Raw genomic sequence first — 288,358 nt, 5'->3', positions numbered from 1 at the left:
TTCCCCTCACACAGTCACAAGCCACTACAGACCTTCCCCCCTCTGGAAACACCAGCACAGCTCCCACCCAGCGGGCCCATACCTCTGTCGCCAGGACACGTCATTCAGCAGTGTGTCCACCACTACAGGGAACCCAGGCTAACCCACCACCCCAACAACAACAGTGACCTGGGGGCAATGGTAGTGGGCACACGGTCCAGGGGACGGAGGCCCAGGAACACAGGGGACTGGGAGGGCTGCTGTGCGACAGGGGGAGGACAGGCCAAGGGAACCCACTCTCCACGAGGCCCTGTCCAACATCATGGGAGCCTACCACCACTCCCAGGAGACGATGGCAACGGTACTGGCCAAGTTTCAGGAGACCCAGCGCCTGCAGGAGGAACAGTATTTGGGCTTCAGGGAGGAAGTCAGAGCCATCAATTCCACCCTGGGCACCATCGTAGGGGTGCTGAAGTAAGTACTCAACAGCAGGAGGGACACTGTGGCACAACAAGGGGCCCCTGACACTAGCCTGGACGATGAGCTGCCCACCACCTCCGCCGGCACTAGTGGACAGGAGGCACCGCCACAGGACCACCACACCAGCACCCCACCCCCTGCAGAGGGAGAACCACCCCGCAAACGGTCCCTGAGATCCAAGACAAAGACAGAGAACGATGCCAAGACCCCAGCCAAGAAATGAGACCGCCCTGAATGTCATCCTTTTGTCCCACCTTGTCACCCTGTCCATCCTCAAACTGCCTCAGCTCCATTTCCTATGCCCATTTGGGCAATGCACCTGTGAGAGTAATAGACTGGACTCTGCCATGGACATTCCTCCACCATCACCCCTCACCATTTTACAACCCCCTCTAATATTGAGCACTTAAATAATCACCCTTGAAGCACAAAACAATCTGGAGTCAGTCTGTTATTTCGAAATAGTGCATTTGCAATTACAGTGCCAAAATGCTCTTTCAATTGTAATGTCAACATACCTATGTCACACAGCTCTAGTCCATGAGGAAACAAAGCAGATGTCACACTGTGGGGGACACATCTGTGAAATCGTAAGGGAAAGTGACAACTCAGTGACCATACACTGGGTGAAAACGACAGACAGTAGAGAGGTAGTAGTGTTAAAGTACATGTAGGAGGCAGGTTTGTGTTCTTACATGTGTCTCACTGGAAATATTACAGGATCACTGAGTTCCTGTTGTCCATGTCCTCTTCTTCTGCTTCCTCGTCTTCACTGTCCACAGGCTTCACAGCTGCAACAACACCGCCATCTGGACCATCCTCCTGCAGAAAAGGCACCTGTCGTCGCAAATCAAGTTGTGAAGCATACAGCAGGCCACGATGATCTGGCACACCTTCCTTGGTGAGTAGAATAGGGATCCACCTGTCATATGGAGGCACCTGAACCTGGCCTTCAGGAGGCCGAAGGTCCGCTCTATTATCCACCGAGTTCACCCATGGGCCTTATTGTAGCGTTCCTCTGCCCTTGTCCTGGGATTCCTCACTGGGGTCAGTAGCCATGAAAGGTTGGGGTAACCAGAGTCACCTACAAATGGCGAGGGACAACTGTTAGACACACTAACCTGGAGGGATATCCCCAGACACAGACAACCATTCCCACTGACTTGCTTCCAGGTGCTCACCTATTTTGTCACACACGGTGCCTCTGGAGTTGACCCATCACATAAGGGATGCTGCTATTCCGCAGGATATAGGCGTCATGCACTGAGCCAGGGAACTTGGCATTAACATGGGAGATGTACTGGTCTGCCAAACACACCATCTGCACATTCATGGAATTATAACTCTTCCGGTTTCTGTACACCTGTTCACTCCTGTGGGAGGGTACCAAAGCCACATGGGTCCCATCAATGGCACCTATAATGTTGGGGATATGTCCCAGGGCATAGAAGTCTCCTTTCACTGTAGGCAAATCCTCCACCTGAGGGAAAACGATGTAGCTCCGCATGTGTTTCAGCAGGGCAGACAACACTCTGGACAACACGTTGGAAAACATAGGATGGGACATCCCTGATGCTATGGCCACTGTTGTTTGAAATGACCCACTTGCAAGGAAATGGAGTACTGACAGCACCTGCACTTGAGGGGGGATTCCTGTGGGATGGCGGATAGCTGACATCAAGTCTGGCTCCAGCTGGGTACACAGTTCCTGGATTGTGGCACGGTCAAGCCTGTAGGTGATGATCACATGTCTTTCCTCCATTGTCGACAGGTCCACCAGCGGTCTGTACACCGTAGGATGCCACCATCTCCTCACATGTCCCAGCGGATGGTGCCTATGAAGGACAACAGCGAGCACAGAGTCAAACAACTCAGAGGTACGTACCCACAGCTTACACAGAACACCAATCATAATCCGAAAATTGGCCTGTATGTGTGTTGAGGCTAGGCCTAGGTATGTGTGACGCAGTTAAAAATTATGTGAGCCCCTGAAATGGCGGCTGCCTGACCTGTAAAGTGGGACAATGGGATGTGAGGTAACTGCGTGGTAGGCGGTCGAAGACCGCTGCGCAATGCTGCATTGGTTAACATAGGACCCTATGGCTCCCAGGAGCCAATGACGATGTACGCCGGCAGTGACGGTACGCACCACCATGGACTTGACCGCCATTTTCTATCTGTTCAAACACTCGATACCTGATCTTTGACAGTAGAGGACCTACACTGCAAGTGCTGCTGTGACCTCGGTCTGGAAGAGACAATGGCGCGTGTGTCTGGGGAAAGGGCCCTTGCCTTCACATCGGAGGAGTTGGAGAAACTCGTGGATGGGGTCCTCCCCCAGTACATACTACTCTACGGTCCTCCAGACAAACAGGTAAATACAATGGGAGCATGCTGTATGGGCTATGCCTGTGTGGAGTGGAGTGGATGAAAGATGGGGGGGGGGAGAATGAGTCGTGCATGAAACTACGGTGAGTGCATGTGCATCATGGCAAGGGTAGGGATTGGGGCCAATGACTGTGACCGTGCAGTTGGTAATAACTTTTCTTTTCCCCCTGTACAATTCATGTAGGTCAGCGCCCACCAGAAAAAGATATTTGGCGTGCCATCGCCAAGGACGTCCGGACCCTGAGGGTCTACCACAGACGAAGCACCCACTGCCGTAAGAGATGGGAGGACATTCGCCGCTGGAGCAAAAAGATGGCGGAGGCCCAGCTGGGGATGGCCTCCTAATGTGGGAGGGGTGCCCGTCGCACCATGACCACCCTGATGTTCAGGATCCTGGCGGTGGCGTACCCGGAGTTGGATGGGCACTTGGGGGCATCACAGCAGCCACAAGGGGGTGAGTACACTCTCATTCTGCTGATTTTGCGTGCAGTGGAGGTGTCTGGGTGGGGGAGGTGGGCTGTGGGTTTCCCTAGGCCAGGGCGAGTTTAGTAGGCAAGGTCCCCTTGTTCCGGCAGACCCTGTGGCACCCCACCCCACCTGTGTACAGTGCCAAGTACACCTAGTCAGGCTCCTGTGTCATCCATGTGTGCAGATGTCGTCCATAGCCTTGTAGGCCATGTCCCAGGGATTGAACAGTGGAGGCCAAGTGCGCGGCGTAGTGCAGGGGGCTTCTGTGTCTGTCGTGTCCGCCAACGGTAGCGGTAATGCATGCACTCAACATCTCTTTCTTTTGTCGTCCCCCCCACTTTTTGTGGTCTCCCTGTTCTTGTGTGGGTTAGCATCATCAGGCGGAGGAGCAGTGGCACCGGAGCAGGAGGGAGCTGCATCCCACATGGCCCTGGAGGACAAGACAACGGACTTGGAGTTCACCAATGGAACGGAGGGCAAGGGGAGCTCCACGGCGGGCACAGGAGCTGACACCAGTGACACAGACTCATCCTCTGATGGGAGCTCCCTTGTGGTGGCGGCAACATCTGTGCCCCCCGCATCTACAGGTACAGCCGCCACCCCCCCTACCAGCACCGCCCTCCCAGCAGCCCCTCAGCCTTTGCCCCGTGCCCGCTCACCCAGGAGGGTGGGCATCACCTTCGCCCCAGGCACCTCAGCCCCTGCCCCAGTCATCCCTGCTGCCCTCAGTGAGGAGGCCATTGACCTCCTCAGGTCCCTCACTGTTGGGCAGTCTACCATTTTGAATGCCATCCAGGGTGTAGAAAGGCAGTTGCAACAAACAAATGCATTCCTGGAGGGCATTCATTCTGGTCAGGCGGCCCTTCAGCGAGCTTTTCAGACTCAGCACTGATGGCAGCCATTGTCCCTGTGTCTAGCCCCCCCCTCCAACTTCCTCCACCCAGACCCAAACCCCTCTACCTCAGCCCATCCCAAGCACACCTACAGACCAGCGTGCACACACGTCAACACACAAGGGACGCTCAGGCAAACATAAGCACCACACATCCCACAGGCACTCACGCAAGCATCACACACATGCAGACACACCAACATCCACTGCCTCCACTGTGTCCCCTCCTCGTCTCCCTCCTCCCTCCCAGTCTCGTCTACACTCACACCTGCATGCACTACATCTACAGCCATTACTGCCATCACCAGCACACACCACCACACCCCGCTCACGTGCAGTCACCACCCCCACTGCCATTCACACGTCCCCTGTGTCTTCTCCCAGTGTGTTTGTGACGCCACCTCCCAAGATACACAAATGCAGGCACACACCCACCCAACAGCCATCCACCTCACGACAGCCTCCAGCGCATGCACCTTCACCCAAAGTCACCAAACAAACACCTCCTACAACCACAACCTCTTCCTCCACTCCCAAACCCCCTCCAGCTACCCGTCCCAGTGTTTCCCAAAAACTTTTCCTGTCCAGCCTTGACCTCTTTCCCAACCCTCCCACACCCCGTCCATCTCCTAGGGTCCGACCCAACCTGGCACCTCAGCCACAACATCTCCGGGACCAGTAGTGCCTGTAGTCACCGGAATCTGGAGTGCACCGGCCACCAGGGCAGCCAGTGTGGCACGGAGCCACAGCAAGGACAGTCCCCCACCTGTGAAGCATCAAAAGTTAGCCAGTGCCCGGCGGGAGAGGTGGAAGACTCCAGCCACCAAAGCCGCTCCCAGGGGTACAGGTGGAGTCAGCTGCGACACCTTCCAAGGTGGGGAAGGGCCACAAGAAAGTCAGCAGGTCTGGGAAGAGCAGCACGGCGGAGAAGACCGCCATCATCCCCGCTGCCCAGGAGGCCACCACCATCATCCCCGCTGCCCAGGAGGCCACCGCCATCATCCCCGCTGCCCAGGAGGCCAGCACCTGCCTTGCTGCAGAAGAGGCCACCGCCATCATCCCCCCTGCCCAGGAGGCCACCGCTAGCACCTGCCCTGCTGCCCAAGAGGCCACCGCCATCATCCCCGCTGCCCAGGAGGCCACCGCCATCATCCCCGATGCCCAGGAGGCCAGCACCAGCCCCGCTGGGCCAGAGAGGACCACCAGCCCCGTTGGGCCTGACACGACCGCCAGCCCCGCTGGGCCATGAAGGACCGCCAGCACCAGCCCTGCTGGGCCTGACAAGACCGCCACCACCAGCCCTGCTGGGCCATGAAGGCCCGCCAGCAGCTGAGTCACTGCAAAGGACCCCGCCGCCACAAGCATTGCTGAACAGGGCACCTCCTCCACAAGCACCGCTGAACAGGGCACCACCGCCACAAGCACCGCTGAACAGGGCACTGCCGCCACAAGCACCGCTGAACAGGTCACTGCCACAACAAGCACCGCTGAACAGGTCACCGCCACAACAAGCACCGCTGAACAGGGCACCGCCACAACAAGCACTGCTGGCCCATGAGCACCAAGGGCACTGACGTTACTGAGTCTGTCACGAGCAGGATGAAGCACTCTGGGCACAAGGCCCCCTCCAGAACCAGTGGAGATTCACATCCACTACCTCAGTCCTTGGCAGGATGAAGCACTCTGGGCAGCAAGCCCCCTCCAGAACCAGTGGAGATTCACATCCACTACCTCAGTCCTTGACAGGATGAAGCACTCTGGGCACCAAGCCCCCTCCAGAACCAGTGGAGGCTGTCATCCACTTGAGAGACTGTGGCTTTGCACTCCCCAGGATGGAACAGTGGGCAAACCACCCACTGTAGAGACTTGAGAGACTGTGGCTTTGCACTCCCCAGGATGGAACAGTGGGCAAACCACCCACTGTAGAGACTTGAGAGACTGTGGCTTTGCACTCCGCAGGATTGAACAGTGGTCAACCCACCCACTGTAGAGACTTGAGAGACTGTGGCTTTGCACTCCCCAGGATTGAACAGTGGGCAACCCACCCACTGTAGAGACTTGAGAGACTGTGGCTTTGCACTCCCCAAGATGGAACAGTGGGCATGTGGCCCCCTCGTGGATTTGGCGTCGTGCACTCAACCGGCTGAGGTGCCCCCCCTTCCCCTCCCCCTGAGGTGCCTGTTTTCTTGCTATCTGATGCCCATGCAGTGTTCTCTCCGTCATGGTCGGGGATATTGTGTGGGCCTCGCCCATACCGTGTGGGCCCAGTGTTCTGTGGACTTCAATGCACTACCTGGACTACTAATCTAGGTGTATATTTTGTTTATAGTGTATATATGTATATTTTTGCGTACTGCATTTTAATATATTACAGTGGTTACACTCATTTTCTTTGGTCTTTGCATTCTTCCGGGGGGGTGTTACTATAATGTATCAATATGTATTAGTGTGTGTGTTGTCGTGGGTGAGGGTGGGGTGGGGGTGTTGCATGTGTGTGTCCCTGTTTTTTCCCTCCCCCCTCCCCTGTGTCGTAGGTGCAGAACTCACGTGGTCTTCGCCGCCGGCGTTTGTGCTCCTGGTAGAGGAGTAAGAAGATAAGGGCTGGCAGGATCTGCAGCTCTGGTTCCATGGCGTTCAGATTCCTCGTGGGGTGTGTAGAGGTGAGCGTTTTCGCTTCGAAGTCCTGTTTCCGGTGTGTTTTTGTCCGCGGTGAATCCGCCCCAGAAAAGGTGGCGGATTGGTAGGTTGTGATACTGTGGGCAGTACTTTGTCCTCCACCTGTCTGTTGGCGGTGACCGCCAAGCTGTTTGTTTGTACCACCGTGGCGGTCGGAGTGTTAAAGTGGCTGTCTTTGTTGGCGGTTTCCGCCACGGTCGTCTGATATTGGATCTCCCTCGCTCGGCTTCGGCCAGCCACAGTCTTAAACATCTTCACTGGCTTCCGCTCGAGAAGCGGATTATTTTTAAAACTCTTTGTTTAACGTTTAAGGCTGTACATGGAGGGGAAGCAAACTTCCTTGCAGCTAGACTTCGGTGGTATTGCCCAAGGCGCAAACTCAGATCTAAAAATGCTTATTTGATCCATGTTTGTCGAACACGCAGAGCTAAATGGGGAGACAAAGCATTCACTGTGGCAGCTGCTATGTATTGGAACTCTCTTCCTTTGGATGTCAGGAAGGAACAAAACTTCCTGACGTTCAGGAAGCGGGTGAAGACTTGGTTGTTTCCACACTAACTATCTGGTTAGTCTGCTGCACTTCTCCCTTTCAGGCCCTCTAGCGCTTCGATGCCAAGGCCGGAACGCGCTTTAGAAATACCTACTGTATATACATACATACATACATAAAATGTCCTTGTCTGGCTGAAAAATGCTTTAAAGTTTAGAGTAGGGACAACAAACTCTTATTCAAACCAGAATACAGTACTCAAAGACAACAGGATATCCTCAACAGAGGAAATATTATTAGGCTACTTGGAAAGATGCCTGAATTAAAAGATATAAAATCAACCGATTGTTCAGCAGTGGATTTCCTGGCAAATGAGAATCGTTCATGACCAGCTCACGTTAACTACTTGGCGATCCGATAAAATGTCTTCAAGGCTCATAAAGAAGGTTAAGGTCTTCGAAACCTGGGGCATAATGGTAAAAAGATTCCAGCCGTTCCCTTTGCTACGAAGAAATGTGCTGCAGCCCCCTACAGTAACCACTGTAGAGGAGCTACAGTCAAAGAAAGCATCCACAAATCAAATGGATTCCCAATGGGACTGGATCCCTGCAGTTTTAAATGCCTCATACTCCATATGAATCCATCATGCGAATGAACCGCCATCTCAATGCACAGCCCTTCAATTCATATCTTGGAATATAGATGGGGAGAAATCGCTGCTGCAAGATGGCCCTCCTCCGCAGAACTGAGCAAATATAGAAATAATAGCACTTCAAGAAACCTGGTCACTGGTTGATTTCCCTGTACAAGGTTTTACATATCATCAAACCATGGCTACCAAATCCAAACGCTATGGAAGAGTGAAAGGGGGCCTAGCTGTCTACGTATCACTCAGCTTAAACATCACTTCGGAAGAACTAGTCCACGTAGACCCTGGACTCCAAATCATCAAACTTAGTAACTGAACCCAAGATGAGGGACATCAGATTCTTTTATTTAACATCTACGTTCACCCAAATTCAGATACGAAAAAAAGCGCTAATAAAAAAACATAACATCCACAGTAATAACCCACAAGCAAGGAAACCCGTCATGGGACATAATAATGATGGAAGATTTCAACTCGAACCTAATTCATGCCATAGATGAGTACAACATAATTAACACTGATAATTCATTCTGGTACGTTCTGACTCAGGCAAACTCAACAGCCAAACGTCGCAACCTCAATGGGGAAAGGTTTGTTGTGAATGTGGCATTCCTCAGAATGAGGGTCACAAATGGAAGTTTGCAGTTGGCACTTAACCAACTTACGATCATAATTCAGATCAATTGTTGCCACTGATCCCGCTGGTCAAGCATTTTTCAATAAAATACACAACGACAGTGACCATTCGAGCTGGCTTCTATCACGAGGAATAATACCACGATTACATGCACTGGCCCTAGCAAAAACTGGTGTGACAAACACAACCAATTTAATGTTACTACAATGGTCCAACAAATCCTTAGTAGGCCTAGCATTTCTGGCTGAAGACCTAATGATACACAGCATTAATTATACAGATTATCAAATAGATGGTTGGTCAGACTTTGTAGCTGCTTTACTAACGCAAGCCTCCTCAGTGACACCATGCCTGTGTGATTTACCTAGAATGACATCTGGGCCACTAGTCTCGCAAAGAATGAAATCACGCCTTTCAACCACTTGCAAAGAATTATAAAGGGAACAAATGACGGTAGCTAGGCTACTGAAAGCTGCCCCTTGAAGTTCTCCCTTTGGAAACTTCTGAAATGTCTAAGGAAAGAGTATAAAAAACAACTCCGGCAAGATAAGTATGCTGTGAAGGATGATTCTTAGACCAAACTAATATTTGATGATAGGCAGACTAATCCAAGGAAATTTTTGGAGAACATAAATAACCTCAACAAAAATAGAAACATGATAAATAACTCTTAAGATTACAGAGGATTCATGGGTGAACTATCTTGCAAACACATTTGTAATAAACCAATGATCACTGAGAGCTGAACACCTTCAGCATAATCAACGAGGAATGTAAATAGGAACTAAAACCCACACATTCACCCAGTGAAGAAAATTCCTGGTCTCCACCTTAAAATAAAATAGCCCTACTCAAAGAGCGTCGTGAAGGTGTGCCTTGGCCAAACAGCCTACCACAAGCCATCTTCAAAGGTGATGTAGAATTCTGGTCATTGGTGGCCATGCTATTCAAGGAATTTCAGCTCAGCGGCGCTGTACCTGAAAGTTGGTGAGACTCCATAATAAATCCAATATTTGAAGGAGAAGATAGGGCAAACCCAGCTACCTATAGGCTTATAGCTCTCCTAGATTCAGAAGCTAAATATTATGCATCCCTGCTACTTGCAGATCTCACTGATGGTCTAATAAAATCAATATGATCCCACTAAACCAGATGGGGTTTGGAAAAAGTGTAGGCACAACTACTACCTTTCTCATCAACCAAAGCAAGTGGGGTAGGAAAAAGCTACACCTCTGCTTCATTGATTTTAAATCAGTTTTCAACTGTATAAACCCGGCCTTATTGTGGAGCAACCTGAAGAGCCGGGGGTCCTTGAAAAAGCAATCCAATAACTATACTCTGAAAACTGGCTTCAAACCAAAATGGAGAACTGCACCAGAACATCCAGGAAGATCCCAAACTAGAAAGGACTAAAACATGGATGTGTGTTAGCTCCTCACCTTTTTAACCTCTTTATGGCAGACCTATCACCAGTCTTGGATAAGGAAATTGCCATCACCCTCAGTTGAGTCCCCTCCGCCTTACTCATCTATCATACACAGATGACATTGTGCTTTTTAGCTGAACTAAAGTACAGAGATCAGTCAATATCCTGGCACAGTACTCAAGAACCAACTATCTGGAGGTAAACAAAAATGTACATTGGCAATCGACCAGAACAGGCTGCCACAATAGTTTAAACAATGCCCGACTGGAAAGAGTATCCAATAATAAATACTTGGGGTTGTTTCTTGATTTTAAAGGAAACTTCTTCCACCAAAAAACAATACATAGAGAAAAAGGGCCTTGCGTCAAGCCACACTTTTACAACCTTGGCAAACAAACTGGACGGGCCATCATTTCAACCACTCTTAACAGTCATTCCTTCCAACGTACTACCAACCATCATATTCGGTAGCGTGGCCATGAAACGGCAGGTCACTGCAGCAGTGGATAAAATGCAGATTAACACCTTCTGCAAGTGTTTAACCTAAATTGTAACCAAATTTAGGCTAATAAAGCGAGATCTGGCCAGAAGATCAACAGCAATACAAAAGTTGGTATTAGATTGGTTGAGATTAAGGTTTTACACTAAACAGTGCTTTATGGTCAGCTCTTCCAACCAATCAGCGGTCAGAGTGCTATAAATATCTGAATGCATTCCTCAAACAACTGTGTGTAACTTAACTATGGGCCCCAAGTGTGCCATATGAGGCCTTTAATAAGATGACACCCAGGGTTGTAAAGCTACAATCTTGTCTAGAAGCCAAAAACAAATTCAGCTTCCGCTCTCGCACATAGCTGGTGATCATATACTATGACACTCTGGCACTGGCACCTTACATCAAAAACGCCTTTCAGCATGCATAAAACATAAACTCATCACCCTGCGCGTGGGTAACATACCAGCACTGGCAAACCAACCAATTTGGAAATATGCAGGTCCGATATCATGCAGACTTTGCAAAGGGGAAATAGAGGCCTCATTCATTGGATCTGCATCTGTCCCAAGCTGTGTAAGCTTCGCTCACAACTAAGAAACAAAAGCTTCGAAGGCAGAGGCATCCGCTCATTCAGGGAATCTATAATAGCTTGCCTTAATCCGCAGGACCCGCAGTTAAACTGCACATTTGTTAAATTCTTGGCAATGGCCCCATTTTGAAAAATCGGGACCAATATTGTATGAATATAATACCAGAGATGGGGAAAGCATCAACCACCATTAGAAAGAATCGACTCCCCAAGGATGATCTCTTGTCGATCGAACTCCCGGCTGAACTCAAGCCAACCTTGACCTTGAATATTTGCACACACATTGTGCCTGTTTTAAATTATCAATAGGGTTTTACGATACACTACATCAGAAAACATGTAATCCTTGGGCTAAAATGATTGTTACATCTTCTGCAGAACGTTTAACTTAATGACTGCGTAGGGCTGTTCCCCGATGATTGGATGCAGTATTATTGTGACTATTTAACTGGCACAACCTAAAAAACGCCCTAATTTGCTTTGGGTTGAACGGGCGGCCGAATTCAAGTTTACATTGTTTTTTTGTATTTGCACAAACACTGCCCCTGTTTTAAAACTAACTGGTTTTAAAATATACTGTAGAAGTAACCATGTAACCTTAGGGCAAAGTGATTGGTTGCACTTTTACTTAGGATGTATTATTTTACGATGATACTAATAGTTATAGTTTATGGTTTTAAGCTGCACAATAATTGTGGTTTCAATTAACTGAAACAAATAAACGTGAAAGGAGGGCAAAGGTCAGCAGAGGAAATGGGAGGGAAAAAAGGGAAAAACAAGACATTGAAAAGAGAGTTCTTTATTGTGTATGTTAGTCTTTCAGAGAGTAAGCATTCTTTATTAATCTTCTCACTACATCTGAATTGAGCTTTTTCTTCTTTTAGAGTGACACCTCTCATATTATTTTTTGGGTGGTAAGTAGCAGCACAGGAGTCTCACTTAGCTCGGAATTCAAAGAGGAGGGTGGAGGGCATTGGACTGTGCTCACGAGGATTTGGACGGTTACTGGATTAGGGAAAAATGTGTGGGGGAGGGGATTAAGGGAGGGAGCAACATATAAAAACAATCAGAGATATATTCCACTTAAGACACCTTCTAATGCAGTGGTTCCCAACCTGTGGGACCCCTGGGGGTCCGCGGAGCCTCCTCAGGGGGTCCGCGACTGCTTAGAAAATTAAATAATATTAACAGATTATGTCCCCAGTTTTTAGTAATGGCTCAGTGGGGGGTCGCCAGATTCCAATGATAATTCAGTGGAGGTCCCCAGGGTTCAGTAATGATAAAGTGGGGGTTCACAGAAGTCAAAAGGTTGGGAACTACTTTTCTAATGGATAAGTATGGCTGGAGCTCATGCGTGTTCAGTTAATGCTTTGGCATTAAATGACATTAAGTTGCTTACCTGCTATGTTAACGGTCTGCCAACCACTAAAAAGGTCTGTCTAGTTCAGCATGAGTTATCCCAGACTGGTCCGGAAACTGCATGTGTGCAAGATACGCTTTGGAGTAAGGGAGATCCAGTTTTTAAGCTTCAGGGTTATAAACCCATTGCCACTACCAAGTTAGAATCTCCCATCAGGGGGTCACATTCTTGGTGAAAGGCTCTCTGTGTTTGTCTCAGAGGCAAAGAGATGACCCTAAAGGTTGATGGTTTATTTGCAGGCTGTGTAAGGACTACATCAAAGTCACCATTTATAATCTAAATGGTCCCAATTTAGATGCCCTGAGTATGTATAAAGAGCTCATAATGGAACTTCCTACTTGGGAGGGGCCCTTGATCATCAGTAGCGACATCAACATTTCTCGACTATCTTCAAAGATTCAACTAGCCCTGCAACGGTGCCACATATGCAGCAATCTAGAGCCACTTTGCGACATACTGTGCAACACCTCTCTTGGCCTCATGGATGTGTAGTGCTCTCTCTCCGGATAGAACCTGAATATACTTATTATTCTGCCTGCCACATCTCATGTCAAGAACATCTCATACTCAGCAGCCACTGACAATGTTTGTGATTGTTTGAAAGCAGTCATCAGGGGGTCCACTCTGTCTTATACAGTTAGGTGCAATAAAGGAGGTAGGCGACAACAAGAGGTCCTGTATGAGGAACTGATGGAGATGGACCTTGAATTTGCAGAGGTTTTACGGGGTAATTTAGATGTCGTTCGTTGAGAGCTCCATAAGAACAGGGTGACTCTTATTAAAACACAAATTTAAAAAATGCACCCATGGAAAAGTCCCTTCACAGAGTTTATTACAGCTGGATCAACATTTTTGAAAATAGCAAAAGTATGGGAAATATTTTAGTTTTAAAAATCAAGTAGTGAGCAGCCAAAAATAGTATTACCCGATAGAATATTTATATGGCACTCTAACTCGAGACAAGGAGCAAATCTTGTTTACTTTTCGAGAGTATTACTCAAAGATATACATGTACGATATTCAATTTCGGCAATAAATAGTTATACTGAGGCTGCTAAACTACGCACAATTTACAACATGCAACAGAAGGCTCTGGAAACATCTCTGACAAAGGAAGAGCTGATCAAGACTGCCAAGAAACTTTCCATCAGGAAAGCCACTGGACCAGATTTGATCTCAGTAGAATTTGATAAAACTTTCCTTAACTGTTGGGGGACATTAACACTAACTTTGTTTAAAGCAATAGACAAAGACTGGGCCAATACAGCCTGTCCTGGAGAGAAACAAACATTGCTGTCTTTCTCAAAAAGGGCAAAAGCATGCCAGGTGCGGCTTGTACCGTGCCTACTTGATTAAGAAATAATGAGTCTATGATCTATGCTAAGATATTGGTGGACCAAATCTCCGTTTCGATTGCACATTTTGTTAATTCTATTCAGTATGGATTTGTCCCTAAGAGGGACCTCACTCATTGCAGTTTAGCAAGTGGAAGTTTGAATGATACTTATGGATGATGAGGAAGCATTTGACTGGGTTTCTTGGTCATTTCTTTGGCAGGTCTTGATTCATTATGCATTTGGTCCTCTTATTCTTAACAGGATTAAAACCCTATATAAAAATCCCATGGCACGGATTATGATCTCGGTGCCAAGTCAAAGAGTTTGGCAATTCGAAGAGGTACTCTCCAAGGATGTCCCTTTTCTCCTTTGCCTTTTGCTTTATATCTTGAACCCTAAGTGAGTCATCTGGACCTTTTCCAAGATATTTTTCCACTAGTATTCAGCAGTCTCTCCTGTAAATTATGTGCTTAGGCAGATGATAGTTTTATATTCACGCTTCATCCTCCGAGTGCCCTGACTACAATAGAGGCAGCAGCATCTAAATTTGGAGGTTTATCAGGGTATCTTCTTAATATAAGATTCAAGATTTATATAAGAAGAAGAACACACCAAGAGTGATTGTTATGTGGCGTCGATCACTCATCTAGGTACCAAGATCTCAAGAAATTATATGGATATTTTTAATTTGAATTTTGATCCGCTTAGACAAAAAATGCTTAGCAGTCTTGCTAAGTGGGATAGACTTCCTATAAGTATTCAGGGGCGGAGTAATGTTATTAAAATGAGAATGCTCCTTGCGTTTTTTTTGTTTCGGGCACTACCTGTTTTGATACCGAATTCTTTATTTTTTCCGAAGATCAGCTCATCTTGGTCATATTTTATCTGTCGCCATAAAAGAGTGTGCCTCACACTGACTCAGCAACAGTTGCCTATCTTAAAGAGAGGCTTGACTCTACCATCTTTAAAATTTATTTCTGGGCATCTTGTTCAGTGCAATTGACCCAAGTTATAGGAATTACTAAAACCATCTGTCCTCCTCCCTGATTTACATCGGAATATAGAATTAGTTGATCCATTCTATTTCATAGAGACTAGATATAAATCGCTCTAAATATATATACATATATTTGGGATTTTTTGTCAAAGTTTCACCTCCCTAACCTTACTATGTACAACTCATTCTGGCATAACCCCAGTTTACCTACCTTTACACATGATTTACATGTGAAACAATGTTCTTGTACTCATCTGCAAAGTATTGGACAGTTATTTGATGGTGGTATACTTAACTCATTTCCACTGCCTTAGCTCAGTTTTCTATACCTACCTCTGGGTTTTTTAAATACTGACAAATTTGAGATTGTCACTTTCAAGGGGCCTGAAATCGAGGGTTGTGTGTCTCACTTAATCCGCTGCTAGATTTATTTTCATTCACTGTTTGGAAGGGCTTTATCAGCTGTGTATATCATCATTTAGTTAATGCTCAGGAAGACAACTTGCAGCATTTGGCTGCCCGATGGTCTGCCAACCTAGGGGAGGGTTCTGTAAATCATTAATGAAAAATCATTTGGAGTACCAGTGCATCCTTGAAACCATTAGGGACTGTTATTAACGCAGAAAATACAAGTACCACAGGAGGGTTTCCACCTACTATTTTGTTTCTGCCTGACGCATTTCCATTGAAGACGAGGGACTTTGGCAGCTGAGTGAGCGGTGCATGGAGTAGTGGTGAGGAGCCCGGTGAGCGGGGTGCGCTGATTGAGGAGTAAGGACGGGAAGCACAAGCCTGTGCACTGAGCGACCGAGCAGCAGAGGACCAGAACGGGGCGCAGGGCAGCTGCTCCGGGCAGCAGTGGGCAGGGCAAGAGCCTAGCCATGGGAAGATGAGCGCTGGGGAGTGCTGGAGAACGCTGTTCCCTGCCTCAACCCCGTGCACTTCCTTGGCTGCTTCCCCATCTGCCATTCCTTCTGCTTAGCCATCTGCTCAGCCGCTCAGTCCATGAACCACCCAGTCTGCTACTTTGGTGAACGTTCGTGTCCACTTTTCTCTCCTCTTTCCGTTGCCTTCAGGGTGAAGGGGGTCATTATTACTCAGCTGGCCCCCCTATACGCAGCAGTCAGCGTTGGCTGCTGGCACTATTGGCGGACAGACAGGGCCCCCATAGTCCACCAGAGCCAGATGGAGCCCATAAAGAGCTGCTGCCTGTGACCCTGGGGCTTTAACTTCAGTGGCAAAAGGAAAGATGAAGACATTGCCTGGCTGCTAGTCTTCAGTTCTGTGACAATAAGGACAAATATTAGCTTCCTGTATTTGTACAGCATCTTGTGGGGACCTTGACTGTTGTGTGGTTAGTGGGCAGATAAGATGTGGTGGGTGTGCAGATGGTGTAGGCAGCTGTCTCCCCAGTTGTAGTAGGTGCCAAGGTCGTTGGGTCCCTCACTGTCTCCCTCACTGATTACTATGTGAGTCAAACCTCACCCACCCAATTTATGATTTCCCTTGGCAGCAAATCTTTGTGGAAGGCCCAGGGAAAATATATCACTTTTGGAAGAGGGCACATGCCGACAGATTCACCCAAAAACCTGAAAGTCATTATTTGACCTCACATTCATGTAATAGCAATTGATCTTTGCTATTGAATAAGATTATGCATGAAAGCAGGGCAAAAACACAGATTGCAAGAGCTAATTGCAATACAGGAATAGCCGGCATTATAAATCCCTTGTTGGAGGAGTCTAAAGTCAATAAAACGTTTTCATATCACAGCCTACCACGTCACTAACTTTGTACTCAAATTGGGTTGCACTACACTTCCGACAACAGATATAGCAATGGAGGAGCAAGTCTCATCAGCAAGCCAACTCAACAGAACTCACTCAAATCCTCTCCAGGTAAATACAATCACAAACTAATTAAATTCCCACACAAAAGCAATTGACAATGTACAAGACTCTAAATTTGACCAATTGTTACAACCTTCTCCCAAACTTCATCTGACCTCGCCCATGGAGCTGTCATTATTCAACTCTCCATACTACCGGACAGCTGAATCTTTCCTGACAAATGATTGTGAGAAAGGACTACGTAGAGGTTCAGAGACAACTAGACAACAAGTTGGCATAAATGCACTCAAGCAGTAAAAGTGAAATGATACTAGCAGAGATCCATCAAAAGCCGTCAAGTGTCCTTGACACCTCAAGGGATTACACTGCAGTTGCCAGTACCTCTGCGTGTAGCTTGTTGAGTTTGCCAAATCAAGGAAAGCTCAAGTTCATGACTGTATCAGTTTGGTTCATGATCAAAGATGCTCGAGCTCTAGTTGCTCACTGGATGATTTTCCTCTAGATGGAGACGATTTGAATGTTATGAAAAGTGACAATTACACACAGCATCTGCTGCTGTATCAACATCAGTTTAAAAACAGCAACAGAAATGAAAGAGCTAGCTAGAGAAGTAGAGGCGCTCCGCTGACCAATCATTTCTAGGCCTAATGAAGGATATGTGCAGGACCTTAGATATCATAGCTGGAGCCCTGACGGCACAGTCATCTAAAATCGATGAGCAAGCGCAAGTCCTGAGTGATTCACTAACATCAATTACACAAACAGATCACAGAATGGCTGCAATAGAAGAAGTCATCAGGAATAAATTTAGCCAAGTAACATCTGAAACTGAAACACATTTATATTCTCCATTTCGAATAAATTACTTGAGGTGCCACATGTCATCAGCTCAATTTTGGAGGATTGCAGACAGAAAGGACCCAAGGCAGTGATGGTGGACCCTAAGACAACATTATGATCTAACCCAAGCAGGTAGAAGACAGCCTAAATATTCCGAATATTGTTGAGACTAACCAACTGGGAGGTAGACATGAATATTCTAAAGGGAAGCGAGGCAAAAGTAAGGTAGAATAAGAAGAATTTAATATTGAGATCTAAATCTTACAACTGTAAAAGTATATGGAAGAAAGCCACTATAGAAGGGACTACAGAGGCTGTTGTGGGTGTTGCTGGAATAGGTTCCTCAGAGCTGGTTGCTAGTCCATCCCAGGCCAATCTAGAATCACCACAGGCAAACGGCCAGGGTAAAGAAGTAGCCAACAGTTTGAATGGGGAAATTACAGATCCGAAGGGATCTGTTTTTAACAATCCCTTTCCTCCTTCATTGTCTAATTCTATTACAGCAGGCTGATTGTGTCGTTAGCAGTGTAAAATTCACACTCATATCAATAGATTCCCTACTGGCCAGAGGCCACGAACATTAAAAAGATCAGAGGCAACTCAAGATACCCAGTTATACCAAATGAGCTCAAGACAAGAGGGTGAATTTTCCAAAGGCAAACAGATGGGCTTTACACAAGCAATGTGATTATGTGATATTTGGAGGAATATAAAGGGACAGGAGCGTGCGTACTCCTTTTACTCACACATCCACAATATGCAATCCAGACTGGGCTATTTTTTATCACCCACTGCAGTCACAATACCCAACTTCTGAAGCATGTGTTACGTAGAAAGGGGTCTGAGCGCTCACGCCCCACTTGAGATCGTATACAAGGGTAAGAAACTCAGTGGGTGCCAGAGAGTGGAGCATGGAAACCTGCTGCTTAGCCAATCAACTACAAATGCGTCATTTAAACCACTGACCTGGTCACTGCTCTGCCTCCCGTGGCTCCACCTTGTAAGTAGAGCCATTTCCCTGGCTCCTCTGAACTCCTGACCCCTGTCAGGAGTTCGAGGCCCTCCTCCACCCGCAGGCTTCTGCCTGAGCCTCATCCCTGGTGTCTAGTGGGAGAGCTCTGCTTTCCTACTAGGCTACCTTCTGCCTTTCTCCTCCTTTTCTCTGCTTTGCTCTCTGTTCTACTTCACTTCCCTCCCTTTGTGCTCCTTTTGCTTCACGCTTCACTTCTGTCCTTTGTGCTCCTTTTGCTTCGCACTTCACTTCTGTTCCTTTGTGCTCCTTTTGCTTCCCGCTACACTTCACACTACACTCTTCCTCGTTTTTCTCTCACTCTGCTCTCTCTCTCACTTTCGCTCTCCCCCATCTTTCCCCTGCCACTGCTGCCTCTGCGGCCCGCCCCCTTCTCTCTCTCTCACGCTGCACTCCAGCTGCTGCTGCCCCCACTGCCCATCCCCTTTTTTGCGCCCGCCCCCTTTTTCACGCCTTTTTTCGCCCCTGCTCCCGTCTCCCAGCTGTCCTCTCCTCTGTCTGTGCCCGTCTGCGGCTGGACCGCGGCCAGTGTTAGAACCTCTGGCTCCCGTCCCCCACACCACAGCCACGCATGTCTTCACTACAACGCCGCTATCCTCTGCTCCCTCAACACTGGTCTGCCTTCAAGCCTCCCCGCAGACCACCCACGGACCCTTCTTCTGCCGGAACTACACCTTCGCCAGCCTCTACGCCAACAACCCACCCATCAAGGCATGACGCACCCATATCAGATGTATCCTCCTCAACACCCGCTCCGTCCACAAGCACGCAATAGAGCTATGAAATCTAGTTGACTCAGCCTCCCCAGATGTCGCCTTCCTGACCGAGACCTGGATGAACGGCTACAAGATCACCCGCAGGGACCGCTCCAACAAACCAGGAGGAGGCATCGCCATCATCCACAAGAACACCCTCAGGATCACGTCCAGCACCGAAGACACCCTCAGCACCACGGAACACTTGCACTTCAAGAGCCACACTGACCCAACCACTACCCCTCCGAGGGACCATCACTGACATCATCAGCACGCATGCTCTGGCATCCACTGACTCTTTGATCATGACTACATACTCCTTGGGGACTTAAACTTCCACCTCGAGAACACCAACGACAACAACACCGTCACCCTGCTCGACAACCTCTCCAACCTCGGCCTCAAACAGCTTGTCACGACACCGGGCCACTCTGCAGGACACACACTCAACCCTATTTTTTCCACCAGCAATCACGTCTCCTTCAGCCCAGTGCCTAATTTGTGCTTGTTGTTTCCGGTGCAGAGCACCAGCACTTATTTTTGAGGGCCAGTGCTTATTCTTCTGCCTCAAGCACTTGCTGCGAGCAAAAGATACATGTAGGAAAAATGGAGGAAGTGAAAAATGAAAAAGTGTCACAACTGGAGAAAGCAGAAAGCTACAAGAGTGAGCTGAAGGGGCCGGGAGCGGCCTTAAATGCATTGAGGAGGACCGAGATGGCTTCAGGATTAAGCAGCCTCAGTATTCTGTGTCCGCACAGTTAATTGCAGCATCTGCATGTTTCAGAGGAGTTCTTTGGGCGCGCTTTTATTTACAAATCAAGCACTGCTTCAGCCACACCACCGAACAAAGAACAGATCACCGCTGCATCCACTTCTCCTTCAAGAAACCCACAACACACCACCACCCACAACGGATCCCCCACCGCAGTTGGAACAAGGTCACCGAAGACCAACTTATCCCGACCCTCTCCCGGAACCCACCCATCAACACCACAGTCACTGATGCAGCTGCCTGCAACTTCAGGCAATGGGTCGACACCTGTGCCAATACTCTCACCCCAATCCAGAATCTGTCCAACAGATGCACCAACAGAAAGGCCTTCTTGTTTACTGCTGACCAAATCTAAGCAAACCTGCAGAAGACTCAAAAGAAAGTGGCACCAAGATTAGACTCTGGACAACCACACAGCCTTCAAAAACACCATCCACAGACACAGGCAACTCATCCGAGCTGCCAAGAGAACCACCTTCAAAGACCGGATCAACAACAATGCACACAGCCACAAGGAGCTCTACAACGTCGTGAAGCAACTCTCCAACCCCAGCTCCAACGCCATCCCAAGACCTCTGCGACTCCATAGCTTCCTACTTCCACCGCAAGACTGCAGACATCCACGACAGCTTCAGCACCCAGACCCCCCGGCAACCACCAACACCACAGATTCACCTCCGACCAAACTCCTGCTCTCCTGGACCACGGTCAACAACAATAACACCATCAAAATCATGAACACCATCCACTCTGGCTCTCCATCTGACCCCTGCCCTCACCACATCCTCAACAAAGCAAGCTCTGTCATCACACCCCAACTATGGAAGATTATCAACAGTTCCTTCGAGTCCGCCACCTTCCCGGGGAGTTGGAAACACGCTGAGATCAATGCCCTCCTCAAAAAACCCAAGGCAGACCGAAAGGACATCAAGAACTTCCGGCCTATCTCCCAGCAAAAGTAATCAACAAGGCTGTCAACAGACAACTAACCCGCTTCCTCGAGGAGAACTGCACCCTGGACCCTTCCCAATCCAGATCCCGCAGCAACCACAGTCCTGAAACCACCCTCATCGCCGCCACCAACGACATCAGAACCATACTGGACAGCGGTGAAACCGCAGCCCTCATCCTCCTGGAGCTCATGGCCGCATTCGACTGCATCTGCAACAACACACTACGCTCATGCCTCAGCAATGCAGGAATCCACGACAGAGCCCTGGACTGGGTCACCTTTTTTCTCACTGGCAGAACCCAAAGAGTCCGCCTCCCCGCATTCCGCTCGGAGGCCACCAAAATCATCTGCGGCGTACCCCAGGGTTCGCCCCTCAGCCCGACCCTCTTCAACATCTACATGCCCCGCTCACCGATCCCACAACCTCAACATCATCTCATACGCGGACGACACCCAGCTGATCCTCTACCTCACCAAGGACTCCACCAAGAACAAACTCCATGAAGGAATGAAGGCCATCGCCGAATGGATGAAGAGCAGCTGCCTGACACTCAAATCTGATGACAGAAGTCCTCACCTTTGGCTTCACCCCCTCCGCATGGGATGACTCCTGGTGGCCTGCCACCCTCGGAGCCGCTCCAACTCCCACGACCACGCACGCAACCTAGGATTAATCTTGGACTCCTCATTATCCATGACCCAGCAAGTCAACGCCATCTGCTCCTCCTGCTTCAACACCCTCTGCATGCTCCAAAAGATCTGCAAATAGATACCCACCGAAGCCAGAACAGTCACCCAATCCCTCGTAAGCAGCAAACTGGAATATAGCAATGCCCCCTACGCAGGAACCACACCCAAACTCCAGAAGAGGCTGTAACGCATCCAGAATGCCTCCGCATGCCTCATCCTGGACATCCCCGCCACTGCCACATTACAGACCACCTGAGAAAACTGCACTGGCTCCCAGTCAACAAGAGAATCACCTTCAAACTTCTCACCCATGCTCACAAAGCACTGTACAACACCGGACCAGAATACCTGAACACATGGCTCTCCTACTCCCCAACCCGGCATATCTGCTCCGCCGACCTCACCCTTGCAACCATCCCACACGTCCGCAGATCTACAACCGGTGGTAGATCATTCTTGCACCTCGCCGCCAAAACATGGAACACTTTTCCCACCCACCTGCGCCAGACCAAAGACCTCCTTACCTTCAGGACACTTCTCAAGACCTGGCTGTTTGAGCAGTAGCAGCATCCCCCCTCCTCCTCCTCCTCCCCCTCAACGCCTTGAGACCCTCACGGGTGAGTACTGCGCCTTACAAATTCCTGATTGATTGATTGATTGGTTTATATTACAGTGAGCAAACTCTACTTTCAAGAAAACGGGTGGTCGGTACAAAGTAAAATTACAGAGTAGGAAGCATATAAAGCCACAATAAAGAGTGTCATTCTGGCAGGGGAAGTCGTGGATAGGAAAATATGTAAAGCTAAAATGGAGGAACTAGAGGCTTACATTATACAATCTGATAAAGAATACGTGATGAGACCCACGGCACAAGTAGTGAGGGACCTGGAACTGTTTAGAGAGGACTATCGATTGACTGCTAGAAATGAGTAAAAATAAATCACATTGCTAAAGCAAAATGCATTTATGAAGCGGGAGACAAGGCTGGTAAACTATGGGTGTGGATGCAGAGCAAAGAACAGGAGAATCTCCACATTAGGAACATAAACCTAGATAACCAGGGGAGGGTGACAGAGGTCTTCGCAGACTATATGGAGGCATTCTAGACTCACGGCCCCTATAGAGGAAGTGTTAGAATTCATTGCGGACTGCCCTATTAAATAATTAACCAGGGACCAGAGAAGAACCCTAGAAGTGGAGATTACAGAGGAAGAAATTGCAATAGCAGATGGAAGCGGGGAAAGCCCCAGACCCCTACGGGCTCCTGATGTAACTGTTCTGTAGACTGTCACACAATGTAACCAAACCACTTTATGCAGCATACAAAGAAGCATTTGAACTAGGCAAGCTCTCGGAGGACCAGAGAATGGCCACAATAATCCTCATTCCAAAACCAGGTAAACCTACAGATAGATGTGAGTCTTACAGACCCATGCCCTTACTGAATGTTGACACTAAGGGCCAGATGTAGCAAACCATTTGCGAGTCGCAAACATGAGTTTGCTATGCAGAAATGCATTTTGCGAGTCAGAACCGACTCGCAAAATGCATTTCAGAGTCGCAAATAGGAAGGGGTGTTCCCTTCTTATTTGCGAGTCGCAGTGGTATGCAACTCCATTTGCGACCGCGTACGCGGTCGCAAATGGAGTCGCAGTTACCATCCACTTGAAGTGGATGGTAACCCACTCGCAAACGGGAAGGGGTCCCCATGGGACCCCTTTCCCTTTGTGACTGGACCCCAAATTATTTTTTCAGAGCCGGTAGTGGTCCAAGGGACCACTACCTGCCCTGAAAAAATTCGAAACAAAAGTTTTCAGTTTTTTTTCCAAGTGCAGCTCGTTTTCCTTTAAGGAAAATGGGCTACACTTGGAAAAAAAAAAACTGCTTTATTTAAAAGCAGTCACGGACATGGAGGTCTGCTGACTACAGCAGGCCTCCATACCCGTGAGTGCCCTGACTCGCTATGGGGCCGCAATTTGCGACCCACCTCATTAATATTAATGAGGTGGGTCTTTGCGACCCCATAGCGACTCGCAGACGGTGTCTGAGACACCGTTCTGCATAGCAAATTGCGAGTTGCAATTTGCGAGTCGCTCGGACTCGCAAATTGCAAGTCGCAATTTGCAAAGTTCCTACATCTGGCCCCAAGATTCTAGTGATGGTCCTCACGAATAGATTGCGGGAAGTAATTGTTGACATTATACACCCAGACCAAAACGGTTTTATACCAGACCGCTCAACAAAATTAAATTTTCATATGCTGCATAATAACATAGCTGAGTCGGAAAGGCAGGGAGATCCCAGAGCGATTCTGTCCTTGGACGCCAATAAGGCGTTCAATGTGATTGAATGGCCATACTTGGGCTCCTGGAAAAAGGTGGGGTTTGGTCCCCTATACATCAGGTGCGTAAAGTTTCTTTACACGAACCCCAGAGTGGGGGAGAATATCCCAGGGATTTCTGATAAAGAGGGGGACCCAACAGGAATGCCTATTGTTGCCGATGTTGTTTGCCCTAGTGGTGGAGGCATTGGCGGCATGGGTGCAGGAAGACCCACTAGTATGGGGCTGCCCCTACTACAGAGACTGGAGGATGATGTCAAACATTGGAGTCAGCTACCACTATCATTAATGGGTAGAGCAGCCATGTTCAAAATGATGGCGCTGCCTAGATTCCTCTATGTGCTCCAGAACTCCCCTTTAAGATCCCAGATGCCTTCTTTAAGAAAGTGGACACATTAGTTAGGACACTGTTATGGGAAGGAGGGCAGGCCCGTATAGCCCTGACAACACTCCAACGTAGTAAATAAGAGGGGAGAATCATCTTACTAAACAACCGGACATACTACAAAGTAGCACAGGTGGGAGTGGACACTGACTGGGCACACCAAGACCAGGGAGACCCAGCTTATAGGCTGGATAGAGAGGGGATGGGACCCAGGAGCTACTTGCATTCCCTCTACGGAGGGAGAATGGGCACATCATTGGGCCCGGCAACCAGCACTGTGGTCGACACATGGCACAAACGAAATACAGAAATGCGCTGGGAGAACAGCCTAACACCTAGGACCCCGCTATTGGAGGGGAGCAGGCTATAACTAGAGAGCATGAGAAAGAATTTTCGGGGATGGGAGGCAATAGGCCTATCCACATTGATAGATGTGTGGAGTGCAAACGGAATTGTACCATTTAAATGTTTACAGCCAGAATATCAAATGCATAACACACAGTGTCTGAGGTACAGACAACCTAAACACGCCCGGCAGAAAGGGAAATGTCCCCAACCACAACTCCTGAACAACAAAGTCGTGGACAAAGAAAGCGGAACAACGCTTTCGTTAACCACGACTTCCTTGTTCGGTGCCTAAACAACGCATGTGCTGAACAACGCACATGTGTGGTTAAGGCACCGAAGAAGGGAGTAGGCTTCGTCGGAGGACGTGATCAGGTAAGTGGGGCTGGGGCTGTTTTAGGGGCAGGGTGGGGGGTCGGAGCATTGTTAGTTTTTGGGGGTGGGGGAAAGGTGGTTTAGGTTTAGGGGTGGGGGTTGGGCATTTTTAGTTTTGGGGCGGGGTGGGGGTCGGGGTGGTTTAGGTTTAGGGGCGGGATGGGGGTCGTAGCATTTTTAGTTTTGGGGCGGAGTGGAGAGATGTTTTTTTTAAAAGTTTTTGGGGGTGAGGGGTCGGGTAGTTTAGGTTTAGGGGTGGGAGAGGGGCGGTTGGGGCATTTTTTGTTTTAGGGGTGGGGTGGGGTGGGGGGTCAGGGTATTTTTCGTTTTTGAGGGTGGGGGTATTTTAGGTTTAGGGGCGGGGTAGGGTGTCGGGGCATTTTTAGTTTTAGGGGTGGGGGCAGAGTGGTTTAGGTTTAGGGGGGTCGAGGGGTAGGGCATTTTTTGTTTTAGGGGCGGGGTGGGGGTTTAGGGTATTTTTAGTTTTAGGGGCAGGGGTGGGAGGTCGGAGTAGTTTAGGTTTAGGGGTGGGGGGTCGGGTATTTTTAGTTTTTAGGGGTGGGGTTGGGGGGTCGCAGTAGTTTAGATTTTAGGGGGGTGGGAGGGCCGGGTTAGTTTTAGGGGCAGGGTGGGGGTTCGGTGCAGTTTAGGTTTTCGGGGTGGGGGTTGCTGTAGTTTCAGGGGCGTGGGTCAGGGTAGTTTAGGTTTTAGGGTGGGGGGGTCGCGGTAGTTTTAGGGGTGGGGGTCGGGTATTTTTAGTTTTTCGGGGTAGTTTCCGGGCAGGGTGGTGGTCGGGGTATTTTTAGTTTTTAGGGGTGGGGTGGGGTGGGGTGGGAGGTCGGGGTAGTTTAGGTTTTAGGGGGTGGGGGTCATGGTAGTTTTAGGGGCGGGGTCGGGTTGTTTATGTTTTAGGGGTTGGGGCTGTGGTAGTTTTGTGGTAGTTTTAGGGGCGGGGTGGGTGGGTCGGGGTAGTTTAAGTTTTAGGGGTGGGTTTGGGGTAGTGGTACAAATTTTTTTTGGGGTGGGGGTCGGGGATTGGGGTACGATTGTGTTAAGGATGGGGGGTTTGGGGTGGGGGAGTTCCATACTGGAACGACGCATGCCGTTCACGCATGCCATTAACAGGAATGCCTTTACAACGAAAAATCGTTGTTAAGGCATTTGCAGTCAAGGCATTCGTGGTAACAATGCGGTCGTTGTTCCGACCGGGTTGTTTAGGCATGTGTGGTTCCAGCATGCGTTGTTCCAACTCCTATTCCTGCAGAAACACATCCACATACTGAAGAAACCCAGGAAGACTTCCCTCTTGGGAATAGGCTGCTGGATGGTAAAATAAAGAAAAACTAGTCTCACTTACATATGGCTCCCTTATGAGAAATATCAAGAACCCGCTCACGCACAAGATGTGGGGAGCATGGATGAAGAGGAATGGATGACAGCGCTGGGATTCCCAGGAGTGCGTGCAGAAAAAACAAGCTTCCGCTTGATACAACTCAAAATACTTCATAGTGCATACTATACAGGGGTACTAATGTATAAAATAGGTAGCGCAGGCAGCCCACAGTGCCTGAGAGGGTGTACGGTGGCTGGTACTCTGTAACATACGCTGTGAGTCTGTCCTAAATTGAATCTATTTTGGAGGAAGATTCGCAAATCCCTAGAGAGGGCTCTGGGAGGCCCCTTGGACCTATCGCCAAGTGCAGCGCAACTTGGGGTCAGAGAACCCACAAATTTCTTTAAGAGCCAACAGACACTGATCAACATAGGATGTATGACAGCTCAACTGGACATATCGCAAAACTGGGGAAATAAACATGTCCCTAAATTTGACACACTGGAAACCGGTATGGAACGCTGTAAAATGTTGCAGAAAGAAATCTATAAAGGGAGAGGCAACATGAAGAAATTTGAGAGGATATGGGGCACGTGGGAAACGCAACCCTGTTAAGAAAAACAGTTTTGGATGGGATTGACTAATGATTGGCCTACCTGGGAATGGGAAGTACTGGACGCTACAGGACAACGTGCACTGGCCTCCGGGGAGAGAGAGTGTAGGAACAGGTGGGAGTGCATTGAACTTCCTTGTCTCTATTGTGTCCCAGGAATTTGGCGCACTGATTTATTAATTATTGGAAGTGCCGCTATTATGTGTTTGTGCTGGTGTCCGATGCATAGTTGTGTGTTTGTTTGCATTCTTTTGAAGAAATGATAACCAATAAAAATAATTTAAAAAAAAAGATCACATGCAAACAAAAGTGAAGCAGATATAGCCCTTGATGGTTCAGTTCCTGTGCCCAATGAAAGTGAGGTGCCCCTGATTTCGAAGGCACAGGAGAGGGAGAAAACAGTCACCAAATGGTGCAATGTACTTTTTGTAAGTCTATTTATTTAAATTACATTAATGAATTGGTCACCTGGGGTGTAATAGTGGGAACAAATATTCGTAGAGTCCTATCCCTTTATGTTTGTTGAGGAAACAATGAGTAACCAGAACTTCGATGAATGGTCGAGACTCTGCCTGGCTCGTTGGCGTCCTTTCCATCCATGGAAGATCTGGAAAAATGTAAGTTTCTGGGGAGTGTCATGTGGATAAGTAATTAGACTTGGAATATTCATTTGTGGAGGGATGGAAGGGGTGGTGATTTGTCTCTCTTGTTTAGCATAAAATAATAAATATATATTTTTTTTAATTACATATAAAAAATGTAAGTTTCGAGTGGTAGCAAACTTTTATTTTTTATTGTAGAACCACAAGTAGCGAATAGGCAGTCAATAACTGCAGCCAACAACATTGGTTCAATTATGTTACACCAACCTCAGTGGGCTGACACCTCAAGCTTGTCAAGTCAAACTTTTTTAGGGAAACTGGTTACCACCCCACAGCGATGTGGAATTTTTACAGATAAGAAGTTGGAACTGTAAGAAAGTGGAGTATTATGTGCTAATGCTGGTTAGGCATCGGCACATAATACTAACAATACCCACAAAGATGATCCTTGGATTCACACTAATAAACTCCTACCCCAGACCTGATAATGTGAAAAAGAGCAGTAAGGCTTTACTAGAGAAACATGTGTTAAGCATTTCAGAGTACAAGCATGGATGATAGGTAATCGACACAACTATAAGGAAATTCAACACCAATTTATAAAAATAAAGTAGATTTTCATATACATTTAACCACCAAAACAAACACAATTGGATGCTTATAATCGGAGTTATGGATCGGAGAAGAAATCATAAATCAATGCAATTCAATACTGTAAACTTTACCATTACTGTCAATGGGAAAAAGGTACTAGTGACAATCGGTCACTCAGAGGTTGAGTTAGGTGGAACCCACGGAGGGGTAAGGTGATGCAGGTCCCAGGACCAGTCGTCCTGACTGTCCTAGCAGCGGGAGTTGCATGAGAGCTGGGTTTACCACTTAGATGGTGCAGGGGGAAAAATGAATGCAAAAAGTTGTCAACAGGGCCACTGCTGTCGATGGCTGAGGGTGTTGTGTGGGTCCCTCTTGTTGCTGCTTCGAATAAAGGGTGCGGTAATCAGATTGTTCACTAAGAAGCCTTGGCAGCAGAAAGGTCAGCAAGATGATACTTCGATGTCTGGGGGAAAACGGTAGCTGCCTGAAACTTGCTGTACGTCACGAATACATATCCTACAATGCACTGGACCATCTACTTTTGGGCCCGATGGCCAGAGATTCTTTGGTTCCGGGATGCCAGCGATTGCAGGGGACTAGTGGCACTAGCCCAAGGGGGTCAGAAGTTGCCTTTAGGTGTCATAGGGGTCCGTCTGTCTGTCTTTGGTCCAGGTCGAGTTGCAGCTGTGAAGTTCCAGGACCGTTGTCACCTGTGCACAGCAGCCCGCCATTGGTCTGTGCAACTCCTGTTGTCACAGACTTGGTTCTCTTCTTTGTCCTTCTATGCAGTCTTCACAGATCTGAAGTTCTGGTGTATGGGGTGTCTCCTAAATCCTAGATTTAGGGACGTTAATGGTGTGGATGGAAGTGGCCAATGGGATACTTGTCCCAGAGGCTAATATGCCCCTAAGGTGGCCATATCTGGAGGTGTATGTCACCTTTTCTAGCCAGAACCCTATATTCTGCCTCTTCTAACAATGGAAGAAGCCTTCCTTGGCTTCTCAAACCAGGTAGCTCACACTCTAGGGGTGTGGCTAGCCTTCCATGTGTGTACGCCCTCTGACCTACACATTTTCCCACCTGCCTAGTTGCAAATGTGCCTGAAGGCAGAGGAGGGTGGCTTTCTCCTTTGGGAGTCAGCCTGCAGGCATATCAGAGTCGGTGCATGCTTTGAAGTGCCACTTAACTAGCCATTCTGTCAGGGAGGAAGGTGCCACCACCTTCCCTGCCAGGCCTTTGTTTCTGACCCCTGGGAGTGTTCACACTGCCTAGCAGGAGGTCCGATTCCTGTCTGGGGGGTGGCAGCGGCAGGCTGCCAGCCAGAGCACAGGAAAAGCTGGGGCAACCAGGTGGGTAGCCTCTAAGGTGGCCACCTGAGTGCATGCCAGATCAAACCAGACATTGGCATCATATCAGGTGTGAGGAGGCACATTGTTTGATCCAAAGCATGACCATACTCTGCAGTACCATAATGGAGCAGCCGACCTCGAGGTGCCCGGGTGCCAGCCCATGTTGTCCTATAGACCATTGATCACTTCTAGTACTCCTTAATGGAAAGGGTGAATATAGGGCCATATAAACTTGCATTTATATGTCCACACCTTAATATACTGCACCCTTCCTCCTGGGCTTAGGAGGCCTTCTTTAGAGGTGAATGACTAATATTAAAGATAGTGTTTTGACCTTGCCACTCATGGTAAGGGCAAAGTTGTGTTGGAGCAGCTTGCACTGTTCCTGCAGTCTGCAATGGCAAACCTGCTGTGATATGTTTACCTGGGCACTCAGGGTGGCACAAATAGTGCTTCGGGCCCTGGTGGCCCCTTTAACACCCATGTCCTGAGTACCCTTGGGACCACTTTACTAGGGACTTATAAGGGGGTTAAAGTCCCTGCCATTTGGAAGTACCAATTTGCTACATAGTGGTTAGGGAGAGAACATTGGTGCTGAGGTATGTCTAGCAGGCGCCAGTGCACGTTACGGGTAATAAACCAGCAGCTAGTAGTCCAAAAGGGGGCAAAAAGTGTGATGAAACCTACAAAAAGAGGAATATAGGCCCTCTTTAGAACCCTGGCGGTCGGTGATAAAGCGGCGTTAATACCGCCAACAGGCCGGCAGTAAAAAAATGGAATTATGACCACGGCGGAAATCGCTCAGAGAGACAGCCACTTTAACACTCCGACCGCCACAGCGGTAGCAACAAGCACCACGGCGGTAACCGCCAACAGACAGGCGGAAGACAATGTTCCGCTCACTGTATTAAGACAGGCCTATCTGCCACCTTTTCGGGGACGGTACCAACGACATTAATAGCACGGTGGAAACAGAACACAGAAGTCAAAGGTCTCACCTCTGGACACTCAGGGAACACCCACGACGCCATGGAGTCCGAGTTGCACATTTTCCCCATGCTCGTCTACCTCTTCCTGAATTACGCGCAGCAACGCCGGTCTCTCAAGCAAGGCCACAGTCTCTCAAGTGGGTGGTTTGACCACAGTACTGCCCCCTAGCACACAAGGGAGGGGGGAGGAAAAAGAGACTGACACACACATGCAACTCGCAACAGCCCCACCCCCACCCCTCACCTCCAACACCATACACACAACCAGATGCAGTAACATTAAATATTCACCCCCTACCCCTTGGGAATAATGCAAGGACAAAAAGATTGGAGGAAAGTGAGCGTAATACGATAAAATAACATGAATAAGTGCATCAAAATACAAACGTATATACATATTTACAAATGGAGGTACACTGCCCAGTCCTCAATGTCCGTGGTCCACAGGGCCACAACACATAGGACAAGGCCCCACCTCACTCCTGCAACAACACAGAGAGAACACTGAAAGGGCATCAGGTCGAAAATACACAGACACCTCATGGGGATGGAGAATAGGGGGCACCTCAGCTGGAAGATGGTACAACACCACTGGTCCTGGAGGGGGCTACATGCCCTGTGCGATGTCCTGGGGAGTGCAAGGCCACAGTCTCTCAAGTGGGTGGTTTGCCCACTGCTTGGTCCTGGGGAGTGCAAAGCCATAGTCTCTCAAGTGGGTGGTTTGCCCACTGCTTGGCCCTGGGGAGTCCAAAGCCACAGTCTCTCAAGTGGGTGGTTTGCCCACATGCTCTGAAGGAGCAACATGCCCTGTGCTTGGTCCTGTGGAGTGCAAGGCCACAGTCTCACAAGTGAGTGGATTGCCCACTGCTTGATCCTGGGGAGTGCAAGGCCACAGTCTCTCTAGTGGATGGCTTCTCCACTGGTGCTGGAGGGGGCCTTGTGCCCAGTGTTCATCCTGGGAAGGATGGGGTGAGTGGATGGCTTCTTCCACTGGTTCTGGAGGGGGCCTTGTGCCCAGTGTGCTTCATCCTGGGAAGGATGGGGTGAGTGGATGGCGTCTTCCACTGGTTCTTGAGGGGGCATTGTGCCCTGTGATGCAGATCTTGGGGAGTGCAAGGTCACAGTCTCTCACCTGGGTGTCACACCTACAGGATTTCCAGGAGCCAGGATGCACTACAGCCCATGGAGGCAGGACTACACACTGCCTGCCGGCGGTGACGGCTGCTCAGTGGTGGCAGTGGCGTGGCTGGTGTCGGGGCTGGCAGACGTGGGGGGAGCCTCCAGCCCTTCCCCTACAGCCTAGGACGGCTGCCCACTGGGGCTGCTGCTTCTGGCAGTGGTGCTGGTGGCGGCGCTGGCAGTAGTGAAGGGAGGCTCTAGCCCTTCCCCTGCAGCCTCGGACGGCTGCCCACTGGGGCTGCTGCTACTGGTGGTGGTGCAGGTATCGGTGCTGGTGGCGGTGCTGGTGCTGGCAGTGGTGGGGGGAGGTTCCAGCCCTTCCACTGCAGCCTCAAACGGCTGCCCACTGGGACTACTACTGCTGGCAGTGGTGCTGGTGGTGGGTCTGGCAGTGGGGGGGGGGGGCTCCAGCCCTTCCCCTGCAGCCTCAGATGGCTGAACCACCATGGTTGGTGGTGGGGGCTCCGAATGAGTCCCAGCACCAGGCCTCCTGTCCTTCCTGCCTGCTGGTGCTGGCCCCTTGCCCTTCACTTTTGCAGCTGGTGGTGCCTCCTTGTCCTTCCCTTTGGTAGCTGGTGGTGCCTCCTTCCCTTTGGCAGCTGGTGGTGTCTCCTTGCCCTTCACTTTTGCAGCTGGTGGTGCCTCCTTGCCCTTCCCTTTCACAACTGGTGCATGCACACTTCCAGTACTGCTGGCTGGTTCCCGGGATCCTCTCCCACCTGCAGTAGCTGTCGACACAACTGGGGCCATGGACTGGGTGGCTGAGGTGCTTGCCTGGGTTCTGACCACCCTGGCCCGACGTGAAGGACGGGGGGAGAGGGGTAGGGAAGAGGTCAACGCTGGAGAGGAAAAGCTTCTTAAGGACATTGGGGCGGGAAGAGGGTGAAGGTTTGGCAGTGGAGGAAGAGGAAGTGGGTGTAAGAGGTGTCTAGCTGCTGTGTTTGGGTGCAGGTGCATGGGCTGGATGCTGTTGTGAGGTGGATGGCTGTTGGGTGTCTGAGTGCTTGCGTTTGTGTACTTTGAGAGGAGGGGCCACAGACACAGTGGGAGAGGACACAGGGGATGTGTGCATAGATGTGGGGGTGGCGACTGCCAGTGAGGGGTGTGTAGTGATAGGCATGATGGTGACGGAGGTAGTGGATGAGGATGTAGTGCATGCAGGTATGTGTGTAGACGCTACTGGGAGGGAGTTGGACGACAAGGAGGGGGACACAGTAGAAGCAGTGGATGTTGGTATGTCTGCATCTGGATGGTGTTTGTGTGAGTGCCTGTGGGATGATGTGTGGTGCTTGTGTTTGCCTGAACCACTCCTGTGTGTTGTCCTGGGTGCATGCTAGTCTGCCTGTGTGATTGGGATAGGTTGGGGTTGAGGGTAATGGGACTGAGTAGAGGAAGTTGGAGGGGGAGGCTAGAAACAGGGACAATGGCTGCCATCAGAGAGGAGGCCAGAGCCTGGATTGATCTCTGTTGGGCCGCCAGGCCAGAGTGAATGCCCTCCAGGAATGCATTTGTTTGTTGCAAATGGGCTGCCAGCCCCTGGATGGCATTCACAATGGTTGACTGCCCAACAGAGATGGATCGCAGGAGGTCAATAGCCTCCTCACTCAGGGCAGCAGGGCTAACTGGGGCAGGGCCTGAGGTGCCTGGGGCAAAGGAGATGTCCACCTTCCTGGGTGAGTGGGCATGGGAAACTCGCTGAGGGGCTGCTGGGAGGGCGGTGCTGATACTGGGGTGGTGGTTGTACCTGTAGTTGGGGTGGCCACAGAGGTGTCCGCCACCACCAGGGAGCTTCCATCGGAGGGGGTATCACTGTCCGAACTGTCCTCTCCTGTCTCCGCCGTGGTGCTCCTCTCGCCCTCCATCCCACTGGTGCCCTCACCATCAGTGGATTCGGCCTCCTGGGCCCTGTGGGATGCAGCTCCCTCCGTCGCCGGTGCCTCAGCTCCTCCGCCAGATGATGCTAATGCACAGAAGGACAGGGTAACAAAACAAAAAGGGGGGGAGACCAAGGATACACTGGGTCAATGGCTGCTCCAGCACCACTGTTGGAGTACACGACAAACACACACACACACACACACACACAGGGAACAGCCCTACGCATTAGGCAATGCACTACCAGTCACAATGCTAGTCAATGTTAGTCACCAGCCCATGGACAGTAATACCTAACACCACTAACAGCATACCAGAGACCCACAGACCCTTGCCCAGTAGTGGATGCCGACTAGCTTGGTTGGAGGTGGTTCACATAATACCCTGCCCAACATGGGGCCTACTCTGCAATGTCCAGCCTGGCCGACGGGCACCCACAGGCCCACATCCCCCACCCGGAGATCACCCCACCATGCGCAAGAAGTATATTTGGAAACTGTACTCACCCTCTTGTGGCTGCTGTGATGCCCTCAAGTGCCCATCCAGCTCCGGATAGGCCACCGCCAGTATGCGGGCCATGAGGGCGGTCAGGGTTCGACGGGCACCCCTTCCTCGTTGGGAGGCCATCCCCAGCTGGGCCTCCGCCGCCTTCTTTGCCCAGTGTCTCAGGTCCTCCCACCGTTTCCAACAGTGAGTGCTCTGCCTGCCATAGACCCCCAGAGTCTGCACGTCCTTGGCGATGGCACGCCATATACCCTTTTTCTGATGGGCGCTGACCTGCAGAAAAATACACATAGAAAAAAGGTATCAGTCAGACCGTCCGGCCTGTTACACTCATGTCCCACCATAGCCCTCCCATCCCGTTACGCACAGATATTGCCCACCATACATGCAGCACGCTGCCCAGGACCCTTCCACCAACCCTCCCCTTACACGAGGCCCTCAAACACAGCACTCCATGCATTCATGCCCCATGCATCATGCTCACAGTGTACTCCCCTGTTGGTCTGGAGGCCCATACAGCATTCGGTACTGAGGTAGGACCCCATCCACCAGTCTCTCCATCTCTGAAGCGGTGAAGGCAGGGGCCCTTTCCCCAGTGACACGAGCCATGGTCGGTTCCAGACGCAGGTCACAGAAGCATTTGCAGTGTAGGTCCTCTCCTGTTGAAGGTCAGGTAGCAAGTGGGTGTACAGATAGAAAATGGCGGTCACGTACGCGGCGGTGCGTACCGTCACCGCCAGCGTACATCACCATTGGCCACTGTAACCCATAGGGCCCAATGGGATCCAATGAGGAGTTGCACGGTGGTTTTCGACCGCCTCCCGCAACGGCGCACAGCGTCAGCGGAATTACCTCATTTCCACATGTCACTCCATACAGGACAGGAGGATGCCATTTCAGGGGGGAGGGCAGGCCATGGCACCTAACTGCGTCACAGTACAAATATGCACCATTTGGCCCTATACAACAATCTTGATTTACAGTCACAACATGCAATGCAGTGTAGTGATCTGAAATATTGGATACTGACCAGATACTCACCGTTTGCCCTCTAGGTTTCAACTGCTGCGGATGAATCAGAGATGGAGACATCCCCCCGTGAACAGACTTGGCAACAATGGAGGACAGGCACATTATCCTCACCTATAGACTGGACAGGGCCACAGTCACAGAGCTGTGTGCCCAATTGGAACCTGACCTGATATCTGCTATCCGTCACCCCACCAGGATCCCCCCTCTTGTGCAAGTCCTATCTGTGCTCCTTTTCCTGGCAAGTGGCTCCTTCCAAGTGACAGTGGGCTTGGCAGCAGAAAGGTCTCAGCCAATGTTCTCAATAGTGCTGACCGGAGTGTTGTCTGCCCTGATTAAACACATGCACAGCTCCAACGTTTTCCCCCAGGTGGAGCATTTGGCCACCACAGTGAAAGCTGATTTCTATGCAATGGGAGATATCCCCAACATTATTGGGGCTACTGATGGTACACATATTGCATGTGCCCCCCCCCCCCCACCCCCTTCCCCCTGGAGAAATGAACAGGTGTTCAGAAATCGAAAGAGCTTTCACTCCATGAATGTGCAGATAGTGTGCCTGGCGGACCAGTACATCTCCCATGTCAATGCAAAGTATCCTGGGTCTGTACATGATGCCTTTATCCTGAGGAATAGCAGCATCCCATATGTGATGGATCAACTCCAAAGCCCTGGGTGTGGCTAATAGGTGAGCCCTGGTTCCCATCCAGTGGATGTTGGTGTATGGGTATGGTGTGGGCCCTAAGGGTTAGTGTGTGTCTAACAGTTGTCCCTCGATATTTGCAGGTGACTCTGGTTACCCCAACCTCTCATGGCTACTGACCCCTGTGAGGAATCCCAGGACAAGGGCAGAGGAACGTTACAATGAGACACATGGGTGAACAAGAAGAATAATAGAAAGGACATTCAGCCTCCTGAAGTCCAGGTTTCGTTGCCTCCATCTAACAGGTGGATCCCTGTACTACTCACCCAAGAAGGTGTGCCAGATCATCGTGGCATGCTGTATGTTGCACAACCTTGCCTTATGTCACCAGGTGCCTTTTCTGCAGGAGGATGAGGCTGGATATGGCCGTGTGGCAGCAGTGGACCCTGTGGACAGTGAAGATGAGGAGGTAGAGGATGAGAATGAGGACAACAGAAGTGCTATTGTAAGACTGTACTTCCAATGAAACACAGGTAAGACACTGTAATTACACTTTACATTGACTGTTTTGTATTTGACATTGCCACTGGGAGGCTGATTTTCCAAATGCTATGCCCAATTACTGTACCCTTTGGCATCTCTATTTTCTGATATTTTTGTCCCACTATTGCTCCTGGTAACACACCTGCAGCCAACTACAGGTCATTCCTATATATACAACACTGTACAGTTATATTGCAGTGTTTAAGGGGGTCATTACAACCCTGGCGGACGGTGTTAAAGGTGCGGTAATACTGCAAACAGGCCGGCGGACAAAAAAAGGGAATTAAGACCATGGCGGAAACCGCCAACATAGACAGCCACTTTAACACTCCGACCGCCACGGCGGTACAGACAAGCAGCGCGGCGGTCACCGCCAACAGACAGGCGGCAGACAATGTACCGCCCACAGTATCACAACCCGCCAATCTGCCACCGTTTCCGGGGCGGATTCACCGTGGATAAAAACACGGCGGAAACAGCTTTTGCAATGGGAAAAAGCTCACCTTCTACACATCCCACGAGGAAGGAGGACACCATGGAGCCGGAATTACATATCCTACCTGCCCTTGTCTTCCTGCTCATTTACAAACACCAGCAACGGCGGCGGCGAAGACAACGGTGAGTACTGCACCTACGACATAGGGGAGGGGGGAGGCAAAAGTCAGGGGGACACACACGCAACACCCCCACCCCCACCCTCACCTTCGCACATTACAACACACACACCAATGCATTTAAAAACATCACAGTAACAACCCACAACCCCCCGGAAGAATGCAAAGTCCAAAGGAAATCAGTTAAAAAATTGTAATGTATCAAAATACAGTTACCAAATATATACAGATATATATATATATATATATATATACATTCAAAAGTATATACATTACGAGAAGTAGTGCAGGTATGCACATATCAATGTCCGTGCACCACTGGTCCAAAAATGCATGGGCGAGGCCCACAATAGATACCTGTCCACAAACAGAGAGAACACTGCTGGGGCATCAGATAGAAATACAACAGGCACCTCAGGGGGAAGGGAAGGGGGGGAGCACCTCAGCCGGATTACAGCACTACGCCAGATCCACGACGGGGCTCCATGCCCATTGATGTATCCTGGGGAGTGCAAAGCCACAGTCTCTCAAGTCTCTACAGTGGGTGGGTTGCCCACTGTTCCATCCTGGGGAGTGCAAAGCCACAGTCTCTCAAGTCTCTACAGTGGGTGGGTTGCCCACTGTCCAATCCTGGGGAGTGCAAAGCCACAGTCTCTCAAGTCTCTACAGTGGGTGGGTTGCCCACTGTTCCATCCTGGGGAGTGCAAAGCCACAGTCTCTCAAGTCTCTACAGTGGGTGGGATGCCCACTGTTCTATCCTGGGAAGTGCAAAGCCACAGTCTCTCAAGTCTCTACGGTGGGTGGGTTGCCCACTGTTCCATCCTGGGGAGTGCAAAGCCACAGTCTCTCAAGTCTCTACAGTGGGTGGGTTGCCCACTGTTCCATCCTGGGGAGTGCAAAGCCACAGTCTCTCAAGTCGATAACAGTCTCCACTGGTTCTGGAGGGGCAATGGTGCCCACACTGCATTAGGCTCCCTGTGACGGTTCCTGTTCCGTCACAGTCCCAGCTGTACATGGGATAACGATTCTTGATGTGGCGGTGTTTCCTTGTTCAGCGGTGCTTTGCCCTGTTCAGCGGTCTTCACCTTGGCGGTGATTCCCTTGTTCAGCGGTGCTTTGCCATGGCGGTCTCTGCCCTGTTCAGCGGTGCTTTGCCCTGTTCAGCGGTCTTCACCATGGCGGTGATTCCCTTGTTCAGCGGTGCTTTGCCATGGCGGTCTCTGCCCTGTTCAGCGGTTCTCTGCCCTGTTCAGCGGTGCTTTGCCCTGTTCAGCAGTCTTCACCATGGCGGTGATTCCCTTGTTCAGTGGTGCTTTGCCATGGCGGTCTCTGCCCAGTTCAGAGCTTCTCTGCCCTGTTCAGTGGTGCTTTGCACTGTTCAGCGGTCTTCACCATGGCGGTGATTCCCTTGTTTAGCGGTGCTTTGCCATGGCGGTCTCTGACCTGTGCATTGGTGTGTGGCATGACCGTCCCTCATTGCCCAGCGGGGCTGTGGCAGCCGGGGCCCTCCTGGGCAATGACTCCGGCGGTGGTCTCCTGACCAGTGACGATACTTCTGCCCTCCTGGGCAATGACTCCGGCGGCGGTGGTCTCCTGACCAGTGACGATACTCCTGCCCTCCTGGGCAATGACTCCGGCGGTGGTCTCCTGACCAGTGACGACGGTGCTGGCGGTGGCGTCCCGGCCGCCGGGGGGGATGGCGCCCTTCTCCGCCGTGCTGCTCTCACCAGACTGTGCAGACTTCTTCTGGCACTTCACCACCTTTGGAGGAGTCACAGCTGACTCTGCAATCCCCCTGGGACCCTTGTGAGCAGTTTTGCCGCCAGGAGTCTTCACCCTGTCCCGTCGGCCACTTTCCAACTTGAGATGCTTTACACGGGGTGGACTAGCAGTGCTTTGGCTCCGTGTCACACTGCCTGCCCTGGTGGCCGGTGCACTCCACACACCTGTAACACGGACCACTGGTACTGGAGTCTTTTTGGCTGAGGCGCTACTACGGGACTTATGAATTTGAGGGGTGGGGATGGGGGCAAAGAGGTCAACGTTGCTGAGGGAGAGTTTCTGACAAACACTAGGATGGGTAGCTGGAGGGGGTTTGGGAGTGGAGGAAGAGGAGGTGGTTGTAGGAGGTGTCACTTTAGGTGTTTTGGGTGCAGGTGCAGGTACTGGAGGCTGTCATGAGGTGGATGGATGTTGGGTGTGTGGGTGCCCGCGTTTGTGTACTTTGGGAGGGGGCGTCACAGACACACTCGGAGAGGACACAGGGGACGTGAAATGGGAGTGGGGGTGGTGAGTGCAGGTGAGCGGGGTGTGGTGCTGGGTGTTCTGGTGCGAGTCCTAGTGCCTGTAGATGTAGAGCATGCAGGTGAGAGTGTAGACGACACTGGGAGGGAGGAGGGAGACGACGAGGAGGGGGACACAGTGGAGGCAGTGGATGTTGGTGTGTCTGTATGTGTGTGATGCTTGTGTGAGTGCCTGTGGGATGTGTGGTGACTATGTTTGCCTGAGCTACTTTTGTGTGTTAAGGTGTATGCATGCTTGTCTGATGGTGTGCTTGGGATGGGCTGGGGTACAGGGGATTGGGTCTCGGTGGAGGAAGTTGGAGGGGTGAGGCTAGACACAGGGGTGAGGCTAGACACAGGGACAATGGCTGCCATCTGGCGGTTGTGATAGCATGGGCATGTTTCTGTTGGCGTGACGGTGGAGGTTTTGTTTTCGCCAGTTTATCACTGACCTTTGGTGTGGCGGTCTTGTGTGGGTGTCTGAATTTCGGCGGATTCGGAGATGTGGGTCATAATAGCTGTGGCGGAATTCCGCGGACGCGGCTGTGTTTTGGCAGTCTTCTGTCCGGCGGTATGCGCCTTTTTCCGCCAATGTTGTAATGAGGGCCTAAAGCTTGTTAAATTAATACATGGTCAAATGATTTGACAGACTCCATACATGTATTTTTTCAAATGGTGTTTATTTAAGTGCTAATGATTAGAGGGGGATGTGCAATGGGCTGGGGTGATGATGAAGGAAAGTCCAGGTTGTAGTCCAGTCTATTTGTATCACAGGTGCATTGTCCAAGGGGGCATAGGAAGGGGAGCAATGGCAGTTCAAGTTGGACAGGGAGACAGAGTGGGACACAAGGGTGACATTCAGGAGAGTCTTATTTCCTGGCGGGGGTCTTGGCAATGTTCTCTGGCTTCTGCCTGGATCTCAGGGACCATTTGTGGGGTGGTTACCCTTCTGCAAGGGGTGGGGTGATGGTGGCCTGTTGGTCCTGTGGCAGGGCCTCCTGTCCACTAGCGGCAGTGGAGGTGGAAGGCTGTTCAACGATTTGGCTAGTGTCAGGGGCCCCGTGGTGTGCCACTGCCTCCCTCATGGTGTTGGCCATGTCAGCCAGCACCCCTGCAATGGTGACCAGGGTAGTGTTTATGTCCTTCAAGTCTTCTCTGATTCCCAGGTACTATCCCTCCTGCAGCTGCTGGGTCTCCTGCAACTTGTCCAGTATCTGGCCCATCATCTCCTGGGAATGGTGGTATTCTCCCAGGATGTTGGTAAGTGCCTCCTGTAGAGTCGGTTCCCTGGTGCTGTCCTCCCCCTGTCGCACAGCAGTCCTCCCAGCTTCCCTGTTGTCCTGTGCCTCTGTCCCCTGAACCGGGTGCCAACTGCCACTGACCCCAGGTCCCTGATCGTCTTGTGTTTGTGGGGTGCCCTGGGGTCCCTGTAGTGGTGGACACACTGCTGATTGACGTGTCCTGGGGACAGAGGTATGGGACTGCTGGGTGGGTACTGTGGTGGTGTTTCCAGAGGGGGGAGGCTCTGTGGTGGTATGGGAGTGTGCCTGGGTAACCGACTGTCTGGAGATCCCTGATGGGCCAGGTTGGTCATCTAGATCCAGCCGTCCAGAGCTGCTGTCATCACTGTGGGCCTCTTCTGGGGTGGAGTTGAAGTTGCTGGCACCTCCTCTCCGGTGATGTTGGGTGGGGGACCTGTGGGGATGTAAATGCAGCGTTATTGTTTCTGTGTGTGTCATCTTGTGCATGGGTGTGTTGCCCTGTATGGTTGTTATTGCCCTGGCAGATTTGCCTTTGAGTGAGTAGCTATATGGTATGGCGGTATGTTGGCGGCAGTCAGCATGGCGGTAAGTGGGATTTACCGCCAAGGTCATAATGAGGGCCATAGTAAGGTTAGGCAAAAATATGGAAGATAAGGACTGGGTGGCCTTCATGAAAAAAAATTGTATATCTGTTGCTTCCAGGAAAGATGGGGGTTGGATGAATTAGATCTGGAGAGTTATACCTTCTTTCAAACGCTTACCATAAGATAGCCAAAAGATAGAGCAATATGGTGGCCTCCTCATTTGGGTAAAAATTAGATTCACAGTTAAGCTGAAACTTACATTCACCACCATAAACAACAATATACAACACTTAAAACATGAAAAAAGTCAAGAGGTGATGGACCTCATTAATATACATCTACCCCCATGAGGTGCCAGTGAATTGTCATTGATGCTTAGTGTTCTTGAAACTTTGCTTGGTTCTTTAAGGCATTCTGGAGATTTAAATATACTTTATCACAGTAGGAGGCAAAAACGACCAAGGAACCCAGGCAGTGTTATATGGATTAAAACTAGACTACACCCAATATTGCAGGGGGCAAGTAGTTCTTCATGAGGACTTTGCTTGGAGCATCCCCTTCTCACAGTAAGTACACAGCGACTAAAAAAAAGGGGAGCAGTTGTGCTCATTAATCCTGAATGCAGGGCTCAGACCATTAAACGAGCATGCAATGTCAGACAATCCACCTAAAGTCACCTTTCGAGCAGGAAAAAGGGCCAACATTATTGATTATATGATAATAAATATGGAAGCTTGGCATCAGATTGTTGATATGAGGGAGAGTGAGAGAATAGATAGTGACCATGATCACCTACATCTTGTTCTTGACCTTACTAAAGCCTCTGCCCAAACATGGCAACAGCTACAGTCATTACATCTCTGCAAGTGGTTCTGAAAGTAAACAGAAAAAAAACATATCTAATGCTATCCTCGAATAGGAAACAGAAGATTATTCTTTGAATACCCAATGGATCACTCTCTGTGATGCTTTAATTGAGAAGAAGGGTGTTTCTGGTCAATTCACATACAATTCCTTTGAGTAGCTGCTTGTAGTTACCATCAATGGGTGAGGGCTCATAAAAGTAGCCATGGAACAACAATGCATGCTCCTTCTTATGAAGATTGGTACGATGAGGAATATTATAAGCTGAAGAAAGCTCTTATGGTGGCAATGAGAAAAAAGTTCAAGGGTCGGATTCGGGAGTGAACTTAAGCTACATGAAACAAGAATGTCTTATAAACACCTCATCAGATGCAAGAATTCAGAACATCAAGGTTTGGCAGGCTCTTCAGGCTGTAATTGACCACAAAAATATAAAAAAAGTATTGGGAAATTATAGGCTAGGGATGTGAAGGGCCTGCACAGAATCTTGAAGTTAACATAAGCCCAGATAGGTGGCTTGAGCACTTCCTGTTGTACCAAAAGCCTAATGATTCAAATGGCACGAGGACGGTGCCCTTGGAAAAGCATAAATGGCAAGTACCTAGTAGAACTTGTATTTTACAGTCACAGTTTACAGGGCATGTCCTTAACCAGATTGCTGAAGCTATCTAGAATCAGAAATCGCGTAAAGCACTGGGACCCAACAAAATTCCAGTTCATGTGTTGAAAAACACTCAGTATCAGACCTTTAACAGCGTTATTTAACAACGTAATGACTCTTGGTCTGGTTCCAGAATCATGGAAGTCTTCCATAATTGTGCTGATTCAAACAAAAGGGGTGAAAGATGAACCCTCCAATTATCTGACAATTTCCCTATCAGACGGCATCAGGACAATCTCTGTGAAACTATTACTGTCACGATTCGAGACCTGGATGTAGGAGAATAATATCATATCTAACATTCTTGACAGATTCTGAAAAGGTCTAAGTACAATAGACCAGGCTCTGAGGTTTTACATGATTTGTATGAAGCATGTGGCCCTGCAAAACTCCCCATTCTTCTTGGTCTTCATAGATATAAAAATAGCATTCTATTGTGTTGACCGCTAAGCCCTTTGGAGTATTCTGGAGAAAGGAGGCTTCTCAAGTAACTATTTGAGTATCCTAAAGGATCTGCACTGTGGCAATGATTCCAGAGTAAGATTTGGTGTAAAAGGAGAATGAGCACAGAAGTATAAAATAAATATTGATGTTAGGCATGGTTGTGTTCTTGTACCTGCTTTATTTAACATTTAAATTAATAGGATTCGCCAGTCTTTCAGGAATCTTGGTCTTGATGTTCCGATATTGGAGAAGGAGCGTATTGTGGCCCTATTGTTTGAAAATTATGCAGTAAAATTACTGCGTACTGAGAAATTATTGCATTGACTTTTGAATGACTTTGAGTTCTTCTGTAAGGTAATGTACAGGAGTTAATAATCAATATGGAAAAAAACAAGTATATGACAATTAATCCAAATTCAAAGTTACTGTGAGCATTCAGGATTGACGGTAAACCAACTGAGCGAGTTAAACTGTATGACTACCTAGGTATACAAATGGATGATCATTTAAATTGGAAACTTCATCTGGCAAAGTCAAAAACAACATTGCTGCAAACATTTGGAGCAATTCTACATGTTAGTAACTCAAGCAGAAAGAGAATCATAAAAAAAGCATCGACTGCATTCGAGACAAAAGCATGGGTGGCCTGCTCTTATGGTGCTGAACTTTGAGGTTTCATGAATGATCAGGCTCCTCAAAAACCATAAATCATATTCTTGTGACACATACTAAACCTGAGTCCTGGTACTCCAGTGATGGCATTAAGAGCTGAGCTGGGGTTGATCGCAATGGAGGATCTCATCACATTTTTCCCCCAGAGAGACTGGGTACGAGTGTGGTCGAACCCAGCGCTTGCCTCATATAGCATGGTCCAGCAGGAACTGCAACGATGCAAGAATTGCAATAGTTTATTCTGGTTCAAGCACGTTAAGAACATTCCAACATCCATTGGTTGGGAAGAACAATGGAATAATCCAGAACTGATAAATAAGGCAAGCCTGGAACTGGTTAAAGCAAATATTGGGCATGCATGCAGCACAAGCAAGAAGCCAAGAACGGCACCTTCCTGACTAAATTACCTGAAAATAAAATCTGAACCACACTGGGAGCTATTCCTGGACTTGCTGCTCCCTCCTGAGAAAAGGGCATTATATCTCATGTTTAGATGAGGAACTTTTCCTGTGTGGACCTTTACTAAATCATGGGATAAAGACCCTGGAGGTGGATTTTGACATGAGTCCCTCTACACTAGGGGATTCTAAGACAATTATGCATTGATATGCCTGCTATGTAGTATTTTGCTGAAAATCCTAAAAGGTATTACCTATATCAATTTTTTCTAAAAATGTAATCTGAGATGCTGCAGTGCAGACTTTTTATTATGTTATAGAACTGATCGTATGGGGATTTACCAGGCAGTTGCTTTGTATATAAATGCTGCTCAGAAGACCTGCTATAGACAGTGGAGAAGGAGGAGGGTTAAAACCATAAACCCGCTGCTAGTGACAGTTTTGCTATTATCTGTTTGGCTGTGAAGGGTGTGCTCGCCATTTGATAGAGCTGCCCCTGTAAAATGGAGCTTGGCTTGACTCGGGCACAATGGACGACCTGGAGCCCCCTACTGACTAGACAGAGCACTGAGAGTTATTATTGCACATTTCTACATGCACCTGCACTTTATAAAATGCTCGCTTAAGTATCTGCTGTCTATTGGCCCATATCTGAGGGTTAATTTCCATCAGGCTGTCAGCAAAACTCTAATTATTTGTTCAAGTCATCGTTTTTGTTTAACATAATAGGTGATTTCTGGCAGCAGGCTTGTGCTCATTTTATTTTGATTAACTATAAGACCGTTGTCAGGTTTCTTAAAATGTATACTTGCTCCGAATAGGTAACTAGCAGAAGTAGACTTAAGTATTTGCACCTAGGTACCCATTTCTTAGCTGGTACTTTTTTTAAGATCTAATGACCACTCTATCTAATTGATTGGTTTTATTAGTGATGTACGTTGTCTGTTTGCACTTGTACTTTACATCACATCTTTGATGATGCACAAGGTGTAGTATTTATATGAACTGTGCTTAAGTTGTTTTAAGTCAACAAGAGTTGTGGTGAGTTTATTATGTGCTATAAATATCAATGTGAGGCTCAGACTACATACAATTTGTACTCCCCTTTAAAGTGGCAATACCCTTGGTGTGTCATTTAATCCTGTATGCGGTGAGGGTCAGAAAAGACATGATTTGTGCCCCTCATAAGGTGGCAATACTCTTGTTGTGCCACTTACTCCTATCCGGGATGAGGCTCAGACTAGACACACCAGACACCCCGCACTACTGGATGGATTTCCCAATGGAACTATCATGCCAGAAGTCACCTCTGGTTTGCAGTGACAAACAGTCGGAGACAGGCTCCAGGAGTGGTGCAGAGAAGAGGCCTTCAGCCTTCCCTGTTTATCATACCTGGGCAAAGCTCTGATAGAAAATAGCAAAACACCAAGAGAAGGTGTGCTATGTGATCCATCTTAAGAAACTTGATTTACAGGCTTCCTATTTACTGCTTCTGCTAAGTTTTAGCATAGAGCTTAGAAACAGAGTTAGGGCGGTGGGATGACAGAACTTGCAAACCATATTAGAAATTTTAATGTTGATTTCCCTGACTTAACTATGCACTACAGCATTTAATGCTGGATTCTGTGTGGTTACGGTTCATTTTTATGGACTAAACTTGGGTTTTAGATATAAACATTTTGAAGCATATCCTCTGATTTGTAGTGCAATTTTGAGTGTGTTATTCAGTTACGAAAGAGGCTCTCTAGTTCCACTGTGTCGTTGCACTAATCTAGTGGGTCTGATAAGGACTAGAAAACACTTCCTGCACTGTACTGCTCTGTGGGTGGTGTATTGGTCTCAGTCCAACTGAATTTCTAATTCGTATTGGTGCACTGAACTGAGTTCTTGCACTAGGGGGTTTGGAACCCAAACATTGCAAGTCGTGGAAGTGGAGGTGGGGGCCAAGAGTGGGACACTTTTATCCTTAGATGTTTGAACTCTGCCGTCATCACTCAACTACGAATTTCCCACCCACATAAAAGGGCATATTGGTATGTCTAGCCGATGAGCTATATGTTAGAAAAAACCCTGCTGTGCATTAAAAAGATATTTCAAATCACCTCTGAATTCCAGTGACCTTAACAAGTAGCTTCGTCTTCAGCTTCGTTCTTATAATTGGTCACAGGACTCCTTAGTAAGTTACAATATTCTTATATTATATGGCAGAGGATATTTTATCCCTTATGTAGTATTTCCATAGTATAAAAGCAGCACTGGTGGTAAAAGGCCAATTTACATAACATGCAGATAACATTCTGACTGTTCCTGCTCACAGAATGGCACCAGATTGTATTCTTAGAAAGGAGAAATAGGTTTGGATGTTGCCGATTATAAAGGGCACTGCACTCCAGCTTGGTTACAAAAGGAGGGTTGGCATGAGGCTGGTGTTCATTGCTAGAGACAGAGTACATGTTTGCTAACCCCAACAAGAACTAATAAGAGCTTGGTGCTCTATTACAAGTGTGGGAGATGCGAGCCTAGTGGTCCCAGCACAGAAGTTCATTTACGCAGGGAGGGGACACATGGGAGTGTTGTTGCCTGTTCACAGATGGCACACAGGGGTTTGTAGAAAAGAGGGATACAAACCTGGTACACATTCCTGATGTAGGAAATGTTAATCTGGTTACTAATGGCACATATTTATACAAGGAGGAGTCACTTTAGTCTAGTGCTCATCTACATATGTAGATGTGAATCTGAAGGTGCCAGATTACTGATGGCACATACTTGTTTACATAGGGAGGAGTCACATTAGTCTGGTGCTCATTTACATGTGCAGGATTTGTGACCCTAGTGGTGCCTGGTTACATATCACAGACAAGCTTGTTCACATAGACAAAAAAACATATGAAACTAGTGATGCTAGTTGCAGACGGCTTCACAAGCTCAATTACATAGCAAAGAGTTGCATTAGTCTGGTGCTTATGTACATATGCACAAGTGAGCGGTTAAAGATGGCACACAGGCTCATTTACATACAAGACTGGTGGCTCCTGGTTACAGGCGGCACACTAGTATGTTTACACATGGAGGAAGGTAGAAGCCTATTGCTCCTTTACCTATGGGGGAGATGTGAGCATGATGGTGCCTGGTTACAGATGACACACAGGAGCTTTTAAACAGGGAGAGGGGCTAGGTGACTAATGAAAGCCAGAGTCAGGGAATCTGCAGCATGATGGATATTCAGTCCAACATCCATGGTTCATTATGTTTAACAGAATGTTCTCAGCCCCCGGCTTCAACCATCTTGCTGACATCCGAACCCAGTCATGTGGAGTCTGGTGTTATCTATCAACACACTAATGTACCTATTCATAAATACCATAAGCTCTTCCAGCGACAGCTCCTGTTGGTTACAATCTACACACCAAGTAACAGGAAGACCTTTGAAGAGACCGCTTTCATATGTCTGATTTATCTGGTCACAACATTCAATCACAAATTAACAAAACCAGTATACAGAATTTAGCTCCCCAGCAACACACTGTAAGAGAGATGAGTGCTACTCAAATTTGAACGTTTCCCCACACATATATATATATATGTCATATTAATATACCATCAGAGTTTTGTACCTGGTCCAAGGCAGCCAGTTAACATGTGAATAGGGGTAGATGGTTTCTAAGAGTGAAAAAGGCCTGTTAATTCGTCATGATGTGTTGTTCTTTAGAGTGGTGCATTTCAGCTCATTTTTGTCACAATTTGCAGCGCTGACAATTTCATTTGTGTCTCATTTATTATTAATATCACAGAGCCTTCTGCCTTGACAAGGCCCATTCTAAACCAGCATGATGACAGAACACATGCGTACAAATCAAGAACAAAGGAATGTTGACGTGGTCTGGGAACACTAACAGTATATCCTTTGGCAAATCTTATATGTTTAACTGATGGACATTAAAGAGGGGTATGAAGTGAAATACTGAGAAAACAGTAACCTGGAGAATTGCTACAAATTAATTCAAACTACATAACTAAGGGCCAGATGTAGCAAGCCCTTGGGGACCCCTTCCCTTTTGCGAATGGGTTACCACCAGTGTGTCACTGGTGGTAACTGCGAATTGCTTTGCGAACGCGTTCGCGGTCATAAAGCAATTTAGCATCGCGATGCGAGTCGCAAATAGGAAGGGGACACCCCTTACTATTTGCGAGTCGCATTCACATTTTGCGAGTCGGTACCGACTCGCAAAATGTGAATGAGCATCGCGATGAGCATTTTGCATGGCGATTTTCGCAGTTTGCACCATGCAAAATGCTTCCTACATCTGGCCCTAAAACTGTGTGACTTGGGAGCCTATTATTTCTCAATATAGCCCTCGTTTGTTATTACGTTACAGTGCTAACATTTTCACCTGCACTAAAAGAGATGGGAGTCTGGGGTGTCCGGTCAAAGAATCTTATTTACATACAAAAGGGGAGAGGGGTGACAACCTGTTCACAAAGCACAACACAACTTGTTTATGTAAAATGATTGTATTCAGCACAGGGCAAAGTGATTCAGGTAACAATGTGAGTACTGTTTGACAGGAGTGAGCAGTCCTAGTTGTTGAAACCTGAATGTCTGCAGGCTAGCATCTTTAGCTCTTTCAACTATTTGAGAGAGGACGCTAGTGTCAATATCTGGGTTTTTACTTTTTGCATCTGCAGTCGGTGCAGATTCCACCTAAGACAGTAACCTTTTCAGCGAGGTGGTCTGCTTCCCGGAATCAGTCTGCTTTGCTTTTCCAATACTTCGGTCAGCAAAGGTAACTGTGTCTTCCACTAAAGTGCCCTTAGCTCGCTTTTGTAACGTGGATTGAGCAGAAAGGCCTAAGACTTGCTTGAAGGTAATGAAAAACAGCCGAGGTCACAAATTTCAATACAGTGTAGTAAAAAAGAAACAATGAACTTCAAGATTCAAACAAAGTTTAGAAAAACAAGAATATTTAATAATTACTCAGAAGCAAAATCAAACAGATGTCTGCGATTTAAGGATTATTAATTATCAACAACTACCCTAAAGGAAACAAAAGATACTGTTAGTCTGTTAGTCATGAACTCAAAACCAAAAAAGGGCAAATGAATTGAAAAAAGCAGATCCACTGAATCAATGTTGAAGGCACATACAAAACAGTAGTTGTCATAATTAGCCATGCCTGGGGGGTACTGGTAAGACTCATCTCCGGTGATGATTAACACTGGCATTTGGAGCAAGGATTTGGGCTGAATCACTCTCAGAAGGTGACGAGCTGCACAGAAGTGGCTTGAAGTGCAAAATGACAACAAAGTAGAGTTTGGTCATCAAGTCCAACCTGAATCTACGGCCATGAAAATATGTGAAACTTCAGGCAGTTAAAACAGCTGCCACGTGGTATGAGAACTAGCAGCGTAGTGAAGCTCACCCTGAGGGTTTGAACATGAAACTTGTAACTGTTAAGGTATACCACAACAGGTTCAAAGGTCGATCAACGATTCGACCCTTAGCTCAGTTGTTCAAGTGGAAAGGTAAAATACCAATAAAGGCAGATCAAGGTGCTGATGTCTGAGGTTTTGGGCTTTTGGTGCTTACATTGCAGCCGCACAGCGAGGGTAAAAACTGTTCATCATCTACAAATGCACACAAAGGATAAGAGTACCTTAGAACCAGTAGACAGCAAAGTAACTTTAGCACCCATATGATAATAAACTTGACAAAATCAAGTAAAAGAAGGAGAAAGGAATTAAATACTGATAACAGTGTTAAGGACATTGAAATATTTTATGATAATAGCACTGTAATATCAAAGAGATGTGATAAGAGTCCCCCATGAGGCCCAACGAAGTAGCAAGTACAGAAATAATACTTCATCTTATTTGTTGCTGCTTCTTAGTCAAACAAATGCCTTAGACAAGTGGTCTGATGTTAAAGCAGGCTCTTTCGATGTGCTCCAATGGCAGTCCAAGTACCAGCATCAACTTCAGATACCCTGGAGACTATTTGCAATGGCAGTTTACACCCATGAGTAATCTACTTTTGGCTCTTCACCATTTACGAGTGTAAAGTTATTCAAAAGTGCAGATTTGCAGGACTCCACTCCCTGAAACGGTAAGTGTAAGTTACTATCACCAAAAAGGAGCAGTAGGAAGCCCAGTAAACCACCTGGCCACCCACTAATACTGCAACATCCTCCCATAGAATATAATGGATGCAAGAGTTTAAGATAAAACTCTATAGGAACTAATCTTAAATTATAATTTATTTAGCATTTTTTTAAAATTCAATAGAATATCAAAATATATGTCCTTTTCATATATATTTTATGGTAAAATATGTTTATAGATTTTAATCTCAAACTAAATGTGACTAATTTGTTCTTAATAATTTCAATTCATTGTATACATACCTTTTTGTGAGTTTGAGTTCATATAAATAGTAAGCAAATACAAACATTTTAATTTAGGTATTCTTTAAAAAAATCGTTAAAAACATCAATTAATATAGTTAAATTCATTAAATATGTACTTAAAAAATGCTGTAGCATTTTATATTTTGTTTGCATGTAAAACAATATATAAATATACCCAAATGCATATATAAAATTACAGTTGCATTGATATTTAACACAAATGTATATTTTTTTTAATTTAATTGACTTTTTAAATTTTCCCCTATACATTTCCTGGTGGTGGTGATCTCTCTACAGTAAAGCATAGGGAGAATTACAAAAATGTAAGTATGAAAAATATTACTACCAATATTTACATGTTATAGCCTCAATAACATATTTTTAAATTTAAACTCAGTTATTTCACATATATTAAATTTAAACTTTTTTAAGCTTAAATTGAAAAACTTTCCACCTAAAGTAACATTTATATCTTTAATTTTGATGTACAGAATTAAAGAAAACTCAATTATACTATATAGCTATATTGATTTTTAACTAGTTTAACTAATTCCATTTAGCATTATTTCCCATGGGGTTTTATTCCAAGTCCCTACCTCCACTATTTTCTCTGGGATGTTGCTGTTGTACCAGTGATTGGCCATGTGTGTCCTGGATGTACTCTAACTCTCAGCTGGAGTACATCAACAGCTCTTTTTGGGTCCTTTTTGCCTGCAGGTACTTTACTTTAGAAGTTCAGTTTGTTAGTAGTAATGGGCTTACACTTTTGAAAGTGGAAGCATGTCCCATCTGAATTCCCTCCAAGTATTTTCCATTTTCCAGTCACTCCCATCTGTTCCTCTCACATTTACTACTAAATTGTACACTTAATTGTACAGACACTGCAGTCAGGGCAGAGATCTACAGACAGAAAATGATAGGAGAGGCGGAATGTCCATAAGTAGGTTTGTGAGTAGCATTTTGTAGTACTTTAGACTCTACTGGGTGTATCTGATGTGATTCAGCAGAGGGGACACTGGTTCCATTAGTAGCAATAAGGAAATGGAAAGAGACCACTAAAGTGAGTCTTTGCAATACTAGGCTGTGTCCCCTTGCAACAAAATTGTTTAGGACTACTTAGGGTGGTGCCAAGAATAGTTTACATATGGCTGTCCCTGTCTGTAGTTGCACAAAATTTAGAGAATGAGGTAGTGGAATGTTGTAGAGAGTAACAACCAGTCCTTCCATCATCTTTAATTTTTCCCATTGATCAGCCATAAGTGGCACAGACATGAACAGACGTTGGTCCCATAGGGACCTACAACAAAAGGACTCCTGCTGCAGCTTACTGGTGAGGCTCATTAAGCCTGGAAACAGTTTGAGGTTACTTGCATTGCAGAACATAGGGACATGGTCTCAAAGTTCAGGATTCAGTGGACCTTCCGGGTCACAGCAATGGTTCATTGGCACACTGGGAGCAAAACACAATGAATGGAGTGAATCCACAAATAATTACTAAGGAATTAGACTAATTGAAGCAGGTTCATCTCTCGGTGTGTGCTTCTCTCACAAGACAGTTATTAGGACAATCAATGGCTTGAGACCTTTGTGGCTGCTTCATGTTAAGGCTTTGCGATGTCAACCCTACTCCCCAGGGATGACAGTGAGCATGTTTCTTTTTTTTACATTGCCTTTTTCATGTACATAGGTTACATTTACAACTGAAAGTTTTATCACATTGAGAGCACTGATATATTTTTTTCTGATTGAGGTTTTTCTCATGTTGAAACAAGACTGGCTTTCAGACTGAATCTTTTCTGCATTTATTGCATTGATAAGGTTTTTTTCCAGTGTGAGTTCTGTCATGTCTAATGAGGTTTTTTTCCCAATTGAAGCATTTCCAGCACTCAAAGAAATACAAGGTCTTTGCCCTGTGTGAGTTCTCTCATGCCTAGAGAGAGTTATTTTCTGACTGAAGTTTTTCCAGCATTCAGAGCACTGATACATTTTTGTCCAGTGTGAGTTCTCTCATGTTGAATAAGACCAGATTTCCAACTGAAGCTTTTTTGGCATACAGAGCACTGATATGGTTTTTCTCCGGTGTGAGCTGTCTCATGTTGAACAAGACCAGATTTCTGACTGAAGCTTTTCCAGCATTCAGGGCACTGATACGGTTTTTGTCCAGTGTGAGTTCTCTCATGTTGAGTTAGACCAGATTTCTGACTGAAGCTTTTTTGGCATTCAGAGCACTGATATGGTTTTTGTCCAGTGTGAGTTCTCTCATGTTGAATGAGAACAGATTTTTGACTGAAGCTTTTCCAGCATTCAGAACAATGATAAGGTTTCTGCCCAGTATGGGTTCTCTCATGTCTAGTGAGAACAGATTTCACGCTGAAGCTTTTTTGGCACTCAGAGCACTGATAAGGTTTGTGTCCAGTATGGATTCTCTCATGTTGAATTAAACTTCGTTTCTCACGAAAGCTTTTCCAGCATTCAGAACACTGATACGGTTTTTGACCAGTGTGAGTTCTCTCATGTTGAATGAGATCATATTTCTGACTGAAACTCTTTTGGCATTCAGAGCACTGATAAGGTTTGTGTCCAGTGTGAGTTCTCTCATGTTTAGTAAGAGTCACTTTTTGACTAAAGCTTTTCCTGCATTCAGAGCACTGAAATGGTTTGTGTCCAGTGTGGGTTCTCTCATGTTGAGTGAGACCAGATTTCCAACTGAAACATTTTTGGCATTCAGAGCACTGATAAGGTTTGTGCCCAGTGTGAGTTCTCTCATGTGCAGTTAAACTGGATCTGCCACAGAAACATTTCTGACATTCAGAGCACTGATACGGTTTTTGTCCAGTGTGAGTTCTCTCATGTTGAGTGAGAACAGATTGACGACTGAAGCCTTTCCAGCATTCAGAGCATTGATACGGTTTTTGTCCAGTGTGAGTTCTCTCATGTTTGGTAAGACTCACTTTCTGACTGAAGCTTTTCGAGCATTCAGAGCACCGATATGGTTTGTGTCCAGTGTGGGTTTTCTCATGTTGAATGAGACCAGATTTCCAACTGAAACATTTTTGGCATTCAGAGCACTGATAAGGTTTGTGCCCAGTGTGAGTTCTCTCATGTGCAATTAAATTGGATCTGCCACAGAAACATTTGTGACATTCAGAGCACTGATATGGTTTTTGTCCAGTGTGCGTTCTCTCATGTTGAGTTAAACCAGATATCTGACTGAAACGTTTTCGGCATTCAGAGCACTGATATGGTTTTTGTCCAGTGTGAGTTCTCTCATGTTGAGTGAGAACAGATTGACGACTGAAGCCTTTCCAGCATTCAGAGCACTGATACGGTTTTTGTCCAGTGTGAGTTCTTTCATGTTTAGTAAGACTCTCTTTTTGACTGAAGCTTTTCGAGCATTCAGAGCTCTGATATGGCTTGTGTCCAGTGTGGGTTCTCTCATGTTGAGTAAGACCAGATTTCTGACTGAAACTTTGTTGGCACACAGAGCACTGATAAGGTTTGTGCCCAATGTGGATTCTCAAATATTGAATGAGAGAGGATTTGTGATGGAAACCTTTCTTGCATTCAGGGCACTCATAAGGTTTTTGTCCATTGTGAATTTTCTCTTGTTTAGTGAGGTGGGATTGATAACAAAAGCTGGTCTCACATTCACAGCTCTTTTTTGAGATGTCTGTATCTCCATGTAGGGGTTGTTCCTGGATACATGCCATTTTAAGACTGAATCTGATTCCAGAGTCTACACTTGTTACATTACACTCAGCATTAACTTCTGAAAAAACACTTCACATACTCTGACAAACATTTGTACTTAGCTAATGATAGCTTTTATCTGGAGATCATTTTCCCTACCATTAAGGCAGCCTATCTAACTTGTCTTATACATTTTCACCTAGGAGCCCTTGCATTTATCAAGATGTCTCTCATGGAGCCATTTTCTCCAAGTGATGTCTAGGAGAAGTCTCTCATGTAGAATTAGACTTATTTTGTGACTCCAGTTTATCACATTTGATTTCAGAGTTTTAAAAGCACTGAAGGTTCTTTGGGGTTTCGTGCTCACATGTTAGATAAATTTGTTCATAGAAGTAGTGATCAGGGATTAGGACATGTCACACAGTTTTTCTGAATTATCAATAGACTATAGAGTAGAGTATCGCAGTACAAGCGTTTTATTCCTGTGTGGCTAAAGCCACAGCAGATACATGATCTACTTTGGCGGGCAGGGATACTTTGAAACAATTTGGATCAACCCAAGAGACAGAGTTGGTGGAGAAAATCTTTCTACATTAAAAATGATAATACAATGACTTTACTGTAGTAACTACAGGAAAGTGTTTTCACAATTACTTTCTTTTAAACAATGTTTTCTCTCCTCTTAAATCACAGAAAACATAGACTAAATACTGTTCTTTTAAACTAAGGTGATTGGCCGTCCTGACAATTCTGTCACAGCATGTGGACGGATACTGCTCTGTTTCAGAGGTGTTCCTCATATATCATCCAATCAATTTTACAGCACTGAATAGTCAGTTTATAATTGCACTGCATGGATATCAACTGTTGGCAATTTTCTTAGTTCTTACTACCTTGAAATGGTAAATTTGGTAATTGCTTCTGGTCATTTCACTTTGAAGACTTGACAATTTATAATTAACATAAAAGATTTGAGAAATCACTTTGACATTCAGCAGTTTCTCCACGTCCCTCACCATTCCTGGTGCAAAGAATATGCTTCTGTTTACAGCTCTAGAATGTAGAATGTTTTACTTTCTTCAAAATAATCCCATTCATCGTGTTGCATGAAAGTACATTTCTTTTTTGGTTTGTGTTTCAGTGACCTGTAGAAATAGAGTTAGAGATTGTAAATGAACACACAGAAATAATATTTATGACCATTTTCTTTGCAGAAAGAAGGCATTTACAGTAATGAGGTAGACAATCAATTTGAATTGCATTTCTGACAGGGGTAAAACAGCTCTTGAGCACTGTGTAGATAGGGAGTTTGGAACCCAAGGTTGTGAGTGCACAATTAAGAAAGAAAAACAAGTTATGCTTACAGTGCAACATAGATTCTTAAAAGCATCCAACACCAACAATTTGTTCTTTGTGTGGAAATGGCTGGCATCACAGTAAGATGTGCATAACACCTTTATTGAATTATTAGAGATTGTTTACTTCCTTGCCCACTTAGAGAAGATTCATCTGTTCCTTATTTCAGCGATCCATGAAGGGGCATTTTATTCAACAAAGGAATTGTCCTTGTTGTAATCCTTTCTTTAAATGCAACTTTCTGCTGCGGCTGCGTCCAGTTAGCTCAGTGGAATTCACAGTTCCAAACTGTGGGGAAGATCAGGACTTACTTGGTGGCCGGGAAATTGTCACGCTCCTCTAACAGGGCCTAGTCACTGCAATACAAGAAGCAAAAAGGAAAACTAAGATCACAACAGTAAATCAAATCAAAAAGGGACAAGAAAAAACAAACACAGAAAAAAAAGAGGAAAGAGAAAGCTAAGACTATCTTCAACGCTTATCACAGAGATACATCACAACTCCTGAAGGTGCAGGCAAGACAGAAAAGGACAGGAAGGGAGGACGTGACAAATCGGAAGTCAGATCCAGGGAGCAAAGACGCAGAAGGAACAGTCGAAGGGAGGAGAGTATTGTATTGAAGAGGAGGAGACGAATGTGCTGATAGTCAAGGAATTGCTGGGCAACATGGGAGGCAAGAGTTCAAAGCCCTGTGCCTTCCAACCCAGGAAGAGACTGGACTTGCACGAGGACCCCACCATATTAACAATTCTGAGTAATGTGGCACAGTCTGGTGGGAACCAGGGTACGCGGATGGTCAGCCGCATCAGTGGGAACACAAAAGTTGAAAGGGGAATTTTGCGGTACCATGGGGAGGCCGGACACTGCTAAAACACCCTGCTTGGCAACGCGCTTCACCAGAGAACACTTACTTTTCCTAGGAGTCCTAGTGTAAGAGGCAGAAAGAAGAAAGCATTGCACTATTTATGAAGCTGGAGAATTTTGCATGACCCTGGAGTATACTAACTTTTTAAAGGAAAAATGCTCAAAGCAGCTGGCATTAGAAACTAATAAGGAAGAGGACCATGCAAAAGTAATGTATTTGTTGGTTTAAATTCATTTTTTTCTATTATCACTAGCCATATAACTAGAGAATAGTCTGGAGAGGGAGCCAAATTCCGGAATTGAACAGATATAAAAAAAACTGAGAGAAAGTCTAGAGAGGAAAAAGGGGAAAATGAACTGAGGGTCATAGGAAACCTTACCTGATGTTTATTTATTTTTTTGCTCCTTCAAGTGTGGCAGCCATATGACCTGGTCTGTCCCCGAATACCTTGAAAGGAAGTGAAGAGATGCTTCAACCAAGAGCTTATTTGCATCAAACATGAATCACACTACATCCCATCTTCCAAACAACAGTCCTAAAGATACAAAACAAAGGAACTCTTGTTCTCTACAAAACCACTGTAAAGCACTTTTGGGCTATAAAAAATAGACTTTTGTCAGAAAAACCTTTATATTCTCCTAGTATCGAAGACCAAACGCACAGTACACATCTTCTTCCAAATCCAAACCTTGTGCTATAAGAACACAAAAGAACCATGATCCCTTGCTGAACGAGATCCCAGTGGATATACTTTGCACCCATAGGCTGAACAAGGTCCACGTGAACATACAGCAGATTAAAGTCTTCCTATATAATTGTGTCCAACCTCCATAAATCAGCCAACCACTCTTAGATTTACAGAAACATTGCTCTTTGAACAACTGCAATTCAAGTTTAAGCTGATTCAGCATCCAAATGAATCCTGAGAAATGACAGCAACAAGGCATCAATGCAAATCCAATTTCTGTTCCTAAGGTGAACCAGGAGAGCAAGGGAGTCAACCCATCCAAAAGAGCACTGAAGATGGATGGAGGCAGCAGGTCATGTCAGCAGGTTAACATGTCAGTCAAATGACTAGTGGGTGATGTTGGGAGTCAGCAAGTCAGATGAAGGACATTCAGGATGACAGGACCCACAGACAGTCTGTTGTGATAGGAAATAGTCAGTGAGCAAGTGAATAGGATGCAGATTGGATGACAATGTGCAATTAGTGACCACTGGCCTAGAAGGGTAAAGACTGAAGTAATGCCTTGTATGATGGATGGTTGCCCATTCCATGGCTGGCAACAGTGAATGGAGGCCAGCATGGCTTTCCAGCACAGGGCTGGGCAGGTATATGAGTGGAGAGAGAAGCTGTGCCAGGGCACACCAGTCATGCCAGTATCAATGTTTGTATCTATGTATATTGTATTTCTATAGCACAAACCAGCCAAAAGACATCAGAGTGCAGCACATGGTCAAAGACAAGCAAATAGTTAGCGAGTGATAAGAGAGGTAACTGGTTTGTGGACGGTCAATGCACTTGTGATGTAGGGTTCTTCAAAGAGGTGCAGGATTTGGGGCCATCCTAATGGATACGGGGATGCTGTTCAAATGTGGTTTGCTCACCTCTTATCCTTTTGAGTCTCTGATGAGGGGGCATATATGAACCTGTTGAAACCAATGGAAATGGGGATTAAACATTTTTTTGATAGAGAGATGTTTGTGGGGTGATCTCATTAATGTGGGAGCAGCGTGTTTGTGTCCCCCTCAGAAAAGGGGCAAGGATAGGAAGGGTGATGGGGTAGATTAGAACACTCTAGGGCAGTCATGTGGGATTGGAATTCAGGGGCTTCCTGACATTCTGACAGATGAGGTTAGGGAATGTGCCAGAGTGCATGGCTTCTGTGCAGCCCAAGTGGTGATGGGACTGGAGCCAATGCAGTGACAAGCAGGAAGTGTTCAGAGGTCCAGCAGAAAGAAAGGCCCTATTATGTCTGTAAGTTCTCTTGACACATGAGCATGTAATAGATGGCTGTATCCAGGGAACTGTGTGGTCAAGAGGGTGGAGGAGCGTGACACTAGTTTCATATGCGCTCAAGGATGGGCAAAATGAGCAACATTTAATGGAAGTACTACAAAACATTAAATTATGCATGGTCCGTTTTTTTGGGGTCAGGTATAGAATATTACGCACCAAGTACCAAGTGGTGTCAAAGACATTATAATCTTCCCGACAAGGGACATATGCTTTACAAAGAATTTGAATGCGAGAAGTGACTCCATAGAGGCAGAGTGGGCGGGGCATGCATCACTAACATTATGCAGCCCCACACAAGTTGAGGAGCTACATATATGCATGGCACACAACAGGGGCAGCTGGGGTTAAATGGTGAAAGGGGCATTTCCCCTACCAAACTGGGGCAAGAAAGAAGAGGCAAAGAAAGAAGACCGAGCAGATGGAAACAAACTGCACTTGCTGCTTAGTCACAAACCAGTTTTAATCTATGTTTTTTGGGGGATGGGGAGGGTCTAGAGGAATGACCTGAGGCTGCTTTGTGCACATTGCCCTTACCAAGGTCTTCCTCGACCCTGGAGGCATAAGCCTGGCCAGTGACGACAAGTTGTGGGCATCATGGGTTTTGCTTTCCAGGAATAGGCAATCCTATGGGGTGTTATTTACAAAGTCCCAGGGTGGGTTTGGAACACTACCATTGAAGTAAGTGGCTGGGGCAGAGGCTCGCTCATGGGCACGATGAAGGAGTCACTGATCTGTGCCTCCCAGCAACAGCTGTTGTTTCTTCACCCTCGTAATTGTGATAGGTGGGCTGGGGTCAAGGGAGGAATCCAGCATAACTTTGTTTGAGGCAGTGTAGAGAATCCACAGGGTCGTGCTTTTTCAGTTTTTCACCAGTAGAGGTTCGGCAGGGGAGCAGCTTCACCACTTTATTTTAAAAGCCTTTGAGAGTGGTGTGTCTGAGTGATGGCTACACTTTGTGCTTTTCCCTCTAGACAGTCACAAACAAAGAAAGGATAGGTAAGTCTGAGCACCCATATACCTACATGTGCATTCTGATGGCCGTGCCTGGGCGGAATGGAAGGGAGGGGCTAACACTTCACTTGAATAGGTAGCGTCCTGTCTTCCACATAAAGGGTTGATTTACCCCCCATAGCTAGGCTGGGCAAAAGGAGATCTGTGCACTTGAGAGAGCTGCTGTGATACCACCACCACTTCAAAGGCACTTTTGGGTATAAGTGCTGGGTCTCTGTACAGACACTGCTGGAACTACAAATGCACATTGCCAGAAGGACTGCTGTGCTGCTCCAGGGACTCAACTGGACTGCTGGCCTGGAAGGTCTGCTTTTCTGTTTGTTGCCCTGCTGCCTGTTGGTCTCTGTCCTTGCTGAAGGAGTTCTGAACTCCTCCTTTTCTAGCATGTGTGCTCCAAAGGCTTGTTGGCTAACATTCTGTTGCTTCAGACCCAGGGATATCAAAATCTCTACCCCTGCTCCTGTGTCTGGCTCACTGGAAGTTGGCCCAGATACTTGCAACATGGATTTTGACGCATGTCCTTTTTATGTGTAATCTATGTAAGCAATGCATAGCCCCCATCGTCTTGTCTGCGGAACTGGCACATCGCCATCGTAGTGTGGAGAAGACAGATGCATCCCACACTTGCGGGACCTGCATCAACACATCCTACAACGCATCTCGCTCTTTGTGACCAGGAAAGTTACTTTGTTCACCGGGGCATGCGTGGGTCCTTCAGCCGGCCCGTACTCCTTTGTGAGCGGCCTGAACTTTGTTTTTACTCTGCTCCAGCACAACCAAATAATCTGCTTTTACCACTATTTGCTTCAAAGCACTACAGAATTTTGATTCCTTCCAAATCAATATCTTGACTTGTATTTGTAGGATTTTTATAGTTTTGGGCTTTATTTATAAAATCGTGATTTTTTTTTCTAAAACTGTGTGGAGTCTTTTTGTGGTGTATTCATTGTGTTAAGCCTGACTCCTGTGTGTCAAGCTACTGGGGGGGGGCAGAGGCTATCTTTTAGTATGTATCTAGTTTACCCTGACTAGAGTGGTGATCCCTGACTGGCCTGGGCGCATACCTCAGCCAACCAGGAAATCCATTTCTAACAACTGATTAAACCCGGCTGCCCATCTTGCAACTTGTGTGATCCTAGGCAAATATATTATTTCAGTCTATTTTAGTACATTGTCACATATCAGATCACCTTCTAATAAGTGAGTTTAAGATGTGCACTGTACAAATATTTTGTGTTTGCTGTAATAGAATATAATGTTCCGCTATGTAGTCTAGGCCACAATTAGGGTGCACACAACTCCATTGCCTCCTAGTTAACCAATGGTGTTGTCATCAGGGCGGGAGTAGAAATATTTCAAAATTCATGTTTAAAATTTCTCATTTTAAATAAATGTCTCTTAATGTGGTAATATAATCTGAGGTACTATGCGAAACATTGTAGTGTGTTAAATGCGTATGAGCTGTGTATGTGGTTTTCTACATTACTTTCTGTGGGAAAGTGTATCAACTTACTAGTTGCCCATGATCAGCCAAGAAGCTTGTTATCTTCACAGGCCAGCTGAGTGTAGGGAACAGACTGTATCAGTTGGATGTATTGTCCAGTGATCCCTAAACAGCTTGGATTGCTGTAGGCAACATATCTCCTGCAGTGCTGAGGGAGCCCCCTGCCTGGGAGGTGAGACAATGTTGTTTCTATCTCCTTCCACTCACCCCTATGAAAGGCATCCAACAGCTGTTTCTGTAACTCTTGAGAGGACTCCTGCATCGGGCGGTTGGGTTTATCACTGCTTAGAATGCTCAAGGCGGGCTCTGCTGGCAATTAAAGACAGCTCACCAGTCCTCGGGAGCCAGTGGTGTTCCTACAGCCCTTAAATCTGGCAGCATCTTTATTTTAATAAGAATGAGGGGCGGAAATACATTTATCCTATTTCTCCTGTTAGACCAGGGCAGCAGCAACTTGTCTGCAGTGATGTTTTCTTGGATGTCCTATAAATGATGAGCATCTGCAGGGGCAGACTTAAAACTCGAAACAAAATACTTTATCTATAGAAGTTTTTAGTTTTCTGTCCAGAAAAGAACTGAGGGCAGGTGGGGGATAAAGAAACATGAGCAAGGACAGGTGAGGAGGGGGATAAAGAAAGAAACATATTACAGCAGGATCTGAGGAAGGAATAAAGCAACAAGGATGGGGAGGTTGGGAGGGGGAAAGAAGCAACAGGGACTGGAGGGAGGGGGAATGAAGCAACAGGGATGGGGTGGGCAGGAGGGCGAAAGATGCAACAAGGATGGGGACAGGTGGGAGGAGACAGAGCGCGTGAAAACATTAGCCCTGCCATGGAGTACTCAGAGAACACAGGCAGTTGGTCCATGCTCTAGGAGAGGGCCAAACACAAGAAGCATAACGTATGCATGCTATGAACAAACAGGAACAAAGAAAACCAGAGCGTCGTTGAAGCGAACATTTGATAAGCTAGCGGCGAACTGTAAGTCCACTGATTGTAAACAACATGACTCGAAGACACCATGCATGCAATGTCTAACCAACACCTAAAACTGTAACATAAGCACTTTTACACTATACACTCAATCTTTTTGCAAATTGTGTGGCAGCCGGCTGTATACTCTGTACAGCCCATCCAATTGTTTTTGTGCATAATTTATACTTTGTGTAATTATTTCTTGTCACTATTGGCTTACCTATTCAAACTGCTGTCTCTCATATATAGGTTCTTCATATCACTGTATATATACGAATCACTATTTCCTAGTACACCAACAAGAAATCAAATTAGCTACCCTCCAGTTTGACACAAAGACATCAGAAATGATCACATTAACCAACTGAGCATTTCATACAGAATAGTTTAACTTGTGTTTACTCTTCATTTTAGGTGTGTATGTCATAATATAACTCTTCCCACTCTAACTTCATGGACATGACCCTCATCCAGCTCATAGTTCTGCAGCCGTATATTCTGATTTTACAAATGAAGGCTAAGATAAATAATGAAAATGTCACTTACCCAGTGTACATCTGTTCGTGGCATGTTCCGCTGCAGATTCACATGCTGTGCATTACTTCTGCCATCTAGTGTTGGGCTCGGAGTGTTACAAGTTGTTTTTCTTTGAAGAAGTGTTTTCGAGTCACGAGATCGAGTGACTCTTCCTCTTTGGTTCCATTGCGCATGGGCATTGACTCCATTGTTAGATTGTTTTCCCGCAGAGGGCAAGGTAGGAGTGATAGAGTATATAGGTAAAAGTAAAGAGATATCCATGCTAATGCGAGGGTGCATGTGAATCTGCAGCAGAACATGCCACGAACAGATGTACACTGGGTAAGTGACAATTTCAGTTCGGTGGCATGTGTAGCTGCAGATACACATGTTGTGCATAGACTACAAAGCAGTTTGTCCTCCCATAAAAATAGCGATGGTCAGCCTGTAGGAGTTGAAGTTGTTCTGAGTACAGCTTGGCCTACTGTGGCTTGTTGTCTTGATAAAACATCTACACAGTAGTGTTTAGTGAATGTATGTGGTGTTGACCAAGTAGCTGCTTTACATATTTGAGCCATTGGTATATTGCCTAAAAAAAACATTGTTGTACCTTTTTTTCTTGTAGAATGTGCTTTTAGGAGTAACTAAGAGTTGTCTTTTTGCTTTAACGTAGCATGTTTGGATGCATCTTACAATCCATCTTGCTAAACCTTGTTTTGATATGGGGTTGCCTGTATGAGGTTTCTGGAAGGTCACAAACAGTTGTTTAGCTTTCCTGAATGGTTTTGTTCTGTCTATATAGTACATTAAAGCTCTTTTGACGTCTAACATATGTAGAGCTCTTTCTGCCACAGAATCTGGCTGTGGAAAGAAGACTGGTAGTTCCACTATTTGATTTATATGAAATGGTGATACCACTTTTGGAAGAAATTTTGGGTTTGGTCTTAGTACAACTTTATTCTTGTGTACTTGGAAAAACGGTTCTTCAATAGTAAAGGCTTGAATTTCACTTACTCTTCTTAAAGACGTAATTGCTACTAGGAAGGCAACCTTCCATGTTAGAAACTGCATTTGACAGGAGTGCATGGGTTCAAATGGTGGGCCCATGAGTCGTGTAAGCACTATGTTTAAATTCCAAGAGGAGACTGGAGGTGTCCTGGGTGGAATGATGCGTTTTAACCCTTCTGAGAAAGCTCTGACAGGAACTCTAAACAAGGAGCTGTGTTGTATGTTCTGTAAATAAGCTGAAATTGCAGTAAGATTAATTTTTATGGAAGAAAAATCTAAATTAGATTTTTGCAAATGAAGTAAATAGCATACAATGTCTTGTACTGATGCTTTAAGAGGGTCAATATGTTTAGATTGACAGTAATATACAAATCTTTTCCATTCGTTTGCATAACACTGTCTAGTCATGTGTTTTCTCGCTTGTTTAATAAGTTCCATACATTCGGATGGGAGTTGTAAATATCCAAATTCTATGACCTCAGGAGCCAAATTGCTAGATTGTGTTTTGGGATTTGGGTGCCTGATTTAACCTTTGTTTTGTGTCAACAGATCTGGGCAGTCTGGGAGTATGGAGTGTGGTACTACTGACAGGTCTAACAATGTTGTGTACCATGGTTGACATGCCCATGTTGGAGCTATGAGTATCATGTTGAGTGTAGTTTGACACAACTTGTTGACTAGAAACGGAATGAGTGGGAGAGGGAGAAAAGCGTAAGCAAATATCCCTGACCAATTGATCCATAGAGCATTGCCCTTGGAAAGGAGATGTGGGTGTCTTGATGCAAAGTTTTGGCATTTCGCGTTTTCGCTTGTGGCGAACAAATCTATGTTTGGTGTTACCCATTGTTGAAAGTATTTTTTAAGTTCTTGAGGATGAATTTCCCATTTGTGTGTTTGTTGGTGATTTCTGCTGAGGATATCGGCCAATTGATTGTGTATCCCTGGAATGTATTGTGCTAACAGGTGTATTTGGTTGTGTATTGATCATTTCCAAATTTTTGGGGCTAGAAGGGAGAGTTGGGACAAATGTGTCCCTCCTTGTTTGTTTAGGTAATACATGGTTGTCATGTTGTCTGTTTTGATAAGAACATTCTTCTGTGTGAGAAGAGGTTGAAAAGCTTTGAGTGCTAGGAAAACAGCTAATAACTCCACGTGATTTATGTGTAGCTGTTTGTGTTTGGCATCCCATTGTCCTTGAATATTGTGATTGTTTAGATGAGCTCCCCAACCAATCATTGATGCATCTGTTGTACTTATGGTCTGAGGCACAGAGTCTTGAAATGGCAACCCTTTGCTTAGATTTGTGGAATTCCACCACTGAAGGGACATGCATGTTTGGCGGTCTATCAACAGTAGATCTTGAAGTTGACCGTGTGCATGTGACCATTGTTGTGCAAGGCACTGTTGTAAGGGCCGCATGTTAGTCTTGCATGTGGAACAATTGCAATACATGATGCCATCATCTCTAAAATCTTCATGATAAATCTGACAGTGTACCGCTGATTTGTTTGTATTTGTGTGACTATACTTTGGAATGCTTGTATTCTTTGCATATTTGGACATGCTAGCACTTTTTGAGTATTTAGTATTGCACCCAAATACTGTTGTATTTGTGCTGGCTGTAGATGTGACTTTTGGTAGTTTATTGAGAATCCTAGTGTGTACACGGTTTGTATTACATAATCCGTATGGTTTTGGTACTGCGTATGACTGTTTGATTTTATTAGCCAATCGTCTAGATATGGAAAGACATGTATATGTTGTCTTCTTAGGTAGGCTGCGACTACTGCTAGGCACTTTGTGAATACCCTTGGAGCAGTTGTTATTCCAAAGGATAACACTTTGAACTGATAGTGCTCTCCCTGAATGACAAACCTGAGATATTTGTCTGTGCGCAGGATGGATGGGTATATGAAAATACGCATCTTTGAGGTCTAATGTTGTCAGAAAATCGTGTTTTTGGAGTAGTGGGATAACATCCTGTAAAGTTACCATGTGAAAATGTTCTGACAGAATGTAAAGAATGAGGGTCCTGAGATTGAATATTGGTCTGAGGGTGCTGTCTTTTTTTGGGGAATTAGGAAATATAGTGAGTAAACTCCTGTCCCTATTTGAGATTGTTGTACCGATTCTATTGCTTGTTTGAGTAATAGAGATTGGACTTCTTCTTGTAACAGACTGATGTGTTCTGTGGATAGTTTGTGTGACCTTGGTGGTATATTTGGAGGAGTGTGTATCTGATTCCTGTTCGGAGTCGGAACCTTGAACGGAGACCGCTGTTTGCATGATTTCTTCCTCTTCCAAGTCGAGATGTTTTGTGCTTCTCGACGCCATTTCGAGTCTTCGTGCCCTCCTGTCTCAAAGAGTCTTTTTGGAGTGGAAGGATAAACAGGCCTCACAATTTTCTTCCCGATGATCTGGGGAAAGGCAAAGATTACAGACAAGATGCTGGTCTGTATAAGGATATTTTGCGTGGCAACGAGGACAGAACCGGAATGGAGTCCGATCCATGAGGCTTCCACGCGGTCGGCCCGAATAGGCCCAAGCTGGGTGCGCGCGGCCCGAAGGGCTAGTAGAGTTGACTTCTCCAACGGTACCGATGTGTTGATGGAAGATATAAACCTGATCGATACATTACCGACGGAAAAAAGTGTTTTCAAAGTTTTCCGATTCAAAATCTCGGACCGAGAGGAAACATGTCCAAACCCGATGGCGGAAAGAAAATAATCTAACAATGGAGTCGATGCCCATGCGCAATGGAACCGAAGAGGAGAAGTCACTCGATCTTGTGACTCGAAAACACTTCTTCAAAGATAAACAACTTGTAACACTCCGAGCCCAACACTAGATGGCAGAAGTAATGCACAGCATGTGTATCTGCAGCTACACATGCCACCGATCATGTAAATATCAGAGGCATATTATTTTAGGGCAAGAAAAAATACAGGGTAGGTGGGCCCTGTTTACTCACCAAATACAATACAATGCAATACATTTGAAGGGTGCAAAGCTACCTCAGAAGCGACATCCTGGCAGTAGTGGAAAGGTCATATTAGAAAAACTTAAACTACAGAAAACCTAAATTTCAACCATGCAGAAGTCAAAAAGAAATGTTTTAATGCTTATTTTAAAAACAGCTTCAGTCAGGCTGCTTTTCAGACCCAGCGGGAGATAATTCCACAATTTAGAGTCCAGAAAAACACATGATCTACCCCTTCCTCTGGCCTTGTGAAGGAGGGGGATTTGGAAAAGTTTTGAATTGTTTGATCTCAACAATCTAGCCTGGGCGTAGGGATTGTAACTGAGCTTGAGGTAAAGAGGGCCAGTGTGGGTTTAGGCCCCAAATGCAAAAATTAGTGCCTTGAAATGTATCCTTTTTGTCATTGGGAGCCAACAAAGATAACGTAGATAGCCCACCACTGCAGAAGTAAGATAGGTCTAACATTGCTGAGACCTTTAGGATCAGCCGATGGCTTCTTCAGCAGGGGGAACAAGAAGGCTTGTTTCCAACCAGAAGAAACCAATGCCTGGTCTAAGGGATCATTTAAATGTCTCTTCAAAATCGGATTCACCTTTGGGGCAACAAGTTTTAGTATGGCAGGAGGGCAGGGATCTAGGGAGGGTCTGATCTGTGTCAGTTTCCTCTAGGGTTATAGAGGCAAAGCTAGAGAGCACAGGGCCAGGGTCTAAGGTGGTCGCCTCACCTTGACTGGTTGGGTAGAGACCTGGAAAAAGTTCATAAATGTTTTTCATTTTTTGAAAAAGAAGTCTGACAGTTCTTCGCACAGCTCCATGGAGGGTGCAAGAATGTTACTTTTAGCTGAAGGCGATAGAAAAGAGTTCACAATTTTGTACAGCTCATGAGGTCTATTTACAGCTCCAGAAATTGACGTGGAGATAAAAGTTGTTTGGCCATCCGTATTGCAGCATGGTCTTTTTTCAGAGCGGCTTAGTAGGTTGCCTAGGCACCCTGATCATACTTGGATCTCCACTGCCTCACAAGCCTTTTACAAAAAAGACTTCTCAGCTTTGAGGTCATCAGAGAGCCAAGGCGTGGAAGGCTTGGACCTTTTAGAGGTATGAGATTTCAGAGGGGCAACGGAGTCAAAAGCAGCTGTAAACCAATTATTAAAGCATGAAACATCCTGATCCATTAAATGTGCACCAGAGATTTTATGCCAGGGTGTAGATGTTGTCTGTCCTTCCTTGGGCACTGCAAGGGGCAGTGGCGACCACGTTAAAAGGTATTAGAATGAGGTCAGACCAAGTAAGTTGAAGAGCCAGTTGAACCAGGATTTTCACGGTATGGCCTACTTTAGGAGTAGGCACCTTGATTAATTGCTTAAGATTAAATCCTTCCATGGACAAAAACTGCTGGGCAGGTTTGTTGGTGGGATCATCCACATGGCGAATGAAGTCATGAAGCACCAGGTAATTGCCACGGAGAGGGGATAGTTGGCTAAGAACATCGGTAATAAGCTGTAAGGAGGTGGCTGAGGCACTTGGAGAATGATAGATAAGTGTGCCAGATAATGCTAGTATGACAGTGAAAGGTAATCCTTCAATAGCATTGATGTTTGTCAACTTATATACAGTACAGTAGTAGGAGGAACAATGTATGATAGCCAGCCCTCCCCTGTTTTTTTCAATTCTATCAATGTGTAAGCAATGTTGGCAGCTAAGCAGTCTTTGTGTCAGGTTGTGATTAGAAACATCAGGTCCAAATGGTTCTCTGTGAACAGACTGAGGATGTCTAAGTGGTGAGCAGCAATTAATAAAACAGGCAGAAAAGTGAGAACAAGGTGAGGTGAATGATGAAACAAAAGGCTTGAAAAGAGCTACGTGATTGAGGGGTTTCTGCAGTGAAGCAGCATCCTCACCTCTGCTAAGGACCTGTGTACCATTGCCTTGAGACAGACCTGCAAGTGAATATGGTATCCTGATTTAATTCTGGCCTCTGTACACACAAGATCCTGGGTGTTCCCTACATGCCTAGGCCCAAAGGAGACAAGGAGGCCCAGAGCCTTGCTCTGGGGATGTAGAGGGAGCCTAAGAGCACACCACTGGCAGGGTACAGGACTATGGTCTGTGTCCCTAGCCACATACAAGCAGTAGTGGTGGCAGCATACCATGTTGTTAGAGGTCACTAGCTGAGCAGGATTTTTTTACCTGTTCGAGGATGTCCACAGTGTCCACAAGCCGCTTGAGTAAGGTTCCATTCATGTGTCAAGAACCGACCCTGCAGTGACATCCCTGTTCAAATTTCGAGTCAGGTGTATTAATATTGGAAGGTAGCACGACTCTATATTGTTTCTCAGTGTGTGTGTATGATGTTACCAGTCTGATCTATGTTGGATTGCCCCAGGTGTGACACGGCACAAGATGGAGTGTATTGCTGTTGTTCCTGAAAAGGAGGGCGTAACTCTGGATACAGAAGTGTTGAGGGATTCAGTAAGGACTGTCTTTCAAAAAGTCTATGTGGCCCTTTTAGCAGAACACTGATGAATGGTCTTTGAATATTTATCACATTTGTTTGATGGTGGAGAAGTGGAGGTGAGAGGCGGAGTCAGCAGAGATAATTGCTAGTGAAAGAGATTTCTGGGGAGAGCTGGATTCTTTGTTTTCCTTTGATTGGCCTATTGGGAAGGCTACAGAGCCAGGCTCATAGGTTTACACTTATTGTGGTCATGTTGTTAGTATTCCTCCTCAGAGCCAGCATCATCATTAACTGGAGTGAGGAGGACTCGCCCCGCAAAGAGACCCTGTCTGTGCAACAGAGGAAAATAGACTACAAAAGAAACCAGGCAAAACCAGTTTCTAAACACAGGCAGTAAATTAGTATCCCTTGTCTGAAAATACCACAGAAAAGTGGGTCCCAAACTTCTTGACTGTGTTTTAATTCAAGCCGCTTTGCAGCCTGACAAGAGCCACTGTGTTCAAAGATTAGTATAGCTGACAGCCACTCACATGTCAGTTAGGGCACAATGCCTGGTTTTTGCAACCTGTACTGGAAGAAACTGTGGCTCTGGCAGTGACCTTGCGAGCTGCCTACTGATGAGAGAGGAGCAGCGTAGACTTTACTGCCATTCCTGACGTCACTATCATAACCTATGTGTATCCATGACATTTCATATAATGTGTGTTTTCACCTCTAATGAATGCATTCAAATTTCATAGTAGAGTGAATTCACTGTAGTGTTAGGAAACATGTACCGAGTGACTTGACTTAATTAAGTGAAGTGTAATCATTGAAATAATGTTTTAACCAACCTCATGCTATTTGAATGTATTTCCATGAAAAACAATAACAATTTATGTAAAGTGCCAATAATGGCTGAAGTCTAATGATGGAAATGCACTTCTGCTTCACACCTATGCTTATGTATGAGTAAAGTATGCATTCGTATTAACTGTATCATTTAATCTTGATTGAGAAAATATCATTCACATTCATGGTAATGTAGGAATTAAAATGTGTACAGTATAATGTGAAACTAAAATGCATTAACCTTATATTTGCTTGATTAGGTCTGAATTTCCTGAATGTAAGAAGCTGTTTGTCGTTTTTGCTAACGTGTCAATTCATTGCAGATGCATTCGTATAAAATGTTAGTTTGGAAGTAGATGTGCTATTGTTTTACAAACAGACTCTGAGAAACAATCCTTGAAGGTGGAACGGGAGGAGCTTGAGAGTGGAGGGACTTTATCTTATTCATACATGTAGCAAAAGATCTCCAGAGGACCAAGGGCCCCGGTGTTCATAGGATTGCACTGGAAACGACAAGTGATCATTCAAGTGTCACCGAGGGACAGGAGAGCACAATGGATTTCTAGTGGGGTGATTAGGAAGGTGTTCTCTCTTGGGTTTTTTACAGTATTAACTAGGGCTTTCACTAATTGATGGGAGAGCAGATTCCCTTGGACTTTGACAGGTGCAGGCCTTTTTTGCCCCATACCGTTGCTGTATGAGGCTTATGCTTACACTTACCTTTCTAAGAAGACTCTTGACCAAGCTTCTAAAATGCTGACACCTTCCTCTTCATTTTTCCAATAGTTTGTCCTATTTTTCCTCCTTATCTTTATTCCCTATGTTCTTTAGTTAGATCTCAATAAAGCTAATAGAATTCCTAATTTCCCCTAGTTCGACTTAGCTAGATGACTTTAGTTTGCACTAATGTGTAAGAAAATAGACCGCCGCCTGTTTTCAGAGAATCAGATACTTTTACTGACGGTTTGTATTGCTGTTACCGAGTGTCTGGTTTGCCTTGTGTTAACTTGTCTAAATTTCTTCCCAAGATTTGTCTACCCTATGGTTAGTCAGTATCTTTACAGTACATACTTGAAATTGGTTTACATTCCAATGAGTGTTAATTCGTATTAAAACTCATTAACTTTATTTCCATCTTAAGTACTAGTTTGTAAGTTACACTGTAAATTAATGTTGATTGATTATTACCTGGTTGCCTAGTAAAACCCTATGCGTGATCCAAAGGTTCATCGGCCTCAATTTAGAGCAAACAAAATGCTCCAGCAAAGCTGGCAGCAGAGGACGGTTTGGTCCTCAGGAAAACAGGGATAGGGAATTAGGGTGTACCATTATGAAATTGCACAGACACAGCCCAAGCTCTGATCACATGACTAGAGGATTAGTGGAGTTCCAGCATTGTTTCAACTCAGCGGTTGTGTGAGTATTAATACAGTTGCACTTTGCAATTCTGCTTAGGTTGCGGTGACTTGAGATGATTTTGAAGTGTTTTGCAGAGAATTCTTGAAGTTGTTGTGTGAATGTGGAGTTTAATGCTAAGAAGTTGACACAGGTATAGAGTGTGTTGTAGCCTAAGATCCCAGTATATATGAAAAAGTGGAGAAAACACTTGTTCTTGTCAGCCTTGTAAGCTGTGCTGTTCGTGAGACATCATTGACAGTACTATCAGTGAGGGACTTTCTTTTGTGTGATTGTGAGAGGTTGGTAAAGTGAATCTCAAGCATGCAGGGAGGAACTGTATCAATCTGAGTGAGATCTACTGGTCGAGATTTCCTTCAAGACTGTTTGTTAAAATAGGTCGGAAAGTGTATCTCTGAACCGTTTTAGAAGTGATTCATTACCCCACACCATAAGAGAAGAAGACAAAGTTATTGTTGAAAATCACTTGAATTGTTTTGCATTAAGGTTTGAGTGAGAGAGTAACTGCGAGAGAAATTGTAAAGGAGGGTGAGCCGCTGCAAGTAGAGAGAATGATATCACTTTGTGCCGCGCTGTAACAGGTCTGTTGGTGTAAGGCCTGACTGGTGTTGGTGGAATACGTCAGCCGCTCTGGTATTGGTTGTGACTGCCGAACAGAGGGTTGTGGGTGAAAAATTGCTTCCTGATTATGAACAAAAAGTTACTGTGAAGATTTGCAATTGGATAAAAAAATAAAGGGGGTCCGCCGCCCGCCAAAGTACCCCCGCCAGAACACCGCTGCGCGGTCAGAAGACCGCCGCGGTGATTCTGGCTTTCCCGCTGGGCTGGCGGGCGACCGCCAGAAGGCCTCCCGCCAGCCCAGCGGGAAAGCGCCATCAACGAGGAAGCCGGCTCCGACTGGAGCCGGCGGAGTTGAAGGCGTGCGACGGGTGCAGTAGCACCCGTCGCGATTTTCAGTGTCTGCATAGCAGACACTGAAAATCATGGTGGGGCCCTCTTACGGGGGCCCCTGCAGTGCCCATGCCATTGGCATGGGCACTGCAGGGGCCCCCAGGGGCCCCACGACACCCCATACCGCCATCCTGTTCCTGGCGGCCAAAACCGCCAGGAACAGGATGGCGGTATGGGGGTCGGAATCCCCATGGCGGCGCAGCAAGCTGCGCCGCCATGGAGGATTCCCCTGGGCAGCGGAAAACCGGCGGTACACCGCCGGTTTTCCGTTTCTGACCGCGGCTGTACCGCCGCTGTCAGAATTGCCCTGGATGCACCGCCAGCCTGTTGGTGGTGCATCCGCGGTACCCTAACCTGGCGGTCTCGGACCGCCAGGGTAGGAATGACCGCCAAAGTCTTTAAAGCATGTGAAGTTTGACAAAGGGAGATGCATTTGTACCAGTTAGAAAGGGAGTGGAGACTCCTCCCGAAGGTACGCCAGGTCATTATATGATATCAGTTGTAGGGCTTCACACATATCTTTGGCTTTAACAATGCACAAGGTCACTGAGAAAGAGGGTGCATTGACATTTCAATGTTATGGAACACAATTTGAGAATTATTGAAAATTTGAGACAGATCCTATTTAAGATGAAACCACCTCCTACACCTGCAAAATTTGAAGCACTAAGGGCCAGATGTAGCAAACTGTTTGCGAGTCGCAAACGGCGAAAATCGCCGTTTGCGAGTCGCAAACATGTGTTTGCTATGCTGAAATGCATTTTGCGAGTCGGAACCGACTCGCAAAATGCATTTACGACTCGCAAATAGGAAGGGGTGTTCCCTTCCTATTTGCGAGTCGCAGTGGTATGCAATTCCATTTGCGACCGCTATGCGGTCGCAAATGGAGTCGCAGTTACCATCCACTTGAAGTGGATGGGAACCCACTCGCAAACTGGAAGGGGTCCCCATGGGACCCCTTCCCCTTTGTGACTAGACCCAAAAATATTTTTTCAGAGCAGGCAGTGGTCCAAGGGACCACTACCTGCCCTGAAAAAATCCGAAACTAAAGGTTTCGTTTTTTTTTCTAAGTGCAGCTCGTTTTCCTGTAAGGAAAACGGGCTACACTTGGGGAAAAAAAACTGCTTTATTTAAAAGCAGTCACGGACATGGAGGTCTGCTGTTCCCAGCAGGCCTCCATCCCCGTGAGTGCCCAGAGTCGCTATGGGGGCGCAAATTGCAACCCACCTCATTAATATTAATGAGGTGGGTCTTTGCGACCCCCTAGCGACTCGCAGACGGTGTCTGAGACACCGTTCTGCATAGCAAATTGCAAGTCGCAATTTGCCGTCTTCCTACATCTGGCCCTAAATGCTTGGGAGCAATTAGCACATCAGAGACAGAAAGAAAAATACAATGGAAGGGTTAGAAGAGTGCTGCAAACTTGTGCAGATGCTAGATGTGACAACCAACAAAGAACTTGGTGAGCAGACATAATTAAGGGAACTGGTTAAATCCTGCCTTAGCTAATGAAGAAGAGGGAAAAAGTAAACCAAAAGAAAAGAAAAGGAAAGAGTGACAAGGGAGACTAAGTAAGGATGACAATTGTCAGAATAATTTGGATGATGATTTTATAAATAAACTATTGTTGAATCGTTCACCACCTGACAATGTGGTTCAAACAAGAGGGACAAATGAGACAATGGGAAATGAGAATTTCTACTGAACCATTAGAGCCAAATTCAAATCAGACAGAGGGAAAATTAGAAATGACGGTCCCTCAGAACCCAAATGCTTTAACTACTCCAGACGTACTGACAGTTCCTGTAGTTCCACTGTATGGTTCAGGAGCGACAGGAAATAATACTCATACATTGGCCATTCCTACTGTTCATGTAGACAGGAGTGTCCCGAATAATAATAGTCCCGAGACAGATAACTCCTACATGTATTGCAGACCTGATGACAAGTCAGATGGGGTTTTCTCAGGGATCCCCACCATTTTCTGTACCCAGATCAAACTTGTTCCAAATGCTGACGATGCCCGATTCTGTGATATCCATTGGGAATACCTCAGATCATGCAAATCCAAACACTTCCTGAGGAGAGATACTACTTAATACTTTAGCAGAAATACATGGTCTTAGTGCTAAAAAAAAGATGATTGGCTTAAAAGCACTGACACTACAAATGAAGCTCAGGCTACAGCAGAGGACATTTAAAATGCCAGAGAGAGGAAGGGCATTAGATGTTTCTAAATTGAAATTGGAATAAAATTAAATGATTTTGGAAACTCTTGATTTAGCACTGATTCTTCTGCAGTCCTTTGTGTTACCTCCCCGGCTGCACGTGTTTATCTTTATATTGGATAATCGGGCCCTTTGCGACCGGGAAAATGCATTTTGGTTTGTATGAATTCCAAAATGCGATTTCGTAACTTGTTACAGAATCACAATTTGGAACTGCAAATACATACCAATACGGTATCAGGAAGGGGCGTGTTCAGGGCGTCCCTACCTAATATCGAATCGCAGCACTATGCAAGAATGTTTTGTGACCGAAATGCAGACTCGAAACATTCGCATTTTACCACGTACTTTAAGTAGGCGCTCACCCATTCCCGAATAGCAAGGGGCCCCGAGGGACCCCCTCCCCCCCTGTGAATGGTAGAGAAAATGTTTTTTAAAGCAGGCATTGGACCCAAGGACCACAGCCTTTTCTTAAAAAGTTAAAAGAAAAAAACTTTACATTTTTCTTTTTTTAAATGCATCCCGTTTTCCTTTAAGGAAAACGGATGGCATTTAAAAAAATAGATTGCTTTATTTAAAAGGAATCACAGACATTGTGCTTTGCTGACCCCAGGAGGCCACCATCCCTGTGATTTTTATCTTTCTTAATGGATTGCAAATGGTGACCTACCTCATTAATATTAACGAGGTAGGTCGATTTGTGACCCATTAGGTAACGCTAAATGAAACTCAGGGAGCTTCATATATTAGGAATAGCAATTACCTAATTGCAATTCGCAGAGAATCACATTTAGGTAATCGCTATTTGTAATAATGATACATATGGCCCTTAGTGCTGTAGCAAAGCGAGTTGGGCCTGGAGAGCAGTGGCCAAGAGAACAGACTGAATGTGAAGTGCAAGTTCCACAAATGACTATGGAAGAGACTGAGGAGTCTGACCAAAGTGACAGTGATGGTGAAGGGCCAGTAGTCCCGAGATCAAGGAGAACAAGGGTACCTTGCCGGAGGTACGCCTCACCTGAATGGACATATCTAGCTGCAAATGTCTGGGAGAGAGAATTTGGATTCTTTTGTTTTAACAAATTGAATTCAGCGGAGTATCTTTGAGCTGAACTTTGTGACAGAACTGAGCTTTGAGATTGCATTACCACTTGATAGACTGAGACATTATATCCTGTATGTGATTTTTAGTGAGTTTGTATTGCGCATTTATAAGTGACATTTGACAGACCTTGTAGAGAATAAAGAAGAGTACCATGGTCAGAGTATGCAGAATTCATTGTAGGGTTGTCATTTAGAAGTCTGTTCAAGGAAGACAAACAAAGATATTGCAATTAACATTTGAACTTTGTTGCAAAGACAATTGCTTACTACAGGCTTTGCTCAACTAAGAAACTAAAAGAGACTACTGCTGCATCTTGCTAAACAGTCTGAATTGAGAGAAACCATGGAACCTGGAAACAATAATAGACACATACATATGCACAGGAGTGTTAGTAGTGGCAATTATACTAATTATTGTTTTCCTTATAGGTTTGAGTTCACTTAGACCTTTTGGAGCAGAATACATTAAATCCACAAGTGCTCCTACTACACCAGTTCCTGTTGACAAAAGAATGCATTCACTAAGTGAGAAAGAATTACACATAGCCACGCCTGGAGGAAATCCTACATCAAACATGTATTCTAAATTGCTTTACGAGTTTGTTGGCACTATGAATGCCAAGGATTCCTATGTCTATATGCAATTACCTGCATCAGCTGGAGAGGAAATAACGTACCACCATATTCCTATGACCTATGGTGTTACTTTTCGCTTACTGACAAGCCTTCTCTATGAACAAGAACACTTTCAATATTATTGGTCCAGTTATGACTTGATCTTTTCAGATGTTCCCATCCTAAAACACTTGAACATGATTGACGGTGGCAGAGCCGCCATGGTCGGACCACCGACACCGCCAGGCTGCCGCCAGTAGGCCGTCTGGCGGTCCCAGTGGTTATCATCCGCCAAGGCAGCGCTGCTTGCAGCATCGCCCTGGGGATTACGAGCCCCCATACCACCAGCCTTTCTATGGCGGTTTACACTGCCATGGAAAGGCTGGTGGAATGAGGGTGTCGGGGGCCCCTGCACTGCCCATGCACTTGGGGCCCCCAAGCAACACCCCGTTGCGCATTCCACTGCCCGAAATACGGGCAGTGGAATGCGTGACGGGTGCTGCCAGCGCCAATGTTAAGGCCCTGCGGTGAATTCTTAAAAGGGCTGGCGGGGTTCAGGCCGCTCAGGCGGCCTGAAGGTGGAAGGAGTTTGGCGGGCGAGCTTCAAGTAGGTTCTGGACAGGTCTGGATGGTGTTCTAGAAGTGCTTGAACCATTGGCTGTCTCAAGCAGGGGGAAGTTTCATTCATGTCTCGGGTCTGCCTATGAGGACAGGGCGGTTGACTACTAGCTGACAGGACCAGCACTGTCAGGAGGGAGAGGTCATTTTCATCTGATTTACTTGATCTCTCTCTCTTGCATGGCATTGTGAGGACCAGGGAGCGAGCCGGGTCCTGGTGAGGGCCAGCCAGGGAGCCGGGGCCTGGTGAGGGCCAGTGCGCGAGCTGGGACCTGGTGAGGACCAGGATACTGCGCTCACTCTCACCCCTTTCACAAGACCAGACTAGACAGGTGTTTCATCCTCTTTTGCATGGACCAGACAAGGGCCAGTACAGAGATCCAAGGACACCAGACACTGGGGTGCTGGACTTGCAGCCCCTGTTTTTCATTGAAGTTCTTCATTAAACAGATACAACTGTGCAAAATCTCTTTTGAGAGATTCAAGTTATTCCTCATCTCACTGGACTCACAATCTGCAGACAGACGTAGAGACTGAAACTCCTTACACATTGGTCATATTGACTGTTCTGCCCTTGTCTGCCATGATGCCCTGGGTCGGTATCAAACATATCAGTATAGTGATCACGCGAATACTCATGACTGTAATTTCATTTAACAAGTGTATGCGTTCTGGCAGTTGCAGTCTTTGTTAGTTTACTGGAAACACTGGTTTGTAAAAAGAAACTGCGGGACTGGAGAGGATTGTGCCTTTGTCATGAGCTATACGGGGCCTATAGTAACCTCCTACCCCCATAAGGCACAGGGATGCACCAGGTCAAGAGAAGGTTCCCCTACCCCCACCACACACATTCGCCCCACTTCTGGGAAAGGACACATTGGTAAAATCCCAAGGACGTGGCACACTTCATATGTTCAGCTAAGAACTTGCCACCCCACCAGGAGAGTATATGGCTCCCCAAATATGTACTCCCCTTTCCCTTTCACCGGCCAAGGGCCCACCTCCCACCTTACACCCCCCAACCCTAGGAAAAGACATGTAGCAGTCTTACACACCCCTTGAACAGTGACGGAGGTACCATTGGTGCAGGTGGTGCAACCGGGGCTCAGAGCTCGAAGGAGCCCATTGAACACCAATAATTACTATACTTTACTATCCCACCAGCAGCTAGGGTTGCCACCTGACCAATTTTCTACCTGCGCCACTGACCACACCTTCTCTGAACCCCTCAGAACAAGAGGTGGGGGCACATTTTAGCTCTTCTGCACCCTCCTGGACTGACCCCACCTTCTCTGCACCCCTTCAGGACAGGCCTCACATCTTCTGCACACATTCTGAACAGGGCTAACTTCCTCTGCACCCCTCTGGACAGGCAGCATTTTCTCTGTAGCCCCTGGACAGGACAGGCCTCACCTCCTCTGCATTCCCAGGCACAGAACTCACCGCTCTATACCTCCCTGGATAGGACAGACCTCACCTTCTCTGCACCCCCATGGACAGGGCAGGCCTTATCTCCTCACCACACCTTTGGACAGGCCTCTTCTCTTCTCCTCTCCACCTCCCCAGACAGGCCTAACCTGTGCACCCAGTGGACAGGCCTCCTCTCTTCTGCTACCCTCAGCAGTTGTGAAACTACCCATCTCCCCCCGCCCTGGGAAAGGCAGGCCTTACCTCCTCGTCACACGCCTGGACAGGCCTCTTCTTCCACGTCCATAGACAGGACCCACCTGTGAACCCCCTGGGCAGGCCTCACCTCCTCTGCACCCCCTGGACAGGCCTCACCTCCTCTGCTCCCCCTTGCACAGGACAGTAACCCCCTCTGTAACCCCTGCACGGGCCTCTCCTTGTCTGCACCCCTCAGCACAGTTCCAGCCTCATCTCCTCAGCACACCACTGGACAGGCTTCACCTCCTCTGTATGCCCCTGTCTGGCCTCTCCTCCTCTGCACTCCCCTGGACAGGTCTCATGTCACCTGCACCCCCTTCACCCCAGACAGGCCACATCTCCACTGCCCCTTTCAGGATAGACCTCACCTCCTCTGCACCACCCAGGACTGGTCTCACCTCCAATGCACCCTCCTGGACTGACCTCACCTCCTCTGCACCCCTCTGGACTGGTGTCACCTCTTCTGCACCCCCCTGGATGGGCATCACTTCTTCTGCACCCCCCTGGACTGGCCCCACCTCATCTGGACAGGCAGCATTTCCTCTGTACCCCTGTGGACAGGACATGCCTCACCTCCTCTGCATTACCTGGACAGAACTCACCTCTCTGTACCTCCTTGGGCAGGACAGGCCTCACCTTCTCTGCACCCCCCTGAACAAACCTCATCTTCTTTGCACTTGGACCCCCCCTGTTATGTCTTAAATGTATTCATGGGGATTGAGGCCTAACGCCGATGATGAATACTCTGAAGGTTATTAATTACACACGACACAGGAAGCTGGTTAATGGCCACGAGGGGAGCTCCCCGGGCCTTTTTCTTAACACCGGTTAACGTCACCGGTCATACCACTATGCACCCACATTACAGGGGAGACTGATTTAATGTCCCTCCACTAGTGTGCGTCATGGGCTGGCCCATGACGAACATAACATTCCTCCTTTACCCAAAATAAAACATATAGAACGAGATCACAACAATAACACAGAGTCCCACCAGGTGGCATGTGGAAGATAAAATCCCACATATAATCAGTCTGCTACAAATCCTTTCAACCTAGTTGACCTTGGTGGACGAGGACGTAAGTTGTAACGCTCCAAACCTTGCCTAGGAGGTAGCGAGCCGACTGGCAGAGACTCAGACAGCCCCTGATGAGGACGTTGGGTAACTTTCGGGCTCTGCATATCTGCACCACCTCGATCAGCCAACAGAGGTTCATCAACCACCATCCAAGGGCTCTGGAGCACAGAACAACGGTTACAGAAATCCACACTTCCTTCCTCACCATCGTCAAACAAGCTGGCCGGTGGGCAGCTCAGTTCGATTTCCATTCAACCACTAGCCATGCGGAATGCCTTGAAAAACAAGTTCCTTGTGATGGTTTCCTGATTCCTTTTTGCAGTTACCATAGTGCCCTTTATGGCACTCACCACCCACGGGTCCATTTCAAAAGGCACAAGAAACTTGCTTCCACTTTGTCTGTTGCATACAAGGACATGGTCCGCTATACGAATGTTCCGCTGCTTTGGTCTCTGCTTTCTTGACATCTTGTCATTTCTTTCCACTCTCTTGGACAGTGCCTCCTTTACTCGATCATGAAGTTCAGAGGGTTCTTGCACATGAGGAATAGTGTCTTGAACTTTCCGATTCAAGCACAAAGAACTAGGTGTTTCCCCAGTGGTGGCATGAGGAGTGAGACGGTAGTCCCTTAAAAATGCATATACCGTGCAGTCCACATTGTGACCACCAGCGACTGCAATCTGCAACACCTTGTTGAGAGTTCTCATGAAGCGTTCCACTTCTCCAGTAGCCTGAGGCCAACAAGGAGTGATCTTTTTGTGGAGGACTCCTCAAGATTGTAGGTATTCAGCAAACTCTTGGCTGGAGAAAGGTGGTCCATTGTCTGTGCGTAGCTCCTGTGTTAAGCCATGGGTGGCCATGATCTTTTCCAAATGAGGAATGATGTGAGAAGCAGTCAGGGACTCTACTATTTCCACATCAGGATATTTAGAGAAATCGTCTATCACCACTAGCATGTGACGACCATCTGGTAAGCTTCCAAAGCCTGCACTGGCCTGAAACCACAGGTCAGGGTTTAGAACCTCAGTTATAACCAGTGGGAGACTCTTGGCTGGACCAAAGACTTGATACATTGCACAGTGCCACACTGTTCTTTCCACTTGATCGTCAAGCCCAGGGAACCACACCTTTCTTCTCAACCTTGACTTCGTCTATTCCATTCCCTGGTGCGATGAGTGTGCCAGTTCCACTACCGAGTTCTGCAAAGAGGCAGGAATCACCAACCTGGGACCTCTCAACAAACATCCTTCCAGAGATATGGCCAGCTCATTCCTGACTCTGTGCAAGGAGTATGGCATCATTCTAGCCTCATCCGTTCTAAGAGTCACATTTTGAAGGACACTGTGCCACTTCCCAGATTCCACTGCTGACAGTACCAGCTGGAGACACTCATCACTATCTGTGGCCAATTTGATTTCATCAAAAGAAATAGGCAATGGGTGAGATCTTTCTACCACCAGCCTTACATACTCCTCTACCTCATTCGCATCAGCAATCTCTCGAGAAGTAGCTGCCCGGGCATGTCTTGACAGGTAATCAGCTGGGTTAAGAGGTCCAGGTCTGTATACCACTTGAAAATGATAATCCTGCAACTGAAGAATCCACTTTTCTGTTCGGGGTTGTGGTTTGGAGGAAGATCCAGTGGTATTAGGGGCTTATGATCGGTGGGTACTATGAACGGTTGTCCATATAGATAAAGGAGGAAATGCCTGCAGCCCCAATGCACCGCAATGGCCTCCTTCTCAATTTGTGAATAGCGTTGTTCAGTCTCTGTCAATACACGGCTGGCATAAGCCACTGGAGCCCACTCTCCATCCAATTGTTTTTGCGCCAACACGGCCCCCAATCCAGTGGGACTGGCATCAACAGATAGCTCTGAATCTTTACGGGGATCAAGGTGCACCAGTGTCGTGTGCTCTGACAACTCTGACTTGGTGGTTCAGAATGAAGCATCTTGTTCAGGTCCCCACTCCCATATCACATTGACCTTTATTCGATCCCTGAGAGGGGCTGTTAGAGCTATTAAGTTTTTGATAAAACGCCCGCTGTAGTTTATCATGCCCAAATAACTGCAGACACCAGATACATTGGTAGGGTCTGCTGCTTATTGAATGTCTTTTACTTTAGCCGGGTCTGGCATAACTCCTTCCCCAGAGAAACGGTAACCAAAGAAAGCCATTTCAGTCTGCAAGAAGGCACACTTGTCTCTGTGAAGAGGAAGGCCATTCTCTTGAAGCCTGTGATGTGTCGCTCGAAGACGTTGCAAGTGTAACTCTATAGTGGGAGCATGCACAAGGATGTCATCACTTACGTTAAAAGCTCTGGGCAAACCAGCAAGCACCCCACGAATAGTGTCCTGAAGAACCTACGCCGCACTGGAAATCCCAATATTCTCCCGTTTGTACCTTCTAAGACCCACATGAGTAGAGAATGTGGTTACGCCTCTAGGGTCCGGATGTAGAATGAGCTGAATGGTATCCGGCATGCAGATCCATTTTCGAGAACCTGCAACCTCCGCAACCATGTAATCTACAGTAGGTGTTAAGTGACATTCTTGCTTAATTATATCAGCCTGTTCAAGCTTCCGGAGCTCTTCTTCCACCTTCGGTCGCAGATGGAATGCAACCCGGCGGTGTTTTAATGCTACCGGCTGTGTGGATTTGTCACTATGCAACCGAAACAGGCGGTCTTTCAGGCACCCAATTCCTTAAAAAATCTATCTGCCCAAACTCAGGAGACTCCCCGCAGTTCCGGGGTGCACACTGAAAGTAAACAATACTAGGTTGAGTTGCTCAGCCGTTCTGCAGCTTAGTAACATGTCAGACCCAGTCTTTGTTCCGAACACTCTGGTGCGCACTGAGTTCTCTTCATGAGATAATGTGGTGGTAAAAACCCCCGCCAATGGCAGCGGTTACGACGACCCAAATGCATATACTTGAGTCGAGGTAGGCTGTAGATGAGGTTGGATGGGAAGAGTTTTCAACAATGAATGCGCCAGTATGTTAACGGAGGCCCCAGTGTTAATTAACGCCTGAATCTTGTGACCTGCAAGAGAGACAGAACATCGTGGTATTCGCTTTCGAGGATGCCCTCGGGGCTCCAGAGCATGTATCACAAGGACAGTCCCTTCTTCCTCTTCATCGTCATCCAAATCGTCGTCTTCACCTGTGGCTACAGGCGGCTGCACTAAGTTGACGGTCTTAGATTTCTGCGATTTTGAACTTACAGACGATCGACAAACCTTGGCTAAATGATTAATTTTATTGCAGCTTGAACATTTCTTGCCTTGTGCAGGACATGCACCTCGATGAGGGAATGGACCACCACACAAAAACACAAAAAGCAAGTTTGTGAGCTCGTGGCACCCTTTTGCTGACCATTCTTCTTCTCCGTGACTGCTGTGGTGATGGCATTCACGGGGTCAGTCTTGATCTGCGTCTGCAACGGGGCTTCAATATGGGCCGCACGTACTTTTGACAGTTCTTTGGATCGGCTTATCGTGAGACTATTTGCCATTGACATACCAGTTACCTGTAGTATGTTTTCTCGCAGCTTTACTGATGCACAGCCATGTATGAACTGCGCATCAATTTCATCTTCGGCATCCAACAGTGTACATGTGCATGCTAGTTCTTTCAACCTGGCGCAGAATGTGTCGACCGACTCATTTGGGAGTTGCCTAGCTTGCCTCAATAAGAAACGCTCATAGTCCGGATTCGCTAGCAGTTCGAAATGAGCGGTCAGAGCTCATTTTAGTGACTGGTAAGTGAAAGGTGGGCCCTCTTCTACAACGAACCATCCAAGTTTATGAATGGCTGCACCTCCCAAGTGCAGGAGTATGGGGCGTCATCTGTCCAGTGCCGTGGCTGCAAAATAGGTTTCCAACCTATCCACCCATTCCTTCCACCTAGTTGCGTGGGCAGAAGGAGGACCCTCCACGAGGAAAGGTTCTAATGCAGGAACTGACGACATGGCTATCTTGTTGCAAAAGTCTTTTCGTACAGTAACTTAAAGTTCTCTCACACCTGTTTCACTCTTGGTGATGGAACTGGTAGATGATGGCTCCTTTATTGGGATTGCTCTAAACCTGCATGTCAAAGCACAGGTGACCTAGGAGGGACATACAGTTGTCAGAAACGTCACTGCCACTTCATGACCTTTGCATTCTACAGTATTAGCTATAATAGACATCAGTGGCCTGACGTGTGTCCTGTATTGCTTGGTTTAGCAGTTCCTTGAACACAGTGTATTGAAAATGTGGATCCTTACTTTATACTCTTTGTGTTACTTGTGCCCAGTAATTTCCCTTCAGTGTTTGTTCTGTTGTCTTGTACTTTATTTGTTTATTTATTTGGAATTGCTTATTTCCAATGAAGTTGTGGGCGCATGAGTCTCCCTGCTCCCTGCTCCGCCACTTACCCCGTTCACAGAGCTTTCCGTCGACTTTGATTTTGATTTTTGTTGTTCTGTTGCTCCGGTGACTGCCAGCTGGAGAAACTGCACAGGGTTGTGCAGCCAAGCACAAGCCCCGCCTCCAGCACCTCGCCTTGCAGAAAGACGCCGACACTCCGGTGCGGCCCAGGCACAGCAGACACACCTGAGGCCCAGGCACAGCAAACACGCCTCCACCGCCGGTCCTCCCTGGAAGACTGCAGCCGGCGGGCCCTGCGACACAACGCCCGCCGCATGAGCACAGCACGAGCCGGAATGTAAGAGATGCTGCACAGCCTCCCGCGATCCGCTAGTAGGTCAGGACGCGAGGGAACAGGCATCCCGCTCATCGCCATTTTGTTATGTCTTAAATGTATTCATGGGGATTGAGGCCTAATGCCGATGATGGATGCACTGTAGGTTATTAACTACACACGACACAGTAAGCTGGTTAATGCCTACGAGGGGAGCTCCCCGGGCCTTTTTATTAACACCGGTTGACGTCACCGGTCATACCACTATGCGCTCACATTACAGATGTAATCTCCCTCCACTAGTGTGAGTCATGGGCTGGCCCATTACGAACATAACACCCCCAATGGACAGAGCAGACCTTACCTCCTCGTCACCTTCCTGGTCAGGCCTCTTCTCCTCTCCACTCGCCCTCCCTGCCGCAAGACAGGCCTCACCTGTGAACCCCGTAGACAGGCCTCACCTCTCCTGCACCCCCTCCCCGCATACAGGCCTCACCTTCTCTGCACCCCTTGACAGGCCTCACCTCCTGTGCACTTTACTGGACAGGCCTCATCTCTTGTGCACCCCACTGGACAGGCCTCACCTCCAATGCACTCCCACTTGACAGGCCTCACCTCCTCTGCACCCTCAGCACAGGACACGCCTCACCTCCTCTTCACCCCCCTCCACAGGCCTCACCTATTCTGCACCCTCTTGGACTGGCCTCACCTCCTCTGCACCCCACCCTGGACAGAACTGGAGAGGTTGTGGCGTAATGGCCAGAGCTACCAACTTTGGAGCAGGGGAACCAGGTTGGAGCCTCTGTGTCGGCTCAACATTCTGTGATTCTGGGAAAATCACTTAATCTTCCCGTGCCTACCGAAAATGAATGTGTCCTTGTGTAATGTAACTGGTGCTCATGTAAAATGCTCCATTACCTGTGGGTCCAGTTTCAGCTTTATAAAGCCGCAAAAAAAAAACAATCTCTGCACCCCACTCGACTGGCCTCATCTTCTCTGCATCGCCCTCAACAGTCATCAGGCTCTGTGCACCCCCCCGGACAGAACTCACCTCCTGTGCCCCTCCCATGGACAGGGCAGGCCTTAGCTCCTCTACTCCCCCTTGGACAGGCCTCATCTCCTCTGCACCCCCCTGGACTGGCCTCTTCTCCACCCCTCTAGACATGCCTCACCTCCTCTGCACCCCTTGGACAGGCCTCTCCTTCTCTGCATCCTTTTTGGACAGGTCTCACCTCCTCTGCTCCCTTGGACAGGCCTCCCCTCCTCTGCAACGCCTGGACAGGCCTCATCTCCTCTGCAAACCTCAACCCAGTACAGGCCTCATCTCAGGACACCCCACGACAGGAAAGACCTCAACTCCTCTGCATCCCCCTTGCAGAGGCCTCACCTCCCCTGCATGCCCTCCAACCTCCAACTCCCCCCCCCCAGACAGGCCACATCTCCTCTGAACCCCCTGGACACACTTAACCTCCTCTGCGCCCCCTGGACATGACTCACCTCCTCTCCAGCCCCTAGACAGACCTCACTTGTACACCCCCGGGACAGGCCTCACCTCATTTGCACTCCCTGGACAGGCCTCACCCCCTCTGCACCCACTTGGACATGCCTCACTCCAGCTGTACGCCTCGCCACAGGACAGGCCTAATCTGACAGGCCTCACCTTCTCTTCACTGCGCTGCAGAAGCCTCACCTCACATGTATCTCCTCTGCATGCCACTGGACACGTTTCACCTCTTCTGCACCTCCTTGGACATGCCTCACCTCTTTTGCATCCTTTGGATGGGCTCACCTCCTCTGAACTGGCCTCACCTCTGCACCCCCTGGAAAGACCACACCTCCTCATCCCCAGGACAGGCCTCACTTCTTCTGCTACAGGTGTCACCCCATCTGCACCCCAACCCTCTCCCCCAGGAAGGCCTCATCCCCCCTGCACCTCGGGCACAGGACTCATCTCCTCTGCACCCAGCAGGGCACAAGTCCTTAAAAAAAAGAAATGGGGGGAAATTAACCAAGTTAGGCAGTATGCAACTGACATCACGGTGCATGACACCCAACATGGCATCATAGGAAATGGCATCACAAACCATGACCTCACAGGAAGTAGCATCAGATCCTAAGACTGCACACATATCTTTAGCAGGTATATCATTCCCTTTGAGCACATCACATTATTTAACAAATGTGATTTTGCGTTGGGCTTGTGCCAAGAAAGTGGCAACTCTGATCCAAAAGCTGGGCCTCAACTTATACATATATTTTTTCAAACCTTGCCACAAAGAAATTGGCAACAAGGAGAAACCTGGTAGTAAATCTGTTCTCAATTGGTTGCAAAGTCTGCATTTTAAAATACCGTATGGGTTAAGGCACCTGCTGCTGAGATCTCTGTGTGCCAGCTAAATCTCAGATTATAATAATAAATGATAATTAAGGTAAGATAACTCTGGAGGTTAATGTATTCGCTGGACTATCTGTGTTTTTGTCTAGGCCTAGTTTTTAATCAAATTAGTATAGAGGGTTAATATGGTTCCTGCAAAGCACATAATGTAACTTACAAATGACACGTTTTGATAAGTGGCTTATTGCTGTTAACACAGAGATCCTAATGCTACTTGCAGTTCATATATTGGAATCCTGCTAGTATAGTAAAGTGAGCTGTGAAGGACATGTGGCTCCCACACCCTGTAACCCTCACTGTTTTATGCAAGACATCCTACATACACATTGATTTACACTCGTATGATTTACTGTCAATGTATAATGTTTATGTGTGATGTAAATCGCTGTGAAACCCTACATTGGGATGAGAAACGCTATAAAAGAAATAAAACTAAATACGGTTTTTAAATTGTTCTTTAGGTAAATACTGGGAAAGACCAACAAATCAGACATTATTTCAGTCCATGCTAAAATCTTGTATGCAGGGACTGAATAAAGCCAAAAGCATGCATGCCTCTTAAGTAGCTGTGAAGCGATAACCCCCTGTGCCTTTTATAAAGCAGCTAGGCGAAAGCCTCCAGTGGGTCCCAGACAGATACTTCAAGGAAAGGATGCCTGACCGCCCCGTAATTAAGGCCTTTGTAATGGGCCCAGTTTGAATGTGATAAGCCCCCTTCCCGTCCGCACTTTGCTGCTCAGTAGAAAGCACACTATTTGCAGGATCTGCTTGCTGTGTCCCAGTGTCTGAACATTACACCGGGACAAGTAGCATATTTGTGTGAGGTCCAAGGAGGGGTAGACGCCGTGTGCCCCGCCCCCTGGACAGGCCTCACCTCCTCGGCGGCGCCCTGGACATGCCTCTCCCGGTGCTGCAGCCACTTCTCACAGGAGCTCTGGGTGAAGGATTCTCATTGAGAACAAATGAGGTGAGGGTTCATTACACCCCATACAGCGCCTCTGACTCGCGCTGAGCATCGGTGCGCTATGCACAGGCCTCGAAGAGAGACACTGCTCCCCTGGAACTGGTGGGGCCGGCCGGCTACAGGACGGAGGCTTGCAGCGGAAAGCGCTTTAATACCACACACCAGGTACTAGGCGCTACACACCAAACATGTACTAATCACACTGAATAAGGAAAAGGACAGAAATGTTCTCAACTATTTTGTATCTTTCAGCCCTAGTATCTGGTTCTGTTGATGCTGCTGCCCCCTCATTTATCTCAGGGGTGTTGCCTGGTCAGTATGATTCGGGGGGTGTTCGCTTCAGACAATCGCGCTGGCACGTGATGCTAAAATACATTGTACAACCAGCAGGGCGCACGAGAGGGGCTGAAGGGGCAGTGGGAAGGGCGAGGAATGCGGATTGGTGGGGTACCGAGCGAGAGAGAGACCGTTATTTAGTGAAATAACCAACATATTTTCAAACAGAAGAGAGGGAGAGAGTGTGTGTCCGTTTTTGTCTCTGCGTTAAGATTCCTGGTGAAGTCTGACAGACACCTCACCGCACTCCACTGAAAGCACCTGCCTCCAACTATTTATCACAAAATACATGTATTAGGGTGTGTAAACGCCAACGCTCCCCCCCCCACACACACACACACTGAAGCTACGCCCCCGTTTAGCCGTTTCCAAAAAACAAATGACGAGTGACTGGGCCGGAGACTTTGAGAGAGGGAGGTGAGAGGGAGGAGGTGAGATAGACAAGGAGGGGAGAAAGGAAGGGAGACAGAAGGGATAGAAAGAGAAGGAGAAGAGAGAGGGGAGAGATGGCTGTATAGAAAGAGAGGGGGGAGGGAGAGAAAGAAGTAGAGGAGAGAAGGGGAGCGAGAGATGGTGAGAGGGGTGGAGAGGTTGAGGGAGGGGGAGGAAGTGATGAGAGGGAGGGAGTAGAGAGAGGAAGAGAGGGAGGAGGGGAGACAGGGAGGGAGGGGACAAGAGGAGGGAGACAATGATTGGATAGACAGAAAGAGAAGGGGAGAGTGATGGGTAGATGGAAAGAAGAAGGAGTAGGTATGGTGAGGCTGGATAATGTTTCTGTCATCGAGGCTCTTGGTTCTGGTGATCTCGCTCTCGTTTGCAATACTAAGGAGTTGAATTTCCGCAAACTCGGTGTGACTAACTAAAGCAGTATGGATGGTGGTGAGGTTCGCGGTACTTACAACAATAACTCTTTAGGCAATGACACAGCCCTGCATGGCCGCTTCCCCAGTCTATTGCTCAGACTTACCCAACTACTACTGTACAAACAACTTGTAGGGTGCTTACACACTCAACTAGCAAAGTATGCAAGGTACACCTCTTTCAGGTGTTAGGCCCATGGCCACGCTGTCTTGTGAAGTGGGGTCAGGGGGTAGACCCTGTCATCTTTGTTACTCCAAATAATCCTCGGGATGGCTATGGGGGAATTGACTGTCTTAACCCTCTGAGTGACAGATAGGTCTTGAGCACCTCCTGCTGTACCACACCCTTAGTTACAGCCCGAAGAGGCATTTATTTCGTTGTCTGGTGCCTCAGATGTGTCTGATATCTCGTATGGTGATTCTCTTGCGGGCTCAGAGAAAGAAACCGGCAGTCCAGACGACTTATGTGTGGGAGTTGACAATGGATTAACCAGGGGCGACGTTGTGGAATCTCGAGACCCTGTTACATATGTTAATGCTTGGGCTGCCCCTCACAATGATGCCAGCATGCTCCTCTGATATCTGCATGAAAGAGGCCTTCTCCACACACCTTGACACACACAAACAGAATGAAGTATGATGGCTCACAACATGATAATCTGTCATGGGATGATTCAGCTCATCAGTTTACACCATCTGATAATACTGACACGCTCAGGATATCTCTGTGCTTGAAGTTAATTTACCTACTGCTGAATCAGCATCGGCGCCTGCTGTAGGACCCTCATTGAGTGCATACACACTCTTCTTGAGTCTCTATGAGAAGAATACCCTAAGGGCTTAGCGTACAGCGAATCTCAAAACCACATCTGCAGTCTGAAACATTTAAAAAGAAGAGGCCTTGATTGGTAATCAGATCGGGGCAGTAGAAGAACAGGCAAGCAAATTGGAGGGGGGATCACTGTTGGCGTCAGAGCAGATGGCAGCACAGGAAAGGCAGTTGAGCAATATAAAACTGAAGGAAAGGCAGTTGAGCTATGTAACACGGAAAGTGGAAGATATGGAGAATTGCTAAGGACGGACTAACCTGAGAATTCCAGGGATTGAGGAGGGTGCAGAAGGTTACAATCTGCAGAGTTTCATGGTGCAACGGATTAAGAAACCATTTACCAGCCTTCAGGATTGGGATATGAATTGCTAAGTTCCGCGAGTGCATTGATTCCCTTTTTTAAAATCCAGAGCTGCACAGAAAGATATTAGTCCAGTCTCCCAAGGGAAAATTATATTTATAAGAGTTAGTATGGAGTCAAGGTTGGAGGACATTTTTTGATTGATAGGTGGGAAAAAATGGTGAAAATCAAGGGAATCGGCACTAAATGTAGAGGGATCTTTTTTCCATTTTTCTTTTTGTTTGTTCCCTTTTTAGGGTCAAGCGCGCAAGCGCTCTGTTCCTGGTGTAATCTCTCTGTGGGCTTTTAACCACGCCCATCGATTTCGTTGGTTCGCAAGCTTGCCTTTTAAAATTCACTTGACTTCATTAGTGAAAGGCATGCATATGTCTTGCCTTTTCCGGTGTTTACACGTCCTCAAGCACACCGGCCAACTATAGAAGACATACGAGGTTCCATGTTTTCCATATGGTTTCTGGACTGCTTTTTTTCTTTACTTCGAAGGTAGCCCGATCGCGCTGGGTTGTAATCAAGAGCTTTGCATGACATCGACCCTGTTACAGGGATAATTGCACTTTTGCCGGTTACATGAATAATTGCACTTTTGCTGATACGTTTAACTGCAAGTGAACTTCTGTTTCCATTTCTGTGTCTCCTTCGCCTCATGGCGACTGTCGGTTCGCTTATGTGAAACTGTTTTACTTTTCATTTTCAGTTTATGGGGCAAGAAAAGTCCTATTAGCAGTTTACAACGCTAATAGCTCTAACTCGAACAAACGGGAGACCCATTGCATTGCAAATGCTTGTTAGGTTTTGTATGCACAGTGCTTGCTCTGTGCTTGCAAAGTCTTATGTTATTAAAAAAATATTTAAAGGGACTTACAACCTGCCCCTACTTCGCCCCTTGCTTACTTGAACTTCACATCTGTTCATTCAAGCGTCACTTTTAATTTACTTGCTTTTTATTGGCTAGCAGCTCACTTGCTGCTCTTCTCTTCTGCTTTTTGTTCTGCTTTTGTCATGGCATGGAGCGTGGCCAAAGTACACCTTCAGGTTTTTGTGTGATTGGTTAATTGTTAATGTTTGTATGTGAAAAGATATACTTAACACAAGTAAATTTGTGGTGAAATGTGCGTATACATTTCGGCCATCTTACAATGGAGTATCAAGTGCAAATGTAAAGCAAGCGCCGAGTAGGCTCATTATGTTGTGTTTTTCATTTTAAAATAATAATTACATTTCTGATGAATAACAGTTATAAATATGAAAATTATTTGTGTGTTCGTGTCTTAAATTACCACTCACTCATTTTTACAGAAAAGGCATTTGCATAATTGGGCAACGTTTTATTCTGAATTGTTATTCTCTCAGAGACTTATTAACAGGCAGTCACAAGTGCAGTTACTTTGTATGCAGTAGGGTCATGATTTGAATAGTGTAGCAGGTTCAGTGGCACCAGGGCTAACAGTTGTCAGAATTCCTATCAACATCAGATGTTGCTATATTTCACTACCAAAATGGCAGCCACAAGTGCAGTTACCTTGCAGGCATTAGGGGCATGGTTTGAATGATGCAGGAGGTGCGGTGGCACCAGGGCCACAGGGTGTCAGAACCCCTCTAAACACAGATTATTGATACATGTTACTACTAACCAGGCAGTCACAAGTGCAGTTACGTTGAAAGCATTAGGGTCAGGATTTGAATGGTGCAGCAGGTGCAGTGTTACTGTGCCCAAAAGCTCTAGGAACCCCACTAAACACAAATGATTACTAAATTTTATTTCTTATCAGGCAGTCCAAGTGCAGCTATCTTGCAGACATTAGGGTCATGACCTGAATGGTGCACCAGGTGCAGTGGCACTTTACTAACTACACATTACTATACTCCAATACAATGCCATATTAAATAAGGTATAAATTACAAGTTTGGAACTCTGGTGATATTAATTCAACATACTTCGCAACACAAACAATTATTAACGGTTTATCAAATTTAAAACACATTATAATAACCTTTTCCTAATATTTATAATCCAGTTAGTAGGATAGAATGCAAAAGAAAAACCACAAGTGAAACTATTGGTTTTGCCAATGCTTGTTGTTTTTCTTTCCTCACAGAAGGTGATGTTAGAAGTAGGGTGGCAGGGAAGTGCTACATTTCATGAGTAAAAGGAAAGGAGTGGATAGGCTTGGATTGTGAACTACCTGGAAACGGAACACATAGCGGAGCAGAAGATTCACAGTGGGTGTGACTCTCCTTTGCAGCACAGGCAAGCAGCTGTAATGATAACAACAGTGGTGGTAGCCTACGTCAAAACCCCCGATAAGAGACCCTGTGAAGTCTGAGGCGACACTGCAGACACCACAGCATTGCCCTGCTAACACACCGATGCCACTTTCGCCGTTTTTGTCCAAAGTCACAGGCGGTGAAGGGTGTGGCAGGATACAATTGGACTGGAGTGAAGGGGTGCTGAGGCTGCAGGTGAGCCACTTGGCACCAATTTCTTCAGCACAGGAATGGTCTACTGTGGTGTGAGTCCTCCATTAGGGGAGGCTACGCCAGATGATGGTCGAATGTGCAACTGAGGTGGCCAAGCCAGGACTTGGTGCGGCTTACGGCCGCGCCCCCCTCTAGACCAGTGCTGTTCCACCTGTGCAGTGAGAGGAGTGAAGAGTAGGGGCCGACTGGGGCAGAACACTTGGTCACATGGTGTTAAGCGGCATAAGGGATGGCCCCGAGGGTGGGGGGGGGGTGCTCAACTTATTTGCGCTGCCCTATCCTGCTTCCGCTGAGCTCACTCCTGCTGCCTTATATCCATTACTCTCCATCAAACCCACCATAAATGCCACTTTAGAGACCAGAGTTAGACAGAGGCGACTGTTGTGGTGGCAAACACCTTGTCCAATTTTCCCATCCAAGTGCTACCATAAGCTAGCGCCAGGACCCACGGACAGGAATCGGAGTCCTGAGTAGGACCCTTTCTCACACAGATCTCAAGGCCATTTCTCCTGCTTCAACAGTTTTTCTATCACACAGACAGACGGAGAGTGGTGTGCCCATCAGAGGGGTTCAGCTGGTCAAGGTACAACTGCGCTGGTTGATCTCTGATTCCGTGGAAGCAGCCCAGATAGGTCTGGTGCGCTTCGCTCTCTGCTGATGCAAGGCAAACCAATGGCAACCGTGCGCATGCCCTCCCACCCTAAAACCCATGTAGCCACCTAGCCATACATGGAGGACTGGTGAGAAAGTGGAGGTATACGGCTCATCAAGGATCATTGCCATCCACGTCTTATACTGGAAAAACATATATCAAAATAAACTAAAAGCAAAAACTTAACTCAATCATAAAGGAAGAAAGGTCAAAGCTCAAACGTACGGCAAAGACATAGCAAGTAGACAAGAACGCCTTACAATAATACACTCAGGAAAATCTCATTAACAACCAGTCTACAAATCTCAGAAGCGCCCAGCGGTGAGGGATATAATCAAAGAGACCAAAGAAACCAAATCCTCCAACGAAAATTTGGTGACTTCAAATCCAAGTAAAAAATTCTCCTATCTGAAAGATCCCATGGCCACAACTTACGATACACTGGAAGAAGTGCCAGGGATTCCTTGACATATAACTCCACAAAAAAATGGACAAACAAATTGGAACCTACTCATCTTGTCCATCAAATAAATCTATCTTAATCACGGCACCTGATATAAGTCCAGCACAGAAGTCAATGAGTCTGACAGCTGGCACCACTGGTATGTCTCCCTCCCCAGTGTTTAATTTCAAACTAAAAAACATTCAGGTAGCAGTGCAGTTCCCCAACTCAAATAGACCATAATCCACCCCTTGCGAAACCAACATTGATTGCTCATTTCAAGAAAGCAGAAATAAAGCTGGTCAGGGTATTTGGGCTGATAACGCTGGGCTGGATGGTTCATGGTTCATGGTCCCGGTCAATTTCAATCTCAAACAATACGGATCTTATACAGGTTCTAGAAGCAAACAAAATCAAGTATAGATGACAACAAGAGCACAGAGTCTCCCCCAGGTACAGGCACAGGCACAATCAAGTCAACGGGGCTAAAACAAGAAAAAATGCCATTTAAAGAAAGTGAGGCCAAAAAACAACATTCATTATTTACAAAAAATGATGCCAACACAACATCTAATTAAAAGCAAAGCCCTATACCCATTGTGGAAGAGCGTGTCAAAAGCACACTTAGATCAAAGAACAGCCTCCAATACATTTCTAGGTAGCCACAAAAACGCGGAAAGACTCACTTCCCTAGAATGCCATCTGGAACACGCACGGCAAAAAAGCCCGACCCCCACATCATTGCATCGACAATGGGGGTACATGTTCCAAACAACCTCAGACAAACAAACCTACTATGCCCCAGGCTGGTGGGAAACTCTCCAAACTACACTACAAACCCCAATTGAAGTTCTAAACCTCCAATCAGATAAACTGGATGTTTAGATAGCCCTAATGAACTTGATGGCCACACATATCTCTAGCTTATTCTAAAAATTGGAAATCTTAATATCCCTAATTTTAATGGCACAAGGTGCCTATTCGCTAACACCATCAAAGTGCACATGTGGACCAATATCAGATAGACTGTTCTCCCTTCCTTAAGTTTTATCAGGTATTCTGACAGCAGAAAGAACAGATTTAAGAAGTAGTGCAGTCAAGGCCACCCAAATCCAAACTGGGTCTCCAAAACAGGCAGTCACAAGGCAGAATTAGAACACCTAAAAGGACTACCAGCTCAGTTAATATACGAGATTATAGAAAATAAAAAGTTACCAAGTCTCCTCCACCAAGTTCAGTGCAAGTTCATAATGTAGAAAGATGCACTACATAAGGTCCAACACTCTTCTTAATGCCCCATTTTATTAGGGGTATGGGTTACCAACGAGGTGTGGACCCCTTTTTTCCCCTCAGTACAAGTATATATAGCTGCAACAAAGTATTGGTAAACCCATATTTCAAGTTAATGGTTCAAATCTTCACATCATAATCAGATTTTAAGAAGCACATTCAGCCAAGTCAATGAATCTAGTAGATATTTATTATAAGATACATAGAGAAGAACAACAGGCAACACGTGTTTCACCTCCTGGCGGTATGTAAACCTGGTGCTTTCTCAAGGCTGTTCAAATGTTCTTATTGGTAAATCCATTTTAAAAGTTCATTATCATATTGCGTTGGTCAAAAAACAACAGGTTCATAGTGTGATTGAAAAAGATCTTTTATCCCCAAAACCAAGCAAAAGGTATCAGAAATAAGCAAAGAAGGTGAGAATTAAAAATCAACACCTGAAAGAACTAGCCACCAAAAAACTCTAACCCATGTTGGCTAAAGAAATACAGATGGTGCAGGCAGGGCTTCCACTGATGTATCCGCAGTCGCCTGGATAACACAAGAGTCCCGGAAACTGCTACATTAGACCCACTTGGCATAACGCTCAGCGGCATGAAAATACTAAAAGCCCAGAAAACAAAAAGAAAAAAAAATAGTAAGCACTAGCACTAAGAAATAGTTCAATCAAAGGGTCTAAAACCTCATGTCGCCCACGCCACGACAACCGCACCTTTGACGAGGGGACAGAAACAAAGACAATCTGACTGATGGTCATAAGAATCAGGGAGACAAACCAGGAATCAGTTCATCCAACCTGGCACTGTTCTGGTCAAATAACCCTCCCATTCAACTGGCTGACACTGACAGAATTCTCCCTCAAACAAGTGGCAAAATGCACCCTGAGTCGCAAGAAAATCTAACCCCAGGTATAGTAAAGCCACATTTAATGTCCATTGTAACATATGGCTGCGACCGCATCATCTCATTAAAACCTGCAGCACAGTTAATGGACACTCCAAACAGCAGATAACCATAAGGGTCCACCAAAAGCCCCAAATGCTCCCTGTTAGAAATGGGGTCTTTGATTGGCAGTCAGGTTAACCCCTGTCCAAGCAAGGACCCTCACTCTAGTCAGGGTAAAAGAGAATCACCCTCAGCTAACCCCTGCTTACCCCTTTGGTAGCTTGAAACGAGCAGTAGGCTTAACTTCAGAGAGCTAGGTGTAAAGCATTTGTACCAACACACACAGTAATTCAATGAAAACACTACAAAATGACACAACACAGGTTTAGACAAATAGAGAATATTTATCTAAACAAAACAAGACCAAAATGACAAAAATCCACAATACACAAGTCAAGTTATCAATTAAAAACCAAAAAGAGTCTTCATGTAGTTTTAAACACACAGTAACGATGTTAGTGTGAAAATGTACCTTGGGCGCATCAAAAATAACCCTGCATGGGCGAGTGTGCGTCAAAAAGGGCTTGCGATGAGTCGATATCACTCATGAGCGAGACCTTGCGTCGTTTCTCCGTTAGTAGGGTCAGCGTGCGTCGTTTCTTCTCTCTGCAGGAGAGCAATGTGTCGATCCAGTCAGCACTCTCAGGTCCGGGCAGGCCTTGTGTCGTTTTTGCACGCCCAGCGGTGTTTGCGTCAGAAATCCAGCCGCACGATGATCTGAAAACCACGCAGCACGGGTTGCGATCTCCCCAACCTCCGTCAGCGATGCTGTGCGTCGTTTCTCCAGCTGTGGGCGTCGATCTTCCGGTCGCGTTTCAGGTGAGCGTCTATTCCCAGGCGCGAAGCCGTCGGCGCATCGATTTTTCAGCTTCAGATTGGAGTTGCGTCGATCTTTTCCCTGCACAGCAGTCTGTGTGTGGATTTCTTCCTCTTAGGCTCCCAGCTTCTCCTTTCAGGATCCCAGGACCCGGATGGGCACCACTTGGCAGAGTAGGAGTCTCTCCAGAGACTCTAGGTGCTGGAAGAGAGAAGTCTTTGCTGTCCCTGAGACTTCAAACAACAGGAGGCAAGCTCTAAATCAAGCTCTTGGAGATCTTCACAAGATGGAAGGCATACAAAATCTAGTCTTTGCCCTCTTATTCTGGCAGAAGCAGCAGCTGCAGGATAGCTCCACAAAGCACAGTCACGGGCAGGGCAGCTCTTCTTCCTCAGCTCTTCAGCTCTTCTCTAGGCAGAGGTTCCTCTTGGTTTTCAGAAGTGTTCTAAAGTCTGTGGTTTTGGGTGCTATTCTTATACACATTTTCTCCTTTGAAGTAGGACTACTTCAAAGCCAAGTCTCTCTTGAATGTGAAATCCTGCCTTGCCCAGGCCAGGCCCCAGACAAGCACCAGGGGGTTGAAGACTGCATTGTGTGAGGACAGGCACAGCCCTTTCAGGTGTAAGTGACCACTCCTCCCCTCCCTCCTAGCACAGGTGGCTCATCAGGAAATGCAGACTACACCCCAGCTCCCTTTGTGTCACTGTCTAGTGTGAGGTGCAACAAGCCCAACTGTCAAACTGACCCAGACAGGGAATTCACAAACAGGCAGAGTCACAGAAATTGTATAAGCAGAAAAATGCTCACTTTCTAAAAGTGGCATTTTCAAACACACAATCTTAAAATCAACTTGACTAAAAGATGTATTTTTTAATTGTGAGCTCAGAGACCCCAAACTCCACATGTCCATCTGCTCGCAAAGGGAATCTACACTTTAATCATATTTAAAGGTGCCCCCCATGTTAACCTATGAGAGAGACAGGCCTTGCAACAGTGAAAAACGAATTTAGCAATATTTCACTGTCAGGACATTTAAAACACATTACTATGGGGGTCATTCTGACCCCGGCGGTCTAAGACCGCCGGGGCCAGGGTCGGCGGGAGCACCGCCGACAGGCCGGCGGTGCCCCGCAGGGCATTCTGACCGCGGCGGTTCGGCCGCGGTCAGAAGAGGCAAACCGGCGGTCTCCCGCCGGTTTACCGCTGCCCTTAGAATCCCCCATGGCGGCGCAGCTTGCTGCGCCGCCATGGGGGATTCTGACACCCCCTACCGCCATCCTGTTCCTGGCGGTTCGCCCGCCAGGAACAGGATGGCGGTAGGGGGTGCCGCGGGGCCCCTGGGGGCCCCGAAAAGTATTTCAGTGTCTGCTAAGCAGACACTGAAATACGCGACGGGTGCAACTGCACCCGTCGCACCCCTGCAACTACGCCGGCTCAATTCTGAGCCGGCGTCCTCGTTGCAGGGGCATTTCCTCTGGGCCGGCGGGCGCTCTTTTGGAGAGCGCCCGCCGGCCCAGAGGAAATGTCTGAATGGCCGCCGCGGTCTTTTGACCGCGGTGCGGTCATTCAGCGGCGGTACCCTGGCGGACGGCCTCCGCCGTCCGCCAGGGTCAGAATGAGGCCCTATATGTCCTACTTTAACCATACACTGCACCCTGCCCTTGGGGCTACCTAGGGCCTACCTTAGAGGTGCCTTACATATAGGAAAATGGAAGGTTTAGGCCTGGCAAGTGGGTACACTTGCCAAGTCAAATTTACAGTCAAAACTGCAAACACAGACACTGCAGTGGCAGGTCTGAGACATGATTACAGGGCTACTAATGTGGGTGGCACAACCAGTGCTGCAGGCCCACTAGTAGCATTTGATTTACAGGCCCTGGGTTACTATAGTGCACTGTACTAGGGACTTACTTAGTAAATCAAATATGCCAGTCATGGATAAACCAATCAACCATACAATTTACACAGAGAGCATATGCACGTTAGCACTGGTAAAGTGCTCAGAGTTCAAAAGCCAACAGCAACAGGTCAGAAAAAATAGGAGGCAGGAGGCAAAAAGATTGGGGATGACCCTGCATAAGCATAAAAGTCCAACACTCCCATATTAGTTACAATGTCAACGAGAAATATTATAAAATGTCCTTGTCTGCCGGAAAAGTCCTGTTAAAGTTTAGATTAGGGACTTATTCAAACCAGAATACAGTGCTCAAGGACAACAGGATATCCCCAACAGAGGAAATATTATTAGGCTACGTGGAGAGATCCCTGAATTAAAAGATATAACATCAGCCGATTCTTCAGCCGTGGAGCTCCTGGTAAATGGCACCCCTTCATGACCAGAACTCACGTTAACTACTTGGTGATCCAATGAAAGGACATCAAGGCTCATAACCAAGGTTAAGGTCTTTGAAACCTGGGGCATAACGAAGAAATGCGCTGCAGCCCCTACAGTACCCACTGCCCAAACAGTACTGCCAGGTGAAAGAAGCAGCTTCATTTGTCGAACAGAGGAGCTATGGTCAAAGAAAACATCCACAAATCAAATGGATTCCCAATGGGACTGGATCCCTGCAGTTTTAAATGCCTCATGCTCTATATGATTCCATCATGCAAATGAACCAGCATCTGAATGCACAGCCCTGCAATTCATATCTTGGAATATAGATGGGCCGAAATTGCTGCTGCAAGATGACTGTCCTCCGCAGAACTGACCAAGAAACCTGGTCAGTGGTTGATCTCCGAGTACAAGGTTTTACATATCATCAAACCATGGCTACAAAATCCAAACACTATGGAAGAGTGCAAGGAGGCCTAGCTGTCTACGTATCACTCAGCTTAAACGTCCCCTCGGAAGAACTAGTCCACGTAGACCCTGGACTCCAAATCATCAATCTTAGTAACGGAACCCGAGATGAGAGAAATCCAATTATTTTATTTAACATCTATGCTCACCCAAATAATAATGATGGGAGATTTCAACTCAAACCTAATTCATGACATAGATGAGGACAACAGAATTAACAGTGATAATTCATTCTGGAACATTCCGACACAGGCAAACTCAACAGCCAAATGTCGAGACCTCAATGGGGAAAAGTTTGTCATGACTGTGGCATTCCTCAGAAGGAGTATCACAAATGGAAGATTTGCAGTTGGTACTTAACCAAATCACGATCCCAATTCAGATCAATCATTAACTATACAATAGTATTTCTACCACTGATCCCACTGGTCAAGCATTTTTCAATAAAATACACAACTGACAGTGACCATTCGTGCCGGCTTCCATCACAAGGAATAATACCACGTTTAGACGCACTGGCCCCAGAAGAAACCAGCGTGACAACCAATTTAAAGTGACTACAATGGTCCAACAAATCCATAGTAGACCTAGCATTTCTGGCTGAAGACATAATGATACACAGCATTAACAATACATATTATCAAATAGATGCTTGGTCAGACTTTGTTGCTGCTTTACAAACGCAAGCCTCCTTAGTGACACCAGGCCTGTGTTGTGGTTTACCTAGAATAACATCTAGCCCACTAGTCTCGCAAAGGTGCCTTTCACCCACTTGCATAGAATTATAAAGGGAACAAATAACAGTACCTACGCTAATGAAAGCAGCCCCCATGAAGTTCTCCCTGTGGGAACTTCGTAAACGTCTAAGGAAAGAGTACAAAAAACATCTCCAGCAAGATAAGTATGATGTGAAGGATGGTTCTTAGACCAAGCTAATATTTGATGTTAGGCAAACTAATCCAAGGAAGATTTTGGAAAACATAAACAACCTCAACACAAATAGAAACATGATAAATAACTCAAACATTACAGAGGATTCATGGGTGAACTATCTTGCAAACACATTTGTAATAAACCAATGACCACCGAGAGCTTAACACCTTGAGCGTTATCACCAAGGAAGGTGAATAGGTACTAAAACCCACACCTTCACCAAGTGATGAAAATTCCTGTTCTCAACCTTAAATTAAAATAGTCCTACTCAAAGGGTGTCGTGAAGGTGCGCCTGGGCCAACAGCCTACCCCAAGCCATCTTCAAAGATTATGTAAAATTCTGGTTATTGGTGGCCATGCTATTCAAGGAAGCTCAGCGGCACGGTACCTGAAAGTTGGTGAGACGCCATAATAAATGCAATATTTGAAGGAGCAGATAGGCAAACCCAGCTAACTATAGGCTTATAGCTCTCCTAGATTCAGAAGCTAAACATTACACATCCCTGCTACTTGCAGATGTCACTGAATGGTCTAATAAAGTAAATATGATTCCATTAAAGCAGATGGGTTTAGAAAAGGTGTAGGCACAACTACTACCTTTCTCATCAACCAAAGCAAGTGGGCTATGAAAAAGCTACACCTCTGCTCCATTGATTTTAAATCAGTTTTCAACTATGTAAACCAGGCCTTTTTGTGGAGCAACCTGAAGAGCAGGGTCTCCCTGAAAAGCAATTCAATAACTTTACTCTGAAACCTTGATTCAAATAAAAATCGAGAATGGCACCAGAACATCCAGGAACATCCCAAACTACAAAGGACTAAAACATGGATGGGTGTTAGCTCCTCACCTTTTTGGCATCTTTATTGCAGACTTATCACCAGTCTTGGATCAGGAAATTGCCATCACCCTCAGTTGGGTCCCCTCTGCCTTACCCATATATCATACACAGATGACATTGTGCTTGTTAGCTCAACTAAAGTACAGAGATCAGTCAATATCCTGGCATAGTACTTGAGAACCAACTACCTGGAGGTAAACATGACAAAAACAAAAAGCATGTCCATCGGTAATCGACCAGAACAGGCTGCCACAATAGTTTAAACAATGCCGAACTGGAAAGAATCTAATAATAAATACTTGGGGTTGTATCTTGATTGTAAACACACTTTCTTCCACCAAAAACAATAGAGAAGAAGGGGCTTGCATTAATCCATGCTTTTACAACCATGGCAAACAAACTGGACGGGCCATTATTTTAATCTCTCATAACATTCATCTATGCCAACCTACTACCAACCATCATATTCGGTAGCGTGGCCATGAAACGGCAGGACATTCCAATAGTGGATAAAATGCAGACTAACACCTTCAGCAAGTGTTTAACCTATCCCAATGTGCATCGTCAGCACAAATTCGGCTCAAATTTAGGCTAATAAAGCAAGATCTGGCCAGAAAATCAACAGCAATACAAAAGTTGGTATTAGATCAGTTGAGATCAAGGTTTCACACTAAAGAGCGCGTTATAGTCAGCTCTTCAAACCAATCAGCGGTCAGAATACTATAAACATCTGAATGCTTTGCTCAAACAACTGCGTGTAAGTTAACTATGGGCCCCAAGTGTGCCCTATGAAGCCTTTAAAAAGGTGGCGAACAGGGTTGTAAAGCTATAATGTTGTCTAGAAGACAAAAACAAATTCAGCTTCTGCTCTCGCACATAGCTGGTAATCATATACTATGACACTCTGGCACTGGCACCTGACATCAAAATCCCTTTTCCAGCATGCATAAGACATAAACTCATGACCCTGCGTGTGGGTAACATACCAGCACTAGCAAACCAACCAATTTGGAAATATGCAGGTCCAACATCATGTACACTTTGCAAAGGGGAAATAGAGGCACTCATTCATTGGATCTCCATCTGTCCCAAACTGTGTAAGCTTAGCTCACAACTATGAAAGAAAAGCTTCAAAGGTAGAGGCATCCGCTCATTTGGGGAATCTACAATAGCATGCCATAAACCTCACGACCCACAGTTAAACTGCAAATTTGTTAAATTCTTGGCAATGGCCCCAATTTGAAAAATCAGGGCCAATATTTTGTGAATATCATACCAGAGATAGGGGAAGGATCAACCACCATTAGAAAGAACTGACTCCTCAGGGATGATCGCTTGTCGATCGAACTCCCGGCTGAACTCAAGTCAAAATTGACCTTGAATATTTGCACACACATTGTGCCTGTTTTAAATTATCAGTATGGTTTTACGATACACTATATCAGAAAACATGTAATCCTTGGGCTAAAATGATTGTTACATCTTCCGCAGAACGTTCAACTTAATGACTCCCCGATGATTGGATGCAATACTGGCACAACCTAAAAAAACGCCCTAATTTGCTTTGGGTTGAACGGGCAGCCTAATCCAAGTTTACATTGGTTTTGTGTATTTGGACAAACACTGCCCCCATTTTAAATCTAATTAGTTTTAAGATACACTGTAGAAGTAATCATGTAATCTTAGGGCAAAGTGATTGGTTGCACTTTTACATAGGATGTATTATCTTACGATGATACTAATTGGTTTTAAGCTACAAAATTGTTGTGGTTTCAATTAACTGAAACAAATAAACGTGAAAGGAGGGCAAAGGTCAGCAGAGGAAATGGAAGGGAAAAAAGGGATAAACAAGACCTTTAAAAGAGAGTTCTTGATTGTGTATGTTAGTCTTTCAGAGAGTAAGCATTCTTTATTAATCTTCTCACTACCTCTGAATTTGGCTTTTTCTTCTTTTATCTTCCAACGCGAGACTCGCCACCTCCGCACACAACCCATCACACGCAGACACTGGAACAAAATCCCCGCGGAACAGCTTCTCTCCACTCTCAGCGACAACCAACCCACCTTTTCCACCGACCCCGACGACGCAGCCCTCAGCCTCATGCATTGGATCACCAACTGCGCAGACAACCTCGCACCCCTCAGACGTCTCCCAAGACAGACCAACACCAGGAAACCTCTTTGGTTCACAGACACCCTCAAGGAATCTAAAAAAAACTGCTGCACCCTCGAGAAAGCCTGGTGCAAGGACCACACCTTAGAAAACATGTCTGCCCTCAAAAACGCCACCCACGAACACCACCAACTGATCCGTGCCACCAAAAGAACTTCCTTCACAGACAGACTGGACAAGAACACTCCCAACAGCAAAGAACTCTTCAACATTGTCAAAGAGCTCTCCAATCCTAACGCCAACGCCATCACGGCTTCACAAGAACTCTGCAACTCCCTCGCCACCTTCTTCCATCGTAAGATCACCGACCTACACGACAGCTTCGGACACCAGACACAGCCAACCACCACAGAACCTACAACCCCAGCCATCACCCTCAACACCTGGACTCACATCAGCACGGAAGAGACCAAAGCTACCATGAACTCCATCCACTCCGGTGCCCCCTCGGACCCCTGCCCACACTTCATCTTCAACAAAGCCGACGACATCATCGCCCCGCATCTCCAGACCATCATCAACAGCTCGTTTGCTTCTGCCACCTTCCCCGAGAGCTGGAAACACGCAGAAGTCAACGCCCTACTGAAGAAACCTACGGTGGACCCCAGCGACCTGAAGAACTTCCGCCCCATCTCACTCCTCCCCTTCCCAAGTCATAGAGAAGACCGTCAACAAGCAACTTACCAACTTCCTTGAAGACAACAACCTACTCGACCCCTCTCAGTCTGGATTCCGAGCCAATCACAGCACAGAAACCACCCTCATCTCAGTCACAGATGACATCAGAACTCTGATGGACAACGGAGAAACAGTCGCCATCATCCTCCTCGACTTCTCGGCTGCCTTCGACACCGTCTGCCACCGAACCCTAATATCCCGCCTCCGCTCCACCAGTATCCAAGGACAGGCCCTGGACTGGATCACCTCCTTCCTCTCCAACCGCTCCCAAAGAATCTACCTCCCACCGTTCCGCTCAGACCCCACAGAGATCATCTGCGGCATCCCACAAGGCTCCTCGCTCAGCCCGACTCTCTTTAATGTCTACATGAGCCCCCTCGCCGACATCGTACGCAAACACAACATCAACATCACCTCCTACGCCGACGACACTCAGCTGATACTTTCCCTCACCAAGGACCCCACCAGCGCCAAGACCAACCTGCAAGATGGAATGAAAGACATCGCAGAATGGATGAAACTCAGCCGTCTGAAACTGAACTCAGACAAAACGGAAGTCCTCATTCTCGGAAACACCCCATCCGCCTGGGACGACTCTTGGTGGCCCACGGCCCTTGGCACCGCACCAACCCCCTCAGACCACGCACGCAACCTCGGATTCATCCTGGACCCACTTCTCACCATGACCAAACAAGTCAACGCCGTATCATCTTCCTGCTTCCTCACCCTCCGCATGCTCCGAAAGATCTTCCGTTGGATCCCCGCCAACACCAGAAAGACTGTGACCCACGCCCTCGTCACGAGCCGCCTGGACTACGGTAACACCCTATACGCAGGAACCACCGCTAAACTCCAGAAACGTCTGCAGCGAATACAAAACGCCTTTGCCCGCCTCGTCCTCGACATACCCCGCAACAGCCACATCTCCACCCACCTGAGACACCCGCACTGGCTTCCCGTCAACAAAAGGATCACCTTCCGGCTCCTCACCCACGCACACAAAGCCCTCCACAACAAGGGACCCGATTACCTCAACCGTCGCCTCAGTTTCTACACGCCCACCCGCCAACTTTGCTCCGCCAACCTCGCACTCGCCACCGTCCCTCGCATCCGCCGCACCAGGGCAGGTGGGAAATCCTTCTCCTACCTGTCAGCAAAGGCATGGAATTCCCTCCCCACCAACCTCAGGACCACCCAGGACCACCTCGCATTCCGGAGGCAACTCAAGACCTGGCTCTTCGAGCAGCAGTAATCCCCCTCCCCCTAGCGCCTTGAGACCCTCACGGGTGAGTAGCGCGCTTTATAAATGTTGCTGATTTGATTTGATTTGATTAGAGTGACACCTCTCATAATATTTTTTGGGTGTTAAGTACAAGCACAGGAGTCTCACTTAGCTTGGAACTCAAAGGTGTGGGGGGTACCGCAGATTCCAATAATGATTCAGTGGGGGTCCTAGGGTTCCAGTAATGATAAAGTGGGGGTCCACAGAACTAAAAAGGTTGGGAATCGCTGTTCTAATGTATATTTATGGCTGGAGTTCATGCATGTTCAGTTAATGCTTTGGCATCAACTGACATTAAGTTGCTTACCTGACATGTCAACGGTCTGCCAACCACTCAAAAGGTCTGTCTAGTTCAGGAGGAGTTATCCCAGACTGGTCCATGGCATGTTTACAAGATACGATTTGGAATAAGGGAGATCTGGGTTTTCAGCTTCAGTGTTATAAACCCATTGCTGCTACCAGGTTAGAATCTCCCATCAGGGGGTCGCGTTCTTGGTGAAAGAATCTCTGTGGTCGTCTCAGAGGCAAAAAGTTGACCCTAAAGGTTGATGGCTTATTTGCAGGCTACATCAAAGTCACCATTTATAATCTACATGGGCCCAATGTAGATGACCCAAGTATGTATAAAGAGCTCATAATGGAATTTCCTACTTGGGAGGGGCCCTTGATCATCAGTGGCAACATCAACCTTCCTCTACTACCTTGAAAGATTCAACTAGTCCTGCAGCAGTACCACATATGCAGCAATCTAGAGCCACTTTGCGACATACTGTGCAACACCTCCCTTGGCCTCATGGATGTGTAGCGCTCTCTCCGTTTGGAACCCACATTACTTATTATTCTGCCTGCCACATCTCATGTCAAGAACATCTCATACTCAGCATCCACTGAGAATGTTTATGATTGTTTGAAAGCAGTCATCAGGGGGTCCACTCTGCCTTATACAATTAGGCGCAATAAAGGAGGTAGGCAACAACAAGAGGTCCTGTATGAGAAATTGATGGAGATGGACCTCACATTTGCAAAGGTTTTACGGGGTCATTTAGATGTGATTCGTTGAGAGCTCCTTAAGAACAGGGTGATTCTTTTTAAAACAAATTTAAAAAATGCACCCACGGAAAAGTCACTTCACAGAGTTTATTACAGCTGGATCAACATTTTTGAAAATAGCAAAAGTATGGGAAAGATTTTAGTTTTAGTTTTAAAAATCAAATAGTGGGCTGGCAAAAATAGTATCACCCGATAGAATATTCATATGGCGTTCTAACTCGAGACAAGGAGCAAATCTTGTTTACTTTTTGAGAGTATTACTCAAAGATATAAACGTAAGATATTCAATTTTGTTATACTGAGGCTACTAAACTACGCACAATCTACAACATGCAACAGAAGGCTCTGGAACCAGCTCTGACTAAGGAAGAGCTGATCAAGGCTGCCAAGAAGCTTCTCGCCAGGAAAGCCACTGGACCAGATTTGATCTCAGTAGAATTTGATAAAACTTTCCTTAACTGTTTGGGACCTTAACACTAACTTTGTTTAATGCACTAGACAGACTGGGCCAATACAGCCCGTCCTGGAGAGAAACAAACATTGCTGTCTTTCTCAAGAAGGACAAAAACATGCTCAGATGCTTCTTGTACCGCGCCTACTTGATTAAGAAATAATGAGTCTATGATCTGTGCTAAGATATTGGTGGACCAAATCTCCCTTTCGATTGCACATTTTGTTAATTCTATGCAGTATGGATTTGTCCCTAATAGGAACCTCACTCATTGCAGTTTAGCAAGTGGAAGTTTGAATGATACTCATGGATGATGAGTAAGTGTTTGACTGGGTTTCTTGGTCATTTCTTTGGCAGGTCTTGATGCATTTGGTCCCCTTATTCTTAACAGGATTACAACCCTATATAAAAATCGCGTGGCACGGATTATGATCTCAGGTGCCAAGTCAAAGAGTTTGGCAATTCAAAGAAGTACTCTCCAAGGATGGCCATTTTCTCCTTTGCCTCCTGTTTTCTATCTTGAACCCTAACTGAGTCATCTGGACCTTTCCCAAGATATTCCTCCACTAGTATTCAGCAGTCTCTCCTGTAAATTAGGTGCTTAGGCAGATGATATTTCTATATTCATGCTTCATCCTCCAGCTGCTCTGACTCCAATAGAGGCAAGAGCCTAGCCATGGGAAGATAAGCGCTGGCGAGTGCTGGAGAACGCTGTTCCATGCCTCAACCCCGTGCACTTCCTTGGCTGCTTCCCCATCTGCCATTCCTTCTGCTTTGCGATCTGCTCAACTGCTCAGTCCATGAACCACCCAGTCTGCTACTTTGGTGAACGTTTGTGTCCATATTCTCTTTTGCTTATTCCTGCCCACTTTCCTCTCCTCTTTCCCTTCCCTGCAGGGTGAAGGGGGTCATTAGTGCTCAGCTATCTTCCCTATACGCAGCAGTCAGCGTTGGCTGCTGGCACTATAGGCGGACAGACAGGGTCCCCATAGTCCACCAGAGCCAGATGGAGCCCACAAAGAGCTGCTGCCTGTGACCCTGGGGCTTTAGCTTTAGTGGGAAAAGGAAAGAAGAAGACGTTGCCTGCAGTGGTGGCTGGTGACATTTGAAAGTGGTGGGCGTAAAAGTTGGGCTTGACTTTTATGAAGAGAACAAAGCAAGCAAGCTTAATGGATAAACGTGGGGTCCAGGTTAGATCCTCCTCCCTAGAAAAAATTGAAAAAGGCTTGGCAGGAACTGCTCAGCTGCTGCTTATAGGCAGTACAGAAAGCTCCACTTAGCTAATGACCACAACCTCCACCTCCATAAACATGCAGCTTAGGCAGTATCAGTGCCCTACACAGGGGTAGTAAGCGCTATATAAATATTAAAGTACAGTACTTCTACAACAAGCACTGTTTGCCTAGGACTGCTTGTATGGTCTCCAAAGAGGAGTTTATGATATAACCCACACACTCTCGTACACACATTCTTTCTTTTTCTCTCTCTTTCATAAAAGGTTCCCAGTCACTCACTCACTCGGGCATCCTTTTGTCCACTCACGCAATCACTTATCCATCCACTCACTGATAACTCACTCACCTACTACCATACTCACCCATTCACTGACTCATTCACTCGATTGAAGATTCATTTGCACGATCACGCTCTTATTGCCTCACTCATAACTCAAGTAGTCAATCTCCTGCCTAAGGATTAACTCAGTTGATCACTCATACTTGTAAATCATCCAGTCACTCTTTGAGGATGTAGACCCAAATATGATGTGATACTGACGTTTCTAAGCGTGCATCAATGTACAATGTTTGAGGGTTTTTTAATTCCAATCCATATGGAGAATGAGATTGTTTGAAAATCGCATGTTACAGGTCACTGTTTAGAATTACAAAGGTGACCAGATCTTTTATGAGAGCTCAAGTCATTAAACATAATCTAGCATTAGCAAGAGAAATATTAGCATAAAATCCGCTGCACGTTTGCCTCTATAATTAGCTGACTGTTACTAAATGTTCATAAGTGGCAAGAAATATCACATGCACATTCCCTTTTTCCGCACTGCACCCACACATCAGTCAGATGCAGTGCGGAATCTCAGCACACAGCGCCTCTGGTTAATGGCACTGGGCTGGTTGTGTGTGATTTGCTGTTGATTCCTCCAGTGGGAATGGGCTGTGCAGTCATTATTGATGCTCCAACGCTGCAGAAGGCATGGACTCATTTCACCTGTTTGTAGCTTGCCGACATTAAGGTGAAGTTTTGAGTACATTAAGCAAATATGAAAAGAACTAAATGGTGCCTCTGGGCTGAGAAGGCTACGAAGACATAGCACTTTGTAGAATAATTATGCTCTGGTCTCTTTGTGAAATAGCTACATTAAATACCAGCGAAACAAAATTACTATTTATAAATGCCCATAAAACTGATCATTGCTTTGTCATCTATGGCCGTTGTAACTTTTAATATTAGCGCTATTCTCTCTTGCGATTTCCAATAATGTTTATTGGTGTGTCCACTTTCCATCCCTGTTGCAATCAGGTATTATTAATGACAAGGTATTGCTCGCAGGCAGGAAACTGCTTAAACTGTAGCACGTTGGTGGCCATCGCCAGCTCTGTGCTGTACAGTGAAGGATCTGCCATAGTGGTGCTTTCAAAGGTCGCTGTGCAGGACACGTGTCCACATTGGAACACCGAGGAGGAAATGCAAGATGGTGACAGGGGCACTTGATAACATGCGCCATAAAGCATGTTATAAATCTTCTTTTTAGAGCAATGCTAAATACAAAAAGTCTTTCCATTCTAGGAGCTGTAAAGTGCAGATATTTTTACTTACTAATTTATGTGACTCAGTGTAACTATCTACGGAAATCTGATTCTGCCTCACCAGATTTTGAACTCCTGGTCGGTGATCAATTGCATTGTGAGAGAAACAACGGTTCAGCTCACTGAGCTATATTGCTAGCTTTGGGTTAAAGCGAAGTGTCTCCAAGGATGCAGAGTAGTGAACATTCATAAAAATACCTGCCTTGTGCTGTTGGTTGCACCCCAGACTATGGGTTCTGTTCAGTGTGAGTTTTCACTCTCCCGTAGTTGCATGACTGAGAGCGGATCAGGCCTGAGGTTACACAGCGTCAGTCACTGCGGCAGTGCAAAGGACACAGTCACACTGGAAGGATCTCACCAACCCTCGCTGTTACTTCATGTTCGCACCTATAACTGTTCAGGGCTGGATAGCCCGGGTTGCTGTTCAACGGATTTGCGTGAGATGAACATACTTTCAAGGTGGACTTTGATTGTTGTAAGCCCGCAGTGCCCGTGTCATAACAACAGTGCAAGCTCTGTCCCTTGCACATTGTGGGTACAGTACTGCTTGTGATGTTAAGTCGCCGTGGTTAATCCTTGGTACTGCCCTGGGCGAGCTCTCCCATGGCTTGAAGACAGCAGCAGTGACTAGAACTCAATCCTTTCCCAGCTACTCCCAGAATGAGGTGGGGCCATGGAGGCTTGTTCCCACCCATCCTGTGATGAAGGGCTGCAGTGCTACACAGCCTTGCTGATTGACAGCCAGCTTTGGAAACCCAGGGCTTATGCTAAAGCGCCCAGGCTGTTTTCTTTGACCGAGGCTTCAGTGCGTCATAAGAGGCAGTATCTTACAGTGTTGTGGGCTGCCGGAGGCCAGGGCTGAGATCAGGTAAACCCTATAAATCCTGCGACGGCCAGCACATGCGCTGCAGCACATTTGTCTTACAAAAGTGCCTGTAGTTTTGCCTGACCCTCGCGCAGAGCGAGGGTCACACTGTGATGAATGATGCAGAAATTGAAGCTGGGGAGGAGCCCTGCCGCCCTAATGAAGAAACCGCCACTGGTTGCCTGGCTGCTAGTCTTCAGTTCTGTGATAATAAGGACAAATATTAGCTTCCTGTATTTTTACAGCATCTTGTGGGGACCTAGACTGTTGTGTGATTAGTGGGCAGATAAGATGTGGTGGGCGTGCAGATGGTGTAGGCAGCTGTGCCCCCAGTTGCAGTAGGTGCCAGAGTTGTTGGGTTCCTCATTACTATGTGAGTCACACCTCACCCACCCAAGTTATGATTTTCCTTGGCAACAAATCTTTGTGGAAGGCCCAGGGAAAACATTTCACATTTTGGAAGAGAGCACATGCCAACAGATTCACCCAAAAACCTGAAAGTCATTATTTGACCTCACATTCATGTAATAACAACTGACCTTTGCTATTGAATAAGATTATGCATGAAAGCAGGGCAAAACACACAGATTGCAAGAGCTAATTGCAATGCAGGAATAGCCAGCATTATAAATCCCTTGATGGAGGACTCTAAAGTAAATAAAACGTTTTCAGATGCTCATATCACAGCATGCCACGTCACTAACCTTGTACTCATCTGATCTAATTCCCACACAAAAGCAATTGACAATGTACAAGACTCTAAATTTGACCAGTTGTTACAACCTTCTCCCATACTTCATCTGACCTCGCCCATGGAGCTGTCATTATTCAACTCTCCTATACTACCTGAGGCAGAAACGGCAGCTGAATCTTTCCTGACAAATGATTGTGAGAAAGGACTACGTAGACGTTCAGAGACACCTAGACAACAAGCTGGCATAAATGCACACAAGCAGTAAAAGTGAAATGATACTAGCAGAGATCCATCAAAAGCCATCAAGTGTCCTTGACACCTCAAGGGATTACACTGCAGTTGCCAGTTCCTCTGCGTGTAGCTTGATGAGTTCGCCAAATCAAGGAAAGCTCAAGTTCATGACTGTGTCAGTTTGGTTCATGATCAAAGATGCTCGATCTCTAGTTGCTCATTGGATTCTTTTCCTCTAGATGAAGATGGTTTGAATTTTATGTAAAGTGGCAATGACACACAGCATCTGCTGCTGTATCAACATAAGTTTAAAAACAGCAACAGAAATGAAAGAGCTAGCTAGAGAATTAGAGGCGCTCTGCCGACCAATCATTCCTAGGTCTAATGAAGGATATGTGCAGGACCTTAGATATCATAGCTGAAGCCCTGACGGCACAGTCATCTAAAATCGATGAGCAAGCGCAAGTCCTGAGTGATTCACTAACATCAATTACACAAACAGATCACAGAATGACTGCAATAGAAGAAGTCATCAGGAATAAATTTAGCCAAGTAACATCTGAAACTGAAACACATTTATATTCTCCATTTCGAATAAATTACTTGAGATGCCACATGTCATCAGCTCAATATTGGAGGATTGCAGACAGAAAGGACCCAAGACAGTGATGGTGGAGACCCTAAGACAACATTAATAGGGCTGATCTAACCCAAGCAGGTATAAAGCAGCCTAAATATTACGAATATTGTTGAGACTAACCAACTGGGAGGTAGACATGAATATTCTAAAGGGAAGCGAGGCAAAAGTAAAGTAGAATAAGAAGAATTTAATATTGAGATCTAAATCTTATGAGTGTAAAAGTATATGGAAGAAAGCCACTATAGAAGTGACTACAGAGGCTGTTGTGGGTGTTGCAGAATGGGTTCCTCAGAGCTGGTTGCTAGTCCATCCCAAGCCAATCTAGAATCACCACAGGCAAACGGCCAGGGTAAACAAGTAGCCAACAGTTTGAATGGGGAAATCACAGATCCAAAGGGATCTGTTTTTAACAATCTCTTTCCTCCTTCATTGTCGAATTCTATTACCGCAGGCTGATTGTGTCATAAGCAGTGTAAAATTCACACTCATATCAGTAGATTCCCCACTGGCCAAAAGCAGCCAAAATTAAAAGGATCAGAGGCAACCCAAGATACCCAGATAGACCAAATGAACTCAAGACAAGAGGGTGAATTTGGAGGGAAAAAAGGGTACAGGAGCGTGCATACTCCTTTTACTCACATACCCACAACATGCAATTTAGACTGGACTATTTTTTACCACCGCACATGCAATACCCAACTTCTCAAGCTCTGGTTACTTAGCAAGGGGCTTGAGCACTCACTCCCCACTAGAGATCGTATACAAGGGTGAGAACTCAGTGGGTGCCAGATAGTAAATGAAGGATGGAAACCTGGCGCATAACCAATCAACTAGAAATGCATTGTTTATATACAGCGACCAAACTCTACTATAAAGAAAACCGGGGGTCATTACAAAGTAAAATTACAGAATGGGAAGCATATAATGCCACAATGCACGGTGTCATTCTGGCAGGGGGAGTCAGGGATAGGAAAATATGTAAAGCTAAAATGCAGGAACTAGAGGCAAACATTATACAATCTGATAAAGAAAATGTGATGAGACCCACAACAAAACTAGCGAGGAACTTTGAACTGTTTAGAGAGGACTATTGATTGACTACTAGAAACTAGGTAAAAATAACCCACATTGCTAAAGCAAAACACATTTATGAAGCAGGAGACAAGGCTGGTAACCTACAGGCGTGGATAGGAAGCAAAGAACAGGAGAATCTCCACATTAGGAACATAAACCTAGACAACCAGGGTGTGGTAACAACTAGTGAGAGGGTGAGGTCTCCGCTGACTATATGGAGACGTTTCTAACTCCAGACCCACGGCCCCTATAGAGGAAGTGTTCGAATTAATCGTGGACTGCCCTATTAAACGATTAACCCGGGACCACAGAATAACCCTATAAGTGGAGATTACAGAGGAAGAAATGACAATAGCAATAGGACAGATGCAGGCGGGGAAAGCCCCAGACCCCAACGGGCTCCCAGTAGAACTGTTCCGTAGACTATCACACAAAGAAACCAAACCGCTTTGTGCAGCATACAAAGAAGCGTTTGAACTAGGCAAGCTCTCAGAGGACCAGAGAATGGGCACAATAATCCTCATTCCAAAACCAGGCAAACCTAGAGATAGATGTGAGTCTTACAGACCCATGTCCTTACTGAACGTTGACACTAAGATTCTAGTGATGGTCCTCACGAATAGATTGTGGGAAGTAATTGTTGACATTATACACCCAGACCAAAATGGTTGTATACAGTTCAACAAAATTAAATTTTCATAGGCTGCATAATAACATAGCTGAGTCGGAAAGGCAGGGAGACCCCGGAGCGATTCTGTCCTTGGACGCGATTCTGAACTTGACCGAATGGCCATACTTACTAGGGCTCATGGAAAAAGAGGGATTTGGTCCCCTATATATCAGGTGGGTAAAGCTTTTATACACGAACCCCAGAGCGAGAGTTAAACTTAATGGTAGAATATCCCAGGGATTTCCGATAAAGAGGGGGGACCCGACAGGGATGCCCATTGTTGCCGATATTGTTTGTGCTAGTGGTGGAGGCATTGGCGGCATGGACCCTTTAAGATCCCGGATGCCTTCTTTAACAAAGTGGACACATTAGTTAGAACACTGTTATGGGAAGGAGGGTAGGCCCGTATAGCCCTGACAACACTCCACAATGTAGTAAATATCAGGGGAGAATCAATCAATCAATCAATCAATCAATCACTGCATTTGTAAAGCGCGCTACATACCCGCGAGGGTCTCAAGGCGCTGGGGAGGGGGGGGTGCTACTGGTCGAAGAGCAAGGTCTTGAGGAGTCTTCTTAAGGCCAGCAGGTCCTGGGTCTGTCGTAGGATGGTGGGGAGAGTGTTCCAGGTCTTGGCGGCGAGGTAGGAGAAGGATCTGCCGCCGGCGGTGGTTTTTTGGATGCGGGGGACTGTGGCGAGGGTGAGGTTGGCTGAGCGGAGGCTTCGGGTGGGGGTGTGGAAGCTGAGTCGGTTGTTGAGGTAGGTGGGTCCAGTGTTGTGCAGTGCTTTGTGTGCTTGGATCAGGAGCTTGAAGGTGATCCTTTTGTTGACGGGGAGCCAGTGCAGGCCTCTCAGGTGGAGTGTGATGTGGCTGCGGCGGGGGACATCGAGGATGAGTCGGGCCGAGGCGTTCTGGATGCGTTGGAGTCGTCTCAGGAGCTTGTTTGTAATTCCTGAGTAGAGGGCGTTCCCGTAGTCGAGTCTGTTGGTGATGAGGGCCTGGGTAACAGTTTTTCTCGTGTCGAGGGGGATCCATTTGAAGATCCTGCGGAGCATACGGAGGGTGTTGAAGCAGGACGCGGAGACGGCGTTGACTTGCCTGGTCATGGAGAGAGTGGAGTCGAGGATGACCCCCAGGTTGCGTGCGTGGTCCGTGGGTTCCGGGGCTGTGCCTAGTGACGTGGGCCACCAAGAGTCCTCCCAGGCTGATGGGGTGGGTCCGAGAATGAGGACCTCCGTCTTGTCTGAGTTCGGCTTCAGTCTGCTGTCCTTCATCCAGTCCACTACGGCCTTCATTCCTCGGTGGAGGTTAGCTTTGGCGGTGTGGGGATCTTTGGTGAGGGATACAATCCTGGGTGTCATCGGCGTAGGAGATGATGTTGAGGTTGTGTTGTTGTGCGACGTGGGCGAGGGGGGCCATGTAGATATTGAACAGTGTCGGGCTGAGGGAGGATCCCTGTAGGACGCCGCAGATGATCTCAGTGGTTTTAGAGCGGAAGGGTGGGAGGCGGATGCTCTGGTTCTGCCGGAGAGGAAGGATGTGGTCCAGGCCAGGGCCTTCTCTTGGATACTGGCGTCATGGAGGCGTGCTGATAGGGTGCGGTGGCAGACCGTGTCAAAGGCTGCTGATAGGTCCAGGAGGATAAGGGCGGCTGTTTCTCCTTTGTCCATCAGGGTCCGGATGTCGTCAGTGGCGGCGATGAGGGCGGTCTCGGTGCTGTGGTTACTGCGAAAACCGGATTGGGAAGGGTCCAGGATGTTGTTGACTTCGAGGTAGCGGGTCAGCTGTTTGTTGACAATCTTCTCGGTCACTTTTACCGGGAAAGGGAGCAGGGAGATGGGACGGAAGTTCTTGAGGTCCTTGGGGTCCGCCTTAGGCTTCTTCAGAAGGGTGTTGATCTCGGTGTGCTTCCAGCTTTCTGGGAAGGTTGCTGTCTCGAAGGAACAGTTGATTGTTTTCCGGAGGTGGGGAGCGATGGCTGCGCTGGCTTTGTTGAAGACGTGGTGAGGGCAGGGGTCCGATGGGGATCCGGAGTGGATGGAGTTCATGGTTTTGATGGTGTCTTCATCGCTGACGCTGGACCAGACGGTCAGGCGACTGGTGCGAGTGGTAGTCGCACGGGTGGTGGACTCAGTGGTGGGTGCGGGGGGGTCGGGGTTGAAGCTGTCATGGATGTCGGTGATCTTGCGGTGGAAGAAGGTGGCCAGGGAGTCGCACAGGTCTTGAGATGGCGGGATGTCGTTGGTGATGGAGATGGGGTTGGAGAGTTCTTTCATGATGCTGAAGAGCTCTTTGGTGTTGTGTGCGTTGTTGTCTAGGCAGTCCTTGAAGGCGGTCTTCTTGGCGGTCCTGATGAGTTGGTGATGTCTGCGGATGGCGCTCTTGAGGGCTGTGTGGTTGTCTGGTGTTCGGTCGTGGAGCCATTTATTCTCCAGCTTCCGACAGGTGTGCTTGGAGATCCGGAGGTCCTCGGTGAACCAGGCGGTTTTCTTGTTGGTGTGGTTGGTTGTAAAGGTCTTGAGAGGGGCGAGGGTGTTGGCGCAGTCGTTGATCCACTGTGTGAGGTTGGTTGCGGCGGTGTCTGGGTCGGTGGGGTCGGTGGGTGGTCTCGGGGCGAGGGCGGTAGTCAGTTGGTCCTCGGTGACCTTGCCCCAGCAGCGGCGTGGTAGCTGTTGGGTGCAGTGGTGTGTGGTGGGTTTTCTGACGGTGAAGTGGACGCATCTGTGGTCGGTCCAGTGTGGTTCGGTGGTGTGGTTGAAGGAGACGTGGGGGCTTCCGGAGAAGATGGGGTCGAGCGTGTGTCCAGCGGCGTGAGTAGGTGTCGTTACGAGCTGTTTGAGTCCGAGGTTGGCAAGGTTGGCGATCAGGGCGGTGGAGTTTGCGTCGTCGTTGTTCTCGAGGTGGAAGTTCAGGTCCCCAAGGAGGATGTAGTCCGTGGAAGCGAGGGCGTGGGTGCTGATGAGGTCGGTGATGGTGTCACTGAACTGTGGGCAGGGTCCGGGAGGTCTGTAGATGAGAGTTCCTCTGAGGGTGGTGTTGGGGTCAGTGTGGATCTGGAAGTGCATGTGCTCGGCGGTGGTGAGGGTGTCATCGGTGTTCGTTGAGATTTTGATGGAGTCTTTGTGGATGATGGCGATTCCTCCTCCCACTCCGTTGGTGCGGTCTCTGCGGGAGATCTTGTAGCCCTGTGGGATGGCTATGGCGATGTCTGGTGCTGAGGTGGTGTTCAGCCAGGTCTCCGTCAGGAAGGCGACGTCGGGCGGTGGAGTCTAGGAGGTCCCAAAGTTCGATGGCATGCTTGCGAGCGGAGCGGGTGTTGAGGAGGATGCAGCAGAGGTGGTTGGGTCCTCTGGCTGGTGGTGTGGAGGGTTGGATGCTGGTGAATCTGCAGTTCCGGCAGGTGAAAGGCCCCTGGGTGCGTTTCAGGGTAGCCCGGTAGCAGGGGTGGTCTTGTCTGGTGTTGAGTGCGTGGAGGGTGCTTGCGTCGTAGTGCAATCTGGCGTTGCGGGGGGCGCGGGTTCCAGGGGTTCTTTCTGGTGCTGGGTGTGGTCCAGGCGTGGACAGGCGCAGACGGGCTTGCCTTAGGCACACTTTCTGCGCGCCAGCGGCGCACCCGCTTCGCGGCTTCCATTTGAGGGCAGAGGGAGGGAGGAGCAGCTGGGAGGTGGGAGCGGGGCGGCCAATGGGAGTGAAGGGGGCGGGGCAGCAGGGGCTCAGCAGCAAGGGAAAAACCCGGGTAAAAAACGGCGGGAAAGACGACGGGAGAGGGACAACAGAGCACAGGGGTACAGAAAGCAAAACACAGGGGCACAGAATGAAAAAACGAAGTGGCACAGAAGCCAAGCGCAGGGGTACAGAAAAAAGGGAGTGAGTAGTCAGGCGGCAAAAGCGGCAACGGAGGTTCAACCCACAGGGGGCTGCGTGGCAGATGGGGGGAGCGACCTGCCTGGTGACAGGGTCAAAGGTCGCTCTCTACCACCGCTTCGCGGCCTCCATATGAGGGCAGAGGGAGGGAGGTGCAGCTGGGAGGTGGGAGCGGGGCGGCCAATGGGAGTGAAGGGGGCGGGGCAGCAGGGGCTCAGTAGCAAGGGAAAAACCCGGGGAAAAACCCAGGGGAAAACCCGGGGAAAAAAATGCGGGAAAAGACGGCGGGAGAGGGACAACAGAGCACAGGGGTACAGAAAGCAAAACACAGGGGCACAGAATGAAAAAACGAAGTGGCACAGAAGCCAAGCGCAGGGGTACAGAAAAAAGGGAGCGAGTAGTCAGGCGGCAAAAGCGGCAACGGAGGTTCAACCCACAGGGGGCGTGGCAGATGGGGGGAGCGACCTGCCTGGTCGCTCCCCCCATCTTACTAAACATCAGAAAATACTACAAAGTGGCACATGTGGGAGTGGATACTGATTGGGCATACCAAGACGAGGGAGATACAGCTTATAGGCTGGATAGAGAGGGGATGGGGCCCAGTAGCTACTTGCATTCCCTCTACGGAGGGAGAATGGGCACATCAGTGGGCCCGGCAACCAGCACTGTAGTTGACACATGGCACAAACGAAATACAGAAATGCGCTGGGAGAACAGTCTAACACCTAGGACCCCGCTATCAGGCTACAACTAGAGAGCATGAGAAAGAATTTTCAGGGATGGGACACAATAGGCCTATCCACATTGACAGATGTGTGGGATGCAAATGGAGTGTACCATTTGAATATTTTCCGCAAAAATATCAAATTCAAAACACACAAAGGCTGCGGTACAGACAACTAAGACACGCCCTGCAGAAACACATACCACATAATTAAGAAACCCGGGAAGACTCCCATCTTCAGAAAAGGTTGCTACATGGTAAAATAAAGAAACAAGCATTGCAATGCAATAGGTCTCTCATTTGTAAGAGTTCGAGCTATTGGTGTTGTAAATGCATAATTGGACTTTTCCTGCCACATAACTTGGTCAACCCGGCGTCATAATTTAGTCCTTTCTTGCCACATCATTCCAGTGGCCCTGCATATAACTGACTCACTTCCATTTACCTTCTTCCTCTATCTGCAGAAAAAAATGAAAATGTTGCAGTTTAGCATCCTAATTGAAATCTGCCATGTTAATGCCAATAGACTACCACTTTCACCACCCCACCATCAGAGTTGCTGGACGACAAACACAATTGCCCATAAAACACAAACTACTCCCAGATGTAAAACAGAAGTTCCAGCCATGAGAGAGCTTGAAAAGACACCGAATGGTGGGAATGCTTATTATTATGTGGTCCCCACTAACCTAGTGTGGGGACCCAAAAATGATCTAGACAGAGCACGTAGAGCTGAACATTTTGAAGGTGGTCCTATTGTCCTAGGACCACCAAAGGCTGAATGATGAGCAAAAATGTTTTGTAAGAGAAATGTCCTGCAAAGCATTATGGGACAAGTTTCCAGAGTGCAGTGAATATTGTAGTATCGGCTCTCCTGCTGTGCTGGGAGAGCCGCTTTAAGGATTTCTGTGTTTTTTCTTATGAAACAGCTGCAGTTTGTATATTTTTCAACTGTCAAACCTGTGAAGAATTTAGGAATGTGGTTACTGTGATTCGGTAACAATGTGACGTAACCGGTGCTTATGCAAGATGTTCCAATACCTCAGATCGAGTTCACGCTTCAAAATGCCTTGGCCACCATTGAGCGCAAAGGGGAGAGACACATTTTTAATTTAAATGGTTCCAATTCAGTATCAGTGCCACGTAACTCACAGCCATGCAAAGCGCTCCAATACCTCCGATCGAGTTTGCGCTATATTGAACTTCAAAGCGCCATGACCACCATGGAGTGCGAAGAGGAGAGACAAAAGAACAAAGTAGTGCACCCACACTACGGTATATGGCTGATCATGTAATAATCCATGTAACAGGGTCAGTCTGCAAAACAACCTCAAGGGGGGACAAACTTAAAGCACCTACCTACGGAATCAAGGGAATTTCAAAAGGAAGGCCCAGGAACGAATGAAAGTGATGGACGTGAGATGGGTGTGGTTAAAGCCCACAGAATAGATTACAACATGTTGAGAAGAGTAGCACTTACATGTCGCTAGGCTGAACCTCAAAATGACGACATATTGAACTGATTTGATCATAATTTTAGCCCCCAATGAAACCCTACAACTACCCAAAAAAAATACAGATATATATATATATATATATATAAGAAGAAATTTAACCGGAGTGCTCTGCCGGTCTTTTTTGCAGCACCACCCCTCTTGGGCCACTTGGAGCTCTTGTGTGAGCAAGTGTATGGAAAAAAAAAATATATATATATATATATATATATATATAAATATATATATATTTCTATATAGATATATCAATCCATGTAGATAGATATGTCTATCTACATGGATATGTCTATAGATAGATCTATATATATCTATTTATAGATATATCCATGTAGATAGATATATCTATATAGAGATCTCTCTCTCTCTATATATATATATATATATATATATATCACTTTTGTCAGTGCATGTGTGGTTTCCCTGGGGGCTGCAATCGGCCCCTAGAAAAATCAGACCCACATATAAAAGTGATATATATATATATATAACATATATATATTTCATATATATATATATATATATATATATATATATATATATATATATATATAAAATAATATATCATATATATATATATATATATATATATATATATTTGCCACCAGTTGTCTTGCAGTTGCAGCTTGCGTCTTCAAAGCAGTGCACATACTTCAACTGATGCATTTCATCTGTAGCTTTTAGGCAGCAATAAAGAAGTCAAGTAAGTCTTGTGATTATGTTTCTGCTACAAAAGGATCAGACGTTTGTCTAGTGGCAGTTTTAGTGCCATAAAGAAGCACAGAAGGTTTATATGATTACTGCAAAGAGCAAATCTGTATTTTATGTAAATAGCTGAGTACGTTAGTAAAGTCAGCCACTACCTGCGCTATAATACAAATTAAATGTATGTGCAAGGTGGGGGTGGCTATGGAGAGATGAAGAGCACGTTTGCTGGGTGGTAATGAGGGAATCCGAGGAGGAGGACATGGGAGTGGGAGCACCAATAAAGATTGTTGGACTGGGCGCAGGAGGTGCTAAAGACTGTGACGAATGGTATGTGACAAGGTGTTTGAGTGTCTTGAAAGAACGTGCTGTTTGAGGGAAGAAGCGCAGGTAAGGTGGCCTCTACAGTTGCACGTATCACACACACACACCAGCAATTTTGTGACTGTCTACGTAGGCTAGTATTTTAGAGCAACAGTTTAGCCAATAGAAGATATGGCATCTTGATGGATGACTGCTGCTGACGTCAGTCTGGTTATAGAGGACAGCTCTGACATAGGATCAGAGGCTGAGCCAGCAGAAACTGAGACAGCATCTGAGGGATAGGACAATGGTGCAGACTCTGGGAGTGATTTTTCAGTTGGAGGAGTCCCATTGGAGAACTCCTTCCAGTAAATTGTGAGGGAGGTGATGAGGGCAGTCCTGTTGTCCCTTCGCAAGCACAGTCTGTGCAACAGGGCAATAGTGGGTTAGCCCAACCCAGAGAGAAGGTGAATGCGGGCGCAAGCACAGAGAGGGTGCTCTCTTGGGGTCTCCCCAATTTAGTTCAGCCCCGAATTCCACTGCCCAAATTGTATTGTGGAGACATCAAAATGATCTATCACAAAACAAACTGGTTTTGTAAGGCAGGCACCTGTGTTTTTGGTCATGGGTTCGGCGGCTATATAGGGAAACATACTAAACCCAAACATTTCTGGAAACTAGACATCCGGGGGAGTCCACAGAGGTGTGACTTCTGTGGATTCCCCAAAGTTTTCTTACCCAGAATACCCTGCAAAGCTGAAATGTTGAATAAAAACTCTACTTTTCTTGCATTTCTGTCACACAAACTACAGGAATATGCTGCGATCCACAAAATTCCTACCACCCAGTGATTCCTCACCGGTCCTGATAAAAAACACTACCCCACTTGAGTGCCTATACCTAGTGCCTGCATAAGGAATGGATCACCCCAGGGTCAACAGTTGCCTCATGTAAGTACCAACATTGATCGTTGTGTGATCTATTCCTCTCGCGGGCACTAGGCCTACCCACACAAGTGAGGTACCATTTTTATCGGGAGACTTGGGGGAATGCTGGATGGAAGGACATTTGTGGCTCCTCTCAGATTCCAGAACTTTCTATCACCGAAATGTGAGGAAAAAGTGTTTTATTTTCCAAATATTGAGGTTAGCAAAGGATTCTGGGTAACAGAACCTGATCAGAGCCCCACAAGTCACCCCATCTTGGATTCCCCTAGGTGCCTAGTTTTCAAAACTGTGCAGGTTTGCTAGGTTTTCCTAGGGGCCAGCTGAGCTAGAGGCCAAAATCCACAGCTAGTCACTTTGCAAAAAACAGCTATGTTTTCTTTGTGAAAATGTGATATGTCCACGTTGTGTTTTGGGGCATTTCCTGTCGCGGGCACTAGGCCTACCCCCACAAGTGAGGTATCATTTTTATCGGGAGACTTGGGGGAACGCTGGTGGAAATTTGTGGCTCCTCTCAGATTCCAGAACGTTCTGTCACCGAAATGTGAGGAAAAAGTGTTTTTTTGGCCACATTTTGAGGTTTGCAAAGGATTCTGGGTAACAGAACCTGATCACAGCCCCACAAGCCAGCCCATCCTGAATTCCCCTAGGTGTCTAGTTTTCAAAAATGTGCAGGTTTGGTAGGTATCCCTAGGTACCGGCTGAGCTAGAGGCCAAAATCCACAGCTAGGCACTTTGCAAAAACAGCGCTGTTTTCTTTGTGAAAATGTGATATGTCCACATTGTGTTTTGGGGCATTTCCTGTCGCGGGCACTAGGCCTACCCACATAAGTGAGGTATAATTATTATCGGGAGGCTTGGGGGAACGCTGGGTGGAAGGAGATTTGTGGCTCCTCTCAGATTCCAGAACTTTCTGTCATCGAAATGTGAGGAAAACATGTTTTTTTGGCCACATTTTGAGGTTTGCAAAGGATTCTGGGTAACCGAACCTGATCAGAGCCCCACAAGTCAGCCCATCCTGGATTCCCCTAGGAGTCTAGTTTTAAAAAATGTGCAGGTTTGGTAGGTTTCCCTAGGTGCCGGCTGAGCTAGAGGCCAAAATCCACAGGTAGGCACTTTGCAAAAAACACATCAGATTTCAATGTAAAAATGTGATGTGTCCATATTGCCTTTCCTGTCGCGAGCATTAGGCCTACCCACGCAAGTGAAGTACCATTTTTATTGGGAGACATGGGGGAACACAGAATAGCACAACAAGTGTTATTGCCCCTTGTCTTTCTCTACATTTTTCCTTCCAAATGTAAGACAGTGTGTAAAAAAGACATCTATTTGAGAAATAGCCTGTAATTCACATGCTAGTATGGGCACCCCGGAATTCAGAGCTGGGCAAATAACCACTGCTGCTCAATACCTTATCTTATGCCCATTTTGGAAAAACAAAGGTTTTCTTGATACCTATTTTTCACTCTTTATAATTCAGCAAATGAATTGCTGTATACCCAGTTTAGAATGAAAACCCATTGCAAGGTGCAGCTCATTTATTGGCTCTGGGTACCTAGGGATCTTGATGAACCTACAAGCCCTATATATCCCTGCAACCAGAAGAGTCCAGCACATGTAACGGTATATTGCTTTAAAAAATCTGACATTGCAGGAAAAAGTTACAGAGTAAAACGCTGAGAAATATGGCTGTTTTTTTTCAGCTCAATTTCAATATTTTTTTTTTTAGCTGTTATTTTCTGTAGGAAAACCTTGTAGGATCTACACAAATTACCCCTTGCTGAATCCAGAATCTTGTCTACTTTTCAGAAACACTTAGCTTTCCGGGATCCAGTGTTGGTTTCACACCCATTCCTGTCACTAACTGGAAGGAGGATGATAGCACCAAAAATAGTAAAAATTAAGTATTTCCCCTAAAAATGCCAAAATTGTGTTGAAAAATGTTGTTTTCTGATTCAAGTCTGCCTGTTCCTGAAAGCTGGGAAGATGGTGATTTTAGCACCGCACACCCTTTGTTGATGCCATTTTCAGGGTAAAAAACACAAGCCTTCTTCGGCAGCCATTTTTTCCCATTTTTTTGAAAAAAAACTAAATTTCAGGTGTATTTTGGCTAATTTCTTGGTCTCCTCCAGGGGAACCCAGAAACTCTGAGTACCTTTAGAATCCCTAGGATGTTGGTAAAAGGAACACAAATTTGGCGTGGATAGCTTATGTGGACAAAAAGTTATGAAGCCCTAAGTGCAAACTACCCCAAATAGCCAAAAAAGGGCTCAGCACTGGTGGGGGGTGGGAGGGGGGGGGGTGGGGGTCGGAGGGCCCAGCAGCTAAGAGGTTAGTGAGGAGAGTGGCTGCTCAAAGTTTTAAGCGCATGTGTGTTCAAGAAACAGCCCCCTGGCTAGAGGCTTCCTGCTGTCTCAAGCATGCAACAGAAACCTGATGATTCATGACTGCCTAATGAGTGATCACACCCGAAGCACATGCTTTGAAAGTGTTAGATGTATTATTTGGACGTTACAAGTGTAAAGAGTAAAAGAGCAAACATGGAGGAAGAAATAAAACAGTCCTTGAATAATTAATTAACTCGTTTTGCACCGTCATGTGTCGACCTGTGGTTCAGATATGACATTAGGAAGCAGGTACTATATGACAGTGGGACTCAGATGTCCAACAGCTCTCTGCACCTCACGTTTGTGCCCAAGTGCAAGAACAAGTTCACCACTCAGTAAATGAAACACCTCTCCACACCTTGCACACCACACTCCATTGTGCCCTGCCCAAGCTTCACTATATAACCTAATTTCTACCAACAGTGCACAACTAACTGGTTAAACTCCTATCCAACCTCGAGAAACATGCTTTGAGGCCCTGAAAGGGAGTTGAATTGCTATACTAATTCTGCACAATGGGTCATGCATTCTGATACAGAAATACATGCTTGTCTCAGGAAACATTGAAATACACATTCCAATACTTTTTTGCCGCATAGCCAGAAAGACAAGGGCCTCGATGCAAGTCAATAGCACTATATTATAGTGATACAGTCACACACAAAAAGCTATTGACTGGCCTTAAAAATCAGCAGCAGGGGGAATTATGCCCAACACCATAAATGGCAAATGTAACACACCTCCCGCTGAAAGCTATGTGCTGGACTGACAAAAGCCCAGTTGTTTTAGCAGTGCATGATATGTGAGTGCTAAGCGATGACGTGAGCTATAGGTTCTTGACATCTGGAGGTGCCTTGGGGCTATGCCAGAGAAAGTGATGCTGCGCCAAGCGCTTCACTATGCACATGCTGTGCACTTTCCTCTCTGTTCAGGAAACCCCATGGAGGCATTTCTGCAGCCCGGGATGCTAGTTCTGTGATAGAAGAGGCTGCCCTCAGAGGGTGATCTTCACTGTTACTAAAGATTATGGGATTCTCCACACGTTTATGATGAAGATGGCCATCCGCCAAACTCTAATTTAGGCACTTGATAATTTGTAAAGATACATCAGGCACTTATGTTACACAACTCCCACCATTCTCCAAGCTGAAACATATTTGGTGCCCACTCGGGCAATATTCAAGAGCACAGACTTTATGTGAATGAGAATATAGCTATTGTGTCTAACTTAATATTTCTGGCTGCCTCATTAATTTACCACTGCTCGTGGCCTATGTTACTTTTATGTATAAATGTGGTGACTATTCTTTCAATACTGTCTATAACACTTGTTCAGTATCCCAGGGGGACAAGCCTAGTCAGTTTCCTAAATTGCTGAGGACATGCATACTTTAAAAAAAGAAATAGCAAGCAATGGTGAACAGTATAGCGTCATAGACAAATAGTGTGGTGTTAGGCTCAAGAAAGTAGATTCCCAGACGTGACTTCACCTCCTATTTGACAACTCTCTACTGCAATTAAGCACGGTGAGCCACCTTGCAGCACATCTCAGCAAAGCAGTCTGTACCACAGCTTACTGGAATGACTCACTCATGGCGCAAACAGGAACGCTGTAATGTGCCTGCTGCCAGCTTGGCTCAGTTTATGACATATCATCAGAAAGTAACGGCCTCTTCATACCTGCTTGCATCGGGCCTTGTAAGAGAAGAGCCCCTGCAAGGGATGGAGCTCGAGTGATTTTAGCTGTAAGATAAAGAACATTTAAAACCCATTTGAGATTGGGCTGAAGATGTGCTGCATGCAGCAGGTAGTTAATAACAGATCCGAGTTCCCATTACCACCTTCCTTCTGAGAAACCTGTCTCGGAATGATATCTCCATGGAGAGATACATGAGGGGAAGAGGTGGGTGATGACTCGAAGTGCCCAATAGAATTCACTGATGAGCCACATTAAGGCGCAGAATCAACACCTTTTGTGTTTTTGTAACTCTACTCAGACAATGGAGGCAAGCGGTCGTGGCTATGGTGGCAACACAAACAATGAAAGGATACAGGGCAGATAGGGAGAAGGAATAACAGCGCTATGATGCGGGCAGTGATGTTTACATCATATCGCTTTTTTTAATGGTGGGTGGGGGGCTACCACGAGAATGGGAGGTGCAACACAGAAAACGAGTGGGATGAAAAAACTAAACACACACAATTGGGGGGGCTGGGAGACAGCAGATGGACGTGGAGAAACACTGGACAGAGCTAGCAACAAAAGATGCACTCTGCAGAGTGCTCTAAAAAAACAGAAACCAGACAGACCACAGCGCCAACAGAAAATACCAATGGCAGGCATGTGCATGTTATACAGTTGATAGCAACATGGAATAACCTTTTGTATCGTTAACAAGATGCGCTAAAACCCAGCAGAGCAGAATGAAGATTTATGGACCCTAATAAAGATAAGCAATGCCCTGTGTGCCATGTCCATGTCGTGAGTGCTGGCAGGGAGGGGCCCTGGAGAGAGAGTGGGAGAGACTGAGAGACTCTCAGGGAAGTGATACGAGGGTATATGGTGTTTTTATTTAGACAAGAAAAAGCTTGTGTTTTACAGCGACCTTTATAAAGCATGCACGACAAACGGAATCATGTTTAAACAAAGGAAAAAGAGGAGGGTAAGCTGGCCCTTGAAAAGCCCCCCTTTGATTTTGGTTATATGCTTGCAGAGGGAGCTGGTGGGGAGGAGGGAATTAACAAGCACCCACAGAGTAAGGCTGACAGAGAAACAGGCAAATACTAAAAAAAAAGTCCCCTACAGAAGAGATAAACAGGACATAGCGTAATTATACAGTAGTTGGTGCTGCTCCCAAAGGGAAAAAGGCAGGACAAAGAGGCAGAAGTGACCACTAGCAAGAAAGGAGTTTTAAAGGACACTGGGACCCACAAATGAAAACTCTTGAACCCACAGTAAAAGTATACTTAAAAGTATACAACACGTCGAACGCTAACGCTCAACCTAAAAATTAGTCTCACATATATATGGCTCGCTTATGAGAAATATCCAGAACCCGATCACGCACTTACAGGAAAGGTGAGGACAAGATGTGGGGAGCATGGATGAAGAGGAGTGTATGACAAAGCTGGGATTCCCCGGGGTGGTTGCAGAAAAAACAAGCTTCCGCTTGATACAACTCAAAATACTTCACAGTGCATTATATATATATGGGTACTAATGTATAAAATAGGTAAAGTAGACAGCCCACACTACCTGAGAGGGTGTACGGTGGATGGTACTCGCTGTGGGTCTGTCCTAAATTGAATCTATTTTGGGGGAAGATTTGCAAATCCCTAGAAAGGGCTCTGGGAGGCCCCTTGGACCGATCACCACGTGTGGCGCTACTTGGTGTTTGGTAACCCACAAATTTCTTGAAGAGTCAACAGACACTGTTGAACATAGGATGTGTGATAGCTCACCTTGACATATCGCAAAACTGGGGAAATAAACATGTCCCCAATTTTGACACATGGGAAACTGGTATGGAACGCTGTAAAATGTCAGAGAAAGAAATCTATAAAGGAAGGGGCAACATGAAGAAATTTGAGAGGATATAGGGCATGTGGGAAATGCAACCCTGTTAAGAAAAACAGTTTTGGATGGGAATGACTAATGATTAGCCTACCTGGGAATAGGAAGTACTAATCGCTACAGGACAATGTGCGCTGGCCTCGTGGGACAGAGAGTGTAGGAACGGGTGGGAGTACACTGAAGTTCCTATTGTCTATTGTGTCCCAGAAATTTGGCGTACTGATTTATTAATTATTGCAGGTGCCGCTGTTAATATGTGTTCGTGCTGGTGCATAGTTGTTTGTTTGCATTCTTTTGAAAATGTTGATAAACAATAAAACAAATGCAAAACATTTTTTTTTTTTTAAATCACAGGCAAACAAAAGTTTAGCAGTTATGGCCCCTGATAGTTCTGTTCCTGTGACCAGTAAAAGTGAGGGTCCCTTGATCTCCGAAGGCACAGAAGGAAAATTAGCATCGCAGGCAAGACAACCAGGAGAGGCCACTTTTAATATGGACCTCTAGGTCGATTCAAAAGAAATGCAGATACATCACCCAGAGTGCAGGCAAACCAGTTGTTGAAAGTAATAGATATTTAAGGAGCTAGGGGCCAAGGGTGCATTTGCTGAAGGAAGGATCCCAAATTAGCATATTCACCTAATGTTTTAGATAGTAGTGGTGCCCCGATTCTTCACAAACTAGGTGACTCACTTGCTGTAGATTCAAATAATAGAGTTAATTGTACTCAGGCTCATCGTTTTTACAATACCACATTGGTTGTCTCTAAAGATTTCTCTGAAATTATGCATTCAAATCTCCCATCTACACTCTCTATATTAATACACTACAACAGACCTTTAATCCAGATATGATTAGGTCCATAGGTTACTCCAGGGAGACCAGATCACAACATCAGCCTTTGAGGGACCATAGAGAGGAGGCAATATTGTTTTTTCCCCCATTTTAGCAATGCAGAGGGAAATATGATATCTTAAATAGGGGAACTATGCTTAAATTCTCTTTCAGGTTTGCACCAGATGACTTCCAATGATCATAGTAGCATACGTTTTGCCCCACCATTGGCTTCCCATGAGAGGGAGAAAACACCAAATGGTGCAATGTACTTTTTGTTCGTCTTATTTTAAATTACACTAATGAGTTGGTCACCTGGGGTGTAACAGTGGAAAAAACATTCGTAGAGCTCTATCCCCCTATGTTTTTTGAAGAAATGAGTAACCATAACTTAGATGAATGGTCGAGACTCTGCCTTGTTGCTGCTTCGAATAAAGGGGGTGGTAACCAGATTATTCCCCAAAAAGCCTTGGTAGGAGAAAGGTCAGCAAGATGATACTTCAACATCTGGGGGAAAACAGTAGCTGCCTGAAACCTGCTGACGGTCAGGAATACATATCCTACAATGCACTGGACCATCTACTTTTGGGCCCGATGGCCAGCGATTCTTTGGTTCTGGGATGTTGTTTTTACCAGCGGTTGCAGGGGACTAGTGGCACTAGCCCAACGGGGTCAGGAGTTGCCTTTGGTTTTCATAGCGGTTCCTCTGTCTGTCTTTGGTCCAGGTCGACTCGCAGCCGTGAAGTTCCAGGACCGTTGTCACCTGTGCACAGCACCCCGCCTTTGGTCTGTGTAGCTCCTGTTGTCACAGACTTGGGTCTCTTCTTTGTCCTTCTTTGCAGTCTTCACAGATCTGAGGTTCTGGTGTCAGGGGTGTCCCTTAAATCCTAGATTTAATGGTGTTAGTGGTGTGGATGTAAGTGGTCGATGAGCTACTTGTCTCAGCGTCTAATATGCAGCTGAGGTGGCCACATCTGGAGATGTGTGTCACCTTTTCTACCCAAAACTGTCTTTTCTGCCACTTCTAACAATGGAAGAAACCTTCCTTGGCTGTACAGACCAGGTAACCCACCCTAGGGGTGTGGCTAGCCTTCTGGGTGTGTATGGCCTCTGACCTACTCATTTTCCCACCTGCCTAGGTGCAAATCTGCCTGAAGGCAGAGGGAGGGTGGCTTTCTCCTTTGGGAGTGAGCCTGCTTGCATATCCAAGGCGGTGCATGCTTTGAAGCTCACTGCCTTGATGTGCCACTTAACTAGCCATACTTTCGGGGGGAGGTGTCAACACCTTCCCTGCAGGGCCTTTCTTTCTGGCTCCTGGGAGTGTTCACACTACCTAGCAGGTGGTCAGATTCCTGTCTGGGCGGTGGCAGCGGCAGGCTGCCAGCCAGAGCACAGGAATGGCTGGGGCAACCAGGTGGATAGCCTCAAAGGTAGCCACCGGAGTGTATGCCACATCAAACCACACAATGGAATCATATCAGATGAGAGGAGGCACATTGTTTTATACCAAACATGACCATATTGGGCTGTACCATAATGGAGCGGTCGCAGGGTGCTCGGGTGCCAGCCCATGTTGACCTATGGACCGCTGATCACCTCTAGTTCTCCTTAATAGAAAGGGCGAATGTAGGGGCAAAAAGTGAGGTGAAACCTACAAAAAGAGGAATGTAGCAAGGTTGGGCAGAAATATGGAAGATAAGGACTGGGTGCCATTTATGAAAAAAATAGGATTTCCGTTGCTTCCAGGAAAGATGAGCATTGGATGAATTAGATCTGGAGAGTTATGTCTTCTTTCAATCGCTTGCCATAAGCCAGCCAAAAGATAGAGTAAAGGGTGACCTCCTCATTTGGGTACAAATTTGATTCACAGTTAAGGTGAAACTTACATTTGCCACCAAAAACAACAATATACAACACTTAAAACAGGAAAAAGTTGATGGACCTCATTATTATACATCTAACCATGCGAGGTGACAATGAATTGTCATTGATGCTTAGTGTTCTTGAAACTTTGCTTGTTTCTTTAAGGTATTCTGGAGATTTAAATATATTTTATCACGGTAGGAGGCACATACAGCCAGGGAACCCAGGTAGAATTATATGGATTAAAACTAGACTACACCCAATATTGCAGGGGCAAGTAGTTATTCATGAGGACTTTGATTGGGGCATCTCCATCTTACAATAAGTACACAACGACTAAAAAAGGGGAGCAGCTGTGCTCATTAATCCTGAATGCAGGGCTCAGACCATTAAACGGGCATACAGTAAAGACAACTTTTGAGCAGGAAACAGGGCCAGCATTATTGATTATATGATAATAAATATGGAAGCTTGGCACCAGATTGTTGATATTAGGGTGAGCAAGAGAAGAGAAAGTGACCATGCCCGCCTCCATCTTGTTCTTGACCTAACTAAGGCCTCTGCCCAAACATGGCAACAGCTTCAGCAATTACATCACTGCAAGTGGTTCTGAAAGTAAACAGAAAAAAACATATCTAATGCTATCCTCGAAGAAGAAACGGAAGATTATTCTATGAATACCCAATGGATCAACCTCTCGGATGCTTTAATCAAGAAGAAGGAGGTTTCTGGTCATTTCCTATTCAATTCCTTTGAGTAGCTGCTCGTAATTACCATCAATGGGGTGAGGGCTCATAAAGGTAGCCATGAAACAACAATGCATGCTCCTTCTTATGACGATTGGTACAATGAGGATTGTTATAAGCTGAAGAAAGCTCTTATGGTGGCAATGAGAAACAAGAACAAGTTCAATGGGGTGGTGGGGGTCAACTTAAGCTACATGAAACAAGAATGACTTATAAACATCTAATAAGATGCAAGAATTCGGAACATCAAGGTTTGGCAGGCTCTTCAGGCTTCAATTGACCACAAAAATATAAACAATATTAAAAAAGTATTGGGGAATTATAGGATAGGGATGTGAAGGACCTGCCAAGAATCTTGAAGTTAACATAAGCCGAGATAGCTGGCTTGAGCACTTCCCGTTGAACCAAAAGCATATTGGTTCACATGACACGAGGACGGTGCCATTGGAAAACCATGAAGGGCAAATACCTAGTAGAACTTGTATTTTACAGTCATAGTATGCAGGGCATGTCTTTAACCAGATGGAGATAGCTGAAGCTATTGATATGTCTAGCCAATGAGCTATATGTTAGAAACCCCCCTCTGCTGTGCATTAAAAAGATATTTCAAATCACCTCTGAATTCCAGTGACCTTAACAAGTAGCTCTGTCTTCAGCTTCGTTCTTATAATTGGTCACAGGACTCCTTAGTGAGTTACAATATACCTATAATGTATGGCAGAGGATATTTTATCACTTATGTAGTATTTTTATAGTATAAAATCAGCACAGGCGGTAAAAGCCCAATTTACATAACAAGGAGTGATAAGAGCCTAGGTGTTGCTGGTTACAGAGTGGCACCAGATTGTATTCATAGAGAGGCGAAATAGGTTTGGCTGTTGCCGATCAGAAAGGGCACTACGCCCCAGCTTGGTTACAAAAGGAGGGTTGGCATGAGGCTGGTGTTCATTGCTAGAGACAGCGTACATGCTTGTTAACCCCAGCAAGGAGTGATAAGAGCTTGGTGCTCTATTACAAGTGTGGGAGATATGAGCCTAGTGGTGCCAGCACAGAAGTTCATTTACGCAGGGACGGGACACATGGGAGTGTTGTTGCCTGTTCACAGATGGCACACAGGTTTATGTAGAAAAGAGGGATACAAGCCCAGTACACATTCCTGATGTAGGAGATGTTAATCTGGTTACTAATGGCACATATTTATATAGGGAGGAGTCACTTTAGTCTGGTGCTCATTTACATATGTAGATGTGAATCTGAAGGTGCCTGATTACTGATGGCACATACTTGTTTACATAGGGAGGAGTCACATTAGTCTGGTGCTCATTTACATGTGCAGGATTTGTGACCCTAGTGGTGCCTGGTTACTTATGACACACAAGCTTGTTGACATAGACAAGAGACATATGAAACTAATGATGTTAGTTGCAGACGGCTTCACAAGCTCATTTACATAGCAAAGAGTTACATTAGTCTGGTGCTTATGTACATATGCACAAGTGAGCCGGTTAACAATGGCACACAGGCTCATTTACATACAAGACTGGTAGCTTCTGGTTACAGGCAGCAGAAGCCTAGTGTTCCTTTACCTATGGGGGAGATGTGAGCATGGCTGGTTACAGATGACACACAGGAGCTTTTAAACAGAGAGAGGGGCTAGGTGACTAATGAAAGCCAGAGTCAGGCAGCACAATGGATATTCAGTTCAACCACCATGGTACATTATGTTTAACACAATGTTCTCAGCCCCCGGCTTCAACCATAATCCTGCCGCTATCCAAACCAAGTCATGTGGAGCCCGGTGTTAGCTCTGTCCTCCATCAACACACTAATATACCTATCCGTAAATACCATAAGATCTTCCAGCTACAGCTCCACTTGGTTGCAAGCTACTCACCAAGTAATAGGAAGACCTTTTAAGATACCACTTTCATGTGTCTGACTTATCTGGTCACAACATTCAATCACAAATGAACAAAACCAGTATACTGAATTTAGGGCCAGATTTATCAAGCTCCCGGTTTGCATTTCCTAAATAGCAAATTTTAATTAATTGCTATTTAAGAAATGCAAAATGGGATGTATGACAATTGCGAGTCGGTAATATCGATTTTCTTAAAATTCGCAGTCACTATTACCGAATCACAATTAGGGAATGGGACTCCATTCATCCCTATGGGCCTGTAGACCTAGAGGTGCGAATGTTTTTTTATTACCTAATTTGCGAATTCCAGTTAGGAATTAGCAAATTAGGTAATCCAAACCCAGGGTGGGAGGGGCCTAAGGCCCACTTTGATGCACCACAAAAAAATATTTGCAGACATGTGAAGCGCACACATGTCCGAGGGGCATGTGTGCACTATATTTTATTTTTAAAAATGCATTTATAATGCATTTTAAAAAATTGCACATGCTTACCGCCAAATTGGATTTGGTGGTAATTGCATTTCCTAAATGCCCAATTCGCATTTAGGAAGTGCTTGATACATGTGCTTTGGAAATCGCAAATAGGAATTCCCTATTTGCGATTTCCTATTTAGAGAATCACAATTTGCGATTCTCTGAATGGGGTCGCAATTTTCAGGAATCGCTATTTTTGCGATTCCTTAAAATTGCATAGCGAATGCCTTTCATACATCTTGAAAGGCATTTTTTCATCCGCAAACAGCAGAATTTTGCGATTCACACCGTTTGCCAATGCAAAATTGCTTGATACATCTTGCCCTTAGATCCCCAACTACACACTGTAAGAGAGATGAGTGCTACTCAAATTTGAACATGATTCCCCTTATATATATGTCATATTAATATACCATAACTAAGGTTGAAAGGCATCAGAGTTTTGTACCTGGTCCACAGCAGTCAACATGTGATTAGGGGGTAGATGGTTTCCAAGAGTGAAAAAGGCCTGTTAATTCGTCATGATGTGATGTTCTTTAGAGATGTGCATTTCAGCTCATTTCTGTCACAATTTGCAGCTCTGACAATTTCATTTGTGTCTAATTTATTATTCTTATTACAGCGCCTTCTGCCTTGACAAGGCCCATTCTAGACCAGCATGATGACAAACCACATGCGTACAAATCACGAACAAAGGAATGTTGACATGGTCTGGGAACACTTACAACATATCCTTTGTCAAATCTTATATGTTTAACTGATGGACATTAAAGAGGGAAAAGAAGTGAAATACTGAGAAAAAAGTAACCTGGAGAATTGCTGCAAATTAGTTTAAACTACATAACTACAACTGTGTGACTTGGGAGCCTATTATTTCTCAATATAGCCCTTGTTTGTTATTACGTTACAGTGCTCACATTTTCACCAGCACTAAAAGAGATGGGAGCCTGGGGTGTCTGGTCAGAGAAGCTTATTTACATACAAAAGGGGAGAGGGGTGACAACCTGTTCACAAAGCACAATACAACTTGTTTATGTAAAATGATTGTATTCAGCACAGGGCAAAGTGATTCAGGTAATAGTGTGAGTATTGTATGACAGCGGGCAGTCTTAGTTGCTGAAACCTGAATGTCTGCAGGGTAGCATCTTTAGCTCTTTCAACTATTTGAGAGAGGACGCGGGTGAAAATATCTGGGTTTTTACTTTTTACATCTGCAGTCGGTGCAGATTCCACCTAAGACAGTAACCTTTTCAGCGAGGTGGTCTGCTTCCTGGAATCAGTCTGCTTTGCTTTTCCCATACTACGGTCAGCAAAGGTAACTGTGTCTTCCACTAAAGTGCCCTTAGCTCGCTTTTGTTAAGTGGGTTGAGCACTAAGGCCTAAGACATGCTTGAAGGTAATGCAAAACAGTGGAAATCACACATTTCAATGCACTGTAGTAAAAAGAGACAATGAACTTCAAGATTCAAACAAAGTTTAGAAAAACAAGAATATTTAATAATTACTCAGAAGCAAAATCAAACAGAGGTCTATGATTTAAGGCTTTTTAATTAGCAAAACAACTGTCCTAAAGGAAACAAAAGATACTGTTAGTCATGTACTCAAAACCAAAAAAGGGCAAATGAATTGAAAAAAGCAGATCCACTGAATCAATGTTGAAGGCACATACAAAACAGTAGTTGTCCTAATTAGCCATGCCTGGGGGGTACTGGTAAGACTAGTCTCCGGTAATGATTAACACTGGCATTTGGTGCAAGGATTTGAGCTGAATCAGTCTTAGAAAGTGACGAGCTGCAAAGAAGTGGCTTTCAAAATTACAAGAAAGTAGTTTGGTCATCAAGTCAAACCTGAATCTATGGCCATGAAAATATGTGAAACTTCAGGCAGTTAAAACAGCTGCTTTGAACGTGGTGTGAGAACTAGCAGCGTAGTGAAACTCGCCCTGAGGGTTTGCACATGAAACTTGTAACTGTCAAGATATATCACAGCAGGTTCAAAGGTCGATCAGCGATTCGACCCATAGCTCAGTTGCCCGAGTGGATAGGTAGAATACCAATAAAGGCAGATCAAGGTGCTGAAGTCTTAGGTTCTGGGCTTTTGGTGCTTACATTGCAGCTGTACAGTGAGGGTAAAAACTGTTCATCATATAAAAATGCACACAAAGTATAACAGTACCTAAGAAAAAGTCAACAGCAAAGTAATGTAGTACCCATGTGATAATAAACACGACAAAAACAAGGAAAAGAAGGAGAAGGGAATTAAATACTGATAACAGGGTTAAGAACATTGAAACATTTTATGATAATAGCACTGTAATATCAAAGAGTTGTGGTAAGAGTCCCTCATGAGGCCCAATGATGTATCATGGACAGAAATAATACTTCATCTTATTTGTTGCCACTCATTAGTCAAACAAATCCCTTAGACATGTGGTCTGATGTTAGAGCAGGCTCTTTCGATTTGCTCCAATAGCAGTCCAAGTACCAGGATCTACTTCAGATACCCTGGAGACTATCTGCAAAGGCAGCTTATGCCCATGAGTAATCTACTTTTGGCTATTCACCATTTACAAGTGTAAAGTTATTCAAAAGTGCAGATTTGCATGACTCCACTCCCTGAAACGGGGTGGAGCCAAACTTACGAGTATAAGTTACTACCACCAAAAGGAACAGTGGGGAGCCAAGCAACCCACATGGCCACCCACAAACACTGCAACATCTTTCCATAGAATATAATGGATGCAGGGGCTTAAGATAAAACTCTATAGGAACTTATCTTAAATGATAATAATTTATTTAACATTTTTAAAAATACTTACAAAATTCTATAAAATATCAAAACATATGTACTTCTTCACATATACTGTATGGTAAAATATGTTAATAGCCTTTAATCTCAAAATAAATGTGACTAATTTATTCTTAATAATTTCATTGTATACATACCTTTTTGTGAGTGTGAGGTCATACACATAGTAAGTAAATACAAACATTTTACTTTAGGTATTCTTAAAAAAAATCTTTAAAAACATTGTTTAATATACTTAAATTAATGAAATAATTAAAAAATGCCGTAGCATTTTGAATTTTGTTTGCATGTAAAACAATATATAAATATATCCCAGTATAGGTACAAAATTACACTTACATTGATATTTAACAAAAATGTATATTTTTTCAAATTTGATTAACTTTTTACATTTTCCACTTTCCTGGTGGTGGAAACCTCTCTACAGTAAAGCATAGGGAGAAGTAATAAGTATGAACAATATTACTACAAATATTTACATGGTATAGCCTCAATAACATATTTTTAAATTTAAACTTAGTTATTTTGAATATATCAAATGTAAACTTTTTTAAATCCTAATTTGAAAAACTTTCCACCCAAAGTAACATTTATACGGTTTTAACCTTTAAATTTGATGTACAGAATTAAAGAAAACTCAATTATACTATACATTTATATCGATTTTTTAACTAGTTTAAATAATTTAATTTAGCATTATTTCCAATGGGATTTTATTCCAAGTCCCTACCTCGATTATTTTCTCTGGGACGTTGTTGCAGTACCAGTGATTGTCCATGTGTGTCCTGGATATACTCCAACTATCAGCTGGAGTACATTAACAGCTCTTTTTGGGTCGTTTTTGCCTGCAGGTACTTTACTTTAGAAGTTCAGTATGTGAGTAGCAATCAGCTTACACTTTTGAAAGTGAGAGCATGTCCCATCTGAATTCCCTCCTTCATCACAAGTATTTTCCATTTTCCAGTCACTCCCTTCTGTTCCTCTCACCTTTACTACTAAAATGTGCACTTAATTGTACAGAAACTCTGCAGTCAGGGCAGAGATCTACTCATAGAAAATGATCGGAGAGGCGGAATGTCCATAAGTAGGTTTGTGAATAGCATTTTGTAGTACTTTAGACATCCTATTGTAGTTTATCAATAGGCCAGATTATTGGTGAGATTCTACTGGATGTATTTGATGTGATTCTAAAGGTCATGAAACTTTCCTCAGCAGAGGGGATACTGGTTTTATTTGGAGCAATAAGGAAATGGAAAGAGACCACTAACATGAATCTTTGCAATACTAGGCTGTGTCCCTACGGAACAAAATTGTTTAGAACTACTTAGGGTGGTGCCAAGAATGGTTTACATATGGCTAGACCTGTCTGTAGTTGCACAAAATCTAGAAAATGATGTAGTGGAATGTTGTAGAGAGTAACAACCAGTCCTTCCATCATCTTTAGTTGTTCTCATTGATCAGGCATAAGTGGCACAGACATGAACAGATGTTGGCCCGTAGAGACCTACGACAAAGGGACTACTACTGCAGCTTCCTGGTGAGGCTCATTAAGGCTGGAAACAGTATGAGGTTACTTGCATTGCAGAACAAAGGGGCGTGGTCTCAAAGTTCAGGATCCAGTGGACTTTCCGGGTCAGAGCCATGGTTCATTGGCACACTGAGAGCAAAACTCAATGAATGGAGTGAAGCCACAAATAAATAGTAACAAATTAGACTAACTGAAGCATGTTCATCTCTCGGTGTGTGCTTTTCTCACAAGACAGTTATTAAGACAATCAATGGCTTGAGACCTTTGTGGCTGCTTCATGTTAAGACTTTGTGATGTCAACCCTACTCCCCAGGGTTGACAGTGAGCATGTTTAGTTTTTTTTTACATTGTCTCTTTCATGTAGATAGGTTGCATTTACAACTGAAAGTTTTGTCACATTGAGAGCACTGATATATTGTTTTCTGGTTTAGGTCTCTCTCACGTTGAAACAAACTGAATCTCTGATTGATGTTTCCTGGCATTTAGAACAATGATAAGGTTTTTACTGAGTGTGGATTCTCTTGCATCGAATGAGACTAGCTTTCAGACTGAATCTTTTCTGGCATTCATTGCATTGATAAGGTTTTTGTTCAGAATTTTCTCATGGCTAGTGAGATCTTTTTCCCAACTCAAGCCTTTTCAGCATTCATAGAAATATAAGGTCTTTGCCCTGTGTGAGTTCTCTCATGTCTAGAGAGAGTTATTTTCAGATTGAAGCTTTTACAGCATTCAGAGCACTGATAAGGTTTTTGTCCAGTGTGAGTTCTCTCATGTTGAATAAGACCAAATTTACGACAGAAGCTTTTTTGGCATTCAGAGCACTGATACGGTTTTTCTCCAGTGTGAGTTGCCTCATGTTGAACAAGACCAGATTTCTGACTGAAGCTTTTCCAGCATTCAGAGCACTGATATGGTTTTTGTCCAGTGTGAGTTCTCTCATGTTGAGTTAGACCAGATTTCTGACTGAAACATTTTTGGCATTCAGAGCACTGATACGGTTTTTCTCCAGTGTGAGTTCTTTCATGTTGAATGAGAACAGATTTCTGACTGAAGCTTTTCCAGCATTCAGAGCAATTATATGGTTTGTGCCCAGTATGGGTTCTCTCATGTTGAATGAGATCATATTTCTGACTGAAACCTTTTTGGCATTCGGAGCACTGATAAGGGTTGAGCCCAGTGTGAGTTCTCTCATGTTTGGTAAGAGACACTTTATAACTGAAGCTTTTCGAGCATTCAGAGCACTGATATGGTTTGTGTCCAGTGTGGGTTCTCTCATGTTGAGTGAGACCCGATTTCCAACTGAAACATTTTTGGCACTCAGAGCACTGATACGGTTTGTGCACAGTGTGAGTTCTCTCATGTGCAGTTAAACTGGATCTGCCACAGAAACATTTGTGACTTTCAGAGCGCTGATATGGTTTTTGTGGCGCGTGAGTTCTCTCATGTTGAGTTAATCCGGCTATCTGACTGAAACTTTTTTGGCATTCAGAGCACTGATACGGTTTTTGTCCAGTGTGAGTTTTCTCATGTTGAGTAAGATCAGATTCGTGTCCAATGTGGATCCTCACATATTGAATGAGAGAGGATTTGTGATGGAAACCTTTCTGGCATTCAGGGCACCGATACGGTTCCTGTCCAGTGTGAGTTTTCTCATGTTTAATGAGGTGGGATTGATAACAAAAGCTGGTCTCACATTCACTGCTTTTATTCGAGATGTCTGTATCTCCATGTAGGGTTTGTTCCTGGATACATGCCATTTTAAGACTGAATCTGATTCGAGAGTCTACACTTGTTACGTTACACTCAGCATTAACTTCTGAAAATACGCTGCACACACTTGTACTTAGCTAATGATTTTGTGACTCCAGTTTATGGCATTTGATTTCAGAGTTTTAAAAGCACTGAAGGTTCTTTGGGATTTACTGCTCACATGATAGATAAATTTGTTCACAGAAGTAATGATCGGGGATTTGGGCATGCCACGCTGATTTTCTGAATTATCAATAGACTATACAGTATAGTATTGCAGTACAAGTTGTTTTTGCTATGTGGCTAAAGCCACAGCAGATACATGATCTACTTTGGCAGGCAGGGACACTTTGAAACAATATGGATCAACCCAAGAGACAGAGTTGGTGGAGTAAATCTTTCTATATTAAAAATGATAATCCAGCGAGTTCATTGTAGTGACAACTGGGAAAGAGTTTTCCCAATTACTTTTTTGTAAACAATGTTTTCTCTCCTCTTAAATCACAGGAAACAAGGACAAAATAATGTTCTTTTAAACTGAGGTGATTAGCCATCCTGAGAATTCTGTCACATCATGTGTACGGATACTGCTCTGTTTTGGAGGTGTTTCTCATATATCATCCAATCAATTTTACAACACTGAATAGTCTGCTTTTAAGTGCACTGCATGGATATGAACTGTTGCCAATGTTCTCAGTTCTTACATACCTTGAAATGCTAAATTTGGTAATTGCTTCTATTCATTTTACTTTGTGGACTTGACAACTTATAATGAACATAAGAGATTTGAGAAATCACTTTGACATTCAGCAGTTTCTTTTTCTCCACGTTCCCCACCATTCCTGGTGCAAAGAATGTGCTTCTGTTTACAGCTCTAGAATGTAGAATGCTTTACTTTCGTCCGAATAATCCCATTCATCATATTGCATGAAACTACATTTCTTTTTTGCTTTGTTTTTCAGTGACCTGTCGAAATAGAGTTAGAGATTGTAAACAAACACACAGAAATATTATTTATGACCAGTTTCCTTGCAGAAAGAAAGCATTTACAGTAGTGAGGTAGGAAATCAATTTGAATTGCATTCATGACAGGGCTAAAACAGCTCTTGAGCATTGTGTAGATAGGGAGTTTGGAACCCAAGGTTATGAGAGCACAATTAAGAAAGGAAAACAAGTTACACTTACAGTGCAACATAGATTCTTAAAAGCATCCAACACCAACAATTTACTCTTTCTGTGGAAACGGCTGGCATCACAGTAAGATGTTTGTAACCCCTTTATTGAATTATTAGATATTGTTTACTTCCCTGCCCACTTAGAAGATTCATCTGTTCCTCTTTCAGCGATCCATGAAGGGGCATTTTATTCAACAAAGGAACTGCCCTTGTTGTAATCACTGCTTTAAATGCAACTTTCTGCTGCGGCTGCGTCCAGTTAGATCAGTGGAATTCACTGTTCCAAATTGTGGGGAAGATCAGGACTTACTTAATGGCCCAGAACATTTCACGCTACTCTAAGAGGACCCAGGCACTGCAATACAAGAAAAAAAGGGAAAAATTACATCACAACCGTAAAGCAAACAAAAAGGGAAAGGAACAGACAAACACAAAAGAAACAGAGGCAAGAGAAAGATAAGACTATCTTCAGTGCTCACCACAGGGATACATCACAACTTCTAAAGGTGCAGACAAGACAGAAAAGGGCAGGAAGGGAGGTCATGACGAGGTGGAAGTCAGATCCAGGGAGCAAAGATGCAGAAGGAGCAGTCAAAGGGAGGAGAGTACCATATGGTGTAGAGGAGATGAATGTGCAGATAGTCAAGGGCAACATGGGAGGCAGGAGTTCAAGGCCCAGTGCCTCCCAACACAGGAAGGGAGCGGACCTGCACGAGGACCCCACCATATTCACATTCCCGAGTAGTGTGGCTCAGTCTGGTGGGTACCAGGGTACGCGGATGGTCAGCCACATCAGTGGGAACACAAAAATTGAAGGGGGAGGTTTGCGGTATCATGGGGAGGCCGGACACTGCTACAACACCCTCCGTGGCAACGTGCATCACCAGAGAACACTTACTATTCCTAAGAGTCCTAGAGTAAGAGGAAGAAAGAAGAAAGCATTGCACAATATATGAAACTGGAGAATTGTGCCTGACTCTGGAGTATACTAACTTTTTTAAGGAAAAATGCTCAAAGCAGCTGGCATTGAAAACTAATCAGGACTATGCAAAAGTAATGTATTTGGTGGTTTAATTTCATTTTTTCCTATTATCACTAGCTATATCGCTAGAGAATAGTCTGGAGAAGGAGCCAAATTCCGGAATTAAACAGATATAAAAAAAACTGAGAGAAAGTCTAGAGAGGAAAAAGGGGAAAATGAACTGAGGGTCATAGGGAACCTTACCTGATGTTTATTTATTTCTGCTCCACCGAGGGTGACAGCCATATCACCTGGGCTGTCCCTGAATACCTTGAAAGGAAGTAAAGAGATGCTTCAACCAAGTGCTTATTTGCATCAAACATGAATCACACTACATCCCATCTTCCAAACAACAGTCCCAAAGATACAAAACAAAAGGAATTATTGTTCTCTACAAAACCACTGTAAAGCACTTTTGGGCAATAAAAAAATAGACTTTTGTCAGAAAAACCTTTATATTCTCCTAGTATCTAAGACCAAACCCACAACACACATCTTCCTCCAAATCCAAACCTTGTGCTGTAAGAACACTAAAAGAACCATGATCCCTTGCTGAACGAGATCCCAGTGAACATACAAGGCACCCACAGGCTGAACAAGGTCTGAGTGAACATATAGCGCACCCAGAGGCTGAACAAGGTCTGAGTGAACATAAAGCCCGCCCACAGGCTGAACATGGCTGAACCTGGTGGCAGACAACATACAGCCACCCACAGGCTCAGACAGCAGAGCCCAAAAGCCCAGCCCACTTCTCTTATAAACCCCCTCTTTCCATTTACAGCCCATGAAACAATGCAAATTAAAACAATCTGTTTGTCATAAAGCTGACTAAAGTCTTCATATATAAGAGTGTCCAACCTCCATAAATCAGTCAACCACTCCTAGATTTACAGAAACATTGCTCTTTGACAGCAACAATGCATCAATGAAAATCCAATTTCTGTTCTTAAGGTGAGCCAGGAGAGCAAGGGAGTCAAGCCATCCAAAAGGCCACTAAAGATGGATGGAGGCAGTAGGTCATGTCAGTAGTTTAACATGTCAGTCAAAATGACTGGTGGGTGATGTTGGGAGTCAGCAAGTCAGATGAAGTACATTCCGGATGGCAGGACCCACAGATACTCTGTTGTGATAGGAACTAGCCCGTGATCAAGTAAAAAGGATGCAGATTGGATGACAATGTGCAATTAGTGGCCTTGAAGCAAAGAATGAAGCAATGCCTTGTACGAAGGGTGGCTGCCCATTCCATGGCTGGCAACAGTGAATGGAGGCCAGCACAGGGCTGGGCAGGTATATGAGCGGAGAGAGAAACTCTGCCAGGGCACACCTGTCATGCCAATATCGATGTTTGTATGTATTTATATTGTATTTCTATAGCACAAACATAGCCAAAAGGCAACAGAGTGCTGCAGATGGTCCAAACAAGCATATAGTTAACAGGTGATAAGAGAGGTAGCTGGTTTGTGGACAGTTAATGCACTTGTGATGTAGTGTTCTTTAAAGAGGTGCAGGTTATGGGGCCATCCTGATGGATACAGGGATGTTGTCCCAATTTGGTTTTCTCACCTCTTATCCTTTTGAGCCTTTGATGAGGGGGCATAGATGAACCTGTTAAAACCAATGGAAATTTAGATTACACATTATTTTGATGGAGAGATGTTTGTTTGTGGGGTGATCTCATTGATGTGGGGTCCCATCAGGGGCTTCCTGGCATTCCAAAAGATGAAGTCAGGGAATGTACCAGAGTGCATGGCTTCTGTGCAGCCTGAGTGGCAATGGAACTGGAGTCAATGCAGTGACAACCAGGAAGTGTTCAGTGGTCCACCAGCAGGAAAGGTCCTATTATGTCTGTAAGTTCTCTTGACACATGAGCATGTGATAGCTGGCGTTATCCGGGGAACTGTGTGGTCAAGAGGGTGGGGTGGGGTGGGTGACACTAGTTTCATATAGGCTGAAGAATGGGCAAAATGAGCAACATTTTAAGGAAGTATTAAAATACAGTGAATTATGCATGGTCCATTTATTTTGGATCAGGTATAGGATATTACGCACCAAGTTCCAAGTGGTGTCAAAGACATTATAATCTTCCCTACAAGGGACATATGCTTTACAAAGAATTTCAATGCGAGGAGTGACTCTTAAAAGGCAGCGTGGGCGGGGCATGCATTGAGTGAAGAGAATGCAGAGTATCACTAACATTATGCAGCCCCACACAAGTTGAGGAGCTACATACATGCATGGCACACACCAGGGGTGGCTTGGGTTAAATGATGAAAGGGGCATTTGCCCTACCACACTGGAGCAAGAAAGAAGAGGAAAAAAAGAAGACCAAGCCGCTTGAAACAAACTGCACTTGCTGCTTAGTCACACACCAGTTTTAATCTATGTTTTTTGGGGTATTGGGAGGGGCTGGGGGAATGACCTGAGGCTGCTTTGTGCACATTGCCCTTCTCAAGTTCTTCCTCGACCTTGGAGGCATAAGCCTGGCCAGTGACGACAAGTTGTGGGCGTGATGGGTTTTGCTTTCCATGTATAGGCATTCCTATGTGGGTTATCTACAAAGTCCCAGGGCGGGATTGGAACACTACCATTGGAGTAAATGGCTGGGATATAGGCTGGCTCATGGGGACGATGAAGGAGTAACTGATCTGTGCCTCCCAGCAACTGCTGTTGTTTCTTAACCCTCGTAATTGACATAGGCGGGCTGGGGCCAAGGGAGGAATCCAGCATAACTTTGTTTGAGGCAGTGTAGAGAATCAGCAGGGTAGTGTTTTTTCAGTTTTTCCCCAGTAGAGGTTCAGCGGGGGAGCAGCTTCACCACTTTTTCTTTTAAACGCCTTTGAGAGTGGTGTGTCTGAGTGATGGCTGCACTTTGTGCTTTTCTCTCTAGACAACCACAAACATAGGAAGGATAGGTAAGTCTGGGCACCCTTTTACATACATGTGCATTGTGATGGCCGTGCCAGGGTGGAATGGAAGGGAGGGGCTAACACTTCACTTGAATAGGTAGCGTCCTATCTTCCACATAAAGGGCTGATTTACTCCCCATAGTTAGGCGGTGAAAAAGGAGATCTGTGCACTTGACACAGCTGCTTTTATACCACCAACACTTCACAGGCACTTTTGGGTATAAGTACTCGGTCTCTGTTCCTCTATAATCAGACACTGCTGGAACTACAACTGCATATTGCCAGAATGACTGCTGTGCTGCTCCAGGGACTCAACTGGACTGCTGGCCTGGAAGGTCCGCTTTTCTGTTTGTTGCCCTGCTGCCTGCTGGTCTCTGTCTTTGTTGAAGGAGAGCTGGACTCCTCCTTTTCCAGCATGTGTACTCCAAAGGCTTGTTGGCTTACCTTCTGTTGCTTATCACCTTCCTGCACAAAAACAACCCCAAGAGGCGGCAGTATGCAGCACACATGGAAAGAGGAAAAACAAGGAGAAATAAAAATATTTCTCCTCGTTACGCCTCACCTCAGGAGGCATAAGGTTTTGGCGCTTCCCCAGGTTTACATAATTTTGTAAATCTGGAGCAACGTCAGAAACCATGAGAATTGTGTGGGAAAACCCACAACAACACTCGTGGAACGCCTCCCTGGTGCAGAGTAAGGCAACAGAGTGACTTGCGCTGCCTTGCCTTACTTCCTATCTATGACGCCACGCAAAGTGGCTTTGCGTGGCCTAATAAACATGGTTCTGCAGTCTGAGCTGCCAGAACATCTAAATCGTGACACTCTGGCAGCACATGGAGCTCATAAGTATGCCCCTTTGTGTTCAGATTTGTACAGGGATCGAAGCCTGAAGTTAGTTCAATGATACAACAGCATTTGATTTGTTGGCAGAACAAACCAATTGAGGAGATTCTGAGATACGCTAAGTAATGCACTGACAATTTAGGATTAAAATAGAAGAAATTAGAGGAGAAGTTGATGGTAGAGCAGATGAAGGCTTTGCATAGGAAACAGAACCCACAGTTTGTAGGGAATATTAGTTCTATGCAGTGAGTTGCATCAGGGAGTTCCGATGATGCAAGGAGGCAATGGATTTCAACAGCAGGATACAGTATGAGGTGTTTTGATAGACCCGAGTACAGTAGTGGTTGTGATGACTCTAAAAAGGACTAACCTGTGTCACATATGCTGCAAGGTGGGCCATTGGAAGAGGGAATGTTGTTTTAATCCAATTATATGGCAAATGAGAATCGGATACAAATGAGGGATTTGCGCAGTCTCAAGGAAATGTTCTGGTTCAGTTGCAACAAAATGCAGAGACAGCGAGTGCAAAATTTGAAGGTACCCCAAGGTCAATTGATCCAGTTCCACAAGCCTCGATGCCACAGCAAAAAACAAATGTTCCCATGTCCAATTTGAGACACATCCCAAGTGCAAACATCAACCTCTTTGTGAATCTGTATTCCTTGACCCCGATGGACGAGGATTACAATTCTCATCAATCCCAATGATGGTGCCCGAGATGAGAGGCGGAACGCGTATTTGGTGCATCCCTAGAGGTAGAGTAGAGTGGCCTATTCCTAGATGGCAAAGTGAATGGTCACCATATGTCACTTTTTGGGTGACACCGGTCCTACCAGCTCTACTGTGAGAAAAACAAAGTTTCCCAACCTACCCCTCTCAGGGAAAAGAATCCAGGTTATAGGTGTCACAAATAAACAACTGACAAGTCCGTCACAGAAACCTTTGAGGAAATGACTAATTTGTGGTTTGTGAGTCAGGTGCTGTGAGTCTGCTTGAACGTGATCACTTGTGTAAATTTAAATGTTCTATTGCGCTTCAAGTGGCATAGAGATAGTGACACATGATTAAGATGAGGCATTTAAAACTGTGAATCAAACCATGCTGAAAAGTGAGGATTTACCTGTAGACCTGAATGATACTGTACTATCTGAAGTCTGGGATTTTTCAGAGAAAGACATAGGTCTCATCAAAGGTGTTGAGCCTGTACGGATAACAGTAAAACTAAATGATAAGTATCTAGGAATCCGACAATACAACAGGACCCCTGAAATAATTGCAGGGATTACTCCAATGATTGACTCCATGATTGAACAGGGAATACTCAAGTAAATCACAGGTGGTCCAAGTAACTCACCCATCATGGGGCTGGAGAAGCCCAAGGGAAAGTACTGAATTCTCCAAGACCTGAGAAAAATCTATGAAATTGTGGTTCCTTGTTGTCCTGTCGTACAGAATCCAGCTGTGATTTTGTTTCAGATTCCATGTGTGGCTGAGTGCTTCACCATGATTGACCTTTGCCAAGCATTTTTCTCACTACTTTTGGATGAGAAAACCCAATTCCTCTTTCCATTTCGGTGTGGCAGTAATGTTTTGTCATGGTGCCAAGTCCCACAAGAGTATACTGAGAGCCCATCAATCTTCATTCAGGTTCTGAAAAAGAATCTGGAGACCCCCTGATATGCCCTATGACTCAGCATTGATTCAGCATATAGACAACCTATTAGTGGCGTCAAACACACAAGAAGTTGCAGACCAGACACAATTACCCTGTAGAACCACTTAGCTGAGAATGGACATAGAGTATCCCCGACCAATTGCAGTACTTTAAGAGAAAAGTCCTATACCTTGGACATCACATAGAGAAAGGAGCAAGGAAGGTGTCATAACAGAGCATTTCAGCAAAATGTTGAAAACAAATTTGCCAACAACTCAGAAAGAAGTCAGGATGTTTTTGGGAATGATTAGCTGTTGTCAGTGGAGTCCCAACTTTTCCCTTTTGGCCTTTACAAAGGCTAACACACAGAGACATGTCAGATCTGGTACCACTGGATGACACTAGCATGCATGTCTTCTCAAAGCTGAGAGAAAGTCTCTGTCATGCCCAGTCATCGGGAATGTCTGACTACAACAAATTTTACTTTGTATTGCATTGAAAGGCAGGGATGTGCTCTCTCAGTGCCAACACAGTTACACGGAAACACCCACAGTCCTGTTGCCTATTTTCCAGCTACACGACCGAGTAGCTGCAGCGTTGCCCAGCTGTCTGAAAGCCATGGAAGCCATAGGTGTCAGCATCGAACAGTATGAAAGCATTGTTATTAGTCATACACTGAATGTTTTTGCTCCTCCCGCTGTAGAAATTTTGTTGACTCACAGCAAACCCCAGCAACTCACCAGTAGCTGGTGGACTCATTGTGAGCAGGTCATCTTAGCTGCCACAAACATTACTTTGAAACGTGAATCCTGCAAACCTTTTCATGTTTCCTGTAAAGGATGAGAATGTTGACAATGAGATCGAGCATGACTGCCTGGATGTCACTGAACCATGTACCAAGCTGAAACCTGACATACAAGGTACGGCACTTGATGAATCAGATTATGTGATGTTTGTTGATGGCTCCTGCCTGAACGACCATGAAGAAAACCTGAGAGCTGCCTATGCAGTCTGTACTTTCTCAGGTGTGGTCTAAGCTTCCTGGCTTCAAGGAGTCTGCTCCACACAAGTGGCTGAATTAATTGCCGTTACAAGAGCATGCTGTGTTTCAGACCAGCTGAAGGTGACCATTTGCACCAATAATTAGTATGGCTTTGGTATCATCCATGACTTCAGACAGTTATAGGGGGTTTATGACCTCCTTTGGCTCTCCCAGAAGAAAGGTGAGAAGGTCTACAACTTGCTGAAAGCATTACAGTTGCCTCCACATATTACAGTAGTTAAATGTTCAGAGCCCAACTAAGGCACATAATTACGCAGATAAGTTGGCAGATATTGTACTTTAAATACCTGTGATTTCAATTGTGAATACCAAAATGGAGGAAATAGATGAGAGAAATTATAATCTCTTGCTAGCTACAGCAGATGCGTGGAAGTAAGTTAAGAGGTTGCAGGAAGAGGTGCCAGAAGCAGAGCAGCAGGATTGGATTAGAGCAGGATTTGTCAAAAAAGGTGAGGCTGATGATTGGGTTTCAAATGCTGGAAGACCTGTATTGCCAGATAGCTTGTTACCACCTTTGGCGAGACTCATGTGGGATCTGACGCAATGGTGAGATTGTTTCGACAGACATGGTTTAACCCTAGGTTTAGGCTGTTGGCAGAAGCTTTGTGTCACAGATGTGTTACATGTCAACAGATGAATGTAAGTAAACAAACTGCAGTAACACAGTCACGCAGGCAGAGAAGAGGCCCTATCAACAGAACACAGTTAGACTTCATCAAGTTACCTGTGTGCCATGGACTCAGATACGCCTTGGTTTTTGTATGCTTTTTCTCTCATTGGGTTGAAGCGTACCTGACTGGGAAAAATGACAGTCTCACAGTAGCGGAGTTATTGTTAAGAGAGCTCATACCACTATTCAGGTTCCCAACTTCTCTGGAGTCAGACCAAGGGGCTCACTTCAATAGTGAGGCCCTAAAATGACTGTATGCAGCATTGTAAGTGGAGCAAAGGCAACATTGCATCTATATGCCAGAGGCTTCTGGTCTTGTTGAGAAAATAAATAGAACTCTAAAATCCAGGCTGGCTAAAGTGTGTGTGTCCACTTCGCTGGAATGGCCTGATGCATTGCCTCTTGTGTTGATGAATATTCTCAGTACTCCAGATAGGAGAAGAAGACTATCACCCCATGAGATCCTAATGGGGCGTGCCATGAGATTACCAGCTATGCCTGCAAATATGCTTATGAACATTGCAGATGACATGGTTCTTGATTACTGTAAAGGACTGGCTTATGTGGTTTGTTCTGTGTCTCATCAAGTTGGAGAAGCCACAGCAAGAGCAGTGCCACGACCTCGGCCCCAGAGACTGGGTCGTGGTGAAGAAGCAAGTGCGTAAGTCGTGCTTGTAGCCTCAGTAGAGGGGCCCCTTCCACGTGATACTGGTCACAACGACTGCTGTGAAGTATGGACGCCTCCCCAATTGGACACATGCAGCACACACTCATAGAATCCTGTGTCCCTTTGATGATACAATAGCACCTGTCCCTGAAGGGGCGTTTACAGTGAGATCTAGGGAACAGGTGAGTCAAGCTGTTGGGGATGAGCAAGTATCTGAGACAGCACATTTGGTCTAAGAAGGGGCCTGAGTGAGTCAACAAGTGAAGTTGGATCACAAGGGTCGAGACTTGAAATACTGAGCAAAACTCAGATGCTGAGAAAGGACCCGGGCCATATATATCATTCATTTTACTGGTCGCAAACAGCCTAATTCGCACAATAAGGCCGCTTGCGACCCCTCAAATGCATTTTGGTATGTTTGGATTCCAATTTGCGATTCGGTAGCATGTTACAGAATCACAATTTGGAATTTCAAATACATACCAATATGGTATTAGGAAGGTGCGTGTTCAAGGCGTCCCTGCCTGCCTAATATCAAATTGTAGCAGTAAGCAAGAATGTTTGTGACTAAAATGCAGTCACAAAACATTCACATTTTACCACCTACTTCAAGGAACTCCCTCTCCTTTGTGAATGGTAGTGAAAATGTTCTTTGAAAGCAGGCAGTGGTCCAAGGGACCGTTGCCTACTCTTCAGAAAATTAAAAGAAAGCTTTACATTTTTCTTTTTTTGAATACATCCTTTAAGGAAAACGGGCTGCATTTTGAAAATAAAGTTTCTCTATTTAAAAGCAATCACAGACATGGTGGTCTTCTGATTCCAGCAGGCCACCATCCTGTGATATTTGCATTTCCTAATGGGTGACAAATGGCGATCTACATCATCAATATTAATGAGGTAGGTCAATTTGCGACCCATTAGGAAACGCTAAATGAAACTCAAGGAGAGAATCACAATTAGGTCATCGCTATTTCTAATAATGATACATATGGCCCTTTGTGCTGTAGCAAAACGGGTTGGGCCTGGAGACCAGTGGCCAAGAGAACAGATTGAGGGGGTGATTCTAACTTTGGCGGGCGGCGGAGGCCGCCCGCCAAAGTTCCCCCAACAGAATACCGCTACGCGGTCAGAAGACCGCCGTGGTTATTCTGTGTTTCCCGCTGGGCTGGCGGGCGACCGCCAGAAGGCCGCCCGCCAGCCCAGCGGGAAACCCCTTCCCACGAGGAAGCCGGCTCCGAATGGAGCCGGCGGAGTGGGAAGGGTGCGACGGGTACAGTAGCACCCGTCGCGATTTTCAGTGTCTGCAATGCAGACACTGAAAATCTTTTAGGGGCCCACTTACGGGGGCCCCTGCAGTGCCCATGCCACTGGCATAGGCACTGCAGGGCCCTCCAGGGGCCCCAGGATACCCCTCACTGCCATCCTGTTCCTGGTGGTCACGACGCCAGGAACAGGATGGCGCTGAGGGGGTCGGAATCCCCATGGCGGCGCAGCAAGCTGCGCCGCCATAGAGGATTCCTCAGGGCAGCGGAAAACCGGCGGGAGACCGCCGGTTTTCCGTTTCTGACCGCGGCTGTACCGCCGCGGTCAGAATGCCCTTAGGAGCACCGCCAACCTGTTGGCGGTGCTCCCGCGGTCCCCAGCCCTGGCGGTCAATGACCGCCAGGGTCGGAATGACCGCCTGAATCTGAAGTGCGAGTTCCACAAACGATTCCAGAACAACCTGAGGAGTCTAACCAAAGTGACAATGATGATGAAGGGCCAGTACTGTAGTTCCGAGATCAAAGAGAGCAAGGGTACCTAAACAGAGGTATACCTCACCTGAATGGACATATCTAGCTGCAAATGACTGGGAGAGAGAATTTTCATTCTTTTGTTTTAACAATTTGAATTCAGTGGAGTATCTTTTTAGCTGAAAACTGAGACATCATATCCTGGATGTGATTATTAGTGAGTTTAAATTGTGCATTTATAAGAGACATTTGTTAGACCTTGTAGAGAATAAAGAAGAGTACCAAGGTACGAGTATGCAGAATTCATTGTAGGATTGTCATTTAGTAAAACACAGATTTTTTGTAAGGGAGATTAATGAAGATATTGCAATTAATATTTGAACTTTGTTGCAATGACAATTGCTTGCTACTGCTTTGCTCAACTGAGAGACTAAAAGAGACTACTGCTGCTGCTGTGTCTTGCTTAACGGCCTGAATTGAGAGAAACCATGGAACCTGGAAACAATAGACACAGACAGTGTAGTGGCAACTATAGTAATGATTGCTTTGCTTATAGTATTGAGTTTACTTATACCTCTTAGAGTAGCAAAAAAATTAAATCCACAAGCACCTCTACTACACCAGTTCCTGCTGACGATAGAATGCATTCACTAAGTGAGAAAGAATTACACAGAGCCAATTCAGGAGGAGATCTTACATCAAACATGTATTATAAATTGCTTTATGAGTTTGTTGGCACTATGGATGGCAAGGATTGCTATGTCCGTATGCAATTACCTGCATCAGCAGGAGAGGGAATAATGTATCACCATATTCCTTTGACCTATGGTGTTACTTGTAGCTTACTGACAAGCCTTCTCTATGAACAAGAACACTTTCAATATTATTGTTCAAGTTATAACTTGATCTTTTCAGAAGTTCCCATCCTAAAACACTTGAACAAGAATGCCAAAACAAAGTACATAGAGATGGTTGGAGGATTCTTTGAACTCACAATGATGTTTAGTACAATTTATGCTTTTCGAAACAATTTGACTTGTTTTTGACAAAGGTAGAAAAGGATATTTTGACTCTAATTCAAGACATGAAAGGCGGAATGAAAAGAAGGGTAGAGAAGGGTATAGTATTACGAAGGTTGGAAAGGAAGTGTGAACAAGTGGTTGAGTTTAAGAGCAGTTGGACTTTCATTTTAGATGGACAAGATTCTGCCATATCTGGAGTGAATTTCATTTGTTAAAATCGTGCCTACTTTAGGTTGTCTAAGAAAAAGCATGGGATATTCTACTTAAGTATAGTTTTTCCAAAGATTCATCACGTGGAACATCTAGATGATCCTGTGTGGGAAATGAAAGAACATGCAACACCTAAGAGAGATGGCAGTGGTTCGGAAATTGTAGGAGATATTTTTGAAGCATTGATTCTATCTGTGGCTGTGTTTCTGAGTGATATTCAGAAAAGAAAGTTGTCAACAGTTGCAGAGAAGCTGTCCACTAATACAACAGGTGCCTTTTTACTGGTCGATACTGAGATGTTTGCTATAGGATCAATGGTTTTCCAAAGCAGACTTGCGTTAGATATCCTCTCAAGAAGGACGATGGAGTCTGCAAGTATTAAAGGCTCAGCGATGTTGCACTTTCATCCCTGATAACAGCTAGAAATTAAAGAAATACATTAAGAACATTACTGGTTTGAAGGAAGACCTACAGACGTTAAAAGCAACAGGTGCATGGGAAGCCATAGGTAGTAGGATTTTCAGCTGTTGGAAAATGGTTTGGAAGTCTAGGGAGAGGAATAAATGGTATCATCTTGTCTGTTGCTGATAACTGCCTTGTGTAGATTAATCATGTTTGGATGTCACAAGCTGTACAAGAGACTGCAGGGAAGGAAAGAGACCAGGAGAGAAAATCAGAAAGAGAACTTGAGAATAGATAAAGCAACTGTTACAGTAACATAAAGCAGGTAGAGGAGTACAGAAAATTGTTCCTTGATCGACCTGTGAAATTTTGATGTGTCTCTTTGATAAGAGATTTCAGGTTGATGTGATGGCTTGATTTGCAATCTGGGGGGGACTGGAGCAGCCAAGAATTTACTGCGACTCCTGATGTCACTATCATAACCTGTAAGCTGTTTTTGCATAGGCCAGTACTATGTTCTTAAACAAGACATTCTTGTTTACTCTGTGCTTCTTTCAAGGCTGCAGTAAGATAGGTTGCTGGTGAACGTGGTATGAGTTTTGTCCCTGGCATTCATAGAAAAACACACATCCTTATGTAGGGACATTTTCCCAAAACATCAGCTGTGTTATTATAAAAATACTTCCTTGTCCCTTATAAATTAGAGGGAGATTAGAGCCAGAGAACCATGACTGTATGCAGATTGCTGAATGCTTTGCTACAGCTGCTTATGCATACTTCAGGCCTTTGCTCAGGTATGGGGGATGATGTCTTCCCAGGGAAACCTGAAGGGCAGAATTAGAGCTTAACATGCTGTGCTCTATCATAGCCTAGGTAGAAATTAGTCTATTAGCTTTAGTGACAAAATGGTAGCGTTATTTCTATACTTCACTCTTGTCACAATTTTAATCTTGTCATGCTGTATCGTCCTGGTTATTGCAGTACATGCTTTGCTATCTAAGATGCAGTTGCCTCATTAAAACCTTATTGAAACATACACTGCCCTGTTTGTCATTGTGTATGAGACTAATGTAACTGAGAGAAACGGATGAGACCTGAGTGACCACGGTTTCCCTGAGAAATCAATTATGTCATGCGCTCGGCTGCCCATTTATCCTTTGGCTGGGGTAGAGATGAGGCACTGTTAGTTAGCCGAAGAAAACCCAGATTATGGCGACATGGGTCCCCTGTAGTGGGTCAGACTCAGTCTCCCACACCGCAGGCGATTCTGCTGCTCAAAATCCAGTAGACTCATTAGAATAATGAGAGCCTACGTGACAGCTTTACTTAATTAAATGACGTGTAACCATTGAAATCATGTTTTAATCATCCTCATGTTATTTGAATGTATTTGCATTAAAATCTATAACTATTTAATGAGTACATTAATGACTGAAGTCTAATGATGAAAATGTACTTCTGTAGCACACCTATCCTCATGTATAAGTAAAGTCTGTATTCATATTAACTGTATCATGTAATCCTGATTGAGAAAATGCAATTCACATTCAGGTTAATGTAGAAAATAAAATGTGCACTGAATAATGTGAATTTAAAATGCATTAGCTTAATGTTAGCTTGACTAGGCCTGAATTTGCTTAACGTGAGAAAATGTTTGCCGTTTTTGCTAACTTGTCATTTCATTAGAGCTGCATCTGTATAAAAATTTAGACTGAAAATAGATGTGCTATTGTTTCAAAGATATAGAGTGTGAGAAAAAGTCCTTGAACCCTGGAGCGACCTCTGACCTGTTTCAGGTCCTGAGCTCGCCCCCCACGACCGCAGCACCAACCTGCTGCCTTCTGCCTCTGTCCCACGAGCACGCTGCCGTTTGCGTGTTCGAGGCCCTCCTCCACCCGCAGGCATCCTCCTGCGCCTCATCCCTAGTGGCTAGTGGGCTCACTTGACCCGTGTGCCACTTCCGCCGTCCTGTAAGTGTTTTTTTGGCTTTTTCGTTTTTTCAGCGCCTCGCCGCCGGCGCTTCTGCCCCCTTTGTGCCCCCCTGATTGCTGTCTCCCCGATCGTGTATTATGCCAGTATTGTATTTCTGATTGTATTTTCTTATTGTATCTGCTTGTAGTTTTGCTCTTTTTCAGTGTTTTTTGCCCCTTGTGCGCTCCCCGTTCCCTGCCGCTGCCTCCCTGCGGCCCCGCCCCTCTCGCGCCCCCATTTGCCGCTCCCTCCCGCCTCCCGCCTCCCAGCTGCTCCTCCCTCCCCCCTCCCTTCTTAATGGCTGGCGCTGCGCGTCGCGAGTGAGCGACCTCTGACCTGTTTCAGGTCCTGAGCTCGCCCCCCACGACCGCAGCACCAACCTGCTGCCTTCTGCCTCTGTCCCACGAGCACGCTGCCGCTTGCGTGTTCGAGGCCCTCCTCCACCCGCAGGCATCCTCCTGCGCCTCATCCCTGGTGGCTAGTGGTCTCACTTGACCCGTGTGCCGCTTCCGCCGTCCTGTAAGTGTTTTTTGGGCTTTTTCGTTTTTTCAGCGCCTCGCCGCCGGCGCTTCTGCCCCCTTTGTGCCCCCCTGATTGCTGTCTCCCCGATCGTGTATTATGCCAGTATTGTACTTCTGATTGTATTTCTGATTGCATTTTCCTATTGTATCTGCTTGTAGTTTTGCTCGTTTTCAGTGTTTTTTGCCCCTTGTGCGCTCCCCGTTCCCTGCCGCTGCCTCCCTGCGGCCCCGCCCCCTCGTGCCCCCATTTGCCGCTCCCTCCCGCCTCCCAGCTGCTCCTCCCTCCCCCCTCCCTTCTTAATGGCTGGCGCTGCGCGTCGCGAGTGAGCGACCTCTGACCTGTTTCAGGTCCTGAGCTCGCCCCCCACGACCGCAGCACCAACCTGCTGCCTTCTGCCTCTGTCCCACGAGCACGCTGCCGTTTGCGTGTTCGAGGCCCTCCTCCACCCGCAGGCATCCTCCTGCGCCTCATCCCTGGTGGCTAGTGGGCTCACTTGACCCGTGTGCCCCTTCCGCCGTCCTGTAAGTGTTTTTTTGGCTTTTTCGTTTTTTCAGCGCCTCGCCGCCGGCGCTTCTGCCCCCTTTGTGCCCCCCTGATTGCTGTCTCCCCGATCGTGTATTATGCCAGTATTGTATTTCTGATTGTATTTTCTTATTGTATCTGCTTGTAGTTTTGCTCGTTTTCAGTGTTTTTTGCCCCTTGTGCGCTCCCCGTTCCCTGCCGCTGCCTCCCTGCGGCCCCGCCCCCCTCGCGCCCCCATTTGCCGCTCCCTCCCGCCTCCCGCCTGCTCCTCCCTCCCCCCTCCCTTCTTAATGGCTGGCGCTGCGCGTCCGCGCAGCGGACGCATGCAGCGGGCGCGCCAGAGGCAAGCCCGACTGCGCCCGTCCGCGCCTGGACCGCGCCCAGCGCCACACCCCCTGGCCCTCGCTCCCCCCGCATCCGCTACTCGATCAACGAACTCCGCGCCTTCAACCCCGGCCCCTCCACTGAATGCTGCCGGGCGTCCCCGAAGCACACTAAAGGACCTTTTTCCTGCCGTACCTGCAACTTCTCCTGCATCAGAACGACCAATCCAACTACTGAAACATTCAACCCCAACCACCTGAACTGCATCCTCATCAACACCCGCTCCGCACGAAAACACGCCATCGAGCTCTGGGATTTGCTCGACACTACTGCTCCTGACGTGGCTTTCCTGACTGAAACCTGGTTGAACGACTCCTCGTCTCCGGACATCGCCATCGCCATACCGGACGGCTACAAAATCACCAGAAGAGATCGAACCAACGGAATCAGCGGCGGAATAGCCATCGCTCACAAAGCTACCCTCAAAATCCACACCCACTCGGACGACACCCTCAGGACAGCCGAACACCAACACTTCCAGATCCACACGGACCCCAACACGACCCTCAGAGGAACCCTCATATACCGCCCTCCAGGACCAAGAGCCCCCTTCAGCGACACCATCGCCGACCTCGCAAGCACCCACGCCCTCGCTTCCCCGGATTACATCCTCCTGGGAGATCTGAACTACCATCTGGAAAACGCCAACGACGTCAACACCGCATCACTGACCTCCAACCTCCTCAACCTCGGACTCCGCCAGCTAGTCAACACGCCCAACCACATCGCCAGACACACCCTCGACCCCCTCTTCACCTCAAGCAACCACATTTCCTTCAGCCACACCTCCGAACTCCACTGGACCGACCATCACTGCGTCCATTTCACCTATAAGAAAACCACAGAGCAACACCGCATCCAGCTACCTCCCCACCGCCGCTGGGGCAAAGTCACCCAAGACCAACTGACCAGCACCCTCATCATCAACCTTCCACCCGACGCAACCGACCCGAGCACAGCCGCCATCAACCTCCATCAATGGATCCTCGACTGCGCCAACACCCTTGCCCCACTCAAGAAACCCACCGCCATCCAAGGAAAGAAAAAACCAGCCTGGTTCACAGACGATCTAACCACCTCCAAAAGCATCTGCCAGAAGCTCAAAAAGAAATGGATCCAAGAACGCACACCCGACAACCTCGCCGCCCTCAAAAACGCCAACCGCGAACACCACCAACGGATCCGCATCGCCAAGCGCGCCCACTTCACCGAACGCATCAACAACAACGCCCACGACTGCAAAGAACTCTTCGGCATCGTGAAGGAACTCTCCAACCCAAAAGCCAACTCCAACGACATCCCGCCCTCCCAGAAACTCTGCGACGACCTCTCCACCTTCTTCCACCAGAAAATCGCTACCATCCACGACAGCTTCAACACCGGTCCAACGCCAGACCCCACCCCCGAAGTCTCCTCCCGCGACTGCCGCCTCACCGCCTGGACCCACGTGGACGAGGCAGAAACCATAACAACCATGAACACCATCCACTCAGGCTCCCCCACGGACCCCTGCCCCCATCATGTTTTCAACTCAGCCAACGCCACCATCGCCCCCGAACTCCGCAAGATCATCAACCTCTCCTTCACTTCTGCCACCTTCCCGGACAGCTGGAAACACGCAGAAATCCAACCCCTCCTCAAAAAACCCAAGGCCGACCCCAACGATCTCAAAAACTTCCGCCCGATCTCTCTCCTCCCTTTTCCAGCGAAAGTCATCGAGAAGATCGTCAACACTCAGCTCACCCACTTCCTCGAAGACAATTCCATCCTGGACCCCTCACAATCCGGATTCAGATGAAACCACAGCACTGAGACTGCTCTCCTCGCCGCCACAGATGACATCAGACACCAAATGGACAACGGCGAAACCTCAGCCCTCATCCTCCTCGACCTATCAGCCGCCTTTGACACCGTCTGCCACCGCACCCTACTGACCCGCCTCCAGGAAGCCGGCATCCAAGATAAAGCCCTCCACTGGATCTCATCCTTCCTCTCCGACAGAACGCAGAGAGTCCGTCTCTCCCCTTTCCGCTCCAAAGCCACCAACCTCATCTGCGGCGTCCCCCAAGGATCCTCCCTCAGCCCTACGCTGTTCAACGTCTACATGGCCCCCCTCGCTCAACTGGCCCGCCAACATCATCTCAGCATCATCTCCTACGCCGACGACACCCAGCTCGTCCTCTCCCTGACCAAAGACCCGCTCACTGCCAAAACAAACCTCCACGAGGGACTAAAATCCATCGCCGATTGGATGAACAACGGTCGCCTGAAACTCAACTCCGACAAGACGGAAGTCCTCATCCTCGGGCGCACTCCCTCGGCCTGGAACGACTCATGGTGGCCCTCCGTCCTCGGACCCCCGCCCACCCCTGCCAGCCACGCAAGAAACCTCGGCTTCATCCTGGACTCCGCCCTCACCATGTCCAAACAGGTCAGCGCCGTCTCCTCCTCCTGTTTCAACACCCTTCGAATGCTCCGCAGAATCTTCAAGTGGATTCCAACAGAAACCAGAAAGACGGTGACCCAGGCCCTCGTCAGCAGCAGACTTGACTACGGCAACGCACTCTACACAGGCATCCCAACCAAAGACATCAAACGACTCCAACGTATCCAAAATGCCTCCGCCCGACTGATCCTCGACATACCCCACCGAAGTCACATCTCCCCTCACCTAAAGGAACTCCACTGGCTCCCAGTAGACAAGAGGATCACCTTTAAACTCCTGACCCACGCTCACAAGGCACTTCACAACACCGGACCCTCCTACCTCAACACCAGACTTAACTTCTACACTCCAACACGTCAACTCCGATCCGCCAACCTCGCCATCGTACCCCGAATCCAGCGCAAGACATCCGGCGGCAGATCCTTCTCCTTCCTCGCCGCCAAGACCTGGAACTCTCTCCCCACATCTCTTCGCCAGACCCAGGACCTCCTCGCATTCAGAAGGCTCCTCAAGACCTGGCTCTTCGACCGCTAAATCAGCAGCGCTCCCCCGCCCCCCCCCCTTCCCCCCCCTCAGCGCCTCGAAACCCTGACGGGTACATAGCGCGCTTTATAAATACTATGATTGATTGATTGATTGATTGAAGGTGGAACATGCGGAGCTCAAGAGTGGAGAGACTGTCCGTTATTCATACATGTTGCAAAAGATGTTCAGAGAACCAAGGACAGCACTGTTCACAGGACTGCCCTGATGTTTCAAGTTGCACTGTGGCACAGGAGAGCCTATTTACTAGGAGTTTTCACTAGCCCATGGGAATGCAGATTCCCTTGGACTTTGAGAGGTGCAGACCTATGGCTTTCTTTTTTTTGCCCCATACCTTTGCTGAGTGTTGCTTAGGCTTACACTTAACTCTCTAAGAAGACTCTTGACCGAGCTTCATAAATACTGACACCTTCCTCTGTTTTTTCCAATTTTTGCTTCCTAGCCTTTGTCCCTATGTTCTTTAGTTGGATCTCATGTTTTCATTTCTAAAGCTAATAGATTTCGACTTAGCAGGATGAGTTTAGCTTTAACTAGTGTGTAATAAAATATAAGGCCGTCTGTTTTCAGAACATCAGATACTGATATTTTGTATTGCTGTTACCAAGTGTCTGGTTTGTCTTATGTTAACTTGTCTAACTTTCTTCGGAAGATTTAGCTACCCTATGGTTATCCTGTATCTTTACAGTATATTCTGTACACATTAACCTGAGTGTTAATTTGTAATAAAACGCTTTAACTTTATTTCCATCTTGGGTCCTAATTGTGTCAAAAATTGATTACAATGTAAATTAATGTTGATTAATTGTCACCTGATTCCCTAGTGAAACCAGTTAGAACATTCAAATTGCTCCAGCAACAGGGAAGAGGGGAGTGCCTTGTCCGGCAGATATCTGCCTCCCCACTGAGGAGGACAAGCTGCAGAGCCCGTTGTGAGCCGAGGCCCAGAAGACGCAGATGAAATGTGGGAGAGTGTCAAGAAGACCGGTAAAATGCCCATGGTCCCCCAGTGTTCCTGACTGACCGCTGGGCAAGTCTGATTAAAGGTTGTGTGTATTTGTCATTGTCAAATGCAAAGTAAAGACTGCGTGATTCTGAGGCAGCCGTGAAGAAAGAGCTCTGTTGTGATTTACAAACATATCATTGTCTAAAAAGACACACATTGGGCTACACATTACATTGTTGTGCTTAGTGTGTGACTGTAGATTTCTGAGTCTCTGCTCTCCACAACCTGATACGCAGTAGTCAGCTCTACCCTGATAGTCACCACAGTAGGCCTCTGGCCTACCTGAATGAGGAATGATAGTTCATTTACCCTTCAATCATAAGTCTAGGATTATTGTTGTTTCTTACAGTTATTCATTTCCCCACCACCACCATGAGGTTCTAACTTCTTAACATCAGACACACCCAGCCTCAGCTTTAGGGATGGACACACTGTATTGTTGTAAGAGGCTTCTAATCAGCTTCCTAAGTGGCCCTTTTATTTCTAGAATAAGACATCAGTTCTGACTCTAGAAAACTGTGATACCTGGCCCTCAGTCCATCACTCACGCATCACATCCCACAGACATCAAGAAAGAGGTCTCTCTGCAGAATCCAACCCAAAACATTTTACTCATCATTACAAGGTTCAAGGCTACTCGCAACATAACTAAATGTTGTGTACCTGCTCTGATGCAAATGCACACCCCTCTCTGAAAATATAATCTCCACTTACAAGTTGTACCCAGATATCCAGGCCTTCTTGTATTCTGTTTTTTATCAGATGCTTTGATCTGTAGTTTGGAACACTCCACACTCAGATATGAGCTATCCAGTGATTTACTGAATATAGGTTAGCACTGAAAGGTCACTTGACTGAACTCTGAAGTTCTACCGCCTGACCATCTGAACTCTCTAGCCACCTCTAGACCTGGCTGCAGTCGATACAGAGTGTATCCGTCTATTTATAAAGATGCACTTTTTACTTGGTTTCACTGTTTAAGTGTTCAAAAGATATCAGCCCAGGATATTCCAACTTATGTACTTACACTTGGCGCAATGTAGCGACTTCATTCTAAGTCTGTCTCTCTTGTTAAAATGACCCATAAACCTCAATAAACACAAATACAAGTGATGGCCTGTTGACCACTTAACTGGACTCACAGCTAATGAAGTAAGACTAAGTGCTGGAAAGGGCGCAGTTCTCATAGGGACTTCCTGGGGCTGCAACAAAGGGGCAAAGGGCTACCAAACTGCAGAGGTCCACTAGTTACTCTTATCAAAACCCATAATATTAGTAAGTCAACTATGCTGATGACACTCAACTAATTTTGTCATTCGACTCAACCAGCAGACTGCCCTCAAAGGTTTTCATAGGTGCATGAATGGCATAATAACTCCCTCAAATTTAATGGGGACAAAACTGATTTTTTGTGCTGTTCAGCAAATAAATTCCCTGTTATACGTCAGTCGCACTTCTGGCCAGTGCCAACTGATGAAGAGCTGACAGAATCTGAATCGGTCTGCAACTTGGGGATCACCTTTGACAACAAGCTGTCCATGTAATGGAATGTGAATAAAGTTGCTGAGTATGCTTTTTGCTACTTTGGGGCCTCCGGAAGCGCCTTCCTCTGTTGTTTACCACTGCCAAATATTTAACTGCACATAGTGTTAATTTAAACAGGTCAGATTATTGCAATGGCCGACTGCTAGGCGCGCCGGCATTTTTGTTTAATAGACTACACAGAGTCCAAGTCTCCACTGGTAAACTGGCACTGAACAGACCCAGGAGATCATCTAATTCTAATGCACTGAAGGGTCTTCATTGGTTACCGCTGCGACAGAGAATAGTTTTTAAATCACTATATAAAGTTTTTAAAACACTCCAGGATCATGGCCTAGTTCCCCTGCAAAACAGAATAAAAAGATACTCCTCATGGAGATGCCTCTGCTCCACAACTGCTAATTGTGTCTATATTTCTAAGTCGAGGAAGACAAAAGAAGATGGGCGAAGTTTAATGGCCAGAGAAGCCCAGCTTTGGAATCAGCTACCTGCCTTCCTTAGATCCCTGCCTGATCTTTTGCACTTTAGAAAAGCCCTGAAAACTCGTCTCTTCCCTAAATAATCCCTTTTCATACTTTAGCACTTGTTTTAGCTGCACCAGTCTTCCTTTTAGTCCCGGTAGAGGCTTTAGCGCAGGATCCCAGTATGGTGACAGTGCTCTCTATAAATGTTTTAATTAAATAAAATAAATATCTAAGAAGGCTTTGGTTACGGTCAAGATTTCTGGCTGGCAGGGTTAATAAGAGGGACCACGTGTTCGTACAGATGGGTCATGAGCAAACTGAATGTGGCGGGTCTGGTGGCTCAGCGGGTAATGATTCGACTACAGGGATCTGTGTTTGACCTCGCGGTCACATGTTCGGACCCTAATATGTCGACTTAGTTTTTGATCTTACCATGGTTCACAAAAGGAGTACCACTGAGTAGAGTATCAAGAAACCTCTATTTTCAGCACTAAAATTAATACACGGGTGACCGAGCGCTTTGCAAAAAATGCATCTTATGCTGGGAGTCTATAAGCAATCTCGGGTGTGCACTAGGATTGAGTAAAACGCACCATGCACGCAGTCTCCTAGCACCAGGTACGTCAAACACGCAACACATGGTGAATATTGTGAGCGGAGTAAAATGCACCAGGTACAGGGTTTCCTAGCACACGGACATATGAAACACACAACACATGGTGAGCACTGCGCGGAGTAAGATGCACCAAACTGACAGTCTCCTAGCCCCATGCACATATGAAACACACAACACAGAGTAAGCAGTGTGCGCAGACTAAGATGCACGATGCATGCAGTCTTTTGGCCCCATACACATATGAAACACACAACACATTGTGTGCACTATACGTGGAGTAAGACGCACCATTCATGCAGTCTTGCAGCCCCATACACATGTGAAACACATAACACATGGTGTGCACTGTGTGCTGATTAAGACGCGCCATGCACACAGTTTCATGGCTCCATACACAAGTGAAACACACAACTCATTGTGAGCACTGTGTGGAGTAAGGCGCACCATGCACACAGTCTTGTAGCCCATGCACAAGTGAACCACACAACACATGTTGAGTACTGTATGTGGAGTAAGACGCACCATGCACACAGTCTTGTGATCCCATGCGAAACAAACAGTGTTCACTGAGGAAGGAGTTAGAACTAACACAAACTCTGTGGAATTGCACAAATGTTTTACCAACCCACAAGTGGCACAGGTAACAAGGATGTGCCCCTAAACTGGGATACAGCTGGCATCCCCTGCCTGTTACTCCACGGTCTGGTATGGGGGAAGTAGCAAGCCGCTGCTATGGCAGGGGGGTACATTTTGGTGCACCCTTAAACAATGGAGCCCAAACTCTGCAATCAAACCCCTCAGCAGATACAAACAAAATCTAAAATTATCAAGTCCACCAAAATAAAATCACAGGGAAGACCAAGAAGGTAATACAAACAGGAGCGGGAGACACATGTTCCTGAAAGAGCTGAGGTTTACACTGAGAGTCAGACTTTATAGGCCTGTCCTCCGAATATGTGTACTCCTAATAAGGAACAGCACCAAACTCTGAGGTGCTAAACCGGCCTTGTGGCACACAACCCCCCTTACGAACTAACAGACCTACAGTCTTGGGATGAAACACTCCTGACAACTGAGTCGAACCAGACCTACTGTGTAAAACCTCAACACACCGGCTCTTCCATTATCCATCTCTTTATGGTCTAGGGTGATCGCAGATCTAGAGCTTACAGTAAGTGTCTGGAGTAGGTTCTGAAATCCGTAATATACATTGGGCTCCCAACATGTGGCTTGCCACAGGCACATTTCAGGACATAAGCAGTAAATGTAGCCAAGCACTAACAAGCATTTGCAATGCAACGGGTCTCGCATTTGCTCGAGTTAGAGCTAATAGCATTGTAAATTCCTAACTGGACTTTTCTTGCCACTTAAATTAAAAATGTAAAGTAAAACAGTTGACATAAGCGACCTGATCCAAGGAGCCATGGCCGCCATGAGCATGAGCAGGAAGGAGAGACACAAAAAGAAAAATAAGTTTGCTCGCAGTCAAACGTATCAGCAATTGTGCAATTATCCATGTAACAGGGGCAGTCTGCAAGGCAGTAACAAAACCGCCCCAAGGAGGGACAAACTTAATATACTTACCAATGATGATAAAGGATTTTTGACAGGCAAACCCAGGAACGAGCGAAAGTGATGGCCGTGCGGTGGGTGTGGTTAAAAACCCACAATACTTAAAACAGGTCAAATCGCTTGCGCGCTTGACCTAAAAATGAGAGTACATTGAAGTCATGTTTCCTCTCTGGGCATCTCGAACAGTGGCATAACAAAATCTTTACCCCCTTCACAAGGTACCCTGATGAGGTCCTTACAGCCTTATCCTTTCTATAAGCAGGCGTTTCAGCAATCAAGGTCACGTCAAAGGGAAAACAGAGTTTGTAGTGTCCCTGGAAAAAAGGGCCTCTTTTTAAAATGCCTGCTGTGTGGCAGACATTTTTCGCCATGACAGCTCCCACGTATGATACGCTAGGCCTCCAAAGTGTCCCGATCTTCAAAAATAACTAATGTCCTCAAAGGAGCAGGGTCAATTTCAGTAGTATTTCTACCCAGGACTGCTGTTGTGCCCACCCTGGGACGAGGGTAGACGCACTGCCCTTGCCTTTGATTCCATAACTGGCAGCCTCAGTGCTGGTATTTCCTTTGGTGTTGGGAAGTGGCAAGTTAGGTTTTAATGGTGAAGCTGGAGATGGCTCAACTATTGGAAACATTGTGTTCCGGGTAACAACCACCTAGGTCCTGTTTGTTCAGTCTGTTCCCCAAAAGATATCAGGCCCTTTACCAGAGTAATCCTGAGATCAAAGTTGTGGGGGAGCCATAGAGATCACTTTAACACTTGCAAAGGCATCACAGGAGTGAGTTTCTTCTGTGGGGAACAGAAAGTTCACCCGCAGCTACAGTGCAAGCGTCACTCGCACCCCCAACAGGCACAGCATGGGAAGCATCCATGCTAGCTTTACATTCTCTAAGAAAGTGAATTATTAATTGGAATGGATGGTAGTCGACCACAACTAATAAAATCACAAACCCTTTAAGGTCCATGCAAAGGTTTCAGCAATTCAAACCCAAGCTCAACCCCTGGTAGCTATAGCACAGAGCACACAGGCGTATCTTGCAGAAAATGTGTAAAGCGTATACAAGTAAAACCCAATTATTAAGTCACAAATACACCAAGCGACTATACTCCCGCCAGGGAAACCTGAGATAGGAATGGTGAAAGTTTTTTCAAAGAAAAGTGGCAAGAAAATGTAAAATGCCAATAGTAGTCTCCGATCGTGGGAAACCGGGACCAAAGTACGATTTCAGGGTAACTGTGATGGAGTGCGGGTCGGACAGGCCAAGCAGTTTTTTCCAGTTGAAAATTTTTATTAGAACTTAGGGCCTGATTTAGATCTCGCCAGATAGAATACTCCATCACAAATGTAATGGATATCCCGTCCGCTGTATTTTGATCTCCATAGGATGTAATGGGATTATAATACGGTGAACGGGATATCATCACATTTGTGACAAAGTATTCCCCTTCACCAAGACCTAAATCAGGCACTCTGTTTCTTTTTGAGACTTCAGAATCCTATTGAAATGGAATTCCAGCTATGCAGAAGCTCTAAGGGGAGAAACTTGTTTCTTCAGCCTAACAAAGTCTGACCTTGGTTACAATGGCTCGGGTGGTTGGTTCCACTCCTCGGAGAAGTCCAGTTAGATACAGCAAATGGTCCTATGACCTCAAGGGTCAGGACTCACTCCAGCACAGGCCACCAGCAAGTTCCAGTCCAGTTCCAGTCCAGGTCCAGTTGCAACTACTCAGCTGGGTACTTCGAGAAAAAAGGCCTCATACAACTTGTTTTTTCAAAGTAGTACAATACAGTCAGGTAAGAGATGATAGTGGCACTGATATTCTTAGGTTGGTGAATAGAGCACATGTCCAAAGAAGAGGAGAAGGTCCAAGAGGCAAGAACTTCTGAGTCTCAGAATCTAAGGAATAGGACAATCAGGTCTGCCTAGATGGCTTGAGTACTGACTTAGAGTGGTTGGCTATTGTCTGGGGAAGTTTGTAGATTAGGTTAATGTTCTTATTGACAAATAAATCAGACAGATTCTCACATAAATCTAGTGATTGCAAGCATACTTGGCCATTAGGAGCTTGACTTAGGAACTGCCTGTCAATCATAAAAGCACACAACAGCCACATCATATAGGTAGTTGTGGACAGATTTTGTGGATTTCTTCATACAGGAGGTGTGTAACCAGGAATAATATTGCATCAACTCACCCAGCACATGTGCATTGTCCATTAAGGTTTCCCCATTGTTTGCTATCTATGTGTGAAATACTAGTTCCTCTGCTACCTCCCAAGGAACGAGGCCAATGTCCTGCCAGGCCCCTCACATTCGCTGTACTGTCTGGTCAGTGCATATTTACCTAGGAAATGTTACCTCTCTGTCAGCTGGGTCGCTGAAGCATTGTAAAAGCTGGTGTTGTTTCTTCAGGTACAACCTTTGGAGCATTTGTGTAACAGTGTTCTCTAATGTTACAATCTCTGTTTTTAGATGTGTGTGTTTACCTCAAATATCTTTCAATATGCCCAGATCTTTGAATATTGTTACCACCCACATGTAGACCCTATGGCCTCCCATACTGTGCCGTAACAAGTAACAGTAACCACGTTTAACTGAAAGTATTCCAATTCAGCAACCCAATACTCTTTCATTGAACACTGAGGGGGTGATTCTAACTTCGGCGGAGGCCGCCCGCCGAAGTTCCCCCACCAAAATACCGCTCCGCGGTCGAAAGACCGCTGAGGGTATTTTGGGATTTGCCCTGGGCTGGCGGGCAGCCGCCAAAAGGCCGCCCGCCAGGCCAGGGCAAATCAACCTTCCCACTAAGATGCCGGCTCAGAATTGAGCCGGCGGAGTGGGAAGGTGCGACGGGTGCAGTTGCACCCGTCGCGTATTTCAGTGTCTGCTAGGCAGACACTGAAATACTTTGTGGGGCCCTCTTACGGGGGCCCCGCGGCACCCCCTACCGCCATCCTGTTCCTGGCGGGCCAACCGCCAGGAACAGGATGGCGGTAGGGGGTGTCAGAATCCCCCATGGCGGCGCAGCAAGCTGCGCCGCCATGGGGGATTCTAAGGGCAGCGGTAAACCGGCGGGAGACTGCCGGTTTACCCTTTCTGACCGCGGCCAAACCTCCGCGGTCAGAATGCCCTGCGGGGCACCGCCGGTCTGTCGGCGGTGCTCCCGCCGACCCTGGCCCCGGCGGTCTGAGACCGCCGGGGTTAGAATGAGGGCCTGAGTCTAACAAGGATGTCGCTGGGAACCTCTAGCCTAGTCAGCGTAGTCTAAAGCGGGGAAATGTAAGAGTACCTTTTTGGCCGGAGCTCGCTCCCCTGCGCGACAGCACCACCTTGCTGTGCCGTTTCCCCCGACCCCACCCCCGACCGATCGCGTGTTCGAGACTCTCCCTGGTGCCTAGTGGACGCTGGTAAGTGTTACTAGACTGTGCATGAAATTGCTTTTTTGTGCCTTTCCACTGTCTTTCTCACCGTATCTATTTCCCTTCTGTCTGCCGTTTTGCGTTACTAGTCTGTGCATTGTACTGTTTTTTGTGACTTTCCACTGTCTTTCTCACCGAATCTATTTCCCTTCTGTCTGCCGTTTTGCATTACTAGTCTGTGCATTGTATTGTTTTTATGCCTTCCACTGTTTCTCCTTCTGTCTGCCGTTTTGCGTTACTAGTCTGTGCATTGTATTGTTTTTGTGCCTTCCACTATTTCGCCTTCTGTCTGCCGTTTTGCATTACTAGTCTGTGCATTGTACTGTTTTTTGTGCCTTTCCACTGTTTTTCTCACCGTATCTATTTCCCTTCTGTTTGCCTTTTTTGGGCCACCTCGACCCTTGCGCGCTCCCCCGGCTTCTGCTCTTCCCCGCCGCTGCGTCCCTGCGGCCCCGCCCTAATTCGCTCTCCCGTTCCTGCCCGCCTCCCAGCTGCTCCTCCCTCCCACCTCCCCCTCTTAATGGCGGTCACTGCGCGATGCAGGTGAGAGACCTCTGACCTTTTTGGCCGGAGCTCGCTCCCCTGAGCCGACAGCACCACCTTGCTGTGCCGTTTCCCCCGACCCCACCCCCGACTGATCGCGTGTTCGTGGCCCTCCCTGGTGCCTAGTGGACGCTGGTAAGTGTTACTAGACTGTGCATTAAATGGCTTTTTTGTGCCTTTCCACGGTCTTTCTCACGTATCTATTTCCCTTCTGTCTGCCGTTTTGCGTTACTAGTCTCTGCATTGTACTGTTTTTGTGCCTTTCCACTGTCTTTCTCACCGTATCTATTTCCCTTCTGTCTGCCGTTTTGCGTTACTAGTCTGTGCATTGTATTGTTTTTATGCCTTCCACGGTTTCTCCTTCTGTCTGCCGTTTTGCCTTACTAGTCTGTGCATTGTATTGTTTTTGTGCCTTCCCCTATTTCTCCTTCTGTCTGCCTTAACAAACCAGGAGGCTGCATCGCCATCCTTCACAGAGACACCATCAAGGTCACCACCAACACCCTCGACACCCTCAACAACGCAGAACACATGCACTTCCTCATCCACATCAACAACACCACCACCCTCAGAGGCACACTCATATACAGACCCCCAGGACCACGCCCCCCCTTCTGTGACACCATCGCTGACACCATCAGCACGCTCTCACTTCCACAGACTACATACTCCTCAGCGACTTCAACTTCCACCTGGAAAACCCTCACGACCACAACTCCTCCTCCCTCCAGGACAACCTCACCAACCTGGGACTCAAACAACTGGTCACAGCCCCCACCCACTCGGCTGGACACACACTCTACGCAATTTTCACCTCAAGCCAACACGTCACCTACACCCACACCACCAAACTCCAATGGACGGACCACCATTGCGTCCACTTATCCTACAACAAACCACCCACCCACCACCACCAACACACCACCCCCTACCGCATGTGTGACAAGATCCCCACAGAGCACCTGAACTCCCAACTGACACAAACGCCCCCCCCAACACCACCGACCCCAACACCGCTGCACACAACCTCAACAAATGGATCACCACCTGTGCAGACGCCCTCGCGCCCCTCAGAAAAAACATCACCACCCACAATATCAAGAACGCCCCATGGTTCACCACTGAACTCCACGAGTCCAAACGCAAAAGCAGAGAAAACTTGGAGACAAGAACCCTCCACCACAAACTTCTCCGCCCTCAAAACCACCACACGCATCCACCACCAACTCATACGCACCACCAAAAGAGCACACAACAACAAACGCATTGACAACAACTCCCAAAGCAGCAAAGAACTCTTTACCATCATCAAAGAGCTCTCCAAACCCAAAGTCAGCAACCTAGACCCCACACACACACAAACCCTCTGCAACTCCCTCTCAAATCATTTTCAATGCAAAATCCTGGACATACACAACAGCTTCATACCACACACACCCTCCACACGCAACCTCCACCCACCCAACATAAACTCACCACACACCCCCCCCAACCTACTCACCACCTGGGCCCCCACCACCGACGAAGAAACTGAAAAGACAATGAACTCCATTCACTCCGGCTTCCCCTCCGACCCATGCCCCCATCGAATATACAACAAGGCCAGCCCCACCATCGCCCCCAAACTCCGAGCCATAATCAACAGCTCATTCGAAACCGCCACCTTCCCAGACCTCTGGAAACACGCGGAAGTCACTGCTCTACTAAAAAAGCCCAAAGCCGACCCAGACGAGCTCTCCAAGTACCGCCCCATCTCCCTCCTCCCTTTCCCAGCCAAGGTCACGGAAAAACTAGTCAACTCCTGCCTATCCCACTTCCTTGAGGCAAACCACACACTTGACCCCTCCCAATCTGGGTTCCGCAAGAACCACAGCACGGAAACCGCTCTCATCGCATGCACCGCCGAAATCAGATCCAGAGTCAACATGGGCGAGACTGTTGCACTCATACTCCTGGACCTCTCCGCAGCCTTTGACACTGTCTGCCACCACACACTCCGCACACGACTACAGGACGCTGGGATCTGCCACAAAGCCCAGGACTGGCTCATCTCCTTCCTCACCGACAGAACCCAAAAAGTCTGTCTCCCACCCTTCCAATCCTCCGCCACCAAAAACACCTGCGGAGTCCCACAAGGCTCCTCCCTCAGCCCCACACTCTTCAACATCTACATGGCCCCACTAGCCAACATCCTCAAACCTCACGACATCACCATCCTCTCATACGCTGATGACACACAACTCATCTTCTCCCTCACCCGCAACCCCACCACTGCCAAAACCAACCTACACGCTGCATTCCTTGACACCGCTGCCTGGATGACAGCCAACCACCTTAAACTCCAACAAAACCGAGATAATCATTTTTGGCCCACACAAAAACACTTGGGACCCCTCATGCTGGCCCACCACGTTAGGCTCCGCACCCAACCCCCGCAAACCACGCAAGCAACCTCAGCATCATCCTGGACCACTCCCTCTCAATGGCCCAACAAATCAACGCCCTTACCTCCTCATGTTTTAACACACTCCGCACACTGAAAAAAACATTCAAATGGATCCCCACAGAGACCAGAAAGACAGTCACCCACGCACTCATCAGCAGCAGGCTAGACTACGGCAACGCTCTCTACGCCGGCACCACACTCAAACTCAAGCGCAAACTACAGCGAATCCAGAACTCAGCAGCATGCCTCATCCTCGACCTCCCCCGCCATGAACACATCTCACCACACCTCAAATCCCTCCACTGGCTCCCCATAGACAAAAGCATCACCTTTAAGATCCTCATCCATGCACACAAATCCCTCCACAACACCGGCCCAACCTACCTTAACGAAAGAGTGACCTTCCACACGCCACCTCCGCTCCGCCGACCTCTCTCTCGCCACAGTTCCTCGCATCAAACACACCACCACTGGAGGCAGATCTTTCTCCTATCTGGCCCCAAAAGCCTAGAACTCCCTCCCCGCCCACCTCCGCAAGACCCAGGACCTCCTACTCTTCAGGAAGAGCCTTAAAACCTGGCTTTTTGAACAGTGATCTCCCCTCCCCTAAAAGCCCCCCCACCCCATCCCAGCGCCTTGAGACCCTCACGGGTGAGTAGCGCACTCTATAAGTCTCTTTGATTGATTGATTGATTGAATGGGAAGTGGCAAGATACTGTGCGTGGAAGGTGTATTGCCTCAGCCACCCAGGATGTCCTGAGAGGTTAGGCAATAGTTTATTTGTGATGACAAGTCATGTGGTGTGAACTAAAATGTAAACGTTTTGTGGTCATATCCTCAAATATCCTGCAACAGATCTTGATAATATCTCCCAGTACCTTCACAGATTGCATGTTATCTGAACTCCATGTTCCTAAGCAGTCTAGTGTGGGATCAATCACTGGGTTAAAGTGTCCTCCCCACACTAAGGGCTCCACCTTAGGATTTCTCTATATGGTACAAATATCTAGAAAACATTGTGGGGTGTCAACATTTGGGACAAGATAAACGTGTCTACAAGAGAAGCAGGGTGTTGGTTGTGATGGCTTTGTAAACAATCATTGGCACAGCCAATAGGTCTCCCCTTTAACAGGCGTGTGCTGACGTTTTGGCTTTGCCAATGTGGTACTGCCAGTAAATGTAATGCAACTGAATCTACAACTTTGGAAGTAAGTCTTGCCAGGCTTTGCTATAACTTAAGTTGTGCAACATCAGATATAAACAGTTACTGCTTAACTCACATCTTGCAAACTTTCACTTATTTTATTAGTTAAGTGCTCCTTTTTCAATCGAAGCACCCAACCATCATCAGCCTTTTTAGGAGCAAAATTGCCATAGAGACACATGAAATTGATAGCTTAGGTATCATCGATGATGCCCTTCAGAAAAAAAAACGAGAAAGACATAAAAATGGGCAAAATGCAGTAAATGTACATGTCCAAATTAGTGAAAAAAAAGAGGCGGGTAATAACTGCATTACACGTGGTCACTTGAGAGACTCCTGTTTAGTGTTTGCCATACAGGTGGCAAATGAAAACATGCATTAACAATATACAAAGTAAAAAGGTGGGAACAAATGAAAACTTATCTTTTACTTATTACAAGAAATCCACTGCACTTTGTAGCTGTACAAACTCAGCCGGCACTCTGTTAAACAATGAGTAATGTACACAACACAGGTCCTGACCCCAGTGCAACCTTATTTAGATGGCAACACTGAATTCCATAAAGTGAAAACACTAAGAGCACAAGGCAGCAACAATTACAGGTGCCTTCTACCTTACTTTCATTGTAACATGCCTTTAAGAAGGCAAGAAAGATAAAAGCCGGACTCGCTGTAAATTAAAAGGTTAATAGGGGAAATGTATGCCCTTCTGAGATCCCCCTTTCTTAAACGTCCTCGATCAATAGAGCAACCTTTCAATAATTGTTTAAGTCCCAAAAAGCAAAGGAATGTATTTTTTGTGAACTAACCCGCTCCAGAATACTGGCATGTATAGTGCGACTGTGGAAGTCTGCTCATGAGAATCGTCGACTTTCGGGTGCGTTTCCCCAGAACACTTTGAGCTGTCTTCAATGAAACTGAATAAGAAACTGTAGTAAAATACTTAAAAAGAGAAAAAAAGTGCCTTGCTCATTTCTCTCCTATCACTTTCCTTTACACAGGCATAGATGCAAAATATGGAGAGCGGTTGGGAGATAAAGGAGGAGGAGAAGGGGTGAAAAAGTATGTTTCCCGGCGTTGGCTCAACATCCTCTGATGCTTAGCACATCAGCAGTGCATAGCAAATAAAAATAAAAATCAGGAACAATTATAATTGAGTCTGACAACCTACCTTTAAGTCCCTAGTATATGGTAGAGCATGTAGGTTTAGTGACCCCAGTATAGATAGTGCACCTATAGGTGCACTGCTGTGGTGTCCAGTGTTATTTTAAAGGCAGGCCTGCATTGCTGGCTGCTTTAAGGTTAACGTTAACCCCAAATTCCACTTTGGAATTAAAAGTACTTTCAAAGTCCTAAACTACCTTATTTTTAATCTAATTCACTCCTAAAGTCTACCCTAAGCACCCCCGGGGTTGGGTGCAGGGTAAATATAAGCAGAGACTTTATAAAAGATGTTTTATAAGCCCTGGCGAGGGAAAAACAACCAAATGAATTTTTCCCCATTGTAGTCAATAGGCCCCATAGGCTACCATTAGAGACTTTATTTTAAAATAATAAAGTCTTATTTTCAATAGAGATTAGCTAAATATAGCAGGTTTGGTACCACATAAAAAATTATAATAAGTCCAACAACCTGCCAATGTTGAATTTAATATATCTAGCCCAGGGAAAGAGCTTTAGAACACTTTCTGAAAGTTACCAAATTCAACCATGTAGTGCCCTTTCCGGATTGGTCTGTTTCTGGCAGCCTGAGCAAGGCTGCCTTCATGAGGTGTGAAGTGACCTGGGTTGACACAAAGGAAGCATCTGAGAGACGGAGAACTGCTACAGCAGATGGCAGAGCAGGATGAGGGAAGAGTTGCCTAACTGTTCTTCAAAGGAGGGAAGCCACTTGGGGCAGAAACTGGACTTCCCTCATTTCCTGCACCCAATGACAGCAAGGAGCCCCACTGATTAGATTAAGAGAGGGGCTAGAGGAGGTGTGGTAGGGAAACTTAACCACACCAGTGGGTGGGCTCAGCCAGATATAATCTTCCAGGAGAGATTTCAACCATGTTGGAATTTTAACAAATATTGCTTTCTGGGATTGATTTTGCCACGCTTCACAGGAAGCGGTCACCCCAGAGGGCCTTTGCCTGCACCCCATTGGACAGGAGCATCCCCTGCTTTCCACTACCAAGTGCAAGGATAAATATGGCAGAGCTGCCCCACAATTCAGACCCCTGTTGGAAGAAGATACTGGAGAAGGAGGGCTGCCCCACGTCAACCGACCAGGAGGAGGCATCACCATCATCTACAAGAACACACTCCACCTCACGACCAGCACTAATGCCCAGGCCCAGGCCTTCACTGACGAACACCTACACTTCCAAATCCAGACCGACCCAAACACCACCCACTGTGTTACCCTCATCTACAGACTGCCCGGACCACCCCTTTCAGTAAAGCCCTTGCCGACCTCATCGCTCCCCATGCCTCACCTCAGCCAATTCCATCCTCCTTGGCGACCTTAACTTTCACCTCGATAACCACAAGGATCCTAACACCTCATTCCCTCTGTCCTCCCCCATAGGAACCAGAGCAAGGTTACTGAAGTCCATCTCACTGATGTACTCAGCCATTCCCTACCTTTTCCACACCACGGACGCTAATGCCTTGTCCGATCTCCAAGAATCGAAGCAAGGATCTCTTTACCATAGTTAAGTAATTCACGAATCCTGGAACAGACACCACAGACATCCCCCTTCAAGGACCTCTGCAACAACCTCACCACCTTTTTTCACGAAAAAATCCAGGACATCTATGAAGGAGTCGAGAGTCAAACACACACCTGCTGCCTACCAGCACCCCCACAAACCTAACCCCCAACTGACCCTGAGCCACTGGACCCTTATCACCACGGAAGACACCCGAAAACTCTTGAGCTTTAACCACTCAGGGGCAGCCTCAGACCCATGCCCACACCACATTTTTAACTGAGCCAATACTACCAGAGCCCCCGAACTGTGACTGTACAATCACCTGCTCCATCTAAATCGCCACCTTCCCGGACAACAAAACACACGGAGATCAACCCTCTACTGAAGAAACCTTCCACTGACCCAAAGGATATGAAAACTACAGACCAATCTCATTGTTCCCCTTCCCAGCCAAGGTTATCGAAAAAGCCACAGTCTCTCAAGTGGGTGGTTTGCCCACTGCTTGGTCCTGGGGAGTGCAAAGCCACAGTCTCTCAAGTTTCTTAAGTGGGTGGTTTGCCCACTGCTTGGTCCTGGGGAGTGCAAAGCCACAGTCTCTCAAGTGGGTGACATGTTCCACTGGTTCTGGAGGGGGCCTTGTGCCCAGTCTGCTTCATCCTGCCAAGGATTGGGTGAGTGGATGCATCTCTCCACTGGTTCTGGAGGGGGCCTTGTGCCCAGTCTGCTTCATCCTGCCAAGGAGTGGGTGAGTGGATGCATCTCTCCACTGGTTCTGGAGGGGGCCTTGTGCCCAGTCTGCTTCATCCTACCAAGGATTGGGTGAATGGATGCATCTCTCCACTGGTTCTGGAGGGGGCCTGCTGATGTCCGATGTAGTGGCACCGGCTAGGCATGTGGCGGTGCATATGGCGGTGCAGGTGGCGGTGCCTGCGGCGGAGATGCTGCCGGTGCTGCCGGAGGTGCAGGTGCTTGTAGTAGTGGAGGGAGACACCAGGCCGTCTCCAGCAGCCTCGGACAGCTGCCCACTGGGGATGATGCTTGTGGCAGCGGCGGTGCAGATGGCGGGACAGGTGGTGGTGCAGGTGGCGGTCATTGGGGCGGTGCTTACTGTGGTACAGGTTACTGGCCTGTCAGGGCAAATGGTGGTCACCAGTCCCTCGCCAGGAGGCTCCGAGCCCTGGAGTGACTTGCCCTTGCTTTTGTGTTCCTTCCCCACCTTGGTAAACGTTGCTGGGACCTTGGCACTGTCCTCTTTTGTTCTGGATGAGGCCTTGCTGGGTGGGTGGTGCGTCTTGTCTGTGCTGCATGCCGGCCCCTTCTTAACCTTGGCAGGTGGCGGAATCGGGTGGTCTTTAGCATCGGTAGGTGGCACACTGCCAGCCCTGACGGGTGCCTCCTTTGATCCTCTCGGACTTGCAGGGACCACAGCGGATGCCGACTTGGTGGCTGAGGTGCTGGCCTGGGATCTAGACATCCTGGCCCTAGGGGAAGGACGGGGAGGGAGGCGTAGGGAAGAGGTAAACGTTAGCCAGGAAACGTTTTTTTGACACACTGGGACGGAAAGATGGAGGGGGTGTGGGAGTGGAGGAAGAGGCAGTGGTTGTAGGAGGTGTACGTCTGCTGAGTTTGGGTGAAGGTGCATGGGCTGGAGGCTGCTGTGAGGTGGATGGCTGTTGGGTGGGTGTGTGCCTGTGTTTGTGTACTTTGGGAGGAGGGCTCACAGACACACTGCGAGAGGACACAGGTGAAGTGTGCATGGTTGTGGGGGTGGTGATTGCTCGTGAGGGGTGTATTGTGATGGGCTTGCTGGTGATGGAGGCAGTGGCTGATGATGTAGTGCATGCAGGTGTAAGTGAAGATGCTACTGGGAGGGACGTGGACGAAGAGGAGGAGGGGGACACAGTGGAGGAAGTGGCTGTTGGTATGTGTGCATGGGTATGGTGCTTGTGTGAGTGCCTGTGTGCTGCTTATGTTTTCCTGAGCCACTTTTGTGTGTTGATGTGTGTGCATGCTGGTCTGAAGGTGTGCTTGGGATAGGTTGAGGTAGAGGGGTTTGGGTCTCGGTAATGGAAGTTGGAGGGGGGGAGGCTAGACACAGGGACAATGGCTGCCATCAGTGCTGAGGCCAGAGCCAGAAATGCTCTCTGTTGGGCCGCCACGCCAGAATGAATGTCTGTCCTCCAGGTATGCATTTGTTTGTTGCAAATGCCTCTCGACACCCTGGATGGCATTCAGAATGGTTGACTGCCCAACAGTGAGGGATCTCAGGAGGTCAATAGCCTCCACACTGAGGGCAGCAGGGCTGACTGTGGCAGGGCCTGAGGTGCCTGGGGTGAAGGAGATGCCCAACCTCTTGGGTGAGCGGGCATGGGAAACACGCTGAGGGGCTGCTGGCAGGGCGGTGCTGGTGGGGGGGGTGGAGGCTGTACCTGTTGTTGGGGTGAGCACAGAGGTGTCCGCCACTGCCAGGGAGCTTCCATCGGAGGAGGAGTCGCTGTCACTGGTATCCCCTCCTGTCCCCGTTGTGGAGCTCCCCTCGCCCTCCATCCCACTGGTGCCTTCACCCTCAGTGAATTCACCCTCATGGGCCGTGTGGGATGCAGCTCCCTCCGTTGTCCGTGCCACTGCTCCTCCGCCAGATGATGCTAATGCACACAAGGACAGGGTGACAAAACAAGAAGGGGGGATAGACAGAGGATACACATGGTCAATGCCAGTAACACCACTACCGTTGGCGTACACAACACACACTGAGCTGCCCTATGCACTAGGCCATGCACAACCACTCACTAAGGTAGTCAGCAGCCCATGGGGTACAATGCCTAACGCCAGCATCTGCCCACATGACACCCACAGGACACTGCCCAGTAGTAGTTGGCCACTTGTACCATTGGGGTAGGGATGCTTCAGAGCCTGCAAACAAGGGACCTACCCTGTCATGATCGCCCTGGCCAAGGGGCACCCACAGCCCACATCCCCCACCCAGCTAGTTCCTAAAGCGCACAAAGTCAGCTTTCTGAAACTGTACTTACCCCCTTGTGGCTGCTGTGATGCCTTCAAGCGCCCATCCAACTCCGGATAGGCCACCGGCAGGATGCAGAACATCAGGGGGTTCATGGTGCGACGGGCGCCCCTTCCATGTTGGGAGGCCAGCCCAGCTGGGCCTCCGCCGTCTTCTTGGTCCAGTGGCGCAGGTCCTCCCATCTCTTGCGGCAGTGGGAGCACCGCCTGTGATAGACCCTCAGGGTCTGCACCTCCTTGGCGATGGCACGCCAAATACCCTTTTTCTGGTGGGTGCTGACCTAGAGGGAAAAGACAGCAGAAAATGTAATTACTCACCCGTCCGGACAGTCATACTCATTGCCCACCAGTTCCCAACCATGCCCTGACGCACATACAGTGACCACCTCTCATGCAGCATTCAGGCCAGGACGCCTTAGCACCCCACAACATGTGGCTTACATCCACACTCGAAACAGGCATTGCCCACGCATCATGCTCACATGGTACTCACATGTTTGTCTGGAGGACCGTAGAGTAACGTGTACTAGGGGAGGACCCCATCCACCAGTTTCGCCATTGTCACTTCCAGACTCAGGTCACAGCAGCACTTGCAGTGTAGGTCCTCTCCTGTTGATGGTCAGGTAGCAAGTGAGTGAATAGGTAGAAAATGGCGTTGACGTCCGTGGCGGTGCGTACTGTCACCGCCGGCGTACATCACCATTGGCACCTGGGACCCATAGGGCCCCATGATAACCAATGTGGAGTTGCGCGGCAGTCATCGACCGCCTATCGCGACGCAGCACAACTCCAGCGCAGTTACCTCATTTCCCATTGTCCCTCCTCACAGGTCAGGCAGCCGCCATTTCAGGGGGGCACATGGCATGGCACCTAAATGCGTCACAGCACATATTGGCACATATTATGACTCTCAAATTCCAACACTGATTCTGTGACATTAATTCAAACACAGTTGTGCTATCTATGTGGTAAATGACCTTCTGCTCACTGTTCTCCTCCATAGACTACAACTGCTAAGCAGATGATGAGATGGGGCATCCTCTGGTGTACAGACCCCTGGTGGACCTCTCGACAATGGAGGACAGACACATTATCATCACATACAGACTTGATTGTGCCACAATCCAAGAACTTTGTGCCCAATTGGAGCCAGACCTGATGTCAGATATCCGCCAGCCCACAGGAATCCCCCCTCTAGTGCAGGTCCTCCCAGTGCTCCATTTCCTGGCAAGTGGCTTCTTTCAAACAACAGTGGCCACGGCATCAGGGATGTCTCAGCCAATGTTCTCCAAGGTGTTGACCAGAGTTGTCTGCCCTGCTGAAACACATGCGCAGCTACATCGTCTTCCCCCAGGTGGAGGATTTGGCCCCAGTGAAAGCTGACTTTTATGCCCTGGGACATATCCCCAACATCATCAGTGCCATTGATGGTACACATAGGGCATTTGCCCCCCGCAGAAATGAACAGATGTACAGAAAAATAAAAAGCTATCATTCGATGAATGTGCAAATGGTGTGTTTGGCGAACCAGTACATCTCCCATGTGAATGCCAAATATCCTGGCTCAGTGCATGACGCCTATATCTTGAGCAATAGCAGCATCCCTTATGTGAGGGGCCAACTCCAGAGGCACCGGGTGTGGCTAATAGGTGAGCCCAAGGTCCCCACACAGTATATGTAGGTGGCTGGGTATGGAGTTGTCCCTAAGGGTTAATGTGTGTCTAACAGTTGTCCCTCAATATTTACAGATGACTCTGGTTACCCCAACCTCTCATGGCTACTGACCCCAGTGAGGAATCCCAGGACAAGGGCAGAGGAACGTTACAATGAGGCACATGGGCGAACAAGGAGGATTATTGAGAGGACCTTCGGCCTCTTGAAGGCCAGGTTCCAGTGCCTCCATCTGACAGGTGGATCCCTGTACTACAAGAAGGTGTGCCAGATCATCGTGGCATGCTGTATGTTGCACAACCTGGCCTTGAGGCGCCAGGTGCCTTTTCTGCTGGAGGATGAGCATGGTGATGGTCTTGTAGCAGCGGTGGAGCCTGTGGACAGTGAGGAAGAGGGGGCAGATGAAGAAGATGTGGAAAACAGAACAAACATTATACAGCAGTACTTCCAGTGACACGCAGGTAAGAGACTGTAACTCCTCTTCACATTTCAGTATACTTTTGGACATTGTACATGGCAGCCTCTTACACTCTGTCTATGGCCACTGACTGTTCCCTTTGGATTTCCTTTTTTCAGATCTGTGTCCCCCATTCCGGCTCTTGCTATGTGTACTGCTGCCCACCAACTGTCATAGATTGGTATAATTCAATGAACATAGACGTTGCAATGCTTTGAGAATGTTGTAAGAATACATCTTTCCAATCATTACACTGACTCCAGTATGGTTTATGTTTCAATGGTGTTTATTTTTTGTGCTAAATAGTATGGGGGTACGGGCAAGGGGCTGGGGTGATGGTGGAGGAAGGTCCATGGTAGAGTCCAGTCTCTTGTTTTCACAGGTGCATTGTCCAGTGGGCCATAGGAAGGGGAGTAATGGCAGTTCAAGGTGGACAGGGTGACAGAGTGGGACAGAAGGGTGACAAACAGAAGAGTCCTATTTCCTGGCGGGGGTATTGGCAATGTTCTCTGTCTTCTGCCTGGATCGCAGGGACCGTTAGCGGGGTGGTTCTCCTTCTGCAGGGGGTGGGGTGCTGATGGCCTGCTGGTCCTGTGGCGGGGCCTCCTGTCCACTAGCGCCGGCGGAGGTGGAAGGCTGTTCCTCGGTTTGGCTAGTGTCAGGGGCCCTTTGTTGTGCCACTGCCTCCCTCATGGTCTTGCCCATGTCAGCCAGCACCCCTGCTATGGTGACCAGGATGGTGTAGATTTTTGTGAGGTCCTCCCTGATCCCCAGGTACTGTCCCTCCTGCAGCCGCTGGGTCTCCTGTAAATTATGGTATGCGCCCATGATGTTGGAGAGTTTCTCGTGGAGGGTGGGTTCCCTGGGCCTGTCCTCCCCCTGTCACACAGCAGTCCTCCCAGCTTCCTTGTTGTCCTGTGCCTTTGTTCCCTGAACTGTGTGCCCACTGCCACTGACTCCAGGTCCCTGATCGTCCTGTCTCAGTGGGGTTGCCTGGGGTCCCTGTAGTGGTGGACACACTGCTGATTGACGTGTCCTGGGGACAGAGGTATGGGCCCGCTGGGTAGGTGCTGTGCTGATGTTTCCTGAGTGGGGAGGCTCTGTGGTGGGTTGTGACTGTTGCAGGGAAACCGACTGTCCAGAGGTCCCTGATGGGCCAGGTTGGTCATCATGATCCAGGCGTGCAGAGCTGTGGGCCTCTTCTGTGGGGAGACTGGATGTTGGTGACACCTCCTCTCCGGTGACGTTGGGTAGGGTTCCTGTTGGAATGCAAATGCATTGTTATTGTATCTGTGTGTGCCATCTTGTGCAATGGATGTGTTTCCCTTGTATAATTGTGCTTTCCCTGTTGCCTTGGCCTTGTGTGATTGCTGATTGTGTGGGCTTGAGTCTCTCTACTGGTCATGCTGTGGAGATGGGTGTCCATGCCAGGCTATGTTGGGGGTCCTTGCTTTGGTGTTGGATGCAGAGCTTGGTATTGGGATGGGTGGGTTGTGATAGTGGGGTATATGTGAGGTGGTGGAGTGCTGGTGGTGAGGGTAGGGGTGGGAGATTGTGATGGCATGCTGGTAGAGTGGGGGGGGATAAAGCAGTAAAAAGTTGACTTACCAGAGTCCAGTCGTCCTGGTACTCCTGCGAGGCCCTCAGGATGCATGATCGGCAAGACTTGCTCCTCCCATGTTGTTAGTTGTGGGGGAGGAGGTGGAGGTCCACCGCCAGTCCTCTGTACAACAATCTGGTGTCTTGAAACCACGGAACGCACCTTTCACCGTAGGTCGTTCCACCTCTTCCTGATGTCATCCCTGGTTCTTGGATGCTGTCCCACGGCGTTGACCCTGTCGATGATTCTCCGCCATAGCTCCATCTTCCTTGCAATGGACATCTGCTGCACCTGTGATCCGAATAGCTGTGGCTCTACCCGGATGACTTCCTCCACCATGACCCTTAGCTCCTCCTAACCAAACCTGGGGTGTCTTTGGGGTGCCATGGATGTGGTGTGAGTGATAAGTGTGGGGTGATGTGTTGGGGTGTATACTGTGATGTGCATTGATGGTGTATGAGTAATGGTGTTCTGTGCCTCTGATTGAGTGTGTGCTCTTTGCTTGTCTCTCTGTGCTTGGTCCCTTTTTTTTAGTTGCTAGGGGTTGTGGGTAGTGTGGGTGTGTGTTTTATAGTGGTGTGAGTGTGTGGGTGTGGTGTGTGTATGTGTGTCAGGTGTGTGTATTTTGAATTGTCCAATGTGGTGTAGTTTTGTGTGTGTGTGTGCATTTTGAGCGCGGCGGTGTGTACCGCCAATGGTTTACCGCGGTTGAAAGACCGCCGTGTTGATTCGTGGGTCGTGATACTGTGGGCGTATTCCCATTGGCGTGACGGTGTGGGTTATGCTATCGCCAGTTTATCACTGACCTTTGGTCTGGCGGACTTGTGTGGGTGTATGTATTGTGGTGGTATTCTCTGTGTCTTTCCTAATACCCGTGGCGGATTACCGCCGCAGGCACTGTATCTTGGCGGCCGTCGGCATGGCGGTAAGCGGGATTTACCGCCAGGGTTGTAATGAGGGCCAAAATATTTTCTATTTTTATAAATTGGTGTCAGATTTTTACTGTGTGTTGTGTTGTACTTAATTACTGTTTTATTGATATTAACTGCTGTACACATGTCTCCTAAATTAAGCCTAATGGCTCGTGGGCAAAGCTACCAAGGGTTGAGCAAGGATTAATTTACTGAGACCTTGACTGGACCTAGTGAGGGTTTGTGGCCAATTGCTAAGTAAAGGTACCTACCAGTCCTTACCAATAATCCACTTTCCAACAACAAACAATAAAGACAGGTGGAGGGGGGACGGGAGGGGGGTTGAATAAATAGTTCCTGCATCAAAGCACATGGGCACTAATCAAGTAGAATTAATCTGTGCTTCGTTTGTGCTCCTCAGTTAGGAGCGGAAATGATGTATCGGCTGCACTGACCAGTGGCGGCTGCTGACTTTCTAAATTGGTGGGGCACAAATTCATACACCAAAGTGCCGTCCCCTTTTTGAGAGGGCTCCAGCTTTATGGAGGATGGCTTCTCACAGAGAAATTTAGAAGTGGCTGGGCAAAAAACGGAACAGGTAGAACACAATAGGCGGTGGCAAGAAAGGGGTGAGAATGGCACATGGATAAATAACAAGAAAAATTGCTCAATTTGTTACTTTTCCCCAAAACACTATTATTTGCAGTGCTATCAATGCTACAAGGAGCAGACCGGACATTGCTGCCTATACTTAGATCTCTGGCCTAAAAATGTCACTGCGCCACCATACGAGGGTGCTCAACAAACAATCTGCGCTGACCGGAGATCATAGATGGTACGTGGCACATACCCAATGGCAGAGGCACTCGGACAGTGCTGCCACTGCCCCTTCTAGTGGAGGGGAGTTGAGGCACTGTGTATATTACACCCGAATGGCCAAAATGGGGTGGTCGCTAATTAAGCTGCCCACCCCAATCAGAGCCGGCCCTTGTTCAGAGTACTCACCTCAGTGTAAAATCCACGGCCAAGGTGTGTGCTGCATGTATTATACAAAGTTTAGTGTGTGCTATCTGCTTTACATGCACTGCATTTTAAGTCAGCATTGTGAGAACTACTGCGCAAGTGACCATTTTACTCTGTTCATTAGACATGCACTACTATGTGAATTGTGTACAGCATGGTTTTGTGTTGTGTAAAAGTCCGGCTGTACTGAATGCAGTGTGATATGTCCGTACTGATCACCATGTGTTGTGATCTAAATAGATTAGAAGTTGTGGGCACCACGTGCAGTTTACAGTGCCCATTGTGCACAGTGTAGAAGCTAATTGTTGCTTAGCAAGCTATACACCATGATCTGCAGGCTGAGTGCAATAAGCTGTGTGCACAATCTTTAAAAGGCACCACGTTCACAGTGATTGTTGTCTCAATTATTTCACTGTGCTTTGTGCAGGGCATGCTCTGCGCAGAATGCAGTATTTCTCGTGCCCAATGTACTACACAATCAGCGGGTACAGCGTCCTGTGTGTGCAACAAGTTAGGGGCACACTACTTACTCATACTTCTCGTTGCTGTTGTTCCAATGCACGGCCTAGCAGCCGGCCACCGCCTAGCAGCCGGCCACCGCCTAGGGACTTGACTCCTGAGCTTGCCCTGCTGCCAAACTTTAGCCAACGATTTGCTATGCATGTGCTAACACATAATCACGTCTACAAACATACATGCACACACAGTCCCAGGGACGCATACAAAGACAGTTACACAAATACACACGTGCACTCCCCGGCACATAAAAACACACTTGTACGAAGTTGGAGGCTGCCGCACAACACATACGCGTTCCTCTTCGATATGAGGGCGCACTCAATCTGCAGGCCCAGGCCCACTCATCTAGTCCTAACGCATCAAATGTTGGCCTTCACTGGCGCTTCAAGTTGCTCCTTTGCTGGAAGTGCTTAGAAACCCAATTAACGGTATGCTATTTAAACACGCAAATATTAACTCGCATGTACATCCGTGAATCGGGCAGTGTGCCGAGTGGTTATTCCTCCACTGAGGGAAAACGACAATAACATCTCAAAATTTTTTCATTTCAGTAACTTAAATGGTCTATTAGCACTGAATCCATCACATTGGATACTGCGGCTTGAGACAAACGGGCAGCTCTCTCTGTACCAGTACTTCCACTTGTATTCCCTCATGCACAGTGTCGTCAGCTGTGCAGCCCGAATCAGTCCAGCTTTCAGAACCAATCAAGACACTGCTCTCGTGTTTTTTATGAAAGCATGAAATATGAGAGTGCTACCAGCGTGAATTGGAGCGGGCAAATCCTCCGCTCCATAGCAGACTGGGGGCCTGTGTCTTCGCTCTCTTCCCTGGTCAAGGGTGAGACATGAGAATCATAAAGCGTTAACGAGATGCCCTGGTAATTTTACTCACAGACTGGAGTTGATAACTGCTGCATCCTCTCTTTCTTCACTTCTTTAGAAGAAAGGAGTCTACCGTCCCACCGAGTCCCAACAGCAGCGCGGGAAGCAGACACTTCGTGTTTGCTAACACAAACTGCGCAGACTCGATTTTGAGCTTGCTGTCTGCAGCCTCTACCCCGCCCACCATTTCCCAACTTGTCACAGGGCTGGACCCACCCTCCGTGAGGAATTGGGAAAGGGTGGGGTGACCATCCTCCACTATCCTGACTAACGTGAAGCCTCTAGCGCTACAGGGCTTCAGCCCAAAGCGCCCGGGGAAAACTTTATCCACACGTCATTAGGGGGTAGAGACTGGTCCTCAGAGCTATGTCTTTGCCGAGCTGATGACCTCACAGGCCTCAGGCTGTGAGCTTGTCAGCTTTGCAAACATAGACTCAGTTAGGGGAGGGCCTGCCCAGAGGAAAATGGAATGCGTCGTCATCATCCTGATCCTGCCAGTCTCATGTCACGTGAGAGTAGCCCCTGGCCAGGCCCCAGCCCCAAGCAAGAGGTGTGTGCATTTTTGTTAGGGAGTTAGGGGAGTTTGTTTTCACTTTTTTTTTTTAATTATGAATTTACGAGGGCGGAGCCCCGACGCCCTCATGAAGAAACTGGCACTGACCAATTAGAGGTAGCAAAGAAGAGCGACACTGTAGTCAACAAATGATAAACAGTGGGCAGGATTAAAGTTCTTTATTGAAAACAATAGTCTTGCTAGTGCGTGCTTACGCAGGCTTGACCTGATGATGAGGATAGTTTCGGAGATGTTGAGGCCCGACAATAAGAGTAAATTGAGTTCTGTTTGGATGGGGGGTGATGTGATATTTCTTCAGGCTCTGGATCAGATATGGTGTGGCGCACAGGATGCCCCTAAAGGGTACCAGTGTGGTGTCTAGGAGGACATGGACTAGGGCATTAACACGCTCCAGAGGCAAGAATGGAAAGGCTTGAACAGCAGTTCTCAATTTGCTTTCTGGAAGAAATGGTTTGGCGTTCTTTAGAAGGGGGTGCTGGTACATGCCATGTTTGTTTTATTGTCAATATGTGCATTGAGGGAAAGGCTGGTCTTCAACATGAATCCAATTGATTTGACATTCAATGGCAGTTGGGGTTTGAAGCCAGCAATGCTCATGTCATTGAGCCAGGTTCGTGCTGTATCTTGTGTTTTTTGTTTTTGACAAATAACAGGGATTCTGTCTTGGTTGGGTTGAGCTTCACGTAGGTTCTGGACATTCAGGTCTGGATAATGTTTAAACCGTTGGCTGTCTGAAGCAGAGGGGTGTCTCAATGGCCTAATGGTGAATCTTGATGCTGTTATCTATTATTAGAGCATAGAGGGGTTCTATTTATAGGTTGAAGATGACAACAGACCATATGGAACCCTGGGGAACTCCACATGTGATAGGACTCTTTTCTGACCTAGAGGTGCCCAGGTGAACAAATTGTTGTCGGTTGGAAAGGTAGGAGGAGAAGGTCATTGCTGATGAATCCCATTCAAGTCTCAAGTGTGCCTACGAGGACGGGATGGCCGACTAACAGCTGAGAGGACCAGCAGTGAAAGGAGGAAGTGGTAATTTTCATCTGTGGTTGCTTGATCTCCTTCTCTTGCATGGCGTGGTGAGGACCAGGATGTGAGTCAGGCGTGGTGAGGACCAGCGAGCGAGCTGGTGCTTTGTGGGTACCAACATGTTAGCTACGGTCTGGTGAGGACCAGAGTGTGAACTGAGGCCTGGTGAGGACCAGCGTGCAAGCGGCGGCCTGGTGAGGACCAGCGTGCGAGCCTGGTGAGGACCAGCATGCGAGCCGGGGCCTAGTGAGGACCAGTATGCGAGCCATGGCCTAGTGAGGACCAGCATGTGAGCCGGGGCCTGGTGAGGACCAGGGTGTCAGTCGGGGCCTGGTGAGGACCAGGGTGTGAGCCGGAACCCGATGAAGGCCAGGGTGTTAGCCGGGGCATGGTGAGGACCAGTGTGTGAGCTGGGGCCTGGTGAGGAGCAGGGTGTGAGCTAAATCCTGATGCCGACCAGGGTGTGAGCTGGGTCCTGGTAAGGACCGGTGTGTGAGTCAAGACCTGATATGAACCAAATTATGAGGCGGGCCTAGTTAGGACCAGGGGACAAGGACCCCTTTCACGAGACCAGACTAAACAGCTGGTTCATCCTATCGCGCAGGACCAGGCAAGGGCCAGTCCAGAGATCCAAGGACACCAGAGACTAGGGTGCAAGACTTGCAGCCCCCTGTTTTTCATTGAATTTCTCCATGAAACAGATACAACTGTGTGGAATCTCCTTGAGGGAGATTTATGTTATCCCACATCTCATTGGATTCACAATCTGCAGAAAGATGCCGAGAATGAAACTTGCACATTTGTTATACTGACTGTTCTGCCCTTCTCTGTCACGAAGCCCCGGGTAGGTACAAAACATTTCAGTATAGTGATCCCATGAATACCCATACCTGTAATTTAATTAAACAAGTGTGTGCTTTCTGGGAGTTGCATCTTCATTAGTTTACTGGAAACAGTGGTTTGTAAAAATAATCCAAGGGACTGGAGAAGATTGTACTTTTGTTATGAGCTATCTGTGGCCTACTGTAACCTCCTACCCCCATCAGCCATGGTAATGCACCAGGCCAAGAGAAGGTTCCCTCCCCCACCACACACATCCTCCCCACTTCTGGGAAAGGACACATTGGTAAAAGCCCAAGGATGTGGCGCACTTCACATGTTCAGGTGAGGACATACCACCCTACCAGGACAGTATACGGCTCCCCAAAATGGTACTCCACTTTCCCTCTCCCCAGACAGAGGCACACCACCCACCTCACACCCCCAACCCTAGGAAAGGACACATAGCAGTCTCACGCACCCCTTGAACAGAGGGGTAGCTACCATTGGTGCAGCTGGTGCAGTGGCACTGAGGCTCAGAGCTCAGAAGGTCCCCACTGAACACAGATAATTACTATACTTTACTATCCCCCCAGCAGCTAGGGTTGCCACCTGACCAGTTTTCTACCGTCACCACCGGCCGGCCACACCTTCTCTGTGCCCCTTAGAGCAAGAGGTGGGGGCACATCACATACTGCACCTCTGCTGAACCCCATGCACAGGACACGCCTGTGCACACCCACACATGTATCATGTCCTTTGCACCCCGCCAAGTCAGGCCTCAACTCCTCTGTACCCCTCTGGACAGGCAGCATTTCCTCTGTACCTCCTGGACAGGACAGGCCTCACCTCCTCTGCATTCCCTGAACAGAACGCACCTCTCTGTACCTCCCTGGACAAGACAGGTCTCACTTTCTCTGCACTCCCCTGAAAAGACCTGACCTCCTCAGCACCCCCACTCCCATGGACAGGGCAGGCCTTAGCTCCTCACCACCCTCCTGGATAAGCCTCTTCTCCTCTCCACCCCCGTCACACAAGTTTCACCTGTGCACCCTCTGGACAGACCTCATCTCCTCTGCTCCCCCAGAACAAGCCTCACCTCCTCTGTACCCCTCAGCACAGTTCTGACCCCCCCCCTCATGGAAAGGGCAGGCCTTACCTCCTGGCCACACCTGTGGACAGGCCTCTTCTCTCTGTGCCCCTAGACAGAGCTCACCTGTGCACCCTCTAGACAGGCCTCACTTCCTATGCACCCCCTGGACAGGCCTCATCTCCTCTGCAATCCCCTGGACAGGAATCACCTCCTCTGAGCCCCTCAGCACAGTTCGGGCCTCATCTCCTCAGCACATGCTGGGCAGGCTTCACCTCTTCTGCACCCCCGGACAGGCCTCACCTCCTATGCCCCCACCCTCCCCAGACAGGCCTCATCTCCTCTGCACCTCCCTGGCAGGCCTCACCTAACCTGCATCTCCTTCCTATGACCCCCGCACCAGGCAGGCTGCATCTCCATTGCACCTCCCTGGACAGGCCTCAACTCCTCCGCATCCCCCTGGATAGACCCCACCTCCTCTGCACCCCCCCTGGATGGCCTTACCTCCTCTGCACCCCCCGGGACTGGCCTCACCCCCTGTGCACCTCTGTACAAGCTTCACCTCCCCTGCACCCCTCAGCAAATGACGGGCCTCCTCCTCAGCAAACCTCAGTACAGGACAGGCCTCCCTCACCTACATCCCCTCTCATCCCACCTGCCCAGGGCAGACCTCACCTCTTCTCACCCCCCTAGACAGGGCTCACCCCCTCAGCATGCCCCTGGACAGGCCCCACCCACTCTAGAACCCCATGTACAGGCCTCACCACCTCTGCACCCTCTCGTACAGACCTCATCTCCTCTGCACCCACCTGGACAGACCTCACCTTCTCTGCAACCCTCCCGCATAGAACAGGACTCGCACCCTAAGCACATCCCAGCACAGTACAGGCCTTGTCTCACCTCCCATGCACCCGCCTGCCTTCTCTCATCTCCACCCCCCTAGACAGGCCTCACTTGTTAACCCCCTAGACTGACCTTAACTCCTCTGCACCCCTTTGAAAGGCCTCATCCGATCTGCACCCTGGGAAGGGTGTCACCTCCTCTGTACCACCCCTGGAAAGAACTAATCTCCTCTGCACCCCACTCAATTGGCCTCACTTCCTCTGCACCGTTCTCAACAGCCCTCAGGTTCTGCACCCTGGGAGAGGTCTAATCTCTTGTGTACTCCCTGGACAGACCTCACCTTCTCTGCACCACCCATGGATAGGGCAGGCCTTACCTTCTCTACACATCCTGGACTGGCCTAATGTCCTCTGCACCCCCCTGGACTGGCCTACCTCCTCTGCACTTCCTGGACAGGTCTCATCTCCTCTGCACACCTCAATACAGGACAGGCCTCATCTTCTCGGCAATCTCCAGGACAGGACAGACCTCACCTCCTCTGCATCCCCCTGGACAGGCATGAACTCACCTGCACACCTTCCAACCCCCATGGGCAGGCCACATCTCCTCTGCAGCCCACTGGACATGCATCACCTCCTTTGCACCTCACTGGACACGGCTCACCGCCTCTCCACCCCCCTAGACAGGCCTCACTTGTACACCCCCGGGACAGGCCTCATCTCATCTGCACTCCCTGGACAGGCCTCACCACCTCTACACCCCTCTGGACAGCCCTCACCCTTTCTGCACCTCCCTGGACAGGCCTCATCCAGCTGCAACCCCCAGCACAGGAGAGGCCTCATCACCTCGGCACACCCCAGCACAGGACAGGCCTCACCTCCTCTCCAGCCCCCTAGAGCGGCCTCACCTGTATCTCCTCTGCACCCCCTGAGCAGGCATCACCTCCTCTGCAGCCCCTGGACAGTGCTCAGCTCATCTGCATCTGCTAGACATGCCTCGCCTCCTCTGCATCCCCCCAGCAAGGCACATGTCCTAAAAACGAAAAGTGGGGGAACTAAGTTAGGCACTATGCATGAGGCCTGACATCATATTGCGTGGCATCACAAGAAGCGACATCAGATCTTAAGACTTCACACATGTTTATCAGGTCTACCATAAGTACATTTGAGCGCATTACATTATTTAACAAATGCGATTTTGCGTTGGGGTTGTGCCAAAAAAGTGGCAACCCTTTCAGAAGAGCTGGACCTCAACTTACACATATATTTTTGGCAACAAGGAGAAATGTGGTAGTAAATCTGTTCGGCTTAATTGGTTACAAAATCTGCATTTTAAAACATCGTATGGGTTAAGGCACCTGCTGCTGAGATCTCTGTGTGCCAGCTAAATCTCAGATTATAATAATAAATGATAATAAAGGTAAGATAACTCTGGAGGTTAATGTATTCGTTGGAGTATCTGTTTTTTTGTCTAGACCTAGTTTTGAATCAAATTAGTATAGAGGGTTAATATGGTTCCAGCAAACACATAATGTAATATACAAATGACACGTTTTGATAAGTGGCTTGTTGCTTTTAACACAGAGATCCTAATGCTACTTGCAGTTCATATATTGTAATCCTGCTAGTATAGTAAAGTGAGCTGTGAAGGACATGTGGCTCCCACACCCTGTAACCCTCACTCTTTTATGCAAGACATCCTACATACACATTGATTTACACATATGATTTACTGTCAATGTATAATGTTTATGTGTGATGTGAAGAGCTCTGACGCCCTGCATTGGGATGAACACTGCTACAGCCTTATCAAAGAAATAAAACAAAATAGGGGTATTTAAATTATTTGGGTAAATACTGGAACAGACCAACAAATCTTTCTACATATATATCTCTTGTATGCAGGGACTGAACTAGTGGCATAAAGAAACTGGACGTCTGCGCCCCCCCACGCTCCCTTTCTTGGAAAGAGCACGGAGCACCTCGCCCCCATCCTCTCCCCACCCCCTCATCACTCAGGCCCAGGTGCTGTGCTGTGCTGAAGGGGTGGGCCTGGAGCTCGGTGCAACCCCTCACCCCCACCAGCCGCGAGGACTGTGGGTGCCTTTGTTACGCCACTGCAGCACCTGCACGTTGTCTGCTTCTTCTGAGCAGCAACGGGCAGGCGGGGAGAGGGCTTGTCACATTCCAGTTGGGCCCATAACAAAGGCCGAAGTTAAGGGACCGTCAGCCATCCTTTCCTTGGAGTATTTGGCTGGGAGCTATCGGAAGCCCACACCTAGTTTCAATGGAGGGGAAGCAAAGGCACACTGGTTATCACTTCACAGCTACTAAGAGGCAGGCTTTTGGCTTTTTCAGTCCAGAGGCGTAAAAAAGACTCCAAGCTCAAGGGAGCCCCGTCAGCACAGCACACTGTGCAGACCCCTGCCTGGGTGCAGGGATGGAGATGGTCACTATAGGTACTCTGCAGGAGCCCCCCCTCAGGTTTCCTTACGCCACTGAGGCGCTGCTGGATTTGTCCAGGTGTCTGAACATTACACCGGGACAAGTAACATATTTCTTAGGGCCCAAACTCTTGGTATCGCGTGTACCTTGTGCCCCGCCCCCTGGACAGGCCTCACCTCTTCTGACCCGCCCTGGACAGGCCTCTCCCGGTGCTGCAGCCACTTCTCACAGGAGCTCTGGGTGAAGGATTCTCTTTAAGAACAAAGTTGCTGTGAATTCATACACCCCATGCAGTGCTTCTGACTCGCGCTGAGCCTCGGTGCGCTATGCACAGGCCCCGAAGAGAGACACTGCTCCCCTGGAACTGTCCAGAGACGCAGGATGCAGGATTGAGGCTCGCAACGGAGGGTGCTTTAAAATCACACACCAAATACTAGGCGCTACACACCAAACATGTACTAATCACACCGAATAAGGAAAAAGACAGAAATGATCTCCACTATTTTGTATCTTTCAGCCTCAGTACCTGGTTCTGTTGATGCTGCTGCCCCCTCATGTATCTCAAGGGCGTAGCTTGGTCAGTATGATTTTTTTAGGGGGGGGGGGGGTACGGGGGGTGGGTGGGAGCAGGGTAGCTTCAGATTTCCCAACAATCAGGCTGGCTTGAGTCTTTAAGAGAGGGATGGAGGAGAAAGAGAGGGGGAAGGGGGATAAGAAGAGAAGGAGGAGAGGGAGACAGGTTTGATAGAAGGAAGAGAGAGAGGGGAGAGATGGCGGGATGGATTCACTGTGAGAGCTGCCGGGGATCTTTGTTACGTCACTGTAAGTAGCCCTTTAAAACATGCCTCAGACCTGCTTTTGCAGCCTGTGTATGCAGTTTAACTTCCTTGTCGAACACACTGTTTGGGAGCAGTTTGTGCGACTACCTGTCCTAGTTGTCCCTGGGGCAAGGAGAAGCCCCAGTCACCAGCACATCTGTATTCTTACCGGCAGCACTATATAGCGCCTGAATTTATCCCTTCGCACGGGTCGCACTGTTTGGGAGCAGTTTCTAGGACTACCTGTTCCAGGTGACACTGGAACAAGGAGGAGAAGCCCACATCACCAGCACATCTGTGTTCTTGCCCGTGGCGCTATCTAGCGCTTCAACTTAACCCGCTGCGCAGGACGCACTGTTTGGGAGCAGTTTCTGGGACTACCTGCCCAGGTAGCACATGAGCGAGGAGAGGACCCCCATCACCAGGACACCTGTGTTCTTGTCGGTGGTGTTATACAGTGCATGAACTTACACCTGGGCAAAGTCCGGGCCAAGGGTGGTCCCGTCCTGCGCCCGTCAGAGCCAGGAAGAGGTAAGGTAGGGCCACCCCTTCCTTATTTTTATCAAGTATTCTGATAACAGACAAATCAGCTTTAAGAAGCAATGCAGTTAAGGCCACCCAAGTCCAAACTGGGTCTCCAAAACAAGAATTAGCAAGGTGGAATTAGAACCTCCCGAAGGACTACCAGCTCAGTTAATACCTGAGAATATAGAAGATCAAAAGTGCACCAAGTCTTCTCCAAAAGTTCAGTGCAAGTTCATAATGTGATCAATAAAGGTCTCTCATCTCCTAAACCAAGCAAAAGTAACAGAAACAAGCAAGGAAGGTGAGAAATAAAAATCAACACTCAGAAGAACTAGCCACTAAAAGAAAAGGGATGCCATTTTTGGCCAAAGCAATACAGATGGTGCAGGCAGGGCTCCCATTGGTGCATCGTCTGTCACCTGAATGACCCATGAGTCTCAGAAACTGCTACATTAGACCCACTTGGCATAATGCCCAGCGGCATGAAAATACTAAAAGCCAAGAAAATGGGAAGGAGTAACTCCAAATAGCAAGCACTACAAAATCATTCAAAGGGTCTCCTCCACAGAACTGGGCAAATATAGAAATAATAGCACTTCAAGAAACCTAGTCAGTGGTTGCTCTCCCAGTACATGGTTTTACATATCATCAAACTATTGCTACAAAATCCAAATGCTATGGAGGAGTGCAAGGGGGCCTAACTGTCTACGTATCACTCAGCTTGAATGTCACCATGGAAGAACTACTCCACATATCCTCTAACTTAGTAGCAGGACCCAAGATGAGAGGCATCTGATTCTTTTTTTTAATGTATACGTTCACCCAGATTCAGCTAAGAAAAAAGCATTAATAAAAAACATAACATCCACAGTAATAAGCCACAAGCAAGGAAACCTGTCATGGGACACAATGATGGGAGATTTGAACTTGAACCTAATTCATGCAATAGATGAGGGCAATATACTTAACACTGATTCTGAAACATTGAGGCACAGGCAAACTTAATATCCAAACTTCGAGACCTCAATGGGGACAAGTTGGTCATGACTGTGGTATTCCTCAGAAATGAGGGTCATAAATGGAAGATTTTCGATTGGCACTTAACCAAATTACGATCCCAATTCAAGATCAATCATTGACTATACAATAGTCTCTCTACCACTGACCCCACTGCTGAAGCACATTTCAATAAAATACACAACTGACCATTTGTGCCTGCTTCTATCACTAGGAATAGTCCCACATTTACACGCACTGGCCCCAGCAGAAACCAGCGTAACAAACACAACCAATTTAAAGCATCTACAATGGTCCAACAAATCCAAAGTAGACCTAGGATCTGTGGCTAAAGACCTAATGATGCACACTATTAACAATACGGATTATCAAACAGACGCTTGGTCAGACTAGTGCTGCTTTACTAACGCAAGCCTCCTCAGTGACACCATGCCGGTGTGATTTACCTAGAATGGCATCTGGCCCGCTAGCCACACAAAGAAATAAATCACGCCTTTTACCCACTCTCAAAGAATTATAAAGGGAACAATTGACGGTAGCTAGGCTACTGAAAGCTGCCCCTTGAAGTTCTCCCTTTGGGAAGTTCTGAAATGTCTAAGGAAAGAGTATAAAAAACAACTCTGGCAAGATAAGAATGCTGTGAAGGATGATTCTTAGACCAAACTAATATTTGATACTAGGCAGACTAATCCAAGGAAATTGTTGGAAAACAAACAACCTCAACACAAATAAAAACATGACAAATAACTCCAACATTACAGAGGATTCATGGGGATTCATAGGTGAACTAGCTTGCAAACACATTTCTAATAAAAAAAAAGACCACTGAGAGCTAAACACCTTGAACGTAATCAACTAGGAAGGTCAATAGGAGCTAAAACCCTCACCTTCACCCAGTGACGAAAATTCCTGTTCTCCACTTCAAATTAAAATAGTCCTACTCAAATGGGGTGGTGAAGGTGCGCCTGGGCCAAACAGCCAACCACAAGCCATCTTCAAAGATGATGCAAGACTGTGGTCAGTAGTGGCCATGCTATTCAAGGAAGTTCAGTTCAGCGGCCCTGTACCTGAAAGTTGGCAAGACCCCATAATAAATCCAACATAATAAATCCAGGAGGAGACAGGGCAAACCCAGCTAACTATAGGCTTATAGCTCTCCTAGATTCAGAAGCTAAACATTACACGTCCCTGTTACTTGCAGATCCCACTGAATGGTCAAAAGCCACCTTTCTCATCGACCAAAGCAAATGGGCTAAGAAAAAGCTACACCTCTGCTTCATTGATTTTAAAGCAGCTATCGACTGTGTAAACCAGGCCTTAGTGTGGAACAATCTGAAGCAATGGGGTCTCCCTGAAAAAGCAATTTAATGATTATGCTCTGAAACATGGATTCAAATAAAAAACGAGGATGGCACCAGAATATCCAGGAAGATCCCAACCTACAGAGGACTAAACAGGGATGTGTTTTAGTTCCTCACCTTTTTAACCTCTGTATGGCAGACCTATCACCAGCCTTGGATCAGGAAATTGCCATCACCCTCAGTTGGGTCCCCTCCGACCTTACCCATCTATCATACGCAGATGACATTGTGCTTTTTAGCTCAAATAAAGTAGGCCTACAGAGGTCAGCCAATATCTTGGCACATTAAGCGAGAACCAACTATGCGAAGTTAAACATGACAAAAACAATAAGCATAGAGCAGGATGCTGCAACAGTGGATAAAATGCAGACTAACACCTTCAACGAGTGTTTAACCGACCCCAGTGCGAATCATCAGCACAAATCCGGCTCAAATTTGGACTAATTAAGCAAGATCTGGCCAGAAGATCAACAGCAATAAAAAGTTGTTATAAGATCAGTTAAGATCATGGTTTGACACTAAACAGCACTTTATAGTCAGCTCTTCAAAGTGTACTATAAATATCTGAATGCATTCACCAAACAACTGCGTGTAACTTAACTATGGGCCCCAAGTGTGCCCTATGAGGCCTTTAAAAAGGCGACGCCCAGGGTTGTAAAGCTACAATCTTGTCTAGAAGACAAAACAAATTCAGCTTCCTCTCTCGCACATGGACGGTGATCAAATACTGTGACACTCTGGCACCAGCACCTGACATCAAAATCCCTTTTTCAGGATGCATAAAACATAAACTCATCACCCTGTGCGTGGGTAACATACCAGCACTGGCAAACCAACCAATTTGGAAATATGCAGGTCCGACATCATGCAGACTTTGCAAAGGGGAAATAAAGGATCTCATTCATTGGATCTGCATCTGTCCCAAGCTGTGTAAGCTTCGCTCACAACTAAGAAACAAAAGCTTCGAAGGCAGAGGCATCCGCTTATTCAGGGAATCTATAATAGCATGCCTTAATCCGCAGGACCCGCAGTTAAACTGCACATTTGTTAAATTCTTGGCAATGGCCCCAATTTAAAAAATCGGGACCCATTTTGTATAAATGTAATACCGGAGGTAGGGGAATGGTCAACTACCATTAGAAAGAACTGACTCCCCAGGGATGATCTATGTCGATCAAACTTGCGGCTGAACTCAAGTCAACATTGATCTTGAATATTTGCAAAAACATTGTGCCTGTTTTAAACTATCAATTATGTTTTACGATACAGTATATCAGTAAACATGTAATCCTTGAGGTAAAATGATTGTTACATCTTCTCGCAGGACGTTCTGTGTAGGGATGTTCCCTGATGATTGAATGTAATATTTTTGTGGCCATTTAAGTGGCACAACCTAAAAAACGCTTTAATTTGCTTTGGGTTGTATGGGCAGCCGAATCCAAGTTTACATTGGTTTTGTGTATTTGCACAAACACTGCCCCCTTTTTTTTTTTTTTTTAATCTAATTGGTTTTAGGATATACTGTAGCAGTAATCATGCAATCTTAGGGAAAAGTGATTGATTGCACTTTTACTTAGGATGTATTATCTTACGATGTTACTAATTGTTATAATTTATGGTTTTAAGCTGCAAAATTGATGTGGTGTTAATTAACTGAAACAAACTTGAAAGGAGGGGAAAGGTGAGCAGAGGAAATGGGAGGGAAGCATTCTTTATTAAACTTCCCACAGTCTCTTAATTTGGCTTCTTCTCCTTTTAGAGTAAAACTCTCATATTATTTTTTGGGAGGTGAGTAGCAGCACAGGGGTCTCACTTAGCTCAGAACTGAAAGGGGTGCGAGGATGGACGGAGTGTTGGCCGCGAGGGGACTGGTGGTGGGGTGGATGTAAGTGGGGCGAACTGTGCTCACAAGGATTTGTAGGGTTACTGGATTAAGGAAAAGGGGTGAGAGGGTTAAAGGTGGAGCAACAGAAAAAAAATAATCTGATGTATTCCGCTTAAGACACCGTCTAATGTATAAGTATGGCTGGAGCTCATGCATGCTCAGTTAACGCTTTGGTATCAAGTGGCATTAAGTTACTTACCTGGCATGTTAACAGTCTGCCAACTACTCAAAAGTTCTGTCTGGTTCAGGAGGAGTTATCCCAGACTGGTCCAGAAATGATATGTTTGCAAGATATGCTTTGGAGTAAGGAAGATCTGGGTTTCCAGCTTCCGGGTTATAAAACCATTGCCACTACCAGGTTAGAATCTTCCATCAGGGGGTTGCGTTCTTGGTGAAAGAGTCTCTGCGGTCGTCTCAGAGGCAAAAAGTTGACCCTAAAGCTGTGTAAATACTCCTTCAAAGTCACCATTTATAATCTACATGCTCCCAATGTAGATGACCCAAGTATGTATAAAGAGCACCTAATGGAACTTCCTACTTGGGAGGGGCCCTTGCTCATCAGCGGCAACATCAACGTTGCTCTAGTAACTTGAAAGACTCAACTAGTCCAGTGGCGGTGCCACATATTCAGCAATCTGGAACTGCTTTTGTCACATACTGTGTGACACCTCGTTTGGCCTTGTGGATGTGTTGTGCTCTCTCTGGATGGAACCCGAATACACTTATTATTCTGTCTGTCACACAGCGTGCTGCAGCCTGGATGTGTTTTTGGTGTCTGAAAGTCTTTTATCATATCTTAAAATCCAGTTAATTGTTTGGGTTATCTCAGACCATAACCCTTTAGTAATGCTAATGGCAATTCAATTATTCAACAAACCCTTAAGTCGGCTGCAATTGACTTTTGACCTAAGTCTTTAAGCCACTCAGAAGTATAGGACTGAAAGCATTATTGAACACATTAAGAACATACTCAGCATATATTGAGATGGTTTGTGATTGTTTGAAAGTCATCAGGGGTATCCACTCTGTCTTATAGAATAAGGTGCAATGAAGAAGTTAGGTGACAAAAAGAGGTCCTGTATGAGGAATTGATGAAGATGGAAATCGATTTTGCTGAAGTTTTATGGGGTCATTTATATGTGGTTCATTGAGAACTCTTTATGAATAGGGTGACTTTAATTAAAACGCAAATTTTAAAAATGCATGGACTGAAAAGTCCCTTCACATAGTTTATTACAGCTGGATCAAAACTTTTGAAAATAGCAAAAGTATGGGAAAGATTTTGCTTTTGAAAATCAAGGAGTGGGGAGCCAAAAATAGTGTCCTCCTGATAGATTATTTATATGGCGCTCTAACTCGACACAAGGAGCATATCTTGGTTACTTTTCGACAAGGAGCAAACCTTATCTACTTTTCAAGAGTATTACTCAAAGTTATACATGCAAGATATTCAATTTCGGCAATAAATAGTTATACTCAGGCTGCTAAACTACGCACAATTTCCAACCTGCAACAGAAGGCTCTGGAAACGTCTTTCAAAGGAAGAGCTGATCAAGGCTGCCAAGAAGCTTCCTGCCGAGAAAGACACTGGACCAGATTTAATGGCAGTAGAATTTGATATAACTTTCTTTCCTTAACTGCTGGGTACCTTAACGCTATGTTTGTTTAATGCAATAGACAAAGACCAGGCCAATACAGCCAATCCTTGAGAGAAACACACATTGCTGTCTTTTTCAAAAAGGACAAAAGCCTGCTCAGATACAGCTTGTATCGAGCCTAATTGTTAAGAAATAATGAGTCTATGATCTATGTCAAGATATTGGTGGACCTAATCTCCCTTTCGATTGTACATTGTGTTAATACTATGCAGTATGGTTTTGTCTCTAAGAGGTACCGCAATCATCACATAAATGTAACCGTTTTAGCAAGTGGAAGGTTGTCTGATACTTCTGGATGCTGAGGAAGCATTTGACTGGGTTTCTTGGTCATTCCTTTGGCAGGTCTTGATTCATTATGGGTTTTGCCCCCTTATTCTCAACAGGATTAAAACCCTATATAGAAATCTCATGGTAAGGATTATTATTTTAGGTGTCAAGTCAAAGAGTTTCGCAATTCATAGAGGTACTCTCCAAGGATGTCTCTTTCTCCTTCACTTTTTGCTTTATATCTTGAACCCTATATAAGTCATTTGGACCTTTCCCAAGATCTTCCTCCACTAGTATTCAGCAGTCTGTCCTGTAAATTAGCTGCTTAGGCAGATGATATGTCTATATTCATGCCTCATGCTCTGACTACAATAGAAGCGACAGCAACTACATTTGGAGGCTTCTAAGGGTATCTCCTTAATATAAAACTCACTTTTTATTTATAACAATGAACAACACAGCCAGAGTGATACGTGTTATGTGGCATCGACCACTTATCTGGGTGTCAAAATCTCAACACATTATATGGATATTTTTAATATGAATTTTGATCCACTTAGACAACAAATGCTTTGCAGCTTCGCTAAGAGGGATAGACTCCCTTTAAATATTCAAGGGCAGTTTAATGTTATTAAAAGGACAATGCTCCTTATGTTTTGTTTTTGTTTCGGGCACTACCTGTTTTGAAACAATATTCTTTTTTTTTTTTTCAGAAGTTAAAATCATCTTGGTCACATTTTATCTGGCGCCATAAAGGAGTGTGCCTTGCACTGATTCAGCTACAGTTGCCTATCTTAAAGGGAGGCACTACTCTACCATCTTTAAAATGTTATCACTGGGCATCTTGTTCAGTGCAATGGGCCCAAGTTGTAGGAATTAGTAATACCATCTGGCCTCTTCCCTGATCTACATCGCATTATAGGATTATTTGATCCATCCTACTTTATAAAGACTAGATATAAATCGCTCTAAATATATATACATAGATTTGGGATTTTCTGTCAAAGAAGTTTCACATCCCTAACCTTACTATGTAAGCTCACTCTGGCATAACCCCGGTTCACCTACCTTTACACATGATTTACATCAAAACACTGTTCTTGTACTAATCTGCAAAGTATTGGCAGATATTTGATGGTGGTATGCTTAAAATATTCCACTGCCTTAGCTCAATTTTCTATAGTTACTTCTGGGTATTTTTAAAACCTACAAATTCAAGTTTGTCTCTTTCAGGACACCTGAAATCGAGGTCTGTCTGTCTCATTCATTCACTGTTCGCAAGGGATTTATCAGCTGTGTATATCATCTTCTAGTTAACGTTCAGGAAGACAACTTGCAGCATTTGGCTGCTCAGTGGTCTGCCAACCTTGGGGAGGGTTCTTGGTTGATTACTAGAGGTCATCTCATTATCAGCATATCAAACTGTCACAGACATCTCAGTATCTCCTGGTTAATAGTTCACCATTAATATTTTTTTAGGACATTGGAAGGTTGGCAGCTCCATTGAAAACAATGGAGTGCTCCGGGCTATTACTGGACGGTAAAAGCCCGGAGCGCCAACATTCCAATCTTCTTTGTTCACAGCAACAGCTGTGAACAAAGCCTCACGGAGCCTGAGGGGATTTTAATCCCCTCCGGTTCCGTGAAGCCTTTGTTTTATTTATGAGAACATTCTGCCCTCCAGTGGCAGAATGTTCCAATAGCCTTAGAACCCGCTGTAGCAAGCTCTACCGGCTATTAAAGGCCCTCAACCCCATGGAGATTGAACTAGTGGCAGCTGCTGGGTAGAATACGTTGATAATTGTAAGAGTTTGGCGTGTTGTAATCCATATGTTACTAGTAGTCACTTTAGTAGTAGTCACTTTAGTAGTAGTAAGTTTACTAGCTGTGAATTTACTAGTAGCAAAGTTATAAGTGATAACTTACATTTGTGAATACCAAAAAGTAGTAAGGTTAGACTTTTGTTCTAACTTTACCTTTGTGAATGGCCGCAATGGTTTTCCCCTCTAAATAGCTGGCAAACCTTTCCAGATGGACAACAAAGGTTATTGTCCGAGGAATGTGCACCACCTCAGAACCTTGAGGAGTAGGTGTTTTATTTATTAATTCTACTAGAACCAGGCATATCAACTAAAGATAAAAAATGAGGGGGTTGGGCTATACACTGTGATAAAATGCTACACGTTTTCTCTGTTGTTTTAACTGTTCATGAAATGCATAGCTTCTTCTAATGTTGCTCTTTTGAATTATTACCATATAATAGTTTTTTCACTAGATTCAGGAATTTTAAAATAACTATTTTAAAATACATATGTCAAAATGCATATCCCTTTTGTGGTGATACTTGAGAGTGTAACTCATTAATGAACAATTGTTTGAATTGCCACTGCATCCTTGAACTCATTAGGAACTGTTAGTAACCCAGAAAGTACAAGTACCACCGGAGTATTTACACCTGCTTCATTGTTTCTGCCTGATGCATTTCCATGGAGGACGAGGGACTTTGGCATCTGAGTGAGAGGTGCACCGAGGAGTGGGGAGGAGTGCGGCGAGTGAGGTGAGCTGAGCGAGGGGTAAGGGCAGCAAGCACATGCCTGTGCATAGAGCGCCCAGAATGGGGTGCAGGGCAGCGGCATTGGGCAGCAGCGGGCAGGGCAAGAGCTTAGCCATGGGTAGATGGGCGCTGGCAAGTGCTGGAGAATGCGGTTCCCTGCCTCAACCCCTCAACCCCATGCTCCCCCTGGGCTGCTTCCCCACCTACCATTCTGTCTGCTAAGCCATCTGCTCAGCCGCTTGTTCTCCTCTTGCCTGCCGGGTGAGGTGGCAAGGGGGTCATTAGTGCTCAGCTGTCCTCTCTACTGTATATGTAGCAGTCAATGTTGGCTGCTGGCACTATAGGTGGTCAGGCAGGGTCCCCATAGTCCACCAGAGCCAGCTAGAGCCCATAAAGAACTGCTGCCTGTGACCCTGGGGCTTTAACTTCAGAGGGAAAAGGAAAGAACAAGTTGTCTGGCTGCAAGTCTTCAGATCTGTGATAATAAGGACATATATTATCTTCCTGCATTTTTACAGCATCTTGCCGGGAACTATGACTGTTGCATGATTAGTGGGCAGGTAAGTTATGGTGGGTGTACAGATGGTGTAGGAAGCAGCATCCCCAGTTACAGTATGTGCCAGAGTCGTTGGGTCCCTCTCGGTCTCCCTCACCGATTACTTTGTGAGTCAAATCTCACCCACCCAAGTTATAATTTACCTTGGTAGCAAATCTCTGGGGAAGGCCCAGGGAAAAGAGATCATATTTTGGAAGGGGGCACAAGCCGACAATTGATCTTTGCTATTGAATAAGATTATGCATGAAAGCAGGGCAGAGACACGTATTGCAAGAGCTAATTGTAATGCAGGAATAGCCAGCATCATAAATCCCTTGTTGGAGGAATCTAAAGTCAGAAAAAAATGTCAGATGCTCATTTCACAACATGCCACACTACTAACCCTGTACTCAAATTAGGTAGCACTACACATAGGACCACTGATATAGCAATGGAGAAGCAAGTCTCATCAACAAACCAACTCATCAAAAATCACTCAAATCCTCTTATGTAAATAAAGCACAAACAAATTTAATTCCCACCAGCAAGTCTGTGTCTAGTTTATAATCTACACACAATCGAAACAACTGTGCGACGGAGTGAGGTTTTTTTTGTCTTCAAATTACACTACGCGGATCCGAGTGTTACCTTCAGCTTCATTTGGTAGTAGAAACGTCTGTGGCTACTTCAGACACCTTCCGTTTTGTCTGTCTGCAGCACGGAGCATCAAGGATATTTTGTCTGCTCCAGTCACTTTAGAAACATGAAGCAAACAGTGGCCATTTTGGAGGCGTGTTTTGAGTTTTCATGAGACAAGAACTATTTCCTAGCGAAATTAACCTCAGTGATACAATCAGTATTTATGCACTATAAGTTTTAGTTATTTTTGGTTACTGTTAGGGACTGATTACGACCTTGGCGGAGGGGATTACTCTGTCCCAAATGTGACAGATATCCCGTCCGCCGTGTTAGAAGTTCCATAGTGTATAATGGAACTTGTAATACGGCGGACTGTATACCCGTCACATTTGGGACGGAGTAATCCCCTCAGCCAAGGTCGTAATCAGGCCCATAGTTTTTTCAAAACAGTTAACTAGCACAGACATTATAACAAAACATATTTGAAGGATGCAGTGTAGGAGGGCAATTTAATAATTTAAAATTTGTCTTGGATATTTGTTACTCAGGAGTTTTATTTAATTATTCAAGCTATGCAGTCCGTAAACCCTCCACCACCATTTCTTGAGAGTTCTGGAGAACCGCATATACAGTGGAAGCAATGGTACGAAGCTTTTGAGACATATTTGGGAGCAATAGGGACAGCACGATTTAGACCTGAATGGAAACAATATCTCCTTCTTCATTCAATTGGATTTGTGCTATATTTAAACATCTACCAGACATTCAAAATTTCAAAGGAGAAGAAATGGATGAATATGAAGAGGCTATAAAAACAATTGAGCAACAGGCTTGATGCTCCACCCAGTTTAGGTGCATCTGGACATAAATTCTTCAAACGTGATCAGAGAGCTGGTGAAGATGTGGATAACTATATTTCTGTCCTCAGAACGTTGGCTGTGGAGTGTCAATTTGGAACTTTAAATGATCAGCTGATTGGAGACCAGTTTATATGTCAATCTACAGACAGATCAATTAAGCAGAAGCTATTGTCATTAGACAATCCATCTTTAGTAGAGATGATCAAAATTGCAAAAATCATTGAAAGCTCTATAAAATCAACTAAAGAATTGGAGAAATCTATGGACAGTAAAGTCAGTGTTGTCAAAGCTGAGGAAGAAAGGGGGAGAAGAACCAAAGCATCTGTACAATAAGTTACACAGAAACAATTGTACAATAAGTATACTAACCAAAGTAATTTTTCCAAGAAAAAAAAAGGATGTTTTAGGTGTGGTAATGCTTTGCATCAAAATGGGATCCATTTCCAGCTTTGAATGTTCAATGCAGTTGTTGTGGGAAAACTGGTCATTTTGCCAAATTGTGTCAAGGTGGGAAACGTAGTGGTAATGAAGTCATGGCAGTTGTTGAAGAGGATGATAAAAATGAAAGTTTATTGGAGGAGGTGCAAGATATGGTATTGGTAGTTAGTGATGACGTAAACAATGATGATAATGAATAGTGCATTGACCCTTACGTAGATGTACAAGTGGGCAATAGACAGCTACGTCTGTTAGTTGATTCTGGTGCTAGGATCATTATGATCACGCAATAACTTTTCAGTCAGAAATGGGAGGGGCGCACCCTATTCCCTCCGGACAGAGACCCTGTTTCTTATGAAGGGAGAAAGATTGAACTCCAGCAATTAAATATTCTAGGGTGCTTTCATCAAGGTTTATTTGGAATGGTGTTACGACCAGGCACTAGTGATCAAATGGCTGTGGTCAGGGACACAGATGAAATAGAAAGTTTGTTAAACAAATTTCCTAAAGTGTTCTCTGGTGAACTGGGGAAAATTAAAGGTTTCAAACGTAATATCAAGGTTAAAGAAAATGCTAGACCGGTTAAACATAAGTTGAGAGGGGTTCTGTTCAGTATCAGAGATGAATTAGAGAAAGAGCTTGAGAATTTAAGAATCAAAGTTAATATTGAAGCCATAGATTTTACCTTATGGCTTTCTCCATTAGTTGTGGCGAAGAAAAAAAAATGGCGACTTGAGGGTATTTGTGGATCTGAGGTTATTAAAGAAAGAGATTTGGGTGGACTCACATCCTTTGCCAAAAATAACTGAAATGTTGTCTACTATAAAAGATGCAAACGTTTTCAGTAAACTGGATTTAGCATCAGCATATCATCAGGCAGAATTGACACAAGAATGTAGACACTTGACAGCGTTTGTATCACCATCAGGTAACATTCCAATTTTGTCACATGCCGTTTGGGCTTGCTGCTTCGGTCTTCCATGACCACACTACTCAAGGATGTTTCTAATGTTTGCGTTTTTCAAGATGATGTTTTGATTCATGCACCAGACATACGGGTACATAACAAAGGTTTGTCTCAGGTTCTAAACAATTTTGAGCAATATGGTGTTGTTTTGAAAAGAGAAAAATGTGAGATTTTGAAGTCATGTGTGGAGTATTTAGGACATGTAATTTCTGTTGATGGTATCCACCCAAAACCGGGTTTAATTGAAGACATTGTTGAGGCTGCTCCACCCAATGACAAAACAGGAGTTAAATCATTTTTAGGACTATGTGAATTTTATTCACGTTTTAGTCAGAGTTTGCAATCTATTGAAAGATAAGACAATGTTTAATTGGGATACTAATTGTTAGTGTGCATTTGACAAGATTAAGCTAAAAATATCTAAGGCTGGTGTTCTGAAACCTTATGATCCTTCTCTGCAATGCTGTCTTACTGTGAACGCAAGTCCTTACTTGGTTGGGAGTGGTCCTTACACAGACAAGAAATTGGGTGGAGGAAACTATTGGTTTCACATCAAGAGTTTTAAGGGACACTGAAACATTTTACTCTGTGATTGAGAAGGAGTTGTTGGCATGTTATAGGGACATAGAAAAATTCAGAACTTATCCTTGGAGTAGACATTTTTTTTTAAAAGACAGATCACAAACCTTTGGTTTCTATTCTCAATGGAACTAACAACAAAATGGGTACCACTAGAATTGCACAATTTACAGCTAGATTAATGCAATATGATTTTGAGGTGAATATATGAGGTAACATAAGGGCTGGTTATTTGTTCAGACATACAGTTTTATCAAATGAAATTGATGTAGAGAGTTATGTAGATGAGAGCTGCTTGGTGGCTACGGTGGGTATAGAACAGGTGAATGTATGTTCAGAGAGAGAGTGGAAGGCGAAATTGGAAAAAGATCAAGGTTTATGTATGATCATGAAATACGTCAGAGAGGGTTGGCCCCAATGAAAAGGCAATAGCAGTTAATGTTCAACCATTTTGTAAGATTTCTGATGAACTGACCATTAAGGTCAGTGTTCTTTTGCGTAATGACAAATTAATTCCACCAGATGAATTGAAAGAGGTTATTATTAAGAAAGCACATGAGAGTCATTTGGGTTCCACATTAACAAAAAGAAGGATAAGAGATTGCTTTTGGTGATCATGTATGAACAGAAAGATTGATCAAATAGTAAAAAAAGAATTGTAGTCTGTTATAACTGTGATAAGTCTTTTAAGACGTCAACACCACCTCTAGAGAGGTTAGGGGTTGATTTAGTTGGGCCATTTCATTCTTTTATTTACAATCAACGTTATGCATATGTTCTGGCAGATTATTATTCTAAATCGCCTTGTGTGAAGTTTGTATGTGAACCAAATTCCAAATCAGCAATAGCATTGTTGAGAGATATATTTATGACTGAAGGTTTTTCCAAGGAGTTGCTCTCTGACAACGGAGTACAATTTGTTTCAGAGGAATTATTTTTGAAAGAGTGTTCTAAAAAACATTAAAAATGTTCTCTCTATCAACCTCAAACAAATGGATTAGTGGAACGCTTTAATAGTGTTTTGAGAGATTGCATTAGGTGGGCATTGACAAATAAATGTGATGTGGGAATGTCAGTCCAAACAATGGTTTGGTTCTACAGGACCACACCTCATTCTACCACAGGTATGTCCCCGTTTTAGACTCCTAGAGGAAGAAAAGCTGTTAGGCAGTTTAAGCCAGATTGGATGTCCAGATTTTTGAAGCAGACACGGGGTGGAAATTGTGATGACACAATCAGATTTAATGTAAGTAAACAAAAAACATATTTTGACAAAAATAGAGGTGTGAAGCAGAGTTCTATAAGTAAGGGAGATTGGGTGTATATAAAGTTACCAACATTTGTTAAGAAAGGTGCTCCAAAATTTTCAGATCCTGTTAAAGTAGAAAGACTACATGGAAATGCCATATGTGCTGAAGGAAACAAGTGGTGGAACAAGTCTAAGGTTGTCAAGTTGCAAGGTAAATACGTCACTGACTCAAGTACTAGTATAATTCCTAAACAAAATGACTCAAGTAGTGCTATGATTCCTGAACAAAATGAAGTTGAGTATCATGAAGTACCAATTCACAGAGGCGTTAGAGTACGAAAGATACCTTCAACATTTCGTACATCCTATAATTAAATAGGATTTACAATATGTTCTATGTAAGTTCTTTAGGTAATTGTAGTATCTGTATCAGTGGGAAGGTAGTGGTTTCTATAGTTTTGGATTATCAGTTATGAGTGGGTTGAATTTGTTTTGTTTATTCCTTGTGACTTGTTTGCAGTTGGGTTTATTGTTTAGTTAGTTAAAAAAAGAAACTTAAAGAAAAACTCAATGTAGTATCTTATTGTAATAGTTATGTAAATGTAGAACAAACTGCAGAGGGGAAGAATGTTCTGTTGGAACATGCCTGATAGAACTTATGAGAATGACAGTTAACTGGAGGACGTGGCGGAAAAAACACACGCATCCCTCTGAGGTGACATCTCTATTCTGTGATCTTAAATAAATCCTTTCATCAAGGATCACTCCAGGTGTTGTCTTCACTACACAATGACACACAACATCTGCTGCCGTAGCAACATCAGTTTGAAAACAGCAAAAGAAATGAAAGAGCTAGCTAAAGAATTTGAGGCACTCCCCTGACCAATCCTTTCTAGGCCTTATGAAGGATATGTGCAGGACGTTAGATATTATAGCTAGAGCCCTGACTGCACAGACATCTAAAATCGATGAGAAAGTGCAATTCTTGAGTGTTTCACTAATTTCAATTACATGAATAGATCACAGAATGGCTGCAATAGAAGAAGTCGTCAGGAATAAACTTAGCCAAGTAACATCTGAAACTGAAACACATTCATGTTCTTCATTTTGATTAAAGTGCTCGAGGTGCCACGTCATCACCTCATTATTGAAGGACTGCAGACAAAAAGGACCCAGGGCAATGATGGTGGACCCCAAGACAACATTAATAGGACTGATCTAACCCAAACAGGTATAAGGCAGCCTAAATATTCCAGATATTGTTGAGACTAACCAACTGGTAGGTAGACAATCATATTCTAAAGGGAAGTGAGGCAAAAGTAAGGTAGAGTAAGAAGAATTTAATATCGAGATCTAAATCTTACGACTGTAAAAGGATATGGAAGGAAGTCTCTATAGAAGAGGCTGTTGTGGGTGTTGCGGGAATAGGTTCCTCAGAGCTGGTTGCTAGCATATCCCAAGTCAATCTAGAATCACCACAGGCAAACGGCCAGGGTAAAGAAGTAGCCAACAGTTAGAATGGGGAAATCACAGATCCAATGGCATCTGTTTTTAACAATCCCTTTCCTACTTCCTTGTCTAATTCTACTAACACAGGCTGATTGTGTGTTTAACAGTGTAAAATTCACACTCACATCAATAGATTCTCTACTGGCCAGAGGCTGCCAACATTAAAAAGATCAGAAGCAAACAAAAGTGAAGCAGATATGGCCCCTGATGGTTCTGTTCCCGTGCCCAATAGTAGTGAGGATCGCTTGATCTCCGAAGGCATAGGAGGACAATTAGCACCGCAGGCAAGACACCCGGGAGAGGCCACTTTAATATGATCCCATGGGATGATTTGAAAGAAATGGAGATACATCACCCTGAGAGCAGGCAAGCCAGTTGTTGAAAGTAATCGATCTTTCAGGAGCTAGAGCCCAAGGGTGCATTTGCTCGAGGGAGGATCCCAATTTAGCATATTAACCTAAGATTTTAGATAGCAGTGGTGCCCCATATCTTCACAAATTAGGTGACTCACCTGATGTAGTTTCATGTAATAGAGTTAATTGTACACAGGTTCATGGCATTTACAGTACCACATTGGTTGTCTCTAAAGAGTTCTCCGGCATTATGCATTAAAATCACACATCTAAATCGACTGTCATCAGTAAATACAGCAGCCCTGGGAAAGCAAAGCCTCATAATAATAAGATCTGTACTAATACACTGTATCAGACCTCTTTAATACAGATATGATTAGGTCTATAGGTTACCCCAGGGAGGCCAGATCACAAGTCCAGCCTTTCGGGGACCAAAGAGTGGAGGAATTATTAGCATTTACCCCACTTTACCAATCTAGAGGGAAATATGACATCTTAAATAGGGGAAATATCCTTAAATTGGTTAATTCCCTTTCAGGTTTGCACCAGAACACGTCCAATGATCTCAATAGTTTTGCTCCACCACTGGCTTCCCATGAGAGGGAGAAAACAATCACCAAATGGCACACTGTACTTTTTGTAAGTCTTATTTTAAATTACAATAATGAATTGGTCTCCTGGGGTGTAATAGTGAAAAAAACATTTGTAAAGCCCTATCCCCCTGTGTTTGTTGAGAAACCAATGAGTAACAGAACTTCGATAAACGGTCGGGCCTCTGCCAGCTTTAAGAAGAGACCTCAGTTCCTTAGGGTCCGTTCCACCAATAGAAGATCTGAAAAAAATGAAGTTTCTGGGGAGTGCCTTGTGGATGAATAATTAAGCCTGGAATATTCATGTGTGGCGGGACGGGGAATGGTGAGTGACCGGATCGGGGTGCTGTATGAAGTTTCATTTGTTTGCTTTGCTTGGCAAAAAATAATAAACAAATATTAAAAAAACAATTACGTATAAAAAAAATCAGTTTCAAGTTGTAGCAAATTTATACTGCTGTAGAATTACAAATAGCAAATAGGCAGTCGGTAACTACAGCTGAAAACATTGGTTCAATCATGTCACACCAACCATGGTGGCCTGATACCTCTAGCTTGTCAAGGTAATTGGTTAAGCGAGGTGGAATTTTTACAGATAGTAAGTTGGAATTGTAGAAAGTTGAGATTATGTGGTGATGCTGGTTAGGCGTCACCATATAATGCTAACACGGTACCCCAAAGATGGTCTTTGGATTCACACTAATAAGCCCCTACCTCAATCATAGTGGTGTGAAAAAGAGCAGTACGGCTTTACTAGAGGAACATGTGTTAAACATTTCAGAGTACAAACATGGATGAAAAGTAATTGACACGACTCGAAGGAAATCCGAGACCAATTTATAAAAATGAAGCAGATTTTTATATAAATGTAACCACCAAAACAAACACAATTGGATGCTTATTACTGGAGTTATGGGTCTGAGAAGAATTCATAAATCAGTACAATCCAATAATATAAACTTTACCATTACGGTGAATGGGAAAAAGGTACTAGTGACAATCAGTCACTTACAGGTTGAGTTGGGTGGAACCCACGGAGGGGTAAGGTGATGCAGATCCCAGGACCAAGCCACAACAGTCAGTTCAGTTTTATCTGGCCGGAAAGAATCAGGTGCCGAGTTGTCCTAGCTGTCCTTGGTGCTGCAGTGGGAGTTGCAGGACAGTTGGGTTTACTGCTTAGATGGTGCTAGGGGATAAATGAATGCAAAAGGTCGACAACAGGGCCACTGCCATGGTTGGTTGAAGGTGTTGTGTGGTTCCCTCTTGTTGCAGCATCAAGTAAAGGGTGTGGGAACTGCATTGTTCACCAAGAAGCCATGGTAGCGGTAAGGTCAGCAAGATGATACTTCGGCGTCTGGGAGAAAACAGTAGCTGCCTGAAACTTGCTGGAGGTCAGGAATTCATTTCCCACAATGCACTGGACCATCTACTTTTGAGCCTGATGGCCAGTGATTCTTTGGTTCCAGGACTTTGTTTTTACCTGCGGTTGCAGAGGACTAGTGCCACTAGCCCAAGGGATTCAAGAGTTGCCTGTGGTTCTCAAAGGGGTTTGTCTGTCTGGGGGAGTCAGTCTCTGATCCAGGATGAGTCACTGCCGTGCAGATCCAGGAGCATAGTCACCAGTGCAGAGTATCCCGCCTTGGGTCTGTGCAGCTCCTGTCGTCTCAGACCTGAGTCTCTTCTTTGTTCTTTACAGTTTTCATAGGACTGAGGTTCTGGTGTCCGGGGTGTCCCTTACAGCCTAGATTTAGGGGCATTAGTGGTGTGAGTGCGAGTGGTCAATGGGCAACTTGTCCCAGTGGCTAATCTTCCCCTGAGGTGGCCACCTCTGGAGGTGTGTGTCACCTTTCCCAACCAGAACCCTCTATTCTGCCACTTCTAACAATGGAAGAAACCTTCCTTGGATATACACACAAGGTAGCCCACCCTTTGGATGTGTCTAGCCTTCTGGGTGCGTACGCACTTTGACCTGCTAATTTTCCCACCTGCCTAGGTGCAAATGTGCCTCAGAGGAGAGGGAGGGCTGCTTCCTCCTTTGGGAGTCAGGCTGCGTGCATATCAGAGGCAGTGAAGGCTTTGAAGCTGACCGCCTTGATGTGCCACTCAACTAGCCATTCTGCCAGGGAGAGAGGTGTCACCTCTTTCCCCACCAGGCCTTTGTTTCTGGCTCCTGGGAGTGTTCACACTGCCTGGCATCAGGTCAGATTCCTTTCTGGGTGGTGGTAGTGGCAGGCTGCCAGCCAGAGCGCAGGAAAGGCTGAGGCAACCAGGTGAGTAGCCTCTAAGGTAGTCACCTGAATGCTTGCCACATCAAACCAGACATTGGACTCACATCAGGTATGAAGAGGAACATTGTTTGATACGAAACATGACCATATTCGGTGGTACCATAATGGAGCGACAACCTCGGGGTGCCCAGGTGCTAGCCCATATTATCCTACAGAACGCTGATCACTTCTAGTACTCCTTAATGGAAAGGGCAATTACAGGGACATATAAACTTGCATTTATATGTTCACATATTTAATATACTGCACCCTCCCTCCTGGGCTTAGGAGGCCTGCCTTAGAGGTGGCTGAGATATATTTTTGATGTATATATTTTTGATGTTTTGACCTTGCCAATCACAGTGAGGGCAAAGTTGTGTTGGAGCAGTTTGCACTGTTCGTGCAGTCTGCAATGGCAGGCCTGCTGTCATCTTTTTTTCCTTGGGTCACTCAGGGTGGCACAGACAGTGTGTCAGGCCCTTGTGACCCCTTTAAAACCCATGTCCTGAGTACCCTTGGTGCCATTTTACTAGGGACTTATAAGAGGGTTAAAGTACTTGACATTTGGGAGTACCAATTTGCTACGTAGTGGTTAGGGAGAGACCACTGGAGCATGGTCAGCATTCGCCAGCACACTTTCCGAGTCGGCAAGTAGTCCAAATGGGGGCAAAAAGTGGGATGAAACCTGCAAAAACCCTGTTTCCCTACAGGAATATAGCAGAGTGGGTGAAAATATGGAAAATAAGGACTGGGTGGCCTTTTTGAGAAAAATATGATATCCGTTACTTCCAGGAAAGATGGGCATCGGATGAATTTGATCTGGAGAGTTATGTCCTCTTTCATACGCTTGCCATAAGCCAGGCAAAAGATGAAGGAAAAGGTGACCTCCTCATCTGGGTAAAAATTAGATTCATAATTGAGGTGAAACTTACATTCTCTGCCATAAACAACAATATACAACACTTACAACAGAAAAAAGGCCAAGAGGTGATGGACCTCATTAATATATATCTGCCTCCGCGAGATGCCAATAAATGTGTTCTTGAAACTTTGCTTCTTTCTTTAAGGCATTATGGAGATTTAAATATACTTTATCACAGTAGGAGGCAGAAGAGGCCAGGGAACCCAGGTAGAATTATGTGGATTAAAACTGGACTACATCCAGTATTGCAGGGGCAAGTAGGTATTGATGAGGACTTTGCTTGGGGCATCCCCATCTCACAATAAGTACACAGCAACTAAAAAAGGGGAGCAGCTGTGCTCATTAATCTTGTATGCAGGGCTCAGACCATTAAACTGGTGTACAATATCAGACAATCAACCTGAAGTCACTTTTCAAAGAGCAAATAGGGCCAGGATTATTCATTATATGATAATTAATATGGAAGCTTGGCACTGGATTGTTGATATGAGGGTGGGCGAGAGAACAGAAAGTGACCATGATCCCCTCCATCTTGATCTTGACCTAACTAAGGGAACAGCTGTAAGCGCTTCTGAAAGACAGAAAAAACATATCTAATGCTATGCTCGAAGAGGAAACAGAAGATTATTCTTTGACTATCCAATGGATTGCTCTCTGTGATGCTTTTATTGAGAAGAAGGAGGTTTCTGGTTATTCAACATTTGATTCCTACAAGTAGCTGCTCATAGTTACCATCAATGGGGTGAGGGCTCATAAAGGTAGCCATGGAACAACAATGCATGCTCCTTCTTATGTAAATGGGTATAATGAGGAATTATAAGATGAAGAAACAGCTCTCATGGTGGCAATGAGAAACAAGAACAAGTTCAAGGGGTTGGAGTGAACTTAAGCTGCAAGAAACAAGAATGTCTTATAAATACCTCATCAGATTCTAGAATTCAGAACATCAAGGGTTGGCAGGCTCTTCAGGCTGCAATTGACCACAAAAACATAAAAAAGTATTGGGAAATGATATGATAGTAATGTGAAGAGCCTACCAAGAATCTTCAAGATAGTTGGCTTGAGCACTTCTCGTACCAAAAGCCTACTGATTCAAATGACACGAGGACGGTGCTATTGGAAAAGTATAAGGGCAAGACTAGTATTTTACAGTCACAGTATGCAGGACATGTCTTTAACCAGATGGAGATAGCTGAAGCTATCCAGAATCAGAAATCGCATAAGGCACCAGGCCCGACATAATTCCAGTTCATGTGTTTAAAAAAAATCAGGCTCAGACCTTTAACAGCATTACTTAACACTGTAATGACTCTTGGTGTGGTTCCAGATTCATGGAAGTCTTCCATAATTGTGCTGATTCACAAGAAAGGGGTGAAAGATGACCCCTCCAATTATTGGCCAACTTCCCTGTTAGACGACATCAGGAAAATCTCTGTGACACTTACTGTCACGACTTGAGAAACAGAGGGAGGAAAAAAAGATTGTATCCAAACCTTCAGTACAATAGACCAGGCTCTGAGGTTTTATATAATTTGTATGATGTATGTGGCCCTGCGAAACTTCTCCAATCTTCTTGGTCTGCATAGATATAAAAACAGCATTATATTGTGTTGACCACTCAGTCCTTTATAGTATTCTGGAGGCAGGAGGCTTCTCAAGTAACTATTTGAGTATATTAAAGGAACTGCAGAATGGCAATGATTCCAGATTAAGATTTGGTGTAAAAGGAGAATGCACAGAGAAGTTTGAAATAAACATTGGTGTTAGGCAGGGTTGTGTTCTTGTCCTAGCTTTATATAACATTTATATCAATGGGAGTGGCCAGCCATTCAGAAATCTTGGTCTTGATGTTCCGATATTGAAGAAGGAGCGTATTGTGATTTTGATGTGTCCACATAGTGTTTTGGGGCATTTCCTTTTGCGGGCACTAGGCCTACCCACACAAGTGAGGTACCATTTTTATCGGGAGACTTGAGGGAATGCTGGGTGGAAGGGAATGGTTGGCTCCTCTTAGATTCCAGAACTTTGTATCACCAAAATGTGAGGAAAAATTGTTTGTTTTGCCAAATTTTGAGGTTTGCAAAGGATTCTGGGTAACAGTCACCCCATCATAGATTCCCCTAGGTGTCTAGTTTTCAAAAATGCACAGGTTTGGTAAGTTTCCTTAGGTGCCGGCTGAGCTAGAGGCCAAAATCCACAGCTAGGCACTTTGCAAAAAACAGGTCTATTTTCTTTGGGAAAATGTGATGTGTCCATGTTGTGTTTTGGGGCATTTCCTGTTGCGGGCACTGGGCCTACCCACGCATGTGAGGTACCATTTTTATTGGGAGTCTTGGGGGAACACAGAATAGCAGAATGAGTGTTCTTGCTCCTTGTCTTTCTCTACATTTTTTCATTCGAAATGTAAGACAGTGTGTAAAAAAGACTTCTGTTTGAGAAATGCCCTGTAATTTACATGCTAGTATGGGCATTCAGAGATGTGCAAATAACCACTGCTTCTCAACACCTTATCTTGTGCAAATTTTGGAAATACAACATGTTGGAAATGGCCCTTTTGCAGGGTTATCCCTAAACCATTTGCCTTCTTCCTCCTATTTTTTCAGGACTGTTTTTGCTGGTTTATTGTCTCAGCGCACTTTACCACTGCTAATCAGTACTAAAGTGCAAGTGCTCCCTATAGAAATTGTACTGTTGATTGGTTCATCCATGATTGGCATATTTGATTTACTGGTAAATCCCTAGTAAAGTGCAGTAGAGGTGCCCAGGGCATATAAATCAATTGCTACTAGTGGGCCTGCAGCACTTGTTGTACCACCCACATTAGTAGCCCTGTAACCACGGCTCGGACCTGCCACTGCAGTGTCTGTGTATGCAGTTTTAAACTGCCAATTCGACTTGGCAAGTGTAACCACTTGCCAGGCCTCAACCTTCCCTTTTACTACATGTCAGGCACTCCTAAGGTAGGCTCTAGGTAGCCCCAGGGGCAGGGTGCAGTGTATGTTTAAGGTAGAACATATACTAGTGTGTTTTATATGTCCTAATAGTGAAATACTGCCAAATTTGGTTTTCACTGTGCATGGCCTATCCCTCTCATAGGTTAACATGGGGGCTGCCTCTTTAAAGCGCAGATTCCCCTTGAGAGCAGATAAAAATGTGGCATTTAGGGTCCCTGAACTCACAATGTAAAAATACATCTTTCATTGAAGTTGTTTTTTAAATTGTCTGTTTGAAAATGCCACTTTTAGAAAGTAGGCCTTTTCTTGCTTAAACCATTCTGTGACTCTGCCTGTTTGTGGATTCCCCGTCTGGGTCAGTTTGACAGTTGGGCTGTTCACACCTCTTCTCTAGACAGTGACACAAAAGGGGGCAGGGGTGTACCCTGCATATTCTGATGAGCCATCTGAGCTAGAGGGGAGGGAGGAGTGGTCGTTCACAGCTGAAAGGACTGTGCCTGCCTTCACAGAATGCAGTCTCCGACCCCCTGGTGTGTGTCTGGGGCCTGGCCTGGACAAGGAAGGATCTTGCAAACACTTGAGACTTTGTTTTGAAGTTTGCCAATTTCAAAGGCAGAACAGGGTATAAGAAGAAGACCCCAAACCCCAGGTTTTCAGAATCTTTCTGGAATCAAGAGGAACCTCTGCCCAGGAGAAGAGCTGAAGGAAGAGTACTGTCCATTTGCTGTGTTGCTTTGCTGGACTGGCCTGCAGTTGCTGCTTCTGCCTGAAAAGAGTGCAAAGGGTGAACTTTGCTGTGTGTCCTGCGTGAGAAAGTTCTCCAAGGGCTGAGAGTGGAGCTTGCCTCCTGTTGGCAGTCTCAGGGACACCAGAGACTTCAGTTTCCTCGACCTGCAGCACTGGGAACTGTGTGTTTTGTGCTGTTCAAGAGGAGAAACCACTGCGCCACCGCCAATGAAGCCGCTGGCCGCACCGTGACCTGCTCATGCCGCACGGAGTCGCATTGCCCTGCATCACACCACGACCCTGGTCTCACTGAACCTGTTATCAGATTACTTCACCGAGCTGCTGCTCGCACCGTGACCTGTGGGCCCGCACTCCAGCATTGCCTGCTCACACCGCAGCCTAGGCCTCCCCAATGCCACCGCTCCTGGCGACAATGGAGTCGCTGCCTGCATGGTGGCCTGTGGACACTGCTCGTGAGCAGCACGAAGCACCGTCCTGTCCCGCACCGCAGCCCCGGTCCACAGACACCAGCACCATCGACTCCAGTGCCGTCACCAGGCATCCCTGCCTGCACCGTGGCCTGTGGATACTGCTTGTGAGGGTCACACCGCCCCGCCCGCCCCGCTGGCAACGACGCCAACGCTGCCTGCACTGTGACCTATGGACACCGCACGTTGACTGCCCCACTTCACACCGCAGCCCTGTTCTCACCGATGCCGCTGGCTCTGTCACCGAGCCGCTGCCTGGACCATGACCTAGGGGCACCGCACGTCGCATCATCGCGCTTTGCACCGCAGCCCCGACGCCATCCATGCCAGCGCTCCTGACTTATTCAGCCCGGAGTTCGATCTGCAACGCGTGTGACTTCAAGAGCCCGACGACTCTTGCACCGACTCTGGAACCAACACCACGACGTCAGCGATGCCGCTCTACAGAGCTCACCGCGAAGATCACAACGCCCTACAAATCCAAGGTACTGTTTGGGGGTCTTCCCGACACCGCGGCCAGCCTGAACTGTTGGTTTTGTTGATCACGACACAGTGACAGCCCCAGATGGAGCTATTGAGTTCAAGAAACTGTATTTTTGAGTAAATCTTGCAGAATTCATATTTTTATTACTGTTGGATTTTTATCGTATTTGGTCTTGTTTTAGATAGATAATATTGGCTATTTTTCTAAAACTTGTGTGGTGTCTTTTTGTAGTGTTTTCACTGTGTTACTGTGTGTTATGAGCAAATGCTTTACACATTGCTTCTGAGATAAGCCTGACTGCTCATGCCAAGCTACCAAGGGGGTGAGCAGGGGTTATCTGAGCGAGTATCTCCCTTAACCTGACTAAAGTGAGGGTCCGTACTTGGACAGGGTGCAAACCCACTGCCAACAAGAGAACCCATTTCTAACACAAAGGTATCCTTGATACCTATTTTTCACTCTTTATATTTCACCAAATAAATTGCTGTATACCAGGTATACAATGAAACCCCACTGCAGGGTGCAGGTCCTTCATTGGATCTGGGTACCTAGGGTTCTTGATGAACCTACAAGCCCAATATATCCCCACAACCAGAAGAGTCCAGCAGACGTAACAGTATATTACTTTTGAAAATATCATATTGCAGGAAAAGGTTACATAGTAAAGGGTGGAGAAAAAGGGCTTTTTCCACCTCAATTTCAATATTTGTTTATTTCAACTGTTATTTTCTGTAGGAAAACCTTGTAGGATCTACACAAATGACCACTTGGTAAATTCAGAATGTTGTCTACTTTTCAGAACTGTTTAGCTTTCTGGGATCCAGCATTAGTTTCAGACCCATTTCTGTCACTAACTGGAAGCACAAAAAATAGTAAAAATGGGGTATGTCCCAGTAAAATGCTAAAATTGTGTTGAAAACTGTGGTTTTCTCATTCAAGTCTGCCTGTTCCTGCAAGCTGGGAAAATGGTGATTTTAGCACAGCAAACACTTTGTTGATGCCATTTTTAGGGAAAAAACCACAAGCCTTCTTCTGCAGCCCTTTTTTCCCCCATTTAAAAAAACAAAACAACATTTTCGCTGTATTTTGGCTAATTTCTTGGTCTCCTTCAGGGGAACCCATAAACTCTGGGTACCCCTAGAATCCCTAGGATGCTGGAAAAAAAGGACACAAATTTGGCATGGGTAGCTTATGTGGGCAAAAAGTTATGAGGGTCTAAGCGCGAACTGCCCCAAATAGCCAAAAAAAAGGCCTGGCACCTGAGGGGAAAAAGGCATGGCAGCAAAGGGGTTAATTGTTATGGCATGAACTGCTGAAAAACATTTTTTAACTTGAAGTACCACACCTGAAAGAATGCTCAGTGGGTTGTGTACGGCTACATTTAACCCAGATTTCCTTACACAGTGATGGTGCACTACACTAAGGCCCTCATTTTGACACTGGCAGTCTTTTGACCACCAGGGTTATTGTGGCAATATCACTGTCAAAAGGCTGGCTTAGTATAACTCCACACTATGAGTGTGGTGGGTTGGCCTTTGCCAACCTGCTACATCTCCACTCATGCCACCATGGCGGTATGAATCCCCGGGCCGGAGACCGAATCGGCGGTCCACATAAGACCGCCGGCAGTATAATGAGCTGGCCTACCACATTGGTTTCTGCGGTGGAAGCAACGCCATGAAAACCATGGCGGTAGGGCTACCGGTGACAGGGAAATCCTTCCCTGTCACCGGTAGACGGCTCCCCCACCACCCAGCGATCACCTGACCCCCCCCAACTCCCTAGAGTCACAGCGTCCCCGCACCCCTAGAGTCACAGCGCCCTCTCCCCGCAATCATGCACACACACACCCACACGCATATTCCCATTTCCCATTCACCCCCACTTCCATACATGCATTCACTCACACTCACACGCATCCACACTAACATGCAGATACGCATACACACTGACATGCAGACATGCAGATACGCATACACACTGACATGCAGACACTCACTCACTCTAACATTCATACATGCATTCCCTCAGATGCAAACAACCACGCATACACCACAACACTCACAGGCACAAACACATGCATACATACACACAGACACCACACATTCATGCACGCACACACAACACCCCCCATCCTCCCACACCCCTCCCCTGTCGGATGATGGACATACCTTGTCCAGATGAGGAGGTCGTCCGGCAGGGAACAGGAAGGGGCGCTGCTACCACCAGCAGGACATGGCTGATGGCGTCCTACTGGCGGGGCAGTGCAGGAGGTAGCACCGCCCAGGTGCCTCGACCGCCAGCATGGTTACTGCTGGATTTGCGCCCTAAATGTGGCAGAAATCCAGCAGTAGCCATATTATGGCGGGCGGAAGACCGCCAGCACTGGCAGTCTTCTGGCGCCCGTGGCTTTGGCGCTCTTACTTTGAGACCGCCAAAGTCATAATGAGGGCCTAAGTCCTTTAACCTGTGGGTTAGGAATCTCAACACCCTGTAGACTCGGCCCCTAGGCCCCAGGATTTGCAACATGTCTTTTACTCCTGTATGTGGTGAGGATCGGACAAGATACATCTTGTGTTCCCCCATCGTATATCTCTGTTGTGTGACCTTTACTTCAGTATGGGATGAAGATTAGACTACACACAACTTGCAAGCCCTTGCCTCCAAGCTTGCATTTCCATTATTGTGCCCTTAATTCCAGTTTGGTGTGAGGATAAGACTACACACATCATTTGTCCCTTTAAGGTGACAATGCTTATTATTGTTCCCTTTACTCCTTCAGGGGTGAGGATCAGACTAGATACAACTTGTACTCCCCCTTAAGGTGGCAATACCGTTGTTGTGTCATTTACTCCTGTATGAGGTAACACTCAGAAAAGACATGACTTGTGCCCCTCAGAAGGTGGCAATACTCTTGTGCCATTTACTCCTATACGGGATGGGACTCAGACTAGACATACCAGGCACCCAACACTACTGGAAGGGTTTCGCAATGGAACTATCATGCCAGAAGTCACCTCTGGTTTGCAGTGATAAACAAACAGAAACAGGCTCCAGGAGTGGTGCAGCGAAGTGGCCTTCAGCCTTGTCCTCTATATCATACCCGAGCAATGCTGTGATAGAAAATAGCAAAACACCAAGAGAAAGTATGCTATGTGATCCATCTTAAGAAACTGGATTTACAGGCTTTATATTCTGCTACGTTTTAGCATAGAGCTTGGAAACAGAAATAGGGTGGTGGGATGACAGAACTTGCAAACCATATTAGAAATGTTCATATTGTTTTCCCTGACCATATCATGCACTACTGCATTTATTTCCGCATTCTGTGTGGTTACTTCATTTTTATGCACTAAACTTGGATTTTAGATGTAAACATTTTAAAGCATATCCCCTGATATCTAGTGCGATTTTGAGTGTGCTATTCATTTACAAAAGAGGCTTTGTAGTTTTACTGTGTCGTTGCACTAATCTTGTGGGTTTGATAAGGACCCGAAACACTTCCTGCACTGTACTGCTCCATGGGTGATGCATAGGCCACAGTCCAACTGGATTTCTAATTCGTATTGGTGCACTGAACTGAGTCCTTGCTCCAGGGGGTTTGAAATCCAAACATTGAGAGTCGTGGGGGAAGGGGCAAAATCGTGACACCCATCCTTGGAAGTTTGAACTTTGCCATCATCACTCAAATACAAACTTCCTAACCATATTAAAAGAACATATTGCTATGTCTAGCCTAAGAGTTATACGTTAGAAAAACCCCACTGCTGTCCATTAAAAGGTTATTTCAAATCACCTCTGAAGTACAGTGACCTTAACAGGGAGCTCTGTCTTCAGCTTCATTCTTCTATATGGTCACAGGACTCCTTAGTGAGCTGCAATATCCTTATACTGTATGGCAGAGGGTACTTTATCCTTTATGGACAATGTATGTAGCACAAAATCAGCACAGGTGGTAAAAGGCCAATTTACATAACTAGGAGAGATAGGAGCATGGCTGTTCCTGGCTACAGAGTGCCACCAGACTGTTTACAAAGAGAGGAGAAATAGGTTTGGTTGTTTCCAATTATAAAGGGCCCTGCACACCAGCTTGGCTACAAAAGGAGGGTTGACATGAGGCTAGTGTTCATTGCGAGACAGCATACATGCTTGTTTAGTCTGGTACTCATTTACATATGTAGATGTGAGTCTGGTAGCACCTGATCACAGATGGCACATACTTGTTTACATAGGGAGGAGTCACATTAGTCTGGTGCTCATTTACATGTGCAGGATTTGTGACCCTAGTGGTGACTGGTTACATATGACACACAAGCGTGTTCACATAGACAGGAAAAATATGAAACTAGTGATGCTAGTAGCAGACTGTTTCACAAGCTCATTTAAACAGCCAAAAGTTAAATGGGTCTGGTGCTTCTGTACATATGCACAAGTGGGCCAGTTCCAAATGGCACACAGGCTCATTTACATGAAAGACTAGTGGCCCCTGGTTAGAGAAGGCGCACTAGTATGTTTACACATGGAGAAGGGTAGGAGTCTAGTTCTCCTTTACCTATGGGGGAGATGTGAGCATGGTGGTACCTGGTCACAGATGACACACAGGAGCTTTTAAACAGGGAGAGGGGCTAGGTGACTAATGAAACCTAGAGTATGGCAATCTGCAGCATGATGGATATTCAGTCCAACAGCCATGGTACATTATGTTTAACACAATGTTCTCAGCCCCCGGCTTCAACCATAATCCTGCTGGCATCCGAACCAAGTCATGTAGAACCCGGTGTTATCTCTGTCAACACACTAATATACTGATCCGTAAAGACCATTAGCTCTTCCAGTGACAGCTTCAGTGGGTTACAAGCTGCACACCAAGTAATAGGAAGACCTTTGAAGAGACTGCTTTCATATGTCTGACTTATCTGGTCACAGGATTCAATCACAAATTAACAAAACCAGTATACAGAATTTAGCTCCCAGCACCACATTGTAAGAGAGATGGGTGCTACCAAAGTGTGAACACATTTCTCCTTATATATATGTCATAATACTATACCATGACTAACGATGAAAGGCATCAGAGCTTTGTACATGGTCCAAGGCAGACAACCAAAGCATGGTTAGAGGGTAGATGGTTTTTGAGAGTGAAAAGGGCCTGTTAATTCGTCATGACGTGTTGTTCTTTAGAGAGGTGCATTTCAGCTCATTTTTGTCACAATTTGCAGCTCTGACAATTTCCTATGTGTCTCATTTATTATTCCTATTACAGCGCCTTCTGCCCATTCTAGACCAGGATGACAAAACACATGCGTACAAATCACGAACAAAGGAATGTTGACATGGTCTGGGAACACTAACAACATATCCTATGTCAAACCTCATATATTTAACTGATAGGCATTAAAGAGGCATATGAAGTGAAATACTGAAAAAAGTAACTTGGAGAATTGCTGCAAATTAATGTAAACTACATAACTACGACTGTGTGACTTGAAAGCCTATTATTTCTCAATATAGCCCTTATTTGTTATTACATTACAGTACTCACATTATCATCTGCACTAAAAGAGATGGGAGCCTGGGGTGTCTGGTCAGAGAAGCTTATTTACATACAAAGGGGGGCTACAGCCTGTCCACAAAGCACAACACATCTTGTTTATGTAAAAGGTTTGTACTCAGCACAGGGAAAAGTGATTCAGGGTACAGTGTGGGTATTGTTTGACAGGAGCGGGCTGTCTTAGTTGCTGAGAGCTGAATGTCTGCAGGGTAGCATCTTTAGCTCTTTCAACTGTTTGAGAGAGGACGCCGGTGTCAATATCTGGGGCACAGCTACCATCAGCACCCCTCATGGTTTTTACTTTCTGCATCTGCAGTCGGTGCAGATTCCAACTAAGACAGTAACATTTTCAGCGAGGTGGTCTGCTTCCTGGAATCTGTCTGCTTTGCTTTTCCCATACTTCGGTCAGCAAAGGTAACTGTGTCTTCCACTTAAGTGCCCTCAGCTCGCTTTTGTAAAGTGGGTTGAGCAGTAAGGCCTAAGGCACGCTTGAAGGTAAAACAAGACAGTGGAACTCACACATTTCAATGCAGTGAAGTAAAAAGAGACAATGAACTTCAAGATTCAAACCAAGTTTAGAAAAACAATAATATTTTAATAATTAGTCAGAAGCAAATTCAAACGGAGGTCCATGATTTAAGTATTATTAATTAGCAAAAACAACTGTCCTTAAGGAAAAAAACAGGATACTGTTAGTCATGTACTCGAAGCCAAAAGAGTGTACATGAATTTAAAAAAAGGAGATCCACTGAATCAATGATGAAGGCACATAGAAAATAGTAGTTGTCCTAGTTAGCCCTGCTTGGGGAGGTACTAGTAAGAATAGTCTTCGTGAGGACTAACACTGGCATTTGATGCAAGGTTTTGGGCTGGATCAGTCTTAGAAGGAGACGAGCTGCACAGAAGCGGCTTGAAGTGCAAAATGACATCAGAGCAGAGTTTGGTCATCAAGTTGAACCGGAATCTACGGCCATGAAAATGTGTGAAACTTCAGGCATTTAAAACAGCTGCCAAGTCTTTGGAGCTTCCAAGTTATGGAGATGGTTTGAGGTTGATGATCATATGCCAAAGCATAGAATGTGATGAGAGAACTAGCAGCCTACTGGAGCTTACACAGAGGGTTTGAACATGAAACTTGTAACCGTCGAGATATATCAAAGCAGGTTTAAAGGTCAACCAGCAGTTCGACCCATAGCCAGTTGTCCAAGTGGAAAGGTAGAATACCAATAAAGGCAGATCAAGGTGCTGATGTTCTAAGGTTTTGGGCTTTTGGTGCTTACATTGCAGCCATACAGCGAGAGTAGAAACTGTTCATCCTATAAAAATGCACACAAAGGATAAGAGTACCTCACAACCAGTCAACACGCAGTAACTTTAGCACCCATGTGATGATTAACACAACAAAATCAAGTAAAAGAAGGAGAAGGGAAGTAAATACTGATAACAGGGTTAAGGACATGGAGGACTTTTATGATCATAGCACTGTAATATCAAAGAGTTGTGAAAAGAGTCCCCCATGAGGCCCAATGATGTAGCAAGTACAGTAATAATACCTCTTGTTATTTGTTGCCGCTCCTTAGTCAAACAAATGCCTTAGACAAGTGGTCTGGTGTTAGAGCAGGATCTTCCGATTTGCTCCAATAGCAGTCCAAGTACCAGCATCAACTTCAAATACCCTGGAGACTATTCTCAACAGTAAATTATACCCATGAGTAATCTACATTTCGCTATTCACCTTTTACGAGTGTAAAGTTACTCAAAAGTGCAGATTTGCACGACTCTACTCCCTAAAACGGGGTGAAGAAAAATCTTACGAGTGTAAGTTACTACTACCAAAAAAGGAGCAGTAGGAAATCCAGCAACCCACATGGCCACCCACTGATACTGCAAAATCCTCCCATTGGACATAATGGATGCAGGAGCTTGAAATAGAACTCCATAGGAAATAATCTTAAATTATAGCAAATTATTTAGCATTTTTAAAAATACATAAAAATTCATAAAATATCAAACCAGTAGATATTTTTAAATCTTTATTTTATGGTAAAATATGTTAATAGCCTTTAATCTAAAAATATATGTGACTAACGTGTTCTTAATAATTTAAATTCATTGTATACATACCTTTTTGTAAGTGTGAGTTCATATAAGGTAAATGCAAACATTTCACTTTAAGTGTTCTTTAAAAAACTCTTTACAAATCATTTTTATTTAATATAGTTTAGTTAAATATTTAATAAAAAATATGTTAATAGTGATGTAGCATTTTCTATTTTGTTTGCATGTAAAACAATATATAAAACTATGCTTGCATTGATATTTAACAAAAATGTATATTTTTTAAAATGTAATCATTTTTTTTACATTTTATCTTATACATTTTCTGGTGGCGGGGATCTCTCTACGGTAAATCATAGGGAGAAGCACAAAAATGTAATAAGTGTGAAATATATTATAGCCTTAGAACCCGCCGTAGCGGGCTCTACCGGCTATTAAAGGCCCGCTCCCCGCGTTAAATGCCCGAGCCGAAGGAGAGGGCATTTAACAAGGGAGAGGGACTTTGATAGCCGGTAGAGCCGGCTACGGCGGGTTCTAAGGCTATTAGAACATTCTGCCACACAGGGCAGAATGTTCTATTAAAAACAAAAAATGTTCACTGAGCCCGAGGGGATTAAAATCCCCTTGGGCTCTGTGAGGCTTTGTTCACAGCTGTTGCTGTGAACAAAGCGAACATTGGAATGTTGGAGCTGCGGGCTTTTACCGGCCAGTAAAAGCCTGCAGCACTCCATTGTTTTCAATGGAGCCCACAGCATTCCAATGTTCTAATACTACATATATTTGCATGAAATAGCTGCAATAACATATTTTTAAATGTAAACTTAATTATTTGGAATATATTAAATGTAAACTTTTTTAAAGTTTAAATTGAAAAACTTTCCAGTACTTTTTGTACAGAATTAATTAAAATTTTAAGTAGTTTAAACAATTTAATTTAGCATTATTTACTATGCGTTTTTATCCCAAGTCCCTTCCTCCTTTATTTTCTCTGGGATGTTGCTGCAGTATCAATGATTGGCCATGTGTGTGCCGGACGTACTCCAGCTTTAAGCTGGAGTACATTTTACAGCTCTTTTTTTGTCCTTTTTGCCTGCAGGTACTTTACTTTAGAAGTCAGTTTGTGAGTAGCAATAGGCTTACACTTTAGTAAGTCGGTGCATTTCCCAGCTGAAATCCCTCCTTCCTCCTCCCTTAACCACACCCCTTTAGTCAAAAGTAATACCCATTTTCCAGTCACTCCCCTCTGGCCCTAGCACATTTACTACTAAAATGTATACTTAAGTGTAGAGAGACCCTGCAGTCGGGGCAGAGATCTACACACTGAAAACAATATGATAGCTAGAATGTCCATAATATGTGAATAGCATTTTGTAGTACTTTAGACGCCTTATTGCAATTATGAATAGGCCAGATTATTTGTAAAACTCTACTGGATGTATCTCATGTGATTCTAAAGGTCAAGAAACTTTCCTCAGCATATGGGACGCTGGTTCCATTTGTAGCAATAAGGAAATGGAAAGAGGCCATCATTGTAGGCTGTGTCTCCTCAGTACAAAATTGTTTGGGTCTACTTAGGGTGATGCCAAGAATGGTTTACATATGATTGGTCCTGTCTGTAGTTGCACAAAATCTAGAGAATTAGGTAGTGGAATATTGTACAGATTAACGACCAGTCCTTCCATCATCTTTAGTTTTTCTCATTGATCAGCTGTACGTGCACAGACATGAACAGACATTGGTCCCATTGAGAACTGTGGCAAAGGGACTCTTTCTGCATTGGTGAGGCTCATTAAGGCTGGAAAGATTTTTAAGTTACTTGCATTCCTGAACCTAGGGGAGTGCTCCCAGAGTCCAGGATCCACTGGAGTTATCAGGTCAGAGCCATGGCTCATTGGCACACTGGGAGCAAATCACAATGAATGGAATGAAGTCACAAATAATTACTAAGGAATTCGATTAATTGAAGAATGTTCATCTGTGTGTTTTTCTCACAAGACAGATATTAAGACTACCAATAGCTTGAGATCTTTGTAGTTTCTTCATATTAAGGCTTTGCGATGTCAACCCTACTCCCCAGGGTTGACAGTTACCACATTTAGTTTGTCACAGGTCTATTTCATGTAGATAGCTTGCTTTTACAACTGAAAGCTTTGTCACATTAAGAGCACTCATATTTTTTTTTTCTGGTTGAGGGCTCTCATGTTGAAAGAAACTGAATCTGACAGACGTTTTCCTGGCATTTAGAAAAATGATAAGGTTTTTACCAAGTGTGGATTATCTTGTGTCGAATGAGACTGGCTTTCAGATTGAATCTTTACTGGCATTCATTGCATTGATAAGGTTATTGTCCAGTGTCAGTTATCTCATGATCAGTGAAATTTATTTTCCAACTGAAGCTTTTCCAGCCTTCAGAGAACTGATAAGATGTTTGCCCTGCATGAGTTCTCTCATGTCTAGTGAGAGTTATTTTCTGACTGAAGCTTTTCCAGCATTCAGGGCACTGATAAAGTTTTTGTCCTGTGTGAGTTCTCTCATGTTGAGCGAGACCAGATTTCTGACTGAAGCTTTTTTGACATTCAGAGCACTGATACGGTTTTTCTCCAGTGTGCGTTGTCTCATGTTGAGCGAGACCAGATTTCTGACTGAAACTTTTCCAGCATTCAGAGCACTGATAAGGTTTTTGCCCAGTGTGAGTTCTCTCATGTTGAGTCAGTCCAGATTTCTGACTGAACCTTTTTTGGCATTCAGAGCACTGATACGGTTTTTGTCCAGTGTGAGTTCTCTCATGGTGAATGAGAACAGATTTCTGACTGAAGCTTTTCCAGCATTCAGAGCACTGATGTGGTTTGTGTCCAGTATGGGATCTCTCATGTCTAGTGAGAACAGATTTCACACTGAAGCTTTTTTGGCACTCAGAGCACTGATAAGGTTTTTGTCCAGTATGGATTCTCTCATGTTGAATTAAACTTCGTTTCTGAGTAAAGTTTTTCCAGCATTCAGAGCACTGATAAGGTTTCTCTCCAGTATGAGTTCTCTCATGTTGAATGAGATCAGATTTTCGACTGAAACTTTTTTGGCATTCAGAGCACGGATACGGTTTTTGTTCAGTGTGAGTTTTCTCATGTTGAGCAAGGACAGATTGATGGCTGAAGGTTTTCCAGCAGTCAGAGCACTGATACGGTTTTTGTCCAGTGTGAATCCTCTCATGTTCAGTAAGAGATTTTTTCTGACTGAAGCTTTTCCAACATTCAGAGCACTGATATGGTTTGTGTCCAGTGTGTGTTCTCTCATGTTGAGAGAGACCCGATTTCTGAATGAAACTTTTTTGGCAGACAGAGCACTGATAAGGTTTCTGGCCAGTGTGGATTCTCACATGTTGAATGAGAGAGGATTTGTGATGGAAATCTTTCTGGCATTCGGGGCACTGATAAGGTTTTTGTCCAGTGTGAACTTTCTCGTGTTTAGTGGGGTGGGGTTGATAACAAAAGCTGTTCTCACATTCACTGATCTTATTTGAGATGTATGTATCTCCATGTAGGGCTAGTTCCTGGATACATGCCATTTTAAGACTGAATCTGATTACAATGCCTGCACTTGTTGATGTTACACTCAACATTAACTTCTAAAATACACTGCACACACTCTGCCAAACATTTGCACTTAGCTAATGATAGCTTTTATCTGGAGATCATTTGTCCTACCATTAAAGGCAGCCTATCTTACTTGTCTTATACATTTTCACAGAGGAGCCCTTGCATTTATTAAGATGTCTCTCATGGACCCATTTTCTCCAAGTGATGTCTAGACGAAGTCTCTCATGTAGAATTAGACTAATTTTTTGACTCCAGTTCATCACATTTGATTTTGGAGGTTTAAAAGCACTGAAAGTTCTTTAGGGTTTACTGCTCACATGTTAGATATATTTGTTCATACAAGTTATGATCGGGGATTCGCACATGCCGCACAGATTTCATGAATTATCAATAAACTATAGAGCAGAGTATCGCAGTACAAGCTTTTTTTGCTGTGTGGCTAAAGCCACAGCAGATACATGATCTCCTTTGGCGGGCAGAGACACTTTGAAACAACTCGGATCAACCCAAGAGACAGAGCTGGTGGACAAAATCTTTCTATATTAAAAATTGTAATCCAGCGATTTTGCTGTACTGACATCAGGAGTTTTCACAATTACTTTCTATTAAACAATGTTTTCACTTCTCTTCAATCACAGGAGACGCAGATGAAAGACTGTTCTTCAAACTGAGGAAATTGGTCATCCTGACAATTCTGTCACATCATGAGTATGGCTACTGCTTTGTTGGGGAGGCATTCCTCATATACCTTCCGATCAAATTTACAACACTGATTAGTCTGCTTTCAAGTGCACTGCGTGGATATCAATCATCACCAATATTCTTACTTCTTACATACCCTGAAATGATAAATTTGGTAATTGCTACTGGTGATTTTACATTAGGGACTTGACAACTTATAATGAACGTAACAATTTGAGAAATCACTTTCACATTCAGCAGGTTCTTCTGCTCCATGTTCCTCACCATTCCTGGTGCAAAGAATTTGTTTCTTTTTAGAGCCTAGAATGTAGAATGTTTTACTTTCTTCAAAATAATCCTTTTCATTGTGTTTCACTAAAGTACATTTCTTTTTTTGGGTTTGTGTTTCAGTGATCTGTAGACATCGAGTTAGAGATTGTAAATCAACACAAAGAAATAATATTTATGACCATGTTCTTTACAGAGAGAAAGCATTTACAGTAATTAGGTAGATAAATCAGTTTGAATTGCATTTCTGACAGAGGTAAAACAGCTCTTGAGCACTGTGTAGATAAGGAACTTGGGACCACTGGAACCAAAGGTTACAAGAGCACAATTAGTGAATACAGAACAAAGAAACAAAAGTTACACTTACATTGTGACATAGATTCTTAGAAGCATCCAACATCAACAATTTACTCTTTCTATGAAAACGGCTGGCATCACAGTCAGATGTTCATAACACCTTAATTGAATTATTAGATATTATTTACTTCCATGCCCAGTTAGAAGATTCATCTGTTCCTTATGTCACCGATCCATGAAGGAGCATTTTATTCAACAAAGGAAGCTGCCTTTTGTAATCACAGCTTTAAATACACCTTTCTGCTGAGACTGTGTCCAGTTAGCTCAGTGGAATTCACCATTCCAAATTGTGGGGAAAAAGAGGACTTGCTTGGTGGCCTGGAACTTGTCACACTCAGGACCCAGACACTGTAATATCTGAAAAAGGGAAAAATAACATCACAACAGTAAAGCAAATCAAAAAAGGGACAAGAAAAGACAAACACAAATCAAACAGAGGAAAGAGAAAAATAAGACCATCTTCAACTCTCACTACAGGGATCCATCACAATTTCTGAAGGTGCAGACAAGACAGAAAAGGGCAGGAAGGGAGATCGTGGCAAGGAGGATGTCAGATCCAGGGAGAAAAGATGCAGAAGGAACAGTCAGAAGGAGGAGAGTATCATGTGGTATAGAGGAGGAGATGAATGCGCCAATAGTCAAGAATTGCTGGGCAACATGGGGGGCAAAAGTTCCAAGGTCCAGTGCCCCACAACGCAGGAAGGGACCGGACCTCCACTAGGATTCCACCATATTCACATTCCCGAGTAGTGTGGCTCAGTCTGGTGGGTGCCAGGGTACACAGATGGTCAGACACATCAGTGGGAACACATAAATTGAAGGGGGGGGGGTTTGTGGGAACATGGGGAGGCCGGACACTGCTAAAACACCCTGCGTGGTAACGCGCCTCACCAGAGAACACTTACTATTCCTCAGAGTCCTGTAGTAAGAGGTAGAAGAAGAAAGCTCACACAATTTATGAAACTGGAGAATTGTCCCTGATCCAGGAGTATTCTAACTTTTTTAAGGACAGATGTACAAAGCAGCTAGCATTATAAACTAATAAGGAAGAGGACTTTGTAAAAGTCATGTATTAGTTTTGTTTCATTTAATTTTTTCTATTATCAAAAGGTATGTAGCTAAAAAATAGTCTGGCGAGGTAGTCAAATTGCAGAAATAAACAGATATAAAAAAAACAGAGAGAAAGACCAGAGAAAAAAAAGGGGAAAATGAACTGAGGGTCATAGGAAACCTTACCTGATATTTATTTATTTGTATTTGTTTTGTTTCTCAGAGGGCGGTGCCATATCACCAGGTCTGTCCCCGAATACCTTGAAAGGAAGTAAAGAGATGCTTCAAACAGTCCTAAAGATACAAAACAAAAGGAACTCTTGTTCTCTGCAAAACCACTGTAAAGCACTTTAGGTCTATAAAAAATAGACTTTTGTCAGGAAAACCTTTATATTCTCCTAGTATCTAAGACCAAACCCACAACACGCATCTTCCTCCAGATCCAAACCCTGTGCTACAAGAACACAAAAAGAACCATGATCCCTTGCTGAACGAGGTCCCAGTGAACATATAGTGCACCCACCGGCTGAACAAGTCATTCCTGAATATATAGCACACCCACAGGCTGAACAAGGTCTGAGTGAACATAAAGCCCGCCCACAGGCTGGTTATAACCCCCACTTTCTATATATAGCCCATGAAACAATGCAATTAAAACAATCTGGTTGACATACAGCATATTAAAGTCCTCGTATATAACTGTGCCCAACCTCCTTAAATCAGTCAACCACTTTTAGATTTACAGAAACATTGCTCTTTGAACAACAGGAATAATAGTTTAAGCTGATGCAGCATGCAAATGAATGTTGAAAAAATGACAGCAACAAGGCATCAATGCAAATCCAATTTCTGTTCTTAAGGTGAGCCAGGAGAGCAAGGGAGGCAACCCATCCGAAAGTCAGCAAGTCAGATGAAAGATATTCAGGGTGGCAGGACCCACAGACACACTGTTGTGATAGGAACTAGCCCGTGAGCAAGTGAAAAGGATGCAGATTGGATGACAATGTGCAATTAGCAACCATTGGCCTTGAAGGGCAAAGACTGAAGCAATGCCTTGTACAATGGGTGGTGCCCATTCCATGGCTGACAACAGTGAATGCAGGCCAGCACGGCTTTCCAGCACAGGGCTGGGCAGGAAGAGAAGAGAGAGAAGCTGTGCCAGGGCACACCAACCATGCCAATATCAATGTTTGTATCTAGGTATAGTGTATTTCTATATCACAAACGTAGCCAAAAGGCCACAGAGTGCTGCATATGGTCAAAGATAATCATATAGTTAACGAGTGATACGCAAAATAGCTGGTTTGTGGACGGTTAATGCACTTGTAATGTAGGGTTCTTTATAGAGCTGCGTCTTCAACTCTTTCATATATATATGAGCAGGTTTTGGCGCCATCCTGATGGATACGGGGATGTTGTTCAAATGTGGTTTGCTCACCTCTTATCCTTTTGAGCCTCTGATGAAGGAGCATAGATGAACTTGTTGAAACCAATGGAAATGGAGATTAAAGATTTTTTTGATGGAAAGATGTTTGTTTGTAGGGTGATCTCATTAATGTGGGAGCTGCATGTTTGTGTCTCCCTCAGAAACGGTGTAAGGATAGAAAGGGTGATGGGGTAGATTAGAAGACTCTAGGGCAGTCATGTGGGATTGGAAATCAGGGGCTTCCAACAGATAAGGTCAGGGAATGTACCAGAGTCCATTGGCTTCTGTGCAACCCAAGTCGCGATAGGACTGGAGCCATGCAGTGACAACCAGGAAGTGTTCAGTGGTCCACTAGCAGGAAAGGTCCTGTTATGTCTGTAAGTTCTCTTGACACCTGAGCATGTAATAGCTGGCTGTATCCGGGGAACTGTGTGGTCAAGAGGGTGGGGTGGGGGGGACACTAGTTTTATATGGACTGAAGGATGGGCAAAATGAGCAGCATTTTATGGAAGTATTACAATACAGTAAATTATGCAGCCAGTTTTTTTTTTTTTTTTTTTGGGTCAGGTATAGGATTTAAAGCACCAAGTACCAAGTGGTGTCAAAGAGATTATAATCTTTCCTACAAGGGTCATATGCTTTACAATTTCAATGTGAGGAGTGACTCTAAAAAAACCGGGTGGGTGGGGCATGCAGTGAATGGAGAGAACATAGAGTATCACTAACGTTATGCAGCACCACATACGTTGAGGGGCTACATACATACATGCAACACACCAGGGACGGCTGGGGCTAAATGGCGAAAGGGGCATTGCCCTACCAAACTGGAGTGAGAAAGAACAGGAAGAAGAAGAAGAAACAAACTGCACTTGCTGTTTGGTCACTAACCAGATCTATTCTATGTTTTGGGGGGATGGGGAGTGGCTGGGGGAATGACCTGAGGCTGCTTGGTCCACATTTCCCATCTCGTGGCTGGTCGAGGTCTTCCTTGACCCTGGAGGCATAAGCCTGGCCAGTGACGACAAGTTGTGGGCATGATGGGTTTCGCTTTTCAGGTATAGGTATTCCTATGGGGCGTCATTGGAACACTATCACTGAAGTAAATGGCTGGGGTAGAGGCTGGCTCATGAGGACGATGAAGCTCCCACCAACTGCTGTTGTTTCTTCACCCTCGTAATTGTGATAGGTGGGCTGGGGCAGAGGGAGGAGTCCAGCATAGCTTTGTTTGAGGGCATATAGCGAATCAGAAGGGTTGTGTTTTTTCAGCTTTTCACCAGTACAGGTTCAGCAGGGGTGCAGTTGCACCACTTAATTTTAAATGCCTTTGTGAGTGGTGTGTCCGAGTAACAGGTACACTTTGTACTTTCCCTCCAGACAGCCACAAACACAGGAAGGATAGGTGTGTCTGAGCACCCATCTACATACATCTGCATTCTTATAGCCTTGTTTGGGCAGAATGGAAGGGACACTTCACTTGAATAGGTAGTGTCCTGTCCTCCACATAAAGGGCTGATTAGCCCCCATAGCTAGTCTAGAGGCAGGGCTGGGAAAAAATCTGATCTGTGCCCTTCAGAAAGCTGTCTTGATGCCACCACCACTTCAAAGGCACTTTTGGGTATAAGTACTAGGTCTCTGCCCGCATACAATATACAGCTAGAACTACAAGTGCACATTGCCAGAAGGACTGCTGTGCTGCTCAAAGGACTTAAATGGACTGCTGATCTGGTAGGCGTGCTTTTCTGTTTGTTGCCCTGCTTGCTGCTGCTCTCTAACTTTGCTGAAGGAGAGCTAGACTCCTCCTTTTCCTCCAACTCCTTTGTTACTTGAGACTCAGGGATTTTAAAATCTCTAACACGGATTCTGACATCTCCTGTCTGCGTGTAGCAGAACCGGCGCATCAATTCGGTTGCAGGAGTACAACCTGGTGCATCGCTTTTGGAACCAACATGACACTTGAGAGCCTGATGCTTTGGAACCTCGTATCGTCGCTGCAGCAGCTAGGAAAGATAGATGCATCGCTCTACTGCACGAAGAAACCCATTGCATCAATCTATGTAACCAACACATAGCTGGCCATCATCTGCTGCAGAATTGGCACATCAGTGCATGGGGAAGATAGGTGCATCCTACACTTGTGGGACCTGCATCAACCCATCCTACAACGCATCTTGCTGGTGTGACCAGGAAAGTACTTTGTTCACCGGGGCCTGTGTGGGTCAGTGTAGCCGGCCCATTTCCATCGTAGGTGGCCTAAACTTTGACTTTACCCTGATCCAGCATGACCAAATAATCCCTTTTTAGTACTATTTGCTTCTAAGCGCTACACTATTTTTATTCCTCATAAGATCAATATCTCAACTTGTATTTATTAGATTTCTATATTTTTTGTCTTTATTTATAAAATGGTGATTTTTTTTATACACCTGTGTGGCGTATTTTTGTGGCGCATTCATTGTATTAGTGTGTGTCTTGCACAAATACTTTACACATTGCCTCTTTAGATAAGCCTGACTGCTCTGTGGCAAGCTACCAGAGGGTGAGCACTGGCTTTCTTTTAGTGTGTATCTAGCTCACCCTGACTAGAGTGGTGATCCCTGCCTGGCCTAGGTGCATACCTCAGCCAACCAGGAAATCAATTTCTAACAAATGATTAATCCTCGCTGCCCATCTTGTGATCCTAGGCAAATATATTATTTCAGTATATTTTTCCTACATTGTCACATATCAGATCACCTTCCAATACACAAGTTTAAGATGTGCACTGTAGAAAGATCTCATGTTTGATCCAATAGAACATAATGTTGTGCTATCTAATCTAGACCACATTTAAGTTGACATAACTCAATTCCATCTTAGTTCACTAATGGCGTTGTCATCAGGGCTGGTGCAGAAATATTTATAAATTCATGTTTAAAATTTGTCATTTTGAATAAATACCTCTCAATGTGGTAATATAATCTGATGTAGTAAGGTGAAACACTGTAGTGATTTGAATGCTTATGTGCAGTGTATGTGTTTCTTTCTGTGGGAAAGTGTATAACCTTCCTGGTTGCCCATGATCAGCCAAGAACCCTCTGATTCTGTGTGCATCCAGAACACTGTATTGGTTTGGCATTTCTGCATGTCATTTACTTCTATTTGCGTACATTAAGAAACTCATTAAATCCCTGGCTGCTGGACAAGTAAATCTACTTTCTAATTCCACTAGTCTATCTGCAGCGAATGCCATTTCTGGTGGGGTACACCCTTCCCCCTGTGCTCTCCTACTTCAATTTGAGCTCACTTGCCATGCTTGCCTGCATATTATACTCATATTTCCACCCCACGTTTTTTAAAATCCACAAGCTACCCCTGGAAGACACTTAAAATGGGCTTGCCACCTCACATGAACCCAGTACACAAAAGCACATCCTTATGGGGGCATAAGGGAGAAGGATGGGCTCAGAACACAATCATAGAAGGAAGAGCTAGTGAGTATTCTTGCCACTGGCGACTAGGTACACATTACTGGACACTGATTATTCCAGTTAGTGTCGTGGAATGGTTGTGGTGACAGTAGTCCCTACAACATGAACATACTGCTCCACGGCTAAAAGAAAAGGTCTCACTCTACTTCTGTCTTTTTCCATAACATTAAAATGTTGGTGTGGGGGGCTCTTAGAAATAGGCTCAATACAGCTAGCAAAGGCGGTAAAAACCCTTGACGTAACCTTTAACAAGGTGGGCAATTCACTGGTGTGTGTGCACACCATCACTTGACATAACATCCAATCCCGGCCTTACCACTTTACTTAAACATGCTGAAAATAAATATCAAATGTGAAGCATCAGAAGGGCCACTATACATGCGATTACCATGGGTTTGTGGTCCCTCGGCTTTCCCATCGCAACCTCTGCCACCCCAAGTGTGCTTACTGCACTAGGAAACTGTGCAACTAGGAGACTTTGGCCCTCATTACGACTTTGGCGGTCTTTTTACAAGACCACCAAAGCCGTGGGCACCAGAAGACTGCCCACCATGTCACGGGTACTGCCGGATTTCTGTCACACTTTGGGTGGAAATCCGGCAGTAGCCGTGCTGACGGGGGGAGGCCCTCTGGCAGTTCCACCACCAAACCCCGAACCGTCAGTAGGACACCACCCACCATATTATGAGCTTTCATACGGCCTGGCGTTGTCCTGCTGGCTGGGTGCTGTCAGTGGTGGAAGTGCCCCTTCCCGTTCCCTGCCGGACAACCTTCTCCCTGGAACAGATAGGGTGACTGTCCGATAGGGGAGGGGGTTGGGAGTGTTGGGGTGTTGTGTGTGCATGTATGAGTGTGTGGTGTCTGCGAGTGTGCATGAATGTGTGAATGGGTGGTTGCATGCGTGTCTGAATGATGTTGAATGAGTGCGTGTCTGCATGTAAGTGTGTATGTGTGTTTGGATGGGTAGGAGTATGCATGCTTGAATACGTGTGAGAATGTTGTTGTGAATGCGTGTATGGAAGGGTGCTTGAATGCGTGTATGAATGTTATGAATGCGTGTATGGATGCGTGTGAGTGGATGCGTGTATGTAAGTGTAGGTAAATGGGTGTATGAGTGGTGTGTGTGTGTGTCTGTGTGCATGTATCCAGGGAGGAGGTTGGGTTTTGAGGGGGGCACATTGGTTGAAGGGGGGATGGGTGATGGTGGGTAGGTTTTGAGGGGGCACTGTGGCTGAAGGTGGGGTGGGGGGCTTCTGGGGGGGTGTACCTGTCTATCAGTGATGGGGAAGAAATTACCTGTCACCGTTAGCCTTTCCGCCACGGTTTTTTTGTGGCGGTGCTACTGCCGCAGAAATCATGTCAGAAGGCCGGCTCCTAATGATCATCTCCGGCCCGGCGGTTCCAACCGCCATGGCGGTAGGAGTGGAGATGTGGCGAGGCCAACCTGCCACACTCATAATGTGGCGGTCTGCACCGCCAGCCTGTTGGTGGTGGGACCGCTACATTTACCCTGGCGGTCAAAAGACTACCACAGTAGTTTAACCCTGACCTACCCATTTGTCAAATAGTGTGCTTGGGTAATCACTGATTAAATCTGTGTTGATGTGTCTTTAGATCAAGATTCCTTTCCTGTGGCTTCTGGAATGTGGTTGATGGATTGCCAGGAGTGTTCGAGGCAGTTATGTTCCTGCTGCTGTTGAATGAGTTGTAAAAAAAATCTTACTCTTAACCCACTGATGACATGAGAGTTTCATTACCACATAGACATTGCCTCTGGCGAGGATGGGTACACAGTGGCTACTATCATGGGCTGTTTACTAGAATGTAACACGGTGAAGTAATAATTTTTGGAACAAGTAGTTCTGCATTTATCGCATTAGTAACTTACCAAACTGTGTAGTACTAGGCGAATGCCATTCTTTCTGTGCCTGTGTCCCTGATCTGACAATGTCTGTACCTCGAAGTTCGCTGCACGGAAGAAATAAACAGCAAAAGCACATTGCCAGCATGGATTTCATTTACTCGTTGAAAGCTGTTTAACAGCAGGTATCCGCACTCCATGTTAGCAGATTTAAAGGCAAATGTGTCCCTTAGAGTGTAATGTGCGGGATTCCTCCTGCCCGGCAGCCCCTTGCCTCCCAGCACCAAATAGGCAGGAAATTTACAGCTCTAATACAGCTGCAATACTGAGATGTGTACACTCTTCCAGACTATTCCATTTGTACTACCATTGGCGAGCTGCACTAGAGTGTGGCAGTGGGACAGGCCACCTAGAGGTGGGACAAACCTGAAGGTACCTGGTGACAAAGAGTTATTCTCTTTGGGAATATTGTAAAGGTGTTATCAGTAGATTGGGAATGCATTGTTAATAGAAACCTATAAAAAAGGTTAACCTCAGGTTCAGGATTGTCACGTAGGCTCTCATTATTCTAATGAGACTACTGGATTTTGAGCAGCAGGATCGTCCACGGTGTGGGAGACGGAGTCTGACCCACTGTGGGTGACACCTGTCGCTCTAAATCTGGGTTTTTCTCCAGCCAACTAGCAGTGCCTCATTTCTACCAGGGGATAGTGATGATTGGGCAGCCAAGCGCATGACATACTAGGCTTCTCAGGGAAGTCGTGGTCACTCAGGTGGCATCCGGTTCTCTCATTTACAATTCAGTGTCATATATAAACGACAAAAGAGGCAGTGTATGTTTTAATAATGGATTTAATAAAACAACTGCATCTTAGATAGCAAAGCGTGAGCTGCAATAACCAGGATAACTCAACATGACAGTATTAAAACGGTGACGAGAAGAGCGAAGCATAAAAATAATGCTATCATATTGTCACTATGATCGATGGATTATTTCCTATCTAAATCATAATCTGAACACAGCATGTTAAGCTCTAATTCTGACCTTCAGGTTCCCCCGGGAAGACATCAACCCTCATACCTGAACAAAAGCCTGTAGTCTGCGTTAGCATCTGTAGTGAAGCATTCCGCAATCAGCGTACAGTTGTGGTTCCCTGGCTGGAATCTCCCTCTAACGTGTAATGGGACTAAGAAGTGTTTTTATAATAACACAGCTGATATTCTGATAAAATGTCCCATTGTAAGGATGTGTATTTTCTACGAAAGTTGGAGACTAAACTTCTACCACGTTCACCGGCAATGTACCAAACTGTAGCCTTGAATGAAGCACAGAGTGATCAAGAATGTCTTGTTTAAGAACACAGTGCTGGACTAGGCAAAAACAGTTAGATAAATGAAAAATAAAACAAGACCGTAGAAATGGTTATTGTAAAAATAACAATGCGTAGCCGAATAAAAAAATATCTAGGTTAAAGTGCACAGCGGCCTAGTGTGTTAAAATGACGTGCATGGAGCTATAACTAGAATGGCTTCACAACAGGATGATTACTATTACTAACAAGCATTGGCAAAGTCAACAGGTCTCGGACATCTGAGAGCTATTGACGCTGTCAATGGGCCTCATTACAAACCCTGGTCGTCACCGACCGCCAGGGTTAAAGTGGCGTTCGTACCGCCAACAGGCTGGCGGTATGAATCGCCATATTATGACCGCAGGGCTACACCGCCGGGACCGGCAGTTTACCGCCATGGATGTCCCGGCGGTCAGAATCCGCCAGGGCAGCGCTGCCCTGGGGATTTTGACTCCCCTTACCGCCAGCCTTTCCATGGCGGTAGATACCGCCATGGAAATTTGGCGGTAAGGGGAGTCGTGGGGCCCATGCACTGCCCATGCACTTGGCATGGGCAGTTCAAGGGCCCCCAGGCACAGCCCGTCTAAATTTTCACTGTCTGCCTGGCAGACAGTGAATAGCGCAACGGGTGCTGCCGCACCACCACCTTGCCGCCGGCTCCATTAGGCCCAGCGGGGATGTCCAAGTGCGGCTAGCGGGTTTCCGGTCGCATGGGTGGCCGACTGGCGGTTCAGCCTTGGCGGTCGGCCTTGTCCGACCGCCAAGGTTGAAATGAGGGCCAATGTCTTTTAACCATGTGTTATAGAATAGAATGGATGAATGTGGTGTGCAGTTGAAATATGTGTAGTGCAAATATGTGGCATAGTGCGGAGTGTAATTATGTAATATGTAATTATGTTCCACAGTGTGGGGATTTACGTGAAGTGTGTGACGTGGAGTGGTATGTAGTGGAGTGGATTATGTGGCATGATGAATTATATTGTGTGGATCGCAATTATGTGGATTATATTGGAATTGTGTGGCACTGAATTGTGTGACATTGAGTGTAGTTATATGTAGCGGAATTATGTGGGATGATGTTCAGTGGCATGGGTTCATATGGAGTGCAATTATATGGTATAGAGTAGAGTGTAATTATGTGGAGTTGAATTATGTGGTGTTGAGTGGTATTATGTAGAGTGTAATTTTGCTGCATAATGTGAAATTGTTTGGTGTGGAATTGTGTGGCATTGTGTGAAATTTTGTGGCATGATATTATGTGGCATGGTGCACAGCTGAATTTTGTGGAGTGCTATTATGTGTTTTGGATCTCAGTGAATATATATGGAGTGCAATTATGAGGTTTGGGGTGGAATTATGTGTAGTGGAAGTATCTGTAGTTGAATTGTGTTGCATGGAGTGGAACTATGTTAAGTGGAGTGGTATTATGTGAAGTAGAATTATGTGGCATGTAGTGGAGTGGAAATATATGGAGTTGAATTAGTTGGATTGTAATTATGTGACATGGAGTGGAATGATGTGGAGTGGAATTGTGTGGAGTTTAATTGAATGGCTTGGAATTATGAGAGGTTAACATGAGTTGTATGTAGTGGAATTGTGTGTTGGGAATTGTGCAGCATCTGTGTGGTGTTGTGCTGAGTTATGTGGAGTTGAATGCTTGTTATCTTCACAGGCCAGCTGAGTGCGGGGAATAGTCTACATCAGTTGGCTTTATTGACCAGTGATCTCTGAGGGGCTTGAATTGCTGTAGGCCAATTATCTCCTGCAGTGCTGAGGGAACAGCCCACAAGGGAGGAGAGACAATGTTGTTTCTATCTCCTTCCCTCACCCCTATGAATGGCATCCATAGCTGTTTCTGTGACTCTTGAGATGACTCCTGCCTGGGCAGTTGGATTGATCATTGCTTTGAATGCTCAAGGCGAGCTCTGCTGGTGATTAAAGGCAGCTCACCAGTCCTCAGGAGCCAGTCGTGTTCCTGGAGCCCTTAACTCTGCCAGCATTTTTATTTCAGTCAGAACGAGGGGCAGAAATAAAGTTATTCTATCCTCCTGTCAGACCAGTGCACTTGTCTGCAGTGATGTTTTCTTGGATGTCCTATAAATGATGAGCATCTGCAGGGGCAGAAATTAAAACAAGAAACCAAATACTTAACATATAAACGTTTTTAGTTTCCTGTCCAGATAAGGCGTGAGGGCAGGTGGATGGAATAAATCAACACGAGCAAGGATGGGTGGGGAGGGGGATAAAGAAAGACACACATTACAGTGCAATCTACGGAAGGAATGAAGCAACAGGGATGGGGCGGGTGGGAGTGGGAATGAAGCAACAGGGATGGGGCGGGTGGGAGTGGGAATGAAGCAACAGGGATAGGGTGGGCGGGGGAAAGAAGCAACAGTGTTAGGGCGAGTGGGAGGGCCAATGAAGCAACAGGGATAGGGCAAGTGGGAGGGGGAATAAAGCAAACAAGCAACTGGGATGGGGTGGGCAGGAGGGGGAAAGAAGCAACAGGGATGGGGCAGGCAGGAGCGGGAAAGAAGCAACAGGGATGGGGCGGGTGGGAGGGAGAAAGAAGTAGCAGGGATTGGGCGGGGGAGGGGGAAGAAGCCACAGGGATGGGGCAGGCGGGAGGGGGAAAAAGCAACAGGGATGGGGCGGGTGGGAGGGGGACGAAGCAACAGGGATTGGATGGGTGGGAGGGGAAAGAAGCGACAGGGATGGAGCAGGTGGTAGGGAGAAAGAAGGTACAGGGATGGGGCGGTGGGAGGAAGAAATAGGCAACAAGGATGAGAGCGTGTGGGCGGGAGAAATAAGCAACAGAGATGGGGTGGTCGGCAGGAGAAAGAAGCAACAGGGATGGAGAGGATGGGAAGGAGCAAAAAGCCACAAGGATGGGGTGGGTGGAGGGAAAAAAAGCAACAGGGATGGGGTGGATGGGATGAATACAAGAAGCAACGGGGATGGGGCGGTGGGAGGTGGGAAGAAGCAACAAGGATGGGGTAGATAGTGGGGAGAAAGAAGGTACAGGGATGGGGTGGGTAGGAGGGATAAATAAGCAAAAGGGATGAGAGCGGGTGGGTGGTAGAAATAAGCAACAGAGATGGGAGGTGGTGGGCGGGAGAAAGAAGCAACACGGATGGGGCGGGTGGTAAGGAGCGAGAAGCCACAAGGATGGGGTGGGTGGAGGGAAAAAGAATCAACAGGGATGGGGTGGATGGGAGGTATACAAGAAGTAATGGGGGTGGGAGGGAGAAAGATGCAACAAGGATGGGGACAGGTGGGAGGAGACAGAGCGAGTGAAAGAATGAGCACTGCTAAGGAGTGCGCTGAGAACACAAGTAGTTGGTCCATGCTCTAGGAGCGGGCCAAACACAAGAAGAAGCATAACTTATGCATGCTATGAACAAATGGGAACAAAGAAAACCAGACTGTTGTTGAAGTGAACAAATGATAAGCTAGCACCGAGCTGTAAGTCCACAGATTGCAAACAACATGTCTCAAAAAGACAGCGCATGTGATATCTAGCCGACACCTAAAAATGTAGCATTTGATAGTACGGTAAGCACTTATACACTCAATCTTTACAAATTATGTGGCAGCTGGTTTTATGCTCTGTACAGCCCATCTAATTGTTTATGTGCATGTTTTATACCTTGAGTAATTCTTTCTTTACACTATTGGCTTACCTATTCAAACTGCTGTCTCTCATATGTAGGGACGTCATAGCACTGTAAACATACAAATCACTATTTCCTAGTGCACCAATGAGAATTCAAATTAGTGACCCTCCAGTTTTACACAAAGACATAAGAAAATAAGAAATTATCACATTAACCAACTGAGCAACTCATACAGAATATTTTAACTTGTGTTTACTCTTCCTTTTAGGTGCATACATTATATCATTGGTTCCTAACTTGTGGTCCGGGGACCCCCAGGGGTCTGCGAAGCCTCCTCAGGGGGCTGTGACTGCTTGGAAAATGAAACAATATTAACACATTAATAAAGTGTATATAAGTAAAGTGGCTAAATGTACAACTGACAAATTTAAAATGTACTGTATGTCAAGGAATTTGAAATTGGAGGGTACAAATTAAATTAGTATCCTCAGATTGATTCATGGGAGCGGTGCAGGTGCATCAAACAGAATACAGTATGGATGATGTGTGGCTCCAATTAAATTTAGAAAAGCTCCAATCTTCATTTTAAAATTAAATTTTTTATTTTCTTTATTTATATTTGGTTGCAAATTAAATAAAATGTGTTATTTTTTATGTGTCCAACAATTGCTTGTTTCTGTATATTTTGTGTATTATTTTGCATTTCAATATTCCCCAGTGGGGGTAGGGTGAAGGGGCGGGGGGGGGGTGGTGGGAAAGAGTCCCTGGATTTAAATAACGAGTCAGTAGGGGTCCGTGGGTTCCAGGAAAGATAAAATTGGAGTCCACAGAAGTCAAAAGGTTAGGAACCACTACATTATATATTAGCTCTTTCCACTGTAACATGATTGACATGACCCTTATCCAACTCAAAGTTCTGCAGCCGTATATTACGATTTTACAAATGAAGGCTAAAATAAATAAATGTAAATATCAGGGGTAAATAATTTTATGGTAAGAAAAAATATGGTCAATGTGGGCCCTGTTTGTTCACCATTTACGATAAAATACATTTGTTGAGTGCGCAGCTACTTCCGAAGAGACGGCCCGGGATAGCGGAAAGGTTACCATAGAAAGACTTAAACTACAGAAAGCCTAAATGTCAACCTTGTAGGAGTGAAAGAGAAATGTTTAGATTCAGTCGGGCTGCTTTTCAGATCCAGCTGGAGAGCATTCCACAGTTTTGAGGCCAGAAAACAAATGATCTACCCCCTCTTCTGGCCATGTGAAAGCATGGGATTTGAAAAAGTTTTGAATTGTTCTGAACAATCTAGCCTAGGCTTTAAACTGTGCTTGAGATAAAGGTGGCCAGTGTGGGTGTAGTCCCCAAATACAAAAATGATTGCCTTCAACTGTATCCTTTTTGTCACTGAGAGCCAAAAAAGATGAGATAGGTCTAAAATTGCGGAGAAATTTAGGATTAGCCGATGGCTTCTTCATCAGGGAGACCAACAAGTCTTGTTTCCAATCAGAAGGAAACAGTGCCTGGTCTAAAGAATCATTAAAATTTTTATTTAAAATTGGATTCACCATTGGGGAAGCAGGTTTTACAAAGGAAGGGGAGCAGGGATCTGGTGGGGGGTCTGATTAGCACTGTGTAAGTTCAGCAGCAGATTCCTCTAGAGTTATAAAGGAAAAGCTAGAGAGCACACGGGCAGGATCTAAGGAGGGCGTCTCTCCTTGATTGGTTGGGTACAGACCTGTGAAAAGTTCATAAATGGTTTTAATTTTTTGAAAGAGAAGTCTGACAGGTCTTCGCACAGCTCCATGGAGGGTGCGAGGATGTTACTTTTAGCTGAAAGGGATAGGAAAGAGTTCACAATTTTGAACAGCTCATGAGGTCTACTTACATCCCCAGAGATGGATGTGGTGTTATGATGTGTTATGTTGTCATGGCGCCGTGGGGGTTCGGAATGGAATGTGGGAGCGAGGGCGGCGGTTCGGTCGGGGGCAGTTGGAGGTGACTGGCATGAAGGAAGGAGACGTACTTGTTTGTGACAATAAACCTTACGGATTATCTTAAATAATCTTTCCTGTGTGTCGGTCCCGTTACTTCATGTGGCAATAAAAGTTTTTTATTCCATCCGTAACGTGGCATGGTAGATTTAAGTACATCAGAGAACCAAGGCGTGGAATGCTTGGATCTCAGAGGTATGAGATTTCAGAAGGACAGACTGTAATGTCTCCATTAAATGTGCGCCTTAGATTTTATTCCAGGGTCTAGATGTTGTCTGTTCCTCCTTGGGCACCACGTTAAAAGGTATTAGAACAAGGTCAGAGCAAGTAAGTTGTAGAACCGGTTGAACCAGTATTGTCACCGGATTTGCTAAAATAGGATCTAGGGTATGGCCTGCTTTATGAGTAGGCACCTTGATTCATCATTTAAGATTAAACCCTTCCATAGACAAAAATTGCTGAGCAGGTTTGTTGTTGGGATCATTCACATGGCAATTGAAGTCTAGAAGCACCAGGTAATTGCCACAGAGACTGGATAGTTAACCAAAGACATCAGTAAAAAGCTGCAAGGAGGTGGCTGAGGCATCTGGATAATTGCAGATAAGTGCCAGATAATGCAAATGTTGGAGCGAGCACGACAGTGAAAAAGAATCCTTGGTCTTGATATTAGATAATAGCATTGATGCTTGTTAACTTAGATACAAGACAAGAGTAGGAGGAACAATGTATAATAGCCAGCCCTCCCCCCTGGTTTGGTCAATTCTATCAATGTGTTTGGTGGAGAAATTAGGGGGAACTGCCAAAGCAGTGCCTGCAGCCGAGCAGTCTTTGACCCAGGTTTTGGTTAGAAACATCAGATCCCAGTGGTTCTCTGTTAACAGACTGAAGATGTCTAGGTAGTGAGCGGCAATTAATAAGACAGGCAGAAAGGGGAGAACAAGGTGAGATGAGTGATGAAACAAAAGGCTCAGCATAAGGCAAAGCCACGTGTTCCTTATCTTGAAAAGAGCTACGTGATTGAGGGGTTTCGGCAGTGCAGCAGCATCTCCACTGTGCTAAGGCCCCACGTACCATCGCCTTGAGAGACAGACCTGCAAGTGAATCTGGTATGCTGATTTAATTCTGGCCTCAGCACACACGAGATCCTGGGTGTGCACTGCATGCCTAGGCCTAAAATTGACAAGGAGGCCCAGAGTCAGGCTCTGGGGACTTAGAGGGAACCTAAAAGCACACAATTGTCGGTGTACAAGACTAGGGTCTGTGTCCCTAGCCACGTACAGGGAGTGGCAGTGGCAGCATACCATGTTGTTAGCGGTCACTAGCTGAGCAGGATTTTTTACCTGATCGCGGATGACAGTGGTGCCTACAGGCCGCTTGAGTAAAGTTCCATTCATGAGTCATGACCAGACCCTGCACTGACATCCCTGCTCGAATTTTGAGTCATGTATAGTTAGAATGGAAGGTAGCAGGACTCTATATTGTTTCCATGTGCTCCATGTATTTATGTTACCAGTCGGATCAATGTTGGATTAGCCCTGGTCTGACACGGCAAAAGATGGAGTGTATTGGTGATGTTCCTGAAGAGAAGAGCGTGGCTCTGGATACAGAAGTGTGGGGAGATTCAGTCAGCACTGCCTTTCAGAAAGTCTATGTGACCTTTTCAGCAGAAGATTGCTGAATGGTCTTTAATGAGCTATCACATTTGGCTGATGGCGCGGAAGTGGAGGAGAGAGGTGGAGTCAGCAGAGACAAGGCCTAGTGAAAGAGAGGTTTCTGGGGAGAACTGTTCTCCTTTGATTGGCCTGTCAAGAAGGTTGCAAAGCCAGGCTCACAGGTTCACACTTATTGTGCTTGTGTTGTTGGCATTCCCGCTTAGAGCCAGCATCGTCATTATCTGGAGTGACGAGCACTCACCCTGCAAACGACCCCGCCTGTGCAGCAGAGGAAAACAGACTATAAAAGAAAGCAGGCAAAAGCAGTTTCTAAACACAAACAGTAAATTAGCATTCCCTGTCTGAAAATACCACAGAAAAGTGGGTCTCAAACATCTTGACTTTGTTTTAATTCAAACTGCTTTACTGCCTGACAAGAAGAGCTGCTGTGTTCTAAGATTATTATAGCTAACAGCCACTCCCACGTAAGTGAGGGCACAATGCCTGGCTTCTGCAAGTTGTGTTGGAATAAACTGCGGCTCTGGCAGTGACCTTGCGAGCTGCCAACCTGACGAGAGAGGAGCAGTGTAGAATTTGCTGCCATTCCGGAAGTCACTATCATAACCTGTGTGTACCCATGACATTTCATATAATGTGCGTTTTCACATAATACAGTGAATTCACTGTAGGGTTAGGAAACATATACTGACTGGCTTGACTTAATTAAATGAAGTGTAATCAAGAAATAATGTTTTACCATCCTCATGTTATTTGCATGAAAAATTATAACAATTGTTGTAATGTGGCATTAATGGCTGAAGTCTAATGATGGAAATGCACTTCTCCATGACACCTATGCTTATGTATTACTGGAGTCTGCGTTTGTATTTTCTGCATCATTTAAACCTGATTGAGAAAATGTAATTCACTTTCATGTTAATGTAGAAATTAAAATGTGCACAGTATAATATGAAATCAAAATGCATTAGCTGAATGTTAGCTTGAGTAGGTCTGAGCTTCCTTAACGTGAGAAACTGTTTGTTGTTTTTGCTAATGTATCATTTCATTGCTGGTCCATTTGTAAAAAAAAAAGAATAGTTTGGAAGTAGATGTACTATTGTTTAACAAAGAGTCTGAGACAAAAATCCTTGAAGGTGGAACGTGTGGAGCTCGGCACTGTATCTTATTCATACATGCTGCAAAAGATGTTCAGAGGACCAAGGACACCAGTCCAGGTGCAGACCTCTGAATTTCTATTTTTGTACCCCATACCTTTCCTGAGTGAGGCTTAGGCTTACGCTTAACTCTCCAAGAAGACACTTGAACGAGTGTCTGAAATGATGACACCTTCCTCCAATGCTTTGTCCTATTTTTTCTCCTTATCTTTGGTCCCTGTGTTCTTTAGTTAGATCTCATTAAAGCTAATAGGAGATTTCCTAATTTCCCCTACTTCGACTTAGCCAGATGACTTTAGTTTGCACTAATGTGTAAGAAAACAGACCGCTGCCTGTTTTCAGAGAATCAGATACTTTTACTGATAGTTTGAATTGCTGTTACCGTGGGTCTGGTTTGCCTCATGTTAACTTGTCTAAATGTTCTCATAGGATTTTGCCTCTCTATGGTTATTCTATATCTTTACAGTATATTCTTGAGATTGGTTTCCATTCAAATGAATGCTAATTTGTAATAAAACCCTTGAACTTTATTTCCCTCTTTGGTCTTAATTTGTGAGGCCAAATTGGTTACACTGTAAATTGATGTTGGTTCATTGTTACCTAATTGCCTATTGAAACCTTAAACATGGATCCAAAGGTTCGTCGGCCTCAATGCAGAGCAAACAAAATGCTCCAGCAAAGCTGGTAGCAGAGGATGGTTTGTTCCTCAGGAAAATAGAGATAGGGAATTAGGGTTTACTATTATGAAGTTGCCCATACCCAGCCCAAGCTCTGATCCCATGGCTAGTTCAGAAGATAAGTGGAGTTCCAGCGTCGTTCCAACTCAGCGGATGTGTCAGTATTAATAGGGTTTCGCTTTGCATTGCTTATGCTTAGACTGCAGTGACTTGAGATGATTTTGAAATGTTTTGCGGAGAATTCTTGAAGTTGTGTGAAAGTGGAACTAAATGCTAGGAAGATGAGAATGGGTATCGAGTCTGTTGTTGCCTAAGATCCCAGGATATATCAAAAGTATAGAAGACACAAGTTCTCGTCAGCTGTGTAAGCAGTGCTGTTCGTGAGACATCATCAACAGTACAATCAGTAAGGGACTTTCTTTTGTGTGACTGTGAGAGGTTGGTTCAGTGAATCTCAAGCGCCCTAGTGTGTGTTAGAGTAGGTCGGAAAGTGTAGCTATGAACCGTTTTAGAAGTGATTGATTTCCCCGAACATTTAGATAAGAAAACAAAGCTGTTGTTGAAAATCACTTGCATTGTTTTGCATTTAGGTTCGAGTGAGAGAGTAACTGCGAGAGAATTTGTAAACGAGGATGAGCTGCTGCAAGGACTGAGATTGATATCACTTTATACCACAGTGGTATAGGTCGGTGGTGTAAGGCCTCAGTGGTGTTCGTGGACTACGTCACAGAGAGCGTTGGTTGTAAACGCCAAATAGAGGGTTTTGGGTGAAGAATTACATTGTGAAGTTTGATGAAGGGAGATTTTATACCATTTATACCAGTTTGAGAGTGAGTGGAAACTCCTCCCGATAGTACTCCAGGTCGTTATATGGTATAAAATGCAGAGAAAGAGGCTGCATTGACATTTCTTTGTTATAGAACACGTAATTTGAGAATTATTGAAAATTCAAGACAGATACTGTATGAGATCAAACTGTCTCCTAGACCTGCACAATTGGAAGCACTAAATGCTTGGGAGCACATCAGAGACAGAAAGAAAAACGCAAGGGAAGGGTTAGGAAAGCATTGCAAACGTGTGCAGGTGCTAAATGGGATAACCAACAAAACACTTGGAGAACAGAAATAATCGAGGGAACTAGTTTCAATCCTGCCTTAGCTAGTGGAGAAGAGGGGAAAAAGTAAACCAGAAGAAAAGAAAAGGAAAGAGTGACAAGGGAGACTGAGAATAAGGATGACAATTGTGAGAATAATATTGACTAATATTTTATAAATGACTTGTTGAATTGTTCACCACCTTATAGTGTGGTTCAACAGGAGGGGCAAAAGAGACAATGGGAAACAGAATTTCGATGTATCTACTGCATCAATAGAGCCAAATTCAAATCAGACAGAGGTTAACTACTCCAGACATACTGACAGTTCCTGTTGTTCCATTGTATGATTCAGGAGCGACAGGGAATAATACACTATATTGGCCGTTCTGAGTGTTCATGTAGACAGGAGTGTCAAGAATAATGATAATTCAGGGAATCCAACAATAAGGCTACTTCCTTCAGTGCCAAGACAGATATCTCCTACATGTATTGCAGACCCAGACCCAATGACACATCGGACAGGATTTTCCCCCTATCCAAGGTTTTCTCAGGGATCCCCACCACTTTCAGTACCCATATCAACCCACTCCAAATGCTGACTGTAGTACTCCTAACAGAAGAATACCTGTACCAAATTCTGCAATGTCCATTGCGAATACCCCAGATTATGCAAATCCAAACAGTTCCTAAGGAGAGATACTAATTAATACTCCAGCAGAAATACATGGTCTTAATGCTAAAAAATAGATGATTGGCTTAAGAGCATTGACACTCCCAATGAAGCTGGAAGTTCAGGATACAATGGGAGAACATTTCAAACACCAAAGAGTGAAATTGCACTAGATGTAGCTAAATTGAAATTGGAATAAAATGAAATGATATTGGGAACTCTTGATTTACCCCAATTAGACACTTACAAGGAAGATGAACTACTGTTTATTTGCAAAGACATTACAAGCTGTGCAGGACAAGCTCATGAGAGATTAGCTAAATTAGCCCAGAAATATGAAATTGATGAAGTCCAAGGCTCTATAGAGAAGCTATCGCTTGAGTTTTAGTGATCGAGATATTGCGAACATGAGGTCTCCGGGAGTGAAATTACAGATCAGGAAATTAACTGCTACATCCCGAAAATGGAGTGAATTAGATAAATGGGAAGGAAGATGGGTAATGAAGAAGGAACCAACAAAAGGGAGGGTAGCGATGACCCGGACAGGGGCATAGGAGGATGAAGAAGATGTCCACATGCTTCCAATGACAGAAGTTCCAGGTGGAGGTTATGTTCATATACCCTGGAGTAGGAGTTATACTGCGTCATTCACAAATGATTTCCCAAATTTGAGAGAGAAACCTGTGGAACAGTATAGACAGGTTGAGCGATCTGTGAAACTTTCAAAAGTTCTGTGGGAAGATTATAACAAACAGTTTGACATTGTTTTTCCAAGTGATTTGTGGGCTGAATGTAAAGTGTCTGTTGATTGGTCCGTAAAAGAACCTGTGAGACATCCAGTAACAAAAGGTCCATCACCAATAGTGATGAAGAAGTATGATCAGGTGATGTTCTTCTGAAAATGAAGGTGTCTCCTAAAACCATTGGCTGGATTAAGGTTGACAGCTCCCCCCAATAGTCAAAAGAGTCTATACATTCTGCTTTTGACAGATTGTTGCAGGCATTCAAACATTACAGAGGTACCAAGACTATTGAGGCAAAATACATTTTGAGACATATTTGTGGGAATTTGGAGTAGGGCAGTGTGGAAAGTCGTCTTACTGTGCTGCTCTAAGCTAAAGTGAAAGGGCAGGAATGCACTCTATTTATGTAATTCCTCCTTTCCCCTTGCTCTACCGCTGTTTTTGCAGCCTAGCGCCAACGCAGGCCCCCTTGCACCAGAGTTCCTCTGTTGCATGCATGATTGTTTTTGTGCAGGAAGGAGAACCTTCGTGCACAAAAACAATCCCAAGAGGTGTTTTCCTCTTTCTATGTGTGCTGCAAAATCCAGCACACATGGAAAGAGGAAAAATAAGGGGAAAAAAATATTTCTCCTTGTTATGCCTCACCTCAAGAGGCGTAAGGTTTTGATGCTTCCCCAGGCTTACATGATTTTGTAAATCTGAGGCAGCATCAGAAACCATAGGGACTGTGGGAAAACCCAATGCAACGCCCATGGAACGCCTCCCTGGCGCAGAGTAGGGTAACACAGGGAGTTGCCTTCCTCCGTATCTATGAGGCCATGCAAAGTGGTTTTGCGTGGCCTCATACACATGATTCTGCAGTCTGCACCACCGGAGCGTCAAAAATGTGACATTTTGGCGGTACATAGAGCTCGCAGATATGCCCCTTTGGATTCAGATTTATACAGGGATTGAAGCGTGAAATATGTTTGATGATACACCAGCATTTGATTTGTTGACAGAACAAATCAATTGAGGAGATTCTGAGATACACCAAGTATTGCAGCGATGAGTTAGAAATGAAACTGATGAAATCAAAGGAGAAGTTGATGGTAGAGCAAATGAAGGCTGCACAAAGGAAACAGAATCCACAGTTTCTAGGGAGTAGTGGTGGTATGCAGGTAGTTCTGATGATTCAAGGAGGTAATGGATTTCAACAGCAGGGTAGAGGATGAGGTGTTTCGATGGACGTGAGTACATGAGTGAATGTGATTGATGACTTTAAAAAGGACTAATCCGTGTAACATGTGTATCAAAGTTGGCCATTGGAAGAGGTTATGTTATGTTAATCTGAGTATATGGCAAATGAGAATCAGATACAGAATGGGGAATTTGTGTAGTCTCAAGGAAATAATCCGGTTCAGTCACAACAAGTGCATAGACAGCGAGTGCAAAATTGGAATGTACTCCAAGGTCAATTGATGCCAGTTTCACAAGCCTTGATGCTACAGCAAAAAGCAAATGTTCCCAGGTCAAGTTTGAACCAAGTCCCAAATGCAAATACCAACCCCTTTGTGAATCAGTATCTCTTGATCCCAATGGGGGAGGATTACAATTCTCATCAATCCCTATGACGGTGCCTGAGATGTGAGGAGGAATGCGTATTTGGTGCATTCCTAGGGGTAGGTCAGAGTGAGCCATTCTTAGATGTAAACGTGGATGGTCACCACGTGCCATTTTTTGGGCGACACCGGTGCTACAGGATGGACTGTGAGAACAGCAGAGGTTCCCAACCTACCCATCTTGGAAAAAGGAATTCGTGTTGTAGGTGTCGCGAATAAAGAATTGACAAGCCCCGTCACAGAAGCTGTTCTGGTAAAAATAAGATCTGTTGAACAGAATCACCAATTTGTGGTGTGAGTCAAGTCCTCTGGGTCTACTTGAACGTGACCTCTTGTGTACATTTAAATGTTCTATTGCTCTCCAAGAGGCACAGAGATACTGACTGACGATTAAGATGTGGCATTTAACCCCTTCGCTGCCAGTCATTTTCCCCCTCATGTGCCAGGCCTTTTAGGAGAATTTGGGGCAGTTGGCGCTTAGGTCCTCATAACTTTTTGTCCACATAAGCTACCCACGCCAAGTTAGCATTTTTTTTTCCAACATCCTAGGGATTCTGGAGGTACCCAGAGTTTGTAGGTTCCCATGGAAGAGACCAAAAAATTTGCCAAAATACAGCAAAAAAAATGTGTTTTTTTAACACAAATTGAAAAAAGGGCTGCAGAAAAAGGTTTGTAGTTTTTTCTGTGAAAATGGCATCAATAAAGAGTTTGCGGTGCTGAAATCACCATCTTCCCAGCTTTCAGGAACAGGCAGACTTGAATCAGAAAACCACGCTTTTCAACACAATTTTGGCATTTTATTGGGACTTCCCCCATTTTTAAAATTTTTTGTGCTTTTACCCTCCTGTTAGTGACAGAAATGGGTGTGAAACCAATGCTGGATCCCGGACAGCTAAGCATTTCTAAAAAGTAGACAAAATTCTGACTTTAGCAAGGGGTCATTTGTGTAGATCCTACAAGGTTTTCCTATAGAAAATAACAGCTGAAATAAATATTGAAATTGAGGTGAAAAAACTGCTATTTTTCTCCACGTTTTACTCTGTAACTTTTTCCTGCGATGTCAGATTTTCGAAAGTAATATACCGTTACGTCTGCTGGACTCTTCTGGTTGCGGGGATATATAGGGCTTGTAGGCTCATCAAGAACCCTAGGTACCCAGAGCCAATAAAGGAGCTGCACCTTGCAATGTGTGTTCATTGTATACCGGGAATACAGCAATTCATTTGGAGAAATATAAAGAGTGAAAAATAGTTATCAAGGAAACCTTCGTATTTCCAAAATGGGCACAAGATAAGGTATTGAGAAGCAGTGGTTATTTGCACATCTCTGAATTTCAGGGTCCCCATACTAGCATGTGAATTACAGGGGATTTCTCAAATAGATGTCTTTTTTACACACTGTCTTACATTTGGAAGGACAAAATGTAGAAAAAGACAAGGGGCAATAACACTTGTTCTGCTATTCTGTGTTCCCCCAAATCTCCCGATAAAAATAGTACCTTGCTTGTGTGGGTAGGCCTAATGTCCGTGACAGTAAACACAACATGGACACATCACATTTTTACATTGAAATCTGTTTCTTGGAAAGTGCCTAGCTGTGGATTTTGGCTTCTAGCTCAGCTGGCACCTAGAGAAACCTACCAAACCTGTGCATTTGTCAAAACTAGACACCTAGGGGAATCCAGGGTGGGGTGACTTGTGGGGCTCTCACCAGGTTCTGTTACCCAGAATCCGTTGCAAACCTCAAAATGTGGACAAAAAAACACTTTTTCCTCACATTTCGGTGATAGAAAGTTCTGGAATCTGCGAGGAGCCACACATTTCCTTCCACCCAGCATTCCCCCAAGTCTCCCGATAAAAACGGTACCTCATTGTGTGGGTAGGCTTAGAGGCCGTGACAGGAAATGCCACAAAAAACAACGTGGACACATCACATTTTCCCAAAGATAACTGACTTGTTTTTTGCAAAGTGCCTAGCTGTGGATTTTGGCCTCTAGCTCAGCCAGCACCTACGGAAACCTAGCAAACCTATACATTATTGACAACTAGACACCTAGGGGAACCCAGGCTGGGGTAACTTGTGGCGCCCTCACCAGGTTCTGTTACCCAGAATCCTTAGCAAACCTCAAAATTTGGCAAAAAAACACACTTTTCCTCACATTTCAGTGACAGAATGTTCTGGAATATGAGAGGAGCCACAAATTCCTTGCACCCAGCATTCCCCCAAGTCTCCCAATAAAAATGGTACCTCACTAGTGTGGGTTACCCAACTTGTGGTGCTCTCACCAGGTTCTGCTACCCAGAATCCTTAGCAAACCTCAAAACCTGGCAAAAAAACACTTTTTCCTCACATTTCGGTGCTGCAAAGTTATGGAATCTGAGGGGAGCCCCAAACTTGTGTCTACCCAGTGTTCCCCCAGGTCACCCGATAAAAATGGTACCCCACTTGTGTGGGTAGGCCTAGGTCCCACAACAGGAAATGCCCCAAAACACTATGTGGATACATCAAAATGATCAAATACAAAACTACCTGTTTTTGCGGGGCGGGGCACCTCCGTTCTTGGTCCTCAGCTCAGCAGCCATCTAGGGAAACCTACCAAACCCAAACATTTCTGAAAACAAGACACCCACACCTGCACAAATTTCCTACCACCCTTCTGCCTCCCGAAAATGAAGGGGAACCAAAGCAGGTCCAAATGGGCAATTTGACAAAAAAAATTTTTAGGCTGACAAGTGGGGCAGAATTTTTATCGGTATAGATGAGACAATGCTGAGTGGTAGGAATTTTGTGGATTCCTGCAGATTTCGGAAGGTTCCATCACAAAAATGTGGGAAAAATGTGTGATTTCAAGCAAAGTTGAAGGTTTGCAGGGCATTGTGGGCAAGAAAATGGTGCCGGGTGCATGTGAAGCACACCATCCTGGACTCACCCAGATATTTCGTTTTCAGATGTGTCTAGGTTTCGTAGGTTTTTCTACATGGCAGCATCCCAAAGTCCAAAATGTACAGCCGTCACCATTCCAAGAGGGACGATTTAGAAAGTTAGACAAGCTCCCATGGCCCAAATGTAAAACCAAAACCCCAAATAATCAAATGTCCTCTTGCTTGTTGTGGAATATGAGGTTTTAGTGTGCGGGAGGAGAGCTGAAAGACTGTTAGCCCCTTCAGTCGGGGTGAGGGCATAACAATGCCCATACTGGTTGGAAGCCACCACCTTACTATTTCTTTTTTAATTCCTTGGCATCTAGTAGGCTTTCTGCCCCCCCCGGAGTGGATCGGGGTAATTGCCCCATCTGCCCACCGATGGGCAGAACAACTTTATTCCCATTTATTTGGGGTGGGGTACGGCCATATCCCCACCCTCTTTTTTTGAAAAGGCCTTAAAAAAAATGCCCCCCAGGGGAGCGACCCTTGCCAAAGGGGTCGCTCCCCTTTATTGTAAATATTTGTAAAAAAACATCCCTGGTGTCTAGCAGGCATTTCTGCAGCCAGATCGTTCCACGATCGAGCTGCAGAAATGCTCTGAGAGACATTAAAGGAAAGGAAAGGCCTTTCCTTTGATACATCTCCCACCCCAAGCCCGTGATCGGAATAGAAGTAAATATAGCCCTTTGTGCTGTAGAAAAGCGAGTTGTGCCTGGAGACCAGTGGCCAAGAGAACAGACTGAATCCAAAGTGCAAGTTCCACAAACGATTACGGAAGAGACTGAGGAGTCTCACCAAAGTGACAGTGAAGGTGAAGGCCAGTAGTTCAGAGATCAAAAAGAGCAAAGGTACCTTGCCGGAGGTACGCTTCACCTGAATGGGATAGATAGCAAATAACTGGGAGAGAATTTGGATTCTTTTGTTTTAACAATTCAAATCCAGCTGAGTGTCTTTGAGCTGAACTTTGTGGCGGAACTCAGCTTTGAGACTGCATTACCACTTGACAGACTGAAACATTAACTCCTGGAAGTGATTATTTGTGATTTTGAATTGCGCATTCATAAGAGACATTTGACAGACCTTGTAGAGAATGAAGAAGAGGACCAAGGTGTGAGTATGCAAAATTCATTGTAGGGTTGTCATTTAGACGAATAGAGAGTAAAATTAAGTGAGACTAAGAAAGATATTGCATTAACATTTGACTTTGCTGCAAAAACAATTGCTTGCTACTGCTTTGCTCAACTAAGAGACTAAAAGACACTACTGCTGCTGCTGCCTCCTGCTAAATGACCTGAATTGAGAGAAACCATGGAACCTGGAAACAATAATAGACACATACATATGCACAGGAGTGATAGTAGTGGCAGCTATAGTAATGATTCTTTGCTTATAGGGTTGAGTTTACTTACACCTCTTATGGTAGAAAAAAAAAAAATACAAAAGTGCAATAGAATGCAATCACTAAGTGAGAAAGAATTACATGTCGCCACTTAAGGAAGAGATCTTACATCAAACGTGTGTGATAAATTGCTTTTTGAGTATGTTGGCACTATGGAAGCTAAGCATTGCTGTGTCTGTATGCTATTACCTGCATCAGCTGGAGAGGGAATAACGTATCACCATATTCCTTTGACCTATGGCGTTACTTGTAGCTTACTGACAAGCCTCCTCTATGAACAAGAACACTTTCAATATTATTATTCAAGTAATGACTTGATCTTTTCAGATGTTCCCATCCTAAAACACTTGAACAAGAATTCCAAAACAAAGAACTTAGAGACAGTTGGAGGATACTTTGAATCTACAGTGACATTTGGTACAGTTCATGCGTTTCAAAACAATTTGACATGTTCTTTGACAAATGTTGAAAAGGATTTTCTGAATCTAGCTAAAGAGGAGGAATGAAAAGAAGGGTAGAAAAAGGTATAGTATTACGCAGTTCGGAAAGGGAAAAATAAGCACACTCAAACGCAGGAAACCAAGCTGCCCCAACACTAGACTTGCAACATTAAACAAGGTTATGCATATACAGAGCAAAGTCAAGACTGATATGACGAGTGTAGGAAAGAGTAAGAGTGATCACGTGGTTGAGTTTAAGAGCAGTTGGGCTATCCTGTTAGCTGGACGAGATTCTGCTATTCGTAAAGTGTATTTCATTTGTTGAAATTGTGCCTATTTTAGATTGCCAAAAAGATGGCATGGGATATGTTACTTAGGTATAGTTTTACCAAAGATTCATCACTTGGAACATCTAGATCAACGGTACTCAAAGTACGGCCCGCGGGCCGCCAGCGGCCCCACGGACCTAACTTGGCGGCCCGCGAGACGCACACCAAACGCAATAAACAATGGCCGCCGTATGTAAACATAGAGGAGGGCCGCGGGAGCATGCTCCCGCGGCCCTCCTCTATGTTTACATATGGCGGCCATTGTTTATTGCGTTGCCCTGACGATCGTGGAAGCCAAAGCCCCATAAAAGTCAGCGCTTGCAGCTAACTTTTACGGGGCTTTGGTCGTCTGCTTGCTGTCACCGGCTCCACGTCTGCTGCCCGCCTGCCTGCCTGCTGTTCCAGATTTGTGGCATCTTTACAGTGCTTTGAGTCAGGTAAGGCTCTTTGGTTATTTATTTATTTGTTTTTAATGTAGTGTGTGTTACTGGGGTAGGCGTGTGAGCAGATTGCGCTGTGTGTGTGCGCTGTGTGTGTGTTACTGGGGTGGGGTGAGAGCAGATGGCGCTGTGTGTGTGCGCGCTGTGTGTGTTACTGGGGTAGGGGTGAGAGCAGATGGCGCTGTATGTGTGCGCGCTGTGTGTGTTACTGGGGTAGGGGTGAGAGCAGATGGCTCTGTGTGTGTGCGCGCTGTGTGTGTTACTGGGGTAGGCGTGAGAGCAGATGGCGCTGTGTGTGTGCGCGCGCTGTGTGTGTTACTGGGGTAGGGGTGAGAGCAGATGGCGCTGTATGTGTGCGCGCTGTGTGTGTTACTGGGGTAGGGGTGAGAGCAGATGGCGCTGTGTGTGTGCGCGCTGTGTGTGTTACTGGGGTAGGCGTGAGAGCAGATGGCGCTGTGTGTGTGCGCTGTGTGTGTGTTACTGGGGTAGGGGTGAGAGCAGATGGCGCTGTGTGCAGATGGCGCTGTGTGTGTTACTGGGGTAGGGGTGAGAGCAGATGGCGCTGTATGTGTGCGCGCTGTGTGTGTTACTGGGGTAGGGGTGAGAGCAGATGGCGCTGTGTGCAGATGGCGCTGTGTGTGTTACTGGGGTAGGCGTGAGAGCATATGGCGCTGTGTGTGTGCGCTGTGTTACTGGGGTAGGGGTGAGAGCAGATGGCGCTGTGTGCAGATGGCTCTGTGTGTGTTACTGGGGTAGGGGTGAGAGCAGATGGCGCTGTATGTGTGCGCGCTATGTGTGTTACTGGGGTAGGGGTGAGAGCAGATGGCGCTGTGTGCAGATGGCGCTGTGTGTGTTACTGGGGTAGGGGTGAGAGCAGATGGCGCTGTATGTGTGCGCGCTGTGTGTGTTACTGGGGTAGGGGTGAGAGCAGATGGCGCTGTGTGCAGATGGCGCTGTGTGTGTTACTGGGGTAGGGGTGAGAGCAGATGGCGCTGTGTGTGTGCGCGCTGTGTGTGTTACTGGGGTAGGGGTGAGAGCAGATGGCGCTGTGTGTGTGCGCGCTGTGTGTGTTACTGGGGTAGGCGTGAGAGCAGATGGCGCTGTGTGTGTGCGCTGTGTGTGTGTGTTACTGGGGTAGGGGTGATAATAAAAATGTTTTTCAAAATGTCCCCTTTGTAGGTTTGTAGTTATACCTGGATTCAAAATACAGCATTGTTTAGCATTGTTTTGAAAAAGGGGGTGGGGTGGTTGTTCCCCCTCTAAGCCCCGCCCCCTCTAGGCCGCAAACCATACTGCAATTTTGGCCCCCGAGAAAAAGTTTGTGAGTACCCATGATCTAGATGATCCTGTGTGGGAAATTAAAGAACATGCAAGACCTAAGAGAGGTGCTAGTGATTCAGAAATTGTAGGAGATATTTTTGGAGCATTGATTCCATCTGTAGGTGTGATTCTGAATGATCTCCAGATAAAAAAATTGTGAACAATTGTAGACAAGCTGTCCACTAGTACAACAGGTGCCTTGGTCAGCGTTTGTGCCGCCCCCACCCAGCGCAACACCACCTGTTTGCTGCTGCCCTACGAGGGTGAGCCTGCTTGGCTCCTAGTTCGAGAACCTTCTCCACCTGGCTGCGTCTCATTCCTGGTGGCAGCTTCTGTCTGTCTCTGCTGCCTTTCTGCCTCTCTCTACTTTTTTCTGCCTTTCTTTATTCTTCACCTCTTTTTTGGCTTTTTTAGTTTTTTTGGCTTTTTTGTTTTCCTGTGCTTGCTCTCCGCGTTGCTGACCTGTGGCCCCGCCCCCCTCCTTGCGACATGCTTTCCCACTCTCCCGCCACCCAGCTGACCAATACCTCCCTCCCCTTCTTAATAGCGTTGCTGTGCGGTCATGTTGCAAGTCCATCTGCGCCCGTCCGCGCCTGGACCGCTCCCAGCGCCACAGACCCTGGTCACTGCATCATTTATCGGTACGATGCCTGCACCCTACATGCCCTCAACACCGGAGGCTCCGCCACATGCCACATTCCTCTCCAAAGGACATGCTAGGCATTTCGCCTGTCGCAACTGCACCTTCACCTGCCCTCGCACGCCACAGCGCCCTAACCCGAGCCCAGCCAGACACCTCAGATGCATACTTCTCAACACCCGCTCCCTCGTCAAGCATGCAGTAGAAGTACGGAACCTACTCGACTCAATCACCACTGATGTTGCCTTCCTCACGGAGACCTGGATAACTCCCACCTCAGCCCTGGACATCGCCAACGCCATCCCAGATGGAGAATAAATCATTCACACAGACCGTAATCTACAGGAACACACTCCGCCTTATGACCATCACCGAGGCCCAGACCCAGACAACCACCACCGAACACCTGCACTTGCAATTCCAGACTGACCCAAACACCTCTCTACGCTGCACCTTCGTCTACAGACCTCCGGGACCCTGGCCCCAGTTCAGCAAAGCCATTGCCGACCACATCGCCCCCCACGCCCTCACCTCTACCGAATACATCCTCCTCGGGGACCTCAACTTTCATCTAAAAAACCACAACAACCCAAATACCACATCCCTTTTGGACAACCTTGCCACTCTCGGACTCAAGCAACTTGTCAGCCTCCCCACTCACTCAGAAGACACACCCTTGACCCCGTCTTCTCAACTGGAAACAACATCTCACTCTCCCCCGCCTCCAAACACTTCTGGACCAACCACCTCTACGTCCACTTCAGATTCAACAAGACCACCATATGACACCATTCCTCCCACTCCCCTGCAGGAACTGGAGCAAGGTCACCAAAGCCTAGCTCACTGATGCACTCAGCCTCTCCCCTCCACCGGAGACCACCAACGCATATGACTCAACTCACAATCTCAAGTGCTGGTTCACCGACTGCGCAAACACTGTAACTCTCCTAAGAAAACCCACCAGAAACCAGGACCGCAAGAAACCCAGTTGGGTCACTTCCAACCTCCAAGATTCTAAATGCACCTACAGACGACTCGAACGAAAAAGGAGAAACAGCAAAAAACATGGCAGACCGTACAGCATACATAGACACAGACACCGCGCACCATCAATGCATCAGAGCCTCCAAAAAGGCTGCCAACCAGGAACGCATCAACATCAATCCACACAACAGCAAAAAGATTTTTAGCATTGTCAAGGAATTCACGAACCCTGGCACAGACACCACAGACAACCCCCCCTCTCAAGACCTATGCAACAACCTTGCTACCTTTTACCACCACAAAATCCAGGACATATAAGAAGGATTCGGGAGCCCAATCCCACCTCCACCGCAGACCAGCGCCACCGCAGACCCCGCCGCCCAGCAGACTCTGAGTCACTGGACCCCCATCTCTACAGAAGACACCCAAAAGCTCATGAACTCAATAAACTCAGGGGCACCCTCGGACCTGTGCCCACACCACATCTTCAAACGAGCAAGTGCCACTATCGCCCCCAAGTTGTGCTGGACAATCAACTGCTCCATTGAAACCGGCACCTTCCCGAATGACTGGAAGCACGCCGAGATCAACCCGCTACTAACAAAACCCACTGCCAATCAATGAGACATGAAAAACTACAGACTCATCTCTCTTCTCTCTTCTCCCCTTCCCAGCCAAGGTAACCGAAAAGGCCATCAACACGCAGCTCATGGAATTCCTCGAGACAAACCACATCCTAGACCCTCCCAATCCGGCTTCAGGAGCAATCACAGCACCGAAACTGCCCTTCTCGCAGCCATGGATGACTTCTGCACCATACTGGACCATGGAGACATGGCTGTCCTCCTCCCCCTCGACCTCTCCGCCACCTTCAACACTGTATCCCACATCACCCTATGCACCAGGCTTCACAACGTCACATCCACAGTAAGGCCCTGGAATGGATCAGCTCCTTCCTCACCGAAAGGACCCAAAGAGTCAGACTCCTGCAGTTCATCTCAGAACCTACAGAAACCCGCTGCGGAGTGCCCCAAAGCTCCTCCCTGAGCCCAACCCTCTTCAATATCTACATGGCTCCATTTGCCAAAATCGTCAGACAGCACAACCTCAACATAGTCTCCTACGCCTTCAATACACAACTAATTCTCTCCCTCACTGACAAGCCATCAACAGGCAAGGACAGCTTCCACAACGGAATGAGAGCAGTTGCCGACTAGATGAAAAACAGCTGCCTCAAGCACAACTCGGACAACACTGAGATCCTCATCTTAAGTCCCACTTCCTCTGCCGGGGACGCCTCCTGGTGGCCTGCTGCCCTCAGAAGCACCCCCCTACCCACCGACCACACACACAACCTGGGTATCATCCTGAACTCCACCCTGCCCATGACCCGCCAAGTCAATGCCGTCTTATCGTTATGCACATTCTTTGCCTCCTCAGAAAGATTTTCAAATGAATCCCTACTGAGGCAAGAAGGACAGTCACCCACGCACTCATCAACAGCAAATTTGACGCCGGCAACGCTCTCTATGCTGGAATCATGAAGAAGCTTCAAGCAAGACTCCAGAGAATTCAAAACGCAGCAGCCAGACTCATCCTAGACATCCCCCCCAACCCTACCACATCTCCACCCCCCTCAGAGACCTGCACAACAAACACATCACCTTCAAGCTCCTCACACATGCCTACAGGGCTCTGCACAACATCGGGCCAACCTAACTCAACCACTGCCTATCTTTCTACACCCCCACCAGACAGCTCCGATCTTCTCAACTTGCCCTCGCCACCACCCCTAAAATCAGGAACAGCATTATGCAAGGCAGATCCTTCTCCTACCTCGCAGCACAGACCTGGGACATGCTACCTATCCACCTCAGGCAGGCCCTTCCCTGAATCAGTTCAAGAAGGACCTCCACACCTGGCTCTTCGACTGACCGGCTCCCCTTTGACAGCGCCTTGAGACCCAATGGGTGATAAGCAGCACTATACAAATTGCTGATTAATTGGTTTGATTGATTTTTAGTGGTTGGTTGCTATAAGATCAATAGTTTTGCAAAACAGACTTGCGTTAGACATCCTTCTCATGAAGGAGGATCAAGTCTGCAAGATGTTAAAAGTTCACCAATGTTGCACTTTCATCCCTAATAACAGCAAGAAATTGAGGAAATACATTAAGAATAGCACTGGCTTGAAGGAAGTGCTACAGACTTTAGAAGTAACAGGTGCATAGGAAGCTATAGGTAGTGGATTTTCAGCTGTTGGAAAATGGTTTAGAAGTCTAGGGAGTGGAATAATTGGTATCATCTTGACCGTTGCTGATAATTGCCTGGTGTGGATTAATCATGTTTGGATGTTACAAGAGACTAGAGGAGAAAAGCAGAAAGAGAAATTGAGAATAGCAGAAGCATCTGTTACAATGAAATATAGCAGATAGGGGAGTCCAGACGATCGTTTCTGGATTGACCTGTGAGATTTTGATTTGTGTGAAGAGATTTAGGGGGTCATTCTGACTCCCGCCGGGCGCGGTCACCGCGCGCCCGGCGGGAGCCGCCAAAATACCGTACCGCGGTCGGAAGACCGCGGCGGGTATTTTGAGTTTTCCCCTGGGCTGGCGGGCGGCCTTCAAAAGGCCGCCCGCCAGCCCAGGGGAAAACGACCTTCCCACCATGAAGCCGGCTCGTAATCGAGCCGGCGGAGTGGGAAGGTGCGACGGGTGCTGTTGCACCCGTCGCGTATTTCACTGTCTGCCAAGCAGACAGTGAAATACTTGTAGGGGCCCTCTTACGGGGGCCCCTGCAGTGCCCATGCCAGTGGCATGGGCACTGCAGGGGCCCCCTGGGGCCCCGCGACCCCCCCTACCGCCATCCGGTTCCCGGCGGGCGGACCGCCGGGAACTGGATGGCGGTAGGGGGGGTCGGAATCCCCTCGGCGGCGCAGCTAGCTGCGCCGCCTTGGAGGATTCCAAAGGGCGGCGGTACACTGGCGGGAGACCGCCAGTGTTGCCGGTCCGACCGCGGCTTTACCGCCGCGGTCGGAATGCCCTTGGGAGCACCGCCGGCCTGTCGGCGGTGCTCCCGCGGTCCTCCAACCCGGCGGTCATTGACCGCCAGGGTTGGAATGACCCCCTTAAGGTGGAATGATGGCTTGATTCCCCATCAGAGGGGGGACTGGAGCAGCGTAGAACTTGCTGTCAACCCCGACATCAGTATCATGACCTATGTGTATCCATGACATTTCATATAATGTGTGTTTTAACCTCTAATTAATGTAAAGTTATGCACTCGAATCTCATATTAGAGTGCATTCACTGTAGTGTTAGGAAACATATACTGAGAGGCTTGACTTAAATAAAGTGGAATCATTGAAATAATGTTTTAACCATCCTCATGTTATTTGAATGTATTTGCATGAAAAATATAACAATGTATTTAATGTGTACATTAATGGCTGAAGTCTAATGATGAAAGTGTACTTCTGTAACACACCTTTCCTCATGTATTAGTAAAGTCTGCATTTGTATTAACTGTGTCATGAATTCATGTAATCGCAATTGAGAAAATTTAAAATGTGCACAGTATAGCACAAAATTAAAATGCATTAGCTTAATGTTAACTAGGCGTGAATTTGCTAAATGTGAGAAAATGATTGTCTGTTAGTTTAGAAATAGATGTGCTATTGTTTTACAAATATGGAGTCTGAGAAAAAGTCCTTGAAGGTGGAACATGAAGAGCTCAAGAGTGGAGAGACTGTTCCATATTCATACATGTTGCAAACGATGTCCAGAGGACCAAGAACAGCATTCTTCACAGGACTGCTCTGGGAATGAGTGTTATTTCAAGTTGCACTTCAGCACAGGACAGCCTATTTACTAGGAGCTTTCACTAACTGATGGGATGCAAATTCCCTTGGACTTTGAGAGGTGCAGACCTATGACTTTTTATTTGCCCCATGCCCTTGCTGAGTGTTGCTTAGGCTTACACTTAACTCTCTAAGAAAACTCTTGATTAAACTTCTGATCTTTTACTCCCTATCCTTTTTCCCTATATTCTTCAGTTAGATCTCATTTTTGCATTACTTAAGCTAATAGGAGATTTCCTAATTTCTCCTAGTTCGATTTAGCTAGATGAGTTTAACTTTAACTAATGTGTAATAAAAATAGAGCGCCATCTCTTTTCAGAACATCAGATACTTTTACTGATATTTTGTATTGCTGTTACCAAGTGTCTGGTATGCCTTGTTAACTTGTTTAAATTTCTTCAGACAATTTGGCTACCCTATGGCTATTTTGTATCTTTCCAGTATATTTTGTACACATTAACTGAGTGTTAGTTTGTAATAAAGCCCTTTAACTTTCTTTCTGTCTTGGGTCCTAACTGTGTGGCAAAATTGGTTACACTGTAAACTACTGTTGATTGTCATCTGATTTCCTAATGAACCCCAGTCTTTCAAATGTACATCGGCATAGAATTAGAGCATTCAAAATGCTCCAGCAACTGGGAAGAGGGGAGATCCTTGCCCAGCAGATATCTGCCTCACCATTGAGGAAGACAAGCTGCAGAGCCTGTTGTGAGCTGAGGCCCAGTAGAAGCAGATGAAATGTGGGAGAGTGTCAAGAAGACCATTGAAGTGCCCATGGTCCCCCAATGCCCCGGACTAACTGCTGAGTAAGTCTGATTAAAGTTATGTCTGTTTGTCACTGCCAAACGCAAAGTAAAGATGGACTTATTCTGAGGCATCTGTGAAGAAAAAAGCAGGCATCGTTTGCTGACTCTACCTCCATTAAATTTCCACAATAACACCTTGAGACAAGGTATGAGATCCTTCTACCGTCGCTTCTGGAGCAGACATCTGGGGGGGGAGGGGCGTTCATGGAGACACTGCTGCACCAGCCCGCTGCCCATAAAGAGAAGGCAACATTGCCTGAACAGGTGCCTATTTACACAACAGCTTGCTGCGTGCCCTATTCACCGACAAATTAGTGCTTGGTAATTTTTTGAGTGCACACCACATCTGGTAATTCCATATGCCTGAGAGACTCTGTGAACTTTTGGCTAACAAAGTGGGCAACTAAACCATGATTACTTCTATGTTTTCATTCTTCAAATAACCCAATAGACCCTTATTGCAACCGTATCATTGTCTAAAACGACATACAAAGGGCTGTACATTACATTGTTGTACCTAATGTGTGGCTGTAGATTTCTGAGTCTCTGCTCTCCACACCCTGAGATGCCATGGACAGCTCCACCCTGATAATCAAGTGCAGAAGGGGTTGTTCTTGTCCCAGTTTGCAGAGCCACAGAAGGCTGAAACCCAGGACACCGGTGGCAAATAACCTCACCCACCACTGTTAGGGTCCAGTAGCTCCAGTCTGGCTGGGGCTTACCTGAACAGGGAATGACAGTCTACTTACTCTTCAATCATAAGTCCAGGATTATTGCTTATTTCCTGCAGTTATTAATTTCCCCACCACCACCATGAGGTTCTAACTTCTTAACATCAGACACATCCAGCCTCAGCTTTAGGGATGGACACTATTGTTGTAAGAGGCTTCTAATCAGCTTCCTTAAGGGGCCCTTTCTAGATTAAGACATCAGTTCTGCCTCTAGAATACTGTGATACCTGGCCCTCAGTCCATCACTCATGCATCACATCCCACAGACATCAAGAAAGAGGTCTCTCTGCAGACTCCAACCCAATACATTTTACTCATCATTACAAGGTCCAAAGCTACTCGCAACATAACCCAATGTTGTGTACCTACCCTGATGGAACCGCACACTCATCTCCAAAAATATAATCTCCACTTACAAGTTGTACCCAGATATCCAGACCTCGTTGTATTCTGTTTTTTATCAGATGCTTTGATCTGAAGTTTGGAACACTCCACACTCATATATTAGCTACCCAGTGATTTACCGAAGATAAGTTAGCACTGACAGGTCACTTGGCTGAACTCTGAAGTTCTATCGCCTAATCATCTCAACTCTCTAGCCACCTGTAGACCTGGTCGCAGTCGATATAGACTGTAAATATGTCTATTTATATAAAGATTAGTTTCTCACCTAAACTATTTTACAAATTTGTACGGAACTTAATTATAGAAACAATTGCTAATTCTCAGCATCGACTGTTTACATACAGAAAGTACATAAAGAACGATTTTTGTATTGCATATCCACTAATTAGGGTTCGAAAGTCTTTATCAGTAAAGCTGCAAGTTAGTGGGAAGGTTCTTGGACATTTACTGTCTGTAAATGACAGTGCGCTACTACATCATGCTTTAGTAATATATTTATTAAAAGTGAGTGTTTCAACATAAACTGAGATACATTCCTACCCTGATGGGAAAGCTATTAGTAAACTAAGAGGCAAGTCATGCATGGATCATGTGTACCCCATATGTAGGCTCGATTTATTATACATGGAGCAAACGTTTAGTGTATTTAATCAAACAAAAGAGGATTTTTTTTACAGCAGAAATGCTGAAATCACATATTTCAAGGTGCATCCATATGTGAGAATGAAGAAAAAGGGGACTGTAAAATACAATATTTGCCTAGGATCACACAATTTGAGACCCATTTCCGGGTCAAGTACATTACAGTTAGGTTGAGTAGATTATTCAAGCTACTCGACCTGCAGGTCTAGTAACATTTATATGATTTTTCAAGGCCTAAGCAGGGCCCATTGTAAAAGATATTAAGTGTTAACAATGTATTAAATCTTAATAAAAAGTAAAAACACTTCAAACTGATGGGGAAATCAAAGTAACAGTAAAAAAACACATTTACAGTGGGAACAAACAAGTTAACCAATGTTTAAAGCAGCCTTTAATTTCCTTTTGAAACTAAAAGCATCAGGTGAACTATTTGGGAACAAACTATTGTGATGGCCACTCTTGATGACATCAATTTGGTCATCTTTAACTTACTTAGCCTGGTCTGCCTTCAAGCAGTATCAGAATTCACACAAAAAAGAAGCACAATGACAAACCCGACTTTGCATAGGAGTCAAAGACAGATTAAATAAAATGGTTAGAGTGGGTCATTATACGTAGAAACTTCACAAATGAGGTGCTTCACATAAATTACAAGAATACATCATCTACGTGACCACAGAAACAACAAATGTTCATGGAGAAAGAAGTTGGCAGCTGCGTATCACTGAACGGCACCTTGAGCCGCAAGAGCACATAAAAAACTTTTTTTTTTTTTTTTGTTTTAAAAGAGAAGACGCTGCTTTGTGGCACACAACAGCAGAAACTGTTAACTGACCAAATGCAGACAATAACCAACACTAAAATCTAGACAGTATTTCCCAGCTTTAAAACTCAGTTTTGGAGTAAAGTAGTTTCTAATACCAACTATACTACCCACCTTTATAGACAATGTATATTCTTCCCAAAATTAGGCTGAATCTTTTAAAATTTGTTCTAGGGCAAAGATTTTTAATCGCTGACATTTATGCAGTTGAGGGTGGGGGGACGTTCAAGTGTACAGCCTGCAAACCTCCCTAATGAAGTTAACAATAGCAAAGCAGCCTGAGAAGATTTATGGCCCCAATAAAGGAGATAAGCAATGCCCTGTGTGTGGATGGCTCTGAGGGCTGGCAGGGAGGGGGCCTGGAGAGAGACTCCAGATGAGGCTCTGCAAGTTTCACATCATTGCTTCTAGGATTAGCTACATTCTAACAGAAAGGGCATATTGTGGCTTTGATGAGCAGTGAGCTAAATGTTTAGGCACAGGGTGTTTTTTTGTAAAATAAATTTATTTTAGGAGCCAAAGGTAACCGAGGTCAGCACTAGAATAAAGCCTAAACAAATGTCAGCGGCATGGGAGGAATGGAATGCTGCAATAAAATGCAGGCAGCTACTAGCCTAAAACACCCACAGTGAAAATGCAGCAAAAAAGAAATGACAAAAGTAGTCAGTCACAGCAACAGATAAAGAAACCAAAGTGGAATACTACAATAGTTGGACACTGCTCTGAAACATAAAAAGGAGGGAGAAAAAGGCAGAACTGACCCCTAGCGAGCAAGAATGTTTAAAGGTCACATCAACCAACAAATGAAGTATACACACGGTTGAACACTTACACTCGACTTAAAAAGGCCTCATACAACTTGTTGTTCCCCACCTGTACAATACAGTCGTGTAAGGGATGATAGTGGCACTAGTCCTCTTAGGTTGGTGAATACAGCACATGTCCAACGGAGAGGAGAACTTACTTACTTCTGAGGTTTGAGTCTCAGAAACTAGGGAATAGGATGATCAGGTCTGCCTAAGTAGCCTGAGTACTGCCTCAGGGGTGTTGGCTACTGTCTGGGGAAGTTTGTGGGGAGGTTAATGTTCTTAATAACAAATAAATCAGACAGATTCTCACATAAATCTAGCAATTGCAAGCGTACTCTCTGCCTTTAATACCTTGGCTTAGGAACTGCCTGTCAATCATAAAAGCACACAACAGCCACATCATACAGGTAGTTGTGAACAGATTTTGTGGATTCCTCCATACAGGAGGTGTGTAACCAGGAGTAATATTGCACCAACTCACCCAGCACGTACGCATTGTCCATTAAGGTTTCCCCATTGTTTGCTATGTTTAAAATACTAGTTCCTCCACTCCCTCCCAAGCAACGAGGCCATTGTACTGCCAGGCCTCTCACCTTCGCCGTACTGTCTGGTCAGTGCATATTCACCTCAGAAATGTTACCTCTCTTTCAGCTGGGTCGCTGTAGCATTGTAAAAGCTGATGTTGTTTTCTACAAGTACAACTGTTGGAGCATTTGTGTAACCGTGTTCTCTAATGTTACAATCTCTGTTTTTAGGTGTGTGAGTTTACCTTGAATATTTTTTCGCTATGCCACCAGCTTTGAATATTGCTACTCCCCGCATGTAATCCTTGAAGGCCTCCCATAGTGTGGTGCAACAAGTAATAGTAACCATGTTTACCTAAAAGTATTCCACTACAGCCACCCAAAACAATTCCTTAAACACTGAGGCCCTCATTACGAGGTTGGCAGTCTTCAGACCACCAGCTTTGCGGTAGGACCACCACCAAAGTGGGGGTCTGACTGCGACATTCTGACCGTGGCGAACACCCCACGGTCCAACCACCAGCACTGCCACGTCGCCGCCAGCCGATGCATCGCTTTCCTGGGGATTACGAGTCCCCTCATCACCGGCTGTAACTGGTAATTGCTGGCAGTGACAGGGTTCCCAGGAGCCCCATGCACTGCCCTTGCACTTGGCATGGGCAGTGCAGGGGCCCCCATAGGCAGCCCTGTAACACTTTTCACGGTCTGCATAGGTGCTGCTGCATCCGATGCACCACCACATTGACACCAGCTCAATTATGAGCAGGCATCAATGTTGTGCTTTACGTCCTGCTGGGCCGACAGGCGGAAACTCTGTTTCCGCCCGCCGACCCAGTGGGAAATTCCTAATAGTCCCATCGGTCGGATCACCGCACTGGTGGTTTTCTGACTGTATGGCTTCGGCGGGCGGCGTTGTCTATCCACCGAAGTCCGAATGAGGGGCTTAGTCTAACAAAGATCTCGCTGGGAACCTCCAGCCCGGTCAGAGTAGTCTAAAGCTGGGAAATGTAAATGTACGTTTCACTAGGAAGTGGCTAGATAGTGTGCATGCAAGGTGTACTGCCTCAGCCATCCAGGATGTCATCTCCTGAGAGGTCAGTCAATAGTTTATTTGAGATGACAAGTCATGTTGTGCAAACTAAAATGTAAATTCTTGCGCCCATATCCCCAAATATCCTGCAATGCACAGAACGACATAACATCTCCCAGTGCCTTCAGAGATTGCATGTTATCTGAACGTTGTGTTCCTAAACAGTCTAGTGTGGGATCAATCACTAGGTTAAAGTACCCTCCCCACACCTTTGGAGTGCTCCATAAAGTACAAATATCTAGAAAATAAATTGTAGGGTGTCAACATTTTGGGCAGAGTGAGCGTGTCTGCAAGATAAGCGGGCTGTTGGTTGTGATGGCTTTGTAAACAAGAATTGTCAAAGCCAATAGGTCTCACCTTTGACAGGGAAACACTGACGTTTTGGCTCTGCCAATGTAGTACTGCTATTAAATGTAATGCAACGGAATCTACAACTTTGGGAGTAAATCTTACCAGGCTTTGCTATTTGCAACATGAAATATAAGCAGTTACTGCCTAACTCACATTCTGCAAACATTCAGTCATTTTGTTAGTTTGGTGCCCATTTTTCCAATCGAAACACACGAACATCATAAGCCTTTTTAGGAGCAACATTGCCATAGCGGCCCAAACAATTCATAGCTTACGAATCATGAATGATGCCCTTTAGAAAAAAGAAAAAAAAACGAGAAAGACATAAAAATTGGCAAAATGCAGTAAATGAACATGTCCATATTAGTGAAAGGATGGAGGCGGTTAATAACTACATTGTGACTACTTGAGAGAGCTATGTTTAGTGTTTCCCGTACAGGTGCCAAACGAAAACATGCATTAATAATAACAGTAAAAACAAACGAAGACTTATCTTTTACTTATTACAAGAAATCTGCTGCACTTCGCAGCTGTACAAACTCAGCTGGGACAAGCCATTATAAAGTACAGGCAATGTACACATAACACAGGTCCTGACACCAGTGCAACCTTGTTTAGATGGCAACATTGAATTCCATAAAGTGAAAACACTAAGCGCACAAGGCTGCAACAATTACAGGTGCCCCCTACCTTACTTTCATTGCAACAAAAACTTTAAGAAGGCAAGAAAGATAAAAACTGAACTTGCTGTAAATTAAAAGGTTAATATTATCAATGTATGTCTTTCTGATATCACCATTTCTTAACTGTCTTAGACCAACAAAGCAACCTTTTGCTCATTTCTTTTGTCCCAAAAAGCAAAGACAAGTAATATTTGTGATCTAACCTGCTCCAGAAAACTGGCATGTATAGCGTGACTGGATGTGGAAGTCTGCTTATGAGAATCGGCGACTTTTGGGTGAGTTTCCCCAGTGAAACTGAATAAGAAACGGACGTAAAAAAAGAATGAAGAGGAAAATAGATGCCTCGCTCCTTTCTCTCCTATCACTTTCCTTCACGTAGGCACAGATGCGAAATATGAGGAGCAGTTGGGAGATAGAGGAGACAGGGGAAAAAAGTAAGTTTCCCAGCATTGGCTCAACATCCGCTGATGCTTAGCACATCAGCAGTGCAGAGCAAATAAAAATAAAAATCACCTTTTACAATATAATTGTTGCTCACATCAAGCATTTCAGTGACCAAGTGAGAAACATGCTTTTAATGGAAACAAATAAAAGATTGAAGAAAACAAGAACCCTCAGTGCACTAGGAGACAAACTAAACTGGAGATGGAGAGCGAAAACAAAGAGGAGCCCGGTTCAACAGGCATGGAAGAGGAGGAACCGATGACGGGGAAAGAGCAAACAATAAAGAAAAGTGGAGGGGGAACGGGAGGGAGGTAGAGGAAATAGTGCCTGCATCAAAGCAGATGGACACTAATCAAGTGGAGTTAATCTGTGCTTGGTTTGTACTCCTCCTAGAAGCGGAAGTTACAGATCGGATGCGCTGTCCAATTAGGAGGGAGCAAAGGAGAGCAGCACTGGAGTTAAATGGTAAGCAGCGGGCATGATTAATGTCCTTTACTGAAAACAATAACCTCGTTAGTGCATGCTCATGCAGGCTCATCCTAATGAGGACGATGGTTTTGGAGATGGTGAGGACCAACAAGGAGAGCAAATTGAGTTCCTTCAGGATGGAAGTGATGTGATCATATTTCTTCAGGCCCTGGACCAGATATGGTGTTGCGCACAGAATGCTCCTAAAGAGTACCAGTGTGGAGTCTGGGAGGCCATGGACTAGGTTGTTACAACAATCCAGAAGCAAGAGTAGAAAGGCTTGAACAGAAGTTCTGAATTTGTATTCTGGAAGAAATGGTTTGGCTTTCTTTAGAAGGGAGAGCTGGTACATCCCATGTTTGTTTTATTGGCAATATATGCCTTGAGGGAAAGGCTGGTGTCCAACATGAATCCAGGTGATTTGACATTCAATGGGAGTTGGGGTTTGAAGCCAGCAATGTTCATGATTGAGCCAGGTTCGTACTGCATCTTGTTTTTTGCAAATAACAGGAATTCTGTCTTGGTTGGGTTGAGCTTCAAGTAGGTTCTGGATATTCTGGTCTGGATGATGTTTGAAGCATCGACTGTCTGAAGCAGAGGGGAGTTTCACATACAGTTGTGCCTCAACAGCCTATTGGTGAATCTTGATGCTGTTATCTGTTAGTGATGCACCGAGTGGCTCTATCCATAGGTGGAAGATGACAAAATACAGTGTGGAATCCTAGGGGACTCCACATGTGATAGGACTCTTTTGTGACCTGGAGGTGCCCATGTGAACAAACTGCTGTCATTTGGAAAGGCAGGAGGAGAACCAGTGAAGATCATTACCGATGAATCCCATTCATGCTTTGAGTGTGCCTATGAGGACGGGATGGTCAACTAACAGTTGAGAGGACCAGCAATGTCAGGAGGAAGGGGTCATTTGTATCTGTGGTCGCTTGATCTCCCTTTCTTGCATGGCGTGGTGAGGACCAGGATGTGAGCCAGGGCCTGGTGAGGACCAGCATATGAGCCAGGGGCTGATGAATACCAGCATGTGCGCTGAGCCCTGGTGAGGACCAGCGTGTGAGCAGGGGCCTGGTGCGGGGCCAGGGTGTGAGCTTGGGCCTGGTGAGGATCAGAGTGTGAACTGGGTCCTGGTGCGGACCAGGGTGTGAGCCGGGTCCTGGTGAGGACCTGAGTGTGAGCTGGGTCCTGGTGAGGACCAGAGTGTGACCCCGGGCTGATATGAACTAAAATATGAGGCAGGTCCTAGTTAGGACCAGGATGCTGAGCTCACTCTCGCCACTTTCAATAGGCCAGACTAAACAGCTGGTTCATCCTCTCTTGCAGGACCAGCCAAGGGCTAGTCCAGAGATCCAAGGACAACAGAGACTGTGGTGCTGGACTTGCCCCCCCCTGTTTTTCACTGAAGTTCTCAAATGTGTGAAATCTCCTTGAGAGTGATTTAAGTTATCCCACATCTCACTGGATTCACAATCTGCAGAAAGATGCTGAGAATGAAACTTCTTGCACATTTGTCATATTGACTGTTCTGCCCTTCTCTGCCACAATGCCCGGTAGATACAAACACTTTAGTATAGTAATCCCGTCAATACTCATGCCTGTAATTTTAATTAACAAGTGTGTGCATTCTCGGAGTTGCAGTCTTTGTTAGTTTCCTGGAAACAGTGGTTTGTAAAAAGAAACTTCGGGACTGGATAATTTTATGCTTTTGTCATGAGCTTTCTGGGGCCTATGGTAACCTCCTACCCCCATCAGGCACGGAGATGCACCAGGTCAAGAGATGGTCCCCCCCCCCACTTCTGGGAAAGGACACATAGATAAAAGCACAAGGATGTGGCACACCCCACATGTTCAGCTGAGAACGTGCCACCCCACCAGGTCAGTATAGGGCTCCCCAAAAAGGTACTCCCATTTCCCTCTCCCGGCCAGGGCACACCACCCACCTTATAGCCTACGAAAGGACACATAGCAGTCTCATGCACCCCTTGATCAGAGGCGTAGCTACCATATGTGCAGCTGGTGCAGTTTCACTGGGGCTCAGAGCTCTGAAGGAGCCCACTGAACACCAATATATACTATACTTCACTATCCCACCAGCAGCTAGGGTTGCCACCTCACCAGTTTTCTACCTGCACCACTGTCCACACCTTCTCTGCACCCCTCAGGAGAAGAGGTGGGGCACATCTCACACTGCACCTCCGCTGAACACCCCTGCACAGGACACGCCTGTGCACACCCACAGAGGTCTCACTTTCATTGAACCCTGCCAAGTCAGGCCTCAACTTCTCTGCACTCCTCTGGACAGGCAGCATTCCTTTATACCCCGTGGACAGGACAGGCCTCACCTCCTCTGCATTACGTTGACAGAACTCACCTATCTGTACCTCTCTGGACAGGACAGGCCTCACCTTCTCTGCGTCCCCTGAACAGACCTTACCTCCTCTGCATCCCCCCCATTGACAGGGCAGGCTTTAGCTCCTCACCACCCCCCTGGACAGGCCTCTTCTTCTCTCCAGCACCCCCCAGACAGGCCTCATCACCTCTGCACCCTCAGAACAAACCTCTTCTCCTCTGCACCCCCCTGGACAGGCCTCACTTCCTCTGCACCCCTCGGTCCACTTCTGAACTCCACCCATGGGAATGGCAGGCCTTACCTCCTCGCCACACCCCTGGACAGGACTCTTCTCTCCATGCCCCTAGACAGGACTCACCTGTGCCCCCCGTGGACAGGCCTCACCTCCAGTGCACCCCGTGTACAGGCCTCACCTCCTCTGCACTCCCTGGACAGGCCTTACCTCCTCTGCACCCCTCTGCACAGGTTCGGCCTCATCGCTTCAGCACACCCCTGGAAGGCTTCAACTAATCTGCACCCCCCTGGACAGGCCTCACCTCCTCTACACCCCCCTGGACTGGTCTCATCTCCTCTGCAATCCCCTGGACTGGCCTCACCTCCCCTGCACCACTCAGCACAGGACAGGCCTCATCTCCTCAGCACAGGACAGGCCTTGTATCACCTACATCCCCTGCCACCCCTCTTCCCTGGGGCAGGCCTCACCTCCTATGCATCACTGTCGACTGGCCTCACCCCCTCTGCACCCGCCTGAACAGAGGCTCACATCCTAAGCACACCCCAAGCACAGGACAGGTCTCACCTCCTCTGCATCCCCCCGACAGTCATCATCTCACCTGCATAATCCCCAACCCCCTGGGCAGGCCACATCTCCCCTGCACCCACCTAGATGGGCCTCACTTCCTTGGCACCTCCCTGCACAGGCCTTACATCCTCTCCAGCCCCCTAGACAGGCCTTGCCTGTGCACCCACTGGACAGGCCTCACCTCTTCTGCACCCCAGGACAGGCCTCACCTCTTCTGCACCCAACTGGAAAGATCTCACCTCCTCTGCACCCCACTGGACAGACCTCACCTCCTCTGCACCCTCCGCACGGGACATGCCTCACCTCCTCTGCACCCCCTGCACAGGCTTCACCTATTCTGCACCCCTCTCGACTGGCCTCACCTCCTCTGCATCCCCCTGTAGATTCCTCACCTCCTCTGCACCTCCCCATGGACACGGCAGGTCTTATCTCCCCTGCACCCTCCTGGTGAGGCCTCACCTCTTCTGCACCCCCTGGAGTTGCTTCTTCTCCTCTCCACCCCCTAGACAGGCCTACCCTGTTACCCTCCAGACAGGCCTCACCTCCTCTGCACCCTCAGCACAGGACATGCCCCATCTCCTCTGCACCCCCCTGCATAGGCTTCACCTATTCTGCACACCCCTGGACTGGCCTCACCTCCTCTGCACCACCCCCCCTGGACTGGTCTCACCTCCTCTGTACCCCCTGGAGATTCCTCAGCACCCCCGATGGACAGGGCAGGCCTTATCTCCTCGGCACCCCCCTGGAGAGGCCTCTTCTCCACCCCTCCAGACAGGCCTCCCCTGTTAACCCTCTAGACTGGCCTCACCTCCTGGAAAACGCATTGCATCTGCACCCCTGGAAGGGCCTCACTTCTTCTGCACCCCCGAGACAGAACTCATCCCCTCTGCGCTCCACTCAGATGGCCTCACCATCTCTGCACTGCCCTCAACAGCCCTCAGCCTCTGCCTCACCAGGAGAGGCCTAACCTCCTATGCACCCCCTGGACAGACCTTATCTCCTCTGCACCACCCCTGGACCGGGCAGACTTTACCTCCTCCTTTACCTCCTCTACACCCCCATGGGCAGAACTCACATGTGCACCCCCTGGACAGGCCTCACCTCCTCTGCACCTCCCAGGACAGGCCTCACCTCCTCTGCACAGTTCTGGTCTCATCTCCTCAGGACACCCCTGGACAGGCTTCACCACCTCTACGCCCCCCTGGCAAGGACTCACCTCCTCTGCACCCCCCTGGACAGGCATCACCTAACCTGCATCCCCTCCCTGTACCCCTCCCACCCCGTGCAGGCCACATCTCCACTGCACCTCCCTGGACAGACCTCACATCCTCTGCACCCCCTGTGCTGGCCTCATCTCCTCTGCAACCCCCTGGGCTGGCCTCACCTCCTCTGCACCCCTCAGCAAAGGACAGGCCTCATCTCCTCAGGACACAGCACAGCACAGGCCTCACCTCACCTACATCCCCTCTAACCCCTCCTCCCTGGGGCAGGCCTCACCTCCTCTACACCACCCTCGACTGGCCTCACCTCCTCTGCACCCCCCTGGACTGGCTTCTTCTCTTCTCCACCTCCTAGACAGGCCTCACCTCCTCTGCAACCCTTGGACAGGCCTCACCTCGTCTGCACCCCCTGGACAGGCCTCACCTCCTCTGCACCCTTCAACACAGGACAGGCGTCATCTCAGCAAACCACAGCACATGAAAGACCTCACCTCCTCTGCATCTCCATGGACAGGTCTCACCTCACATGCATGCCCTCCAACCCCCTTGGGCAGGGCACATCTCCTCTGCATGCTGCTGGGCAAGCCTCTCCTCCTATGCACTACTCTGGACAGTTCCACCTCCTCTTCACCACTTGGACAGGACTCACCTCCTCTCCACCCTCCTAGACAGGCCACACTTGTACACACAAGGCTTCACCTCCTCTGCACTCCCTGGACAGGCTTCACCTCCTCTGCACTCCCTGGACAGGCCTCACCTCCTCTACAACCCCCTGGACAGGTTTCACACCTCTGCACCCTCCTAGACAGGCCTCACCCTGGCTGCTCCCCTCAGCACAGGACAGGCCTAATCTCCTCTGCACCTCCTAGAGAGACCTCACCTCCTTGCCCCTCTGGACAGGACTCACCTCCTCTGCACCCTATCTGCCCCCCAGACAGAACTACCTTCCTCTGCACGCACCTCTTCTGCATCTTCCTCCCAGCGACTTGAGGCCCGCGGGGTGAGAAGCCACGATTTATAAATACCTGAGTGATTGCATCCCATGGACAGGCCTCTCCTCCTCTGCACTCCCTTAGACACCCCTCACCATATCCGCACCCATGCAACCCCCTCCCCCAGGCAGGCCTTATCTCCTCCTCATCCCCCTGGACAGACCGCAACCTCTATACATCCCCTGGATTGGCCTCAACTTCCATGCACCCCTGGACTGTCTTCACCTCTTGAACACCTCCTTCGACTGGCCTCACCTCCTCTGCACCCCCTGAGGTGGCCCCATCTCCTATGTACCCCTTGGACAGGCCTCACCTCCTCTGCATTTCCTGGACATGCCTCACCTCTTAAAAAAAAGAAGTGGGGGAAACTAACCAAGTTTGTCAGTATGCAAGTGACATCATGACATCACATTGCATGACACCAGGGCCTGTGACATCACACGTGGCATCATAGGAAATGGGAACCCAAACCATGTCTTGACAGGAAGTGGCATCCCAAGAAATGACATCAGATCTCAAGACCTCACATATATGTTTAGCAGCTCTATTATGAATAAATTTAAGGGCATTACATTATTTAACAAATGAGGTTATGCGTCAGCGTTGTGGCAAAAAAGTGGCAACTCTGCCACAAAAGCTAAGCTTCAATTTATACATATATTTTTTCAAAACCTGCCAAAAAGAATTTAGCCACAAGGAGAACCGTGGTATCAAATCTGTTCTGCTTAATTGGTTGCAGTGTCTGCATTTAAAAATATTTTATGGGCTAAGGCACCTGTTGCAGACCTTTGTGTGCCAGCTAAATCTCAGATTATAATAATAAATGATAATAATGGTAAGATAACAAAATGAGCTATGAGGACATGTGGATCCCACACCTTGTAACCTTCACTCTCTTATGCGTCACATCCTGCTCATTGATTTACACACATGATTTACTGTCAATGTATAATGTGTGTATGTGTGATGTAAATGGCTCTGACACCCTGCATTGGGATGAACACTGCTACAGCCTTATCGAAGAAATAACACAAAATAATGGCATTTAATTTGTTATTTGGGTAAATACTGGGACTGAGCAACAAATCTGACTTTCAGTTTGCGCATATGTTGTATGCTGGGACTGAACAAAGCCAAAAGCATGCATGTCTCTTCAGTAGCTGTGAAGTGATAACCCAGTGTGCCTTTGTTATTGCAGCTGGGTGAGAGCCTCCTGGTAGCTCTCAGGCAGATACTTCAACATAGGGAGCCTGACGGGCCCTTAAACTTCGCCGTTTGTTATGGGTCCAGCTGAAATCTGATGAGTCCCCTCCCCGCCTGCACGTTGCTGCTCAGAAGAAATCCGACAACGTGCAGGCGCTGCTGGATGTGTTCCGGTGCGTGAACATTACACCGGGACAAGTAGTTTATTTGTGTGGGGTCCAACCTCTTGGCACCGCGTGTACCCTTGGCTTGTGCCCCGCCCCCTGGACAAGTCTCACCTCTTCTGACCCGCCCTGGACAGGCCTCTCCCGGTGCTGCCCCCACTTCTCACAGGAGCTCTCGGTGAAGGATTCGCTTTAAGGACAAAGTAGCAGAGAGTTCATTACAACCCAAACAGCGCCTCTGACTCGCGCTGAGCATCGGTGCGCTATGCACAGGCCCCGAAGAGAGACACTGCTCCCCTGGAACTGCACAGAGGCGCCGGATGCAGGACCGAGGCTCGCAACTAACAGCGCTTTAATACCACACACCAGGTACTAGGCGCTACACGCTTATTAATCACACCGTATTAGTAAAAAGGAAAAAAGGAAGACATGCTCTAATCCATTTTGCATCTTTCAGCCCGAGTACCTCGTTCTGTTGATGCTGCCCCCTCATTTATCCGTATCTAAAAAAAGTGACCTTTAACCCAGGAAGTGTCTTCACTGGAGGAGGCAGACCCTCGGGGTATTTTTGACTTCTGTAGTGACCGCGTCTTGTGCAGCTGACATTGTACCCCAATAGGGGTATGTTTGATCTCTTCTACATAATTTATGATAATACGAGGCGCCCTGATTCCCCCAGGCCTCAGACAGCTGCCGCCTCTCTCCGTGAACCTTTGTAGTGGGTTAGGGGCCCCTCTTCTTCTTTTAGGGGGCGGTGGAGTGGGTGGGTCTCTGTCTCCGAGGGGAACTGCTAGAGTCGGGGAGGCTTCAAGAGAAGGGAGGGGGGAGAGAGAGAGAGGTGGTGAAGAAGAGGGAGGAGGGGAAATAGGGAGGGGAGCAGGGGAGGGAGACAGGAGTGGTAGAGAGAGAAAAGAGAAGGGGAACGCGAAATAGAGGAAAAGAGAGGGAGGAGACGCAGGTAGAAAGGGAGGGGAGAAGGGAGAGGAGAGGTAGAGAGAGAGAGGAGAAAGGGAGGAGGAGGAAGTGAAGAGAAAGCAATGAGAGAGGGAGGAGAGAAGGGAAGTGGGAGATGGATGGGTGGATGGATGCACGAGGAGGTGAAGGCACCGGGCTGGTTTGAACATTTTTGCCAAGGCTGCTTTTGGTTCCTAAATCCACCCTGGTAGCAAGGGCCACAGAGTTGGCACCACAGAGGCTATCACTCCGCTCAGTTCTTCTTCTTGTGCTAATACACCCTTTCCTTCCTGCCCCCCACCCCCAACAGAAGTAATCTCCTGGTGTCTAGGGAGAAGCAACTCACTGAAACTGCTGTTCTCGCTGGCCCTGCTGTTCTGTGCCGTACACGACATCTGTGAGCACTGAAATGAATGCTAATAATTATTTCATAGATGCTTGTATTTGATTTAACATATAAAATGTATTAACATTGAAGTTAACGTCTGGCACATAATGTGCCTCCTTGATTGGCCACCATCCTATGCGGGGTTATTCACAAGTAATGTACTAATATTGTATTGAGAGTTTTATTAGTTTAAAAAGCAATGCTTTGTTCTGCTTATGGCTGAATAATATGGACCTTACTTGTTTTAACTAAAAGGCCTTGAGTTAACAAGGCCACAGCTAAAGCTGAATGTATGTCAAATGGTGAAAGATGCAACGTTAGCAATGATCTCATGTCCGCTGCATAACAAATTCCTTTGTTTGAGTCGCATATCTGTCTAAAGTTTGCATTAATGAAATGTATTTCTTATGAGGAATAAACTGTATCCTGAAGGTTTCTACAATCTCTGTAACTGTTGTCTCAAAGCCTATTTGAAATGTGGTGAACAAAGGGCCTACTGATTACAGACGGAAGGGTCCTCAAGTTGATTCTTATTGTATTGACTGGATTTACACAAATGGAGAAGAACCAATCATTAAGCTGCCAATGTCTATTCTAATATAACTCTGGTATCTAGTATTTTTGTAATTGGACATTCTTTTCTCGCCTGATGCTTCTGACCAATGACAAGTGTGGGACAACTTTAATATATCCGCACTGTTCATAGAGTTCTGGTTTGGTGATCTTAGAGTCCCAATACTGAACGTCTCCCCTTTCCCCAAGTCCCCTGTTCCCATACTGATACTGATGTCCTCCTGAAGAAGCTAACGCTGTTTTGCTTATCCCTAAGGACAGGTATAATATGCATAGATTGTGCATTGTTGTTTTATCTTTTTTTTCCAGGTACCAACTGCTGCCTTGATAGCGACATAGCTAGATGTTTTATAAAATTGTGTTACTAAATATTTTGCATGAAGCCCAACATGCTGATACTAATCTGAAGTTAGTGAGGTGTTTTCTCTATTCGTTTGACTTTGACTTTGAACTGGCATCATTTAATTGCCGATCAAATGTACGTTATTACTATTGCTCATATATTGTTACTATTAATTTGTACCGTTGCCATTGAATGCATTGCTGTAACTGCTCTGATTAAAATGAGATTCTTTAGGCGTTTCAGTCAGCCTGTGTTGTTCTTATAATTGTAACATTTGGTTTTGAGAATAATTTACGTGATTTTAGCTTTGTTATTATAGAAAAATAAACATTTTAACTGATATTAAAAGGTGTGGTTATTCGTGGCCAAATGAGTCATGGTGCATTCTTTTACTGACTCTCTAATGAATTGTATAATTTAATTTTAAATGTTCTTATGTGATAAGTATGATATGATCATCTTAAACGAGTCAAAAGGTTCATCGGCATAAGAATGCGTCTGCTTATTAGTTACTATAACTAAACAGATAAGCCTGGGTGCATTCACACATCCAGTGCTTAATTTGTAAAAGAATAAGTGCCGGTCCCAAAGTTGAGTAGCTATTAAATGCCAGGGTGCCAAATACCAAGAGGCGTAGTCTTGATTTCACCTCTTTCATCCACCATCAGACAGTCCCTGCTCCTTTATCTCACCCTCGTGGGTGCCTGCTTTCTCCTATTATCACTTTTGTAATTTTTCTCTTTGTTCTGCTCCCCCCCAGGGTTTTTTCACTCCGTTGTTATTGCTCAAAGTCTGATGAGAAAAAATGAGGGCTGGTGCCCAAGAAGAGAGTGCTGATGGCCCCCACTTGCAACCACCATCTCAAATTAAGGACTAATCAACATCTTATCTCTTGCTTGACTAATATTGTGAGACAACTGGTGTTTTTCAGTTCTGTCTTTGTCTTGCCAGCTCTAGTCTCTAGGAATCATAAATGAATGGTCGTCTGACGTTTCTTGTCTTAGTCCTAGCTTTTGCTTGTTGCTAAGAAGCTGTGAGGTCATTATGTTCCTACGGGGAGGTTGTAGGGGGTTATTTTCCACCTGTCTGGTCTGGCTTTTCCTTCCAAACACCAGTTGAGTGCGGTGACATTTCATGAGCCTGGCTGGCTGTGGGAGATGATGTGTCCAAAGAACATGAGCTCTTCTTTTTCTTGTTCACACTGGTCTGGATTTAGAGTTAATCCAATGCCTTTGTGCTCGAGGTCTCACCTATTCTGTCAGGAAGCTCAGAGACTCTGGGTTTAGGTGCCCCAGAATGGGATCTAGCTAGGTGTTAAATCATCTGACCCGCTCTCTACACCCCAAAGCTGACAGCCTGAGTTGGCATTATCTTGCCGACCACGAGTGGCATCTCCATCCGGAGCTGGTGTAGAATATCTTTGCCCTGTTTGGCACCCCTCAGGTTGAACTATTTACCACATTTGATAAACGCCATTGTCTAAAAGTGTGTGCTTTCCAGTTTCCACAGTGGGAAGTCCTGGAGACACATTTGGTTTAGGTAGAGTGTTAGACCCATCAGCCTTAGGGTGGTCTTCCCCTCAACATTTTGCCGATCTAGTTTTTGTCGGCGTTCGGACTCTGTACACTTTACCACTGCTAACCAGTGCAAAGTGTGTGTGCTCACTCCTTAAAACTTAGTAATTTTGGCTTCTCCACAATCAGCATATTAAAAGTACTTGTAACTCCCTAGTAAAGTGGCACTACATGTGCTGGGGGCCTATAAATTAAATGCTACTCATGGGCCTGCAGCACTGATTGTGCCAACCACTTAAGAAGCTCTTTAAAACATGTCTCAGGCCTGCCAGTGCAGCCTGTGTGTGCAGTTTAACCGCTCTGCAGAACACACTGTTTAATAACAGTTTCTGGGACTATCTGTACCAAGTCGTACTGGGGCAAGGAGGAGGAGCCCCCATCACCAGCAAATCTGTTTTCTTGCGAGTGGTGCTATATAGCACCTGAATTTACCCCGCTGCACGAGACACACTGATTGGGTGCAGTTTCTGCTACTACCTGTCCCAGGTAGCACTGGGGCAAGGAGGTGGAGCCCCCATCACGACCACACCTGTGTTCTTGCCGGCGGTGTTATAGAGCGCATTAACTTACCCCTCTGCGCTGGACATGCCCAGGCAAATCCCAGTCAAAGGGCGGCCCAATCCTGCACCCATCAGAGCATGGAAGAGGCCCCCCTTAGATTTGTATTTCTACATTTTGTTGTAGTCTTGTTAAGAACTTCTTCTTGGAACTGTTGCCATCTGTGCGTGCCTGTTCTGGAGGACGCCAATTCTATATCTGGGCAAGAAGTTGGGAATTAGAAGTTGGTGTAAAGATTGCAGCTGCTCTAAGACTCAAGACTGAGTTGCAGGGACATAGACGTTTAGTGTTACCTGACTGATTACAATCTGGGCTATATTTCCTTGTTAAACTCACATAGTGATTAGTGCTGTGGGAGTGGGGATCATAAATACCATTGAGCTGGTAAACACTTAAGCTAATGCTTAAGGCATGTTTTATGCATTAATTATTTTTTTGTTTGTCAGTTTAAAGCTCTAGGTGAATAGGTACTATATATTGTGGAGCAGTCCCCTCCACCCCCATACCGATGGTATTTGGATGGTAAATACTTGTATTGGTTAAGCACAACCCAATTTATTCCCCCTGGTTCATTGTGTATAACAACTTTTTATTGGTATTGTACAAACTGGGCCACTTTAAAATTTTCATACAGTGTCTTCCCACACACCACTAATTAGCAACTGTTGACCATATTTCCGATTTGATCAACAACTTATATAACTGGTCTAAAATAATTGCAGGCAAATGCAACACACACGTATAGGCAGAGGTCCTTCTGTCAAATATGTTGAACAAGGCATATGTGTTTCGGGTGCAAATTCTGCTGATGTGGATACACCCCAGAAAAAGACTAAGGTTGAGGAACAAATTGCTGATCTGCTGACATTGCATGCGCTCAGACCAACGAATGGCTGCACTCCTGCTGACTATCCGCCCTCCACCAGCCAACTTTCAAACAAGGCCTGCACAGAAGTAACACTGATTATGCCTTTTTGGATGCTAAAGTCTGGCCTTACATGACTGGTATGGAAGTGGTCCGTAGGATGGATAGTTACCACGATACGCTTAGTGCTCAACTGCAAGCCAGGGTTTTTAGAAACTCATGCCGGCCGTGCAATGCTAATGTACTATCATCATAACGACTAACAACAGAAGAAACGTTAAATGATCCTCAGTTGCAGAGGCCATTTTGATTTTGTCCCAAATTTATCATCTGTTTGAGGAAAAGATAGGAAGCTGACTGATTCTAAGGCTGAGAAACAATTACTGAATTGTCAACATCTCATGGGCTTAGACCAAGGAAAGGCTGCACTCCTACTGGCTATCTCTCCCCTCCCCCCCAGCCAACTTTCCAATGAGGCCTCTATAGTAGTAGCATAGATTATATCTTTTTGGAAGCTAAAATCTTTCCTTAAATGACTGATATGTAGATTGTCCCTAAGATGGATAGTGACCACGATGCGCTTAGTGCCCAAATGCAAGCCAGACTTTTCATAAACTCATGCCAGCTGCATAATGCTAACCTACATACAGACAGATCCCTAAGGACAGGTATAATATGCATAGATTGTGCATTGTTGTTTTATCTTTTGTTTTCCAGGTACCAACTGCTGCCTTGATAGCGACATAGCTAAATGTTTTATAAAATTGTGTTACTAAATATTTTGCATGAAGCCCAACATGCTGATGCTAATCTGAAGTTAGTGAGGTGTTTTCTCTATTCGTTTGACTTTGCCTATAAACTGACATCATTTAATTGCTGATCAAATGTACGTTATTACTATTGCTCATATATTGTTACTATTAATTTGTACTGTCGCTATTGAATGCATTGCTGTAACTGCTCTAATTAAACTGAGATTCTTTAGGCGTTTCGGTCAGCCTGTGTTGTTCTTATATTTGTAACATGTAGATTGTCCCTAAGATGGATAGTGACCACGATGCGCTTAGTGCCCAAATGCAAGCCAGACTTTTCATAAACTCATGCCAGCTGCATAATGCTAACCTACATACAGACAGAAGAAATGTCAAATAGTCCTAAATTGCAGAGAACACTTTGATATTGTCCGAAATTTATCATTTATTTGTGGAAATATTGAGCCCATATGAGCTAGAAGATAAGAAGTTGCCTGGTTTTGTAGGCACCTATTGCTAACTGATGAACCAGTTGAAACCATATTTTTTCTAGTGAGGCTCAGACGGGTCATACACAGCGGAGTAACCCTGGATGGTACACAGTTGAATGCAGATCAGCCCAAACAGCTTGTCTCCAAGCAGTGGAAAAATTGCGAACGCAGTGAAATCCTTGAGGTTAGAAGAGGCTATAAGGAAATTATGATTACGTGTAAATGTCATTGGGAGAAGGCGCAGCGGGGCAATGCCATTTTTATAAAACAATTGTGAAAAATTCTGAGGGGGGTCCCAATGATTTTTATTTTTCAACTGGGGGGGGGCGGCATTAAAAAGTTTGGAGACCACTGATCTAATAGGAACTGAAAGCCCTGCATTGTGGGACATTTGCCCAAGTTGGATGGAACATGGAGGGTGATCTTATGCCTAGAAGACCAATTAATCGGGACCTGAGGCAAGGATGTGCGCTTGCTCCCACACTTTTCAGCCAACGCATTTTTTGGGTTTCCGAGTGGTTTGCAGAATGCAAGGATAATGCCCTGAAATCTGCAGCTTCTGGTATTCCAATTCTCATGTTTGCTGATGACACACTCCTTATCTCTGGAACCCAGATGGGACTCCAATTCTTATAGATCGGTTTTCCTCCTCCTGTACAGCTAGGGGCCCTGGGATAAACTCTGCAAAATCTAGATTCATGGCATTAAATCCACACCATTCTTTTAGAGGTAAGATGATGGTGGAAGGGGTGTATCTGGAACAAGTGAAAAACTTTGATTACTTGGGTGTCAGACTGACAGATAACTTATGTTGGACCCCTCAGTTAAAGAAAAACAGAGTTCTATTGCACCAGAGGGCCTCAGCTGTGGTAAAGAAAAATAAAATTACCTCTAGCAGAACGATTACTCCAGCCCTTGAAGTCTACAGAGCCACTGCAGGGGCAGGTGTACATATGGGGCTCAGGTCTGGGGCTATGCTAATCTGTCTTGACTAGTTAAAGCTTAAAACAAATGTATTAAGTCTCTGCTCCGCTTGCCTACAAGTACACCTCTCACACCAATACATATGGGTCTGGCAATCAAAGAGGCAGACTCAGTAGCTTTGTTGAAATCTTTGACACACTGGGTATGCCTCTGGTTCACTCCAGAATTGCCGATCTATAGAAATGCCCTAGAGGAACTCATCATTTTAGACACAAAATGCATGTATACCGTAGCTCAATAAGATAAAATCTTTGTGTTGTGCTTAAATTGGAGGAAGTATGGAACTCACCATTAGAAGTGTGCAAAAATACATCTAACAAGTTGAACCAACTGCCTGAAGCTTAACTCTGACAAGATGGAAGTCCTGATCTTCGGGAAAAACACCTCCATATGGGACCATAGTTGGTGACCCACTCCTGCGCCTACAGACCATGCTCGCAACCTTGGCATCATCCTCAACAGTGAGCTGACCATGAAGCAGCAGATCAATGTAGTTGTCTCCTGCCTACACACCCTCCACATGCTCTGCATAATCTTCAGATGGATCCCAGCCAACACCAGGAAAACTGTCACCCAGACCCTCGTCACCAGCTGCCTTGACTACGGTAACATTCTGTATGCCAACATGTCCTCCCAGCTCCTAAAGATACTCCAGACAATACAGAGCACTGCTGCTAGACTCATCCTGGATCCTCTGAAGCGCACACACATTTTGCCCCATCTCAGAAACCTCCACTGGCACCCCGTCCAGGATAGATATCATTTCAAGCTCCTCACGCACACCTACAAAGCCCTACACAATCAAGGACTGGGCTACATCAACCACCGCCTACATTTCCACCAGCCCACCAGACACCCCTGCTCTTCCTCTCCGGCCCTCGCTCACACATCCAGAATCTGGCACAGCTGCAGCGACAGCCGCTCTTTTTCCTACATTGCCACCAAGGCCTGGCACAACCTCCCCGTCCCCCTCTGAACTGCACCCTTACTGGCAGACTTCAGGAAGAAACTCAAGACATGGCTCTTCGATAGAGACACCGCATCCCAGCACCCAGATACCCCTAGGAGTGACAGCGATGCGCTCTACAAATGACTGACTGTTTGAAGGAGGCTCTTTAAGAATTCGCACTACTCAAAACATTAAATGATCAAAAAAATGGGAGCATTACTGAAAACGTCTTACAAGTGAAAAGTGTTCCCTCCTTTGAGCCCTTTTTGGACAGGATTAGGCCTTGGTAAGCAAAAAGCTTGTACATCAAATTTAGAATACATAGTCTTCCCTTAAGGGTTTTCACAAGCCAGTGGGATAAAACTTTTCCCTCAACCACCAATTGCCCTCTTTGTCTCCTGCTAATTTTCTTCTGCATTGGCTACACCTTACCTCCCAATAGGTGGATTGTGCCAGTGTGTAAACTGATGGGCACAGCCCATTACTGGGATAATATAAGCTTCTCCGATGGGATACAATGGAATTAATTGTTTTTTCTACCTCCAGGTTTCTTTTATGGTCATGGAGACTCAGATTGAAAAAGATTAT

General features: G+C 46.0%; 1 long non-coding RNA gene and 1 pseudogene across 1 annotated transcript; both read right to left on the bottom strand.

Moving 5' to 3' along the window:
• Positions 1 to 49,156: 49,156 nt before the first annotated feature.
• LOC138301486 (zinc finger protein 271-like) lies at positions 49,157 to 279,651 on the bottom strand (annotated as a pseudogene).
• Positions 55,828 to 87,731, bottom strand: LOC138299232 (uncharacterized). The gene is made up of 3 exons (XR_011204725.1): positions 87,542 to 87,731; positions 56,991 to 57,058; positions 55,828 to 56,102 (listed from the first exon to the last, which is right to left on the bottom strand). It is a non-coding gene; the product is annotated as an uncharacterized lncRNA (long non-coding RNA).
• Positions 279,652 to 288,358: the final 8,707 nt, after the last annotated feature.

Source organism: Pleurodeles waltl, chromosome 6, assembly GCF_031143425.1.
Source record: "Pleurodeles waltl isolate 20211129_DDA chromosome 6, aPleWal1.hap1.20221129, whole genome shotgun sequence".
Taxonomy (NCBI): domain Eukaryota; kingdom Metazoa; phylum Chordata; class Amphibia; order Caudata; family Salamandridae; genus Pleurodeles; species Pleurodeles waltl.
This window is presented reverse-complemented; position numbering and strand designations above follow the sequence as displayed.